This window comes from Triticum urartu, chromosome 4A (genome assembly GCF_056163025.1).
Source record: "Triticum urartu cultivar PI428250 chromosome 4A, HENAU_Tu73, whole genome shotgun sequence".
NCBI lineage: Eukaryota > Viridiplantae > Streptophyta > Magnoliopsida > Poales > Poaceae > Triticum > Triticum urartu.
In genome coordinates this window covers 294,882,505-295,170,862 of record NC_141876.1, presented here as the reverse complement: position 1 = coordinate 295,170,862, position 288,358 = coordinate 294,882,505, and the positions used below count along the sequence as shown (strand labels likewise).

Genomic DNA, 288,358 nt, shown 5'->3' with positions numbered 1-288,358 from the left:
TCTTCTTCTCCGTTGTTGGAGGGTGACGAAGACATGATGCCTGACTCAACAGATCTGACCTAAAACAGCAAGAAAAGAAAACAGAGGTTTTCTCCATGATACGGTGATCAACAGGTTCAGGAAGTGTATATAGATTTTTTTATCCTGGGGGACAAGCAAACGGAAGAAAAATGGAGTCCGGAAGGTGTCCCAGGTGCGCACAAGCCACCTGGGCGCGCCCTGGTGTCTTATGCCCACTAGGGTACGCTTCCCGGTAGCTTCTTAGTTTCCTATTTTTCTAAATATTCCAATACTGGCAAAAAAAGAATTTGCGGATTTTTTGGAGTCCGTTTACTTACTATATCACGTACCTCCTTATTTTCACAATTCTGGTGTGTTCCGGAAGGACTCTTTTATGTGTTCTTCCGGTGTCATAGTTTGGATAATATTACTTTCACCATTAATGGGCGTACCTGAGATATAATGTTTTATTTGTTTCCCATTGACAACCTCCGGGTTAGTACCTTTGGCATTATTTATTTTGATGGCCCCAGACTGATAAACCTCCTCGATAACATAGGGTCCTTCCCATTTTGAGAGGAGTTTTCCTGCAAAGAATCTGAAATGAGTGTTGTACAAAAGAACATATTCTCCAAGTTTAAACTCACGCTTTTGGATTCTTTTGTCATGCCATCTTTTAAATTTTTCTTTGAATAGTTTTGCATTTTCATAAGCTTGGGTTCTCCATTCATCTAATGAGCTAATATCAAATAACCTCTTTTCACCAGCAAGTTTAAAATCATAATTAAGCTCTTTGATTGCCCAATATGCTTTATGTTCTAACTCAAGAAGAAAATGACAAGCTTTACCATAAACCATTTTATAAGGAGACATACGCATAGGATCTTTATATGTTGTTCTATAGGCCCAAAGTGCATCATCTAATTTCTTAGACCAATTCTTCCTGGACCTATTGATAGTCTTTTGCAAAATTAATTTTATTTCCCTATTGCTAAGTTCAACTTGACCACTAGACTATGGATGATAAGTGTCGGCGTCCTAGGAACGGGGGTACCCAGACTAGCCTGCCTGCGGCCCGGAGTGTGGCTCCATCAACGGCCCGGTATGGTCCAGCTTCAGCAGCGATAACTCAAGACCCTCGCGAGGGGCCAAGCCTCACAAGGCGGCCGACACCAAGACCTCCCTAGGGGTAGCCACACTAGGCTGGATCCCGAGGAGTGGAGATATCTATGTAAGGGGCACCTCGCAAGGTTCATGTGACATGAGCCATGATGACCAAGGCCAGGCGGGCGCCAGCGGGCGCAGTGTACCAGTTTCCTCTTTAGTGCTAAGGAGGCAAGTGCAGGCGACGAGTCCCAAGGCATCATGCAAAGGTTTCCATATCGGTGCAACAAGACCAAGACCAGCAGGACGACATGATGGAGGTCATCACGGAGCCCACAACAGTGTCACCACCAGAGCCTTTGGTAGGCGAAGACTACTTTTGTCAGGATTGGTTGTACTAGTTGTACCCCTTCAAACTTGGCCTTTGTGGGATCCCTTACCGCCTAACATTTGGGAAGAGGACCAAGGCCACTATAAATAGGACCTAGCCACCACCGTAAGAGGGGGGCGATGGACAGATCATTCAAATCACCCTCTCAACCACCAGCTGATCGAGCTCAAGAACACCTCAACTCCGGAGGCTTCCCATCCATTGTACTAGTTCATCCTCAGCCCCTCGAGGCAATCCACCCACAAACTGGAGTAGGGTATTACACCGCAAGGTGGCCTGAACTAGTATACACCGCAAGGTCGTGGAATCATTGAGTGAGCGAGTTAGGGAGAGAGTGTTCTTCATGCGCACCCCAGAGTTCGAACCTCTCAAGGGTTTGCTGGAACCCGTAATCCAACATTTGGCGTGCCAGGTAGGGGTGCGCTAAAACCTCTCTTCCATTGATTGACACACCACTACTGCACCGCTTTCGTGGCTAACACTTGACGGGCTCGTGCTGAGCGTCGAACCGCTCTCAACCCTCGCATCGCCTAGACGGCGCTTGTCGGCGGGCCTCCCCGTCGCTCTTCATCACCTGCTGCCAACGCCACCACCGGCCCGGTGGGGAACGAGTAGCAAACTTCATCGCTGCACCCCTTCGTGCGAAGGGACGGACGCACCGCCACCCCGCTGTTGACTCCACCCGGCTCGTTGTCCCACCCTCGCCGTGGGCCCGCGGACGCGCAGGCTGCACTGCTCCTGGTGCGTGAGTTCCCGCGCTACCGCCCCATCGGCGATCTCTACGAGGATTGGCTGGACCGCATCGCCGAGCTCGTCGGAGCCGCTGGGGGCTTTCCTGCACCGTCCCTTTCACTACCTCATCCGCCTCCCGCAACGGGCGACATAGCCCATGGAGCACCTCCATCACCTCCACATCAATATGTTGCCCTCGGACCAAGACGCGTGGCCCCGTAGCGCGACCCACCACGTAGGGCACCCACATGAGAAGAAGGAAGCTGTAGGGAAATCCCGCGGTCGCAAGAAGATGCTCGTCCACTCCTAGCACCACCACGTCAAGACCGCGCGGCGCCTACAGCGGCAGCGCGTGGGTACCAAGACTAGGCTCCACCTCCACGACGGGCTCCAGTCACCACCGCGGGCTGCCAAGCCTTCACCCCCGAGCCGCGCAGCGTTGTCTGGCCCGACAAGTTCAAGCCCGATCTGCCTCCATGCTATGACGGCACCCCTGACCCTGCTGAGTTCCTGCAGCTCTATGAGCTAAGCATCGAGGTAGCCAACGACGACGAGAAGGTCATGGCGAACTGGTTTCCATGGTTCTCAAAGATGGTGCGCGCTCGTGGCTCCTGAACCTGCCCGCGGGATTGATCTCCTCCTAGGGTGAGATGCACGAGCATTTCATCGCCAACTTCCAACGCACTCGAGACCGCCCACCTGTGTAGGATCGAAAGTATGTCTAGAGGGGGGTGATTAGACTACTTGAGCAAATAAAAATCTAGCCTTTTCCCAATTTTAGTTCTTGGCAGATTTTAGCAACTTTGGACAAGTCAAGCAATCTTAACACAATTCAAGCAAGCACGCAAACAGTATATGAGCAGCGGATAGTAAAGCATGCAACTTGCAATAGTGTAAAGGGAAGGGTTTGGAGGATTCAAACGCAATTGGAGCCACAAATGTTTTTGTCGTGGTTTCGATAGGTGGTGCTGTCGTACATCCACGTTGATGGAGACTTCAACCCATGAAGGGTAACGGTTGCGCGAGTCCACGGAGGGCTCCACCCACGAAGGGTCCACGAAGAAGCAACCTTGTCTATCCCACCATGGCCATCGCCCACGAAGGACTTGCCTCACTAGCGCTAGATCTTCATGAAGTAGGCGATCTCCTTGCCCTTACAAACTCCTTGGTTCAACTCCACAATCTTGTCGAAGGCTCCCAAGTGACACCTAGCCAATCTAGGAGACACCACTCTCCAAGAAGTAACAAATGGTGTGTTGATGATGATCTCCTTGCTCTTGTGCTTCAAATGATGGTCTCCCCAACACTCAACTCTCTCTCACAGGATTTGGATTTGGTGGAAAGAAGATTTGAGTGGAAAGATACTTCGAAAGGCTAGAGATCAAGATTCATATGGTAGGAATGGAATATCTTGGTCTCAACACAAGTGTAGGTGGTTCTCTCTCAGAAAAATAAGTTGGAAGTTTAGGTTCGTTCTGATGGCTCTCTCTCCGAATGAAGAGGTGGTGGAGGGTATATATAGCCTCCACACAAAATCTAACCGTTACACATAACTTCCCAAACTCGGTGGGACCGAATGGTTAAACTCAGTCGGACCGATTCCACAAAGCTAGTGACCGTTAGGGTTTTCGGTGGGACTGACATGCAACTCTGTAGGACCGATATGACTAGGGTTAGGGCATAACATAATCTCGGTGAGACCGATTACACAAACTCGGTGAGACCGATTTTGGTAATAAGCTAACCAGAGAGTTGGTCAGGTAAACTTGGTGGGACCGATCGCTCATTTCGGTGAGACCGAAACGTTACAAAGGGAAAACAGAGAGTTTACATTGCAATCTCGGTGGGACCGATCGCTCATCTCGGTGAGACCGAAATGTTACGAAGGGAAATAGAGAGATTACAACCCCATCTCGGTGAGATCGAGATCCCTATCGGTGAGACCGATTTGCCTAGGGTTTGTGGCAGTGGCTATGACATTTGAAAGTCGGTGGCGCCGGATAGGAAGAATCGGTGGGGCTGAGTTTGACTTTTGGTTTAGGTCATATGTGGATGTGAGAAAGTACTTGAGGGTTTTGGAGCATATCACTAAGCATTTTGAGCAAGATCCTCATTAAGCAACACCTCATCCCTCCTTGATAGTATTGGCTTTTCCTATAGACTCAATGTGATCTTGGATCACTAAAATGGAAAAAATAGAGTCTTGAGCTTTGAGCTTGAGCCAATCCTTTTCCCTTAGCATTTTGAGGGGTCCACTTTTCTCATCCATGCCATGCCAATCATTGAGCTTTCCTGAGATATTAATATTGAAATAGCATTAGCTCAATGAGCTATATGTTGTTAGGAATTACCAAAACCACCTAGGGATAGTTGCACTTTCAACCTGCCGCTGGTACATCCATCGTTTCAATAGTGTTCGACTCAAGATTCCCAAGGTAACGGACGAGGCCATCATCTCAGCATTCTCTGATGGTGTCCGTGATGTCAATATGAAGGAGGAGCTCGCCATACACGAGGACCCGTGCACTACTCTGGAGATGTTCAACATGGTGACCAAGTGCACGAGAGCTAAGGAGGGACGCCATTCCCTCCTCGAGCTTCCAGCTGCCTACCCAGAAGACAACAAGGCCAAGGCCAAGGACGCGAAGCGCAAGGGTACTGCCATGCTCGCGGCGGAACCAGAGACGAAGCACGGCTGCGGCCACCGCGAGTCATCCAAGGCCAACCGCACATTCTGCGCCTTCCACAACGTACACATCCACAACACCAACGACTGTCAGGAGCTCAGGGCCATCCATGATGGGTGCTTCAAGTGGCGCCATGAGCGCAACGACCGAGGATGCGGCCATGGAGGAGGCAGAAGTGGACGGTGCTGGGAAGACCGCGGCCCCCGCCAGGAGTGGCATGACTGACCTCGTGAGGATCGTTGGCAAGACCAACCTCACGAGGGTGCCTAGAGGGACCAGCCTCGTGAGGAACACCCTCAGGACAACGCTGGCCTCCCTCTGCTGCCGCCACCACCAAGGAGGAACAACTACCACCACTAGGACGAGGGGGAAGGGGGCTTCCAGGAGCCTCGCGCCATCTCCTGCTTCCTGGTGGCGCCCAGGCCCCATCCTCCTAGCACATCTTCAAGCACTTCGCTCGTGAGGTGAACGCGGCCCTCCTCGGGCTCAAGGCCATGCGCCTGCTGAGGTAGTTCAAGTACACCATCGTCAACAGCGGGGTCCCTCCCGATGCACTGCTCGCCCATCATCACCAATGTCCTCGTCACCAAGACCCTCATTGACGGCGGTGTAGGGCTCAATGTCCTTTCCGTTGAAATGTTCGACTACCTCCAAGTGCCATATGATCAGCTGTCGCCAACCAGGTCATTCTCAGGAGTCACTGACGGCTCCACCACCCCGATAGGGCAAATCCTCCTCCCTGTCACCTTCGGCAAGCGCGACAACTACCGCACTGAGCTCATCGACTTCGACGTCGCCCACATTCGCCTTCCATACAACACCATCCTTGGGTACCCGGCCCTGGCCAAGTTCATGGCAGTGAGTCATCATGGTTACAAAGTCCTCAAGATGCCACAGAGCCGCTGCTTCATCACGATCGCTTGTGAGGAGAAGGATGCGGTTTCCTCTCTAGAGCGCGCCTACCGGGTTGTGGCGGCTGAAGACCCGGACAACGAAGGCGCCATCTGCCCTCCCGAAGTTGTCCCCAAGAAGAAGAAGAATCTGTGCAGCCAAGAGCCTCAAGAGAGCGGTATCTCCATGGGCACCACCACATTACCTGCGCCCACGGATGGGGCACCTCCCTCCCTTGCATAATAAGGTGCGCTCGGTGCCCTCCTTAGGATGGGCTCGGGGGCTCTCTGTTGGAGGGTCTCTGACTTAGCCAATGTCACTAGGGAGGCGATCGGGCACCACGTGGAGGCATACTTCGCCACACGCATCCCTCATGAGGGCACAAGGCATGGAGTGCCTGGTGCTTAGGAGTTCAACACCAAAGTGACCGAGGAGCTTCAAGACGCGAGAACCATGCGCGGCGATCGACGTCCACTACCTGGCGCAGCTCCTTGTCTTGGTGAGGATACCGAGCTGCGCGTCTGCATCAACATCCCAGGGCTCAACATCGCCGCATCCCAGGAGCGTTTCTGGCCTTCGCGTGTTGGTCTATGCAAGGGTCCAACTCACAGCTATGTCCGCATGCCATTCGGCCTGCCGAACGCGGTTGTCACCTTCCAGCGCCACTTGCAGAGCGTTTTGGCGGCTCAGGAGGCCATGCATCACGCAGTCCTGGCAGAGATGGCAACGGTTCTTCATGAGCCTCCTGGCCCCCCAAGGCCTCCCGAGGTTCTGGACCCAGGCGACTCGTGAGGAGCAACTTCTTCAACATGCGTCTTCAGCTACTTCAACATGCCTCCAGCAATGGTGCCAGGTGACTCTTTCCAATTCATTCAGTTGGGGGTGCCCCTCGGGTAGCATTATCCCCAAGTCGCTCAGGCCTGTCCCTGTGAGCTGTGGAGTAGAACTGCATGATGAGCTCATCATTCCACTTTGTGAGCTTCTGAGCCACAAACTCATCGACTCCACACGCCTTGAAGCTGTCATATACACCAGGGAAGTGATCCTCATTTTCCTCAATGAATTTCCAATCAACCCATCTCATGTCACACACTATGGGCTTCCTGTCAAGTAGGATAGTCTCATAGAAGTCCTGTTGTTTCTTGGTATGGAACCTGTAGTCCACAGCAGTTCTTCTTCTAGTGGCATATGGATCTGACTCTCTCCATAGCCTCAATCCTGGATCCTTCCTTATCTCCATGTTCTGAGCTACTGGATGAGCATCAATGTGATATGGAATTTTTGGCTTCAACTTCCTCAAGACATGTGACTCATCATCTTCTTCTTCTTCCATTACAGCTTTAGGTACTGGGGCCTTGTTCTTCTCCTCAGCAGGGATGTTCCTGGTGCTCCTCTTTGGTTTTGGCTTTGGAGCTGAAGCAACAGTCTTAGGAGCAGTCTTAGGCTTAGATGGAACAGCCCTTGCCCTTATAGCATCTCCCATAAGCTTTTGAGCTTTGGGTGCTGGTGCTGCATCCTCTTCCTCTTCCTCTTCTTCAGAGTCTTTCATTATTGAAGATCTCCCAAGCACTCTGGCAATGGTCTTCTTGACCCTCTCTTTCCTTTTCTTTTCTGCCACAACCTGCTCTTTGGGTGCAGATCCCAAAGTCTCTTGAGTGGATGTTCTAGCTTTTGACATGGGAGCTCTCTTGGCAGGAACCTTTTGCTTCATCCCTGGCTTAGTGGTAGCAGCTGTGCCATCTTCCTTTTTCAGGACTTTCCTCTTTGAGGTGGCCTCTTCCTCAGCAGCCACATAGTCATCATCCTCTGAATCTGAGGTTTTCTTCTTTCTGGTCCTGGTGGCTGCCTTAGGCAAGTTACTACGTGTGCTCCTGCTTCCATCATCTGAGCTACTGGAGGGACTAGTGCCCTCACTCATCTGAACCTGCTCCTCAGATTTGTTCTAACTGTCACTCCTGTCTGACATGATACTAACACTCACAGCAGACCCTGTGAATAGATTATAGATGAGGTAGAGTGGATGAGCATCACAAAGTGCAGAGGTTTTTGCAAAAGAACGAATCAAAAACTTAGTTTTAGTTTTCCACGGAGAGCATTTCGGATCTACCGATTTGAAATCTCGGTGATACCAAAGCAGTTGTTGGAACCTAAACTAGTGAACTCGGTTAGACCGAGTCACAGTTTGGTGGCACCGAGACTGCTAGGGTTTCACCGATTCGCAATTCTAGGTCAGACCGAGAATCACATGTGCAATGGCCTGAGCCAAATCGGTGGAACCGATTTCAACAACTCGGTCGGTCCAAGATGGTTTCGGCGGAAACCTAACCCTAAATTTTCAATCCTCTTCTAAACTACGGAGTGTTTTCATTGGATAGAGTGTTCTCAATCATGGCAGGATACATGGCAAAACAATGTGTTGGGGAATCGGAGTGAGAACAGCAAAAAGATCAAGTCCATACCCTAGTTCGGCGATGGACTCGCTACGGCGGCAACGGCGGAGACGATCCCATTGACGGTGGCGGAGACCAGTGACTGGAGGCAGCTGGCGACGAGGAGGATGATCCGGAGACCCAGGGAGGCAGAGCAGGCTGAGCGCGGGCGAAGAGGTTAGGAAAGTTTTCCAAACTTTGGCCAGTGGGTATATATAGCCTGACCCTGTCGGTGTGACCAAGTGGAATAACTCGGTGGCACCGAGATTCATAACTGCAAGCAGTTACTACAACTCGGTGTGACCGAAAAGTTCAAATCGGTTGCACCGAGATTGAAGCCTAGATCGACTTAGTGATCTCGGTATGACCGAAATGGACGAATCGGTCAGACTGAAATGCACAAAGAAGTTTTGGAAGTTTAAGTCTATGACGAATCGGGGACTCCGAGTGCTCCTCACACAGAGTGGTTCGAATCTGACTTGATCAAACTTTGTGATGCAGCATGAATAGAGTTTAAGACGAGAAGATCATAGATAGCTAGAGAAGGTTCTTAGGCATTCTTGTACATCCACTTGTCAAGAGAAAAAGAAACCAACCAATCAAAACAACAAGTGGATGACCTCGAATGAGTAAATTATGCAACCAACATGCTCACACAATAAAATGACAAATGAAATATGTGGCAAATCATGCACAAACAATTCTAGCATCTATCAAGCAATTGGCGATGACTAGGTCATCTATATATGAGTATATTGACTTAGGAGTCAAATGAGAACATTTGATCATAGGTCATACTCATCGTTTAAGCACAAGTGGGGTTACCACTTTTACATAAAGTGTTGTTGTGTTCACACCATTAGAGTTGCTTTAGCTCAATTCTTAGAGTAAAGCTCCCCCTAGATGTGAGATCCCCCCTAAGAGGGATGAACTATCCTTGGGTTTTGTCGATGATGACTTCATGTAGGTGTTGAAGATGTGGATGCTCTAATTTGATGTAGATTATTTGGAGCTATCCTTTGGAGTGAGTTGCACTTTCAATACCTACAAGGGTTAGTCCCACAAGGAACAAACAAGGATATCCATAGACATAGAGTGATGCACACCCAAGATGATGTCTATGAGAGCATTAGGTTACCTTGTCCCTTGTCTTACCAAAATGATAAGAGTGAAGTATGTTGGCAGAGTAACCCTCAAGAACTCTCTAGTTCTTCTTCTTAGGGATCCACACCATCTTGATGGGAATCCTCGGAGTTGTAGTTGTACTTGATGAAGTGGAACTTGATGTACTCTTGGGAACCCACTTGACCAAGGCCTAAGGAGCTTCTTCAAATGCATCAATTTCCTCTTGAAGCTTGTCCTTGCCTTTTTCCTTGTGGTCTTGTGGTGGAAGATCATCTTGAGCTTGTGTCCCTTTGAAAGAAGTAGGATCATACTTCTCTTGTTGAGGAACAAACTTCATCTTGGGGTATTGATCTTCTTCCCACTCAACTCCATTGGCATTGAACTTTCGTTCAAAACCAGTACCTTGATTCTTCCGGCACCTTCCTTGCTTGCGTACAAATTCCTCGAATTGCTTACTCCCGGCAAGGCTCTTGTAAACACCATTCTCTATGATTCCCTTCAATAAGCTATTTTCTTGCTCAAGTGTAACTTGGCTAATAGAATCATTAGTGGAATCAAGAGAACTACTAGAAGCAACAATATTGGATTTAGCATGATTATTGTTACTACTAGAGGAAGAATCCTTCTTGTTCTTGTTACTAGACTTGACTTGAGGCATGTAAGTGGATAAGAGTAAATGCTAGGAAATGTAAGAAGAAATTTTCTTGCGAAGATCATCATTGATCGCCTTGAAGAACTCATGCTCTTGCTCAAGATTGAGCTTCTCGAAACGTAATTTCTCATGAGTCCTTAAAAGTTCTCGATGATCTCCTAAGATAGTTTCATGAGCTAACTTAAGAGTGTTTAGTTCTGTAGTTAGAGACTCAACCTTCTCCTTATCATTTTCATTCGTTTCATCTTGATTAGCATGATTAATTGACGTTTCATCATAGTATTCATCACTAGAGTTGTCAACAAGTAAATCATCATCACCTAACAAGTCATCTTCATCACTATTGAAATCAACATACTCGGGGTGTGATACCTTTGGACCTTTGGCCATGAAGCATCTTCCAATTCCTTCATTTGGTGAATCAAATATGTCGTAGGAGTTGGTTGACATAAGTGCTAGAACGGCAACACCTTCATCTTGAGTATATTCGGAGTCGGAGTGATAGCTTCTCTCGGAGTGATTGTCGGAGTCGGAGCCGGATACCCATTCACCAACATGAGCTTGATGTCTTCGTTTTGTGTAGCTCCTTGATGACTTGTCCTTCCTTTCCGAATCCTTGCTTCTCCAGGATGTTCTTCGTTCATAACGATCATCTCTACTCCTTCTTTCTCTTGATGATGATTCTTCTCTTCTACTTCTTCTTTTTGGAGAATCTTCTCTTCTCTTGTAGGGCGCCGTGCACTCATTGGAATAGTGTCCGGGTCTTCCACAATTGTAGCAGTTTTGCTCTCGACTAGAAGATCTTTTGTCATTGTAGGACCCTCACTTGGAACTACTCTCTTTGCTTCTACCCTTGTAGAACTTGTTGAAGTTCTTCACCATTAGACTCAATTCTTCATTGAAGGCTTGTTTCTCACTTGATGACGTGGGAGCTTCACATGAGGCTTTGTAAGCACCACTTGACTTGTTATGGAGCTCCTCCTTATCCTTGAGTGACATCTCATGAGCAACAATTCTTCCAATGACTTCCGTTGGCTTGAGATCTTTGTAATTTGGCATCATTTGGATCAATGTCCATACGGTATCATATTTTCCATCCAAGGCTCTTAGGATCTTCTTGATGATGAATTTGTCAGTCATCTCTTCACTTCCTAAGCCGGCAATCTCATTTGTGATAAGAACAAGCCTAGAGTACATTTCAGCGACACCTTCACCATCCTTCATTTTGAACTTGTCAAATTTACTTTGAAGCACATCCAACTTGGATTCCTTGACGGAGTCGGTACCTTCGTGCATATCAATCAAAGTATCCCAAATTTCCTTTGCATTCTCAAGACGGCTGATTTTGTTGAATTCTTCGGGGCATAATCCATTAAAGAGGATATCACAAGCTTGAGCATTGTATTGTAGCATCTTCAATTCTTCCATGGTAGCTTCATGGTTCGGTTCTTTCCCATCAAAGAATTCACCTCGCAAGCCAATACACACAATAGCCCAAACGGCGGGGTTATGTCCAAGAATATGCATTTTCATCTTATGCTTCCAACTAGCAAAATTAGTGCCATCAAAGTAAGGACCTCTACGGTGGTAATTTCCCTCGCTAGACGCCATACTCTCCTAGGTTGTGAAACCAAGGCTATGACCACCAAAAGCTATGGAAATCAAAGCAAATGGAGACCAAAGCTCTGATACCACTTGTAGGATCGAAAGTATGTCTAGAGTGGGGGTGATTAGACTACTTGACCAATTAAAAATATAGCCTTTTCCCAATTTTAGTTCTTGGCAGATTTTAGCAACTTTGGACAAGTCAAGCAATCTTAACACAATTCAAGCAAGCATGCAAAGAGTATATGAGCAGTGGAAAGTAAAGCATGCAACTTGCAAGAGTATAAAGGGAAGGGTTTGGACGATTCAAACGCAATTGGAGACACGGATGTTTTTGTCGTGGTTCCGATAGGTGGTGCTATCGTACATCCATGTTGATGGAGACTTCAACCCACGAAGGCTAACGATTGCGCGAGTCCACGGAGGGCTCCACCCATGAAGGGTCCACGAAGAAGCAACCTTGTCTATCCCACCATGGCCATCGCCCACGAAGGACTTGCCTCACTAGGGGTAGATCGTCACGAAGTAGTCGATCTCCTTGCCCTTACAAACTCCTTGGTTCAACTCCACAATCTCGTCGGAGGCTCCCAAGTGACACCTAGCCAATCTTGGAGACACCACTCTCCAAGAATTAAGAAATGGTGTGTTGATGATGAACTCCTTGCTCTTGTGCTTCAAATGATAGTCTCCCCAACACTCAACTCTCTCTCACAGGATTTGGATTTGGTGGAAAGAAGATTTGAGTGTAAAGCAACTTGGGAAGGATAGAGATCAAGATTCATATGGTAGGAATGGAATATCTTGGTCTCAACACAAGTGTAGGTGCTTCTCTCTCAGAAAAATAAGTTGGAAGTGTAGGTTTGTTCTGATGGCTCTCTCTCCGAATGAAGAGGTGGTGGAGGTGTATATATAGCGTCCACACAAAATCTAACTGTTACACATAACTTCCCAAACTCGATGGGACCGAATGGTTAAACTCGGTCGGACCGATTCAGCAAAGCTAGTGACCGTTAGGGTTTTCGGTGGGACCAACATGCAACTCGGTAGGACCGATATGATTAGGGTTAGGGCATAACTAATCTCGGTGAGACCGATTACACAAACTCGGTGAGACTGATTTTGGTAATAAGCTAACCAGAGAGTTGGTCAGGTAAACTCGGTGGGACCGATCGCTCATTTCGGTGAGACCGAAACGTTACGAAGGGAAAACAGAGAGTTTACATTGCAATCTCGGTGGGACCGATCGCTCATCTCGGTGAGACCAAAATGTTACGAAGGGAAACAGAGAGATTACAACCCCATCTCGGTGAGACCGATTTGCCTAGGGTTTGTGGCAGTGGCTATGACATTCGAAACTCGGTGGCGCCGGATAGGAAGAATCGGTGGGGCCGAGTTTGACTTTTGGTTTAGGTCATATGTGGATGTGAGAAAGTAGTTCAGGGTTTTGGAGCATATCACTAAGCATTTTGAGCAAGAACCTCATTAAGCAACACCTCATCCCTCCTTGATAGTATTGGCTTTTCCTATAGACTCAATGTGATCTTGGATCACTAAAATGGAAAAAATAGAGTCTTGAGCTTTGAGCTTGAGCCAATCCTTTGTCCTTAGCGTTTTGACGGGTCCACTTTTCTCATCCATGCCATGCCAATCATTGAGCTTTCCTGAAATGTTAATCTTGAAATAACATTAGCTCAATGAGCTATATGTTGTTAGGAATTACCAAAACCACCTATGGATAGTGGCACTTTCAGCCTGCAGCTTGTGACCTGCAGAAGTACATCGATCGTTTCAACAGTGTTCGCCTCAAGATTCTCAAGGTAACGGACGAGGCTATCATCTCAGCATTCTCCGATGGTGTCTGTGATTTCAAGATGAAGGAGGAGCTCTCTATACACGAGGACCTGTGCACTGCTCTGGAGATGTTCAACATGGTGACCAAGTGCACGAGAGTTGAGGAGGGATGCCATTCCCTCCTCGAGCTTCCAGCTGCCGACCAAGAAGACAACAAGGCCAGGGCCAAGGACGCGAAACGCAAGGGTACTGCCATGCTCGTGGCGGAACCAGAGACGAAGCACGGCTGCGGCCACCCCGAGTCATCCAAGGCCAACCGCCCATTCTGCGCCTTCCACAACGTACACAGCCACAACACCAATGACTATCAGGAGCTCAGAGCCATCCGCTATGGGTGCTTCAGACGACGCCATGAGGGCAACGACCGAGGATGAGGCCATGGAGGAGGCAGAAGTGGACGGTGCTGGGACGACCGCGCCCCCCGCCAGGAGTGGCATGACTGACCTCGTGAGGATCGTTGGCAAGACCAACCTCGCGAGGATGCCTGGAGGGACCAGCCTCGTGAGGAACACCCTCAGGACAACGCTGGCCTCCCTCTGCTGCCACCACCACCAAGGAGGAACAACGACCACCACTAGGACGAGGGGGCTGGGGGCTTCCAAGAGCCTCGTGCCATCTCCTGCTTCCTGGTGGCACCCAGGCCCCATCCTCCCAGCACATCTTCAAGCAGTTCGCTCATGAGGTGAACACGGCCCTCCCCAGGCTCAAGGCCACGCGCCCGCTCAGGTAGTCCAAGTACACGATCGCCTTCAGTTCGTCCGACCAGCTCAAGTGTGCGGCAACTGCCGGCACCCTCCCGATGCTCTTCTCGCCAATCATCAGCAATGTCCTCGTCACCAAGACCCTCATTGACGGTGGTGCAGGGCTCAATGTCCTTTCCGTCGAAATGTTCGACTGCCTCCAAGTGCCATAGGATCGGCTGCAGCCAACTAGGTCGTTCTTAGGAGTCATCGACGGCTCCACCACCCTGATAGGGCAAATCTGCCTCCCTGTCACCTTCGGCAAGCGCGACAACTACCGCACTGAGCTCATCGACTTCGACGTCGCCCACATTCGCCTTCCATACAACACCCTCCTTGGGTACCCAGCCCTGGCCAAGTTCATGGTAGTGACTCATCATGGTTACAATGTCCTCAAGATGCCACAGAGCTGCGGCTTCATAGCGGTCGCTTGTGAGGAGAAGGACGCGGTTTGCTCTCTAGAGCGCGCCTACCGGGCTATGGCTGCTGAAGACCCGGACAACGAAGGCGCCATCTGCCCTCCTGAGGCTGTCCCCGAGAAGAAGAAGCTGCACAGCCAAGAGCCTCAAGAGACCGGTGTGTCCATGGGCACCGCCACATTACCTGCACCCACGGATGGGGCACCTCCCTCCCTCGCATAAGAAGGCGCGCTCGGCGCCCTCCTCAGGCTCGGCTCGGGGGGGGCTCTCTGTTGGAGGGTCTCTGACTTAGCCAATGTCACTAGGGAGGCGCTCGGGCACCATGTGGAGGCATGCTTCGCCGTACACATCCCTCATGAGGGCAAAAGGCATGGAGTGCCTGGTGCTCAGGAGTTCATCACCAAGGTGACCGAGGAGCTTCAAGACACGAGAACCATGCGCGGCGATTGATGTCCACCACCTGGCGCAGCTCCTTGTCCTGGTGAGGACGACGAGCTGCGCATCTGCATCAACATCCCAGGGCTCAATAGCGCCGCATCCCAGGAGCATTTCTGGCCTTTGTGCGTTGGTTTGTGCAAGGGTCCACCTCATAGCTATGCCTGCATGCCATTCGGCCTGCCGAACGCGGTTGTCACCTTCCAGCGCCACCTACAGAGCGTTTTGGCGGCTCAGGAGGCCATGCATCACGCAGTCCTGGTAGAGATGGCGACGGTTCTTCATGAGCCTCCTGGGCCCCCAAGGACTCCCGAGGTTCTGGACCCAGGCGACTCGTGAGGAGCAACTTCTTCAACATGCGTCTTCAGCTACTTCAACATCCCTCCAGCAACGGTGCCAGGTTAATATTTCCAATTCATTCAGTTGGGGGTGCCCTCGGGTAGCATTATCCCCAAGTCGCCCAGGCCTGTCCCTGCGATGTGTATCATTTTGCATCTTTTAATCCACTCTGTTGGGGGCGCCCCTCGGGCTGCATCATCCCCAGGCCGCACGGGTCTATCCCTACGACATGTATCATTCTTACATTTTTTCCAACTAGCTTGCCTCCTCCCATGAGTTACTTGATGATTATCGCTTACTTACTTGTTGCCCTTCGTAGCCTCCCGTGTTGCTGACCTACCTCCTACTCATCCCGCAACGGGGGCTAAACATGCTGGCACGGCGCTTGTGCTCGGGTCCGTCCATGCAACGCTGACAAACCTGAGGCATCGACCTCTGGCTCGCGGCCCGCCCTGCGCAAGTCAGCTCACCAGATCCGCAGTGCCCTCATGTTCTTGCGGAAAGATCAGCGGCGGACAGCATCTGCGGTTACAAGATGCATTCTCCCCTCGAACTAACCCGTAGGGATCTACGGAGCTTGGCTACGGGTGGCCTGACCGGCCGCCCTCCTTTCACGTGATTCGCTTGTGCGTTAAAGGGGGAGCTCCTGAGCACCGGGCCTCAGGAGCTCTTACTTACTCTCTAGCCCTCACCCCCTGGCCTTGAGCACGGCATCGTGACATGTCATACCAGCGGGGATGAGCTTGCTTGAGGGTCGGGACCCAAGGACGCAGAGAATTTAGATGAGCAAGGAAGGGGGAAGCCGGCATGAGCCTCACCTTGTAACACTTGGCAAGGAACCACCTCGGACCTGACAAGATAAGTCGCATATTTGTGTTAGCACGACGTCGCAATTGGAATTCTCAGTTCGACCAGCCTTGCTCTGGAAATGCTGCCTTCCATTTCTGCCTTTGGGATGCTGGTTGCATGCCAAAGTGGATCTCTTGAGCATCGCGCCTTAGGAGCTCTTACCAGACCATGGGCCGCTCACCTCCTAGCCTTGACCACGGCATCACGACCTAGCATACCAGCGACGGTTGAAGCATGCCTGTGGTCTGGGACCTGCCAGCGTAGAGCGCTAAGCTACCACGAGGACGAAAAAGGGGACAGTGCCAAAGCAATATATGCAACCACAAGTTTTATAGTAGGAATAATAAACACCGGAGCAAAAGCATTATAGTTTCTTTACACACCCCGACGGGGTTCATCTCGATTCCTTGTAGGGAACAAAGGAAGAAAAAACACCAAGGAACCCTGACTACAGACGTCTCCACCGACGCCATCATCAATAGTGGGCCACAAGGGGCCAACACAAACCCCATCCACTGCTATGCTCCGGGCACGACGAGAGATCGGTGGAATGTATTTGTTGTCGCTCGTCTCCGGAGACTCGTCAAGCTCGGGAGATTCACTGGACTCCCAGGAGTTGTCGCTGCTGCTGGAGGAACTGTCAGCGGGGCTGGGGACGGGCTGAGCGCCTGTTGCTGCGCCATCCTGGCAGCCCCCTCCAGGGCAGCACTCCAGGCGGCGGCCTTCCACGTCGATGACTTTGAAGAACATCATGGAGGCACTGTCGTATTCAAAGTGGATGGGGAGGGCCCCTCCGCGCAGCAAGCGCGGGCGACCTCACCCCATCCACGAGTCATGAAGATCCGGCCCGGGGAGACGACTTCGACCTCCGCCCCCGTTGCCGGAGTGCTGCACTCGGCGTGCTATAACCACAGCTCGAGCGGTCCTCTCGGCAGCATCTCTTCAGCAAAGAACTGTGGAAGCCTGATCCATGTGCGCGGTGGCATCGCCGCCCACAACACGAGCTCGTGCGAGGAACCCTCGTCGTGGGTTCATGGGCCGGTTCTCTTGCAACCATAGCATGGCTACCACGGTCGTGGCGCGGGGTGCTGCCTCCTCCTCCGGAGCCCTGCATTTGCGCGTACAAGGGGAACGGGTAGCCAGGCGGTGGCCGCTCGTACCAAGGCCTCGTCACCTCCAGCCTCACGCCGACATCGCGGGAGCGGCCCATCCTCTCATTCGGTGGGAGTGGCCCCGGTTCCTTGCGGGGGCTCTTTCCCTTCTCCACGGCGGAGAACCTCCTAATCTGTGCCATGAGGGTAGCGGCAAGATGGCGAAGCAAGGTGGAAGAAGAAGGAGCAATCGACAAGAAGGCAGAGAAGAGCGAGGGGCCCCGCCCCTCTCCTCATTTATAGCCTAGGGGAGGCCAACCGCCAGCCTCCACGATCGCACGTAATGATGATTTTCTTCTGCATGCAGCAGGATCTCATCAAGTCGAACGGTTGCCGAGACAACATGGGGAAGCGGAGGGCCCACACCCCATCAATCGCCATGCGTCAATCAAGGCCGCAGGCGGTTGGGGCCCATGGCGCTCCGCACATGCCCTTTAGCTTCACCTCGAAGCCATGTTTGAGCGCGCCTTGGGCCCGGGGGCTACTGTCGGCGTCCTGGGAATGGGGGTACCCAGACTTGCCTGCCTGAGGCCCGGAGAATGGCTCCATCAATGGCCTGGCACGGCCCAGCTTCACCAGCGATAACTCAAGACCCTCGCGAGGCAGACGACACCAAGACCTCCCTGGGAGTAGCCTCACTGGGTTGGCTCCTGAGGAGCGTAGATATCTATGAAAGGGGAACCTCGCGAGGTTCGCATGACGTGAGCCATGACGACCAAGGCTAGGCGGGCGCCAGCGGGCGCAGTGTACCAGTTTCCTCTTTAGTGCTAAGGAGGCAAGCATAGGCGAGGAGTCTCGAAGCTTCAGGCAATGGTTTCCATATCTGTGCAACAAGACCAAGACAAGTAGGACGGCAGGATGGATGTCGTCATGGAGCCCACAACAGCATGACCACCAGAGCCTTTCACAGGAGAAGACTACTTTTGTTAGGATAGCTTCTACTAGTTGTCTCCCTTCAAACTTTGCTGTTGTGGGATCCCTTCCCGCCTAACATTTGGGAACAGGACCAAGGCCACTATAAATAGGACCTAGCCACCACCGTAGGAGGGGGGGATGGACTGATCATTCAGATCACCCTCCCAACCACCAGCTCATCGAGCTCAAGAACACCTCACCTCCCGAGGCTGCTCGTCCACTATACTAGTTCGTCCTCAGCCCCCCGAGGCAATCAACCCACAAACTGGAGTAGGGTATTACACCGCAAGGTGGGCCGAACTAGTATAAACCCCCGTGTCTCTTGTTCTTTGGGTTCATGGAGCTAGGCCATGGAATGGTTGAGCGAGCGAGTCGGGGAGAGAGTGTTCTTCGTGCGCACCCCATAGTTCGAACCTCTCAAGGGTTTGCTCGAACCCGTAATCCGACAATAAGGTGATGCAATTCTATGGTTAACATCATACTTGGCAAGCATTTTATGGAATGCACCATGAATAAAGTGTGAACCACCATCAGTCACTAAATATCTAGGGACTCCAAACCTTGGGGAAATAACTTCCTTCAGCATTTTAATAGAGGTGTTGTGATCAACACTACTGGTTGGAATAGCTTCTGCCCATTTAGTAACATAATCAATAGCAACCAAAATAGGTGTATACCCATTGGAGGAAGGAAAAGGTCCCATGTAATCAAATCCCCTAACATCAAATGGTTCAACAACAAGTGAATAATTCATAGGCATTTCTTGATGCTTACCGATATTACCTATTCTTTGACATTCATCACAAGATAAGACGAACTTACGGGCATCCTTGAAGAGAGTAGGCCAATAAAATCCAGATTGGAATACCTTGTGACCAGTTCTATCTCCAGCATGATGCCCTCCATAAGCTTCAAAGTGACATTTCCGTAGGATTTGTCCCTGTTCATGCTCATGTACACAACATCTAATAATACCATCTATTCCTTCTTTATAAAGATGTGGGTCATCCCAAAAGTAATGTCTTAAATCATAGAAGATTTTTTTTTCTTTTGTTGATATGTAAATCTAGGTGGCAAATATTTAGCAATAATGTAATTAGCATAGTCAGCATACCAAGGAGTACTATGAGCAACATTTATTGCAGCTAAATGCTCATCCGGAAAATTATCGTCAATAGGTAGTGGGTCATCAGGCACATTTTCAAGCCTAGATAAATTGTCAACTACGGGGTTCTAAGCTCCTTTTCTATCAATGATATGTAAATAAAATTCTTGTAACAAGAGAACCTATCGAATAAGTCTAGGTATAGCATCTTTCTTTTCCATAAGATATTTAATAGCAGCATGATCAGTGTGAAGAATTACTTTGGAATCAACAATATAAGGTCTAAATTTATCAAAAGCAAACACCACTGCTAATAATTCTTTTTCAGTAGTAACATAGTTTCATTGAGCACTGTCTAGAGTTTACTAGCATAATGAATGACATTCAATTTCTTATCAACTCTTTGTCCTAGGACAACACCAACAGCACAATCACTAGCATCACACATAATTTCAAAAGGCAAGATCCAATCAGGTGGTTGAACAATAGGTGCAGAAATTAAGGCATTCTTGAGTGTTTCAAAGGCTTCTAAACAATCATCATGAAAACAAAAGGAATATCTTTTTGCAAAAGATTCGTAAGAGGCCTAGAAATTTTAGAAAAGTCTTTGATAAATCTTCTATAGAAACCAACATGACCTAAGAAACTACGAATACCTTTTATATCTTTAGGACATGGCATTTTCTCAATTGCATCAACCTTTGCTTTGTCCACTTCAATACCTCTTTCAAAAATTTTATGACCCAAGACAATGCCTTCATTAACCATAAAGTGGCACTTCTCCCAATTCAAGACAAGATTTGTGTGTTCACATCTTTGCAAAACTCGATCAAGATTGCTTAAAAAATCATCAAAAGACTTCCCATAAATAGGGAAGTCATCCATGAAAACCTGAACAATCTTTTCACAAAAGTCAGAGAATATAACAGTCATACATGTTTGAAAAGTAGTAGGTGCATTACATAAACCGAAAGTCATACGTCTATAAGCGTATGTTCCAAAGGGACAAGTAAAAGTGGTCTGTCTTGATAAGGTTGAGAAACATGTATTTGTGAAAAACTAGAGTATCCATTAAGGAAGCAAAAATGTGTGTTCTTAGACAATCTTTCAAGCATTTGATCAGTAAAAACCAGAGGGTATTGATCTTTTCTAGTTGCTTTGTTTAATTTTCTAAAATCAATTACCATTCTATATCCTGTAACAATTCTTTGTGGAATAAGTTCATTGTTATCATTACAAATAACAGTTATACCTCCTTTCTTAGGGACAATGAACATGACTTACCCATCTACTATCAGCTATAGGACAGATTATACCTCCTTTCAATTTTGGATTTAACTGACGTTGCTGATCAACAAGGGGCTTAACATCGGCTTCCATATTAATTTTGTGCTGACATAGAGTGGGACTAATGCCCTTTAAATCCTCAAGTTTATATCCAGTAGTAGCTCAGTTCTTCCTTAGAACTTTCAATAATCTTTCTTCTTCATGTTATGAAAGGTTAGCCCTACTAATAACATGATATATCTTCTTTTCATCAAGATAAGAATATTTCAAAGTGTCTGGCAATTGTTTTAATTCAAACACAGCATCATCTTTAGGTGGAGGAGGACCTCCTAGAGTTTCAATAGGCAAATTGTGTTTAAGCAGAGGACGTTGTTCAAAGAAAATCTTATCTATTTTGTTTCTTTCATGCATATGTAAATCATTTTCATTGTCTAGCAAATATTGTTCTAGTGGATCAGTAGGAGGCACAACAATTGAAGCAAGACCAATTAATTCATCTTTACTAGGCAATTATTTTTCATTAAGCTTTCTCTACTAAACTTGGAAAAATTAAACACATGAGACTCATCACCAAAACTAACAGTGACAGTTTGTTTCTTACAATCTATTTTAGCATTAACGGTGTTCAAGAAAGGTCTACCAAAGATAATGGGGAAAAAGTCATCTTGTGAGGAACCAAGAACAAGAAAATCAGTAGGGTATTTTATTTTCCCACACAATACTTCTACATCTCTAATAGTCTCAATTGGTGACATAGTGTCTCTATTAGCAAGTTTAATAGTAACATCTATGTCTTCTATCTCTACAGGTGCTATGTCATTCATAATTTCTTGATATAAAGTGTAAGGAATAGCACTCACACTAGCACCTATGTCACATAAACTACGATAACAATGATCTCCTATTTTAACTGAGACAACGGGCATGCCAGCAACAGGTCTATGTTTATCCTTTTTATCAGGTTTGGCCATTCTATTAGCTTCTTCACAGAAGTAAATAACATGCCCATCTACATCTTCTTCCAAGAGATGTTTAACCTTAGAAATACTAGGTTCTACTTTAATTTTTTCATCAGGTTTAGGTGTTCTAATATAACTTTTGTTGACCATAGTTGAAACTTTAACATGTTCCTTTATCCTAACAGGGAATGGTGGTTTCTCAATATAAGCAGTAGGAACAACGGGATCAACATTGTAAAGTATAGTTTCTTGTTTAACTGGCAAAGGTTCTTTAATTTCTTATTTAATAGGTGGGTGATATTTAAACCACTTCTCTTTAGGGAGATCAACATGAGTAGCAAATGATTCACAAAAGGAGGCTACTATCTCAGAGTCAAGTCATTTAGTGCTAAACTTTTGAAAAGCATCGGCATCCATAAAACATCTAACACAATAATACTTAAGTTTAATAACTGACTCTTTACCTTCATTGAGTTCTCAATCCTCAGAGTTTCATTTAATTCTTTCCAAAAGATCCCACCAGAATTCAATAGTCTTCTTCATAAAAGAACCAGCACAAGAGGTATCGAGCATGGTTTGATCATTACGAGAAAGCCGACCATAAAAGTTTTGGATAATAATTTCTCTCGAGAGTTCATGAATTTGGCATGAATGTAACATTGACTTAAGCCTCCCCCAAGCTAGAGCGATACTTTCTCCTTCACAAGGCCAAAAATTATATATATCATTCCGATCACGATGAACTAGATGCATAGGATAAATATTTTGATGGAACTCCAATTTCAAACGATTCCAATTCCAAAATCCAATATCATCGCATAGCCTATACCATGCCCATTATTTTCCCTTAGAAGATAAAGGGAAACCCTTTTGCATAACTTCATATCCGGGTAAACCTCCAAGCTTGAACAATCCACAAATTTGTTCTACATATATCACGTGCATATCAGGATGTTCGGTTCCATCTCCTGCATAAGGATTAGCTAGGAGTTGTTCTATCGTACCCGAAGGAATTTCATATTGAATATTTTCAGTAGGTGCAGTAGGTTTAGGGGTTGCTAATTGTGGTTCCGGTCGAGGTGAAGATACCCCGAACAAACCCCTCAAAGGATTGTTTTCCATAGAAACAAGTGACGATAAATTTCAGCACACTATATAAATGTTCCCTTACCAAATTCCACTTACCAAAGGCGCTTCACTCCCCGGCAACGGCACCAGAAAATAGCTTGATGACCCACAAGTATAGGGGATCAATTGTAGCTCTTTTCGATAAGTAAGAGTGTTGACCCAACGAGGAGCAGAAGGAAATGACAAGTGGTTTTCAGTAAGGTAATGTCCACAAGTGCTGAAATTGGAAGTAATATAGTTTGATAGCAAGATAATTTGTAACGAGCAAGTAACGATAATAGTTTCGAAGGTGTAGTAAGGTGGCCCAATCCTTTTGAGGCAAAGGACAGGCCAAAACGGTCTCTTATAATAAGCAAAGAATTCTTGAGGGTACACGTGAATTTCATCTAGTCACTTTCACCATGTCGGTTCGATTTGTGTTTGCTACTTCGATAGTTTGATATGTGGGCGGACCAGTGCTTAGGTGCTGTTCTTACTTTAACAAACCTCCTACTTATGATTAACCCTCCCGCAAGCATCTGCAACTACGAGAAAAGTATTAAGAATAAATTCTAACCATAGCATTAAACTTTTGGATCCAATCGGTCCCTTACGGAATAGCGCATAAACTGGGTTTAAGCTTCTGTCACTCTCACAACCCATCATCTAATTGCTACTCCAAAATGCATTATCTTAGGACCAAATATGGTGAAGTGTCATGTAGTCGACGTTCACATGACACCACTAAGGGAATCACAACATACATTCTATCAAAATATCGAACACATATCAAATTCACATGATTACTTGCAACATGATTTCTCCCGTGACCTCAAAAACAAAAGTAACTACTCACAAATGATAATAATGCTCAAGATCAGAGGGGTAGTAAATAGCATATTGGATCTGAACATATAGTCTTCCAGCAAATAAACCATATAGTAACCAACTACAAGATGTAATCAACACTACTAGTCACTTACAAGCACCAATCTATAGTTCCACTAACAAGATTAAACACAAGAGATGAACTAGGGTTTGAGATGAGATGGTGTTGTTGAAGATGTTGATGGAGATTTCCCTCCCCAAGATGGGAGGGTTGTTGGTGATGATGATGACGATGATTTCCCCCTCCGGGAGGGAAGTTCCCCCGGCGGAAATCGCTCCGCGGGAGGGCAAAAGTGCTCCTGCCCAAGTTTCGCCTCGAGACGGCGGCGCTCTATCCCGAAAGTGCTCTCCTTATCTTTTCTAGGTCAAAATGACTTATCTACCAGAAGATGGGCACTAGAGGTGGGCCTAGGTGAGCACAACCCACCAGGGCGCGTCTGGGCTCCTTGGCACGCCTAGGTGGGTTGTGCCTACCTGGTGGGCCCCCTCTGGTAGTTATTTACTCCAATATTCTTCATATATTTGATAAAAAAAATCTTTGTGAAGTTTCAGTTTATTTGCAGTTGTGCAAAATAGGTGGCCTGACGTAGCTTTTCCAGGTCCAGATTTGCAGCTCCCGGAATTCTCCCTTTGTATGTGTTTCTTGCATATTATGAGGGAAAAGGCATTAGAATTGCTCCCACAAGCATTATTATGGATAAAAACATCATAAATAACATTAAGAAAACATGATGCAAAATGGACGTATCAAGACCCTGGGAGACAGAGTTTGTGTTTGTTTGTGAGAAAGAGATATTTAAGAGGAAGAGTCGTACCTTCTCATACCTAAGGAGTGCAAGACATCTCTGTGTGAGAGGGGGTGTGCGAGTGACACATAGGGGAATAGTAGAGAGAATTGAGACTCAGGAGACTAAGTTTGTGTTTGTGTGAGAGAAAGTGATTTCACAAGGAGAATCATAGTTAGAGAAACATAGCAGGAAGCGAGATATACTTAGAGAGAGATAGAGTGAAGGTCGAGGGAGAGAGTACGGTCAGTGCATTATGAAGATTGAAGATGATTGTTGACATACAAGTAGCACGAGAGATACCCGAGAGACAATGAAGGTGTATAGGTCTAAATAGATATATAAGCATGAGTGATAGCTATATGAGACGAATATCTAGAGTAAATGGGATTCAAATATTGAAACTAGAGATCACGACATCGATAATATCATAATGAAAATTTGTGTATCAAGCATGCATATTCATTTGAATATGGGGACACGTGTAATGTTATATAGTTTATCAATATTAGTGATCCATAGATTCTTTAATTAGAGACAATGCATGGTCTATATGCAATTAATGTCTAAACGGGATTACACTATATGTTGCATGTGTGAAACACATTATACATGTTCGAGAAGTAAAAAAACCCCAAATTAATTGGAGACAGTTAGCGAGGAATGCATACATTGGATTTCAACATAAAGTGGTTTCAAATATTTGAAAATCCAAATTAAGATGGATCCAACCTTATGAATCTGAGATCATGCCATTTGTAAACCATATTTTTGTATAAAGGGTGTGTGCTTTTGAAAGTATAGAGAAAAAATGATGTATATAGAATTTTATTCCAATTGAAAATGGAACCTGCCTGAACAAAAATAGAATGCAAACTGGAGTCAATTGAGTTGGCATGGCAAAACGTGCACTCTTTCTCTGCAAAAATTTGAACGAAGCGGGGAAAGTCATAGTAACTGTCCGAAACCAAAATCTGCGAGATGGAAATTACTGCCTATCCTTGACATGCAAAGTCTATCGGCTCGATTTCTATAGGTTTTGATACGGGTAGGCTTGTAATTCCACTCAAACGTGACATAACTGCCTCTTCCTCTCACCTCCCCGGATTCATACACGGTGGGTGCCAAAACACTATGTCTCCTTGACCAAAATCGCCTCCCTCCCTGATTCATACACGGTGGGCCCCAAAACAAACTCCCGTCGGCCGAAATCCATGTCGGCAAATATTCGATGTATGCGAGATGACCGTTCTATACCCAACCGACTAAATTGTTGTGATGTAGGAAATTTTAAACAGGGGCTAAGTTTGTAAATTTCCTCGCATTTGAGACAAGTGCGCCCTGAAGACATGGTTCCCCCCTTCCTCTCTCCCTCCATTTCGCCATTCGTACACCATGGGCACCAAAACACCCTCTCCACCCCAGCATCCTCCCTCCGCCACCCATCCACTATCATCCTCCTCCACCATGCCGGAGCTGATACCCCGATGCCGTCGTCCATTTCAAGAGATCAACCTCTCTCATCCATGGCTTTGAGCCAAGATCCTTGCATCCCGTCCTCTCGCTTCATCCCTGCCCTCGTCCACCTTGCCGAGGCTGCTCCTATGACCGTCTCGTCCACCGTGCCGGGATATTTCCCCCGCCGCCACCGTCTATCCTCCTAGATCTGCTTCCACGCCGCCGACAGCCACCGCTACCGTAGCACCGTCAAATTCTCAGCAGATGCATAGATGGCGCAGCCATAGAGGCGGTACTCTTTCGTATATGCTCAACTTATTTATCGCAGCAAGAAACTAGATTGCCACTGCTTTACTGTGATTTCTTATCCATCACTTACTTGCTTGTTCATTGAAAGCAAACATTGGTTGCAAAGTTTCCTTTGTCCGGTTTGCACCTTCAGATCCGCCATGGCACTCTCAACACTAATGCTTATGGTTTTCCTATTTTACATTCCACACTAGTTAAATGATAGTAGACTAAATTTCAAAATTGGGTCAGTCGATTTTTGAGAGCTCGCTGGAGTTCACCGGAGGGAAGGAAGGGGCTCACCAGAGGGCTTCCCCATTATCTATCTTAGTGTTTCGGGTGGGGACAAGGGTTGTGGGGGGCTGTCGTCGGGCTATGGTGGGGCCTCAATGAAGCTAAAAAACATGCCATTAATAATTCCAAACTTAGTTGCTCAAATACGAATCTGATATGATGCTGACATGTACTAAAACAGAGAATGTTTAATTGGTCAGTTAATGTTCCTACTTTATGTTCGAAAAGCATATGCGCCACATATCGAGGGATAGCAGGAAGTTGTGTTCTTTATGCGCTCTGGTTCATTATGTGTTGCCAACAAACATTTTATTATCCAAAATCTGCTTCCTCTTAGTTTGCATGCTCCTCTTCTGTTCTTCCTTTGTAAGTACTCTCTTCGTACCTAAATATAAGTCTTTGTAGAGATTCCTCCATGGACTACATACGGAGCGAAATGAATGAATCTACACTCTAAAATGTTCTATATACATCCGTATGTGATCCATAGTGGAATCTCTAGAAAAATTTGTATTTAGGAACAAAGGGAGTATAATAGTTGTACATTATGTTCTTTGTAGTGAAGAGGAGCAGGGACATTTGCAGTGTACAGGTCTATTCAGTCGCTTGTCATGGACGCATTCAACTCTTCGTGTTGGTCTTCATGTCGATTGTCATGGACGCTTTCAACTCTCCGTATTCGATCATATGTGTCGCCTTCTAGAGTTAGACTAATAGTAATAGTATTGCGCCTTTAGTTGTAGAGAGATGGTATGCGAAGCCTTTCTAGCCGTACCGGCAATACTAGCACATATATTCCAGCAAGTTCCACTTTCCTGATTTTACTCCTGATGCTTAGGGTTTTACCATTATATCTACACTACGATGTGCGTAGGTGCTTTGTGTCCTACCAGCAGCTGTCCACCCTTTAAAGCTAAATAACACACCAATCATATGTCCTAAGGTTCTTCAAATATGAATGTGATATGATACCGACATTAGCTAACAAACACACATTTAATTGGTTAGCTAATGCTACCACTTGAGTTTCCAAATGCATGTGGCCACATATAGAGAGACATCATGGAATTGCATTTCTTTGGGCGCTCTGATTCATCATGGATGGGCAACCGACATTGTATAGAAATAAGGGGAATCTCAATAATATGCTTCCCCTTCTATTCTTTAACAAGTTCTTCTTTTGTTTTTCTTTAGTAAGTACAGTATGTTCCTTGTCAGGAAGAGGAACAGGGATATCTGTAGTCGACAACTCTATTGGGACAATTTTGCTACATGATTTTGCACTTCGAGTTGGTCTGCCATAATATCCCGGAAATGGTAGGAGCCGCGCAGTCTTTGATAGAATAAACTGATAGTAACAGTTGTGCGCCTTCAGATGAATAGAGATGGCATGTAGGTGATCGATAGGCTGCATATTAGTACCAGCAAAACCCTGTATTTTCCAGCCAGTTCCTCTTTCTCGATTTATTTATGGTGGTTATGGTGTACCCCTATTGTCTACACTATGATCTGCCTACTAGCTCTATGCTCTCGTTATCATGGTTTGGCAATAAACTTCCTATACGGTATATTATGAACCTATCATCTGCCAACTATCCTTACATCTGGAGCTCCCAACAGGGAGCTTATTTTTTTGTGTAGTTGTGCCAGATTATATTAATCTACTCACCATATTACAAAACACATGGGCTCTCTCATCAGAATCCAGTGATAACACACAAGGGTTTACAAGGAGCCCCTATTATATTAGAATATCCTCTGCATTACAAAGATAATCTCACTACTATTTATGTTCACATGCTTTTCAGATATTGTACATAATCACAGTGAATATAAGAATGCGCACATCAGAAGAATATTGCGGAACATTTCAATGGTAACAAACTTGGCAAGAAGGGATTGAGGTCCATTGTGGATGCAATGAAACCCATATGCTCCCGACCTATAGATTCGTATTCAGAATATGATCCTAATGACTATTCTAAGCTCAAGGAGTCGAAGGCAGATGTCCTATCTGTTCACCCAATAACGAGCATGTTCTAATTTGGCAAGGCTTTAGTGGTTGCACATATCTTGCCTTTGGTGTCTTGCATTTCTTTTGCTTCGTTGCACCACCATCTTCTTAGTTTCCTCATGATATATATGAAGATGCCATGCCCATCCATTATCAAAACCTATTCCATTTGTCGTCATACCATGTTTTTTCATTTAAATGATGTTCTTGTGTTTCAGACATCCAAAAGGAAGAGGCTGATTGCAGAACCTGAAGGAGTACAAGAAAAGTCCTTGAAAAAGGTGGCACTATCGGAGAAATCACATAGCACCCACGTATATTGGCAATAGAACCGGCACCACAAACCCTAGGATATCGCAAATATGCTGGTCATTGCTTTGCTCTTGTGAGTACCTATTGTCCTATCGCTGTCCTTACATTCATACCTGGTGGATTATGTGACATCATTGTGCATTATAGCTTTCTTATCCACTGTTCGCTCCAAATTATCAGATCTATATTATTGCTTAAATTAATATATAATAAACCCAATGCTTATGAAGAAATTTAGTTATGCATTGTTCTTGCAAGCATCTGTTGTCCTTCATCACTGCACTTATATTTGTCAGCTAGTTCTTCATGTACACTTTGCAGCTTATTTTCCCTTGTCCTCCATTTTCTACACATCATATCTACATTTACTCTTGCCAAAATATTGAATAAAACCAATGTTACTAAAGAAGTTTAGCTCCGCATTGCTCTTGTCAATGCCTTTGCCTATATGTTGTATTTACATTTGTACTCTGCATGTTAAGTTAAATAATCGCCATTTGTTCCTATATTTTCACATCTATATTTTCTCTTAACAAAATGTAGAATAAAGGCAATACTCTTGAAGAAGATCCTGCGGTAAACTTCTTGAATTGCCCCCCATCAATATGGGCAAGTGCTTTATAGAGCCTTTCTTCACTACTAATGTAAGTTTGTCCTCCTCAAGCCTTCAAACTTTGTTGTGCATATTTGGATAGCTATGAGTGCAAATGCTGTTTATTTTTGTCGTCTGCATCAAATTGCCTGTTCAATGTTTATAAACAAGTACATAAACATAAGTTTTTCCTTCTCAATTTCAGTCTTTAGTTGTACAACCTAGTTCCTTATTAGTACCATGTAGATTAAACTAAACATACCAAGTTATCTTCTTTAGCGCTATGTGTATGCTTATGCTCTTGATCTGTAATCCAGTGGTGTGGTGAAAGTACCAACAACAGCACAATATCATATCCTGCTATGTCTCAACTATGAGCAATGCCATATTATATTAATGTTATTTAAGTCGTGTCTCTTTATTTACCAACCTGAAATGGTATAAATTGATAGTACACTCACCATTCATGCTTATATGTTGTTTAGAACTACATGTATGCTTGTGTTCTTGATCTATAATCCAGTGGTCTGGTGAAGATGGCCGCTCCTGCACAATGACATTTCCTACCGTCTTAACAATGAACAATGCCTATCATTTTAATGCTATTTTAAACCGTGTCTCTTTATTTCTAACAAATAAATGAGATGAATTGACAGCGCTGATGCTTATACATGTAAAACCTGTTATCCACCTACTTGTTCCTCTTTCAGGGTGACAGAAGTGCTGCTAGGAAGAACTGCCACAATGATAGTGAGATGAACTCATTGTCATATATTCCAGAGAACAAGAAACACACCTCAAGGGTAGGGATAGAACCACAAAGTCATATCTTGATGTAGTGTCAAACTTACTCAGTGCCACAAGCTCGATGTAGTCGTCACCTAAATCTGTTCGTCTTCTATGTTTGAAATTCAAGCAGAAAGACACGTTTCGACTAAATCCAACTGGAACCCCAATCTCTATGCAAGATTAACCATAAGTACAGGATGTCTATTGATGCCATTCAGCTTAAGTTGGTGAATATAACCGTCAAAAAAGTGCAGTCTCATCAGGTTGCTAAGCTGCTTGCGCTGCAGCTCCTGGGCCGGGCTAACCTCTCCTGAACTGTGTTGAAGTGCTGTCGGTTCTGTCTATTATTTTGTTGGCCTGTTAACTTCCACTGGTGGCGACCTTCCTAGTTTATGGAATATACTATCTGGTTGCCCTTTATTATCACTAGCGGCGAAGTATGATGCCCAGGGGATGTAATATGCTATAGTTTCTTTGGTGTATAGTTTAGGTTTATTCGTCATCACGACGCTATAATTTATTTGCTGTTTCTGCTGTCGTTGCTCTGCGAAAAGGTCGTAATCTTCAATCGGTTCACAATGAGCCAATAGGTTAGGTTTATAAAATAATAGTTACTGTACTAAGACTGGCCGGTCGCCAATCGCTAGTACGGGCCGAACTATGGGCCTACAATCATCTTGGGCCATTAGTTAGGTCCAGTATTAATCTGGTGCACTATTATTTTGTGTCCTTTAAAAGGCCAAGTAAACCGCTTGCCTTAATTGGGCCGGAAAATCAAATAGGGTTTTAACAGGTTGCAAACTAGATTCAACCTTAATTGTGGCAAACAAATCACGGGCCGACAGCGTACCGTAATATAAATCGGCCCATTATTGGCCCATTTGGTTGACGGGCCATAAACAGGGTGAAATGTTTTTGGGCCTTGGCTGACCCAATTACATGATGGGCGGGAAGCAGGGCGGATGTATAACAGGCCAAAATTAGGCCCATCACTCTAAAGGGCCTTTAACTGGCCGGTAGGCAATTTGGGCTAGAATGTATCCACGAAGACTACGGGCCATTAAGAGGTCGAAACTAACTACAGACCATAATTAGGCCCAGGTGCAACTCGGGCCTTTAAATGGTCGAAAGTGAAATAGGGCCGAAAGCGGCCCATATGTAGACCGGGCCGCTGACAGGCCGAAATTAATATCGGGTCGAACTATTAAACTGGCCATTAAGAGGATGGGGAGCAAATCAGGCCCCTAATGGGCCCAATGGCACACTAGCTACTAAAAGGGCCATATCTGTTATGGGCCATAATTTGGCCCAAGAAATGAAAGTCAGTTAATGGGCCAGATCAGGTATGGACCATAATTTGGCCCAAACTATTGCAGGCTGTTAACGGGCCGGATTTGATATGGGCTATAAACTGGCCCAGAATATTGTAGTCATTTAGCGGCCTGTATCTGATGTGGGCTTGTCAGGACCCCGATTCTAAGTCACATCGATCTAGCCTGTAACACCTCATATCACTTTGCGGCCTCCCGCACGGTATTCCCACGGGTGTCGCCTTACCATTGCCCGGGACCGTTTGCGCCTTTTGGCTCACGTATATGATAGTGTCACTAGCGTCCATATGACAGAGAACCCGGGCCGACATGACTAGTCATGAACCTAAAGTGGCACTAACTTACGGGGATAGGCATACATGAATCAACATCGAGCATGTCGGTTAGCAGCGTGCGAATCCGGGCTGTAGCACTGGGCTAACAGGACTCCGGGAACTCGGGCTGTAGCAGGCTAGGAAGGACTCCGGATGTCACCGCGTGACATTTCCCCAAAGGGACAGACACAGGAACAAAGTGAATCACATGCCGGCCAGTCAAGTGTTCCGGAGCAGTAGTGCTGGGCTAGCAGGACTCCGGTGAACCGGGCTGTAGCGGACTACTATGGCTCATGGAAGCACAAGACTACATTTCCCCATAAGAGAGGCTACCATGGATAAACAACTAGGTTGTCGGATCCCACACATACCAAGCATTTCAATCATACACACAATATGCTCGATATGTGTAAATACAACATGGCATCACAACATAACTCTACGACTCAAGTATTTATTCATTAGGCTCCGAGGAGCGAGATATTACAAACATGGGTCTCATGACCCAACATATAGAGCATACAAGCAACAAGCACATGCGGAAGCTTATCTTGTCTGAGTACAGACAACTACAAATGAAGAAGGCTTAGAAGCCTGACTAACTACAAGACCCTCCCAAGGGTACAAGATCGTAGCTGAGGTAACAAGCTAAATGTCGAAGTCCATGTGGAACTACTAACGAGACTGAAGTCTCTCTGCAAAACATAAATTAAGCAAACATGAGTACAAATGTACCCAGCAAGACTTACATCAGAACAAACTACATATGCATTTGTATCAACAAGGGGTAGTGGAGTTTAACTGTAGCAAGCCAGCTTTGACTCGGTGGCTATCCTGAACTATGACTGCAAGTAACTCTTTTGAGGTGGCGCACACGAGTCCACATATTCACCATATCAATACACCACTATGGATCCGCTCCCGTCTCCCTACGAGAACACCATCCACAGCACTCACGCTTATCTTGCGCATTTTAGAGTATCCACTTTCACTTGTCTATGAACTATGCAAGGGGTCCAAGTTTCCATATCCGAGGAATCCGGCTATTCGAATAGATAATGATAACCCTGCAGGGGTGTACTTCTTCACACAAGCTCTCGCCACTTATCGCCCTGTACACGTCATGTACCTAGGCAACCTTCAAGCGGAAGCCGGGCGATGGAGTCAGCCACGACCTGACTAACCAACAAGTCTCTAGTCCAGGTTTATCGCCTATTCGGGTTCCATCCGCAAGGAGATCCGGCCGGGGTGTCGCTCACGGCCCCAAACGATGTGTGCAGGGTTCCCAAGCCCACCATCTGGGTGCCACTTGGTACACCGTGCCATTGTGCCTAGTCTGTCCCAAGCCCACCTGTACAGGGTGCCACTTGGTAGACTACTAACACTACCTACAAACACCAGAAACTAGTTGCAACTCCTGGACAGCGATCGAGTTGATTAATAAGCCGGGAGGGTCCGAGTTACCGGAACCCAATGTGTGGTAGTAACTGTTCATGGATCACAAACACAGAACTCAGTTCCTGAGAACGGCTACAATGAGACAACCCACCATGTACTCCTACATGGCCTCTCACCGCTACCTTTACCAAATCGTGTTCACACACTTAGCTCTCAACGGTAGGACATGTTCACCACGTTCCAATTCATTCCCGATGAATCAGACCTGACTCAACTCTAAGCAGTAGCAGGCATGACAAACAAGCATGGATGAGTAGGCACATCAGGGCTCAAACAACTCCTACTCATACTAGTGGGTTTCATCTATTTACTGTGGCAATGACAGGTCATGCAGAGGAAAGGGGTTCAACTACCGCAGCATGTAACAGTTGAATCACTGTTGTCATAATGCAGTAAAAGAGAGCAAGAGCGAGAGAGTGGGATTGTATCGAAATGAACAAGGGGGGTTTTGCTTGCCTGGCACTTCTGAAGATAGTATAGCTCTTGATCGGTGTCATCAAACTCATCGTCGAAACAAGGTCTACTGAGGGGGAACGAACACCGGCAAACAAGAGGGCAGACAATCAATGCAATGCAACGATATGATGCATGTTCATGACATGTCAAGAATGTTATGATTTACACTAATGCATCTAGCAACAGTTTAAATGAAGTCCATATGAACTAAGGGTCCATATATATGCAAACACCATATTTAGCATTTAAAATGCCATTATCATGTTTTCAATTATACAGCATGTATAACTTAGTTTGACATGCATGAAAATGATACGGATGGATAGATTGCATTTTTCTGATAATTTTTCATATATAAATTATTTCATTTTGAGTTACGGTTTAATTTCTATGACATTTTTAAAGTTTTAGCTATTTTCTGAAAATAAATAAATCATTTAGATTTATTTTAAATCCAGAAACGCTTCATGACGTAAGCATCACGTCATCCTTGCGTCGGCTAGTCAAAGGCCAGGTCTAGGGTCAAACCTGACGCGCGGGTCCCGTACGTCAGTAGCACAATTTTAGTTAACTAACTAATTAGAGGTTAAATTAGCAACTAACCTAGCTTTGACCAGGGACTACGCCCACATGTCAATGACTCCAGGGAGTCAAAGGAACTAAGGGCGACGGCAGTCACGGCGGAGGGGCTCGGAAATCGCCCACGGGGCGCCGTTTTGAGCGTGGTTTGTTGCTGCAGCTTGCTAGCGCTCGCGCGCATCTAGTGGTGGCTGCGTTTGGGCGAAGGTTGGCCGGAATTGAGCCTGGCGACGAGCTCAGGCGGCGACGGCTACGGTCATCGGCGAAGCAACGGCTACGGCGTGCAAGCGAGGAGAAGGAAAGGGGGTTCGGACCGTGGCCTCACTGTGAGCACGATGGGCGGGTCGGCGAGCTTGGGGATGCACCGGAGCGAGCGGAGCGGCGAGGGAGATCTCCGCCGTCCGGGGGTGAAGATGACGAAGATGGCGGCGAAACGGAGCACTCCGGCTCATTTCCTTCGGCATGGAGGCGAGGTGCGCGACGAAGGAGCTTCTGAACATGCCGATGCGGCGAGAGGGGAACGGCGGCTACGTGTACGCGCGATGGCGGCCGGCTGTTGCTCTCGGACGGAGCTCGAGGAGGAGCTGGAGAGGGGGAGAGGGGCCAGAGAAGCAGGAGGAATACAGAGGGGCTCCAGGGCATCTCCAAGCACAGGATCAAGGAGAAGGACGGGCCTCCAGCGCAAAGCAGGAGGTGGCCATAGCTGTGCGTGCGTCGACACGCACCTGCTCCTACTGGCAGGAGGAAGACGACGCGGTGGGGGTAGGTGGGCTGGATTAGGTAGGTGGGCCGCCAGGTGGGCGCGGGTAATAGGCTCGGTGGCCTTTCACTTTTCTTTTGTTTCTGTTTTTCTATTTTGTTTTGTTTTGCCACTGTTTAAACTCAAAATAAATTCAAATCAGTGCCAAAACTTTCTGTAAATACTTATGTGGCTTATATGTACTTTTCCAATTGTACACAAGTATTTCTGAAACATTTGAAAATATATTCTATATATTAGGAATATAAATTCAAATTCAAATACAATATGATCTAATTTCAGTGCCCAAAATCTTCCTTAAAAATGTTCAATATTTTTGGTTTGGATCCAAAGCCTTGCCAAAATTAGCAAACATTGATGAGGGGTACTTTGGTTCATTGAAAGCATTTTTTACTAGACCTAATTGAATTTCAAAGTGCTAGGGTTTGATCAATCCCCATTTCAAATTCAAAATAATTTAAACATGATGCAACACATGACTAGCTAGCTCAGAGCATACCAGAACTAGGGATGTGACAGGGCTACAATAAGGTCCATAAAATGTTAGGCTGTTAATGGACCGACCCATTAGATTTGATGAAATCTTGTGGGCCTGTTCCTGGGCCGCCTTTAAAACCTATATGGGCCTCTATTGGGCCGTCTCACGTGTTAAGTTTCATTGATGATTCTTGTCAAAGGACGGTTGACATCTATCCAAATGCTGAGCCGACACGTGGATCATTGGCGAATGAGAATATTACATGTGGAAAATCGCCATTGGTTCGGGTTGTTAACGGGTTATCAGATCCAAACTGGAACCCGATAGCTTAACGGTGACCCGTTATGGTGGATGTAATGTGTCGGTTACCCTTGACGAAAGCACTTCCATAATGCACGATTTATCATCATGGAAGTGGACACTTCTGTGATGATAATTTGGGTAATGTCATGGAACACTTCTACGATAGCACAAGTATGACTATCTTGAGTTTTTCATAAAATCGTCATGGATGTACATGCATGATAGAAAACGTGACCTACTGTGACAAACACGCATCAGCACGGAAGTGTATTTTTTTAGTGAAATATAGGTTCACACACGAATGCATAATTAGATGCATAGGTACATATACTGAAGAACTACAGAAGCACCAAGTAAAAAATGATGAACCAGAGTTGTACAAAAGACTGTAAAGAGAGAGGCGTAAGACATTCAGGTTGTTAGAGAAGGTGAAGCGGAATGACCATATGGTGCCCTCCTCCATGCGCAGTGCTCGCACGACTCTAGGCCAACACCTTGAGATGGCTGCCCACCCATCCTTCACTATCCTCATTATGACTTCTCGACGCTCATTGTAGTCTCGATGAAATACTTTAACATTCATTGCATGTCCACCAATCATGTACTTTGCTTGACTAAACTAATTTGGGAACCACTATAAATGAAAAATATTTAAACATTGTTGTCTAACAACTCAATATGGGAAGTAAAAAGAGAAGGCTAGAAAGTTCGTAGTTGCCATCCTACAGCTACAGCTCACTTTTGTGTTGGATAGAGCGTAAACAAATAATTTGATTGCCATCATTTGTATATTTTTCCTAATAATCCTTATTAATTTTCTACCTTGATGCTGGTTCATGAATATCTCATTGCCCAATACAGAAAAAGTGTCGGTGTGTGGATCTTTGCCGATGACATATGTACCTATAGGCAACAAGTCAATATTAGAAGCTAAAAAGTGTCCAGGCATGGATTTATATGCACTACATTATGGAACGATGGGGGAGTACAAGCCAAGGGATGAAACTAACCTCGGCGGAAAATGCCGGCCACTCCCGTTGTTGTCCTGCATAAGTACATGGAAAGGCATAATAAATACAACAACCTTAACATCAACCAAATATAGCCAAGGTAAACAACATCATCTCCAAATGATAGCTTGAATGTATTGGTTTCAGCATGCTATTAAAGTTGATAAAAATGGAAGGGAATGTTAACTACAATAGCACTACAAAAAAATACACTTCCGTGATGATACGTGTTTGTCACAGTAGGTCGCGTTTTTTGTCATGCATGTACATCCATGAAAAATTTATGACAGAATCAAGATAGTCATACCTGTGATGTCTTAGAAGTTTTCCATGACATTACCAAAATTATCATCACGGAAGTGTCCACTTCCATGACGATAAATCGCGCGTCATAGAAGTGCTTTCGTCAAGGGTGACCGACAAGTGGCATCCACCATAACGGAACGCCGTTAAGCTATCGGGTCGGCTTTTGGATTCGATAACCCATTAACAGCCCCAACCAATGGGGATTTTCCACGTGTAAAATCATCATTGGCTAGAGGAAACACGTGTTGGCTCATCGTTGGGACATATGTCATCCACTCACTGGACAGAAGGCGCCTATGATACGTCGACATGTGGCACGGCCCAAGAGTGGCCCATTCCTGTGAAAAGGCCGGCCCATTTTACTTGTTCAAAAGCTGGCGGGCCGGCCCATGGAAAGCCTATTAACGGCCTGTTCGCATATAGCCCATTTACAGCCCGCTAACCCAAGGCCCGTTACGCCCTATCCAAATTAGGCCCAGTAGCGTCATCTGGGCCATCTAATATGATTCCAGCCCGTTTTCTCTTCTGTCCCATGTATAGCCCATGACGTCTTTCGGCCCATATGAGGCCCTTTGTAACTCTTGGCCCATTAGCGGCCCATGCTGAAACTGGCCCGTAATGAACAGTGTATTATTTACACCCATTAATGGCCCGTGGTGAAACTGACCCGTAATGAACAGTGTATCACTTTATACCCATTAACGCCCCGTTATTCCATTGGGCCATTTCCAGCCCAAGTTAACTTTCATCGTTTTGAGGGCCCATTTATTCTTGGGCTCATTTGTAGCATTTTGTAACTTACGGCCCGTTACTGTCATTTTCTGCTTGTGGGCCAAATTCAGCTCGTCGTTACAGTCGGCCTGTTTGTGGACCGTTAGTCTGTTGTCCCATTTTCATAGCATCGCCAAATACGGCCTATTAATGGCCCGTTATGGTCAGCCCATAAAACGTACGATTTCCATTAAAGGCCCGTACAAGACCCATAAATGAGTCGGCGGCCCATGGATCCTACAAGACATAGAAGGCCCATGGATCCTACGAGATGTAGAAGGCCCATGGATCCTACGAGACGTAGACGGCCCATGGATCCGATGGCCCGTGAAGGGCCATGGTCGGGCGAGTTGGCCCCCATTTGAACGATATAATATATTCAAAGAGTTATCCTACTCAATACTATCACCTCTAAAAAGCATACACTATACAACAAAGAGATCATGGCATAGAAAGGTAGAATAATCCTACACTATACAATAAAGAAATTACAGCCGATTATACCAACTGGGCATTATGGATTGGCACAGGTGATAATAAAGCATGTAGAAACAACAAATTACATACACTGGGCAAATACAGCTCATACATCATGGACGCGCATCAACTTAAATCCATTTGAACTATAATCTCTTCAGAAAATAGGATTGGCCGGATTCAGATAGCACAAATTTCAGCCTGCAAAATCTCCAATTCCTTCATTGTTACCTAAGTGTCTTGTTTCATTTTTTTGACTCCTGCATCTAATACCTGCATGTCCAGTCTCAACTTCTTGATTATACATTGGCAATCATGTACATGTTGTCTTGCCACCTCTAGTTGATGCTCGAGAACATCAGCACATTCCAATTCCAATCCATAATCATTCGGTAATGGCCATGCCGCACTGCTCGCAGATCTTTGTGTTGATGTCACTTCATCCTGAAATGTTTCTGTAAGTACACATGACTGGGCAAAAATATAGTTACAACAGTGAAGCAAACAAGACACCATTTTGTACTACATGGCAAAACAGGACTAACAATAATGTTACACGTCACTTTCAAAAAAAATGTTACACGTCCTGAAGCATAAGCAGGTGATATTTTAAAAATTATAAAAAAGATAGTCTGTGCAGCCTGCATACAGAAATCCCTCTTAGCTCACTAGAGGAGCATGATGTTAGGGCCCAATCGAAAACACAGACAAGTTACAAATTTAGACAACACGTTGCGTATAAGTAAGCAAGCAGTTGGCCATTCTGTGCCTGATTAAAGTCTTAGGGAGCATAATGAACAACAGAGGGTTTCATACGAACATACTACAGCAGGTAAAACTATGCAATCATTAGCGTAGTATAAACTAGATTGTGAGCCTCATGCAATAATAGTTGGTTAATAGACTTCAAAGCTTCAGGCACACTTCAGTAGAGTAATTAAATGGTAAGGCCTTTAATGATTATTTGGGCATCTCATTAACTGAGGACAAATAAAGCAATTGAAAAGAGAAAATTAACTATGCCTAAAACAAACAAGGAATTGAACTGTTGAGTTGCATACAGTGACTTACCTTAGAAGGTTGAAGAGGCTCAGCGCAGCTCCTACTTCTCTTGAAAGGCTCCTTCCTAACATCTTGTACTTGGAAATCCTCAATCTTATCTTCATTGCACCCCCTCTACAAGGTGACACAAACTAGTTACTCGTCTCCTTGGAAGATAAATATGCATACTTTCCAGTCTGTTAACACAAAAGGATGAGATTATAACAAAACAATACCACATAATAAAACATGCCGCATCTCTTGCACTTGCACACAATGAAATGAGCATTTACTATGTCTGCACTATGTAAAAACTAGGCATACCTTCGAACTGGATCTCCAGGTACTCTTGGAGATCCTACTGTAGTGTACAGCCAAAACTTTATGTCACCTATGAGTTAGACAAGGCCCCACTACAACAGCCCTTAGTGTTTAAATCATTGATAAGCTATGTTAGAGCGTTAGGTCAAGAATAGCAAGTAATCAACGCAAACAGTCCTAGTATGGCTGGCTGATGCAAATAAGCAATTGAACAGATGTGTGAGCAAATCTTACATATCAAGAAAATAAGCAAAGAAGGAGGCTTAAAGACCATCACTTGACTAACTAGATTTAAGGGGCATTTAAACATCATGTGCAATGTATGAACTAATATAAACATTGCATATTCCAGATTCTACAATGGAATGCACATGTATTAGGTTATGCCATGTATGATGATGCCTAAATGTACAGATAGCAGGCGGGAGTGATTCATCATTGCACACACAATTGAATTGCAAGTTAAGGGCCAGTTCGATTCCGCCTTTTCAGGGCATATTGTCAAAATAAACCATAAAAGATGTAAAGAAGTCATTTTTGAGTTATGGGCTTGGGCTTAACTAATTTCGCTTTGGAGGGGGTGTTTCGGGTAGAACCTCACTAAAAATTGAAGGGAAGGGGAATAGTGAAATGACTCTGTTGTCTACCTATATTACACTCAAAATGCAACTGCTGATGCTCGTGTCACACCTGACCCTCAAGTAAAAACAAACACGCAAGCATTCATTGCCCTGCCCGCTTGCATCTCCTCTCCCCTTTCCCTCTACCTCGATCCCCTGCCTGCAGCTCTAGGGTTCCTCCAGCGAGCCGTCGCCACTGGTCCCATCTGGCCTGGTCCTCGACGATGCTATGTCCAGCTAGGCTACATGGCCGGCGGGTAGGGGCAAATCTCCCTGGCTGCTCCTCCCTCTGGCGCCGCCCCTCATTCTCATGGTCTCCAGCAGCTGCTCCATTGTGGTTCGTCCAACGCACTACTCCGGCGGGCGCTGCACAACTACGACTGATGCCACACTGCGGCAGAAGGCACCTTATTCCCCCTCCCCTCCTCCCAGGCCATGGCCTTGAGGTGCTGTTGAAGGATGAGCTCATCCAACAAGGTGAGGATCTCCTCTGGTTTTTGCAAAATTTTCATTCTGATCCACTATACGATGAATTGCTATGAGCTGCTTCTGCTGCTGCTATATGATGCATTGCTATGACCTGCTCCTACTGCTGCTATACGATGAATTGCTATGAGCTGCTGCTGCTGTATGATGAGTTGCTATGAGCTACTGCTGCTGCCATATGATGAATTGCTATGAGATGCTGCTGTTGCTATATGATGAGTTGCTACAAGCTGCTCCTGCTGCTGCTATATGATGAATTGCTATGAGCTGCTCCTGCTACTGCTATATGATGAATTGCTATGAGCTGCTCCTGCTGCTGCTATATGATGAATTGCTATGAGCTGCTACTGGTATATGATGAATTGCAGACTGATGCTGCTGTATGATGAGTTGCTATGAGCTACTGCTGCTATATGATGCTTTCAGGTGGTGCTGCTATACGATAATAACCAGCCACTTGGACCATCGAATTTCAATAAATAATTGTTCTTCGTTTAAATTAGGAAATGGGATCTCTATGGAAAACATTGACCAAAGTAGATTGTGCCAGGTAGATGGTATCTTTGTATTTGCATTTTGAGCAAATAGTGGTGGTCTGTTTTCCTATCATATTAATTATTGCACTGGGTTCAATTTGTGATGTTTGCAAGTCAAATTAATTTCCATATGGGCAGCAAAATGAAAAAATATAATGCAATCTAGACTTTCCACTGATCATACCAAAGATAAGCTGAAAACGAAATGAAAAGAACTAGTTGGCTTATTACATGGAGCTTATAAGCACAGGTGCTTATTTTCTTAGGATAACTCATAATAACTGTCCCCAAGAAACTTGGCTAATAGAACTGGCATACAAATAAGATGTCACGATGATTGCAATGGAGGAGTGACGTACCATAGCACACTGTATAGGCTCACCACTGCCTCTCCTTTTTTGCGATGTTCCATGAAATTGCCACATACATCTTGTACTTTTTCATTGTGTAACCCTATCTGCAAGTTGACACGGCTAATTTCAGACATCTCTACATGATACTACATTGCATATCCCTTGCGCATATTTAAACCACCAATTAACGATTGTGTGCGTACCATAAACTAGCCATGACTCTGTATGCTGGACTAGCAGGCACTCTATGGGAGCCTAATGTAGTGCACTGGAATTCCTACATGCCACCTATGATTTTGTGTAATGTACTGCCCCTTTTCCTAAATATATGTCTTCGTAGAGATTCTAGTATGGACCACATACAGATGTATATAGATGCATTTTCGAGTGTAGATTCACTCATTTTGCTCCGTATGTAGCCTATAGTGGAATCTCTAGAAAGACTTATATTTAGGAACGGAGGTACGAGGTAGTATCATGTATGACATCTACATATCTTATTTAGCAGCCAGTAGTAGAAATCATTGTCTGCACAAAGGGATTACTGGTTGAAAATCCTAGCAAAGCACGCTAGCAGGCATAGAACAATACAAGAGAGAGGGACGCGCTTACAAGATCATAGCAATGCCTCAATCCAGGATCTTGGTTGGCCAAGCTGTTAGATCCAGAAGAAACATCGTCCTTGTAGTTTTTGCCAGCTGCATAACAGGTAACAGCGACCGGTTAGTATATTTGAAGTATATCGGGCAGGTGATGTTGGACGGGTTTAAAGGTGAAAAGTACCTAGGACGTGGTGGGTGCTTGGCATCTCTCCGGACAGTGGGAATCAGGTTAGAAACGTCGAGGGTGATGACGCTGCGCTGGCTGTTGGGGTCCGGTAAGGAGATCTAGAACCGTTGAGTAGGGTGTTTGTGGAGCGGCTCCGGTAGGGTGGACTACGGTGTGGGCGAAGTGGATCTGTGGCCGTGGACGAGGGCGTAGGTGAAGCTACTCCGGTGGTTGAATTAAGGATGGTGCCGATGACACGGATCTACGGCCGTGGACGGGGCGTCAGAAGCTGCTCTGATGGTTGGGTTAAGGATGGTGTCGACGATGTGGATCTGCGGCCGTGGACGGGGCGTCAAAAGCGGCTCCGGTGGTTGGGTTAAGGGTGGTGTCGACGATGCGGATCTGCGGCCGTGGACAGGGCATTAGAAGCTACTCCGGTAGGTTGGATGAGGGTGCGAGGAAGCGGATCTGAGGCCGTGGACTTGTGAGTTGGCAAAGTGGCCCCGGTTGGGTTGAGAATGGTATAGGCGAAGCTACTCCGGTAGGGTTGACGATGGTGTCGGTGAAGCGGCTCCGGTAGGGTTGAGGAAGGTGTCAGCGAAGCGGGTCCGGTAGGGTTGAGGAAGGTGTCGGCGAAGAGGATAAGAGGCCGTCGACGGGGGCGTCGGTGGGGTGGCTCCGGGGGTGTGGACGAAGCGTCTCCGGTGGGGAGTACTAATGAGCCGCTGTAGATGCGCGGCGGTTGATGAGAGTACCGGCGAAGCAGATCCGGCGCCGTGGACAAGGCCGACACTGAATATGTTGTGGTACAGTGGTGGATGAGCAGTCTACTTGTAGGTGGGAGGGGTAGATGCGGCCGCAGATGCAGATCCGGCGAGGTGGACGCCGCTGGCAGTGAATGGGCTATGGTATGCCAGTGGATGAGTAGTCTAGGGTTTCGAGAGGGGAGGGGAGAAAGGGCGATGAAGTACGGATGGCGTGATGTAAGATACTCTGGTGCTGTGGAGTTAGTCGTTTTTGCGGGAGGGGGAGAGGAAATGGGGGTGCCGTGTAGTGGGGGAACTGGAAGTTACCAAAGCAGCCCGAACCTATCATGTAGATGAGGGCGGTATTGTAACTGTTGGTCTCTGTGCACCAAGGACAAGAGGGGGATTTCGCATGCTAAAGACTAAGGTGGCGGAAATTTTTGAACGAGGCAGGAGATTTTGCCGCCCGCGGGATCGTTCGTATCCAATTTCAACTAATTTTGGACCATGCTAGCGGGAAGGTCATGCTAGACTATGTACACGAGGGACGCGTCTGTAGTTAATAACTGGTGTGAAGTCCACCCCAGAAAAAAAGACAATAACTCGGGATGATGCGCCGATAACCTGGACGTTCACACGGCCGCGGCCAATCATACGGGTGTAGTGGCGCGTTCACAAAAAAGGGATCGAACGCTTAGCCAATGTATTTCTCATGTAAATAGATAATTTAGTGTCATTGGTTATTTACTTTAAACATAATGCATTGACGTGTTAGTGTAGAGGCGCACAAAAAGAAATGGATATTATAGTCCGCTATTTAAAAGTGTTACCTCATATGATTACATAGCCTCCATTTCATAAATTGCGTACCCATTGAATTCATATATGAATATTACATATATTACATCAAAATAGAAACTTAAATCATCCAAGACTAATGAATTTGAATGCAAGAGTAACAATGGTGCATGTACTTGATAGATGAATTGGTTGTTTGAAGAAACATCACAGTAACTTTGGCATGCACAACTGAAAAGGTTTATTTAAATAGAAAAAATGTGATATGTGAGTGTCCAATATTTATAGCATTGAATCGATATTGTACCTTTGGCCACGATAGGAAGTAGATATTGACTTATGTTCAAGCGATGCACGTCCACGATCGCTAGATAGTGATACGTGAATGAATTGTGCAATCTCTCTCACACGCATACATATCTCATTTCCCTGTGGGCATCAGAATCACACACGCACACTTCGCGTATTTCTCTCCCTCCGTCAGGGTTAAATTCACCTTTCTACCCCGTCCTACAAGTCTCTCACACAGAAACACACACGCTCTCTATGTCTAACACGCCCACCCCTTTAATTCCGCCCACCCACAGCCACTAATGTCTCAAAGTATAATAATGTCTCTCACACATATGGTTTCTACCTATCCCTTAATATAGCTAGATATGTGTCACACAAACTCCTCCCTACTAGCAAGATGCCCATGCGTTGCACGGAACATCAAGATGCATTTGTATGAGAAGTTTATCTTGTGGGAGAAAAGGATGAACGAGGGAATGCCTTCTTTTCAAATGCGGAGAGGGGTGTGGGTATCTTTTTGCAAAATTGCCATAGTTTCCTTCCTGTCCGTCGGATATAAATCGGATGGCCTATATTGCAGGATGGCAGGAACACCATCATCACCAACTCTGTTTTTGATAAGAGTAGAGATATGTGAGTGTCACTACCCCCCACACACACACCCACACTTCCCAACACCAAAGAGTAGGGTGACACCTCGATCTTGATACATCTATCGACTGGCTTCTCTCTCAAACATACACACACACACACTAGCCGGCACCGAAGGAGTAGGGTGGCACATCGATCTTGATAATAATCTATCTACTCCTCTTTCAAACACACACACACACACACGCTAGTTGTGCCTCTGTGCCTACCGCGCACACTCTCGATACGTCTTTCTCTCCCCCCCAACAATGACAGCAGAAGGGTGACAACTCGATCTGATCATAATCTGTTAATTGGTTTCTCTCTCAAACATTGTGTCTCGGTGCCTCGCTCGGTAGCCCCCTTGATATGTAGACTTCTCGCGCGTGCACAACTGTAGTGACGATGACGCTGAACCCAGTCTGCCTTGTTTTTACCGGCCTCATGTGATAGTTTTCACCCTATTTTCTGTTAATTAACAAGGCAACCTTTTCTTTGTTACTACTAGTGAATCTGAAATCATTCGGAGCAGACATAAAATATATCACTTCAACCAAATTATCGCAGCAACTATTTAAAAAGAAATTAGCTAGCTACCCGTGCGTTGCACGGAACATCAAGATGCATTTGTATGAGTAGTTTATCTTGTGAGAGAAAAGGTTGAACGAAGGAAGGCCTTATTTGTGAACGTGGAGAGACATGTGGGTATATTTTTGCAAAATTGCCATAGTTTCTTTCCTATCCATTAGATATAAATCCAATGGCCTATATTGCAGGATGGCACGCACACCATCATCACCAACTCTATTTTCTACTCCCTCCGTCCGAAAATACTTGTCATCAAAATGGATAAAAAGAGATGTATCTAAAACTAAAATACGTCTAGATACATTTCCTTTTATCCATTTTGATGACAAGTATTTTCGGACGGAGGGAGTATTTGTCTTTTTAGAGATTTCAACAAGTGACTACGGTCAGACCTTACCAACATACTCAAAAAAGTAGTCCATAATTTTGATGTTACCCTCTTTTCTTGGCGGTGTAGTGCCATCTGGATACCTCATAAATAAATCAAGGACAAATCTGACCCCTTCGTGAAAAGACATACGGAGCAAAATGAGTGAATCTACACTCTAAAATATGTCTACATACACATCCGTATGTGGTAGTCCATTCGAAATCTGAAAAAGACAAATATTTAGGAACGAATGGAGTATATATAAGAGTAGACATGGAGATATATCTCCAGCATGGTCTACAACAAAAATGTGCTGGGCTGGTTAGCGCCGGATGCTCGCAACGCCATGACATGAGTTCGAATTCTGTCTTTTAACTTTGTATTTTTATATTATATATTACTCTACTTATTTAATATACACTTATTTCGCTACTGTACTGACAGTGGAACCCACAGAGTACTTAGAATACAAGATTAAGGATGGACTTGTTTATTTTTAACTTTCTGTACGAAGCTGTAGCCACCCTGCAAGTCACGTGTACACTGTACATGCAATTAACTTTTTATAAAGGGACAATGATACAGACAATTAACTCAAATGGATTGGATGTCACTTTATTATTTCCAGCATAAAGAGCATCTCCAACGGCAGCCGGCAAATTTCCTCCCGCTTCCTTAAGCGGAGGACGACATCAAACGCCAGCGGCATACATTTTTACAACTCTAACCAACCAGATGAAATTCGTGCAAACACAGACTGATTTCATATAAGCATGAAGGATTTCGTATAAAAAAGCCGGATCTTCATATAAACATGATGGATTTCATTACATTTACATGAACTAAGATGTGCCAATCCGGCTCTCTTGTATAATTAATACTCCCTCCGCCTGGAAATGCTTGTCCTAGAAATGGATGTATCTAGACTTATTTTAGTTCTAAATGGCTGCCCACGGATCCCTTTGTCTTCCTCATGTCCGTTAGACACTTGCGGGGTCGACGAAGGTCCTCGGAAGAGACGAAGCAGCAAAGAAACCACCTGAATACGCGGTCATCGCCTCAGCAGTGGCCTTCATGGGTCCCAAGTGGCGTCGGCCTCCCGTGTTCTACTTCTCCTCGATGATGGCGGCAGACACGGAGAAGCTGGCCACCGACTCGTCGCTCTCCACGCACCCGACTTATTTCTCTACCTGTATGGCACTGCCGCAGGCACGGGAGGCGCGCCCACAGACACAGGAGGCGCGACCACCGCAGACACTGGTGGCGCGGTACGACACGGCAGCGACGGCGCCCGTACTGGCATGCTCGCCGCCGTGTCGGCATGGAGCAACTCGCCACTCCTCATCGAGCTGAACTGGAGCGGCGAGTTGCTGAACCACGCGCCTGCTTTGGGCGGCAACTGGCTCCATCGGGCCAAGCAAGGTTGGTGAAGCACCGAGCAGCCTCGCCCGTATCCGGAGGGCTCGGCAGGCCACCCAGCCGGGTAATATGCCGGAGAACGGCCCATCGGAAGCCATTGGAAGAGTGGAGAAAATGGTGAAGGAGGAGATGGGGGAGCAGCGGAGGGGTGCGATTCTTGCCCGCTGTCTGTCTGGCCTTGTGTAAATAGAGGGCGGACGGTAGGAGCTTGGCCGGCGTCTGGCCTCGTTTAAACTGAGGGCGGACGGGAGGAGCTCGGCCGTTGTTGAGTTTAATTCCGGCCCGCTCATGAACGGACATGTGGCCGGAGTCGGATTCTCGGTTTTCATGGAGGTTTAGTGGAGGGGTTTAATGGAGGTGCCAGGCGTGCAGCGGGCAGCGCAGTACTATTCAATTTAATAGCAGTAATGAGCCGTCAAATCACAGAGGCCCACGCCTCTCGTGAAACCGACCGAGCTAGACTGCCCCGCCCTCTAGCCTTCTAAAAAATGTATATACTCCACTTTTGTACAGTAGTAGTATCGATGGATTGCGCCATGGAGCAAAACTTGAAATTAAAAAAAGGTGGTACATATAGAGAGGGAGTATTTGATTTGACAGCGGGCGACGTAGTTCCCGATACGACTTTAATGCAGACGAGGGAGGGAGTAGCGGTTCCCGAAATGTTGAATGGCCAATGCATCCTCCTTCAATTAATGCATGAGGGAAGTAATGGGAGGAGGTCCGGCAAAAGAGGCTGCACGATGTGAATGCAACGCAGTTTGCCCTCATTGCCCTCATATAAAGGCGCCCCTCCATTCCAATGCATCTACCACATCGTACACACCTAAGAATTTTCCTAAGCACCTACACTAAGCGCAAAAGAGCTCACTCCAGACCCATGGCGGCGATGCGTGTGAGCGGCCAGCAGCTGCGCCAGATGGTCCACGACGCCGGCCTGCGGCATGGCGCCGAGGATCGTCTCCAGACGGTGTTGGAGACCGGCTGGTGGATGGCCGCCGTCGATGCCAACTACGAACCTCAGTTGGACCAGATGATCATTGCCACCAGCAACAAGTTCACCGTCCTCAAGAAGCTCGCAGACGACATCGCCGTACTCCTCTATCCCGCGCGCTCAGGCTCCTTATTGCCTGCCACCCTAATCGGCCTCCATGGCCGGAACCTCTTTCAAACACTGGTGGCCCTGCGACTGCCCGCCGATGCCACGAAGAATGTCCCCCTGGAGGTTGCGCTCGCCGCGAGGTGCCTCGCCCTGCAAGAATTCGTCGACCTACACATCCATGTGTACGAGGAAATCATGTACGTAGGTATCTACAAGGCCAGTGAGGACGCTACGACGTTGGCCTTCCTCAACCGGCTGGAAGCCTTGGATGCCTTTGCTGAGAAGCACCTCGACCTCACCACAAAAGATGTCGCTCCTTAGACGCCGGTCGGTGGCCCGGAGCACTAAGTTGAGGAGGAGGACACTAGTAGAAAACGGAGCTTTAAAACCGGTTCGTAAGGGCCTTTAGTGCCGGTTCCATAACCGGCACTAATTGGTGGGCACTAAAGCCCCCCCTTTAGTACCGGTTCGGCACGAACCGGCGCTAAAGTGCCACCACGTGGCGTGAGCTCGCGCCCTGGTATGGGGGTTACCAACCGGTACTAAAGGTTTTTTTGATTTTTTTTTTGAAAATTTTGGAAATTTTTTTGATTTTTTTTTCGATTTTTAATTTTTCTGAATTATTTGGTGATTTAGTCTCTAATCACCTCTCTTAACTGCTCAAGTGTGGATCACTCATTCCAAATCATCTAACTTCCCGACCGGCCAGCGGCTGCGCCAGATGGTCCACGACGCCGGCCTGCGGCATGGCGCCGAGGATCGTCTCTAGACGGTGTTGGAGACCGGCTGGTGGATGGCCGTCGTCGACGCCAACTACGAACCTCAGTTGGACCAGATGATCATTGCCACCAGCAACAAGTTCACCGTCCTCAAGAAGCTTGCGGACGACATCGCCGTACTCCTCTAGCCCGCGCGCCCGGGCTCCTCATTGCCTGCCACCCTAATTGGCCTCCATGGCCGAAACCTCTTTCAAACACTGGTGGCCCTGCGACTGCCCGCCGATGCCACGAAGAATGTCCCCCTGGAGGTCGCGCTCGCCGCGAGGCGCCTCGCCCTGCAAGAATTCGTCGACTTACACATCCACGTGTACGAGGAAATCATGTACGTAGGTATCTACAAGGCCAGTGAGGACGCTATGACGTTGGCCTTCCTCAACCGGCTGGAAGCCTTGGATGCCTTTGCTGAGAAGCACCTCGACCTCACCACAAAAGCCGTCGCTCCTCAGACGTCGGTCGGTGGCCCGGCGCACTAAGTTGAGGAGGAGGACACTAGTAGAAAACGGAGCTTTAAAACTGGTTCGTAAGGGCCTTTAGTGTCGGTTCCATAACCGGCACTAATTGGTGGGCACTAAAGGCCCCCCTCTTTAGTACCGGTTCGGCACGAACCGGCGCTAAAGTGCCACCACGTGGCGTGAGCTCGCGCCCTGGTATGGGGGACCTTACCAACCGGTACTAAAGGTTTTTTTTGAATTTTTTTAAAATTTTGGATTTTTTTTTGATTTTTTTTAATTTTTAATTTTTTTGAATTATTTGGTGATTTAGTCTCTAATCACCTCTCTTAACTGCTCAAGTGTGGATCACTCATTCCAAATCATCTAACTTCCCGACCGGTCATCCATCCCTCTCACTACTCCAGCCCGAGCACGCTTAACTTTGGGGGTTCTATTCTCCTTCGTTTCCAAGTCTGCACTTGTTGTTTTCCTGACAATAGTAAGATGTCAATCCTATTAACCCTCAGGAGTTTAGCTTGAGCATGAAGTCACACATTTCACTGTGTGAGTTTGAAACTATTATTCTAAAAAATAGTAATTATTTAGTAACACTAATATTTCTTGAATAAGTTTGACCATAGTTTGACCATAGTTTGACCAGATTTGACCATAATTCAAAAAATTGAAATAATTATTTAGTAACACTAATATTCTTGAATAATTATGTAGTAACATTAATACTTCTTGAATAAGTAGTTTGACCATATTTAACAATTTTTTAAAAAAACTTAAATTTGACCATATCTTTTTTTCCTTTTGGAATTTGAGGATTCTAAAAAATTGCAAACAGGTCGTAGGCAGTCTCCATCGGATGCGGATTTTCATGCAAAAGTTATAGCCGTTTTACATTTTCCCTACACTTTTTGCAAAACATGTCCAAATTTAAGTTTTCAAATTTTCCTAACGTGTAGATGTAGTAATATAACTACCTCTCGAAGGATTTTACTTTTTGAAGTTTTTATCATTTTCTTTTGATTTTTTCAAAACTGAAATGGCGATACACGGGTGGGGGGTAGAGTTTGAAAGTTGCCCTATAGTGCCGGTTTGTGTTTTCAACCAGGACTATAGGTTAAGACTCTGTAGTGCCGGTTGGTGACACAAACCGGTACTATAGGTTAGAACTTTAGTACCGGTTTGGGTCACAAATTGTCAGTAAAGGTGCTCGTGGGGCCCTGGCCTGACGCCAGCCTGCCATCACCCCTTTAGTACCGGTTCGTGGCACGAACCGGTACTAAAGGTTCATTACGAACCGGCACTAATGCATAGCCATTCGAACTGGCACTATTGATCACATTAGTGCCGGTTTGTAGAACCGGCATTAATGTGCTTCACGTTTGACCCTTTTTCTACTAGTGGGAGGTCATACGTTCGTGGATCCATCTTTCTTCTTACCACCACTGCGATCGCATCATCGTGGCCTTAATTCTTATTGTGCTGTTGCATTCTCGTTCCAGTCAATACCGACATGTGCGATCCCTTTGCTTAATTATATGCATCACTGTAACTAGTACTCCATCCGTCAATTTATAAGTTGTGCTTACCTTTTCCATCACGTTCGTGCAACGCGCGAGCATGTTTCTAGAAACATTGGAATATGTCTATATAATCCGTATCTGATAGTCCATTTGAAATCCCAAAAAAGACAAATATTTAGGTACGGAGGGAGTAATATATTAGGAGTATATCAAAACAATAGTGATTTCTTTCAAGTTTGTGAACAAATACTACTATTCTACTACTTTGGATCCGTCGCAACGCACGTGCACATTGCTGGTAAAAGGAAAAGGCATGCCACGTTCGCGTTGCACCCCCACATGCCCGGGAATCGGGAGTACAACACGGCCCATCCAGCGCGACACATAGCTTAGGGAAGGCGTGTTGCCTAGCATTTTCACTTTCATGTGGGACCACCGTCGAGCAAACTGACACCTCGCCCGCCACCGGGTTGGAAAACAGAAACGAGGGGAAGATCTAGCTGTAGCACGGAAGCTAAGAAATTTGGTGTCGGATGGGGCTCGTTGATACCAAGTTTGTACTCCTAATACTATATTACTAGTACTACCACTATACAACTAGTAGGTACGTGCACGGCACAGCAACGTAGGAACAAAAAACGGGAAGATCTTGTTTTAGGTGATTTTTCTTTTTTTTCAATCAACGTAGTATGAATAATATGATGTGGGGGGCACCCATGAAGCTTATGTGGCTTGGTTGCATGGCTACGGAAGGTTAGAGAAAAATAAATAGATAATGTGTTTAGAGTGCACTCCACTAAATATATATACTTTGGATCAATTTCAACGGACCGACACATCTATATCTATACCCCCTATATAGTGTGTGAAAAACTTTGAAAGTTGGTCGTTGGATGAAGCCAATCCGACGGTACAAAGATGGCAAATCAGAGCACTACTGGCCGTTGGATATCATCCACCAGATTCTGCCACATGTATAATCTAGAAGACTCCATGGTAGAACTTAATTCATGACTAACTTTGCCACAACTAAGCTTAGGCAAAGTTATTAGTTCTTCAAAATGAGAGCCACAAGTTGGCAATCCTAAGGGAATCTTGCCACATTTTGTGTGTGTATGTCATGTGGAGCCTTAGTGTGGCTTGCCTAAGGTGAGGCTTGAACCAAACACTCACCTAAGTTAATCAAGCTTGCCAAACCTTACATTCCACCAGATTTTCCCACATGTTAGAATCCAGAAAGCTCCACATATAGAAGCATAATGCACAAACCACCAGAATCTCATGCGTGCAATGCACGTGTACCTTACTAGTACTAGTTGGTAGTAGTAAGAAACAAATTCCAGTTTTGGCACGAGCTCGTACTGCGGGAGCACCACAAGGCCTGCCGCAGGAGTTACATTTCCCTCTCGGGGCCCATGGGACCGAACTTCAGTGGCTTAGTGTCTAGCCTATGAGTCAATGACATGCGGACCTTAAATGCGGCTGGCCCACATGTCATTCTCATGGTGGTGGCGTGGTTCAGGACTTCCTCGTTCGAGATGAACCGGCCGGTGGTGGTGTGGCAGTGGCGAGGGTGCCACAGCTGGGCATCGGGGCATTACGAGGCGTAGATGGCCACACCGGCGGGTACTACCTGTAGTACATAAGTACTCCAGCTGAGTATTGATGCCCGGGACGAAATGTGTCACAGCCGCTGGATGAAAATTCGATGGTGCGGGAGTACGGATCGGAGCACAGTAGCGGAGCAGGCAAACCGCGTCCAATCGGGTGTGTCTGTGGTCGAAAGTTGATGGTTGCCGTAGTTCAGCTGGCACGCATGTCATGCACACAAAGGCAGAGGAGCGGTGGGGTCGAGAGGGATGAGGGGCACGTCGGGTGGCTGAGGATCCCCTGACGCGAACAATCCTACCATTCTGTCACTGGCATGTGCGACCCATAAGCGTGGGTCCCACCTATCAGCGAAGGAAAGGCAGGGCAAGGCAGTGATAGCCACGTCAGAGGATCCATGTCCACGTCGGGGGACGTCGTGCCGTGGGTTGGAGCGGCGTCGTGGGAATTGCGTGTGGGTGTGGAAGTGGTAGAAACAAGAAATGAGATGGCCGCCGTGGTTCAACTTCCATGGACAAGCTGTCATGTCTGCTGACACATGTATATCAAAACTAGAGTGTTTATATTTAAAGCACGTGACCAAGTACTATTATACTACTTTGGATCCATTGCAACGCATGGGCCAGCACATTGGTAGTAGTAGTGTCCATCTCTATCTCTAGAGGCCTTTCCTCGTTCATCCTTTTCTCTCACAAGATAAACTACTCATACAAATGCATCTTGATGTTCCGTGGAATGCACGAGGATGTTTCCTTGGGGGTCTCTCCAGTGCGGCGTGGCCGTAGTTGCAAGTTGACGCCCCTTGAGATGCCAACGTTGAGGGGCACTCAGATTTCCTCCGATGAGCAGGTAAGATGAGTTTGATCACGTAGTAAATGCGTTCTAAAGACTACTTCAGTGTCCATTTCCTAATTCTCCCCGTGCCCACTGTTTCATAGGTTAGGCTCGGTGCGAGTGGAGATTGGCTTGCATATGTACGGGAGGGTACCAACATCAATTTGCACAACATTTACAACAGTGACACCGTTCCGGTAGATCCTTTGTCCAACATTGCGATCAGCCATGCAACGGGCCACCGCATGAATTGGTACGATGGAACCACGATGAGATTGAATAAGATAGCACGAACCTTGCACATGGCGGTCAAAGGCGGACCATGCCGTCTGCGGCCGATTTGTTGTCGTACGAGTAGGAAGACGATGTGCTCCTTTCTAACCGCATCTTCGCGGTGACAAACCATGGGACTTATTTTGTATGGGACACATCCTACGATATACTCCCTCTATCCCAGTTTATTTGTTTTGAATCTTTTCGTTTTATAAGTTTCAAATTCAAATTTAGAGCTCCCCATCACATGTTGAGATTACAATGTCCATTAAATCGTTGTGTGCATGTATAGTAAAGAAACAAATCTCAAGTTTGGCACGAGTTCGTGCTGCGGGAGCACCACAAGCCCTAGCGCAGGAGTTACATTTCTCTCTCAGGGCCGTCGGGACTGAGCTTTGGTGCCTTACTACACCTACCTTTGAGTCAATAACATGTGGACCCGATAGGTCACTGGTCCACATGTAATGCTCCCGTAGGAAGAGGGGCAGTGGGGCCAAGAAGGGTGAGCCGCAGGTCGGCGGACGTGTGGTTTCATGGGTTCGAGCAGCGTCGTGGGAATCACGGGTGGTTGTGGTAGAAACTTGATGCTCGCCGCATTTTAGGTGGCCCACATGTCATGCACACAAAGGCAGAGGGGCGGTGCGGCCAAGAGGGGCGAGGCGCATGTCGGGGGGCGTGGTGCCATGGGTTGGAGAGGCCTTGTGGGAATCGTGAGATGAAACGTGATGGTCGCCGTAGTTGAACTTCCATGGACAAGCTATCATGTCTACGGACACATGCACTGCATACCAATCACTGGAAGGAGTAGCAGAGAAAGCTATATATGTGGATAAATAGTTCCTTATAGTCAAGCGGACCCACGCTACTACTCTGTTCCAAAGAAATGCACACCATCGAAATAGTCCATCTATATCAATATACACCGAGAGGGAATAATTTTTTTACAAGAGAGGAAATAGTTCATCCATCCATAATGCCCTCCTGCTGGTGCAGCCTTTTCTTCTTTTTCTTCTTCTTCTTCTTCTTCTTCTTCTTCTTCTTCTTCTTCTTCTTGTTCTCATTCTCTGTGGGAGACGGCTTCTCTACAAGCTCTTTGGACCTTGCAGCTATCTCAAAACTCACACGGGCATCGAGGGCAGCATATTTTATCGCTCGTACGTCAAGGGATAATTCTCCCATCCAGACAACCTTAATGCCACCATCTCATCACCCTTCTGAAGATTTGTACCGAGCACAAAATTTGCTACATTGAATAGGGATGGTGTCTGTTTATCACAATATTCTACAGGAATTTTGATTCTGGTTTGTAGGTCAGCGATGCTTTTCAAATCAAGGTTGTACGGCTCCAGCTTCTCTTTGTCCCCTTCGATGGCTTCCCCACAGAAGTATACGTCCTCCCGAGACAAGAAATCGTGAAGCTCACCTGGTATGGAGGGCGAGTGTATGATGTGGTACACCAAAACATCATCTTCGTGGCACAGCTGAAGGACGGCGGCGCGCTGGATCTTCCCAGGGGCACGCTCCGTGTACTCTGTGTCGAGAGCGATGACCCTCGTCTCTACCTTTTCGAGGGAGTTGGATACATTGTTGAACCACTGCCGAACAACCCTTGGGTGGACGGTGACGGTGGCAACTATGTGCATCGAGCCTTCGACGAGGACATGTTGGACGCTAAAAACCTGCATCTCGATCTCTTCCGCCATTTGGAACCGCTGGAACGGAGGGCTATGGTTTTCAGAATTAGGATTAGATGGCTAGTCTAACTGAAGTAGTAGATGATTATTTAAAGAGGTTAAAACAATGTGAACGCAGTGGGGTTTGGATGCAAATGAAGACGAAGGGGAGGTGAAGAAGCCGAGGAGAATCGGTTCCTGATGGAGAAGTAAATGGGAGAAGTGGCGTGCAGGCAGGTGATTAGACGGCTAGGTAGACTAAACGAAAAGGCTATGCGGGTAGACTGATGAGTCGTACCTGTTAGTGTACGTGCCCATCCTTCCTGATAGGTGGGACCTATGCAAACAGATAAAAAAATGTGTCATAGTTTTTTTTTGAGCGCGTGAGTGGGAGACACAACATTCTCTGGTTAAGGAATACTCCCTCCGTTTAGGTGAGTATAAGTCACCTTATGAAAATCAGGTTTTACCAAAACCTTTAGGCGTGGAGCATTAACTTCCTGCTCGATCCCCTCCCAGCCTCGTTAGCCAGCGTTCTCTTCATCTGCTGTCGTGTTCTACCTTTCCATTTTTCCTCTTCTCAAGTGTGGAATGATCTGCATGCCATCCTTGATGCACCAGAATGACCACTGCATGCATCACGGCAGGGCGTTGATTGGGCATGCACGAGAATTTGGTTAGTCCTGCCTTCGGTCGCTGCGTGCTGTCGCTCAACAGTGGCATGGCGGCGCTTGACGACCAGTTTGCAGGCAAAGTGCTGATGGTAACCATCAACGGCGACCGGCCTCCCGTCTCGCCGGACGACCTTGTCAAAGCTCTTGGCATTGCGCACGGCATCCAAATAAGTGACTTGCTCGTCAAAGTCTGTCCACCAACGGCTGATTTCTTCGTCAGGTTCCGGACAACTTTCGACTGCAGTCGTGTGTTCGAATCTTCCCGGCGTTTGTTCTGCGATGGCGCGCTGGTGAGCTTTGATCGGTGGCACCCAGGATGGGGCTTGGTGCCCTTTGAGCTTGAGTTTTTAACAAAGCTTACCTTCCATGGCATGCCTCGACCTGCTTGGAACAGCGAGTCCATGAACGAGCTTATCAACGACCTTGGAAGCGAGCTCGTAAGTATGTTTGTTCCTCCAGACAGCTGGGCTCTAACGGTTATGGCATGGATGAAGAAGTCGTCCACCATACCGAAGGTGATTGGTGTTGAGATACCGGTGCAGGAACCGGGGTTGTACTATTCGTTGCCACCAAGGCCACCGCGGACCCCATTAGGGATGTACCTGTATCCAGTGTTCGTGCATGTCGAAGAAGTTGTCAATCCATCAATCGAAGTCTTGCCGCCGCCGCCGGTGCCAGGGTCCATCGACGACGTCCATTACAGGAGTCAACATCAGACTTTTCCCGTGTTGCTTGGAACGATGGATGGCATAGGACCTACTCCATCGCACGGTGGAGGCCACTGCTTCTTTGGGAGAAGAGGCAGGGCTGGCTGCCTGGATGTGCTCTAATTTGAGGTAACAACTGAATCTTGTCAGATACTAGTTAAATATGAGCTATGGGTGTGAAGCACTGATATGCCAGTACATTTGATTGTGACCTGTTCTAATTTTGTAGCTGAACTTTTTTTAGAAAGGGTTGTACGTCAACTTAATGTGCTAGCAGAACTTATTGTGTTGTCTGTCTGTTTTCTTTGTACACCATTCAAGATATTTCCCCGTCATTGATAAAGACGATGAACCGTTATGTACGACTTCATTGGTTTCAACATAGCCCTTCCCGTAGTGATCCACTGCTTCCATCCTGATTGTGCCGCCTGCTTGAAATTTTTGTATGCTAGTTCAGTGTGCTATGATGTTATATATGATTGTGTCAACTATATAAGTTTTTACTAAGCATCAGCAATGCATATGGGTGAAAGATGTATTTACGAGCATCAACCGATGGGTCTCTCTCTCTATCTCTTTCTCTCTCTCACACACACACACACGCACAAGTGGGACCCGTTGAATTATTTATTTGCTCGTGACAGCTTTTAATTAGGTTCCACTGTAATCTAACTTTTTCTGAAGTTATTAAATGAGCTCAGTGACTTCAAAAAGTTGTACAGAAGCGTTGTTTGGGCCTTTCCGGTGTCACTGAATGTGGGCTGAGTAACCATGTTAGGTTGTACTATACTACATAGGCCTTTTTTTCAACATCAGCAATGCAACTGGGCCGACAGTTGTACACAATATCCGGGTCAACTTTCCTAGGAGGTATGCATTAGGCTTAATAAGAAAATGAACTTTAAGAAATAATAAATGGGATGTAATTATAATAACTGGACAGTTACTATGCACCAAACATGTAATTAGTTTGAAAAATATATTATTTTTGGAATTTGAAAATTTTAATTTCATTACTTGTTGCGCGCGCAATATTTCGTTGGATTTTAACGTAATACAACTTTATTTTGAAATTATATTTAACCTGACTAGAAATTTCGGATAAAAATATTTCGGATCCCATCAAAATGTGGGAATTTTTTTGAATTCTGTTTTGAGCGGTTGTTTGAAATTATTAATCGTTGTCCTAGCTAGAAGTTGGGCTATACTTTTACAAACTGTAAATGGGCTGTAGTAAATTCCATTAGAATTAAAAAAAATGGGTTGTACATTCTTACAAATCGCAAATGGGCTATATGTTCTCTGCCAAATCCTAGCTGTGGGCCTACTAAGTTGACGCGTACCAAGGGCTTTGTCAACTTAGTCAATATCAATGATTCTAGCTGAAGTGATCGTACGATGTCCATCCAACGGCCGTAGTGCTTCTTCTACCTCCGGTCTTCTTGCTCCAGCCGCCCAAAGCAGTGCCAGTCGTGTTGTGTGCTCCTGCCTCCTATGGCCGGCTATGATGCCGCGGAGGCCTCACCGCCCCGTACTACTCCCACCGCTGGCTAGGCCATCCCTCTACTCACCCACACCCCCTGTTATTCTGCGGCAACGGCAGCCTCACACCGCAGCCGAAACAGTGAACCCTCATACTCCTCTCCGCGCGGGCTTCCACTGCTGCGTCTTCCCCGGTTCCGCGTCGTCCCCTTCCTAGGCCTCGCCGTCATCTAGACCACCACCCTGGTGCTCTCGGCGCGGCGTGGTCAATGTGGTCAACGACCGACTTCCATCGGAAGAGTACTGTACGTGGAGAGGCTGACAGGTGGGTCCAGGTGGCCGCAAGGAAGTGCCTCCTTATTACGCGCAAAATAATTATTCCTCCACCTGACAGAAGGGACCCACCAGATGGGCCACCTTATTTCACGAAAAAAACGTTTCCCCCTGGCTGCTGGGACCCACCGGATGGGCCAGTGTATTTCGCGGAAAAAAATTCCCCCCGCCGTCAGCTCGGACCCATCGGAAGTGCCTCCTTATTACGCACAAAAAATGAATACTCCCCCTGCTTGCTGGGACCCACCATGGTGGGAGGCTGACTTGTGGGCCTACTAAGTTGACCGGGACGGGTCCTTTGTCAACTTTAGTCAATATGAACGATTCTAGCTCCAGTGACCGTACGATGTCCATCCAACGGCCATAGTGCTTCTTCAACGTCTGGTCTTCTTGCTCCAGCCGCCCAAAGCAGCGCCGGTCGTGCCGCATGCTCCTGCCTCCGGTGGCCGGCTGTGCTGCCGCGGAGGCCTCACCACCCCCTACTATTCCCACTACTAGCCAGGCCCTGCAGCGACGGCAGCATCACACCGCAGCCGAACCAGTGAACCCTCGTACTCCTCTCCGCGCGGGCTTCCACTGTCGCATCTTCCTCGGCTCCCCGTCTTCCCCTTCCTAGGCCTCGCCATCGTCCACCGCCCTAGTGCTCTCAGCGTGGCGTGGTCAACGTGGTCAAGGAGCGACTTCCATCGGACGTGGACTATACGTGGAGAGGCTGACAGCTGGGTCCACGGCCACAGCAAGGAAGTGCCTCCTTATTACGTGGAAAATAATGATTCCTCCACCTGACAGCTGGGACCCATCGGACGGGCCACTATATTTCGTGAAAAAAATGTTTCCCCCTGACTGCTGGGACCCACCAGCTACATCTTCGCACGCAAGGAAGTGCGTTTGGGCAAAAAAATGATTCGCCCCCCTGACTGCTGGGACTCGCCAGCTACATCTTTGCAGGCAAGGAAGTGCCTGACAGTCAGGACCCACCTGGTCGAAGCGTACGTAGCGTTGTCATTCTGGTCGCGAACGTGTATGTACATATATACTGGTGGATGTATAGGCGCGCACGTGTCATAGTAGAGGCGCGTAAGTGTCATAGTAGAGGCGCGCACGTAGCATGTACACGTACGTACAGCGGCCAGGGTGCAAGAAAGAAAATACGGCCATGTATGTGTACATACGGATGGGGTTTCGAAGGCCTACTCGCGCATAGGTACGGCCAGGGCTCGTGTACATGGCTGGGTCGGAACGAAGAAACAGCGTTGTCGTTGTGTTCATGGGGAGGCAACGGAATGCGTCGTGTTCATGGGGATGCAACGGAATGCGTCGTGTTCATCGGGAGGCAACGGAACGCGTGGGAGCCAACCGGCTGGGTCGGAACGGAATCTGTGGTCGTGTTCATCGGGAGGGCTTGGACGGAACAGGCGATGGAAATGAGGCCTGGTGTACCGCACAACAAAGGAAACGGACCTCCTACGTTCGGAACGGGGTCCTGTTGATCGGGAGGGGTCTGGCGTACCGCAAAACGGAGGAAACGGACCTCCTATGGTCGAAACGGGGTCTTGTTGATCAGGAAGGGTCTGGCATACCGCAAAACGGACGAAACGGACCTCCTACGGTCGAAACGGGGATCCTGTTGATCGGGAGGTGTGTGGCGTACCGCAAAATGGACGAAACGGACCTCCTACGGTCGAAACGGGGGTCCTGTACATCGGGAGGGTTGTGGTGTACCGCAAAATGGGACTCCACGGGATACTGTTCATCTCCACCGTCGACCTCCTCCAGCCTCCACGGGCTACCATCGACCGCCTCCAGCCTGCACGCGCTCCTGTTCATCCAGCCTCCACCGCGCGCTACTCCACCGGCTACTGTTCAACCACCCCTCCACGGGCACCCCTCCACCGTCTACTGTCCATCCAGCCCTCCACACACGGGGTCCTATTCAACCACCCCTCCACGGGCACCCCCCCACCGTCTATTGTTCATCCAGCCCTCCACCACACAACGAGGACCAGTTCATCCAGAGGCAACGCCACCGCTCACTGTTCATCCACCCCCCCCCCCACAACGCTCACTGTTCATCCCAGAGGCAGCATCGATCGGCTTCAGTTTGCAGCAATAGCGAAGGAATCGCTCGATCGGGTTCAGTTAACAGCCATCGATCAATCGCTCGGGTTCAGTAACGCGTAGCCTGCAGTGCAATCGCTTGGGTTCAGATAGTGCCCAACACCTCGCTCAGGTTCAGTTAGAGCCAATGCCTCGCATACACGTGCGTACGTGTATGAGAGAAACGCGCATCGCTTGGCCCCCGACCTCCCACTGTAACCGGGAACTCCCCGAAATTTTCCTCCCCCTCGCTTCTACCATGGTTTTTTCCGTCATGGACGACCCAAAGAATGTCATGCAGCTGTGTCTTCGGCCCGCCCAGGACGAAAATCCCATTTTCTATCATGATTTTTTGTCATAGAAGTAGGAGCCCACCACATCTATGATGATACCGGGTTTTGTCACAATTATCGTCACAGAAGTGTCATATGCATGACAGAAAAAAAATTCGTTCGGCCCAAAATGTCACGGATGTGTCTTTTTTTTGTAGTGTAGGCTTAACAACTACCAAATATTGTAATTCAAACTGGTATTGTTGAAAATGAATAGAACGTAGATCAAGCTTAAACATCACACTAGATAAATGTGTAAAACTGAAATAAATTAAAGGGCATGTATTAACTACACCAGGCATAATAGGAACCAAATATAGCCGTTCAAACTGGTATTGATGAAATCAAACTAGACAGTTCCGACTTGCACATAATGAACATCGCAATATCACATTGTGAATAACTAAAATTAACAAGGAATATATGATCTGTATAACAACAAAATATAGCCATTGAAAACTGGACATAGGCTCACTACAACCAACCTAACAAGCAAATACAGATAAACATGGCATATGCTTGAAAACTGGACAAATGCTCACTATAACAAACCTAACAAGCAAAAACAAATAACCAAGGCATCTGCTTGAAAACTAGACAAATTCTCACTTCAACCAACCTAACAAGCAAATACAGATAAACAAGGCATCTGCCTAATAACTGGATAATTGCTCACCACAACCAACCTAACAACCAAATACAGATAAATAAGGCATCTCCTTGATAACTGGACAAATGCTCACTACAACCAACCTAACAACCAAATATAAACAAGGCATCTACTCACTATAAACAACCAAATATATCCATTTATGAAATTGAAGTGGACAATTCATACTTAAACATCACATGGCCCTATTGAACATTACATTTTTGAATAACTGAAATAATTAAACACGACATAGTTAAAACATCGCATGGCAAAGCTACTACAACAAAGGGTACGGGTTGGCTACATAGAAAAAGTATGATTTGTTGATAGGATATTGATTCACTTGTCATGGATGGGATCCTTCCAGTTGGAAGAGCATAGACCCATGGTGCGCTCCTTGATGTCGTAGGTGGGCTATTTCACCTTGGAAGACCCTTTGTGGGTGCCCTCCTCATGGTCGTGGTCGATGAGATCTGACTTGGTAGTTGAGGATCCCAAGACACCATCATAGAACGTGTCCTTCAAAAATGATAAAATGGGCCCAATGATGTACAAGGATCACAAAACCTTGGCCGTGCGGTGGAGGAGATTAGCAGTAGGGCCTTCGAAGAGATCGACGACGGTTGAACTAGAGGGGTTGGGGATGGACCACTTAACCTGTGACATGGCCCATGTGAAGTTGTCATTGTTGACGAGCTTGATGCGGTAGCTAGCTTTCCCGAGATACAACAATATGCGAGCCTGCTAACGTGAAGCCTTCGACATGGCAATGTAGTCAATGTCCTCACCGGCTTCTGCGGTGAGGTGTTGCTCCGGATTGACATGTCGGGATGAATGGCGGCCACCTCGCCATCATCCACCGGACAGGCTATGATAGACATCTTTTTGGCCGTATGCTCATCGGGCTTAGGACGCGATTCTTTGGAGTAGGGGATGTGGATCTGGCAAGGAGGGACATCGCAGGCCTCATCTAAAAACTCAAGGCAGTGATGGTATGGAAATCATGGGGTGACCTTAACTTTATTACCTAAGCTAGGAGGCATGGGCTGACCAGCACGGGTTGGCGGCAGTGAGCTAGGGTTCAAGCGTGGGGGTAGTAGGGTGGACTGTGGAGGTGGTGGGGTGGTGTTTGAGGATACGCCACGACTACTAATTTTTTAGTAATGGTGGGTGGAGATGGTGGTGGGCGAGGGAGGGCAAAGGTTCAAATGCCTCGGCTACTGGAATTTTACTATAAGGTCAATGGTGGAGGGATGGGGGTGATGGTTGAAATACCGCTGCTACTAAAATTTGGGTTAATGAACTGAAGCAGGGCGGGAGCAACCAAGATCGCACACGGTCCGAAAATAATATGCATGTATGATAATAAGGAAAAGTGGCGGAACCGCCAACTTTTGAATCGCTCAAGGCGGGTAGTTTGTTTTTAGATTTCTAGCTAGCTTTGTCTATCGCACATGGTTCGTCCTAATTTTTGGACCCGGACATGGAATTCATCCTAAATAAACTTCCTGCCTTGATCTTATGCGGTCATGGTGATTTCAGCACACTAGGATCGCACACGGTTAAGCCAGTACCTCCACCCTTGCTCACGCTTGCGCAGTCATCATGATTTTACAGTGCACTAGCATCGCACATGTTTAAGCCAGTGCACCCGTGTCCGTTGCGTGTCATCCGAGTCTTCATATATAAAACCATCTGGTAGTAAAAAACGTGAGAGAGGGTCAGAAGACAACAACATCAACATGTGGCCCAAATATATATGAATGAAAAGGGAGGTGTGTGATGTTCAAATTCCCAATGCATAACTTTGACCGCAAGGGCCCATGGGTGGGTGCATCGTCGAAGATCGGTGCGAGGGGCCAGAAGACAACAACCACCTGTAAGTGGAAAAATATATGTAGGAATAATGGGTGTGATGTCTAAATAGACGATGCAAAACTTTGGTGGCACCAACCTCCCAAACCGGAAAGCCCCCCTTGGATATATCTATAATGACAATCTAAGGTCGTAGGTACGGTGGTTGCCCCACCCCCACTTCGTGTCGGCGGGACACATGCACCTACTCATACTTTGGTCATCCATCCATGTCGCCATGACCTACCATAAGATGGACTAGTGAGTCTATCGCTTGGTCAAACGACCACTATTGTTGTCGATCAAAAAGGGACAGAATACACCGCTTGGGCCAATACATTGGACCATCATCAAAAGCCACACAGGAGGGGAAACAAAACCAGCACCGCCTGCATGCGGCCCAAAATGATGTATGTTGTAAGGGCGATGTGTTTTAAATATCAAATAATGTCCAATTTTGATGTGGCGCCTACCTCTCGATATAGACAACCTCCATGAAATCTATGTAATTAAGGACGACATACATAGGGTACGGTGTCAATCCAGCCCACCAATTCGAGCGTGTGGGAGGGGATCCTGATAATGCATAAGCTTGTACTTTGCTCAAACTTGTCACCGTGACCCGCCCTAATACAAACTAGGAGGAATCTATTTATGGCCAAACCCCCTCGTTATCGGTCAAAGGGATGATATATATATAACCCATGGATCCCACAAATACGTGTGTTGTGTAAAATGGCACAAGGGAGACGGGGTCGATCAGAAGGTCATCTATACCCTCCATGCGTCCCAAAAATATGTATGGGTCGTGTGTGATGTGATCAAATCCCCAATGCACAACTTCGATGGAGCATCAACTACATTAGAGACGAACAACTTACCCCCAAGCCAAGTTCAAGACGTATGATGCTAGTTCCCTAACTTCGAGGTAGGGGGAGGTGGTATCCAACGCATGTGCTCAAATTTAATTTATTCTAACATGGCACACAGAGCAAGAGGAAACCCTCATGGTCAAGCCCTTCTCGTACGTTGGGTCAAAGGGTTAGATGAGGAACCCGTAATGGTCAAACCATTCCCGTACGTCGGGTCAAAGAGATAGATCATGTGGGCTCATAGATCTCAATCATTCTCCGATTTTTAAAAACAATAAATAAAAAAACATCATTTTACAAATTACCAAAACAGGGATCCCAATATTTATATAATCACATGACAGGTCACTACATACACATTTTGTAACGCCCCAAGACTGACGCTCTAGATGCTTTCCATTTAGTTTCATCGTCGTCGTGTATATCATATGTTTGTTGCCATGATCTTGATGAGTGCCATTGCCATATTTTGCTTCTTGCATCACGTTCATCTTATATTACATTGCATTGCACGATCCTTGCTTTGTTCTATGCTTCATGATGTGATGTGCCTCTTGTCATTCTATTGCATTGCATCATCATGCCTTGTTTTGTTCTATGCTTCATGATCATCATGCCTTGTTTTGCATATTTAAGTTTTGTAGTGTGTTCTTGTGTGACCCCTCTTATTCTTATCTCCACCTCATTTTTGTTCCATGCACATACCAGCAACAATTCATCAAGTTCACCCAAGTTTCTATCCCATCCAAACTTCTCCTTTTACTTTTCTTTCAATTATTTCTCTAGTGGCATTTTCTGCTCCAGATTAATGTTGACTATATTTCTATATTATCTACACCATGCCAAGACCACCTCCTCCCATTTTCAAGTCCTTTGGAAGTGTTTTGGTTGGGCTTAGGATTTATTCAAGCTTGAATCATTTTCAAACTTGTTTGAATTTGCAGTCTCTAAAAATTACCAGAGCATTTTATTCAAATGCTGCATAATTTCTGGTGTCCAGGGATATTTTGTTCTTAGACTAATTCTTCTCAAAACTCCTTGGCCTTTTCTTTTTCTAAACCTGGAGAGTCAAAGTTTCAGAAAAGAAGAAAATGGAAGGGGCCTCCCAGCAGCGCACCTTGGGCCTTTTCCCTCACCCGCAGCCCGGCCAAGCCACCGCAGCCCACCTGGCCCGACTCTGTTCACGGCCACCTGCCCCGCCGCATCGCCGTCTCTGTTCCATAGGCAGAGCGCTCGCGCTCGCACCGTGAGCTTCACAGATGCTGAGGTCGCCCGTCTTCTCCCCTCCTTTTTAAGCCCGCAGCCATGCCATAGGCTTTCCCATTCTCCCTCTCGTTTTCCTCCATCGCCGCCAGCTAGGAGGGCAGCTCCTCCCCGCTCCATCTCCTCCCTGCAGCCACCATGTCCGTCCCAAGCAAGAGCTCATCACCGGAGTAGGAGCATCGCCGGCCTTCCCACCGTCGACCCAAAGCACCTCAGCGCCTCCTCGAGTCTGTTCTGACGCCGATCCGAGCCAAGGACGCATTCCCCGACGTCCTCTTCATCATCTACTTCATCTTCTTCACGGACAACAAGTCCAATGGAGTTCCTCGCCTCCTACCCGTCGATATTCTGCGTCCCCAGACGCATCCGCATGTCATAGTTATACTAGGTATACCCAACTCCAATCCTGCTCGTTTCCATCGTGATTCGATCGCCGAAGTCTTTGCTAGATCCATGCCATCTTCGTGTTCTCGGTGCCCGACGAGTTCTGAATTTTGTTGTGTAGTTGCAGTAGTCGCTGTGGTTCCCCGCGCTTCGCCCCTGCTCTGAATCCTCTCTTGCACACGCCGCTTTGTTGTGCCACTCCCTGCTCGCCCCGACCTCGCCACCGCTCCCGGCAGCTTCGCCGATTGCCTCGCGTCGCCGTCGCCGGAGATGAGCCTTGCTCGTGCTCGAACAGGTCCTGCTGCTGCTTGCCCTACTTCTGTTCGCCGCGCGTCCTTTGCACACACGCCGCCCCTTTACTACAGCTTTGTGGGCACACCTCCATGCACATGCGCACGGCCACGCTCGATGCGAGCCCGTGGCCCTGCTGCGTCTTGCCTCGGCACCATGCCCGGGACGAGCTCAAGCTCATGCCCGAGCCAATCTCCTACAGCTGCTCCGCCTGCACACGACCATCCCGCAGCTGCTCAAGCATCCAAACCTGCATGCCCGCCGCAGGTTTTAGCCGTAGCCCCGCTGTTTCTAGCCACGAGAAACTGCTGGAGTTTTGCGTCCTCTGTTCATCCATGGAGGTCCAGATCGGGCCTTCGACCTATTTAAGATGTGCCATTCTCTTCAATTTCACAAACACACAACCAGCCCGACTGGTCAACCCATCGCGCCAACAGGAGGAGGTCCTAGGGTTGAGTCCCAGGAACCCCAATTTTTGCACTGTTTTTCGCTCTGCACACACACTGTCACTCGTGCCAAATCCTCGTGGGCCGCTCCAGGATCCTTCAATTCGGCCCGATTGTGTTTTTTTATCAGTCATGCGTTTTGCTATTTGTCTACTGCATTGCATATTTACAGATTTGCCATTGTTTTAAATTGTTTATAGCTAAATATCCATGCATCCAAATGAAACATGCCATATATGCATCTTGCTCAGATTTTCATGTTCTTTAACAGTATGCAACTTTCATCCATGTTTAAAATGTTTAAATTGTTGTTTGCAATTAATTTGCTCTAATGCCATGTTAAAATGCTTTATTTAATAACTAATTAACCGTAACTCGGTTTGTAATAAACTTTATATGTAAATGGGGTAGAAAAATGCATAGATTAACTTGGTGCACTTTATTTTCCTTTTTAACAACTCTAAAATATGGTTAGGGTAGAACAGTACCAAATTCATAATTTGCAAATGGGGATTTACCGGAAGTGTTTTTTGTTGTTTCCGGCCTCATCTAAACTTGCCTAAATAGTTAGTTTACTAATATTTCACCTCTTGCCTTGTTTAACAACATTTAATATTGTTGTGTACCTAAATGGGAGTGAACTAAATAATCAAATGTTGTGTTTCGTCAATATGCAACTCGTTACATATTGAGCTCCACTTAGTTTGTAGTATTGTTTGTGCACTTTGCCATGCCACGCCTCATTAAACCGGACATGCATCATACTTGATTGTGCATCATGCCATGTTTATGCTTGTTGGTTTACCATGTTGTTTGCTCCTTTCTGGTTGTGCTTCTTCTTGATAGTTCCGGTAACATCGTGTTTGTGAGGATCCGTTCGCCTATGTCTGTTTGTCTACTTCATGGACTCGTTCTTCTTCCTTGCGGGATCTCAGGCAGGATGACCATACCCTCGATATCACTTCTATCTTTGCTTGCTAGTTGTTCGCTCTATTGCTATGTCGCGCTACCTACCACCTGTTTATCATGCCTCCCATATTGCCATGTCAAGCCTCTAACCCACATTCCTAGCAAACCGTGTTTGGCTATGTTACCGCTTTTGCTCAGCCCCTCTTATAGCGTTGCTAGTTGCAGGTGAAGTTGAACTTTATTCCATGTTGGAACATGGATATTGTTGGGATATCATTATTATCTCTTATTTACTTTAATGCATCTATATATTTGGTAAAGGGTGGAAGGCTCGGCCTTATGCCTTGTGTTTTGTTCCATTCTTGCCGCCTTAGCCGTCATACCAGTGTTATGTTCCTTACGCGGTTGGGTGTTATGGGAACCCCTTGCTGGTCTTCGTTGACTGTTAGAGCTTGTGATGGGCTAAGTTGGGACACCCCTGCAGGGTATAAACTTTCGAGAGCCGTGCCTGCGGTTATGTGGCAGATGGGAATTTGTTAATATCCGGTTGTAGAGAACCTGACACTTGACTTAATTAAAATGAATCAACCACGTGTGTAGCCGTGATGGTCTCTTTTTGGCGGACTCCGGGAAGTGAACACAGTCTTGTGTTATGCTTGAACGTAGGTAGCTTCAGGATCACTTCTTGATCACTTCTAGTTTCATGACCGTTGCGTAGCTTCTTGTCTTACTCCTATTTGCGTATGTTAGCCACCATATTTTCTTAGCGCTTGCTGCAGCTCCACCTCATTACCTTATCCTACCCATAAGATTAAATAGTCTTGATCTCACGGGTGTGAGATTGCTGAGTCCTCGTGACTCATGGATACTTCCAAAAAGTTGCAGGTGTCGATGATACCAGTGTAGGTGGCGCAACCGTGCTCAAGTGGGAGCTCAATGAAGATCTTGGTCATTGTTATGCGTCTTCTCTGGATGATCAGTAGTGGTGCCCAGTTGGGACGACCGGGGATCTAGCATTTGGGGTTGTCTTCTTTTATTCTGGTTCCGTAGTCGGACCTTGATTGTACTCTGGATGATGTATGTTTACTTGTTATCTGCGTGAAGCGACGATTGTAAGCCAACTCTTCATCCCTTTTGTAACACCCCAGATGTAACTTGCCTTATCTGTATTCCAACTCTTGCCATTTTCGGCACTAAGTTATGATATTTCCTCGTTGTTGGGTTTTTGTATCCGTGTGTTTTGTCTTTGTCATGCATCTCATATCATGTCATCATGTGCATTGCATTTGCATACGTGTTCGTCTCATGCATCCGAGCATTTTCCCCGTTGTCCGTTTTGCATTCCGGCGCTCCTATGTCCTCCGGTGTCCCTTTCTACCTCTTTTCGTGTGCGGGTGTTAAACGTTTTCGGATTGGAACGAGACTTGCCATGCGGCCTTCGTTTACTACCAGTAGACTGCCTGTCAAGTTTCGTGCCATTTGGACTTCGTTTGATACTCCAACGGTTAATCGAGGAACCGAAAAGGCCTCATGTGTGTTGCAGCCCAACACCCCTCCAAAGTGGCCCAAAACCCACCGAAACCTCCTCCATCATCTAGATCGTTCGATCACGATCTCGTGGCCGAAAACCGCACCTCATTTGGAGCTTCCTAGCTCCCTCTACCTCTATAAATAGGTCCCTCCTCAAAATCCCGGGTCTCCTCCCCCTAACCCTAGATATTTTTCGCCGCCGCCGCCGGACAATGTCCGCCACCTAGCGGTCACACCGCCGCTAGCCACTCACCGGCGCCCACTTCACCTCCGAGGGCCCGAGTGCCCGAAGCCGGCCCTCCCCATCGCCGATCTGGGGCGCGCCCCGCGCGCCCTGGCTCCCTCGTCTCCTCCGCCCGAGGCGCCCGCTCACCGTGACGCCTTCGCGGGCTGCCGCCGCCGCAGTCCGGCTCGCCGGTGCCGTGCCGACTGCCTCTCCGCCGCCGGCCGCCCTCGCCACCGCGTGTCCATGCTACCCGGATCTCGCGCCAATGCCGCCTCCTCACCGCAACCTCGTCGTCCAGCCCTTTCCTCTCCGTCCTCCTCTTCCCGGCCGGCCACCGGAGCCCCAAGTCCGGCGACGTCCATTAGCTCCGACGACCTCGAGCTGCTAAAGTACCGTCGCCAGATCTGAGACCTAGATTGATCGGTTGACTATTCCCCTGAAACCCTAATTCCAGATTTTTTATGCATTCTTTGGCATGTCATAACTTCATCACCATTGCTCCGATTCATGCGTGTATCATATCAAAATGTTCGCCTCGACGATTACTTCATTTCATCTCACTGCATCATTTTCATTTGAGCTCATCTTGATGCCCGAAATGCTGTTGGAAGAGGGCTATGTGATGTTAGTTTCAGATCTGTTATCAGCATATGCACTTTTGTCATTCTTGCCATGATTAATGTGTGCATGCTATGATATTGAGTCTTGCATGTGTTTTGAAGTATGCCATGCCATCTTTACAGGGGTGTATGCCATGTATTTTTTTGATCTCTGTGGTGACTAGCACAAGCATGCAAAGTAGCTTACTTAATGTTGCTGATTTCAGGGACTTAGAAATATTCTAAGTCTCTGCCCTGTCCTTATTTTTATGCCATATGTTCATGTTGATTCCTAGTGATCCGTGCCTCTTTTGAGCATGATCAGTAAGGATGTTTTGTAGATATTGTGGTGCTCTATCCATCCATGTCTTTTTTTGCATTTATTGAGCACCCTAGCTTGAGTCAATCGAGCTCTACTTTTGCTCTAAAATGTTCCTGGTAGATTGTTAACATGTTTAGCAATTTTGCCGAGTTTGTTGTAGTTGATCCGTGCACGCTATGATGTTGTTCTTGCCATGTCTAGCTTCTATGCCATGTCTACTTGCTGGGTGTATTCTTAACTTGTCATGCAATGCCTCGTGGTGAGTGCATTGAGCTCGTAAACATGTCTACTTGATATCTGTTTTGCCATGTCCCAGTTTTTCACTAAGTCTGAATCTGTTAACGATAATTGCTATGTTCATGTGGTTGCAATTGTATTTTCTGATCCCTTTTGGCTTATGGTTAGTAAGGGACTTTTGTAGTGTGCTTTGAGTAGCTTCATGCCATGCCTTGCTTTGCCATGACATGTTCCTGTAGCATGTTTTTATCTTGCTCTAAAGATTGCTTCCTGATGTTAAATTCCTGACTTCTTGTTATTTTCACTAAGTCTAAAACCTATAATCTTTTGCACTTTTGCCATGCTTGTTTGAGCTTGCTATTGAGTGAATTAGCCGTAGCTCAGTGTTCATCTTTTGTCAAGCATCTTGAGTGGATCCCTGCCATGTATTTTGTTGCTATGTTTGGGTGCAGTAGCATGTTGTTTATGATGCGTTTAGGTGGTCTCGTGCTGTTAATCGCAGACCGGTACCATATTCGTTTTGCTTGCCATTTCCAAACCTTGCATCCGATTCCGGTGATATTTATATCGATTTCGACCGAAATCAACTCCTCTTTCCAGTGGCAATCTTGGTTTTACAAGTTGAGGCCAGGTTCAATCATTCCTTTCCAAATCATGCATATGCATCGCATATCGCATCCCGCATATCATTACCATGTCTGCATCATGTTGTTTGAGCATTGCACGTGGTTGATTGTGTCTCCCTTTGCTTGTTCTTCTTGATTTGGGTAGAGCAGGGAGAGGAGTACGTGATCGAGGAGCCTATTGAGTACGCTTACGAGGATCAAGCGAACGTCAACTCAGAGAACTTTGCAGGTAAGATGACCAAACCCTCGAAATCACTTCTATCTTTGCTTGCTAGATGCTCGCTCTTTTGCTATGCCTATGCTACGATACCTACCACTTGCTTATCATGCCTCCCATATTGCCATGTGAAACCTCTAACCCACCTTGTCCTAGCAAACCGTTGTTTGGCTATATTACCGCTTTGCTCAGCCCCTCTTATAGCGTTGCTAGTTGCAGCTGAAGATTGGAGTTTGTTCCTTGTTGGAACTTGTTTATTGTTGGGATATCATTATTATATCTTGTCTATTTTTAATGCACCTATATACTTGGTAAAGGGTGGAAGGCTCGGCCTTATGCCAGGTGTTTTGTTCCACTCTTGCCGCCCTAGTTTCCGTCATATCGATGTTATGTTCCCGGATTTTGCGTTCCTTACACGGTTGGGTTATAATGGGAACCCCATGACAGTTCGCCTTGAATAAAACTCCTCAAGCAATGCCCAACATTGGTTTTACCATTTTCCACCTAGCCTCTTTTTCCCTTGGGTTTCCGGAGCCCGAAGGTCATCTTTATTTAAACCCCCCCCCCTGTGCCAGTGCTCCTCTGAGTGTTGGTCCAAATTAGAGCCCTTTGCAGCGCCCCCTTAGGGAAACTCGAGGTTTGGTTTTAGTTGTATGGAGCGCTCATCTGAGTGTGCCCTGAGAACGAGATATGTGCAGCTCCTATCGGGATTTGTCGGCACATTCGGGTGGTGTTGCTGGACTTGTTTTACCATTGTCGAGATGTCTTGTAACCCGGATGCTGAGCCTGATCGGATTGTCTTGGGAGAAGGAATATCCTTCGTTGACCGTGAGAGCTTGTGATGGGCTAAGTTGCGACACCCCTGCAGGGATTTGATCTTTCGAAAGCCGTGCCCGCGGTTATGGGCAGATGGGAATTTGTTAATGTCCGGTTGTAGAAGACTTGAACTAAACTTAATTAAAATGAATCAACTGAGTGTGTAGCCGTGATGGTCTCTTTTCGGCGGAGTCCGGGACGAGAACACGGTCTCGTGTTATGCTTGATCGTAGGTTGTTCTAGGATCACTTCTTGATCATAGTTCATCGATCGTGCCTTTGCCTTCTCTTCTCGCTCTCATTTGCGTATGTTAGCCACCATATATGCTAGTCGCTTGCTGCAGGTCCACATCATACCTTTTACCCTACCTATAAGCTTAAATAGTCTTGATCGTGAGGGTGTGAGATTGCTGAGTCCCCGTGACTCACAGATTGCTTCCAAAACCAGATGCAGGGACCGACGATACCGGTCCAGGTGATTCAACTGAGCTTAAGTGGGAGTTCAATGAGGACTCAGGACGATACTACGTGTCTTTCCCAGATGATCAGTAGTGGTGCCCAATTGGGGCGATCGAGGACTATGTTGCATTTGGGGTTTATCTTCATTTTGGTTCCATTATCAGACCTTGAGTGTATCTGGATGAATGTAATGTTATTTGTGCTATTTGTGTGACGTGGCGAGTGTAAGCCAACTATGTATCCTTTTCCCTTATTGTATTACATGGGTTGTTGTGAAGATTACCTCACTTGCGACATTGCTTTCAATGCGGTTATGCCTCTAAGTTGTCCTTCGACACGTGGGAGATATAGCCGCATCGAGGGCGTTACAAGTTGGTAATCAGAGCCTTCCGCGATGTTAGGAGCCCCCCTGCTTGATCGAATTGTTGGCGTTTTGAGTCTAGAAAAATGGTATGAGTCATTTAGGATTATATATATCAGAGAGTAGGATTCTTTTTACTCCTCAGTCCCTTCGTCGCTTTGGTGAGGTATCATGACGTAGAGTTTTGACTCTTCTCTTCTCAAATTTCATTAAAAAAAATTTAGGATCACACGGGTATCTTGGAATCGTTCTGATGGTTTTGTGACAAGAACATTGTTCTTGGTGCCTCCTGACATTTAGGGGTTGTGGCAGTGTCCCGGGGAGTTGAGCTCCGAGGTGTTGTCGTCACAATTTTATCGTTGCAATTCTGGAATACCTGAGTTTCGCCGACATCAAAAACCTCTTTTATGCAGTTGTTGGTGAGATAACCTCGACGCCACCCAGTACTGGGGCGGGAGTTCGGGAGTATTGCCATAACTCGTATAACGGATGCTTTTCAAAGGTTGAGGTAGATGATTTCCAAAGGTTTCTTGGTTATGTGTTGAAGGATGGATACAGCTGGATGTAGGTTTTGCTAGCTTTGGGTGAGATATTATGCTTCCCGTGTATCCCCAACACCTGATTGCATAACCGGAAAGGTTCGGGAGTTTCATAGGTGGGAATTCTTGTAGCTCTAGAATTTCTTCCGCGGGTATTTGGTTTGTGATTGGGTAATCCTCACCAAGTATTTGTTCAGGTACGTACCTTGTTGTTTTATTTCTTCTACCTCTGTCTAAGTGGCTTCTCAATTTATGGAAGTGTGACCATTTCAATTGGAATGCATTCGTTCATTTTGTTCGGATGTTAAGACTATATGTTGCAATTTCGATCCATTTGATTCAGCTGGAATATATGTCTGTCAAGATGCTAATGGATGTCACCTCTCCAGGATGGCTCTTCCAACGCGCACGACTCCGAATCCTGATCTGCCACCACGACCTCCACCTCCGGAGGCATGGCAAGCTATGATGGCCACTACCAATGCAAACACGCAGCTGATCATGCAACTTTTGCAAGAGCGCAACCATGGGAATCATGGCCATGGCAACAATCACAATCAGTTTGCTACACTCAACCAGTTCCTCGCTAACCAGCCAAAGTCCTTCAGCAACTGTGTCGAGGCAACAGACGCTGATGATTGGCTCGTGGATATCTGCAAGCATTTCGAGTGCAGCTACGTCAGGCCTGAGGACTTTGTCAAGTTTGCCTCCTTCCAACTCAAAGACCAAGCTGCAGAATGGTTTCAGCAATACAAAGATTCCAGAGGAGGTCGTGTGATTACCTGGGATGAATTCCTTCAAGACTTCAAAGCTCACCACATTCCTCAGAGTGTTGTTGAGAACAAGCGTGAGGAATTCCGCAACTTGAAGCAAGGCAGCTTGTCTGTTTACCAGTACAACATCATGTTTCAGAAGCTAGCTCGTTTCACTAAGTAAGACATCCCTGACGAGAAGAGCATGATATATCAGCTCAGGGGTGGCCTCAGAGAAGATCTTCAACTTTCTCTCGCGCTTTTCGAGCCTCAGAAGTACGATGAGTTTTACAACATGGCACTGAAACAAGAGACTGCTCAACTCAAGTGCGATGCTTCCGAGAAGCGAGTCAGAGATGCAACTCCTTCTTCCTCAACTCAAGTGGCAACTAAGCAGCAAAACTATTGGCTTCCTCCTCCTCCGTTCCGTCAGCCTTATCAGCAGAAGAGCAAAGGTGGCAGTGGATCTTCCCACCCACCCAACCCAGGCTTTCAGAACAAGACTTCGTCTCAAGCTCCAAGATCAAGTGCTTCATATCACCGTCCGCTCTCGGAGGTCACGTGCAACAAGTGTCAGCAGAAGGGTCACTATGCCAACAAATGCTTCAATCAGAGGTGTCTTCCTCCTCCTCCTCCTCATGTGAGATCTTCTAGTACCGCAGTGGTCAAGCATAACCCCAAGTATGCCAAGGTCAACATGATGAATGCAGCTCAGGCAGAGGACTCGTCAGATGTCATTATGGGTAACCTTCTTGTTAACGATGTTCCTGCAAAAGTTCTTTTTGACACTGGTGCATCGCATTGCTTCATTTCTAAAACTTTTGCATCAAAGTATGAGTGCGATTATCAGTATTTGCAAAGATCTTTACAAATCGTGTCCCCGGGCAAGCAAATGACAGCTAATATCTGTGTCTCGGATGTTACTATCACATTGGGTGAATACAAATTTCTAGCTTCTCCTATTGTTCTGGGGACTCGGATATCGATCTTATTCTTATAATGGATTGGCTTTCTAAGCACAAGGCTCACCTTGATTGTGCTGCCAGGCAGATTCAATTGACTCATTTGTCTGAGGATGTAATTGTCTTTGTCGCTCGTGATGATACCATCCGTCTGATTTCTCTCAATGAGAAGGGCGAGCTAGATGCCATTTCACAGATTCCGGTCGTTTGCGAATATCAAGACGTCTTTCCAGAAGAGCTTCCAGGAATGCCTCCGCACCGGCCAGTTGAATTCGTCATCAATCTTGATCCTGGCACGGAACCTGTTTGCAAACGTCCTTACAAGCTTGGACCTGAAGAGTTGAAGGAGTTGAAGAAGCAACTCGATATTCAAGAGCGTATGGGTCTCATCTGACCAAGTTCTTCTCCATGGGGTTCTGGAGTTTTTTTTGTGAAGAAGAAGGATGGAACGGACCAACTTTGTGTCGACTACCGTCCATTGAACAAGAAGACCACAAAGAACAATTACCCACTTCCCAACATCAACGAGCTTTTTGAATAACTCAAAGGTGCTCAAGTATTCTCCAAGGTTGATCTCCGTATGGGCTATCATCAGAGTCGCATTCTTGAACAAGATATCCCCAAGACAGCATTCAGAACAAGCTATGGTTCATATGAATACATTGTCATGTCTTTCGGCCTCGTCAATGCTCCACCAACATTCTCTCGCATGATGAACTTCATCTTCAACGCCTACACAAATGACTTCGTCTTGGTCTACCTCGATGACATTTTGGTCTTTTCCAAGAACAATGAGGATCATGCCAAGCACTTGAGATTGGTGGTGGATAAAATCAGAGAACATCAGTTCTATGCGAAGTTTTCAAAGTGCGAGTTTTGGATCGATGAGGTTCTCTACCTTGGACATATCATATCTGCCAAGGGCATAGCGGTTAATCCTGAGAAGGTGTCTGCAATTTTGAATTGGGAACCACCTCAGAACTTGAAGAAACTCCGCAACTTCCTTGGGCTCGCAAGCTATTGTCGAAGGTTCGTTGAGAACTTCTCAAAGACCGCGAAGCCTCTTTCCAACCTCCTGCAGAAGCATGTGAAGTACGTCTGGTCTCCTGAATGTGACATCGCTTTCAACACCCTGAAAGAGTAGTTAGTCACGGCTCCAGTTCTGACTCCTCCTGATGAATCCAAACCGTTCGAGGTCTTTTGTGATGCTTCCCTTCAAGGACTTGGTGCAGTGTTGATGCAAGAGAAGAAAGTTGTGGCCTATACCTCTCGCCAGTTGAAGCCCAACGAAAAGAACTACCCCACTCATGACCTCGAGTTGGCGGCAGTTGTCCATGCTCTTTTAACTTGGGGACATCTCTTATTGGGAAGAAAAGTGGACATCTTCACCGATCACAAGAGTCTCAAGTACATCTTCACTCAGCCAAACCTCAACCTCAGTCAGACCCGTTGGGTCGAAATGATTCAAGAGTATAATCCGAGTATCGAATATACTCCAGGCAAGGCCAATGTAATTGCTGACGCATTGAGCAGCAAGGCTTACTGCAACAGTTTGATTCTCAAGCCTTACCAACTGGAGCTTTGTGAAGCTTTCCGCAAACTCAATCTACAAGTTGTTCCTCAAGGATTTCTGCCCAACCTCCAAATCTCTCCTACTTTGGAAGATCGGATTCGAGAGGCTCAACTTCTTGATGCTATGGTGAAGAAGGTGAAGATTGGGATTGCCAAGAGTCAACCCAAGTACAAGTGCTATCATCTTGATGACAAGGATACTCTATTCTTCGAGGATCACATTGTTGTGCCTAAAGGTGATCTTCGAAAAGTCATTATGAACGAAGCTCACAATTCACTCCTCTCTATCCACCCTGGAAGTACAAAGATGTACCATGAACTCAAGCAGTCGTATTGGTGGACTCGAATGAAGCGTGAGATTGCTCAATTCATGAATGAATGTGATGTCTGCAGAAGAGTGAAAGCAGAACACCAACGACCAGCTGGTCTCCTCCAACCTCTTGCCATTCCAGAATGGAAGTTTGACCATATTGAGATGGACTTCGTGACTGGATTTCCAAAGTCCAGGCGTGGCAATGATGCTATCTTCGTTGTCATCGACAAACTCACTAAAGTGGCTCATTTTCTTCCTATCAAAGAATCTATCACAACAGCTCAGTTGGCAGAGCTATATACCTCCAGGATTGTCTTTCTGCATGGCATTCCGCAGTTGATATCTTCAGATCGTGGCAGCATCTTCACCTCCAAGTTCTGGGATTCTTTTCAGAAGGCCATGGGCACCAGCATTTGCTTCAGCACAACTTTTCATCCTCAAACTAGGGGCCAAGTCGAGCGAGTAAATCAGATTCTTGAATATATGCTCAGGGCTTGCGTCATTTCTTTCGGTATGAAGTGGGAAGATTGTCTTCCATATGCCGAGTTCTCCTACAACAACAGCTTCCAAGCGAGTTCGGGCAAGGCCCCATTTGAGACTCTCTATGGCAGGAAGTGTCGTACTCCTCTTAACTGGTCAGAGACTGGTGAACGCCAACTTCTCAGAAATGAGTTAATCATAGAGGCAGAAGAAATGTGCAAAGTCATTCGTGATAATCTCAAAGCCGCGCAATCGCGCCAGAAGAGTTACTATGATAGCAAGCATCGTGACTTGGCTTTCGAGATTGGAGACCATGCCTACCTCCGCATCTCTCCAATGAAAGGTACTTGTCACTTCGGTATCAAAGAGAAGCCTGCCCCTAGATACGTGGGTCCTTTCAAGATCATCAGCAAAAGAGGCGATCTCGCCTACCAACTTGAGCTTCCCTCCAACTTTGCAAACGTGCACGACATGTTTCACGTGTCTCAACTCCGCAAGTGTTTCAAGACTCCTGACCGCACCATCAACTTTGAAGACATTGATCTCCAAGAAGACCTGTCTTATCATGAGCACCCCGTTGCTATTCTTGAAGAAACTGAGCGCAAGACTCGCAACAAGTCTATCAAATTCCTGGAAGTCAAGTGGTCACATCATCCCGACCGTTAAGCCACCTGGGAACGCGAGGATCACCTCCGTTCTGAGTACCCGGAGTTTTTCCAGTCCTAGATCTCGGGACGAGATCCTTTCATAGTGGTGGAGTGTTGTAACACCCCGGATGTAACTTGCCTTATCTGTATTCCAACTCTTGCCATTTTCGGCACTAAGTTATGATATTTCCTTGTTGTTGGGTTTTTGTCTCCGTGTTTTTTGTCTTTGTCATGCATCTCATATCATGTCATCATGTGCATTGCATTTGCACACGTGTTCGTCTCATGCATCCGAGCATTTTCCCCGTTGTCCGTTTTGCATTCTGGCGCTCCTATGTCCTCTGGTGTCCCTTTCTACCACTTTTCATGTGCGGGTGTTAAACATTTTCGGATTGGAACGAGCCTTGCCATGCGTCCTTGGTTTACTACCGGTAGACCGCTTGTCAAGTTCCGTGCCATTTAGACTCCGTTTGATACTCCAACGGTTAACCGAGGGACCGAAAAGGACTCGTGTGTGTTGCAGCCCAACACCCCTCCAAAGTGGCCCAAAACCCACCTAAACCTCCTCCATCATCTATATTGTTCGATCATGATCGCGTGGACGAAAACCACACCACATTTGGAGCTTCCTAGCTCCCTCTACCTCTATAATTAGGTCCCTCCTCGAAATCCCAGGTCTCCTCCCCCTAACCCTAGCCATTTTTCCCCGCCGCCGCCGGACAATGTCCGCCACCTAGCGGACACACCGCCGCCAGCCACTCACTGGCCACCACGTGGCAACCGGCCCCACTTTGCCGTCGCGGGTCCGAGAGCCCGAAGCCGGCCCTCCCCGTCGCCGATCTGGGCCGCGCCCCGGCTCCCTCGTCTCCTCCGCCCGAGGCGCCCCGCTTGCCGCGCCGCCTTCGTGGGCTGCCGCTGCCATAGTCCGGCTCATCGGCGCCACCGCAGACTGCCTCTCCGACGCTGGCCGCCCTCGCCACTGCGCATCCACGCCACCCGGATCCCGCGCCAACGCCGCCTCCTCGCCGCAACCTCGCCGTCCGGCCCTTTCCTCACCGTCCTCGTCTTCCCGGCCGTCCACCGGATCCCCAAGTCCGGCGATGTCCATTAGCTCCGGTGACCTCGAGCTGCTACAGTGCCGTCACCAGATCTGAGATCTAGATCGATCGGTTGAATATTCCCCCAAAACCCTAATTCCAGATTTTTTATGCATTCTTTAGCATGTCATAACTTCATCACTGTTCCTCCGATTCGTGCGTGTAGCATATCAAAATGTTCGCCTCGACGACTACTTCATTTCATCTCATTGCATCATTTTCATTTGAGCTCATCTTGAGGCCCGAAATGCTGTTGGAAGAGGTCTATGTGATGTTAGTTTCAGATCTGTTATCAGCATATGCACTTTTTTCATTTTTGCCATGATTAATGTGTGCATTCTATGATATTGAGTCCTACATGTGTTTTGAAGTATGCCATGCCATCTTTACAGGGGTGTATGCCATGTATTTTTGTGATCTCTGTGGTGACTAGAACAAGCATGCAAAGTAGCTTACATAATGTTGCTGATTTCAGGGACTTAGAAATATTCCAAGTCTCTGCCCTGTCCTTATCTTTATGCCATATGTTCATGTTGATTCCTAGTGATCCGTGCCTCTTTTGAGCATGGTCAGTCAGGATGTTTTGTAGATATTGTGGTGCTCTATCCATCAATGTCTTTGTTTGCATTTATGGAGCACCCTGGCTTGAGTCAATCGAGCTCTAATTTTGCTATAAAATGTTCCTCGCAGATTGTTAACATGTTTAGCAATTTTGCCGAGTTTGTTGTAGTTGATCCGTGCATGGTATGATGTTGTTCTTGCCATGTCTAGCTTCTATGACATGTCTACTTGCTGGGTGTATGCTTAGCTTGTCATGCAATGCCTCGTGGTGAGTGCATTGAGCTCGTAAACATGCCTACTTGATATCTGTTTTGCCATGTTCCAGTTTTTCACTAAGTCTGAATCTGTTAACGATAATTGCTATGCTCATGTGGTTGCAGTAGTATTTTCTAATCCCTTTTAGCTTATGGTCAGTAAGGGACTTCTCTAGTGTGCTTTGAGTAGCTTCATGCCATGCCTTGCTTTGCCATGATATGTTCCTGTAGCATGTTGTTATCTTGCTCTAAAGATTGCTTCTTGATGTTAAATTCCTGAATTGTTGTTATTTTCACAGTCTGAAACCTACAATCTTTTGCACTTTTGCCATGCTTATTTAAGCTTGCTATTGAGTGAATTAGCTGTAGCTCAGTGTTCAGCTTTTGTCAAGAATCTTGAGTGGATCCCTGCCATGTATTTTTTTGCTATGTTTGGGTGCGGTAGCATGTTATTTATGATGCGTTTAGGTGGTCTCGTGCTGTTAATCGCAGACCGGTGCCATATTCGTTTTTCTTTCCATTTCCAAACCGTACATCTGATTCCGGTGATCTTTATATTGATTTCGACCGAAATCAACTCCTCTTTCCGGTGGCACCCCCGAAATCACTTCTATCTTTGCTTGCTAGATGCTCGCTCTTTTGCTATGCCTGTGCTACGATACCTACCGCTTGCTTATCATGCCTCCCGTATTGCCATGTCAAACCTCTAACCCACCTTGTCCTAGCAAACCGTTGTTAGGCTATGTTACCGCTTTGCTCAGCCCCTCTTATAGCGTTGCTAGTTGTAGGTGAAGATTGGAGTTTGTTCCTTGTTGGAACTTGTTTATTGTTGGGATATCATTATTATATCTTGTTTATTTTTAATGCACCTATATACTTGGTAAAGGGTGGAAGGCTCAGCCTTACGCCTGGTGTTTTGTTCCACTCTTGTCGCCTTAGTTTCCGTCATATCGGTGTTATGTTACCGGATTTTGTGTTCCTTACACGGTTGGGTTATAATAGGAACCCCTTGACAGTTCGCCTTGAATAAAACTCCTCCAGCAATGCCCAACATTGGTTTTACCATTTGCCACCTAGCCTCTTTTTCCCTTGGGTTTCCGGAGCCCGAGGGTCATCTTTATTTAACCCCCCCCCCCGGGCCAGTGCTCCCCTGAGTGTTGGTCCAAACTAGAGCCCTTTGCAGCGCCACCTCGGGGAAACTCGAGGTTTGATTTTAGTTGTACGGAGCGCTGATCTGAGTGTGCCCTGAGAACGAGTTATGTGCAGCTCCTATCAGGATTTGTCAGCACATTCGGGTGGTGTTGCTGGACTTGTTTTACCATTGTCGAGATGTCTTGTAACCGGGATGACGAGCCTGATCGGATTGTCTTGGGAGAAGGAATATCCATCGTTGACCGTGAGAGCTTGTGATGGGCTAAGTTGGGACACCCCTGCAGGGATTTGATCTTTCGAAAGCTGTGCCCGTGGTTATGGGCAGATGGGAATTTGTTAATGTCTGGTTGTAGAAGACTTGAACTAAACTTAATTAAAATGAATCAACTGAGTGTGTAGTCGTGATGGTCTCTTTTCAGCGGAGTCCGGGACGAGAACACGGTCTCGTGTTATGCTTGATCGTAGGTTGTTCTAGGGTCACTTCTTGATCATAGTTCATCCATCGTGCATTTTCCTTCTCTTCTCGCTCTCATTTGCGTATGTTACCCACCATATATGCTAGTCGCTTGCTGCAGCTCCACATCATACATTTTACCCTACCTATATGCTTAAATAGTCTTGATCGCGAGGGTGTGAGATTGCTGAGTCCCCGTGAGTCACAGATTCCTTCCAAAACCAGATGCAGGGACCGACGATACCTCTCCAGGTGATTCAACTGAGCTCAAGTGGGAGTTCGATGAGGAATCAGGACGATACTACGTGTCTTTCCCAGATGATCAGTAGTGGTGCCCAGTTGTGGTGATCGGGGACTATGTTGCATTTGGGGTTTATCTTCATTTTGGTTCCATAATTGGACCTTGAGTGTATCTGGATGAATGTAATGTTATTTATGCTATTTGTGTGACGTGGCGAGTGTAAGCCAACTATGTAACCTTTTCCCTTATTGCATTACATGGGTTGTTGTGAAGATTACCTCACTTGGGACATTGCTTCCAATGCGGTTATGCATCTAAGTCGTGCTTCGACACGTGGGAGATATAGCCGCATCGAGGGCGTTACACCTTTCTTATTCAGTACATGGGATTGTGTGGAGATTACCCCTCTTGCGACTAAACCACCATGCCGTTATGCCTCTAAGTCATGCCTCGACACGTGGGAGATATAGCCGCATCGTGGGTGTCACAAGGTGGTAATCAGAGCCATCCCCAACTTAGGAGCCCCCTGCTTGATCGAATCGCTGACGTTGTTGAGTCTAGAACAAAATGTTTTGAGTCTTAGGATTATATATATCGGATAGTAGGATTCTTTTTACTCCTCGGTCCATTTGTCGCTCTGGTGAGGTCTCCTGACATAGATGTTTTAACTTTCCTGTCCTCAAATTTCACTAAAAAAATTAGGATCACACAGGTATCTTGGAATCGCTCCGATATTCTTGTGACGAGAAAATTGTTCTTGGTGCCTCCTGACATTTAGGGGTTGTGGCTGTGTCCCGAGGAGTTGAGCTCCGAGGTGTTGTCGTCACAATTTTATCGTCGCAGTTCTAGAATACCTGAGTTCGCCGACATCGAAAATCTCTTTTATGCAATTGTTGGTGAGATAACCTCAACGCCACCCAGTACAGGGGCGGGGGTTCGGGAGTTTTGCCATAACTCGTATAATGGATGTTTTTCGAAGGTTGAGGTACATGATTTCTGAAGGTTTCTTGGTTATGTGTTGAAGGATGGATACAGCTGGATGTAGGGATTGTTAGTTTGGGAGAGATATTATGTTTCCCCTATATCCCCAACACCTGATTGCATAACCAGAAAGTTTCAGGAGCTTATAGGTGGGAATTCAAGTAGCTCCTAGGATATCTTTCCGACAGATGCATGATATGAGATTGGGGTTTGACGTCTAGTGGTCCGCCTATCCACGATTGGTTTTATAGTGGTCTCGCTCTGTCTTAAAGAGACCTTGGCTATGCTGACTCGGGGATGCTTCGTATGTCATGTGCACTGCCTTGTACATGATGGTGATGTACGATCGAGCCTGTGTGGGCCCCACCACAAAAATTTTGAACGCAATCTCTATCATATGTTTGTTTCCAGCTTATTTTGCAAGCCAATCCTTTGTTTTGTTTTGAGTTGTGGTATTCGAGTTGCTTCAATGTCAAATGTTGATTCCATACCTTCCCTAAGTGGTGTTCTCATACTTCTATGTCAATACCAATCCTTGTTGGTCATCAAGATTGTCATCCCAATTCTATATCCAACTGGTGCGCTTCTCTTCGAGATGATCCCATCATTCTCCCCATTCGCAAGATCACCCCATAGTTTTTCCAACGTTGTTCGTTTCAGCTGTCCCCAAGTTTTCTTTGTTTTTCCCGCCCTCCCACCCTTTTATTCAAGGACTCAGTTATCTTAATCAAGTATCAATTTTATGCATGTGAAGACTCTTCATTCCTTTCGTCCAATGTTCTTAGCCGGTGATTTCTCATGGACTAGCTCACGAGCTACAAGTTCATCAATCTTTCCTTCTTCGTCCTCTTTTCTTCCCTAGTGGACTAAATTCAAGCCTTCAGTGTTGATCACATTCCTTTCCTTGTTTCAAATGTTTTATCATGCCGGTGCACCTCTTAACCATCCACTTCTCACCATTCATTTGTTCTGGAGTGCTGAAGATATCTCAGGAGATTCGTGTTGTCATTCCTAATCCGTTCAAGCTATCTCAAGGTTGTTATCTCTTTTGAGTCATTTAATTCAACCGGTGCAATCTCTCTTCAAAATCATTCCAACTATGTTTCTCTTCAGTGGGCCCTAACCCATAGGTATTTTCCCAGGATCTTACCTGACTCTTTTAATTCGTTCCGGAGTGATTCTCGAATTCATTTCAAGTTTGATGTAAGAATGAAGTATCATCAGTCCTATGTCTTTCTCCAAGATCTTTCAAATTCTTTTCATCGTTGGTTCAACCTTTCCAATTTTCATTTCGGAGTGCCTCAATAATTCATGGTGGTGTTTCTCCCCGTCATTCTGTGCATTTGAAGACTGAAGAAGATTTTCTCTTAAATCTTGCTCCGTTCTCTTGAAGATGCGTAGTTCAAGCTTGATGCCATCCTCTCATAATTGTTTTCGATTGTGTGAATTATTTTCACCCATCCGGGGCAATTCAGGAGTCTTTTCAGTTTGATTCTCCGGATCCCATCATCTCAGAATTATTCATTCCAGCTTTCAGCTCTCGTTCTCCAAATCTTACCGGTGCATCGTGCAAATATCCTCTAATCAGTTCATGATCTCTTCGTTCATTTGTATCTATATTCTCTCAAGTATCTTTGTTCATTTTCTAATTCTTCTCGGTGTTTCGCTATCTTTTCTTTATTCAATTCTTACGGTGGTTCGTTCAAGATCTCTCTTCCTTCATGATCATATCAATTTGTTCGTTCTTTCCTAAAGCCTACCGTCGGATTCGTTCAAGACCTTCCCAAGTTTTTGAAATATCTCTCTTTAATCCTTTTTCAATGAGAATAAGTGGCATGCCAATTCCGTTGCTTGTTATCAATTTAAGTTGATGAACGGTAAGCATGACATAATTCTTATCATCGAGGTGATTCAATTCCTTGTCTCGGAGGCTCGTCCAAATTCCCGAATCAAGTGTTTCATCCTTTTCTTTCCAAGTCTCAAGCTCTCAATTATATTGTCGCGTGCTCCATCTAAATCATTGCAAGGCTTCACCTTGTGTTTTCAACTTCTCTTTCTTTTTATCATCCTTTTATTAACAGAGTTCTTCATGGAGGCTCTACATGGTGGTTCGTCAAGGATTCCTGTCATTCTCCAATTGTACTCCAAGATTTCTCTCGGAGTTAAGATCCACCAAGTGATACTCTAAAATAAACATGGTGTTCAACACATGTTTTGTTTTCAGGAGTTCAAGCATTCTTCATCTTACATTCCGAAGTGCAATTCTTTCTACCTTATCTCTTGAGATGGTGTTATGTCATCCCTGGCAATTTCAACTCGTGTTTCATGATTCACAAGTTTTTAAGAATGAGATATTTAAACCCATTGTTTCTTCATTGGAGTTATCTTGGGTTATATTTCACCTAGAGCCTTCCATTGGGAATGTTGCTATTATGGTGTTTATCAATGATTCAAGTTTCCTCCTATTCTTGCGGCAAAAGAAGTTTTTCCATCTCTTCGTTCCTCTCAGCTAATCAATCTTTTGGTGTTGTATGGTTGTCACATAATTTTGAGATGTCTCCATAATCCCACGAGGATCATACCTTTTGTATTGATCTCCCAACAACTCTGTTCAATCCTTCTTTTAAGGATGCTCTCTTAAATTCATTTCAGGTAGAACATGTTGTTTTCTTCTCCATTCTTTTCATTCCACTCTTTTATTCCGGAGGCGTTGTGATGTTTCTCTCTTCACCCACCATCTTGTTTTGTCAAGATCATGTTATTTTCCATGCTTATCCAATTATCCTGAGTGTTGTGTCCTCTACTCAAGTTCTTTTCATCTTATCAAGTCTTGTATCTCTTTTCAACCGGCAGTGCTGTTCAAATTTGTTCTTCCTTGTCCCTTGTTTATCTCGTTTCAACCAGAGTGTTTTCAATTCCTTCTTGTCCATTGTGCTCGTCATTCATAGCTTTGCAACCTCCAAGGTTCACATAGTGGTCCTTGTTTCTCTTTTCTACCGGAGTGCTCTCATTTCTGTTCAACTCTGTTGTGTTCTTTCTTTCAGGTATTCAACCTCTCAAGGTTCATTGGTTTCAGTCGTTTGTCAAAGAACCAACTTTGTCTTACCTCTCCCTCTTCCATTTCTCCCCGATGCCATCCTTAGATCTTGGGTCGAGATCTCTTGTAAGTGGAGGAGAGTTGTAACGCCCCAAGACCGACACTCTAGATGCCTTCCATTTAGTTTCATTATCATCGTGTGTTTCATATGGTTGTTGCCATGATCTTGATGTGTGCCATCGCCATATTTTGCTTCTTGCAGCACGTTCATCTTATATTACATTGCATTTCATGTTCCTTGCTTTGTTCTATGCTTCATGATGTGATGTGCCTCTTGTCATTCTATTGCATTGCATCATGATCATCATGCCTTGTTTTGCATATTTATGTTTTGTTGTGTGTTCTTGTGTGACCCCTCTTATTCTTATCTCCACCTCATTATTGTTCCATGCACATACCAGCAACAATTCATGAAGTTCATCCAAGTTTCTATCACATCCAAACTTCTCATTTTCCCTTTCTTTCAATTATTTCTCTAGTGGCATTTTCTGCTCTAGATTAATGTTCATTATATTTATATATTCTCTACACCTCGTCCAGTTTTCAAGTCCTTTGGATGTGTTTTGGTTGGGCTATGGATTTATTCAAGCTTGAATCATTTTCAAACTTGTTTGAATTTGTAGCCTCTAAAAATTACCAGAGCATTTTATTCAAATGTTGCATAATTCCTGGTGTCCAGGGATATTTTGTTCTTAGCCTAGTTCTTCTCAAAACTCCCTGGCCTTTTCTTTTTCTAAACCTGGAGATTCAAAGTTTAAGAAAAGAAGAAAATGGAAGGGGCCTCCCAGCAGTGCACCTTGGGCCTTTTCCCTCACTCGTGGCCCAGCCAAGCCACCGTAGCCCACCTGGCCCGACTCTGTTCACGGCCACCTACCCTATTGCATTGCCGTCTTTGTTTCAGAGATAGAGCGCTTGCTCCCGCGTCGTGAACTTCACGGACACCGAGGTAGCACCGTCTTCTCCCCTCCCTTTTAAGCCCGCAGCCATGCCCTAGCGTTTCCCCTTCGCCCTCTTGTTTTCCTCCGCCGCCACTAGCCAGGAGGGCAGCTCCTCCCCGCTCCATCTCCTCCCTGTAGCCACCATGGCCGGCCCAAGCAAGTGCTCATCACCAGGGTAGGAGCATCGCCGGCCTCCCCACCGTCGACCCAGAGCACCTCAGCGCCTCCCTAAGTCTGTTCTAACGCCAATGCGAGCCCGAGGACGCCTTCCCCAACGTCCTCTTTGTCCTCTACTTTGTCTTCTTCACGGACAGCAAGTCCACCGGAGTTCCTCGCCTCCTATCCGTCGATATTCTGCGTCCCCGATCGCATCCTCATGTCACAGGTATACTAGGTATACCCAACTCCAATCCTGCTCTTTTCCATCGCGATTCGATCGCCGGAGTCGTCACTAGATCCATGCCACCTTCGTGTACTCGGTGCTCCGACGAGTTCTGAATTTTGTTGTGTAGTTGCAGTAGTCGCCGTGGTTCCTTGCGCTTCGCCCCCGCTCTAAATCCTCTCTAGCACACGCCGCCTTGTCGTGCCACTCCCTGCTCGCCACGACCTCGCCACCGCTCCCGGCAGCTTCACCGACTGCCTCGTGTCGCCATCGCCTGAGCCGAGCCTTGCTTGTGCTCAAACGGTACTGTTGTTGCTTGCCCTGCTTCTCCTCGCCGTGCGTCCTCTGCACACATGCCGCCCCTTTGCTGCAGCTTCGCGGGCACACCTCCATGCACATGCTTCTGCACATGCGCACTACCGCGCTCGACTGCGAGCCCATGTCCCTGCCGCGCCTTTCCTCGCCACCTTTCCTCGAGCTAATCTCCTGCAGCTGCTCCGCCTGCATGCGACCATCCCGCAGCAGCGCAAGCATACAAACCCGCATGTCCGCCACTGGTTTTCAGCCGTAGCCGCCACTACTTCTAGCTGCTAGCAACCGCTGGAGTTCTGCGTCTTCGGTTCATCCTTGAGGTCCAGGATCGGGCCTTCAACCTATTTGAGATGTGCCATGCTCTTCACTTTCACAAACACACAACCAGCCCGACTGGTCAACCCATCGCGCCAACAGCAGGAGGTCCTGGGTTCGTGTCCCAGGCGCCCCAATGTTTGCACTATTTTTCGCTCTGCACACACGCTGTCACTTGGGCCAAATCCTCGTGGGCTGCTGCAGGATCCTGCAATTCGGCCCGATTGTGTTTTTTTATCAGTTTTGCGTTTTTTCTATTTGTCTACTGCATTGCATATTTACAGATTTGCCATTGTTTTAAATTGTTTATAGCTAAATATCCATGCACCCGAATGAAACATGCCATATATGCATCTTGCTCAGATTTTCATGTTCTTTAACAGTCTGCAACTTTCATCCATGTTTAAAATGTTTAAATTGTTGTTTGCAATTAATTTGCTCTAATGCCATGTTAAAATGCTTTATTTCATAACTAATTAACCGTAACTTGGTTTGTAATAAACTTTATTTGTAAATGGGGTAGAAAAATGGATAGATTAACTTGGTGTACTTTACTTTCCTGTTTAACAACTCTAAAATATGGTTAGGGCAGAACAGTACAAAATTCATAATTTGCAAATGGGGATTTATCGGAAGTGTTGTTTGTTGTTTCTGGCCTCATTTAAACTTGCCTAAATAGTTAGTTTACTTATGTTTCTCCTCTTGCCTTGTTTAACAATATTTAATATTTTTGGGTACCTTAATGGGAGTGAACTAAATAATCAAATGTGGTGTTTTGTTAATATGCAACTCATTGCTATTGAGCTCCACTTAATTTGTAGTATTGTTTGTCCACTTTGCCATGTCATGCCTCATTAAACCGGACATGCATCATACTTCATTGTGGACCATGCCATGTTTATGCTTGTTGGTTTACCATGTTGTTTGCTCCTTTCCGGTTGTGCTTCTTCTCGATAGTTCCGGTAACGTCGCGTTTGTGAGGATCCGTTCGACTATGTCTGTTTGTCTTCTTCATGGACTCGTTCTTCTTCCTTGCGGGATCTCAGGCAAGATGACCATACCCTCGATATCACTTCTATCTTTGCTTTCTTGGTGTTCGCTCTATATCTATGTCGCGCTACCTACCACTTGTTTATCATGCCTCCCATATTGCCAGGTCAAGCCTCTAACCCACATTCCTAGCAAACCGTGCTTGGCTATGTTACCGCTTTTTCTCAGCCCCTCTTATTGCATTTCTAGTTGCAGGTGAAGTTGAAGTTTGTTCTATGTTGGAACATGTATATTGTTGGGATATCATTATTATCTCTTATTTACTTTAATGCATCTATATACTTGGTAAAGGGTGGAAGGCTCGGCCTTATGCCTAGTGTTTTGTTCCACTCTTGCCGCCTTAGTTTCCGTCATACCAGTGTTATGTTCCTTGATTTTGCGTTCCTTATGCGGTTGGGTGTTATGGGAACCCCTTGACAGTTCACTTTGAATAAAACTCCTCCAGCAAGGCCCAACCTTGGTTTTAACATTTTCCACCTAAGCCTTTTCCCTTGGGTTCTGTAGACTCAAGGGTCATCTTTATTTTAAACCCCCGGGCTATTGCTCCTCTGAGTGTTGGTCCAACCTGTCTACCGCCGGTGGCCACCAGCGGAAACTCTGGGCTGGCCTACCGGAAGTTTGGACAATCCGGTGTGCCCTAAGAACGAGATATGTGCAGCTCCTTTCAGGATTTGTTGGAACAGTCAGGTGGTCTTACTGGTCTTGTTTTACCATTGTCAAAATGTCGTGTGCACTGGGATTCCGAGTTTGATCGGGTGTGCCGCGATGGACGATTGTCTCTGCGGATCGTGAGCTTGTGATGGGCTAAGTTGGGACACCCCTGCGGGGTATAAACTTTTGAGAGCTGTGCCCGCGGTTATTGTGATGTTGCACTCTTCCACCCATCATCCTTTTTGTCTTCCCTAACGATCTAGCTTCTATTCTTTCTTCCAGAGTCATTGTGATGTTGCACTCTTCCACCCATCACCCTTTTTTTGTCAAAGATCATGTTCTCTCCTTTTGCTTATCCATTTAATCGGAGTGTCGTGTCCTTCATTCATGTTCTCCCATCTTATCAAGTTTTACCTCCCTTCTCAACCGGAGTGCCGTCTGAAATCTTTCTTACCCCTTGTGTTGTTCTTTCAATAGTTCTGGAGGTAGTGCCTTGTTGATTTCATCAAGTATCATCCCATCTTCTCAAGTTCATATTCTATTCCTTCCATTTACACTCGGAGTGCTATCCAAATTATATCATCCTTATTCCTTCTCTATCTTGTTTTAACCGGAGTGTGGTGTCTATCATTCCTCTTCTAACCGGAGTCTCATCAAAGTGCTTTCATTTTGCCAATTTCATATTCTATGCCTTCCTTTTCCAACCGGAGTGTTGTCGTAATTGATCTTTATCATTCCTTGTACATCTCGTTTCAACCGGAGTGCTTGCATGTACTTCTTGTCCATTGTACCCCTTTTCTTATGTCTTTCAACCTACAAGGTTCTAGTAAGGTTCCTTGTTCCTCTTTTCTAACGAAGTGTTTTCAACTTTGTTCATCTTCGTTTTATTCTTTCTTTCAATCTGTTCAATCGCAAAGTTCTTTGGTTTCACTCATTTGTCAAAGAAGCAACTTAGTTTTACCTCTTCTCTTCCTCTTCCGTTTCCCTCCGGTGCCATCCTAGATCTCGAGACGAGATCCTCTCGTAGTGGTGGAGTGTTGTGACGCCCCGAGTCCGACACGCCAGGTTCCTTCCAGTTATTCGTTGTTGTTGCCTTGTCATTCGCTTGTGTGTTTCATCTTGCCATGTCATCATGTGCATTGCATCATCATGTTTTCAAAACATGCATTCGTCTGGGTCTCCCAGTTCTTTCCGTTGTCCGTTCTGAGCCCAGACACACTTGCACGCGCATGCGGCTCGTCTGTAATAATATTTTATAAGTGGTCGGAAAATGTTCTCAGAATAGGATGAAAGTTGGCGTCCGGTGTTGTTATGTTGTGAGTAGATCGCCTGCCAAGTTTCATCGCATTCAGAGTCCATTTGATAGCTCAACCGTTAAACTATAGCGGCAATATAGCCGGTCAAGCGTCGCACGTTTTCGATCTCCGGAAATAGTCGCCAGGCTGCATTCATCCTCTTTCCTCTCAGTCCAACCCATCTGCACAGCCCTCTAACCCCACCTAGGTCCAACCAACCTCCCCTGTCGACCAGTGCCGTCCGATCTTGATCAGAGGGTCCAAAAACCCGTCCTAACCCCTCATACCCCAACCCTGCCTATAAAAGCAAGCCTCCCCTTCCATTTTTGACAGTAGACAAATCCCTCACCAAAATCAGCGCGCCGCCAGCCTCCTCCCACCTCCACCCGCATTCTGCGCCGGCCTAACTCGCCGGCGCCATTTGGCGCTACCCCAGCGGGCAAGCCGCCACCTGAACCCGCCGTCGCCGCCGCGTAGGGCCAGTGGCAGCGCGCCACGTGTCCCCTGCCAGCGCCTCTCTCCTCCCACCTCGCGCTGGCCCAGATCGGTGCCCGCCGGAGCCCATCTGGGCCCGGACAAGCCCGCGTCGCTAGACGCAGCCGCAGGAGCCTGGCTCCCCTCGAGCTCCCTCGTCCCGATCCCGTGCAATGCTTACGCCGTTGTTCGCGCCTCAAGTGGGTCACCAGAGCCGACCCTCGTCGGAGACCGTGGCCACCGCCTCTGCTAGGTCGCCGCCTCCCCGTCGCCCTCTCCTTCTCCTCTCTTTCCGACCACACATCTCTCTCTCCCTCCCCCCTGCAGAGCCGCCATGGATGTAACGCCCTCGATGCGGCTATATCTCCCATGTGTCGAGGCACGACTTAGAGGCATAACCGCATTGAAAGCAATGTCGCAAGTCGGGAAATCATTACACATCCCATGTACACAAATAATATAAAGGGGAGAAACGTAGTTGGCTTACACTCGCCACGTCACATCAAAGTACATAAATAACATCCATCATACAAATCACTCATGGCCCGACTACGGTGCCCAAAATAGAAAAGACCCCAACATGCGAAAAGGCCCTAAATCGATAACCCCAACTAGGCACCACTACTGATCATCCGGAAAAGACACGTAGTATCGCTGGGAGTCCTCGTCGAACTCCCACTTGAGCTCGTAATCGTCAACTGGAGCAGAAACACCTGGACCTGCATCTGGAGTTATAGTATTTGTGAGCCACAAGGACTCAGCAATCTCGCACCCACGCGATCAAGACTATTTAAGCTTATAGGACAGGATAAGGCAAGTATATGTGGAGCTGCAGCAAGCGACTAGCATATATGGTGGCTAACTTATTCGCAAAGGAGAGCGAGAAGAGGAGGCAAAGCACGAGCGAGAAACTAGAAGGAACAACCTGCGCAAGCATTACTCCAACACCGTGTCCACTTCCCGGACTCCGCCGAAAAGAGGCCATCACGGTAACACACTCAGTTGATTCATTTTAATTAATTAAGGTTTACGTTGTCTACAACCGGATATTAACAAATTCCCATCTGCCCATAACCGCGGGCACAGCTTTCGAAAGTTCAATCCCTGCAGGGGAGTCCCAACTTAGCCCATGACAAGCTCTCATGGTCAACGAAGGAATAGACCTCCACCCGAGACACACCGATCAGACTCGGTAACCCGGTACAACAATACAATTCGACAGGTTAAAACAAGTCCAGCAACACCGCCCGAATGTGCCGACAAATCCCGATAGGAGCTGCACATATCTCTTTCTCAGGGCACACTCAAATTGTCTTAGGTACGGGTAGGCCAGCCCAGAGTTGCCGCTGGTGGCCACCGGTGGCTGACAGGTGGACCAACACTCAGAGGAGCACTGGCCCGGGGGGGGTTAAAATAAGATGACCCTTGAGTCTGCAGAACCCAAGGGAAAGAAAAGGCTAGGTGGCAAATGGTAAAACCAAGGTTGGGCATTGCTGGAAAAGCTTTAAACAAGGCGGACTATCAAGGGGTTCCCATAATGACCCAACCGCGTGAGGAACGCAAAATCCGGGAACATAACACCGATATGACGGAAACTGGGGCGGCAAGAGTGGAACAAAACACTAGGCGAGAGGCCGAGCCTTCCACCCTTTACCAAGTATATAGATGCATTAAGATAACATGGCAATATAATGATATCCCAACAAGTAAATAAATGTTCCAAGAAGGAACGGCTCCAATCTTCACCTGCAACTAACAACGCTATAAGAAGGGCTGAGCGAAGCGGTAACATAGCCAATCAAAGGTTTGCTAGGACAAGGTGGGTTAGAGGTTCAACATGGCAATTGGAGGCTGACAAGCAAAAGGTAGGCATCGTAGCATTGGCAAAGCAAAAGAGCGAGCAAACTAGCATAGCAAAGATAGTAGTGATTTCGAGGGTATGATCATCTTGCCTGCACAGTTGTCAGAGTCGACTGGATCCTCACAAGCAAACTCAACGGGCTCCTCATTAGCGAACTCGTCTCCCGGATCTACCCAACAAGACAAACAAGCAACAAGGATACAATCAACCACGTGCAAGACCAAGCAATATGATGAAATGATAATATGCTATGCGGGATGCGATGCGGGATGCAAAATGCAAGATATGACAGGAAATGCATGAACCTGGCCTCAACTTGGAATTCCAAGGGTGCCACTGGATAGAGGGGAAGAAATCGCTTGAAAACGATATAAAGATCATTGGAATCGGAGTTACGGTTTGGAAATGGTAAGCGTTTTAAGATATGACACCGGTCTGCGATATACAGCAAGTAGGCTCCTAAATGCAACGAAATGAACATGCTACAGCCACCAAACATGAAAACAAAATACATGGCAGTGATGTACACAAGATTCTTAACAAACAATAGCACTGAGACATAGGAAAATTCATCCATTAAGAGGTTCAAACAAGCATGGCAAAAATGAATATGCAAAACAGATTCCAGACTTAGTGAAATTAACACTAGCCTGAAATTTCAGATCACGAAGCCCTCTTCGGAGCAGCAAAACAACATGATAAATGACCTGAACATGAGAAGTAAGAATATGGCATGGAGCTACTCAACAACCTTAACAAAACACCCAAAGTGACCTGGGGACAAAAGGGTTCACAAAATACTCTACCGAGCTCACGAACATAGCTCGAACACAATCAGTTTTCAGACTTAGTGAAAACTGAGACATGCAGAAATTTAACTCACGAATGCATGTAAACGAGCTCGATGCACTCACCATGGTGCAAGTCATAGCAAGGCAAGCATATAAACAGCAATAAGGCACAATATTCTAGCTACACATGGCAAGAACAAAGGCATATCATGCATGGAACACTAATGGTAGCATCGGCAAAATCGCAAACAAGTTGACGATCTGCCCAGATTAACAACGAAGCAAAAGTTGAGCTCGATTGAGTCAACCTAGAGCACTCCATATATGAAAAATAAGACATGGATGGATATATCATAACATAAATATCAAAACTCCCTTACTGATCATCGTCAAAAGAGGCACGGATCACTAGGAAACAAGCTGGACATATGGCATCATGAACTAGAATATCCCAGACTTAGTGAAAATCACAAGTCCCTGAAATCAGCAATCTCAGGTACCTCTCTTCAAAAGCTTGCACAAGATAACACACACATCCTAAAAATGCATGGGTGGCACCTATGGAAAGAAGACAAAATGCTTAACAATTCATTCCAAAGGGGCACAGGCATATCATGCATGAATTAAACATGGCAAAAATGACAAAAGTGCATGATGAACTAACGGATCTGCAATTTAACTCATGAAGCCTCCTTATAACAGGATTTTGGGCATCAAGATGAACTCAAATGCAAATGATGCAATGGAATGAAATGATGTACATGTCGAGGCGAAGATTTTGATATATCATATGCCCAAAACGGAGCTACGGATGCGGAGATACGGGTCCTCGAACAGGAGCATATGGAGTAAAAATCTAGGGACTTAGTGAAAAAAAACTACCCCAGGATCCAGATCTAGGGTTCGGGCACGCGGCCCGAGATGGCGGCGGATCTCGCCGGGATTCCTGTAGATGACGGCGGCGGCCGGAGAGGAAGTAGCCGGAGCGGGGAGGGGGGCCGGACGGCAAGGAGGAAGCGGCGCGGCGGGCGGTCGCCGGAGCCGGGAGCTCCTCTCCCTGGCGCGGGCGCCGGCGAGGGCTTGGGGCGGCGGGGCGAGGTGCTCCGGGCGGCAGCCGGCAATGGCGCCGCGGCGGCCGGAGCGGGCGAGCGTCGGCGGGCTCGGGGGCGGCGACTGGAGGAGGAGGCGGGCGGCGGAGCAGGCCGGGAGGGCCCCGCACGGGCCTCGCGGGCCCGCGGGCAGCGGCGAACTGGGGACCGGCCCCGGGACACGTGGCGGCGGCGGATTCGTCCCGCGGAGCCGGGCGGACACGTCCGGCGCGCGATTTTTTTGTCCGGCGGCGGCGGGAGGAGTTGGATCTAGGGTTAGGGGGGAAGAAGAACCGTGGATTTCGGAGGGGGTGTATATATAGGCATAGAGGGAGCTAGTGGAGTCCAAAAGAGGTGCGGTTTTCACCCACGCGATCGTGATCGGACGCTCTAGGACATGGAGCAGAGTTTGGTGGGTTTTGGGCCAAATTGGAGGGGTGCTGGGCTGCAACACACACGAGGCCTTTCGGTCCCTCGGTTAACCGTTGGAGTATCAAACGAAGTCCAAATGATACGAAACTTGACAGGCGGTCTACCGGTAGTAAACCAAGGCCGCATGACAAGTCTCGGTCCAATCCAGAAATGTTTGAACCCCACACACGAAAGAAGTCTAGAAATGACCACCGGAGGAGAACGAAGCGCCGGAATGCAAAACGGACAACGGGGAAAATGCTCGAATGCATGAGATGAACATGTATGCAAAAGCAATGCACGTGATGACATGATAAGAGATGCACGAAAAAGAAAAACAACACACGGAGACAAAGACCCGAACCCGAGAAATAAATATAACTTAGCGCCGGAGACGGCAAGAGTTGGATACAAATATGGAAAGTATATCTGGGGCGTTACAACACTCCACCACCACGAAAAGATCTCGTCCCGAGATCTAGGACTGAAAGAACTCCGGGTACTCAGAACGGAGGTGATCCTCGCGTTCCCAGGTAGCTTCACGGGCGGAATGGTGAGACCACTTGACTTTGAGAAATTTGATTGACTTGTTGCGGGTCTTGCGTTCAGTCTCTTCAAGAATAGCAACTGGGTGCTCATGATAGGAGAGATCTTCTTGGAGCTCAATGTCCTCGAAGTTGACGGTGCGGTCAGGAGTCTTGAAGCACTTTCGAAGCTGAGAGACGTGGAATACATCATGAACATTTGCAAAGTTTGAAGGAAGCTCAAGTTGATAGGCGAGGTCGCCTCTCTTGCTGACAATCTTGAAAGGTCCCACGTATCTAGGGGCAAGCTTCCCTTTGATACCGAAGCGACGAGTACCTTTCATGGGAGAGACGCGAAGGTAAACATGATCTCCGATCTTGAAAGCCAAATCACGGTGCTTACTATCATAGTAGCTCTTCTGGCGGGATTGGGCTGCTTTGAGGTTATCACGAATGACTTTGCACATTTCTTCTGCTTCTGTGATTAAGTCATTACCCAGCAGCTGACGTTCACCGGTTTCAGACCAGTTGAGAGGGGTACGGCACTTCCTGCCATACAGAATTTCAAATGGGGCCTTGCCCGAACTTGCTTGAAAACTGTTGTTGTATGAGAATTCAGCATAAGGAAGGCAGTCCTCCCACTTCATGCCGAAAGAAATTACGCAAGCCCTTAGCATATCTTCAAGAATCTGGTTGGCATGCTCGACTTGACCGCTTGTTTGAGGATGGAAAGCAGTGCTGAAGCGGATGTTTGTGCCCATGGCCTTCTGAAAAGAATCCCAAAACTTGGAGGTAAAGATGCTGCCATGGTCTGAAGATATCACTTGAGGAATACCGTGCAGAGAGACAATGCGAGAGGTATAGAGTTCCGCCAATTGAGCTGCAGTGATTGACTCTTTGATAGGCAGAAAGTGAGCCACTTTGGTGAGCTTGTCGATGACAACGAATATAGCATCATTGCCACGCTTGGACTTTGGAAACCCAGTCACGAAGTCCATTTCAATGTGGTCAAACTTCCATTCTGGAATGGCAAGAGGTTGTAGGAGACCAGCTGGCCTTTGGTGTTATGCCTTCACTCTTCTGCAGACATCACATTCATTCACGAATTGAGCGATCTCGCGCTTCATTCGAGTCCACCAATAAGCTTGCTTGAGGTCCTGATACATCTTCGTACTACCAGGGTGGATGGAGAGAAGAGAATTGTGAGCCTCGTTCATGATCACCTTACGAAGTTCACCTTTGGGCACAACAATTCGATCCTCGAAGAAGAGAGTGTCCTTGTCATCAAGTCGGTAACACTTGTACTTGGACTGACTCTTGGCAATCCCAATCTTCACCTTTTTCACCATCGCATCAAGAAGTTGGGCTTGGCGAATCTGGTCTTCCAAGGTAGGAGAAACTTGGAGGTTGGCGAGGAAACCTTGAGGAACAACTTGAAGATTCAGCTTGCGGAAAGCTTCACAAAGCTCGGGTTGATAAGGCTTGAGAATCAGACTGTTGCAATAGGCCTTTCTGCTCAAAGCGTCAGCAATCACATTGGCCTTACCTGGAGTATACTCAATACTCGGATTATACTCTTGAATCATTTCGACCCATCGAGTTTGCCTTAGGTTGAGATTAGGCTGAGTGAAGATGTACTTGAGACTCTTGTGACCAGTGAAAATGTCCACTTTTCTTCCCAATAGAAGATGTCTCCAAGTCAACAGAGCATGCACAACTGCCGCCAACTCGAGATCATGAGTAGGGTAGTTCTTCTCATTAGGCTTCAACTGGCGAGATGTATAAGCGACAACTTTATTCTCTTGCATCAATACTGCGCCAAGACCTTGGAGAGAGGCATCACAAAAGACCTCGTACGGCTTGGATTCATCAAGCAGAGTCAGAACTGGAGCAGTGATCAATTTCTCTTTCAAAGTGTTGAAAGCAATATCACACTCCGGAGACCAAACATACTTGACGTGCTTCTGAAGAAGATTTGAGAGAGGCTTCGCGATCTTGGAAAAGTTTTCAATGAATCTTCGGCAATAGCTTGCGAGACCGAGAAAACTGCGGAGTTGCTTCACGTTCTGAGGAGGTTCCCAATTCACAATTGCGGAAACCTTCTCGGGATTCACGGAAATGCCCTTGGCAGAGATGATATGGCCAAGATAAAGAACCTCATCGTGCCAAAATTCACACTTGGAGAACTTGGCGTAGAACTGATGTTCCCTGAGCTTGTCAAGAACCAAACGCAAGTGCTTGGGATGATCTTCCTTGTTCTTCGAGAAAACCAGAATGTCATCGAGATAGACCAAAACGAAGTCATTGGTGTAGGCGTTGAAGATGAAATTCATCATGCGAGAGAACGTCGGAGGAGCGTTGGCGAGGCCAAAAGACATGACAGTGTATTCATATGAACCAAAGCTTGTTCTGAACGCCGTCTTGGGAATATCTTGCTCACGGATACGAATCTGATGATAACCCATACGGAGATCAAGCTTGGAGAATACTTGAGCACCCTTGAGTTGTTCGAACAGCTCATTGATGTTGGGAAGTGGGTATTTGTTCTTAATGGTCTTCTTGTTCACTGGACGGTAATCAACACAAAGTCGACTCGATCCATCCTTCTTCTTCACAAAAAGAACACCACAACCCCACGGAGAAGTACTAGGCCGGATAAGACCCAATCTTTCTTGCTCATCGAGTTGTTTCTTCAACTCTTTCAACTCTTCGGGGCCGAGCTTGTAGGGACGTTTGCACACAGGTTCCGTACCGGGCTCAAGTTCAATAAAAAATTCAACTGGCCGGTGCGGAGGCATTCCTGGGAGCTCTTCTGGAAAGACGTCTGGATATTCGCACACGACTGGAATTTGCGAGATGGCATCCAATTCACCCTTCTCATTGAGAGAAAACAAACGAATGGTATTATCCCGAGCGGCAAAGATAATTGCATCCTCAGACGAATGAGTCAATAGAATCTGCCTGGCTGCACAATCAAGATGTGCCTTGTGCTTAGAAAGCCAATCCATCCCGAGAATAAGATCAATATCCGAGTTACCAAGCACCATAGGAGAAGAAAGAAACTTGTAGTCACCCAAAGTGATAGTAACATCCGGAGCAATGGAGTTAGCCTGCATGCGCTTACCGGGAGAGACAACTGCTAAAGGACTAGGCAAAATTTGCAAAGGCAACCCATGCTTAGATGAAAACGGTCTCGAGATGAAACAATGTGATGCACCCGTGTCAAAAAGAACATTTGCAGGAATATCATTAATAGGAAGGTTACTCATGATCACATCTGACGAGTCCTCTGCCTGAGCTGCATTCATCAAATTGACCTTGGCGTGCTTGGGATTATGCTTGACCACAGCTGTACTTGCCGATCTGACAGGAGGAGGAGGAGGAGGAAGACGCCTCTGGTTGAAACACTTGTTCGCATAGTGACCCTTCTGTTGGCACTTGTTGCACGTGACCTCTGAAAGCGGACGGTGATACGGAGCACTCGATCTTGGAGCTTGAGACGAAGTCTTGTTCTGAAAGCCTGGGTTGGGTGGGTGGGAAGAACCACTGCCACCTTTGCTCTTCTGCTGATACGGCTGACGGAACGGAGGAGGAGGAAGCCAGAACTTCTGCTGCTTGGCCACTTGAGTAGAGGAAGGAGTAACATCTCTGACTCGCTTCCTGGAAGCATCACACCTCAACTGAGCAGCCTCTTGCTTCAGTGCCATGTTTTAGAACTCATCGTACCTCAAGGGCTCGAAGAGGACAAGAGCGAGCTGAATATCTTCTCTGAGACCACCCCTGAACTGATATATCATGCTCTTCTCATCAGGCACGTCTTGCTTGGCAAAGCGGGCAAGTTTCTGGAATAATTTGTTGTATTCATAGACAGACAAAGAGCCTTGCTTCAGATTGCGGAATTCCTCACTCTTGCTTTCAACCACGCTCTGCGGAATGTGATGAGCTCGGAAATCTCGACGGAAATCATCCCAAGTGATAACACGTTCACCTCTGGAATCCTTGTACTGCTGGAACCACTCTGCAGCCTGATCTTTGAGTTGGAAGGAAGCGAATTTCACAAAGTCCTCAGGCATGACGTTGCTGCACTCGAAATGCTTACACAGATCCACAAGCCAATCGTCAGCATCGGTTGCCTCAACACAATTACTGAAAGTCTTTGGCCCATTAGCAAGGAACTGGTTGAGTGTAGCAAAATGACTCTGATTGCTGCCTTGATTCCCTTGACTGCCTTGATTGCGCTCTTGGATAATTTGCATGATCAGCTGAGTGTTTGCATTGGTTGCGGCCATCACAGCTTGCCATGCCTCTGGAGGAGGTGGAGGCGGTGGCGGATCTTGATTCTGGTTCTGACTGGTGCTCTTAGCGGGAGCCATCCTGAAGAGGTTGACCACCGTTAGCACATAGACAGATAAATATTGAAGCTGAATCCAACGGAATGAAAATTGCAACATACAGTCTTCACATCCGAACAAAATGAACGAATGCATTTCTCTTGAAGTGGTCACATATTCCTAAATTGCGAAGCCACGAAGAATCAGGTAGAAGGAGTACAACAACAAGGGATGGAATCAACATATGACATCGAAGCAAAACGAATGCCACAACTCGAAATAAAACCAAGGGTTGGCTTGCGGAATAAGCCGGAACAAATACATGATAGAAATTTCGTCCGAAGTTTTCGTGGTGGGACCTACACGGGCTCGATCGTACAGCACCATCATGTACAAGGCAGTGCACATGACATACGAAGCGTCCCCGAGTCAGCATAGCCAAGGACTCTTTAAGACACAACGAGACCACTGTAAAATCGACCGTGAATAGGCGAACCACTAGACGTCGAACCCCAATTTCATATCATACATCTGTCGGAAAGATATCCTAAGGCTACTTGAATTCCCACCTATGAAATTCCCGAAATTTTCCCGGTTATGCAATCAGGTGTTGGGGATACAGGGGAGCATAATATCTCACTCAAGCTAGCAAATCCTACATCCAGCTGTATCCATCCTTCAACACATAACCAAGAAACCTTCGGAAACCATCTATCTCAACCTTCGAAAAGCATCCGTTATACAAGTTATGGCGATACTCCCGAACTCCCGCCCCAGTACTGGGTGGCGTCGAGGTTATCTCACCAACGAACTGCATAAAAGAGATTTTCGATGTCGCGCACAAATCTCAAGTATACCAGAATTGCAACGATAAAATTGTGACGACAACACCTCGGAGCTCAACTCCCCGGGACACTGCCACAACCCCTAAAGACAGGAGGCACCAAGAACAATGTTCTCGTCACAAAACCATCGGAACAAAACCAAGATACTCGCGTGATCCTAAAATTTTTTTTAGTGAAATTTGAGAAGAGAAGAGTCAAAACTCTACGTCAGCATGCCTTACCAGAGCGATGCGGAGACTGGGAAGTAAAAAGAATTCCTAAGCTCTCCGATATATAATTCCTAAATGACTCAAAACATTTTTCTAGACACAACTCGGCTGCTAAAAACGATCAAGCAATGGGGCTTCTAAGGTCGGGGAAGGCTCTGATACCAACTTGTAACGCCCTCGATGCGGCTATATCTCCCACGTGTCGAGGCACGACTTAGAGGCATAACCGCATTGAAAGCAATGTCGCAAGTCGGGAAATCATTACACATCCCATGTACATAAATAATATAAAGGGGAGAAACGTAGTTGGCTTACACTCGACACGTCACATCAAAGTACATAAATAACATCCATCATACAAATGACTCATGGCCCGACTACGGTGCCCAAAATAGAAAAGACCCCCAACATGCGACAAGGCCCTGAATCGATAACCCCAACTAGGCACCACTACTGATCATCCGGAAAAGACACGTAGTATCGCTGGGAGTCCTCGTCGAACTCCCACTTGAGCTCGTAATCGTCAACTGGAGCAGAAACACCTGGACCTGCATCTGGAGTTATAGTATTTGTGAGCCACAAGGACTCAGCAATCTCGCACCCACACGATCAAGACTATTTAAGCTTATAGGACAGGATAAGGCAAGTATATGTGGAGCTGCAGCAAGCGACTAGCATATATGGTGGCTAACTTATTCGCAAAGGAGAGCGAGAAGAGGAGGCAAAGCGCGAGCGAGAAACTAGAAGGAACAACCTGCGCAAGCATTACTCCAACACCGTGTCCACTTCCCGGACTCCGCCGAAAAGAGGCCATCACGGTAACACACTCAGTTGATTCATTTTAATTAATTAAGGTTTACGTTGTCTACAACCGGATATTAACAAATTCCCATCTGCCCATAACCGCGGGCACGGCTTTCGAAAGTTCAATCCCTGCAGGGGAGTCCCAACTTAGCCCATGACAAGCTCTCACGGTCAACGAAGGAATAGACCTCCACCCGAGACACACCGATCAGACTCGGTAACCCGGTACAACAAGACAATTCGACAGGTTAAAACAAGTCCAGCAACACCGCCCGAATGTGCCGACAAATCCTGATAGGAGCTGCACATATCTCTTTCTCAGGGCAAACTCAGATTGTCTTAGGTACGGGTAGGCCAGCCCAGAGTTGCCGCTGGTGGCCACCGGTAGCTGACAGGTGGACCAACACTCAGAGGAGCACTGGCCCGGGGGGGTTAAAATAAGATGACCCTTGAGTCTGCAGAACCCAAGGGAAAGAAAAGGCTAGGTGGCAAATGGTAAAACCAAGGTTGGGCATTGCTGGAAAAGCTTTAAACAAGGAGAACTATCAAGGGATTCCCATAATGACCCAACCGCGTGAGGAACGCAAAATCCGGGAACATAACACCGATATGACGGAAACTGGGGCGGCAAGAGTGGAACAAAACACTAGGCGAGAGGCCGAGCCTTCCACCCTTTACCAAGTATATAGATGCATTAAGATAACATGGCAATATAATGATATCCCAACAAGTAAATAAATGTTCTAAGAAGGAACGGCTCCAATCTTCACCTGCAACTAACAACGCTATAAGAAGGGCTGAGCGAAGCGGTAACATAGCCAATCAAAGGTTTGCTAGGACAAGGTGGGTTAGAGGTTCAACATGGCAATTGGGAGGCTGACAAGCAAAAGTTAGGCATCGTAGCATTGGCAAAGCAAAAGAGCGAGCAAACTAGCATAGCTAAGATAGTAGTGATTTCGAGGGTATGATCATCTTGCCTGCACAGTTGTCAGAGTCGACTGGATCCTCACAAGCAAACTCAACGGGCTCCTCGTTAGAGAACTCGTCTCCCGGCTCTACCCAACAAGACAAACAATCAACAAGGATACAATCAACCACGTGCAAGACCAAGCAATATGATGAAATGATGATATGCTATGCGGGATGCGATGCGGGATGCAAAATGCAAGATATGACAGGAAATGCATGAACCTGGCCTCAACTTGGAATTCCAAGGGTGCCACTGGATAGAGGGGAAGAAATCGCTTGAAAACGATATAAAGATCATTGGAATCGGAGTTACGGTTTGGAAATGGCAAGCGTTTTAAGATATGACACCGGTCTGCGATATACAGCAAGTAGGCTCCTAAATGCAACAAAATGAACATGCTACAGCCACCAAACATGAAAAAAATACATGGCAGTGATGTACACAAGATTCTTAACAAAACACTAGCACTGAGACATAGGCAAATTCATCCATTAAGAGGTTCAAACAAGCATGGCAAAAATGAATATGCAAAACAGATTCCAGACTTGGTGAAATTAACACTGGCCTGAAATTTCAGATCACGAAGCCCTCTTCGGAGCAGCAAAACAACATGATAAATGACCGGAACATGACAAGTAAGAATATTTCATGGAGCTACTCAACAACCTTAACAAAACACCCAAAGTGACCTGGGGACAAAAGGGTTCACAAAATACTCTACCGAGATCACGAACATAGCTCGAACACAATCAGTTTCCAGACTTAGTGAAAACTGAGACATGCAGAAATTTAACTCACGAATGCATGTAAACGAGCTCGATGCACTCACCATGGTGCAAGTCATAGCAAGGCAAGCATATAAACAGCAATAAGGCACAATATTCTAGCTACACATGGCAAGAACAAAGGCATAGCATGCATGGAACACTAATGGTAGCATCGGCAAAATCGCAAACAAGTTGACGATCTGCCCAGATTAACAACGAAGCAAAAGTTGAGCTCGATTGAGTCAACCTAGAGCACTCCATATATGAAAAATAAGACACGGATGGATATATCATAACATAAATATCAAAACTCCCTTACTGATCATCGTCAAAAGAGGCACGGATCACTAGGAAACAAGCTGGACATATGGCATCATGAACTAGAATATCCCAGACTTAGTGAAAATCACAAGTCCCTGAAATCAGCAATCTCAGGTACCTCTCTTCAAAAGCTTGCACAAGATAACACACACATCCTAAAAATGCATGGGTGGCACCTATGGAAAGAAGACAAAATGCTTAACAATTCATTCCAAAGGGGCACAGGCATATCATGCATGAATTAAACATGGCAAAAATGACAAAAGTGCATGATGAACTAACGGATCTGCAATTTAACTCATGAAGCCTCCTTCTAACAGGATTTTGGGCATCAAGATGAACTCAAATGCAAATGATGCAATGGAATGAAATGATGTACATGTCGAGGCGAAGATTTTGATATATCATATGCCCAAAACGGAGCTACGGATGCGGAGATACGGGTCCTCGAACAGGAGCATATGGAGTAAAAATCTAGGGACTTAGTGAAAAAAAACTACCCCAGGATCCAGATCTAGGGTTCGGGCACGCGGCCCGAGACGGCGGCGGATCTCGCCGGGATTCCTGTAGATGACGGCGGCGGCCGGAGAGGATGTAGCCGGAGCGGGGAGGGGGGACGGACGGCAAGGAGGAAGCGGCGCGGCGGGCGGTCGCCGGAGCCGGGAGCTCCTCTCCCTGGCGCGGGCGCCGGCGAGGGCTTGGGGCGGCGGGGCGAGGTGCTCCGGGCGGCAGCCGGCAATGGCGCCGCGGCGGCCGGAGCGGGCGAGCGTCGCCGGGCTCGGGGGCGGCGACTGGAGGAGGAGGCGGGCGGCGGAGCGGGCCGGGAGGGCCCCGCACGGGCCTCGCGGGCCCGCGGGCGGCGGCGAACTGGGGACCGGCCCCGGGACACGTGGCGGCGGTGGATTCGTCCCGCGGAGCCGGGCGGACACGTCCGGCGCGCGATTTTTTTGTCCGGCGGGGGCGGGAGGAGTTGGATCTAGGGTTAGGGGGGAAGAAGAACCGTGGATTTCGGAGGGGGTGTATATATAGGCATAGAGGGAGCTAGGAGAGTCCAAAAGAGGTGCGGTTTTCGCCCACGCGATCGTGATCGAACGCTCTAGGACATGGAGCAGAGTTTGGTGGGTTTTGGGCCAAATTGGAGGGGTGTTGGGCTGCAACACACACGAGGCCTTTCGGTCCCTCGGTTAACCGTTGGAGTATCAAACGAAGTCCAAATGATATGAAACTTGACAGGCGGTCTACCGGTAGTAAACCAAGGCCGCATGACAAGTCTCGGTCCAATCCGGAAATGTTTGAACCCCACACACGAAAGAAGGCTAGAAATGACCACCGGAGGAGAACGAAGCGCCGGAATGCAAAACGGACAACGGGGAAAATGCTCGAATGCATGAGATGAACATGTATGCAAAAGCAATGCACGTGATGACATGATAAGAGATGCACGAAAAAGAAAAACAACACATGGAGACAATGACCCGAACCCGAGAAATAAATATAACTTAGCGCCGGAGACGGCAAGAGTTGGATACAAATATGGAAAGTATATCTAGGGCGTTACAATGGACGAGCCCCACCTCACCAGATCCCGCATCCCCGAGCGCCGCCGACCACCTCCGTCACTGGATCTGGAAGCCCTGTCCTCGGATCCGTCCATCCCCGCCGTCATCCGGTCCCCCTACACGTCACGTCGTCGTCTCCATCACCGGCAGCCGCCGTGCCATGCTCCTGCCTCTACTTTCGAGCAGAGGAGGACGAGCACTCGTGTGGGTTAACACCTTCCTCGCAGCCCAACCGCAGGCCCAGTCCAGTCCAGCCTGCCTCCACCACCGACCAGGCCAGGCCCAGTGGCCACGCTGGTGAGCAGCCGCCCAGTTCCCTGTGCACTTCCGGGCCTGTCAGTTTCGGCCCAGTCCTTGTTTTTTCTACCAAACGAATTTGTCTATTATTCCAGAGAACACCAGTTTTGCAGAAAACCCCTCCAACTTCATGCATATCATAACTCACCAACCGTGCATCGTATTAAAAAGTTTCATATATATATAATTCTTAGAATTTTGTCTAATTTCACAATTTCCAACTTTTATGCATGTTTAAAATGTTGTTTGTTTAAATTTTCTTAATTGCCATGTTAAAATGATTTATTTCATAACTAGATAACCGTAGCTCCAAACTTAACAAACGTTATATGTAAATGGGGTGGAAAATGCCTAGTTTAACATGGTGCACTCTTCTTGCATGTTTAACAACTCTAAATTATGGTTTAGGGCAGAACAGTACCAAATCCGTAATTTTGCACATGAGGATTTATCGGAATTGTTGTTTGTTGTTCCGGCCTCATTTAAACTTGCCTAGATAGGTAGTTTTCTTATGCCTCACCTCTTGCCATGTTTAACAACATTTAATATTGTTGGGTACATAAATGGGAGAGAACTAAATAAGTCGTGTGGTGTTTTTTCAATATGCAACTCGTTGCATATTGAGCTCCACTTAATTTGTAGTATTGTTTGTGCACTTTGCCATGCCATGCCTCCTTAAAGCACACATGCATCATACTTGGTTGTGCATCATGCCATGATTATGTGGTGGTTGTCTACTATGTTGCTTGCTTCTTTTTGGGTTGCTTCTCTCATTAGCTTCGATTTCACTCCGGAATTGTGAGGATTCGTTCGACTATGTCCGTTTGTGTTCTTCATGGACTCGTTCTTCTTCCTTGCGGGATCTCAGGCAAGATGACCATACCCTCGAAATCACTTCTATCTTTGCTTGCTTGTTGTCCGCTCTATCGCTATGTCGCGCTATGTACCACTCGTTATATCATGCCTCCCATATTGCCATGTCAAGCCTCTAACCCATCTTTCCTAGCAAACCGTTATTTGGCTATGTTACCGCTTTTGCTCAGCCCCTCTTATAGCGTTGCTAGTTGCAGGTGAAGATGAAGTTTGTTCCATGTTGGAACATGGATATTGTTGGGATATCATTATTATCTCTTATTTACTTTAATGCATCTATATACTTGGTAACGGGTGAAAGGCTCGGCATGATGCCTGGTGTTTTGTTCCACTCTTGCCACCCTAATTTCCGTCATACGGTGTTATGTTCCTTGATTTTGCGTTTCTTACATGGTTGGGTGTTATGGGAACCCCTTGATAGTTCCCTTTGAATAAAACTCCTCCAGCAAGGCCCAACATTGGTTTTACCATTTGCCTCACCACCACATATACTTTTCCCTTGGGAGTCGCGCTCCCGAGGGTCATCTTTATTTTAATCCCCCCGGGCCAGTGCTTATCTAAGTGTTGGTCCGAACTAGATCCACTTGCAGCGCCACCTCGGGGAAACTTGAGGGCTAGTTTTAGTTGTACGTAGTGTTCATCCGGTGTTGCCCTGAGAACGTGATATGTGCAGCTCCTATCGGGATGTCGGCACGTCGGACGGTCTTGCTGGCCTTCTTTTACCATTGTCGAAATACCTTGTAACCAGTATTCCAAAACTGATTGGGTCTTCCCGGGAGAAGGAATATCCTTGACCCTGAGGGCTTGTGATGGGCTAATTAAGTTGGGACACCCCTGTAGGGTTCAAACTTTCGAAAGCCGTGCCCGTGGTTATGTAGCACATGGGAATTTGTTAATATCCGGTTGTAGAGAACTTGACACTTAACTTAATTAAAATGCATCAACCACATTTGTAACCGCGATGGTCTCTTCTCGGTAGAGTCCGGGAAGTGAACATGGTATTGTGTTATGCTTGAACGTGAGTAGTTTCAGGATCACTTCTTGATCACTTCTAGTTTCTCAACTGTTGCTTTGCTTCTCTTCTCGCTCTTATTTTCCTATGTTAGCCACCATATATGCTTATTGCTTGCTGCAGCTCCACCTCACTACCCTTTCCTACCCTTAAGCTTAAATAGTCTTGATCTCGCGGGTGTCAGATTGCTGAGTCCTCATGGCTCACAAATACTTCCAAACTATTTCAGGTGCCGATGAAACCAATGCAAGTGACACAACCGAGCTCAAGTGGGAGCTCAATGAAGATCTTCGTCGTTGTTTTGTGTTGTTTTTGGTTGATCGGTAGTGGAGCCCAGTTGGGAGGATCGGGGATCTAGCATTTGGGATTGGCTTCTTTTATTTTTGTTCCATAGTCGGACCTTGATTGTATTCTGGACGATGTATGTTTAACTTGTATTTGTGTGAAGTGGCGATTGTAAGCCAAGTCTTTATACCTTTCTTATTCAGTACATGGGATTATGTGAAGATTACCCCTCTTACGACAAACCTACCATGCGGCTATGCCTCTATGTCGTGCCCCGACACGTGGGAGATATAGCCGCATTGTGGGTATTTCAAGTTGGTATCAGAGCCATCCCCGACTTAGGAACCCCCTGCTTGATTGAATCGTTGACGTTGTAGAGTCTAAAACAAAATATTTTGAGTCTTAGGATTATATATATCAGAGAGTAGGATTCTATTACTCCTCAGTGCCTTCGTCGCGCATGTGAGGCCTCCTGACGTAGAAGTTTTGACTCTTCTCTCCTCAAATTTCACAAAAAAAAATTAGCATCACGCGGGTATCTTGGAATCGTTCTGATAGTCCTGTGACAAGAACATTGTTCTTGGTGCCTCCTAACATTTAGGGGTTGTGGCAGTGTCCCGGGGAGTTGAGCTCCGAGGTGTTGTCGTCACAATTTTATCGTTGCAGTTCTGGAATACCTGAGTTTCGCCGACATCGAAAATCTCTTTTATGCAGTTGTTGGTGAGATAACCTCGACGCCACCCAGTACTGGGGTGGCAGTTCGGGAGTATTGCCATAACTCGTATAACGGATGCTTTTCGATGGTTGAGGTACACGATTTCCTAAGGTTTCTTGGTTATGTGTTGAAGGATGGATACAGCTGGATGTAGGGATTCTTAGTTTGGGTGAGATATTATGCTTCCCCTGTATCCCCAACACCTAATTGCATAACCAGAAAGTTTTGGGAGTTTTATAGGTGGGAATTCAAGTAGCTCCTAGAATATCTTTCCAATAGACACATGATACGATATGGGATCTACCATATGTTTGTTCCGGCCTATTTTGCACACCAATCCTTTGTTTTTTTGTTTTGATTGTGGTATTCGAGTTGCTTCGAAGTCAAGTGTTGAATCCATACCTTTTTCTAAGCGGTGTTCTCACATTTCTATGTGAATACTAATCCTTCTTGATCATCAGGATTGTCATGGCAATTCTTTCCAACCGATGCGTTTCTCTTCAAGATGATCCTATCATTTTCCCAATCGCAGGATCTAATCTCAGTATTCTCAATGGTGTTTGTTTCATTCGTCCCAAGTTGTCTTTGTTTTTCCCGCCCTCCCACCCTTTTTCTTCAAGGATTTAGATTTCTTAATCAAGTATCGTTTCATTGATTGGAAGTCTCTCCATTTTTTTCTGGAGATGTTCTTCTCCGGTGATTCTCAAGAAGATACTAATGGAGCTTCAAGTTCATCATTCTTCATTCTTTTCTTCTCCGGTGGATTCAACCCAAGCTTTGTCGATCATATATTTTCCTTGTTTCAAGTGCATTCTTATGCCGGTGCACCTCTTAATCATCCACTTCTCGCTATTCAATTGTTCCGGAGTGCTCAAGATATCTCGAAGATTCGTGTTTCCACTCTGCATTCATTCATGCTCTTTCAAGAATGTTATCTCATTCAAGCCATTTAATTAAACCAGCGCAATCTATCTTTTAAATCATTCAACGGTGTATCTTTTGAGTGGGCCCTAACCCACAGGTCTTTTCCTAGGATCTTACCTGACTCTTCTAATTTATCCGGAGTGATTCCCAAATTCTTTTCAAAGTTTGACATAAGAATGAATTGTCATCAGTCATATATCTTACTCTAAGATCTTTCAAATTCATTTCATTGTTGATTCAACCTTTATATTCTACATTATTCTGGAGTGTCTCAAAAAATTCATGGTGGTGTTTCTCTTCGTCATTCTCGGATTTTGAAGACCGAAGAAGACTTTTTCCTCCAAATCTTATCTGCTCTCTCAGAGATGCGTAGTTCAAGCTTGCTGCCATCCCCTCATAATTGTTTTTATTGTGAGAATTCTTTTCACCCATCCGGAGCAATTCAAGATTATTTTTAGTTTGATTCTCCGAAGGCCATCATTTCGGGTTTCTTCATTCTCAGCTTTCAGCTCTCGTTCTCAAACCTTGCCGGTGCATCATTCAAATATCCTCTAATCAGCTCAAGATTTCTTCGTTCTCTTGTATATGAATTCTCTCATGTATCCTCGTTCATTTTCTAATTCTTCCCGGTGTTCTACTATCTTTTCTTCTTTCATTTACAATTCTTACGGCAGTTCGTTCCATCATTATCTTAAGTGGTTATTGTATCAATTCATTAGTTCTTTCCAAATCCTACAGGTGGTTCGTTCAAGTCCTTCCCAAGTTTGTTCTATCTCTCTTTAATCATTTTTTCAATGGGAATAAGTAGCATGCCAAATCCACTGTGGGTCATCAATTTAATTGATGAAGGATAAGCATAATGTAATTCTTACTTTTGTTTCATCGAGTAAATTCTATTCCTTATTCCGGAGGTTCATCAAAATTCTTGGTTTCAATCACTCATCTTTCTTTTCCCGGAGTTCCAAGCTCTGTCAATTATATCATCGCGAAGATCCATCTAAATCATTACAAGGCTTCACCTTGTGTTTTCAACTTCTCTTTCTTTTTATCATAATTTTGTTACTGGAGTTCTTCATGGAGGATCTATATGGTGGCTCATCAAGGATTCTTTTCATTCTTCAATTGTTCTTCAAGATTTCTCTCGAAGTTAAGTTCCACCAAGGTATACTCAAAAATAAACATGGTGTTGAACACATGTCTTGTTTCGAGGAGTTCAAGCATTCTTCATCTTGCATTCCGAAGTGCAATTATTTCTCTCTTGTCTTTTGAGGTTATGTTATGTCACTCCTGACAATTTCCCTTCGTGTTTCATGATTCACAAGTTGTCAGGAATGACATATTTAAATACATCATTTTCACTTCGTTCAAGAGATCCTTTCAACCAATCAATCTCTTCATTGGAGTTTTCTTGGGTTATATTTCACCTAAAGCTTTCCCTAATGATTGTTGCTATTTATGGGGCTGATAAATGACCCAAGTTCTTCATTTATCCTCCCGGTGAAATAAGTTTCTTGTCTCCTTGTTGATATCAATCCAATCTTCTTTCCATTTGTGGCAGAATTTCACCTCAAGTTTGAGATGTTTTCATAAGCCCACAAGCAGATTATTGTTTTCGTTGTTGATTTTTCAACATCTCCGCTCAAGCCTTTCTTCGTAGGGATGTTTCTTTCAAATTCATTGGTGGTAGAAGTTATCATTTTCTTCTACTTTCTCTCTTCCCTAACGATATAGCTTCTATTCTTTCTTTCGGAGTCATTGTGATGTTGCACCCTTCGACCCATCATCCTTTTTTTGTCAAAGATCTTGTTCTCTCCTTTTGCTTATCCATTTTATCGGAGTGTCGTGTCCTTCATTCAAGTTCTCTCATAATATCAAGTTTTACCTCCCTTCTTAACTCGAGTGCTGTCTAAAATCATTCTTACCCCTTGTGTCGTACTTTCAATAGTTCCGGAGGCAGTGTCTTGTTGATTTCATCAAGTATCATCCCATCTTCTCAAGTTCATGTTATATTCCTTCCATTTACAGTCGGAGTGATATCCAAATTATATCATCCTTATTCCTTCTCTATCTTGTTTTAACCGGAGTGTGGTGTCTATCATTCCTCTTATAACCAGAGTCTCATCCAAGTGCTTTCATTTTGCCAAGTTCATATTCTATGCCTTCCTTTTCCAACCGGAGTGTTGTCGTAATTTTACCGTTCCTTGTACATCTCGTTTCAACCGGAGTGTTTGCATGTACTTCTTTTCCATTGTACCCCTTTTCTTATGTCTCTCAACCTACAAGGTTTTAGTAAGGTTCCTTGTTCCTCTTTTATAATGGTGTGTTTTCAACTTTGTTCATCTTTGTTGTATTCTTTGTTTCAATCTGTTCAACCTCGCAAGGTTCTTTGGTTTCACTCATTTGTCAAAGAAACAACTTATTTTTACCTCTTCTCTTCCTCTTGCGTTTCCCTCCGGTGCCATCCTGGATCTCGGGACGAATCCTCTCGTAGTGGTGGAGTGTTGTGACGCCCCGAGTCCGACGCGCCAGGTGCCTTCCAGTTATTTGCTGTTGTTGCCTTGTCATTCGCTTGCGTGTTGCATCTTGCCATGTCATCATGTGCATTGCATCATCATGTTTTCAAAACTTGCATCCGTTCGGGTCTCCCAGTTCTTTTCGTTGTCCGTTCTGAGCCCAGACACACTTGCAAGCACCCGCGGCACGTCCGTAATAGTATTTTATAAGTGGTCGGAAAATGTTCTCGGAAAGGGATGAAAGTTGGCGTCCGGTGTTGTTATATTGTGAGTAGACCTCCTGCCAAGTTTCATCGCATTCAGAGTCTATTTGATAGCTCAACCGTTAAACTATAGCGGCAATATAGCCGGTCAAACGTCGGACGTTTTCGGTCTTCGGAATCAGTCGTCGGGCTGCATTCATCATGTTTACTCTCAGTCCTACCCATCTGCACAGCCCTCTAACCCCACCTAGGTCCAACCAACTCCCCCTCTCAACCGGTGCCGTCCGATCTTAATCGGAGGGTCCAAAAACCCCTCCTAACCCCTCATACCCTAACTCTGCCTATAAAAGGAAGCCTCCCCTTCCATTTTTGGCAGCAGACAAATCCCTACTCGAAATCAGCGCGCCACCAGCCTCCTCCCACCTCCACCTCACATACCGAGTCAGCCTAACCGGCCGCCGCCACATGGCGCTGCCCTAGCGGGCAAGCCCCCACCTGAACCCGCCATCGCCATCGTCTAGGGCTAGTGGCAGCGCCACGTGCCCCTGCCAGTGCCTCCCTCCTCACACCTCGCGTCGGCCCAGATCGGGGCCCGCCCGAGCCCATCTGGGCCCGGACGAGCCCGCGTCGCCGCCCGAAGCCACAGGAGCCTGGCTCCCCTCGAGCTCCCTCGTCAATGATCCCGTGCAATGCCTCCAGCCGTCGTTCGTGCCTCCGGCGGGTCACCGGAGCCGGCCCTCATCGCAGACCGTGGCCACCGCCTCTGGCAGGTCGTCGCCGTCTCCTCCTCTCTTTCCGACCTCACATCTCTCTCTCCCTCCCCCCTGCAGAGCCGCCATGGACGAGCCCCACCTCGCCGGATCCCGCATCCCCGAGCGCCGGCGACCACCTCCGTCAGCGGATCTAGAACCCCCGTCCTCGGATCCGTCCATCCCCGCAGTCCTCCGGTCCCCTACACGTCGCGCCGCCGTCTCCATCGCTAGCAGCCGCCGCTCCATGCTCCTACCTCTGCTTCGAGCATATGAGGGCGAGCTGTAACACCCCAGATGTAACTTTCCCTATTTGTACTCCAACTCTTGCCGTTTCCGGCGTTAAGTTATATTTATTTCTCGGATTTGGGTGTTTGTCTCCGTGTGTTGTTTTTCGTTGTCATGCATCTCATATCATGTCATCATGTGCATTGCATTTGCATACGTGTTCATCTCATGCATTCGAGCATTTTCCCCGTTGTCCGTTTTGCATTCCGGCGCTTCGTTCTCCTCCGGTGGTCATTTCTAGCTTTCTTTCGTGTGTGAGTATTAAACATTTCCAGATTGTACCGAGACTTGCCAAGCGGCCTTGGGTTACTACCGGTAGACCACCTGTCAAGTTTCGTACCATTTGGACTTCGTTTGATACTCCAACGGTTAACCGAGGGACCGAAAAGGCCTCGTGTGTGTTGCAGCCCAACACCCCTCCAATTTGGCCCAAAAACCCACCAAACTCTGCTCCATCATCTAGAGCGTTCGATCATGATCGCGTGGCCGAAAACCGCACCTCATTTGGACTCTCCTAGCTCCACTTATGCCTATAAATACACCCCCCTTCGTTTTCGGATCTCTCTCTCCCCAAAACCCTAGTCTAAAAAAAAACAGATCCCCGCACCGACGGACATGTCCGGAGCCTAGCCGGACACGTCTGCCGCGCCCCCTCAGCCTACCAGACGCTGCCACGTGGGCAGCGCCAACCGCCGCCGGCGGCGGCCCGGGAGGCCCGATCCGGGCCCCCGTGAGCCCGTACGCGCTCCGCCGCCCAACGCCGCTCGACCCCGCCGCCTCTCCCAGCTCCGGCGGCCGGAGCTCACGCGCCGCCGCTGCATGCCATCACGGGCCGGAGCCGCCGCCGCCATCAGCCGCCTTGCGCCGCCCCCGCCGCCGCCTCGGGAGCCGCCCCGCCGCAACGCCGCCCGACCCCTTCCTCTCCCCGGCCGGCCCCTCCTCTACTCCGGCGACCGGAGCACCGGCCGGATCCGGCGAAGTCTCCATCACCGGCGAGCTTCAAGTTCATCTCCGGCGAGCCTCGGATTCCGTGCGTGAACAGTGATTCCAGATCTAGATCCAAAAATATCTCCTCACGGTTGACTTTTCCCTCTCCCCCTTAATTTTTTGTGCATACTTTGACCGGTGATATCTCCGCATCTGTAGCTCCGATTTGGGCATATAGTATATCAAAATGTTTTTCTTGACGAGTACATCATTTCATTGCATTGCATCATTTTCATTTGAGCTCATCTTGATGCCCAAAATGCTGTTAGAATGTGGCTTCGTGAGTTAATTGTCAGATCTGCTAGTTCATCTTAGACTTTTGTCATTTTTGCCATGATTATTGTCTGCATGCTATGCCTGTGAGTCCTTCATGTGTTTTGTTAAACATTTTGTCTTATTTCCAGAGGTGCAACCCATGCATTTTTAGGATGTGTGTGGTGACTTGTGCAAGCTTGCAAAGTGAGACACCCGGTAAATCTGTTTTCAGGGACTTAGTAGTTTTCACTAAGTCTGGGATTATTTAGTTCATGATGCCATATGTTCAGCTTGTTTCCTAGTGATCCGTGCCTCTTTTGAGGATGATCAGTAAAGTAGTTTTTTTAATAATTTTATGCTCTATCCATCCATGTCTTTGTTTATAACTTCGAAGCACCCTAGCTTGAGTAAATCGAGCTCTACTTTTGCTTCGTTGTGAATCTGGGCAGATCGTCAACTCGTTTGCGATTTTGCCGATGCTATTGTAGTTGATCCGTGCATGCTATGCCATTGTTCTTACCATGTCTAGCTTGTATTTTGTGCCTTCTTAAAGGATGTATGCTTGCCTTGCCATGAATTGCACCGTAGTGAGTGCATCGAGCTCGTTTACGTGCCTTCGTGAGTTATATTTCTGCATGTCTCAGTTTTCACTAAGTCTGAAAACTGATTATGTTTTTGCTATGTTCGTGTGCTTGTTAGTATATTTTTTGTTCCCTATTGGCCCCAGGTAACTTAGGGACTTTTGTTAAGCTTGTTTAGTATCTCCGTGCCATGTTCTTACTTGTCATAATCAGGTCATGTATCATGTTGTTTTGCTGCTCCGAAGAGGGCTTCGTGATCTGAAATTTCAGACAAGTGTTAATTTCACTAAGTCTGGAATCTATTTTGCATTTGCGTTTTTGCCATGCTTGTTTGAACCTCATATTGGATGAATTGGCCGTAGCTCAGTGCTAGTATTTTGTTAAGAGTCTTGTGTGCATCCCTGCCATGTATTTTGTTGTCATGTTTGGTGGCTGTAGCATGTTCATTTCATTGCTTTTAGATGCCTACTTGCTGTAAATCGCAGACCGGTGTCATTTTTGAAACGCTTGCCATTTCCAAACCGTAACTCCGATTCCGACGTTCTTTATATCGTTTTCAAGCGATTTCATCTCATATTTTCAGTGGCACCCTTGGAATTCCAAGTTGAGGCCAGGTGCATGCATCTCCTGTCATATCTTGCATTTTGCATCCCGCATCGCATCCCGCAAAGCATATCTTCATTTCATCATATTGCTTGGTCTTGCACGTGGTTGATTGTATCCTTGTTGCTTGTTTGTCTTGTTTGGGTAGAGCCGGGAGACGAGTTCGCTACCGAAGAGCCCGTTGAGTTTGCTTGTGAGGATCCAGTCAACTCTGACAACTGTGCAGGCAAGATGATCATACCCTCGAAATCACTACTATCTTTGCTATGCTAGTTTGCTCGCTCTTTTGCTATGCCATTGCTACGATGCCTACGACTTGCTTGAAAGCCTCCCAAATTGCCATGTCAAACCTCTAACCCACCATTGTCCTAGCAAACCGTTGATTGGCTATGTTACCGCTTTGCTCAGCCCCTCTTATAGCGTTGCTAGTTGCAGGTGAAGATTGGAGGCCGTTCCTTGTTGGAACATCTTTTATTTACTTGTTGGGATATCATTATATTGCCTCGTTATCTTAATGCATCTATATACTTGGTAAAGGGTGGAAGGCTCGGCCTCTCGCCTAGTGTTTTGTTCCACTCTTGCCGCCCTAGTTTCCGTCATATCGGTGTTATGTTCCCGGTTTTTGCGTTCCTTACGTGGTTGGGTTATAATGGGAACCCCTTGATAGTTCGCCTTGATTAAAGCTTTTCCAGCAATGCCCAACCTTGGTCTTACCATTTGCCACCTAGCCTCTTTTTCCCTCGGGTTTCCGGAGCCCGCGGGTCATCTTATTTTAAACCCCCCCGGGCCAGTGCTCCTCTGAGTGTTGGTCCAAACTAGAGTCCTGTGTAGCGCCCCCTCGGGGAAACTCGAGGTTTGGTTTTAGTTGTATGGAGCGCTCATCTGAGTGTGCCCTGAGAAAGAGATATGTGCAGCCCCTATCGGGATTTGTCAGCACATTCGGGCGGTGTTGCTGGTCTTGTTTTAACCTGTCGAAATGTCTTGAATTACCGAGATACCGAGTCTGATCGGAATGTCTTGGGAGGAGGTATATTCCTTCGTTGACCGCGAGAGCTTGTCATGGGCTAAGTTGGGACTCCCCTGCAGGGATTGAACTTTCGAAAGCCATGCCCGCGGTTATGGGCAGATGGGAATTTGTTAATGTCTGGTTTTAGATAACTTGAACCTTAATTAATTAAAAATGAATCAACTGAGTGTGTTACCGTGATGGCCTCTTCTCGGCGGAGTCCCGGAAGTGGACACGGTGTTGGAGTAATGCTTGCGCAGGTTGTTCCTCTAGATTCTCGCTCGCGCTTTGCCTCCTCTTCTCGCTCTCTTTTGCGAATAAGTTAGCCACCATATATGCTAGTCGCTTGCTGCAGCTCCACATATCTTTGCCTTTTTCCTTCCTATAAGCTTAAATAGTCTTGATCGCGAGGGTGCGAGATTGCTGAGTCCCTGTGGCTCACATATACTATAACTCCAGATGCAGGTCCAGGTGATTCCGCTCCAGGTGACGAGTACGAGCTCAAGTGGGAGTTCGACGAGGACTCTCAGCGTTACTACGTGTCTTTTCCTGATGATCAGTAGTGGTGCCTAGTTGGGGTTTGATTCGGGGCCTTGTCGCATGTTGGGTTCTCTTCTATTTTGGCACCGTAGTCGGGCCATGGGTGTTTGGATGATGTATGTTATTTATGTACTCTGATGTGACGTGGCGAGTGTAAGCCAACTATGTTCTCCCCTTTATTATTCATATTACATGGGATGTTGTGAAGATTGCCTAACTTGCGACATATGCCTTCAATGCGATTATGTCTCTAAGTCGTGCCTCGACACGTGGGAGCTATAGTCGCATCGAGGATGTTACACGAGCGCCCGCGTGGGCTAGCACCTTCCCCGTAGCCCAGCCGCAGGCTCAGTTCAGTCCAGCCAGCCTCCCCCACTGACCGGGCCAGGCCCAGCTCGTGCCAGCCCATTGGCCACGCTGGTGGGCAGCCGCCCAGATCCATGTGCACTTCCGGGCTTGCCAGTTTTGGCCCAGTCCTTGTGTTTTTCTGCCAAACGAATTTGTCTATTATTCGAGAGAACACTAGTTTTGCAGAAAACCCCTCCAACTTCATGCATATCATAACTCACCAAACGTGCATTGTATTAAAATGTTTCATATATGTAAAATGCATAGAATTTTGTCTAGTTTCATAATTTCCAACTTTCATGCATGTTTAAAATGATGTTTGTTTAAATTTGCTTAATTTCCATGTTAAAATGATTTATTTAATAACTAATTAACCGTAGCTCCAAACTTAACAAACTTTATATGTAAATGGGGTGGAAAAATGCCTAGCCTAACACGGTGGACTCTTCTTGCAAGTTTAACAATTCTAAATTATGGTTTAGGGCAGAACAGTACCAAATCCATAATTTTGCACATGCGGATTTACCGGAATTGTTGTTTGTTGTTCCGGCCTCATTTAATCATGCCTAGATAGGTAATTTTCTTATGCTTAACCTCTTGCCGTGTTTAACAACATTTAATATTGTTGGGTACATAAACGGGAGAGAACTAAATAAGTCATGTGGTGTTTCATCAATATGCAACTCGTTGCATATTAAGCTCCACTTAATTTGTAGTATTGTTTGTGCACTTTCCATGCCATGCCTCATTAAACCGGACATGCATCATACTTGGTTGTGTATCATGCCATGATTATGTGGTGGTTGTTTACTATGTTGCTTGCTTCTTTCCGGGTTGCTTCTCTCATTAGCTTCGGTTTCGGTCCGAAGTTGTGAGGATTCGTTCGACTATGTCTGTTTTTCTTCTTCATGGACTCGTACTTCTTCCTTGCGGGATCTTAGGCAAGATGACAATACCCTCGAAATCACTTCTATCTTTGCTTGCTAGTTGTCCACTCTATCGCTATGTCACGCTACCTACCACTTGTTATATCATGCCTCCCATATTGCCATGTCAAGCCTCTAACCCACCTTTCCTAGCAAACCGTTGTTTGGCTATGTCACCGCTTTGGCTCAGCCCCTCTTATAGTGTTGCTAGTTGCAGGTGAAGATGAAGTTTGTTCCATGTTGGAACATGGATATTGTTGGGATATCATTATTATCTCTTATTTACTTTAATGCATCTATATACTTCGTAAAGGGTGGAAGGCTCGGCCTTATGCCTGGTGTTTCGTTCCACTCTTGCCGCCCTATTTTCCGTCATACCGGTGTTATGTTCCTTGGTTTTGCGTTCCTTATAAGGTTGGGTGTTATGGGAACCCCTTGACAGTTCACTTTGAATAAAACTCCTCCAGCAAGGCCCAACCTTGGTTTTACCATTTTCCTCACCACCACCTATACTTTTCCCATGGGAGCCGCGCTCCCGAGGGTCATCTTTATTTCATCCCTCCCCCTGAGCCAGTGCTTCTCTAAGTGTTGGTCCGAACCAGATCCACTTGCAGCGCCACCTTGGGGAAACTTGAGGGCAGGTTTTAGATGTACGTAGTGTTCATCCGGTGTTGCCCTGAGAATGAGATATGTGCAACTCCTATCGGGATGTCGGCACATCGGGCGGTCTTGCTGGTCTTGTTTTACCATTGTCAAAATGTCTTGTAACCGAGATTCTGAGACTGATTAGGTCTTCCCGGGAGAAGCAATATCCTTCCTTGACCGTGAGAGCTTGTGATGGGCTAAGTAGGGACACCCCTGCAGGGTTTAAACTTTCGAAAGCCCTGCCCGCGATTATGTGGCAAATGGGAATTTGTTAATATCCGGTTGTAGAGAACTTGACAATTAACTTAATTAAAATGCATCAACCGCGTGTGTAACCGTGATGGTCTCTTCTCGGCGGAGTCCGGGAAGTGAACACAGTCTTGTGTTATGCTTGAACGTAAGTAGTTTCAGGATCACTTCTTGAAAACATCTAGTTTATCGACCTCTCTTCTAGTTTCAGGATCTCTTCTCGGTCTTATTTGCGTATGTTAGCCACCATATATGCTTCGTGCTTGCTCCAGCTCCACCTCACTACCCTTTCCCACCCTTAAGCTTAAATTGTCTTGATCTTGCGGGTGTGATATTGTTGAGTCCTCGTGGCTCACAGATACTTCCAAGCAGTTCCAGGTGCCGATGATACCAATGCAGGTGACGCAACCGAGCTCAAGTGGGAGCTTGATGAAGATCTTGGCTGTTGTTTTGTATCGTTTCTGGTTGATTAGTAGTGGAGCCCAGTTGGGATGATCGGGGATCTAGCATTTGGGGTTGTCTTCTTTTATTTTGGTTCCGTAGTCGGACCTTGATTGTACTCTGGATGATGTATGTTTAACTTGTATTTGTGTGAAGTGGCGATTGTAAGCCAACTCTTTATCCCTTTCTTATGCAGTACATGGGATTGTGTGAAGATTACCCCTCTTGCGACAAACCTACCATGCGGCTATGCCTCTAAGTCGTGCCCCGACACGTGGGAGATATAGCCGCATTGTGGGTGTTTCACAGAGTCCGGGATATGAACACGGTCTTGTGTTATGCTTGAACGTAGGTAGCTTCAGAATCACTTCTTGATCACTTCTAGCTTCACGATCGTTGCGGAGCTTCTCATCCTACTCCTATTTGTGTATGTTAGCCACCATATTTGCTTAGCGCTTGCTACAGCTCCACCTCATTACCTTATCCAACCCATAAGCATAAATATTCTTGATCTCATGGGTGTGAGATTGCTGAGTCCTTGTGACTCACGGATACTTCCAAACAGTTGCAGGTGCCAATGATACCAGTGCAGGCGGCGCAACCGAGCTCAAGTGGGAGCCCGATGAAGATCTTGGTTGTTGTTATGTGCCTTTTTCAGATGATCAGTAGTGGTGCCCAGTTGGGACGATCGGGAATCTAGCATTTGGGGTTGTCTTCTTTTATTCTGGTTCCGTAGTCGGACCTTGATTGTACTCTGGATGATGTATGTTTACTTGCTAATTGTGTGAAGTGACGATTGTAAACCAACTCTTTATCCCTTTGTTATTCAGTACATGGGATTGTGTGAAGATTACCCCTCTTGCGACTAAACCACCATGTGGTTATGCCTCTAAGTCGTGCCTCGACTCGTGGGAGATATAGCTGCATCGTGGGTGTTACACATTTAGATCCAATGTGGTAATGACCGTATCATGGCGCTTGAATGAAGCTTGAGATATGCAACTTCCCACCCAGTCACCCATCCTTTGACTCCTCCAGCCCCAGTACGCTTAACTTCTGTGTTTTATCTGACTCGGCTAGTAGAGTGGAAGCTACACCTTGCTGATAAGAGTTGCCTCCTTGCCTTTAAGGCGTTTCATGAAGGTCACCATGTGGGACCTACTCCCTACTATCATGCACGTTTGTGCTTTTAGAAACTGTGTGCAATCTTTACATGGCCGGTGTGTCGCTGCCTAGCCTTCTATGACCATCGACATTGGAAGCGGGGAACTGATGGGAGAAGAGGCGGGAAACTGATGGGAGGATTGGCGGGAAACCAATTGGGGGAGTGGCGGGAAACGGTAATGTGTTTGGATAAATAGTACCATTAATATGGAAAACTTAGTAAAGAAGGAAGCATGAGCTAGCATTACGCGTGCGCATAGTACTTACCCACGGGTGCAGACGGTTGACCAGAACTGCTTTAAATATTTAGGGTTCATTTAGCCTTTTTATACATTATAATTGAGTTTTCTAAGCATTAATTTAATGTGCATAATTCAAATTTGAACTACTACATGCTCTAGTGCACCAAAATGGCTGGAAAAATCATACATGTGTCCTTGGATACATGTTTAGGTTCAGGCAATGAATTGGAATGAATTACAACCGTCTCGACGTCCTGGCTCAGCCTCAAACATTGAGAATCTTGGTTTTTAAATCCCCCTAAATCCAAAACTCACCCGAAAATCATGAAACTTGGCACGCTGTCATGACATGGCACATATATGTTGTGGTAAAAAATTGTCCAATTTGGGGCAAGTTTTATTACAAGCCTCTTACAAACTGGAGCTTCTCTCAAGAAGCCTCATGGTTTTGATAGGGAAACATGTCCCCCTTGTGGGCAAAATGATAATCGTTGCGTCTTCTCGCCTTGTATTTTTTTTCTACAGGCAACATGGAACAACAAAAGATTCATGCAGAAATTTGAAATTAATCAGGGTCTATTTGGCCTTTTTATACATTAACTAGGTTTTCTAGGCATTTAATGTCCATATTTCAAATATAAACTACAAATACATGCTCCAGTTCACCAAAATGGCTAGAAAAACCATACGTGTGTCCTTGGGTGCATGTTTAGGTCCCATCGAAGGAATGAGAATGAATTACAAACGTCTCAGCATCCTGGCTCGGCCTGAAACATTGAGAATCTCGGTTTTTAAATGCCCGTAAATCCAAAACTCACCCAAAAATGATGAAACTTGGCATGGTTTCATGACATGGCACATATATGTCCGGTAAAAAAATTATCCAATTTGAGAAAAGGGGCACACATTAATAGACAATGTAGTCCTTTTGGAACAAATAGCTGACACATCACTATCGGAAACGCTTGTATTATTTGAACCGTGTATATTCATGTAACCATTTAAGTGTAGCCACGCGTCCCTCTTTTTATTTGATAGTACTACCTTCGTCCTAGTTCAATGGTCCTATTTGTATTTTGTGCCAAAATTTAACCATAGTCAGTGACGTGCCTGCAGCTATTTGATTTGATGGGAATAGCATGAGAAGTCCGGCGTGCAAGTTCTACGGGACGCGTGTTAGCACTCCGCTGCGCAGGCTCGACGGGACGCGTGCAACCTGACCATTGTGCAGGCTCGATGGGATGCGTGCGACCTGTCCGCCGTGCAGGCTTGACGGGACATGTGCAAGCAGTCCGCCACGCATGCTCACTAAGAAGCAAGCTCTTTGACCTCCATCCACCAGGCACCCGCCTTGCTCACAACTTCTCCACTAATGGCGGTTGATCCGTTGTTTAACAGGTGGTTAAAGCACATGGACAGGGGTTGTTTGCTTGTGATCCCATGGCCCTGCACAATGTTAGAATTTGGTTTGTTCACGCCTCGCTGAGAACGTGATTTTAGCTTGTTTTAACTCATATCTAGGATAATTTAAAATGCCACATGTGGTAACAGATAATACGATAACAAATTACAATGACAATCGATAATACGACAACAAATTTACAATGGTGTGGATAATAATTGTCTTACATATTCCGGATAATTTAAAATGCCACATGCGGCAACGCCCGAAAGACACAGGGGCAAGAGAAGAAGGAAATGACAGACAATGATCTGGGTCGCTGCTCTCTACTTCTCAATGGATCGCAATGGTTAATAATTGTCTTAAATATTATGGATAATTGAAAATGCCACATGCGGCAATGTCCAAAACACACACGACCTACATATGCTTAGTGACTTAAAAATGTAGATATGTGACATTTGCATATAATTAATAGTACAATATAGGATGAGAGGCTGAGCTGGCGGCCTTCCGATGACGGTCTTCTCGGACTCCATGATCAGCAAAGCACCATTGCGGCCGTTCATTTCGAGTGTCCGGACCCGCCGTCACCATACCCGTCTCTGCTTGCGGAGCTGCTCGCGCTGGGAGGCCCTTGGGGCTGCCAGGCCTCTTCCAATAGAGCTTGATAGTGTGCAATCACGTGCATGACATGCCTGTGGAACCGCTCTATCTCCATGTCTCTGCACTGGTAGAAAATTCAGTCCATCACCTACATCCCCAAGATATCACATTGGCAATATTCTACTTCGTCGGGGATGCCAACTCTGCGAAGGACGCACTCAAGCCTGTCCACCACATCATCGGATCGAGGTTGACATGGCCGGCGGCGGCAATGATGAGGCCATACACAGGTTGTCTCATAACTGAATCGCAAAGCTTCTCTGCCCATTCCTGGCGGGGCATCAGGCTCTCGATGAGCACCGATGACGGCGGCTCTTTGGGTGGGTCATCAATGATGATGCCTAGCAGCTCTGGATCTTCTGCACGGTGGATGGCAAACTACTCATCACGCTTCCTCTGCAATATGTCCATTATGCGTCCAAGGAATGGCGCGATGATATCGCTGCCGTTGGGCCATGGTGCCTACACCGGCCGATGAAGCTCTTGCTCTCCAACCTGCTCTGGCTCATTCTCCTCACCAAAGATATTACGCAGGTAGGGGTCAACGACGAATCTTTGGTAGCCTAGCATGCTTGGAATAACTTATGGTAGATGGGTGTGGACTAGATCTGCGCACAATGTCCCTACAGTGTGTTGCCACTTGGCTCATATGGAGCAAGCCACTAGCTTATGGCTGATACGTCTCCAAGGTATCTATAATTTTTGATTGTTCCATGCTATTAAAGTATCAATCTTGGATGTTTTATATACATTTACAAGCAACTTTATATCTTTTTTGGGACTAACCTATTAACCTAGTGCCCAGTACTAGTTGATGTTTTTTGCTTGTTTTTGGTTTCGCAGAATATCAGTACCAAACGAATTCCAAATGCCACGAATTTTTTTGGAGATCTTTTTTCTGGACATAAGGAACACTAGAAGCTTCGGGATAACACCAGACATGGGAGCATAGACACACCACCCACCAGGGCGCACCCAGGAGGGTAGGCACACCCTGATGGGTTGTGGGGCCCCTGAGGCTCCAGCTGACCTAATTCTGCCTCTATGTAACACCCCAAGATCAACACTCCAGACGCCTTTCATGTTTTGCGTGACTGCCGTGTGTTTTATTTGTATGTTGCATTTCATCATAGCATCATGTGCATTGCATCTGCATGTTTTCATAAAGCTTGCATCCATTCATAGTTGCAGCATCCCCTTTGCCTTTGTTGACTGATCCAAGTCCAATCGGGTTTTCGATCACCTCTTGTCAAACCACCTAACCCCTCTTTGCATAGTGCATCAACCCCTCGCCCTCATCCGAAACTCCCCCGGACCCGACCCGGGCAGTCGTTACCGATGAGTCCGGATCATCCCCAAACATCCCCAAAATATCTTCGGTTTCTTGCTGGACGCTCCTAACCTATTTATCTCGAACTGTCCGATCTAAATCATACGGACGAGATAACCCCTAACCTAACCCACTTGCTATATACCAAATCCCTAATTTCTAGGGATCCTCCTAGCCGCCGCCACCCTTGTCCATTCCCTCCTCCTTCCTCGGGATCTCCATCGCACCAACCAACCAGCGCCACATCACCTCCTCCTCCATCCCCTGCCGCTCCCTCGCTTGATCCCCCTACAGCCCACGCCTTCCCGCAGCTGAGGAGAAGGAGCTCGAGCTCCCGAGCTACTCCCGCGACCCATGGCCTTGGCCCGCGCTGGAGCTTGCCGCCACCGGCGACAGCAGCAGCTTCGACCTCCCCTGCCTTCTTCCTCTCCCTTCCCTGTCTTTCTTCCTCGCCTCATATTTCTTCCTCTTTGTCTATTCATAGAGGATGAGAAGGAGCACTGCCGCCCTCGACCCATCTCCGTCCGGCCGGCAACAAGCAGTTGCTTGCCGAAGTTGAGCTCCACCGGGTCCGCCTCCCTCTGCCCATTTCTGGCACTCGCGTCATCGTCAGCCACCCGTCGCTAGAGTTCCTTATCGGCTCACGCACCAACCTGCAAGAACCAAGCCATCGGCCACCAGGGTCTCAAGACGCCGCTGTTCAGATTTGCCTCGAGCCTCCTCTGCTTCACGCCTCCACTCACTGTAGTCCGTGGCCTTCGCCGCCCAAGATCCGCCGCCGGAGACCAAGTCGCTGCCGCCAAGACCTGGCCTCGCCAGATCCGCTGCCCATCGCCGGGAATAGATTCCCCTCGACCTCGCCCAACCTCCGGCGGTCGCCCCGTCATTTGTCGTCGCCAAAAGAACCGGCGCAGCCACTGCTCGTCTTCCTGGAAAGCATGCAACGCGAAGTCCCTACGCCCGTGAAGACTCTGCATCGAGCACCGCCACCACCCCAAACACTATGCCTCGCTTGAGCACACGCACAGCCACTACGTTGTCCGAGCACACGCGCAGCCACATGTGTGGGTTGCTTCTGGCGCGAAGGCCCAGCGGCGCCTCCCCTTCGCTTGGTCTGGCCTAGCCGCTTCTCTGCTTCCGGCCTGTTGGCCCGATGTGAGCACTCTCTGTTAACCCTCGCCCCAAGCGCTGCTTTGTTATGTCACGCTCACGGTTGTGAGACACCCTGTGCAGATTTGGCCCATTCTTGGCTTTGTTCTGTCCAGCGGTTTTACTAATTATTCCAGGGACTGTAGTTCATGCATTTAATTACTCCACAACTGTGCATCGGATTAAATGTTTTATATATGTAAATGCTTAGAATTTCATCTAGTTTCATGATTTGCAATTTTCATCCATGTTAAAAATGTTCAAAATGTTGTTTGCATTTAATTTGCTAAATGACTTGCTAAAATGATTTATTTCATAACTAAATAATCGTAGCTCCGAATTTAATAAAATTTATATGTAACTGGTCTAGAAAAATGCATAGATTAACATGGCGCACTTTAGTTTGTTGTTTAACAACAATAAAATATGATTTAGGGCAGAACAGTAGCAAATTCAAAATATGCATATGGGGATTTTCCGGAATTGTTGTTTGTTGTTTCCGGCCTCATTTAACTTGCCTAACCAGGTAGTTTACTTATGCTTCACCTCTTGCCATGTTTAACAATTAATATTGATGTGTAGCATAAACGTTAGCGAACTAAATAATTCTAACGTGCAGTTTGGTCAATATGCAACTCGTTTCATATTGATCTTCACTTAATTTGTAGTGTTGTCTGTTGCACTTTGCCATGCCATCACTCATTAAACCGAACATGCATCATATTTGGTTGTGTATCATGCCATGTTTATGCTTGTGCATTCACCGTGTTGTTTTCTTCTTTTCGGTTGTGCTTCTTCTTGATAGTTGCGGTAATGTTGCGATTGCGAGGATACGTTCGACTACGTAGGTTCGTCTACTTCATGGATTCGGTCTTCTGCCTAGCGTGATTTCAGGGAAGATGACAGTCACCTTGGATCTCACTACTATCTTTGCTTACTGGTTGTCTCCATGCTATCGCTATGTCGTGCTACCCACCACTTGTTTATGAAGCCTCCCCATTTGCCATGTTAGCCTCTAACCTTTTCCACAATCCCAGCAAACCATTGTGTGTCTATGTTATCGCTTTGCTCAGCCCCTCTCATAGCGTTGCTAGTTGCAGGTGTAGTTGCAGGTTGTTCCATGTTGGAACATGGATATCATGGATTTCATGGGATATCACAATATCTCTTATTTAATTAATGCATCTATATACTTGGTAAAGGGTGGAAGGCTCGGCCTTTTGCCTGGTGTTTTGTTCCACTCTTGCGGCCCTAGTTTCCGTCATACTGTTGTTATGTTCATTGATTTTGCGTTCCTAACATGGTCGGGGTTTATGGGCCCCCCTTGATAGTTCACTTTGAATAAAACTCTTCAAGCAAGGCCCAAAATTGGTTTTACCATTTGCCTAATAACAACTAAAAACTTGCATAGGGACCTGCGGTCCCCGAGGTCTCATAATCAACCCCCCCCCCCCCCCCCGGGCCAGTGCTCCTCATGAGTGTTGGTCCAAACCGGGCGATGTCTGGCGCTTCCTGGGAAACCAAGGTCTCAGCCAACCCAACGTCTGGCCCATCCGGTGTTCCCTGAGAACGAGATACGTGCAGCTCCTATCGGGATTTGTTGGCACATCAGGCTGTCTTGCTGGTTTTGTTTTACCATTTTCGAAATGTCTTGTGAACCGGGATTCCGAGCTTGATTGGGTTCTTTCGGAAGGAGGATTTTCCTGTGTTGATCGTGAGAGTTTGTGATGGACTAAGTTGGGACACCCCTATCGGGTTTAAACTTTCGAGAGCCGTGCCCGCGGTTATGTGGCAGATGGGAATTTTTAATATCCGGTTGTATAGAACTTGACCCTAGATCCGAAATAAAGTACACCAACCATGTGTGTAACCGTGATCGTCTCTTTTCTAGTAAGTTTGAGAAGAGAACACGATGGGGTTATGTTTGATTCGTAAGTAGTTCAGGATCACTTCTTGATCATTACTAGATGCGACCGTGATGCATAATTTCTCTTCTTACTCTTGTACTCGTAAGTTAGCCACCATACAATGCTTAGTAATTGCTGCAACCTCAAAACTTAACCAGTCCATACCCATTAAGCTTTGCTAGTGTTGATACCCATGGTAATGGGATTGCTGAGTCCTCGTGGCTCACAGATTACTACAAAAGCAGCTGCAGGTACATGTTATACGATGATCTGACGCGAGAGCGACGCATGCTTGTTTTGGAGCTCTTCTTTTGCTTCTTCTTCGATCAAGGGATAGGTTCCGAGTTGGGAGCCTAGGATTAGCAGGGTGGATGTCGTTCTTCTTTTTCGTTTGATTTCATCTGTAGTCGGATCCTGCACTTTTGTATGATGATTGGTACGTATTGATGTATTGTTGTATTCTTGTTGTAGCTTGTGGCGAGTGTAAGCCTTTTTCTTGTATTCTCACCTATTCAGTACATGGTATGTTGTCATGTTATCCACCTTGCTATGCGCTCAAAATGTGGTTGTGCCCCAATCATGAGTTCATCACGTGGTTGGGATATAATCAGATCTTGGGTGCTACAAGTTGGTATCAGAGCCTTACTATGGGAGTCCTGGATTAAGGGATCTCCGGACAGCCGGACTATATCCATTGGTCGGACTGTTAGACTATGAAGATACAGGATTGAAGATTTCGTCTCGTGTCCGGATGGGACTCTACTTGGCGTGGAAGGCAAGCTAGGCAATACAGATATGTGTATCTCCTCCTTTGTAACCGACCTTGTGTAACCCTAACCTCTCTGGTGTCTATATAAACCAGAGGGTTTTAGTCCGTAGGACAACATACAATCATACCATAGGCTAGCTTCTAGGGTTTTAGCCTCTCCGATCTCGTGGTAGATCTACTCTTGTACTACCGATATCATCAATATTAATCAAGCAGGACGTAGGGTTTTACCTCCATCAAGAGGGCCCGAACCTGGGTAAAACATCGTGTCCCCTGCCTCCTGTTACCATCCGCCTTAGACGCACAGTTCGGTACCCCCTACCCGAGATCTGCCGGTTTTGACACCGACACTTACCGACCTTAGGAGCCCCCTTGATTGATCGAATCACTGTCGTTGTCGAGTCTAGGAAAAAACTATTTTGAGTCTAGTTATATCGGAGAGTAGGAATTCTTTTTACTCCTTATCCCCTTCGTCGCTCTGGTGAGGAATCATGACGTAGGTGTTTTGGATCCATTACTCTCCTTTTTCACTCAAATTTTTTTAGGATCATGCGGGTATTGTGGAATCGGTCTAATATCATTGTGATTAGAAATATATTCTTGGTGCTTCCTGTCATTTAGGGGTTGTGGCAATGTCCCGGGGAGTTGAGCTCCAAGGTGTTATTGTCACAGTGCTTATCGTTTCAGCTTCGGAATACTAGAGGATGCCGACATAAAAAACTCTTCTATACTCTTTGTGGTGAGAGTAGTTTGGCACCACCCAGTACTGGGGAGAGGGATCAGATGTATTGCCACATGTAGGATCGAAAGTAGGTCTAGAGGGGGGGTGATGAGAATACTTGACCAAATAAAAATCTAGCCTTTTCCCAATTTTAAGTCTTGGCAGATTTTAGCAAATTGGCACAAGTCAAGCAATCAACCTACAGATGCAATTCTAATAGTATAGCAGCGGAATGTAAAACATTGCATATGAAGTTAAAGGGAGGGGTTTGGAAAGGCAAACGCAATGTAGACACGGCATTTTTGGCGTGGTTACGATAGGTGGTGCTATCGTACATCCATGTTGATGGAGACTTCAACCCACGAAGGGTAACGGTTGCGCGAGTCCACGGAGGGCTCCACCCACGAAGGGTCCACGAAGAAGAAACCTTGTCTGTCCTAGCATGGCCTTCGCCCATGAAGTACTTGCCTCACTTGGATAGATCTTCACAAAGTAGGCGATCTCCTTGCCCTTACAAACTCCTTGGTTCAACTCCACAATCTTGACGGAGGCTCCCAAGTAACACCTACCCAATCTAGGAGACACCACTCTCCAAAAGATAATAGATGGTATGTTGATGATGAACTCCTTGGTCTTGTGTTTCAAATGATAGTCTCCCCAACACTCAACTCTCTCTCAAAAAAACAACTCAGCTCTCTCTCTCACAGATTTGGCTATGGTGGAAAGATGATTTCAGTGGAAAGCAACTTGGGGAAGGCTAGAGATCAAGATTCTTGTGGTTGGATTGGAATGTCTTGGTCTCAACACATGAGTAGGTGGTTCTCTCCCTGAAAATTTGTAGTGGAAGTGTAGGCACGTTCTAATGGCTCTCTCACAGATGGAGAAGGGGGTGGAGGGGTATATATAGCCTCCACACAAAATCTAACCGTTACACACATTTGAGCCAACTCAGTCACACCGAATATATGAACTCGGTGAGACTGATTCAGTTCAAAATGTGAACGTTAGGCTTTTCAGTGGGACCGACATGATCAACTCGGTGGGACCGATGAGCTAGGGTTATGGCAAACCTAATCTCGATTTGACAGATTACGTGAACTCGGTGAGACCAATTTCAGTAATAGGCTAACAGAGAGTTGGTCATGCAAACTCGGTGGGACCGATTGCTCCTTTCGGTGATACTGAAACATTACGAAAGGAAAACAAAGAGTTTGCACTATGAACTCGGTGGGACTGATAGCTCATTTCGGTGAGACCAAAATGTTACGAAGGGAAACATAGAGATTTCAATCCCATCTCGGTGAGACCGAGATCTCTATCGGTGAGACCAAACTGATTAGGGTTTCAAGCTATGGCTATGTCAAGTGAACTCGGTGGCGCCGGATGGATCAAACCAGTGGGGCCGAGTTTGACTTTAGGTTTTGGACATATTTAGATTTGATAAAGTGGTTGAGGGCTTTGGAGCATATCAGTAAGCATTTTGAGAAAGTAGATCATTAAGCAACACCTCATCCCCTTTTAATAGTATTGGCTTTTCCTATGGACTCAATGTAATCTTAGATCACTAAAATAGAAATGAAGAGTCTTGAGATTTTGCCAATATTTGTCATTAGCATTTTGAGGGGTCCACATCTCTAGTCCAGGACATGCCAGTCATTGAACTTTCTGAAATAATCAACTTGAGTGGATATTAGTTCAATGAGCTATATGTTGTTATGAATTACCAAAACCACCCAGGGATTAGTTGCACTTTCAATCTCCCCATTTTTGGTAATTGATGACAACATATAGATCAAAGCTTCAACAAATGGTAATAAGAATGAAATATGTCATCACTTTGAGAAGTATGTGATAAGCAAGAGCTCCCCCTAAATTTGTGCATTATTTAAAATATGCTTTCGAATGCAAATGCACAATCGATTAGGATCATGGGTTACTCTTCCATGTCACATACATCTTGGTGGATCGCTCAAAATGAGAAAGTATAAATAGCATGCACTCATCACCAAGATAAATATGGTTGATCATACACAAGCAACAAGATAGCATCATTCAAGCACACATATTAAAGCATAATATGAACAATCACATGATCAGAAGAGTATCTCACACACAAGCACAAATATTGTAGCAAACACATAAGCAAACAAGTAGCAAGAGAGACAAATAAAAAGAAAAACACACTGTAACACCCACAATGCGGCTATATCTCCCATGTGTCGGGCACGACTTAGAGGCATAGCCGCATGGTAGGTCTGTCGCAAGAGGGGTAATCTTTACATATCCCATGTACTTAATAAGAAATGGATAAAGAGTTGGCTTACAATTGCCACTTCACACAATACATAAATAATCCATACATCATCCAAGGTACAAACAAAGGTCCGGCTACGGAACCAAAATAAAGAAAGACAACCCCAAATAATAGATCCCCGATCATCCCAACTGGGCTCCTCTACTGACCATCCGGAAAAGAAACATAGTAGCGGCCCAAATCCACGTCGAACTCCCACTTGAGTTCGGTAGCATCCCCTGCACTGGCATCATCGGCACCTGCATCTGTTTGGAAGTAACCGTGAGTCATGAGGACTCAGCAATCTCACACTCGCGATATCAAGACTATTTAAGCTTATGGGTAGGAAAGGGTAGTGAGGTGGAGCTGCAGCAAAGCACTAAGCATATATGGTGGCTAACTCACGCAAAAGGGAGCGAGAAGAGAAGCAACGCACGGTCGAGAAGCTAATAATGATCAAGAAGTGATCCTGAAGCTACTTATGCTCAAGCATAACACAAGGTCGTGTTCACTTCCCGGACTCTGCCGAAAAGAGACCATCACGGCTACACATGCGGTTGATTCATTTTAATTAAGTTAAGTGTCAAGTTCTCTACAACCGGATATTAACGAATTCCCATCTGCCACATAACCGCGGGCACGGCTCTCGAAAGTTTATACCCTACAGGGGTGTCCCAACTTAGCCCATCACAAGCTCTCACGGTCAACGAAGGATATTCCTTCTCCTGGGAAGACCCGATCAGTCTCGGAATCCCGATTACAAGACATCTCGACAATGGTAAAACAAGACCAGCAAAGCCACCCGGTGTGCCAACAAATCCCGATAGGAGTCGCACATATCTCGTTCTTAGGGCAACACTGGATGAGACAGGCTACAAGTAAAACCAACCCTCGAGTTTCCCCGAGGTGGCCGCGCAGGCAGCTCGGTTCGGACCAACACTCAAAGGAGCACTGGCCCGGGGGGGTTTAAAATAAAGATGACCCTTGAGTCTGCAAAACCCAAGGGAAAGGTATATGGTGGTCGGTAGGCAAATGGTAAAACCAAGGTTGGGCCTTGCTGGAGGAGTTTTATTCAAAGCGAACTGTCAAGGGGTTCCCATAACACCCAACCACGTAAGGAACGCAAAATCAAGGAACATAACACCGCTATGACGGAAACTAAGGCGGCAAGAGTGGAACAAAACACTAGGGAAAAGGACGAGCCTTCCACCATTTACCAAGTATATAGATGCATTAAAGTATATAAGAGATAATAATGATATCCCAACAACATCCATGTTCCAACAAGGAACAAACTTCATCTTCACTTGTAACTAGCAACGCTATAAGAGGGGCCGAGAAAAAGTGGTAACATAGCCAAACAACGGTTTGCTAGGAAAGGTGGGTTAGAGGCTTGACATGGCAATATGGGAGGCATAATATAGCAAGTGGTAGGTAGCGCGGCATAGCAATAGAGCGAACAACTAGCAATCAAAGATAGAAGTGATTTCGACGGTATGGTCATCTTGCCTACAAAGTTCTCAGAGTTGTCGAAAGCTTCATCCTCGTTAGCGTACTCAACAGGTTCCTTGATCACGTACTCGTCTCCCGACTCTACCCAATCAAGAACACAAGCAAAATGACCAACAATCAATCACGGTGCAATGCACAAGCAACATGATACAAAATATGGCATGATATATGAGATGTGATATGCAATGCATGTGCGTGCTCCGGAAGGGAAAGAATGATCAAGGCATCAACTTGGCAAACCAAGTGTGCCTCTTGAAAGATGAGATGATTTCGGTCGAAATCGATATAAAGATCACCGGAAACAGAGGCACGGTTTGCAAATGGCAAGCAAAACAAGGATGGTGCTATTACGCGATTAACAACACGATGCCATCTAGAATGCAACAAGAAACTAAGCTACTTCACCCCCAAATAACAACAAAATATATGGAAGTGATGTACACAAGATGCTTTAGAAAACATGAACACTGAGCTATGGCTAAAACATAGAAGAGCAGGTTCAAACAAGCATGGCAAAAGTGCAAAAGATATTAGCTTCACAGACTTAGTGAAAATACTAACATGCCAGAAATACCATCAGGCAGCCATGTTTTGAGCAAGAAAACAACATGCTACTGGAACATATCATAGCAAACAAATGCATTTCATGATTCTACTAAATGTATAGAACAAAAGTCCCTTATTAATCATGAGCCATAAAGGCACAGAAGACATAATGGCACCCATGTAAACATAGCAAGTTTTATTAACAGTTTTAGACTTAGCAGAAAACAGAGCATGGCATAAATAGAATTATGAAGGCATCTTTGTGAGCTCAAATCACTCACCACAAAGCATGGAATGATAAAACATGCATACCAACATCAAGATGACATGCTCATGAAGCTAACCATGGAAAGAACAAGTTCATAGCATGCAAGGATCACTAGCAACAACCATGGCAATATTGATTAACATGTTATCATTCTGCCAGGAACATTTTATAGCAAAAGTAGAGCAAGAACAAGACATTCTAGGGCACTCCATAATTGCAAACAGGGGCAGAGATGGATAGAGCATAACCACATGTTCAAAACATCCTTACTTAAGTATCTCAAAACAAGCATGTATCTCACTGTAGCATCAAGTTTACATGGCATAAAAATAACAGTAGGAAAAGGACTTAGCAAAAACCTAAGTCCCTGAAAATAGCAACATCACGAAGGCTACTTTGCATGCTTGTGCTAGTCACCACATAGATCACAAAAATACAAGACAAGCACCACTGTAAAGATGGCATGACTTAGTTCAAAACACATGTAGAGCTCATGCCCATATGCATCACACATCAAATGTGACAAAAATGACAAATCACCATAGTACTCTTGCATCAATGATTAGGGCATCAAGATGAACTCAAACAAGCATGCCACAATGGAATGAAATGAAGAGCATCTCACAATGAACATTTTGATATATCATATGCATGAAACGGAGCTACGGTCACGGAGATATGGCGTGATGAACAAGGGTATAAAATTAACAGACAGCTCCGGGACTTAGTGGAATATTCGGGGTCAACCATTTGGATCTAGGGTTTGTGCATGGAAGCCGAGGTTGAATGGAGCTCGAGCTCGCCGGAGTAGACGGTGACGACGGTTGGAGTGGTTGGGGAAGAGCGGGGCGACGCGGATCGGGGCGACGGTCGCCGGATCTAGGCACGGGACGCCGAGCGGCGCCGGATCCCGGCGTCGGGCGGCGCTCTCCGGCGAAGAGGAGAGGAGGTGCGGATCGGCGGCGCTCGGGCATAGGAGGGCGGCGGGGTTCGATGGTGACCGGCCTTGGACTCGGGCGCGGGCGCCAGGCGGTGGGGACGCGCGGGGGAGGCGGCCGGGCAAACGCTTAGCCGGAGAAACAACTTGCAATGCTCTTGGTAATGCCTTAGTGTCAAAATTGTGCTCCGACGCTAATGGGAATGACATGAAAGAATGTGATGCACCAGTATCAAATAAGACTTTAGCAGGAATGGAGTTAACAGGAAGGTTACCCATGATCACTTCTGAAGAATCCTATGCCTGAGCTGCGTTCATCATGTTCACCTTAGCATGCTTGGGATTATGCTTGACCACTACATTGCTGGCAGATCTCACAGGAGGAGGAGGCGGAAGTCGCCTTTGGCTGAAGCATCATGTTCACCTTAGCATGCTTTGGCTGAAGCATCTGGCTGACACTTGTTGCAAGTAAATTATGAGAGCGAGCGATGATAAGGAGCACTAGACCTTGGAGTATGAGACTGAGCTTTGTTCTGATAGACTTGGTTGGGTGGGTGGGAAGATCCATTGCCACCTTTGCTCTTCTGCTGAATAGGCTGACGAAACAGAGGAGGAGGAGGCAACCAGAACTTCTGTTGCTTAGCTGCCACTTGTGATGAAGAAGAAGATTGAACTGCATCCCTGACTCTCTTCTTAGATGCATCACACATGAGCTGAGAAGCTTCTTGCTTTAGTGCCATGTTGTAGAATTGACCGAACTCGGTCGGCTCAAGAAGCACGAGAGCTAATGGTAGATCTTCTCTGAGGCCACCTCTGAATTGATAAATCATACTCTTTTCATCAGGGATGTCTTGTTTAGCAAAGCGAGCAAGTTTCTGAAACTGGATATTTTGTTGATACACGGACATGCTGCCTTGCTTGAGATTGCGGAACTCCTGACGCTTGCTCTTAGCAACACTTGGTGGGATGTGATGAGCATTGAAGTATCGGCGGAAATTATTCCAGGTAATCACACGACCTCCTTTGGAATCTCTATATTGTTGATACCACTCAGCAGCTTGGTCCTTGAGTTGAAACGAAGCAAACTTGACAAAGTCCTCAGGTCTGACATTGCTACATTCAAAATGTTTGTAGATGTCTACGAGCCAATCGTCGGTGTCTGTGGCCTTGACACAGTTCCTAAAGTACTTCGGATGGTTTGCGAGGAACTGGTTGAGGGTAGCAAACTGAGGCTCATTGTTTCCTTGGCCTTGATTTCCTTGGTTGCATTGCCCTTGGTTGCGCTCTTGCAAGAGTTGCAAAAGCATCTGAGTGTTGGCGTTGGTGGCTGCCATGACAGCTTGCTATGCCTCCGGAGGTGGATGTGGTGGCGGAGGGTTCGACTGATCCCCATCATTGCGGTCCGGATTCTAGCGCGTTGGAGGAGCCATCCTAAAGAGCTTGACATCCGTTAGAAACTTGAAAGACATATATTCAAGCTGAATCAATGGATCAAAATTGCAACATAAAGTCTTGACATTCGAACAAGGATGAACGAATGAATTCCAAAGTAAATCATCACACGGCCATAAAGTTGAGAAGCCACTTAGATAAAGGTAGATGAATAAAGAAACAAGGTACGAATATGAACAAATAAGTGGTAAGGATTACCCAATCACAAACCAAATATCTGCGGGGAGAAATACTAGAGCTACTTGAATTCCCACCTATAAAACTCCCAAAACTTTTTGGTTATGCAATCATGTGTTGGGGATACAGGGGAAGCATAATATCTCACCCAAAACTAGCAAATCCTATATCCAGTTGTATCCATCCTTCAACACATAACCAAGAAACCTTCGGAAATCATGTACCTCAATCTTCGAAAAGCATCCATTATACGAGTTATGGAAATACTCCCGAACTCCCGCCCCAGTACTGGTGTAACGCCCCGTGACCGATGTGCCAGGTGTTTTCCAGTTATTCGCTGTTGTTTCCTTGTCATTGCTTCTGTGTCATGCATTGCATATCATGTCATCATGTTCGTCTCATGCATCCGAGCATTTTTCCCGTTGTCCGTTTTGCAATCCGGCGCTCCTATGCCACCCGGTGTCCCTTTCTACCTCTTTTCGTGTGCGGGTGTTAAACGTTCTCGGATTGGACCGAGACTTGCCATGCGGCCTTGGTTTACTACCGGTAGACCGCCTGTCAGGTTTCGTACCATTTGGACTTCGTTTGATACTGCAATGGTTAACTGAGAGACCGAAAAGGCTTCGTGTGTGTTGCAGCCCAACACCCCTCCAAAGTGGCCCAAAACCCACCTAAACCCCCTCTATCATCTCGGTCGTTCGATCACGATCGCGTGGCCAAAAACCGCACCTCATTTGGACTCTCCTAGCTCCCTCTACATATATATATATGTGATCCCCTCAAAAAATTCGTGGATAAACCCTACCTTCTTCCTCCTCCCGCCGCTGGACATGTCCGCGCCGCCACCAGACGGGTCCCCCACCGCGCCCGGACCAATCCCGAGCCGCCACCTGCCCTCCCCGCGCCATCCACCATGCACGGGCCCGCGGAGCCCATATCCAGCCCGCCCCGGGCCGCGCCAGGCCTGAGGAGACCCACAGCCTCGCCGGATCTTCGCGCCGTCGCCGGCGACCAACTCCGGCGATTGGAGCTCGCCGCCGCCGCCTCGTTTCCTCCACGGCTCACCGGAGCACCGCCTCCCGTCGAGCTCGACCTCGCCGGACTCCACCCGCAGACCAACCCCGCCGCCCTGCCTTTTCCCCATCTTCTTCTCCCTCTCTCCCTCACCCGTTCTCTCCCGCAGGTACCCAGGACGCCATGGGTGGCCGCCCCAAGGTCCGACAGCAACCCCGCCGACCTGAGCTCCGTCCTCCGCCGCCCTTGCCCGGATCCGGCCGCCCACGCCCCGATCTACCCATTCCCGGCCTCCCCGACGCCTACCGGAGTTCCACGTCGCCCCACCGTCGCCGTTGACTTCCACCGGAGTCGTCCTTTACGAGGAATGTAGCTCCCCCGATCTGGATCCTGTTTTTCGCGCTGGTCGTTTTTCTCCTAAGTCCCTAGATCCCAGTAATTTTATGCATATTTCATCGCATCATAATTTCATCACCGTAGCTCTGATTCGTGCGTGTAGCATATCAAAATGTTCGTCTCGACGATTACATCATTTTATCTCATTGCATCATTTTCATTTGAGCTCATCTTGATGCTCGAAATTCTGTTGGAAGAGGGCTATGTGATGAATATGTCAGATCTGTTTCAGCAAATGGCCTTTTGTCATTTTTGCCATGATTAATGTGTGCATGCTATGATCCTGAGCTCTACATGTGTTTTGTAGAATGCCATGCCATCTTTAGAGGGATGTATGCCATGTATTTTTGTGATCTTTGTGGTAACTAGCACAAGCATGCAAAGTAGCTTACTCGATGATGCTGATTTCAGGGACTTAGAATTTCACTAAGTCCTTGTTCTATTTTTGTTTTTATGCCATATGTTCATGTTGTTTCCTAGTGACCCGTGCCTCTTTTGAGAATGATCAATAAGGATGTTTTGTTAATATTGTGGTGCTCTATCCATCCATGTCTTTGTTTGCAATTATGGAGCACCCTAGCTTGAGTCAATCGAGCTCTACTTTTGCTATAAAATGTTCCTGACAGATTGTTAACATGTTTGGCGATTTTACCGAGCTTGTTGTTGTTGATCCGTGCATGCTATGTTGTTGTTCTTGCCATGTATAGCTTCTATGCCATGTCTTCTTGATGGGTGTATGCTTAGATTATCATGTAATGCTCTGTAGTGAGTGCATCAAGCTCGTAAACATGCCTACTTGTTAATCTGTTTGCATGCTCCAGTTTTTCATTAAGTCTGAATATGTTTATGTTTTTGCTATGTTCACATGCTTGCAATTGTATTCTCTGATCCCTTTTGGCTCATGGTCACTAAGAGACTTTTGTTATATGCTTTGAGTAGCTTCATGCCATGCCTTGCTTTGCCATGATATGTTCCTGTAGCATGTAGTTTTTGTGCTCTAAAAATTGCTTCCTGATGATAAATTCCTGATGTGGTGTTATTTCACCAAGTCTGAAACCTGTTATCATTTGCACTTTTGCCATGCTTGTTTGAACCTGTTAATGAGTGAATTAGCTGTAGCTCAGTGTTCATCTTTTGTCAAGCATCATGAGTGGATCCCTGCCATGTATTTTTTGCTATGTTTGAATGCTGTAGCATGTTGTTCTTGATGCATTTAGATGGTCACTTGCTGATTGTCGCAGACCGGTGCCATATTTGTTTTGCTTGCCATTTCCAGACCGTTCATCCGATTCTGGTGATCTTTATATCGATTTTAACCGAAATCAACTCCTCTTTCCAATGGCACTCTTGGATTTCCATGTTGAGGCCAGGTTCAATCATTACTTTCCAAATCATGCATATGCATCACATACCGCATTTCGCATATCATACCATGTTCGTGTGTTGGTTGTTTACTATTTTGTGTGCTTCTTTCCGGTGTTGCTTCTTCGGGTTGGTTCAGATTACGTCGCGTTTGTGAGGACCCGTTCGACTACGTCCGTTTGTCTTCTTCATGGACTCGTTCTTCTTCCTTGCGGGATCTCAGGCAAGATGACCATACCCTTGAAATCACTTCTATCTTTGCATGCTAGTTTCTCGCTCTTTTTCTATGCCTATGCTACGATACCTACCACTTGCTATATCATGCCTCCCATATTGTTAAACCAAGCCTCTAACCCACCTTGTCCTAGCAAACCGTTGTTTTGCTACGTTACCACTTTGCTCAGCCCCTCGTATAGCGTTGTTAGTTGAAGGTGAAGATTGGAGCTTGTTCCATGTTTGGAATATGGTTATTTTGTTGGGATATCACAATATCTCTTATTTAATTAATGCATCTATATACTTGGTAAAGGGTGGAAGGCTCGGCCTTATGTCTGGCATTTTGTTCCACTCTTGCCGCCCTAGTTTCCGTCATATCGGTGTTATGTTCCTGGATTTTGCGTTCCTTACACGGTTGGGTTATAATGGGAACCCATTGACAGTTTGCCTTGAATAAAACTCCTCCAGCATGGCCCAACATTGGTTTTACCATTCGCCACCTAGCCTTTTCTTTCCCTTGAGTCGGCCGTCTCAAGGGTCATCTTTATTTTAACCCCCCCGGGCTAGTGCTGCTCTAAGTGTTGGTCCGAACTGAGCTGCCTGCGGGGCCACGTCGGGGAAACTTGAGGGTTGGTTTTACCCCTAGCTAGTCTCATCTGAGTGTGCCCTGAGAATGAGATATGTGCAGCTCCTATCGGGATTTGTTGGCACATTCGGGCGGCTTTGCTGGACTTTTACCATCGTCGAGGATGTCTTGTAACCGGGATGCCGAGTCTAATCGGATTGTCTTGGGAGAAGGAATATCCTTCGTTGATCGTGAGAGCTTGTGATGGGCTAAGTTGGGACACCCCTGCAGGGTTTGAACTTTTGAAAGCCGTGCCTGCGGTTACGGGCAGATGGGAATTTGTTAATGTCCGGTTGTAGAAAACCTGAAGTTGATCTTAATTAAAATACATCAACCGCGTGGGTAACCGTGATGGTCTCTTCTCGGCGGAGTCCAGGAAGTGAACACGGTGTTGGAGTTATGCTTGACGTAGGTTATTCTAGGATCACTTCTTGATCATAGTTGTTCGACCATGATTTTGCCTTCTGTTCTCGCTCTCATTTGCGTATGTTAGCCACCATATATGCTAGTCGCTTGCTGCAGCTCCACCTCATACCTTTACCCTTCCGATAGGCTTAAATAGTCTTGATCGCGAGGGTGTGAGATTGCTGAGTCCCCGTGACTCACAGATACTTCCAAAACCAGTTTGCTGGTGCCGAAGTTACCGAGCAGGTGACGCAACCAAGCTCAAGGAGGAGCTCGATGAAGATCTCATTATATATATTGTTCCGCTTTCCAGTTGGTCAGTAGTGGAGCCCAGTTGGGGTCGATCGGGGATCTGTGTAGCATTTGGGGTAGTCTTCTTTTATTTTGGTTCCATAGTCGGACCTTGAGTGTATCTGGTTGATGTAATGCTTTATTCATGTAATTGTGTGAAGTGGCGATTGTAAGCCAACTATGTATCTCTTTCCCTTATGTATTACATGGGTTGTGTGAAGATTACCTCACTTGCGCCACTGCTTTCAATGCGGTTATGCCTCTAAATCATGCTTCGACATGTGGGAGATATAGCCGCATCGAGGGCGTTACAAGTTGGTATCAGAGCCTTCCCCGACTTTAGGAGCCCCCCTGCTTGATCGAATCGTTGGCGTTGTTGAGTCTAGAAAAATGTTTTGAGTCTTTTAGGATTATATATATCAGAGAGTAGGATTCTTTTTACTCCTCAGTCCCTCCTTCGCTCTGGTGAGGCATCCTGATGTAGAGTTTTTAATCTTCTCTTCTCAAATTTCACCCAAAAAAAATTTAGGATCACGCGGGTATCTTGGAATCGTTCCGATGGTTTTGTGATGAGAACATTGTCCTTGGTGCCTCCTGACATTTAGGGATTGTGGCAGTGTCCCGGGGAGTTGAGCTCCGAGGTGTTATCGTCACAATTTTATCGTTGCAGTTCTGGAATGCCTGAGATTCGCCGACATCGAAAATCTCTTTTATGCAGTTGTTGGTGAGATAACCTCGACGCCACCCAGTACTGGGGCGGGAGTTCGGGAGTATTGCCATAACTTGTATAACGGATGCTTTTCGAAGGTTGAGGTAAATGATTTCTGAAGTTTTCTTGGTTATGTGTTGAAGGATGGATACAGCTGGATGTAGGATTTGCTAGATTTGGGTGAGATATTATGCTTCCCCTGTATCCCCAACACCTGATTGCATAACCAAAAAGTTTCTGGAGTTTATAAGTGGGAATTCAAGTAGCTCTTAGGATATCCTTCCGACAGATGTATGATATGAAATTGGGGTTCGACGTCTAGTGGTCCGCCTATTCACTGTTGGTTTTACAGTGGTCTCGTTGTGTCTTAAAGAGTCCTTGTCTATGCTGACTCGGGGACGCTTCGTATGTCATGTGCACTGCCTTGTACATGATGGTGTTGTACAATCGAGCCCGTGTAGGCCCCACCACAAAAACTTCGGACGAAATCTCTATCATATGTTTGTTCCGGCTTATTCCGCAAGCCAATCCTTTGTTTTGTTTTGAGTTGTGGTATTCGAGGTGCTTCGAAGTCAAATGTTGATTCCATACCTTCCCCAAATGGTGTTCTCATACTCCGATGTGAATACTAATCCTTCATGATAATCGAGATGGTCATGTCAATCCTTTTCACCGGTGTGTTTCTCTTCAAGTGGATCTGATCACTTCAACATCTGCAAGATCAAGTATCAGTTCTTCTCAACGGTGTTTGTTTCATCCACCTCCTAGTTGCCTTTGTTTTTACCACCCACCCACTCCCTTTTTCTTCAAGGACTTAGAGTTCTTTATCACTATCCATTTTATTGGTGGAAGTCTCTCCATTCTTTCATGTTCTTACCCGGTGATTCTCTTGAAGATGCTCTACTCGTTCATCATTCTCCATTCTTTTCTTCTCCGGTGGAACCAATTCAAGCTTCGAAGATCATATCCTTTCCTCGTTTCAAATGTCTGCTCTTGCCGGTGCACCTCTCAATCATCCATTTCTCGCTAATCATTTGTTCTGGAGTGCTCAAGATATCTCGATGATTCGTGTTTCCACTCTGCTTCCGTTCAAGCTCTGTCGAGGATGTTATCTCATTCAAGTCATTTAATTTAACCGGTGCAATCTCTCTTTTCAAGCAATCATTCTACGGTGTTTCTTTTCAGTGAGCCATAACCCACATGTCTTTTCCCAGGATCTTACCTAACTCTTCTAATTTTCCCGGAGCTTCTCAAATTCTTTTCCAAGTTTGACGTAAGAATGAGTTATCATCAGTCAAATGTCTTTCTCCAAGATCTTTCAAATTCTTTTCATCGTTGGGTTAATCTTTCCATTCTTCATTCCGGAGTGCCTCAACAATTCTTGGTGGTGCTTCTCATCGTCATTATCAACATTTGAAGACCGAAGAAGAGTTTCTTTGCAATCATATACGTTCTCTTGAAGATTCTTGGTTTAGCTTGTTGCCATCCTCTCATAATTGTTTCAATTGTGTCAATTCTTTTCATCCTTCCGGAGCAATTCAAGAGTCTTCTCAGTTTGATTATCCGGAGTCCATCAATTCAGGTTTATTCATTCTCAGCTTTCAGCTCTCTTTCTCTAAATGTTACATGTGTATCGTGCAAATATCCTCTAATCAGTTCATGATCTCTCCGTTCTCTTGTATCTAAACTCTCTCATGTATCTTTGTTCATTTGCTAATCCTTCCCGGCGTTTCTTCATGTTTTATTCGTTCTTTTTCAATTCTTACGGCGGTTCGTTCAAGAATTCTCTTCCTTGGTTATCATATCAATTTATTCGTTCTTTCAAATCCTAACGGTGTTTCGTTGAAGACCTTCTCAAGTTTGCGACATATCTATCTTAAATCCTTTCTACGAGAATAAGTAGTATGCCAATTCCATTGCTTGTCATCAATTTAAATTGGTGAAGGATAAGCATAATGTAATTCTTATTCTTGTTTCATCAAGTTTATTCAATTTCTTTTTCCGGAGTGGTTCATCATATCACATTCTCAGTTCGAGATGCTTATTTTTTCTTTTCCTGGAGTTCCAAATTCTCTCAATTATTTCATCGCGGAGATCCATCTAATCATTGCGAGGCTTCACCTTGTGTTTTCAACCTCTCTTTCTTCTGTTTGATCATCCTTTTGTTACCGGAGTTCTTCATGAAGGTTCAACATGATGGGTTCATCTAGGATTTATTCCTTCTCGAAGTGTTCATCAATATTTTCTCAGAGGAGCTCAAGCATTCTTCATCTTGCAATCCGGAGTGTAATTCTTTCTTCCATATCATTGGAGGTGGTATTATGTCATTCTTGATAATTTGAGTTCATGTTTCATGATTCACAGGTTGTTAAGAATGGGGTTTTTAAATCCATCAACCTCTTCATGGATTTATCCTGGGTTATATTTCACCTAAAGCCTTCCCTAAGGATTGTTGCTATTATGGTGCTTATAATTGACCCAATTTATTTTATCCTTCCGGTGAATAAGATTTCTCGTCTCCTTGTTCATATCAATCCAATTCTTCTTCCCGTGAGTCGCATGTTGTCACCTCATAATTTGAGATGTATTCCATAAGACCATATCATGATTTTTTTTCTTTTCGTTGTTGGTTTACCAACAACTCCGTGCGACCCTTCTCTTTAAGATGCTTTTCAAGCTCATCGGAGGTAGAAGATATTGTTTTTCTTCTCCGTTCTTTTGTTCCGACGATCCAACTTCTATTCTTTCATTCTGGAGGCATTGTGATATTGCTTTCTTCAACCATCATCTTGTTTCATCAAAGATCATGTTCTTTCCTGTGCTTATCCATCTAACCGGAGTGTTGTGTCATCTCTTCTAGTTCTTTTCATCTTATAAAGTCTTGGATCCCTTCTCAACCGGAGTGCTGCCCAAAGTTGTTCTTCCTTGTTCCTCTTTGCTAACGGAGTGCTTTCAACTTCATTTATCTCCGTTCTATTCTTTTCTCGAAATGGCTTAACCTTTTCAAGGTTCTTTGGTTTCACTCATTTGTCAAAGGAGCAACTTAGTTTTACATCTTCTCTTTCTCTTCCGTTTTCCCTCTGGTGCCATTCTAGATCTCAGGACGAGATCCTCTCGTAGTGGTGGAGTGTTGTACCGCCCCGTGACCGATGTGCCAGGTGTCTTCCAGTTATTCGCTGTTGTTGCCTTCTCATTGCTTGCGTGTCATGCATTGCATATCATGTCATCATGTTCATCTCATGCATTCGAGCACTTTTCCCGTTGTCCGTTTTGCAATCTGGCGCTCCTATGCCACCCGGTGTCCCTTTCTACCTCTTTTCGTGTGCTGGTGTTAAGCGTTCTCGGATTGTACCTAGACTTGCCACGCGGCCTTGGTTTACTACCGGTAGACCGCATGTCAGGTTTCGTACCATTTGGACTTCGTTCGATACTCTAAAGGTTAACCGAGGGACCAAAAAGGCTTCGTGTGTGTTGTAGCCCAACACCCCTCCAAAGTGGCCCAAAACCCACATAAACCCCCTCTATCATCTCGGTCATTCGATCACGATCGCGTGGCCAGAAACCGCACCTCATTTGGACTCTCCTACCTCCCTCCACATATGTATATGTGATCCCCTCAAAAAATTCGCGGATAAACCCTACCTTCTTCCTCCTCCCGCCACCGGACGCGTCCGCCATCGCGCCCGGACCAATCCCGAGCCGCCACCTGCCCTTCCCGCGCCGTCCACCGCGCACGGGCCCGCGGAGCCCATCTCCGGCCTGCCCCGGGCCGCGCCGGGCCCGAGGAGACCCGTAGCCTCGCCGGATCTTCGCGCCGTCGCCTGCGACTAACTCCGGCGACCGGAGCTCGCCGCCGCCGCCTCGTTTCCTCCCCGGCTCGCCAGAGCGCCCCCTCCCATCGAGCTCGACCTTGCCGGACTCCACCCGGAGACCGACCCCGCCGCCCTGCCGTTTCCCCATATTCTTCTCCCTCTCTCCCTCACCCGTTCTCTCCCGCAGGTACCCAGGACGCAATGGATGGCCGCCCCAAGCTCCGACAGCAACCCCGCCGACATGAGCTCCGTCCACCGCCGCCCTTGCCCGGATCCGGCCGCCCACGCCCCGATCTACGCATTCCAGGCCTCCCCGACGCCTACCGGAGTCCCACGTCGCCCCACCGTCGCTGTTGACTTCCACCGGAGTCGTCGTGTACGAGGAATGGAGCTCCCCCGATCTGGATCCTGTTTTTCGTGCTAGTCGTTTTTCTCCTAAGTCCCTAGATCCCAGTAATTTTATGCATATTTCATCGCATCATAATTTCATTACTGTGGCTCTGATTCGTGCGTGTAGCATATCAAAATGTTCGTCTCGACGAGTACATCATTTCATCTCATTGCATCATTTTAATTTGATCTCATCTTGATGCCCGAAACTCTGTTGGAAGAGGGCTATGTGATGAATATGTCAGATCTGTTTCAGCAAATGACCTTTTGTCATTTTGCCATGATTAATGTGTGCATGCTATGATCCTGAGCTCTACATGTGTTTTGTAGAATGCCATGCCATCTTTACAGGGATGTATGCCATGTATTTTTGTGATCTTTGTGGTGACTAGCACAAGCATGCAAAGTAGCTTACTCGATGATGCTGATTTCAGGGACTTAGAATTTCACCAAGTCCTTGTTCTGTTTTTGTTTTTATGCCATATGTTCATGTTGTTTCCTAGTGATCTGTGCCTGTTTTGAGGATGATCAGTATGGATGTTTTGGTAATATTGTGGTGCTCTATCCATCCATGTCTTGGTTTGCAATTATGGAGCATCCTAGCTTGAGTCAATCGAGCTCTACTTTTGCTATAAAATGTTCCTGACAGATTGTTAACATGTTTAGCGATTTTGCCGAGCTTATTGTTGTTGATCCGTGCATGCTATGTTGTTGTTCTTTCCATGTCTAGCTTCTATGCCATGTCTTCTTCATGGGTTTATGCTTAGATTATTATTCCATGCTCTGTAGTGAGTGCATCGAGCTCGTAAACATGCCTACTTGTTAATCTGTTTGCAAGCTCCAGTTTTTCATTAAGTCTGAATCTGTTTATGTTTTTGCTATGTTCACATGCTTGCAATTGTATTCTATGGTCCCTTTTGGCTCATGGTCACTACGAGACTTTTGTTATATGCTTTGAGTAGCTTCATGCCATGGCTTACTTTGCCATGATATGTTTCTGTAGCATATAGTTTTCGTGCTCTAAACATTGCTTCCTGATGATAAATTCCTGATTTGTTGTTATTTCACTAAGTCTGAAACCTGTTATCATTTGCACTTTTTCCATGCTTGTTTGAACCTGTTAATGAGTGAATTATCCGTATCTCAGTGTTCATCTTTTTCAAGCATCATGAGTGCATCGCTGCCATGTTTTTTGTTTCTATGTTTGAATGATGTAGCATGTTGTTCTTGATGCATTTAGATGGTCACTTGCTGATTGTCGCAGACCGGTGCTATATTTGTTTTGCTTGCCATTTCCAAACCGTGCATCCGATTCCGGTGATCTTTATATTGATTTCAAACGAAATCAACTCCTCTTTCCAGTGGCACTCTTGTATTTCCAAGTTGAGTCCAGGTTCAATCATTCCTTTCCAAATCATGCAGATGCATCACATACCGCATTCCGCATATCATACCATGTTCGTGTGTTGGTTGTTTACTATGTTGTGTGCTTCATTCCGGTGTTGATTCTTCAGGTTGGTTCCGATTACGTCGCGTTTGTGAGGACCCGTTCGACTATGTCCATTTATCTTCTTCATGGACTCGTTCTTCTTCCCTGTGGGATCTCAGGCAAGATGACCATACCCTCGAAATCACTTATATCTTTGCTTGCTAGTTGCTCGCTATTTTGCTATGCCTATGCTATGATACCTACCACTTGCTATTTCATAACTCCCATATTATTAAACCAAGCCTATAACCCACCTTGTCCTAGCAAACCGTTGTTTGGCTACGTTACCACTTTGCTCAGCCCCTCGTATAGCGTTGTTAGTTGCAGGTGAAGATTGGAGCTTGTTCCATGTTTCGAATATGGTTATTTTGTTGGGATATCACAATATCTCTTATTTAATTAATGCATCTATATAGTTGGTAAAGGGTGGAAGGCTCGGCCTTATGCCTGGCGTTTTGTTCCACTCTTGCCGCCCTACTTTCTGTCATATCAATGTTATGTTCCCGGATTTTGCGTTCCATACACGGTTGGGTTATAATGGGAACCCCTTGACAGTTCGCCTTGAATAAAACTTCTCCAGCATGGCCCAACATCGGTTTTACCATTCGCCACCTAGCCTTTTCTTTCCCTTCAGTCGGCTGGCTCAAGGGTCATCTTTATTTTAACCCCCCCCCCCCGGGCCAGTGCTTATCTAAGTGTTGGTCCGAACTGAGCTGCCTGCGGGGCCACCTCGGGGAAACTTGAGGGTTGGTTTTACTCGTAGCTAGTCTCATCTGAGTGTGCCCTGAGAACGAGATATGTGCAGCTCCTATCGGGATTTGTCGGCACATTCAGGTGGCTTTGCTGGACTTGTTTTACCATTGTCGAGGATGTCTTGTAACCGGGATGCCGAGTCTGATCGGATTGTCTTGGGAGAAGGAATATCCTTCGTTAACCATGAGAGCTTGTGATGGGCTAAGTTAGGACACCCCTGCAGGGTTTGAACTTTCGAAAGCCGTGCCCGCGATTATGGGCAGACGGGAATTTGTTAATGTCTGGTTGTAGAAAACCCGAAGTTGATCTTAATTAAAATACATCAACCGCGTGTGTAACCGTGATGGTCTCTTCTCGGCGGAGTCCGGGAAGTGAACACGGTGTTGGAATTATGCTTGACGTAGGTTGTTCTAGGATCACTTCTTGATCATAGTTGTTCGACCGTGCTTTTGCCTTCTCTTCTCGCTCTCATTTGCGTATGTTAGCCACCATATATGCTAGTCGCTTGCTGCAGCTCCACCTCATACCTTTACCCTTCCGATAAGCTTAAATAGTCTTGATCGTGGGGGTGTGAGATTGTTGAGTCCCCATGACTCACAGATACTTCCAAAACCAGTTTGCAGGTGCCGATGTTACCGAGCAGGTGACGCAACCAAGCTCAAGGAGGAGCTCGATGAAGATCTCGTTCTTTATGTTGTTCTGCTTTCCAGTTGGTCAGTAGTGGAGCCCAATTGGGGTCGATCGGGGATCTGTGTAGCATTTGGGGTAGTCTTCTTTTATTTTGGCTCCGTAGTCGGACCTTGAGTGTATCTGGTTGATGTAATGCTTTATTCATGTAATTGTGTGAAGTGGCGATTGTAAGCCAACTATGTATCTCTTTCCCTTATGTATTACATGGGTTGTGTGAATATTACCTCACTTGCGACACTGCTTTCAATGCGGTTATGCCTCTAAGTCGTGCTTCGACACGTGGGAGATATATCCGCATCGAGGGCGTTACAACTAGGTGGCGTCGAGGTTATCTCACCAACAACTGCATAAAAGAGATTTTTGATGTCGACGAACTCGGGTATTCCAGAACTGCAACGATAAAATTGTGACGACAACACCTCGGAGCTCAACTCCCCGGGACACTGCCACAACCCCTAAATATCAGGAGGCACCAAGAACAATGTTATCGTCACAAGACTATCGGAACGATTCCAAGATACCCGCGTGATCCTAAAAAAATTCGTGAAATTTGAGGAGAGAAGAGTCAAAACTTCTACGTCAGGAGGCCTCACCAGAGCGACGAAGGGACTGAGGAGTAAAAAGAATCCTACTCTCCAATATATATAATCCTAAGACTCAAAACATTTTGTTCTAGACTCCACAACATCAGCGATTCGATCAAGCAGGGGGCTCCTAAGTTGGGGAAGGATCTGATTACCAACTTGCGAAAGACCTACCATGCGGCTATGCTTCTAAGTCGTGCCCCGACATGTGGTAGATATAGCCGCATTGTGGGTGTTACACATACACACACACTCTCTCTCTCGAAGCCTATGATCTATACACTTTCAACCCCTTTGGCAACAAGTTATCAAAAACCTTGAAAATGCATGGTGCTATACGACACTCTAAGCATGATCTCCGGGAGCTCCGGAGTGCGAAGATTGCTTGGAGAGGACAAGAACTGCAAAAAAATTGCCAAAGTCTGAGTAACTAGAGGGGTTGCCACTGGAGGGGCAACTGAGGCTGCGGATGCCGGTGCTGAAGTTGTGGCCCTTGTGTCACTGACTGGCACAGCTGCAGAGCTTTGTGCTCTAGGCACTCTCTGATAAGCATCTGTTGTAGTTCTTCCTCTCCTCTCCTCTGCTTCTTCTTGATGTTGCTCAACTGTAGTATGAATATCTATGACCTTCAAGTCTAGATCATAGATCTTTGTTTCAATGATTCTCTCAAGACTTTCTTGGTTTTGAGTCAGGGTGGTTACTCCTTTCTCAATCCTTACTGTGGCTTCAAGAAGATAGTTGAGCTGGTCCTGATTGGTCTTGAGATTTGCAGCTGATGCATCTGGAATCTTGGAAACCTTTCTGCCTTTGCCTTCTATCTCTTCTCATGAGCTTCTACACATGTAGGGTGTGAAGCATCCATGACAACTTTGTTGTCCTCAAAATCTGGCCTCAAGGGAAGGTGCTCTCTATCTAGCACATATGTGCCTATGCCCACCTTGGAGTTGATGAGCATCAGAATGTTTGGGGCATAGCCACATGATCTCTTCTGATTAGCTGCAGTCCTCTTAACTGTTTCAACTATCAAGGTCATCACCTTGAATTTCTGTGGACATGAAACATGTGTAGCAAGTTGATTGAATGCCCTCTGATCATCCTGTCATCTCCAGACTTGGGCAACAAGGTGTGCCTCAGAATAGTGTGGATGGTTGGTAGCCGTGACAGCAGATAGTAGACTCAGCCAAATTTATGTGTCTGCAAGGCATCATACGGTATCTACATGTACATGTGTGCCATGGAGTTGGGGCCTTTCCTGGGCTTTGCATAGACACTAGTGTCATTTTCTCCTTCTTCAGGAGCATGGATTAGCTCAGCCCACTCAGCAATAGAAGATTGGTACCTAGTACCTTCTGTCATCCAAACAATCTTGCCATCTAGGTAGAAATGGGCAGTGGAGTAGAATTGCATTACCATCTCATCATTCCATTTGGTCAACTTCTGACCCACAAAAGTATCCACTCCATTCATTCTGAAGCTCTCATGAACTCCAGGAAAGTGGTCATCATTGTCATCAATGAAAGTCTAGTCGACCCACTTCATGTCACTAACTATGGGCTTCTTGTCTAGTAGAATTGTCTCATAGAAGTCCTATTGTTCCTTGGTGTGGAACGTGTAATCCACAATAGTCCTTCTCCTTGTTGCATAAGGATCTGTTTGCCTCCATAGTCTGAGACATGCATCTTTCCTCAACTTCATGTTTTCAACAATCGGATGATTGTCATCATGATCAGGTATCTTTGGTTTGAGTTTTATGAGCACTTGGGGCTCTTCCACTTCTTGAACTTCACGCGCTAGGGCCTTGTTCTTCTCTGTAGCAGGGATGTTCCTGGTAGATCTCTTGGGTGCAGTTTGCTTTGGAGCTGTCTTGAGCTTGGATGAGGTAGCCCTAGACTTAATTGCATCACCCATAATTTTCTGTGACTTAGGTGGACGTGCAGCAGCTTCTTCCTCTTCCTCATCTTCATCGGGCTCTTCCATCATGGAAGGCTTTCCAATCACTCTTGACATGGTCTTCTTGACCCTTTTCCTTTCTCTTCTTGCCTCCACCAGCCTCTTCTTCCTTTGATTTCAAAGTTTCAAGTGTTGAGGCCCTGGCTTTTGACATTGGCTTCCTCTGAGCATGAGCCTTCTTTCGCATCCCTGGCTTAATGCCAGCAACAGCAGCAACTTGTTCCTTCTTGATCAACTTCTTCTTGGAAGTGGCCTCCTCTTCAACCATAAAACCCTCATCTTCAGAATATGAATTCCTCTTCCTCCTTGTCCTTGTTGCTTCCTTAGGTAGGTTGCTTGGGGTGCTTCTGCTTCCACCATCGGAATTGTTGTTGGAGGGGCTAGTGCCCTCACTGAGATTCAGATGCTCTTCTAACCTATTCTGGCTGTCACTCTGGTCTGATATCTCTGACACTGAAAGCTAACCCTATGAATAGATAGGTTGAGATGGAGAAGATAAGTATCATAAAGCACAACTGTTTTGCAAAACAAATGAGTCAAAAACTTAGTTTTAGTTTTCTACAGAAAGCATTTCAGAGCTACCGATATTACCAACTCGGTGACACCGAAGCAACTATGGAGTCTAAACATGCAAGATCAGTCAGACCGAGATGCAGTTCGGTGACTCCTTATTGCTAGGGTTTCATAGAGAAATGAACTCGGTCACACTAATTGGTATGTTTCGCTCAGAACAAAAAGTACTTGTGCTATGGCCTGAGCCAAATCGGTGAGACCGAAATCCTAATATCGGTCGGTCCGAGATGAGTTCAGCGGAAACCTAAGCCTAAATTTTTGCATCAAATCTAATCTAACGGAGTTTGTAGTAGATAGAGTTGTCTCAATTGTGGCAAGAATATGGGCATTGATCTTTGTGCTTAGAATCGGATTAAGGAACACACAAAGAGATGAGTTCATATGGTAACTTGGTGATGAACTCGCTACAGCGACAAAAGCGGTGAAGATTCCCGTTGACGGTGGCGAAAACCAACAACAGGAGGTCACGGGCGATGAGGAGATGATGCGGAGACCTTGAGTCGGCGGAGCTGGAGAGGCACGGGCGAAGCGTTTGGAGGAACTTCCAAATTTTCAGCCCGTGGGTATATATATCCAGACTCTGTCGGTGTGGCCGAGTGGAACGACTCGGTGGCACCGAGATGCAGAATCGCAAGCAGTTGCTGCAACTCGGTGTGACCAAAGGGTTCAAATCGGTTGCACCGAGATTAAAACATAGATCGACTTAATGAACTCAGTATGACCAAATGGGAAGGGTTGGTTAGACCGAAATGCACTAAGAAGTTTTGGAAATTAAGCCCTTAACGGATCGGTGACTCCAAGTGCTCCTCAGCCGGAGGGTCCGAATTCGACTTGTGTAAACTTTATGATGCAGCATGAATAGAGTTTGAGATTAGAAAAGCATATATAGCTAGAGGGAGTCCTTAGGCATTCTTGTCCATCCATTTGGAAAAACAGAAAGCTAAACAAACAGAGCAATAAATGGATGTCCTCGAATGAGAAAAATATGCAACCAACATGCTCACACAATAAGATAGCAAATAAATATGTGGAAAGGCATCCACAAACACTCTAGCATCTATCAAGCAATTGGCGATGACTAGATCATCTATATATGAGTAATTGACTAAGGTGTCAAATGAGAACATTTGGTCGTAGGTCATACTCATCGTTAAAGCACAACTGGGGTTACCACTTTTACATAAAGCATTGTTGTGTTGACACCATTAGAGTTGCTTTAGCTCAATTCTTAGAGCAAAGCTCCCCCTAGATGTGATATCCCCCCTAAGAGGGTTGAACTAACCTTGGGTTTTGTCGCTGATGAATTCATGTAGGCATTGAAGATGTAGATAGTCAAAGTTGATGTAGATCATTTGGAGCAATCCTTTGGAGTGAGTTGCACTTTCAATACATACATGGGTTAGTCCCACAAGGAACACACAAGGATATCCATACACATAGAGTGAAATTCACACATGATTTGTCCATGAAAGCATTCAGTTACCTTGTCCCTTGTCTTACCAACAAGAGGGTTGTGACTCCTTGAACTAGTGCAAGATGTGGAAGTTTATTGCACTTGTCCTTGCCAAATGAATATGAGTGAAGTTTATTGGCGGTGTCACCCTTAAGAACTCTCTAGTTCTAATTCTTTGAGATCCACATCATCTTGATGGGAATCCTTGGAGTTGTAGTCGTATTTGATGAAGTATAACTTGATGTAGTCTTGGTAATCCACTTGACCAAGGCCTTAGGAGCTTCTTCAAATGCATCAATGTCCTCTTGAAGCTTGCCCTTGCCTTTTAGCTTGTGGTCTTGTGGTGGAAGATCATCTTGAGCTTGTGTTACTTTGAAAGAAGTAGGATCGCACTTATCTTGTTGAGGAACAAACTTTGTTTTGTGGTATTGATCTTCTTCCCACTCAACTCCATTGGCATTGAACTTGCGTTCAAAACCAACACTTTGATTCTTTCGGTGCCTTGCTTGCATGCGTACAATTTCCTCAAATTGCTTACTTCCGACAAGCCTCTTGTAAACACCTTTCTCTATAATTCCCTTCAATAAGCTATTTTCTTGCTCAAGTGTAACTTGGGTAAGAGAATCATTAGTGGAATCAAGAGAACTACTAGAAGCAACAATATTGGATTTAACATGATTATTGTTACTACTAGAAGAAGAATATTTCTTTCTCTTGTTGCCAGATTTTACTTGTGGCATGTAAGTAGACAAGAGTAAATGCTTGGCAATGTAAGAAGATCTTTTCTTACGAAGATCGTCATTGATTGCTTTTAAGAACCCATGCTCTTGCTCTAGATTGAGCTTTTCAACGCGTAACTTCTCATGAGTCTTTAAAAGCTCTCGATGATCCTCTAAGGTAGTTTAATGAGCTAACATAAGAGTGTTTACTTATTTAGTTAGACGCTCAATCTCCATCTTATCATTGTCATTCATTTTATCTTGATTAGCATGATTAATAGAAATTTCATCATAGTTTTCATCACTAGAGTTGTTAAAAAGTAAATAATAATATCACCTAGCAAATCATCTTCATCACTATGAAATCAACATACTCGGGGTGTGATACCTTGGGGCCTTTAGCCATGAAGCATCTTCCAATCCCTGCATTTGGTGAATCAAATATGTCGTAGGAGTTGGATGACACAAGTGCAAGACCAACAACACCTTCATATTGAGTCGGAATGATAGCTTCTCTTAGAGTAGTTGTTAGAGACGGGGCCGGATACCCATTCACCAACATGAGCTTGATGTCTTCATCTTGTATAGCTCTTTGATGAATTTTCCTTCCTTTCCGAATCCTTGCTTATGTGAGAGGGTCTTCGTTCATAACGATCATCTCTACTCCTTCTTTATCTCGATGGTGATTCCTCTCTTTTGCTTCTCCTTTTAGGTGAGTCTTCTATTCTTCTGTAGGGAGCCGTACACTCACTAGAGTAGTGTCCAGTTCTTCCATAATTGTAGCAATTGCGATCACGACTGAATATCTTTTGTCATTGTAGGACTGACGGTGTCTTGGACTAGGGGGTACCCATCACGTCGTCCCCTGACCAGCTGGATCGGGCCGAGGACCCCCATGGTGGCTCATTCATAGGCCAGTTCGGCTAGCCCCTGCCGCATACAAGGAAGACTCCATAAGACTTGGCGCACAAGACGAGGACTCTCTTAAACCATAGGCGTATGGTGCATATATAAACCGAGGCCAGGCTAGTCAATAGACATCTCATATTCATTACTACAATCTCGTGGTAGATACATGTACTATGTACTATTCCCATATGAATACAATCAAAAGCAGGACGTAGGGTTTTACCTCCATCAAGAGGTCCCGAACCTGGGTAAAATCCCTGTCCATGTTACCATCGCTCCAAGACTCCTAGCTTAGGACATTTACCAAGAGATACGCCAGATATTGAACCGACATTAGTGCTTTCATTGCGAGCCTGCTGGGTGATCGTCACGGATCGATGGGATGATCAGGTGATATTTTTTCAGTTAGATCTGTTCTACATAAATTATATTTTTCTATAAATTATTGTCGCTGCCTTGGGTTACTCATTCGTAGTTCCAGACAGAGATCAAGCAATTTTATGGCCATGGCCGGGGTTCCGCAATTCGCCAAATCCCAAGTCTCAACCTACCATGGCCACTGTGAGCACATATAGGCGGCAGCCGAAGAGGGAGCAAAGTCATGTAGCAATCATGCTCGTGTAGTGGCAGCCAAGGAGATTCGCTTTCCCCCTTTTTTCTTAATTCGGCCCACTGCCTCCCGAAAGCATCCGCCGATGTGAAACTGCAATCGGAGCAGCAGGGTTCTGGCCCCGGAACGATCTGTTGCTGCTCCAGTGCAATACCAAGTCCGACAACCATACTCAATTCGGCCCCTAGCAACCACGCATCCATCCACGGAAGGCTCTTGGCCTCCTTTTCCTTTTCTTTCTAAACTAAGTATTAAATTTGCGGCTGGTCGGCCATTGCTTCTATTGACTATGCATAGATCAGCTCATCCGATGGTGGTCTGCTCTTGAATACTTACGAGATGCCAAACTACGTTGTATCAATTGGAATATGATGTCTGATTGCAGCATCTTCCGATGGTGTCTCATAAATCATCAGGTGTTATTCTTCCTAATAATTATGTATAATTAATTGTTTATGCAAGTATATTTCTTGTTTGTTTGTACTGTCTCTTGTGTACACAGATCACAGTACGACCTATATAATGGTAGAACCAATTTTTTGTTCGCGGTCTGTTCGGGACCCGGGTTGCTCCGTGAGTTGGGACGTCGCCGTGCCTTCATGATAATCGACCTCGACTACACTCACATTGCCACTTCGGCGAGCCGTCGTCGTCTCGTCCGCGTCGACCAAACCATGGCGTCGCCTCGGCACGCATCCCTGTGCCAGCATCTCCGCGCTGCCACTCCACTGCATCTTTAGATGACTCCATATTTTTTTCACTATTTATTTCACTTCAATAAATTAAGTAGAATATTTTTAAATTATTTCTTTGTTATTACTTTTGGGGTTGCACAATTTTACATGCGCAGATAATTAATTTCGAATATGTCACGCGGCCACCTCGGCGTCACCTTGCCGACCTACTCCACCACCTCGGCTGGACCGGGGTCTTCTCCTTGCCACATCGGCCGAGTCGTGTCACTACTTCGGAGTGCCGAACTCCTTGCTCGGTCATCTCAGGATGGGCTTGGGGGCTGGGACATCGATCCCTCCGAGGATCATGCACCGCGGGAGGATCGGTCAATGGCGATCCAGATCGGTGGCATCATACAGGAAAGATTCCATCTATCATTCCTTTTCTTTAGAATTTACCATTTAAATATAAGGGTTACACGAGGTCGACCTTTTTGCTAGTCCATCCACCGTATGTGCACTTTTCACGTATGCATATTAATAATTTATATATCTAATGGATGTACCTTCTGCTTAATCAAAGTGTGCTAGTTGTGTAGTCCACCAGTGATATATCTGGCAACCCAGCCGAGGAGACTGCGCAGAAGCCATTCCACGTGAGCATGGAATTCGGTAGTGGCACTGCTCGTCAGCATCCAAACGCGATTTCCCGCTGTCGGTTAAATTTTGGTCCGCTGTTGATTTCGACTGCGTCATGCGGTTGGCTCGCCGACCTACTCCGCCAGCTTGGCTAGACCGGGGCATCGCCGCCTCACCACATCGACCGAGTTGTGTCACTACTTCAGAGTGACGAGCTCCTTGCTCAGACACCTTGGGCTTGGGGCTGGGACCTCGGCTAGCCTGAGGACTACGTCTTCCCCACAAGCCCGAATCGCATCATCAACACCGAGCACATTAACCAACTAAGTCGCTTTCATGCTCAAAAACTTCCAGTTTTAAATTTTGTTCGGTTCAACCAAGCTTTATACCTTTTTGGCAAAAAGTTGTTTGTGAAAAGCTTCGTTGTCAAAGCTTTGTTTGTGACATACAAATTCAAATACCCCGTTTACTTGGGGGCTTCCTTTATGAAGCCTTTCCTCTGGCATATGATTATACTTGTATGGCTTCGTTCCTTGTTCGTTTATTACGCCACAATATGCACAATGTTGACTTAAGTATTCCGCAAGATGGGTTGCCTGGCTCCTGTGCTTACCCCTACGTTCCCGATTGTTCGGCTAGGGAGTAAAGGGAGCACCTCTGCGATTGTTACTACCGGGTCATCCAAGTTAGTACCTCAGACTGGGTGAAGCCGAAAGCTAGCGCTCTCATTGTTTTCAACCATGGTCGGCACACAATGGAACTCATGAATACAAAAAATCTATTGCACAAGTCTCATAGTAACAATGAGCAACTGCAGAAAGGTATCGGTGGAGGTACTATTTTCTTCGGAGATGCTTCATACACTTCGTCGGTAATATAGCATAAGTTCCCTGAGCACGCTTTGTCTGTTACAGCCTTATGGCCTGATTGCCTTGTTATCGGAAACACCATCGATATTCTCGACAGGTGGAGTACATAACACTTTTAGGCCCTTGGCTGAAGAGGGAGAAGCCGATGGTCGGTTAAGACGCGTTTAAAGTTTGGGTGAATATAGATATGATATAAGTAGTTCGGTACATACACTCATTATAGATAAAATTCTTTTACCCAAGTCACTTGGAGGCTCTTAAATTAATATGAGCAGTTTTATAATAGATGTTTTCTTCTTAGTCATTGCAAAATCTTTTCCTACCACTCAGGTGTATGATCAATAGCCGGGTAGCCTGGTTTCGAAGTTAGGCCGCTCGCATTTAGTTCTCTAAACTGGCATGAGAAAAACTCCGCCCTCGGGATATGGAGGTTGAAGCCGAAGGCTGACCTACTTGAATTCTAGAGATCGGATTTGTCATGTCAAAGCACGACGGAAGTACAATTTTAAGACCAATTTCTTATTGGCACCAAAACAACTTGATTCAATCTAGACAACAGTCTCTTGGTTGAGGTGTTCGGTGTGAAATTCTTTTTTAAAACTACAGTTCGGTATCTTTTCTGCCGAACCCCACCTCGGTATTGTCAAAACATACATGACAGTTGAACTTGTTCCCGAGGAGGTACGATCTTAGGGTCGGCCATTTTGCCCAAACCAATTCTCGGGGGCTACTGCATTGACAATCCAATGCAGGCAATTTAAGTGCAATATAGTTTGAGGAGATTATGATCCTCAGGTTGCTCGGCCGCACCCAATCTGAGTCTCGGGGACTTTGCACACGGCTTTTTGTGTCCCGAAGTATTCTGCCCAGCTGGTAGTTGATCCTCAGGCCGATTTTCGAATCAACATGAGTCTTAGGGGCTACCAGGATCGGCGGTCTTATGTCATCCTTCAGGTGCATCTCGGGTTTTAGACCGATACACACCTTGAAGGCTACTGGCTATATATCTCGGCAGAGAATAAATTGCACCAATCAAAAATATTGACAAAAAATCAGCCCGTAGTCGGGGTCGTGCACCACCTCGGAGGCAGTCAGACATAAAGCTCGGGCGCCAGTGGCTGGCTCCATAGAGGGCATTTCCGGCATTAAGCTCGGCTAAACTCCTTCAACTTTTTTGCACCAAGGTGATCTATGACACCTCGGATACAGTCTGGCGTTGGAGCTTGGATATAGCCCGGCGTTGGAACTCGGATACAGTTCGGCGCTGGAGCTCAGATGCAGTTCAGTGTTGGAGCTCGGCTGTAACAATACTCTTCAAGTATAGTCCGGCGTTGGAGCTCGGATACATTCTGACGTTGGAGCTCAGAAGTGGTCTGCCGTTGGTGCTCGGCTGCAAAAGATACCTCGAGTGCAGTCCGACGTTGGAGCTCGGACACAAGAGGACACTGCCGCCCGGGAACAACTTCAAACCCGAGGTGTGGCATAAAAATAACAAGGCATTGATAAAGGCCAGAAACTTAAAGGGGCTCCTCGGATACCCGACGTGTAAACTCTTTGGATGAACTTCAGCGATCCTCAAGATCGAAGATGAGAAGATTTGTTGAACTAGTTTTCAAGACCGACGATCGAAGATGAAGAACAGTTCAGAAGAATCGAGGAGCGTCCCCAACTTGAAGACCAGTTCATGGGGCTACTGACGGTGTCCTGGACTAGGGGGTACCCATCACGTCGTCCCCTGACAAGGTAGATCGGGCCGAGGACCCCCATGGCGGCTCATTCATGGGCTAGTTCGGACAGCCCCTGCCGCATACAAGGAAGACTCCACAAGACTTGGCGCACAAGACGAGGACTCTCTTAAACCCTAGCCCTACGGTGCATATATAAACCGAAGCCAGGCTAGTCAATAGACATCTCATATTCATTACTACAATCTCGTGGTAGATACCTGTACTATGTACTATTCCCATATGAATACAATCAAAAGCAGGACCTAGGGTTTTACCTCCATCATGAGGGCCTGAACCTAGGTAAAATCCATGTACATGTTACCATCGCTCCAAGACGCCTAGCTTAGGACCCTTACTATGAGATACGCCGGATATTGAACCGACAAGGACCTTGACTTGGAACTTATTTATTTGCTTCTACTCTTGTAGAACTTGTTGAAGTTCTTCACCATTAGGCTCAATTCTTCATTGAAGACTTGTTTGTCACTTGAGGTTGTAGGAGCATCACATGAAGCTTTGTAAGCACCACTAGACTAGTTGTGAAGCTCTTCTTTATCCATGAGTTAGATCTCATGAGCAACAATTCTTCCAACGACTTCCATTGGCTTGAAATCTTTGTAGTTGGGCATCATCTGGATCAAGGTACACATGGTGTCATATTTTCCATCCAAGGCTCTTTTGATTTTCTCGATGATGAATCTGTTGGGCATCTCTTCACTTTCTAAGCTAGCAATCTCATTTGTGACGAGAGCTGATAACCCACAAGTATAGGGGATCTATCGTAGTACTTTCGATAAGTAAGAGTGTCAAACCCAACGAGGAGCAGAAGGAAATGACAAGTGATTTTCAACAAGGTATTCTCTGCAAGCACTGAAATTCTTGGTAACCGATAATTTGTGATAAGATAAATTGTGATGGGTAACAAGTAAATAAAGTTACTAAGGTGCAGCAAGGTGGCCCAATCCTTTTTGTAGCAAAGGACAAGCCTGGACAAACTCTTATATAAAGCAAAGCGCTCACGAGGACACATGGGAATTACAGTCAAGCTAGTTTTCATCATGCTCATATGATTCACGTTCGTTACATTGATAATTTGATATGTGAGTGGACCTGCGCTTGGGTGTTGACCTTCCTTGGACAAGCCACCCACTTATGATTAACCCTTCTCGCAAGCATCCACAACTACAAAATAAGAATTAAGATAAATCTAACCATAGCATGAAACATATGGACCCAAATCAGCCCCTTACGAAGAAACGCAAGGGTTTAAGCTTCTGTTACTCTAGCAACCCATCATCTACTTATTACTCCCCAATGCCTTCCCCTAGGCCCAAATAATGGTGAAGTGTCATGTAGTCGACATTCACATAACACCACTAGAGGAGAGACAACATACATCTCATCAAAATATCGAACAAATACCAAATTCACATGATTACTTATAACAAGACTTCTACCATGTCCACGGGAACAAATGTAACTACTAACAAAACATATTCATAATCAAGATCATAGGAGTATTAATTATCATTAAGGATCTGGAAAATATAATCTTCCATCGGATAAACCAACTAGCATCAACTACAAGGAGTAATCAACACTACTAGCAACCCACAGGTACTAGTCTGAGGTTTTGAGACAAAGATCGGATACAAGAGATGAACTAGGGTTTGAGAGGAGATGGTGCTGGTGAAGATGTTGATGGGGATTGACACGCTCTCAATGAGAGGATTGTTGGTGTTGATGATGGCTTTGATTTCCCCTGCTGGAGGGATGTTTCCCCGGTAGAACAGCTCCACTAGAGCCCTAGATTGGTTCTGCCAAGGTTCCACGTCGAGACGGTAATGCTTCGTCTCAAAAGCTTCCTTCTCATTTTTCCAGGTCAAAACACACCATATAGCCAAAGATGGGCATCGGAGGCCTTCCAGGGGGCCCACAAGGTTGGGGGCGTGCCCAGGGGTGTAGGGCGCGCCCTCCGCCCTTGTGGCTTGCTGGTGGCCCCCCTCTGGATCTTTCCTTGCCTAATATTTTTTATATATTGCAAAAACATGCTCTGTGAAGTTTTAGTACTTTTGGAGTTGCGCAGAATGGGTCTCTAATATTTGCTCCTTTTCATGTTTAGAATTCCAGCTGCTGACATTCACCCTCTTCATGTAAACCTTATAAAATAAGAGAGAAAAGGCATAAGTGTTGTGATATAACGTGTAATAACAACCCATGATGCAATAAATATCAATATAAAAGGATGACACAAAATGGACGTATCAACTCCCCCAAGCTTAGACCTCGCTTGTCCTCAAGCGAAAACCGATATCGATAAATATGTCCACATGTTTAGAGATAGAGGTGTTGATAAAATAAAATACGGACATGAGGGCTTCATGGTCATCTTTAGAACAATAACATATATTGCCATATAATTTCTTATGCTACAGTAACAGTTCATTCACCAAGTAAAGTATGAATCACAAACTTCATTGAAAACTAACAAACTATGATCTCAGTCATTGAAGCAATGGCACTTTATCATAACATCAGAAAGAGTCAATATAAGAGCTTTTCAGCAAGTCCACATACTCAACTATCATTTAATCTTTCACAATTGCTAACACTCATGCGATACTTATGGGTACAAAGCTTAAATCGGACACAGAGAAAGATAGGGGCTTAATGTCAACAATAATATTTTCTAATAACCTACACCCGAGTGGATATATATATATATATATATATATATTCGGATCTCTCCAACATATAGTGCTTGCCAAAGGAAAACATATAAAAAGGAAAGGTGATGATCACCATGACTCTTGTATAATGGTAGAAGATAAAAGTAAAACATAGGCCCTTCGCACAGGGAAGCAGAGGTTGCCAAGCACTTTTATGGTTGGATGCACATACCCTTAATGCAAAAGAACGTCACTTTATATTGCCGCTTGTGATAATGACCTTTATTATGCAGTCCATTGCTTTTATTTCTTCCATATCACGAGTTTGTATAAAGATTATTTTCTTCACGCTAATAGATCATACATATTTAGAGAGCAATTTTTATAGCTTGCACCGATGATAACTTACTTAAAAGATCTTACTCAATCCATAGGTAGGTATGGTGGACTCTTATGGCAAAACTGGGTTTAGGGATGTTTGGAAGCACAAGTAGTATCTCTACTTGGTGCAACGAATTTGGCTAGCATGAGAAGGAAAGGCAAGCTCAACATGTTGTATGATCCATGACAATATAACTTCTATTCGGATATAAGAAAACCTAACCTATTATGTTGTCGTCCTTGCCCAACATCAACTTTTTAGCATGTCATATTTTAATGAGTGCTCAAAATTATAAAAGGTGTCCAAGATAGTATATTTATATGTGAAGCCTCTCTTTCTTTATTACTTATTATTAATTGCAACAATGACCAAAACTATGTGCGTCAACTCTCAAAAAAAATATTCATCATACTCTTTATATGTGAAGTCATTAATCAACATAAGATCAATATATGATCTTTTTTTATTATTTTTATTCTTTCTTTTATTTAATTCCCTAAAGATCACAGCACGAAAGCAAAGCCCTCAACTCAAGACTACTCTTTATTATATATCCCGAGGACTTGATTAGATAGAGGGAACATAAAGCAAAACTCAAGGCTAGATCATACCAACTTTATTCTACGAGATCAAGATATAACCAAAAGGGTCAAACTAAGAAAAGCGATAAAGATAGAGGTGTGATGGTGATACGATACCGGGGCACTCCCCCAAGCTTGGCAGTTGCCAAGGGGAGTGCCCATACCCATGTATTTATGTCTCTTTCTTCGGAGGTGATGTTGTAATATTCTTGATGATGATGCCCCTCAGGATACGATTCTCCTCCTCGAGCTTATTATTTTGCTGCTTAAGATCCATTATTTCCTTGCGAAGTTTGCCCGTGAAGGCTAGAGCTCCAATTCCCCAATGATGTTTCATAGATACGGGAGAAAAACTAACACTCTTTTCATATTTTCATAAGAGAGAAATCTTGTATTGGGAGTGATGCCCGAGTTTGGTATTGCTGAGGTCTGAAGTTCCTCCACATGAATTGATCTTGAAGATGAGAGGTAAGTTCCTAATCCTCCTCCATGGCATCCACTCTTTTCAAGTAAGCCTCCATCTCTTCCTCTGTTGCTTGCCCGAAGTGGTTAGCTTCGCTGTATGCCCTTGGGCCCGGTGTCGGGTGAGATATACGAATCTCCCCGACCAACTCTTGCGAAGACATCTTGCTCTAAATCTGTTGCAAAAATAACTCAAAACGAAAACATGAGATATTGTCGCGGTACGGTGGTCAAAACCTTTGGGAGCATATATAATGAATTTTTACCGACCATAAGAAGTATTGTGCAAGAAAACGGAGTCCGGAAGGCACACGACATGGCCACAAGGACGGGGGGCGCGCCCAGGGGGGTAGGGCGCGCCCTCCACACTTATGGTGGCCTTGTGTCTCTTTCGGACAACTTTTAATTTTCCTAATTTTTTAAATATTCCAAAATGGAGAAAAATAATCATTGGAAATGTTTTGGAGTTGGTTTACTTACCTTACCACATACCTATTCCATTTCGGAGTCTGAAACATTCTGGAAAGTGTCCCTCATGTACTCCTCCAGTGTTACAGTATTAATTATATTGGTCTCAACATTTATGGGAGTACCTGAGATATAACGGAAAATCATGTAATTTGTGCCTTCGGCGTTGTTGATTTTTATGGTACCGGAATGATAGACCTCCTTGATAATGTAAGGACCTTACCATTTAGAGAGAAGCTTTCTTGCAAAAGATCTTAAACGAGAGTTGTATAGCAAAACAAGATCACCTACATTAAACTCACGCTTTTGTATCCTTTTGTCATGCCATCTTTTAACTTTTTCTTTAAACAACTAGGCATTTTCATAGGCTCGGGTCCTCCATTCATCAGGTGAGCTAATGTCACATAACCTCTTTTCACCGACAAGCTTGAAATCATAATTGAGATCTTTAATAGCCCAATATGAATTATGTTCTAGTTCAAGAGGTAAATTACATGCTTTTCCATAAGCCATTTTATACGGAGACATACCCATAGAATTCTTATAAGCAGTTCTATAAGCCCATAATGCATCATCAAGTTTCTTAGACCAATTCTTTCTAGATCTATTAACAGTCTTTTGCAAAATTGATTTAAGCTCTCTATGACTCAACTCTACTTGACCACTAGACTGAGGATGATATGGAGATGCAATTATATGGTTAACATCATATTTTGCAAGAATTTTACGGAAAGCACCATGAATAAAATGTGAACCACGATCAGTCATTAAATATCTAGGGACTGCAAATCCTGGAAAAATAACTTCTTTAAGCATCTTAATAGAAGTGTTATGATCAGCACTACTAGATGGAATAGCTTCTACCCACTTAGTAACGTAATTAACAACAACTAAAATATGTGTATACCCATTAGAGGAAGGAAAAGGTCCCATATAATCAAAGCCCCAAACATCAAATGGTTCAATAACAAGTGAATAGTTCATTGGCATTTCCTGACGTCTACTAATATTACCAATTCTCTGGCATTCATCTCAAGATAAGACAAACTTACGGGCATCCTTAAAGAGAGTGGGCCAATAGAAACCGGATTGCAATACCTTATGTGCAGTTTTATCTCCAGCGTGGTGTCGTCCGTAGGACTCGGAGTGATACCTGTGAAGGATATGTTCCTGTTCATGCTCAGTTACACAATGTCTAATAGCACCATCTACTCCTTCTTTATAAAGGTGTGGATCATCCCAAAAGTAATGTCTCAAATCATAGAAAAACCTTTTCTTTTGCTGGTATGTGAAACTAGGTGGTATAAATTTGGCAACAATATAATTAGCATAATCAACATACAATGGAGTATTACGAGAAGCATTTATGACATTTAATTGTTCAATAGGATAGCTATCATCAATATGTAGTGGGTCATCAAGAACATTCTCTAACCTAGACAAGTTGTCTGCAACGGGGTTCTCAGCTCCCTTTCTATCAATAATATGCAAATCAAATTCTTGTAACAAGAGAACCCATCTAATAAGTCTAGGCTTAGCATCTTTTTTTCCATAAGATATTTAATAGCATCATCATCAGTGTGAACAGTTACTATGGAATCAACAATATAAGGTCTGAACTTATCACATGCAAATACAACTACTAAAAATTCTTTTTCGCTAGTAGCATAATTTCTCTGGGCACCGTCCAGAGTTTTACTAGCATACTGAATAACATTTAATTTCTTATCAACTCTTTGTCCTAGAACAACACCAAAAGCATCATCACTAGCATCACACATAATTTCAAAGGGTAAATTCCAATTAGGTGGCTAAACAATAGGTGCAGAAATCAAGGCTTTCTTGAGTATTTCAAATGCTTCTACACAATCGTCATGAAAAACAAAAGGAACATCTTTTTGCAAGAGATTAGTGAGAGGCCTAGAAATTTTAGAGAAGTCTTTAATAAAGCTCCTATAGAAACCAGCATGACCAAGGAAACTTCTTATACCTTTGTTTCTTTAGGACACGGTACCTTTTCAATAGCATCTACTTTAGCTTTATCAACTTCAATACCTCTTTCACAAATTTTATGCCCCAAGACAATACCTTCATTAACCATAAAGTGGCACTTATCCCAATTCAAGAAAAGATTAGTTTCTTCAAATCTCTACAAAACTCGGTCAAGGTTGCTTATGCAATCATAAAAAGAAGTTCCGTAAACAGAGAAATCATCCATGAAGACCTCAACAATCTTTTCACAGAAGTCGGAGAATATAGCATTCATGCATCTTTGAAAGGTAGCAGGTGCATTGCATAAACCAAAAGGCATACGTCTATAAGCAAAGGTACCGAAAGGGCAAGTAAAAGTGGTTTTCTCTTGATCATCTTTTGACACAGGTATTTGAGAGAAACCACAATAACCATCTAGAAAGCAAAAATGTGTATGCTTGGATAATATTTCTAGCATTTGATCAATAAAAGGTAGAGGGTAATGATCTTTTCTAGTAGATTTATTCAATTTGCGGAGATCAATTACCATTCCATAACCTGTAACAATTCTTTGTGGAATCAATTCATTCTTATCATTAGGAAGAATAGTGATACCTCCTTTCTTAGGGACACAATGAATGGACTTACCCACTGACTATCAGCAATAGGATAAATTATACCTTCCTCCAAAAGCTTTAGTATTTCATTTCTTACCACTTCTTTCATCTTAGGATTTAATCGTCATTGATGATCAATAACTAGTTTAGCATCTTTCTCCAATTTTTTGTGCTGACATACATTGGGACTAATGCCCTTAAGATCATCAAGATTATATCCAATAGCGGCACGGTTCTTCTTCAGAGTTTTCAATAATTTCTTTTCTTCATGCTCTGAAAGGTTAGCACTAATAATAACATGATATATCTTCTTTTCATCAAGATAAGCATATTTTAGAGTATCAAGTAATTGTTTAAGCTCAAACACAGGATCACCCTTGGGTGGAGGAGGATCCATGAGGATTTCAACAGGCAAATCGTGTTTCAAAATAGGCCTTTGATTAAAGAATACTTCATGTATTTCCCTTTTTCATTCATAAACATATCATTTTCATGGTCTAGCAAATATTGTTCTAAAGGATCAGTAGGTGGAACGACAATAGAAGGAAGACCAATAATTTCATTCCTTACTAGGCAATTCTTTATCATGGGGTTGTCTACGAAATTTAGAGAAATTAAAATCATGAGACATATCCCCTAATCCAACAGTAACAATATCTTTCTCGAAGTCTATCTTAGCATTAACAGTATTCAAGAAAGGTCTACCAAATATAATGGGACAAAAAAATATTTTGTGGGGAAGCAAGAAAAAGAAAATCAGTAGGATATTTTATCTTCCCACACAAGACTTCAACATCTCTAACAATCCCAATTGGTGATATAGTATCTCTATTAGCAAGCTTAATAGTAACATCAATATCTTCTATCTCAGCAGGTGCAATATCATTCATAATTTCTTTATATAAGGCATAAGGAATTCCACTCACACTAGCACCCACAGCACATAAGCCATGATAACAATGATCTCCTATTTTAACATAAACAACATGCATGCCAACAACAGGTCTATGTTTATCTTTCATACCAGGTTTAACAATTCTAGCAACTTCATCACAGAAATAAATAGCATGCCCATCAATATTATCAACCAAGAGATCTTTAACCATAGAAATACTAGGTTCAACTTTAATTTTCTCAGGGGATTTGGGTGTTCTAATATAACTTTTGTTGACCACAGTTGAAGCTTTAGCATGATCCTTTATTCTAACAAGGAAAGGTGGTTTGTCAATATAAGCAGTAGGAACAATAGGATCAACATTATAAGTAATAGTTTCTTCTTCAACTTTAATAGGTTATTACTTTAACTTCAATGGGAGAATGATATTTAAAACACTTCTCCTTAGGGAGATCAACATCAGTAGCAAAATATTAACAGAAAGAAGCTACTATCTCAAAGTCAAGTCCATATTTAGTGCTAAAATCATGAAAGGCATCTGTATCCATAAAAGATTTAACACAATCAAACTTAAGGTTTATACCGGACTCTTTACCTTCGTCGAGTTCCCAATCTTCAGAGTTGCATTTAATCATTTCCAATAAATCCCATTTGAATTCAATATCATTCTTCATATATAAGCCAGTACAAGAAGTATCGAGCATGGATCAATCATTATGAGAAAGCCGAGCATAAAAGTTCTGAATAATAATTTCTCTTGAGTGCTCATGACTGGGGCATGAATATAACACTAACCTGAGCCTCCCTCAATCTTGAGCGATACTTTATCCTTCACAAGGCCAAAAATTATATATATAATTCCGATCACGATGAACCAGATGCATAGGATAGAACTTCTGATGAAATTCCAATTTCAATCGGTTGTAGTTCCATGATCCAATATCATCCAATAATCTATACCATGTCAATGGCTTTCCCTTCAAAGATAAAGTGAAGACCTTCTTGACAACATCCTCGGGCATACCTGCAAGCTTAAATAATCCACAAACTTCATCCACATAGATTAGGTGCATATCGGGATCTAATGTTCCATCTCCTGCATAAGGATTAGCTAGCAGTTTCTCTATCATACCTGAAGGAATTTCGTAATAAATATTTTCAGTAGGTGTAGTAGGTTGAGGAGCAACTCTTTGTTCTTTCGGACGAGGTGAAGATACCCCGACCAAGCCCCTCAAAGGATTATTTTCCATAGTAACAAGTGACAATAAATTTCAGCACACTATATAAATGTTTCCTTACAAAATTCCACTGACCAAAGGCGCTTCACTCCCTGGCAACAACGCCAGAAAATAGTCTTGATGACCCACAAGTATAGGTGATCTATCGTAGTCCTTTCGATAAGTAAGTGTGTCGAACCCAATGAGGAGCAGAAGGAAATGACAAGTGGTTTTTGGCAAGGTATTCTCTGCAAGCACTGAAATTATCGGTAGCAGATAGTTTTGTGATAAGATAAATTGTGATGGGTAACAATTAAATAAAGTAACTAAGGTGCAGCAAGGTGGTCCAATCCTCTTTGTAGGAAAGGACAAGCCTGGATAAACTCTTATATAAAGCAAATCACTCCCAAGGACACATGGGAATTACTTTCAAGCTAGTTTTCATCATGCTCATATGATTCGTGTTCGTTACTTTGATAAATTGATATGTGGGTGGACCGGTCCTTGGGTGGTGCCCTTCCTTGGACAAGCCTCCCACATGATTAACCCCTCTCGCAAGCATCCGCAACTATGAAAGAAGAATTAAGATAAATCTAACCATAGCATGAAACATATCGATCCAAATCAGCCCCTTACGAAGCAACGCATATACTAGGGTTTTGAGCTTCTCTTACTCTAGCAACCCATCATCTACTTATTACTCCCAATTCCTCCCCATAGGCCCAAATAATGGTGACATGTCATGTAGTCGACATTCACATGACACCACTAGAGGAGAGACAACATACATCTCATCAAAATATCGAACGAATACCGAATTCACATGATTACTTATAACAAGACTTCTCCCATGTGTTCGCACACGAACACGTCACCGTGTACCCTCGGCGTCGAGCGTGATACGCAAGACAGGTCGCCGAAGGAGGCTCGCCGGAAGCGCGATACGCAAGACAATCCAACGAGCTCTTTTCAAGACCCGAAACCCCACGTGGCCGGGAGATACCTCGTCTGGATGCACCGCAGTGATGGTCTGCACTAGGTCGGTTCGCCCGCCCCTAGGACTTCGTAGATCGAAGCTCTCCGAAGCAAAGAACACCGATAAATGAGAGGCGGAAAACTAGGGTAGGAGATGAAAGTTTGTAGTTGAGTTTTGCGATCGTGTGTTGTTGTTTCAATCGGCCATCACCCCTCATGTATATAAGAGGAGGCTAGACTTCCCATGCAGGAAAAATTATAATTCACGTACAAAACCCTAGTTTGGGTCCAAGTCGGAATCCCAAGTTTCCAAAATTGTTCGGTTTACAACCTGGCTGCACCTTGCCGGTCATTTTTGTGGTAGTAAACGACCTCCGATGAAAATGCGCCCAAAAGCATATTTGCTCGCTTCGATGAGACAAACAACTTTCATGTTGAACGTTTTTCAATTTGAGGCCATCTTCATGCCAAAATCGTTTGCGCAAAACAGCTAATTATTCACGCAGCTCATTAGACATACCCACATGTGTTTGGTTCCGGGCGTCATATTTTGCTCATTGGAGGGTCGCGCTGTGCGGGCTCTAAATTTTGAATACGACCTTGATTTGGACGATTTTTATAACAAAATCGATCATTGCGACGAGACCGAGACAATTCGTGTAGATTAGTTTTCCATACGGGGCCGTCTTGGAGGCGTAATCAGCCAAAAAGTGTTTTAGACACAAAATCTCAGTACTTCGAACACAACTTCGGCCTTAGATATGAAATCGGATGGCTATGGCCCAAATATCAAAGTTTCTCCTTTCGATGATACAAAACTTCCTCACTTTGAGAACTTTTCCATTTGAGGCCTTCTTAATTATGCTTCTGACAATGCCAAAATGTGGTGTCAACACATGCCCCCTGTTTTTCGGCAAAACTTGCGTGCCGAAAAATAATTTGCAATGTATTCGTTCTAAGGAAGATGTCAACACTCCATTGGCCATTTATAGTTCTTAGGGCAATAATTATGTATTGGCCATGATTTATGCTATGGGCGATAGTCATATATCGGCCATGTCTTTGCTTAGGGTGATAGTTATATATCGGTCGTTGCCTATCTAGGCTTCTTGCCACACACTTCGGTGATCCTTCTTTAAATACTTGCCGTTGAGAGCTCGAGGTAACAATGTGCCTTGTACGGATTCCACCAAATATGAGTTTTCAGGAACTACTCTTGTAATCGTAAAAGGACCTTCCCAACTAGGAGACCACTTCCCGAATTTTCGATCTTTTGAACCAATTGGTAGAATCACCTTCCACACGAGATCACCAACATGGAAATTCTTCAACTTGACCTTCTTATTGTAAGCTCTTGCCACCCTCAACTTATCTCTCTCTATGGCCTTCAAAGCAGCCAAACGTTTATTAGTGACTTCATCAATAGTGTCCATCATCAAGTTATAAAAGTCCACTGCCGATAAATCATTTTGTTTGGCTATTCTCAAAGCATTCAAATTCACTTCCACTGGTAAAACGGGCTCTTGACCATATACGAGCTCTTACGGAGTTATCTTTGTAGCACCATGCCTTGAGATTCTTTGTGCCCACAAAGCTTCGGACAGTAGGTCATGCTATCTCCTTGGATCATCCTCCTTCTTGATGAGCTTGATTAATATTTTATTGCTAGACTCAGCTTGTCTATTGGCTTGGGCATAATACGGGGATGAATTGAGCAACTTTATCTTATATGATTCAACAAATTCTCTAACTTGATGTAACATAAAGGATGAACCTTGGTCTGTAGTTAATGCTTGAGGAATGCCGAATCTATGAATAATGCGCTCAGTTATGAACTGAATTACCTCTGTGTGCATCATATTTTTTAGCGGTATTGCTCCAGACCATTTAGTGAAATAATCAGTTGCCACCAACACGAACCGATGCCCTTTTGAAGAAGAAGGATGAATCTCTCCAATAAAGTCTAATCCCCAACTTCTGAAAGGCCACGACTTGATAATAATATGTAACATAGGAGCGGGAGCCAACTGAATATCACCAAACTTTTGACAAGCTTCACATCCTTTATAATACTGGAAGCAATCATTAACCATCGTCGGCCACTAAAACCCAACACATCCTATTAACCATTTCATCTTGGGATCCGACTGATGAGTGCCACAAATAACTTCATGGACCTCTTCCATAGCAACTCTTGCTTGGTCCTCGTCCAAGCACTTTAAAAGTACATCATCAGTCCTTCGACGATAGAGATCATCATCTCTCATTGTGTATTTGAAAGCCATACGCCGAACAGTCATGTCCACCCTTTTACTAGGATCACACAAATAATTAATAATGGGTTTCCTCCAGTCTTGATTTTCTCCTGCATTAAATATTTCATTAGTGGCCAAAACGGTGGGCTTCGGTTCAGCCTCCCCTATGTTGTCAAGATTAGACATCGGTCTTTTAGGAATATGAAACATGCCATGATGATAGCCGGATGCTTGTTGTGCCAACTCATTTTCTCTCCAATTCTCATGTCTTGATATATGAGCAATGCTAAAAATAATCCAAAACAGAAATTATATCTAGACATTTATCAAGATAAACATTAAGTGATTCGTTAAAACATTGAGAAACTTTGGATATTTGCTACACTACTAATAACGAATCACCAAAAGCCTCAATATGTGTAACACCTATGGCAAGCAACATCTCTAAGCCGAAGAACAATGCTTCATATTCGGCTTGATTATTTGTGCAAAAAAATTCTAAGCGGCACGAGGCTTCAACAACAGCAGCATGGGGAGATATGTACCGATACCTTGGTCATTGCTACAAACTGAAACATCACAATATAATCTCCATTGTAGTAATGAGACAAGGTTTATATCAATATCATGATTGTCATCAATCCGATGCTCAACAATAAAATTAGCAACAATTTGGCCTTTCATGGATTTGAGAGATTCATAAGCCAAATCATATTCAATTAAAGCATAAGCCCATTTGCCAATTCTACCACTAAGAATTGGCCTATGCAACATGTATTTGATGACATCGGGTTGACAATCTATAATTCAAGTACTTGGCACTAGATTATGTCTCGATTTTGTGCAAGCATAATATAAGCATAAGCATAATTTCTCAATAAATGAATACCTAGTCTCGGCGTCTAATAAGCGTCGGCTCAAATAAGTAATAGCATGGTCCTTTCCTTCGGTCTATTGAGTCCAAAGAGCACTAATAACACCTTCCTCCGCTGCAATGTAAAGTCTAAATGGCTCCCTGTGCCTGGGCACTTTCATAACCGGAGGAGCACACAAATATTTCTTAATTGTATCAAATGCCTCTTGCCATTTTGCCCCCCAAGTAAAATCAACATCATTCTTTAACCGAAGGACAGGAGGAAATGCATCAACCTTCCCTGATAGATTGGGTATGAATCTCCTCAAATCATTGACCTTGCCAAGGAATTTTTGCATATCTCTCTTACATGTTGGAGCCTCTACTTTCTGTATAGCTTCTATCTTTTTGAGATCAATTTCCACGCCATCTTCATGAATAATGAAACCTAGAAACTTCCCATCCGATACACCAAAGGTACACTTCAAAGGATTCATTTTTAGCCCATATTTCTTCATTCTTTCAAAATCCAAACGCAAATTGGCTAAGTGGGATTCAAAAGCATCTGATTTGACAACAATATAATCAATATAGACCTCAAGTATAACACCAAGTAAATCATGACAAATTAAATTCATAGCCCTTTGATACGTGGCACCGGAATTCTTTAATCCAAAGTTTATCACCGTACACTCAAAAAAACCAAGGAAATCGGGGTATGGAAAAGCCGTTTTGGACATGTCCTCTTCGGCCATAAAAATCTGATTATACCCCGCATTACCATCAAGAAAGCTAATGACCTTATGTCCAGAAGCATCATTAATAAGCATACATGCTATTGGCATGGGATACTCATCTTTAGGTGTAGCTCTATTAAAATCTCTAAAATCAATGCACACCCTCAACTTGCCAGAGCCTTTCTTCTCTACTGGCACAATGTTAGAAATCCACTCGGCATACTTGCAATGTCTAATAAAGTTAGCTTTAAGCAAACGACTGATCTCTTCCTTGATCCAGTCATACGTTTTTGGATTAAACCTTTTGGCCGATTGCTTGTATGGTCTAAAACCGGCCTTTATTGGTAACGGATGCTCCACTAGCTCTCGGCTTCAACCTAGTATCTCATGATATTCCCCTACAAAGCAACAAATGTATTCTTTCAACAACTCAATCAACTTAGCTTTATGATCGGCTCTTAAGTTTTCGTTTACAAATGTCGGCCTAGTAATTGAACCATCTCCTATATCTATCTCTTCTAATAGATCAGCCGATGTAAAACCATGTCCTAACTTATCCATATCATCTAACTCTTCTATGGACTCATGCATATTGTTCTCATTGGACCGATATTCTACAAGACACTTTTGCAACCACTCTAAGTTTGGATCCATTTAATAAATCATACCTTGGAGCCGATTATAGCCAACTGGCTTTAAAGAAACGGGCACAAAAGCACTTTTTGTGGCGCTAAGAAAATCAAATTCTGATAAGTCGTGCCCCGTCAAGCAAGTAGCATTGGGATGTTGCCAATCCACCGATGCATCTGCCAAAGCAACACAAGCCGAATTATCCTCATGAATGATTTCTACTTCATCATCAACCCACTGAATTAAAAAATAGTGCATAGTAGATGGCACACATTGGTTTTCGTGAACCCAATTGCGGCCTAATATCACATTGTAGTTACCTTGCACCTTAGCAACAAAGAATGCGGTAGCCAAAGTTTTACTTACCACCGTGAGCTTCACATACATCACACCTTTCGCTTTAGTTTTCTCTTTTCCTTCAAATCCATTGAGCACCACGTTGGTCTTTATCAACTCTTCATTAGCAGCCCCTATATTTTGAAGACCGAATATGGCATAAGATTCACCACAGCACCACCATCAACAAGCATCAGCAACCCCTTTAAGGGACAATGGCTTTAAGTGCGTCGCCGGTTCTTTTGGCTTCTCGAATATAGCATTTTTAGGACCAAAATCCAACTGAGCTACTTCCCCTTCTTCATCTATAGCACGAAATGCACCGGGTAAGTAATACACCATATTAATGTCCATACCTTCATGAACCGGTGTAGATTCATAACCAAGCATATCATCTCCATCCTCAAGCATGTCCCCTGACTCCGAAATATCTCCATGTGAAGAGGAAGTAAGAGGTGAAGTGGACGATGTAATAGCAGCCGCATCGTCCTCCGTTGGTAGTGTTGGTGTTGCTATGATGAATGCAGAAGTTGCTATGTTCTCCTTCTGCTTAGGCTTCCACACTTGTTTTGGGGGTACCATGGGATGAATTTCATTGAACAATTTATCCCTTTGCTTCTCTGCTTCTCGTTACTGCTTCTCATGGCTCCTCATGCGCTGCAATCTCCTTTTTTGTGCCTTGGTCAGACTGGAAGGACACCACTTAGGCCGAGTATATTTTGGATCCCTCGACTTGGCCTTGCTTGTGCTAGCTTCATGATCATTAGCCATGGGACCCTGCTCGACGGCAGCCACATCTTTATTAGAATCAGCAGAATTATCAACAATAATCTTCTCTTTGATTGTGAATTCCTTTGTGCCTATCATAATAGTTTCAGCACTAATATTCTTCTCCTTTTTCTTGCTAGGCTCTGAAATTGCAGCACTTGGTGATGTAGCACTCCACACTTGCTAGCCAACCCTTCCATGATTATCTTGCATTGGCCAATTGACACCGTTGTTCAAACGGCCTCGTGTGGGATTAGAGAGCCTCTCATGGACGGGCCTCCTTGGTTCTGCCCACCCTGGATGGAAAGCATACGGGGTCATTGGGGGCTGCCCCATCCTCCATTGAAACCTCCCATGTAGTATGGCGCATAGGGGGTGGCGCCATCCATGGTCCCGGTGCCCACGACCCATATGGCATTGCATGATGCTGAATGTCTTCCCGAAGAGGTGACATTGAGCGCTTTAAATTTAATGACCGATTAGAGCTAGAACCGGCCGCTTGATTGACATATTTGGATAACAACTTATCAAAAGTTGGGTTGATATTCTTGCGATGCACTTTAGCTTCATTCATCTTCCACTTTCCAATCTCTGGACTCTAGGGCTTAACAAATTTGGCATGAGTGTTCTCTTGCACTTGTGGTTGCCCCCGAGTGTAGGGATCTTGATTGTGATTTTGATCACTTCCTTGCCATTGGGTTGTTTATCAAGCACAACCTGTCTCCCCAAGACCTTGTCGCCCGCCTTGTGTTTTTTGGGATCACCAACAATGACATTAGCTTTATTAGTAGATTCGGCTACCTCCGGCCGAACAAGCAACTTCTTTCCCTCCAAATCTATGGTATTCATTGGAAAAGGCTGTTTGTCAACTTGCATCTCAGAAAAATTCAATCGTCCGTCATTAATGGATGATTGTATCTGTCGTCGAAAAACGTTACAATCGTTAGTGACATGAGAAAAAGAATTATGATACTTGCAATAAGCACTCCCTTTCAAGTCTTGAAATGGTGGTAAAGTATGAGATATTCTAATAATCTTGGCTTGCAACAAAGCATCAAATATACTATCACACTTAGCAATGTTGAAAGTAAATTTCATCTCTTCATCATGATTCTTATGAATGGGCATTAAATCATTGAAAGTAAATGGTTTGGCCTTAGATGGCCAAACAAATTCAGCAGCATAAATATCCCCCTCATCGTCCGAGTGGTCACTATCATATTCAACCATATTCATCTTACGACGATCAATTTTATATCTATGCACTTCTTTAAGATCTTTGCTTCGGCTTTCTTGAGCCAAAGCCCTTTGCAAGACTTGGTTTACATTTAAAGACTCATATCCTTGTAGCCATTCTCTAATGTGAGTTCTCAAATCACTAAGCACAAGATCAACCAAATCTCTCTCGGTTATCACCGAACTATAGTGTCGGTGTCAAAACCGGACGATCTCGGGTAGGGGGTCCCAAACTGTGCGTCTGAGGATTGAAGGTAACAAGAGACATAGGGAACATGACGTTTACCCAGGTTCGGGCCCTCTTAATGGAGGTAAAACCCTACTTCCTGCTTGATTGTATTTGATGAGTATAGGGGTTACAAGATTTGATCTACCTCGAGATCGTAATGGCTAAACCCTAGATGTCTAGCCTATGTGAATTATGATAGCCTCCAAGGACTAAAACCCCCGGTTTATATACACACTAGAGGGACCTAGGGTTGTACAAACACGACTTGCAAAGGAAGGAAATTATATATCTGACCACCAATCTTGCTATACACGCATAGGAGAGTCCTATACGGACATGGGGGAAGGTCTTCTGCCTTGTAACTTCACGGCCCATCAGTCTGTCCCATACCACACAACCAGGATACTCGAGGACCCCCCTAATCCAGGACTCCATCAGTAACACCTAAACCATTCTTTAATGACAATATGTCCGGCACGCAGATTGTCTTCGGCATTGCAAGGCGGGTTCCTCCTCCCAAATACTTCCAAGCAATCTTCTGAACAAAAGTACTATATCCGGGTCTGCATGATAGTCTCTACCCTCAACCACGAAGGCAAAATATTTAATCAAGATAATGTCTGTCAACTGACAACTTTTTTGTGAAACGTCACGTTGGGGCCCTTTACTACTTCGAACCGTTTTTTCGCCTCCCACTTCGCGTTTCGAGGCACAACCTCTATTGACACGTCCTGTCAAAACAGAGATCGTGTCCTCTTATCATGGGATCCTCATCAATATGGGTTTGGGTAATCCAATCGTGCCATTCGCACGACCCCTTGGGAACAGGCGAGTTTTAAGGCTTGAGGGGGGCGCTTGATATTCATTGCCTATATAAGTGGATAAAGATCCCTCTTTTCTCCCCACGCCTTCTTCCTTCTCCTGATTTCCCATCCTCAAGCTCCAATGCCCAAGCTTCAATCTTTTCCACCGCCACCAACCTCTCCAGTCATGTTAGGATCCGGTTCAAAGGGCAAGTGGGAGGCCTCCTCCATCATGGAGAATGATGTCAAGGAGCTCTGGGAGGCAGGATACCTGTCAGCGAACATCGCACACATGCTCCCTACCATGGAGCAATTCATCCCCACCCCAGAGCCTGGCGAAAGGGTTGTGTTTATCCCTCACTTCCTCCGTGGGCTAGGGTTTCTCCTTCACCCCTTTGTCCACAGCCTCATGTTCTACTATGGGCTAGATTTCCATGATCTAGCCCCAAATTCTTTCCACCACATCTCGGCATTTATTGTCGTGTGCGAGGCGCTACTCCATATCCCCCCACACTTCGGCCTATGGCTAAAACTCTTCAATGTGAATCCGAAGGCGGTCGACGGGTAGCACGCAGACTGTGGCGACACCATGGTGGGAAAGCTTCCCAACGCCACTTGGCCTAAAGGGGCCTTCGTGGAGACGGTCAAGGTGTGGCAACAGGAGTGGTTCTACATCACCGAACCCCACGACGCCAAGTGGGAGGCCATTCCTGAGTTCAGATCCGGGGCCCCTATACGGCTCAGGTCATGGATCAACAAGGGTCAGGACTTGGGATCGACTGCAGAAGTGGTGATGCTGCAAAAGAGCATCACAAACATGATAGGCAAGAACACGAGTCTCACTAATGCAATTCAGGTGATGCTCTTCCGCCGGATCCTGCCCTGCCAACTTCGGCCCCTTCACATGTGGGAATATAATCCATAGGGTCCACGGACCCTATAGCACTTCTTCGGCACAATGCACGAAGAGATCAGGAAGATGCTCTTCAAGGCACAGAAAATGTGGCCGAAGAAGACCAAAGACATCGGCCTTGACAGCGAGAATCCGTCCACTCCGGTAAATGTGTTATTCTCGAACATACATTAGGTCCATAAATTCTTAGGCATGATGAGTGTTCTGTTCCCTACACAGGGCTGGACAGCAAAGGCGGAGTGGATCAAGTGTCCGACACCGCTGCCTAAAGATCCGGCCACACCCCAGCTTACGAAGATGCTGGTTCCGGCGCCCTATCAGGCACCGGGGAAGAAGGCCAAGAAGAAGAGCAAGGAGGCCAAGGGTGGCCTCCGCCGTACGAGTACTTCAGACATAGTGTCGGAGAGACCGAAATCCCCCTCCCACAAGGGAGATGAAGACGAAGAGGAGGAAGAGGTAGAAAGTGACTCCCCTCTCAAGGTGAGGAAAAAGAAAAGGGCGGCCTCCATAGACCCGGAGGAGGGGGCGTCCAAGAGGGGGAAGATGACCCTCTCGGATGGTTCGGATTAAGATGCCGAACCCATCCCCAAGAGGCTTCCCAGGGCGAAGCCCCTGGCCGCATTGTACATATCAAAGGATACATTACAAGTATTCGGTCATCTATGTTTTTAATATAACATATTATGTTGTCTGTATTTCAGCCCTGCTCGCGACCTCCCCAACCCATCGCTATTTGAGGGGAGTTCTTTGGCACCAAAGATGGTAGAGAGCGAGACGCCTCCACGAGCCTCTCCACCAACCATAGCAGATGACACCGAGGGGTGTGAGTGAGGCTGCCAAGATGGCACCTGAGGGTGATCCCTCGGCTGCGAGAACATGGGGGGTGCAACCCCCATGGAGACCGATAGAGGGGGCCCTAACCAGTCCGGCTCCCAGCCAAACATTATTCTGGAGACCCATATGGCTCCGGAATCGAGCGAGCAACCCCCTCTGAAGAAGGGAGGAGTGTCGACATCGACGGCGACCTCCACTAATCTGGAGGCACCAAATGCTCTAGTGGAGGCACTATGACGTGCTTCCATCATGGAGGAGCACTGCACCCCGATGGGTGTGGTGATTGAGAAGGTTCAGTCCGACAAGAGCGGGCTGAACGAAGCCTTCACCAGCTTGCTGACAGGCTTCGAGGTATGTGACGTAATACTCTTAGACGCTTTTCATATGAAGGAAATATACCTGTATATAGATAGTAGCCCCTGATGTTCTGTCCGGCTTTTGAAAAAAGCCGAAAAGAGGATCACACTGTATTCAGAGAAGGTGACATACTTTTCTTTTTTATAATAGGCTTCCCTGTTGGTGGCAACCGCCTAGGCCGCTGAAGTTTCCAAACTCAATCGGAGGCTGAAGCTGGCCGATGATGAGATCAACCGCATTAACAGGCGGTTCGATGAGGCACAAGGTATGTTTAACAGAGTTTTTTATATATCTGAAGTGGTATGCAAATTCAGAGTTTAGCTCACGTCTGGTCATAGTTATTCTGGTCATAGTTCCTAGCGCCGGAGCGTCTGGCGGTGTTGAACAACTAGATGATGCAACTGTCGGAGCTGCATAGGATGTCTGGTCTGGCCATGAAGGACATCATAGTCTGGCTTTGGCCAGCCAAACCTATTCCGAGCAGCTACTTCGGCCTGGTGAGGCGACTCGCCGATGCATTGCCCCGAGTTGAGGCTGTGAAGTGCTCGGCATGCATAGAGGATGCGCGGATGGCCTTTTCCCGTGTTAAGATGCACTGGGCGAAGATGAAGGCCACCATCATGGCAGCTGAAGGCCCACCCGAGGGCAAGGACCACCGCAAGCCGGAGCAATACTTTGATGATGTCCAATGCTCAAAGGACATCATGTTTGAGTGAATGTATTATGTTTATCCAGACTTTGTATTATGAATCAAGGCCTGTAGTATATTTATGCCTTTATCAGAAATTATTTTCCTCCTGTGCAGCCGTTTTTAATTCTAAGTGTTTGTCAGTCGTCGGCTTCAGCCCCCATGTAGATCCTACGGGGGTGTTCGGGATAGCGTGTGATCACACTTGACCCAACGTCTTGGTCCATAAAGGAGGTGTCTGCGCAGCTAACTAGGCAATCAGACTATGCGACTTTATCACTTTCACTTAGCCATAGGAGTTTGACGGTGGGGCGAAGTATTAGCCCCTGGTGCGTATGCGGCCATCGTAAATGGGATGTCTTAGACGCGTGACTGGGAGAAGGCCAGTCCTTCTATAATATAGAGTGAATCGCAAAAGATTTGTAGCAAGTCGCCAAATCGCCGACCAGCTCTCGCCATATCATGACAGTTAGTTTTCGGCTTTCTCTACTGTGTTGTTTGACTGGACGAACTAGAAACACAATCGTAGTAGTTATCCCTTTACTACCTTAGCCGAACAAGTGGAACGCAAGGTGGTAATCACAGGAGCTGGGCAACCCAACTATTGACCAAAGACATGATTCGGAGCTGATGCATATAATGCAATATTCGGGACGCCGACGCATACTCTAGAAGTGTTCGGACCTTTGAAAATATGTGTGGCCGAATAGAGCCCGCGACATTTAAGCCGTACCAAAATATATATGGTAATCTGAAGTGAAGAGGAAGTGCACACTATGGAATAGACCCACACCGAACAGGGGTTGGCAGCCACAAACTGATTCCATTATAATATGTTTGATACGTCCAAAAGTATTATTACAGATAATGCCTAAACATCAAGGCTATTTTACATGCCGAGAATTTGTAAACAAGGGAAAGTTGTATAAAGGGCCTAAACAGAAAAAGGTATTCTTGAAGATCCCCTTGACACCCTGCCGCGCGTCTGCGCCACTGTCGCCTTGGTACGAGATCCTTTGAGAGGAGAAATCGACGATCGCTTATATATAAAAGTAGCCTGGGAGAGAGCCCTTGTACTACTTTAAGGTGAGTAGGTTTTAATGAACCTGTAATACGAGGAAGAAAAAAAAGGAAGAACTTGAGGTCAAAATAGGGTCGACCCGCACTATAGACCCTATCCGTAGTGTGTCTCCGTCGTTGCCCAGGGTATTTTAAGTGCGTAGTTGTGCACACGCGGTGCATATGCCGCAGTTAGATGGGGCGATCGATGGAGGAGGAACTGCTAGTCCAGCTTTGGATTCACCGAGTTGTTGTTCTGCAGAGTAGGCTGGAATTGTTTACAGTGTCCCAGGGCTTGACGACCGATGAAGTGTTCGGCTTGATGAGGCCGCTCTGTACCTCGGCTTCGAGGGCCGCGGTATGCTCCTTAGTACGTAGGGAGCGCTCCATATTTTCATTGATTGCGATAACGCCGCGCGGTCCGGGCATCTTGAGGTTTAAGTAAGCATAGTGCAGGACTGCATTGAAGTAGGCGAAGGAAGTGCGTCCGAGCAGTGCATGATAACCATTGCAGAAGGGGATATTGTCGAAGATCAAGTCTTCGCTTCGGAAGTTATCTGGTGAACCAAAGACTACTTCCAATGTTAGTGAACCCATGCAGCAGGCCTCTACGCCTGGTATCACTCATTTAAAGGTGGTGTTACTACGCTTGATTCTTGACGTGGCAATACCCATTTTATAGACAGTGTCTTGATAGATCAGGTTAAGACTACTGCCGCCATCCATAAGGACTCGAGTAAGATGGAATCCATCAATGATTGGATTGAGGACCAAGGCTGCCGAACCTCCATGACGGATACTGGTCAGGTGGTCCCTGCGATCGAAGGTGATCGGACAAGCCGACCATGGGTTGAATTTTGGGGCAACCGGCTCTACGGCGTAGACGTCCCTTAATACGCGCTTGCGCTCCCTCTTGGGGATATGAGTGGCATATGCCATATTCAGTGTGTTTACATCAGGGGGGAATTTCTTCTGCCCCCTATGTTCGATGGGTGGGGCTCATCATCGTCATCGCTTGGTGGCCCATTCCCCTTATGTTTGGTATTTATCTTCCCGGCCTGTTTGAAGACCCAACATTTTTCTGTTGCAATAATTTGCAGGCTTGTCGGGGGTACCATGAATCTGGCAAGGCCAGTCGAGTATTTTGTCCAAATAAGATGGGCCATCCCTGCTTCCTTCGAATGGCTTGTTCCGCTGACCCGGTTTAGAGCCACTGAATCCGGCGTTGACCATTGTATCTTTAGTTTCTTCGTTGTTGTTCCAACGCTTGTGTTTGCTACCTTGTAGCCGTCCATTGCAGTCCCTGGCTTCGGAGGTGTCGGGGTCACTGGTACTGTTGCTTATACGAGCTAACCACATGTCTTCTCCCGTGCAGAAGCGGGTCATGAGTGTGGTAAGAGCTGCCATAGACTTCAGATTTTCTTGGCCGAGGTGTCGGGCAAGCCATTCGTCATGGTCGTTATGTTTAAAGGCCACTAGGGCTTTGGCATCTAGACAGTCAACACTTTGGTTCTTTTTAATTAAGAACCGAGTCCAGAGTTTGCAGGCTGACTCTCCGGGTTACTGGACTATGTGACTAAGGTCATCAGCGCCCGGTGGCTGGACATAAGTACATTGGAAGTTGTCTCGAAATGCATCCTCTAAATCTTCCTAGCTAGCAATAGAGTTCTCTGGGAGGCTATTTAGCTAGTGCCATGCTGGTCCCTTTAGCTTTAGGGGGAGGTATTTAATAGCGTGGAGATTGTCACCGCGAGCCATGTGAATATGGAGAAGAAAATCTTCAATCCGTACCCCGGGATCTGTCGTTCCATCATATGCTTCAATATTTATGGGTTTAAACCCTTCTGGAAACTAGTGCTATATTACCTCATCGGCAAAGCAAAAGGGGTGTGCGGCGCCTCTGTATCGGGCAATGTCACGACGGAGTTTGGATGACATCCGAGTTAGCTTTTCAGCCCGATTGAGGTTATGCTCATCGCGCCAAGCTTGATGGCTGTCATCTCATGTTGGAGAACAACCCCTTGATCCATAAATTGATCTAGTCTGACCGACTCTATTGTCCATGTCCTGACGTAAGTCATAGGTGTAACCCGGAGCCGCTACCTCTTTTCCTCGATGCCAAGGTGGCGCGGGCTGCTGTTCGGTGTAAGCAGACGCTTTGTCTCGTCCACATGGTGGTCGCTCTAGTTTGTCAGCGTGATTATATCTTGACGGTACTGGCTCAATGGCCTCGTCATCGAATTGTGGCAGTAGCCGATGCTTCGGATAACTCTTTGTTGGGCGCTCGAGGCCGTATTCCTCGGCAGCTTGGACATGTGTCCATCTGTTGTTGAGAGTATCCTGGTCGGCTTGAAGTTGTTGTTGTTTGTTTTTAGGCTCCTCGCAGTTGCGATTAGCTGTCTCTTAAAGCGCTCTTGCTTGAGGGGTTCCTCTGGCATGATGTAGTCTTCGTTGCCGAGGCTGACATCCTCCTCGGAGACCGGTAGATAGTTACTATCCTCCGAATCATCATTCCCGATAGGATCATCGAGGTCAACTGGGCCCTCCTCCCATTCATCCTGCTTGGACGCAGGCTCAGCGGGGTCTTCAGGATCTTCGGCATCATCCAGAGTATTGTTGTCTCCGGTGCCGGTATTGCTTTCCTTTTTGCGACGCGATTTTGAGCGGCGCCCTTGACGTTAATGTTTTGATGGTGCCTCGACAGGCTTGTCCTCAATCGGGTCCTTCCTGCCATCGTCCTAGTCCTTTTTAGGTGTATCTACCATATACACATCGTATGTGGAGGTGGCCATCCAACGCCCGGTGACAGGCGGATTCTGGCGTGGTTCGTCTCCAGCATCGTCGTCCGTACTGTCGATGTGTTTAGAGGCATAATCTAGCATGTCGGTCAAGTCCTCGATAGTGGCTATTAAGTGGGTGGTGGGTGGGACGTAAAATTCCCCGCTCTCAGCCCCTAGTGCGGGTTGGGCGTGGTTTGGAGGTGATACTTCCGTAATGGCGAGAGATCGCATTAAGTCCAGGGGCTCATTTAGGAGCGAAGGCTAGACGGGGAACTGAGGACCTGTAGAGCTGGGCATGGTAGACTCTACCTGGCCATGCTCGCTGGACACAGACCTCAAGAGTTCGGAGTTGGCGTTCAGAGGTCAGTTCGGCTCTCCGATGATAGGGAGAGTCTTGTTTGATTCTAGGCTTGCCAAAAATATAGTCGCCTCTAGGTCTCCGGCAGAGAGCTCTGTAGTAGGAGAAAATCTGGTGGGTTTCAAACTCCCATCTTTGGATGAGGTGGTCTGCTCCGTATCTAAGGCCAAGGCAGGGATGATAGTTGGTCCTTGAGCGGTGCCTGATGATGGATCCAATGGGTTTCCATCTTGAGGACGAGAAATAGCAGTCGAGGCCGTGAATCCTTCGAATATCACGTCTCTTCAGATATCGGTGACGTAATTCAAGTTTCCAAAGCTGATATGATGACTAGGGGTGTAGCTATTGATCTGTTCGAGGTGACCAATTGAATTGGCCCGTGGAGCGAAGCTACCAAACACAAAAAGTTGACGAGGGAGAAAAGTTTCCCCGGAAACAACATCGTTGTTTATGATCGAACGAGCCATCGAACCTTCTGCCGACGACACAGTGGAACTCTAAATGAAAGCACCAATGTCGGTGTCAAAAACGGCCGATCTCGGGTAGGGGGTCCCGAACTATGTGTTTGAGGATCAAAGGTAACAAGGGACACGAGGAACATGATGTTTACCTAGGTTCAGGCCCTCTTAATGGAGGTAAAACCCTACGTCCTACTTGATTGTATTTGATGAGTATAGTGGTTACAAGAGTTGATCTACCTAGAGATGATAATGGCTAAACCCTAGATGTCTAGCCTATGTGAATTCTGATAGCCTCTAAGGACTAAACCCCCCGGTTTATATACACACCGGAGGGACCTCGGGTTGTACAAAGTCGGCTTGCAAAGGAATGAAATTACATATCCGGATACCAATCTTGCCATCCACGCATAGGAGAGTCATATCCAGACACGGGGGAAGGTCTTCTACCTTGTATATTCACGACCCATCTGTCCGACCCATACCACACAGCCCGGACACCTGAGGACTCCCTCATATAGCACCGGTTTTTTTGTCTTTTTAAATCTCTTGACGTAATCGGAGACCGATTCATCATGCTTTTGTCTAACCGATGTAAGATGTGACAACTTAAGCTCAATATCACCACCATAAAAATGATCATGAAACTTTTGTTGCAAGTGAAACCATGTAGTAATAGAACTGGGTGGTAATGCAGAAAACCACGAGAAAATAGTACCGGTTAAAGATAAAGGAAAATAATGTATTCTCCACTCATCTCGTGAACTTGCCTCACCTAATTGTGCCAAGTACTAACTAACATGCTCCCATGTGGTTTTTGTGCCCTCTCCACTAAACTTAACAAAATCTAGAATTTTATATCCCGGAGGGCATTGAATTGCATCAAAGTATTTTGGATATGGCTTTTGGTAAATACGATTCCTTGGTAACTCAACTCCAAAATTATCTCGGAGCATCTTAGCCATCTCCTCTCTAAGATTATCTAGACCATCATACACAGTGGACGATGAAGCTTATGGCAGTGGCATAGGAATAGGGTTAGTAGTTGCATGTGTGAATTGTCGCATGTATGCCGAATTGTAATTCGTCAGTGATCTAACAGTGTTTGCACTTGTAGGTAGAGTTTTGTTCGGCGTCAGCACCGAACTTGGCGTACTCATGATAGGATTAATGGGTGCAGAAACAATTTGATTTGTGGGGCTAGGATAAAAATTCATCGGCACGGGAGGCGCCGATGAAATAGGTAAAGTTGGATTATGGATTTCTGTGGTAACAGGCACACCAACGTTACCGATAGATGATTGAGGCATCCTTTTGTTAGCATTAATATTTTCTAGAAAAATTGGTATAAAAGATTATTGCTATCAGTAATGCGACTATCAATTTCAGCCCATACCTCGGGAGAGAAGGTATTACTCGTAGAGGGTTTAACCTGCTCATCATGAAGTGGAGGAAGCTTGATTTCTCCAACCGGAGTGATGTTGCCTTGGCGATCCTTCTTGAAATACCCAAGGAACTCCTGCATCTCCTTCTCTTCACGTTCCTTCTTGTAATCCACGTAAATTTGGCAATGTTCTGCCGATAATTTCTCAAAATTGTGCTTGATGATGTTACCGACATCCACTTCAGATGGCTTAGGAATCTTGTCGCTGGTAGACATGACGGATGATGATGATGATTGCTCTTTAGTCCCCAGTGGAGTCACCAAAAAGTGCTTTTGCACATGACCACGTCACCGTGTACCCTCGGCGTCGAGCACGGAATGCAAGACACGTCGCCGAAGGAGGCTCACCGGAAGCGCGATACGCAAGACAATCCAGCGACCTCTTTTGAAGACCCAAAACCCCACGCGGCCGGGAGAGACCCCGTCTCGATGCAAGGCGGTGATGGGCTGCCCTAGGTCGGTTCACCCGCTGCTAGGAGTGCATAGATCGAAGCTCTCCAAAGCGAAGAACACCGATAAATGAGAGGCATAAAACTAGGGTAGGAGATGAATGTTTGTATATGAGTTTTGCGATTGTGTGTTGCTGTTTCAATCGGCCATCACCCTAATGTATATAAGAGGAGGCTGGAATTCCTGTGCAAGGAAAATTTGTAATTCACGTCCAAAACCCTAGTTTGGGTCCAACTCAAAATCCGAACTTTCCAGAACTGTTCGGTTTACAACCTGGCTGCACCTTGCGGGTCAATTTTGTGGCAGTAAACGACCTCCGATGAAAATGCACCCAAAATCATATTTTACTCGCTTTGATGACACGAACAACTTTCCTGTTGAAAGTTTTTAAATTTGAGGCCATCTTCAGGGCCAAATCGCTCGCGCAAAATAGCTAATTATTCACGCAGCTCATTAGACATATCCACATGTCTGTCTGGTTCCGGGCGTCATATTTTTCTCACTAGAGGGTCGCGTTGTGCGGGGTCATACTTTTGCATACGGCCTCGGATTGGGACGATTTTATATCAAAATCGATCGCTTCGACGAGGGGAAGACAATTCGTGCAGATCAGTTTTCCATATGGGGCTGTCTTGGGGCTTAATCAGCCGAAAAGTGCTCTGGACACAAACGCTCAGTACTGCAAACACAACTTCGGCCTTAGAAATGAAATCGGATGGCTATGACCCAAATATCAAAGTTTCTCCTTTCGATGATACGGAACTTTCTGACTTTGAGAACTTTTCCATTTGAGGCCTTCTTAATTATGTTTTTTACAATGCCAAAATCTGATGTCAACACCATGTCCTCAGGAACAAACGTAACTACTCACAAAGCATATTCATAATCAAGTTTAGAGGAGTATTAATTATCATTAAGGATCTAAAAATATAATTTTCCACCGGATAAACCAACTAGCATCAACTATAAGGAGTAATCAACACTACTAGCAACCCATAGGTACCAATATGAGGTTTTGAGACAAAGATCGGATACAAGAGATGAGCTAGGGTTTGATAGGAGATGGTGTTGGTGAAGATGTTGATGGAGATTGCCCCCTCTTGGTGAGAGGATCATTGGTGACGACGATGGCTTCGATTCTCCTCTCCCGTAGGGATGTTTCCCCGGCAGAACAGCTCCGCCGGAGCCCTAGATTGGTTCTGCCCAGATTCCACCTCGAGACGGGGGCACTTCGTCGAAAGCTTCCTTCTCATTTTTTCCAGGTCAAAACGCACTATATAGCCAAAGATGGGCACCGGAGGCCTGCCTGGGGGCGACAAGGTCAGGGGGCGCGCCCAGGGGGGGTAGGGCGTGCCCTCCACCCTTGTGGATGGCTGGTGGTCCCCCTCAGGTTATTTCTTCACCCAATATTTTTTATATATTCCAAAAACATGCTACGTGAAGTTTCAGGACTTTTGGATTTGCGCAGAATAGGTCTATAATATTAGCTCCTTTTCCAGTCTAGAATTCGAGCTGCCGGTATTCTCCCTCTTCATGTAAACCTTATAAAATAAGAGATAAAATCCATCAGTATTATAATATAACGTGTAATAACATCCCATAATGCAATAAATATCAATATAAAAGCATGATGCAAAATGGACATATTAAGAGCAAGCCTAGAGTACATTTGAGCGACACCTTCACCATCCTTCATTTTGACTTGTCAACTTGACATTGAAGCACATCCAATTTGGATTCCTTGACGGACTAGGTACCTTCATGCATATCTATCAAAGCATCCCAAATTTCCTTTGCATTCTCAACACGGCTGATTTTGTTGAATTCTTTGGTGCACAATCCGTTGAAGAGGATATCGCAAGCTTGAGCATTCTATTGCAACATCTTCAATTCTTCCGCGGTTGCTTCACAATTCGGTTCCCTTCCATCGAAGAATACACCTTGCAAGACAATACACACGATATCCCAAACGGCGGGGTTATGTCCAAGAATATGCATTTTCATCTTATGCTTCCATCTAGCCAAATTAGTACCATCAAAGTAACGACCTCTACGGTGATAATTTCCCTCGCTAGACGCCATACTCTCCTAGGTTGTGAAACCAAGGGTATGATCACCAAGGCTATGGAAATAAAGGGAAACGCAGACCAAAGCTCTGATACTACTTGTAGGATCGAAAGTAGGTCCAGAGGTGGGTGATTAGACTACTTGACCAAATAAAAATCTAGTCGTTTTCCAATTTTATGTCTTGGTAGATTTTAGCAAATTGGCACAAGTCAAGCAATCAACCTACACATGCAATTCTAAGAGTATAGCAACAGAATGTAAAACATTGCATATGAAGGTAAATGGAAGGGTTTGGAATGGCAAACACATTGTAGACACGGAGATTTTTGGTGTGGTTCCGATAGGTGGTGCTATCGTACATCCACGTTGATGGATACTTCAAGCCATGAAGGGTAACGGTTGCGCGAGTCCACGAAGGGCTCCACCCATGAAGCGTCCATGAAGAAGCAACCTTGTCTATCCCACCATGGCCATCGTCCACGAAGGACTTGCCTCACTTGGGTAGATCTTCACGAAGTAGGCGATCTCCTTGCCCTTATAATCTCCTTGGTTCAACTCCACAATCTTGACGGAGGCTCCCAAGTGACACCTAACCAATCTAGGAGAAACCACTCTCCAAAAGGTAATAGATGGTGTGTTGATGATGAACTACTTGCTCTTGTGCTTCAAATGATAGTCTCCCCAATACTCAACTCTCTCTCACACAGATTTGGCAATGGTTGAAAGATGATTAATTTGAGTGGAAAGCAACTTTGGGAAGGCTAGAGATCAAGATTCTTGTGGTTGGATTGGAATGTCTTGGTCTCAACACATGAGTATGTGGTTCTCTCTTAGAAAATGAGTAGTGGATGTGTAGGCACGTTCTGATGGCTCTCTCACAGATGGAGAAGGGGTGGAGGGGTATATATAGCCTCCACACAAAATCTATCTGTTACACACATTTGAGCAAACTTGGTCACAACGAATATACGAACTCGGTGAGACCTATTCAATTCAAAATGTGAACGTTAGGCTTTTTGGTGGGACCGACATGATCAACTCGGTGGGACAGATGAGCTGGGTTAGGGCAAACCTTATCTCAGTTTGACCGATTATGTGACCTCGTGAGACCGATTTCAGTAATGGAATAACAGAGAGTTGGTCTGGAAAACTCGGTGGGACAGATCACTCCTTTCGGTGATACCGAAACGTTGCGAAAGGAAAATAGAGAGTTTGCACTACGAACTCGGTGGGACTGACCACTCATTTCGGTTAGACGAAATGTTACGAAGGGAAACATAGAGTTTGCAATTCCATCTCAGTGTGACCAAGATTCCTATCGGTGAGACTGAACTGGTTAAGGTTTCCAGATATGGCTATGTCAAGTGAACTCGATGGCGCCGGATGGATCAAATTGGTGGGGCCGAGTTTGACTTTAGGTGTTGGACAAATTTGGATTTGAGAAAGTGGTTGAGGGCTTTGGAGCATATCACTAAGCATATTGAGAAAGTAGATCATTAAGCAACACCTCATCCCCTTTTAATAGTATTGGCTTTTCCTATGGACTCAATGTCATCTTGGATCACTAAAATAGAAATGGAGAGTCTTGAGATTTTGGCAATATTTGTCATTAGCATTTTGAGAGGTCCACATCATGCCAATCATTGAACTTTCTAAAATAATCAACTTGAGTGGATAATACTTTAATGAGCTATATGTTGTTATGAATTACCAAAACCACCCAGGGATTAGTTGCACTTTCACCATAGCTAGTATATCAGATGTTTTCGAAGGTCTGAGGTACACGATTTCCGAGGTTTTCTTGGTTATGTGTTGACGAATGGATACAGTTGGAGTGTAGGATTTGTTAGTCGTGTGAGATATTTGTGCCTCCCTGTATCCCCAACACCAGATTGCATAACCAGAAAGTTTCGGGAGTGTTTAGGTGGGAATTCAAGTAGTTACCTAGGATATCTTTTCAATAGATGCATGATATGAGATAGGGGTTCGACGTCTAGTGGTCTGCCTGTCCACGGTCGTTTTTATAGTGGTCTCATTTTGTACTAAAGTATCCTTCGCTGTGCTAACTCGGGGATGTTTCGTATGTCGTGTGCACTGCCTTGTACATGATGGTGTTGTACGATCGAGCCCGTGTGGACCCCACCACGAAAATTTCAGACGAAATCGCTATCATATGTTTGTTTCTGGCTTATTTTGCAAGCCAGCCCTTTGTTTTGTTTTGAGTTGTGGTATTCGAGTTGCTTCAATGTCAAGTGTTGATTCCATACCTTTTCCAAGTGGTATTCTCATGTTTCTATGGGAGTGCTAATTCTTGTTGATCTTCAAGTTTGTCATGCCATTTTTTTCCAACCGGTGCACTTCTCTTCAAGATGATCCTATCATTTTCCCCATTTGTAAGAGCAATTCCCAGTTTTCTCAATAGTGTTCGTTTCATCCGTCCCAAGTTGCCTTTGTTTTCCCACCGTCCCACCCTTTTTCTCCAAGGATTCAGATTTCTTAATTAAGTATCCATTTTATTCATGAAAAGACTATTCATTCTTTTCCTTCAATGTTCTAACTCGGTGAAGATACTCAGGAGCTACAAGTTCATCATTCTTCGTTATCATTTTCTTCCCTGGTGGAGTCAATTCAAGCTTCGGTGTTGAGCATATTCCTTTCATTTTTCCAATGCTTTCCCATGCCGGTGCACCTCATAATCATTCCTCGCTTGCTAATCAATTGTTCTGAAGTGCTGAAGATATCTCAGAAGATTCACATTTCCATTCTCAGTCGTTCAAGCTATTTCGAGGTTGTTATCTCATTCAAGCCAATTAATTCAACCGGTGCAATCTCTCCTTAAAATTGTTTCAACGGTGTTTCTTTTGAGTGGGCCCTAACCCACAGGTATTTTCCTAGGATCTTACCTGACTCTTCTAATTTTTTCCCGAGTTATGCTCAAATTCATTTCAAAGTTTGACGTCGGTATGGATTTTCAAACTCTTTTCATCTTTGGTTCAACATTAATATCCTTCATTGTTCCAGAGTATCTCAACAGTTTGGTGTTGTTCCCCATCGGCATTCTCAACATTGAAGACCAAAGAAGAGTTTCTCTTAAATCCTTGCCTGTTGTCTTGAAGATTCATATTTCAAGCTTGCTGCCATCCTATCAAATTTTTCCGATCATCAAGAATTCTTTTAATATCCATCCGAAGCATTTCAGGAGTTTCTTTGCTTTCTCGATCATCCGAAGGCCATCATTTCAGAAGATTTATTCGTTCTCAATGTTCAGCTCTCGTTCCCCAATTCTACCGGTGCTTCGTTGATGACTTTCTCAATTTTGCGCTATATCTCTCCTCAATCCTTTTGTCAACGAGAATAAGTAGCATGCCTATCCGTTGTTTGTCGTCAATTTAAATTGATAAAGGATACACATAACATAATTCTTGTTCTTGTTTCATCCGAGTGATTAATTCCTTCTTCCGGAGTTCGTCATGTGATGACCCACAAGTGGCAACAGATAGTTTTGTGATAAGATAGATTGTAACGAGCAACAAGTAACAAAAGTAAATAAAGTGCAGCAAGGTGGCCCAATCCTTTTGTAGCTAAGGACAAGCCGGAAAAAACTCTTATAATAGGAAAAGCGCTCCCGAGGACACATGGGAATACCGTCAAGCTAGTTTTCATCACGTTCATATGATTCGCGTTCGATACTTTGATAATTTGATATGTGGGTGGACCGGTGCTTGGGTGCTATTCTTACTTGAACAAGCATCCCACTTATGATTAACCTCTATTGCAAGCATCCGCAACTACAACAAAAGTATTAAGGTAAACCTAACCATAGCATGAAACATATGGATCCAAATCAGCCCCTTACGAAGCAACGCATAAACTAGGGTTTAAGCTTCTGTCACTCTAGCAACCCATCATCTACTTATTACTTCCCAATGCCTTCCTCTAGGCCCAAATAATGGTGAAGTGTTATGTAGTCGACGTTCACATAACACCACTAGAGGCTAGACAACATACATCTTACCAAAATATCAAACGAATACCAAATTCACATGACTACTCATAGCAAGACTTCTCCCTTGTCCTCAAGAACGAACGTAATTACTCACAAAGCATATTCATGTTCATAATCAGAGGGGTAATAATATGCATATAGGATCTGAACATATGATCTTCCACCAAATAAACCAATTAGCATCAACTACAAGGAGTAATCAACACTACTAGCAACCTACTAGCACCAATCCCGGACTTTGAGACAAGAATTGGATACAAGAGATGAACTAGGGTTTGGAGATGAGATGGTGCTGGTGAAGATGTTGATGGAGATTGCCCTCTCCCGATGAGAGGAGCGTTGGTGATGACGTTGGTGATGATTTCCCCCTCCGGGAGGGAAGTATCCCCGGCAGAACAGCTCTGCCGGAGCTCTAGATTGGATCCGCCAAGGTTCCGCCTCGTGGCGGTGGAGTCTCGTCCTGAAAAGTTCCTTCTTATTTTTTTTCTCATCGAAAGACCTCATATAGGAGAAGATGGATGTCGGAGAGCCACCAGGGGGCCCACGAGGTAGGGGGTGCGCCTTAGGGGGGTGGGGCCCACCCTCGTGAGAAGGGTGTGGGCCCCCTGGCCTTCATATTTTGCGAGGATTTTTTCATTATTTATTTTAAGACGTTCCATGGAGTTTCAGGACTTTTGGAGTCGCGTAGAATAGGTCTCTAATATTTGCTCCTTTTTCCAGCCCAGAATTCCAGCTGCCGGCATTCTCCCTCTTTATGTAAACCTTGTAAAATAAGAGAAAATAGCCATAAGTATTGTGACATAAAGTGAAATAACAGTCCATAATGCAATAAATATCGATATAAAAGCTTGATGCAAAATGGACGTATCAACTCCCCCAAGCTTAGACCTCGCTTGTCCTCAAGCGAAAAGCCGATAACAATAAATATGTCCTCATGTTTAGAGGTAGAGGCGTCGATAAAAATAAAATACGGACATGAAGGCATCATGATTATTCTCATAATAGCAACATATATAGATTTTGTCATATGATTACTTATGTTCAAGTGATGATCTATTCACAATGCGAAAGTATAAATCATAATCCTTATTGGGCTCCGACAAACTATAATCTCAGTCATTGAAGCAATTGCAATTTATCATAACATTGGAAAGAGTCTATGTCAGAGCTAAAAAGCAAGTCCACATACTCAACTATCATTTAGTCCTCCATAATTGCTAACACTCACGCGATACTTGTGGTTACGGAGTTTTAATTGGACACAGAGAAAGATAGGTGTAACACCCCGGATGTAACTTTCCTTATTTGTACTCCAACTCTTGCCGTTTCCGGCGTTAAGCTATATTTATTTCTTGGGTTCGGGTCTTTGTCTCCGTGTGTTGTTGTCTTTGTCATGCATCTCATATCATGTCATCATGTGCATTGCATCTGCATACGTGTTCATCTCATGCATTCGAGCATTTTCCCCGTTGTCTGTTTTGCATTCTGGCGCTTCGTTCTCCTCCGGTGGTCATTTCTAGCTTTCTTTCGTGCGTGGGGATTAAACGTTTCCGGATTGGACCGAGACTTGTCATGCGGCCTTGGTTTACTACCGGTAGACCGCCTGTCAAGTTCCGTATCATTTGGACTTCGTTTGATAGTCCAATGGTTAACCGAGGGATCGAAAAGGCCTCGTGTGTGTTGCAGCCCAACACCCCTCCAATTTGGCCTAAAACCCACCAAACTCTGCTCCATGTCCTAGAGCGTTCGATCATGATCGCGTGGCCGAAAACCGCACCTCATTTGGACTCTCCTAGCTCCACTTATGCCTATAAATAGCCCCCCCGTTTTTCGGATCTCTCTCCCCCTCGAAACCCTAATTTTTTCCAGATCCGCCGCTCCCCCCCCCCCCCGCCGACGGACACGTCCGAAACGGGCCGGACGTGTCCGCCACGCCGCGCCCAGCCATCCGCCGCCCGCCACATGGCGCTTCCGCCGCCAGCCGCCGCCGAGGCCCGGGAGCCCGCGCCCGGCCCTCCGGGCCCAGCCGCCCCGCGCCGCCTCCTCCCTCCTCCTGCGCCGCGCGCCGCCGCCGCCATCCGTCGCGCCTCCCCGCCGCGCCCTTGCCGGCCGGCGCCGAAGCACCGCGCCGCCTCCGCCACCTCGTCGCCGGGCCGCCGCCGCCCGTCCCCGGCCGTGCCGCTCCTCCTCGCCGCCAAGGCCGGCCGGCCCCGGCCTCGCCTCCCCTCCGTCCGGCTAGGCTCCGGCCGCCACCGTCCATCGTCGCCGGCGAGCTCCGGTGAGGATCCGGTGATCCTCGGGCTCCGCGCGATCCAGATCTGGACCGGAGCTACAGTAAACCCAAACCCTCGATTTTTTTCTTCTAAGTCCTAGAATTTTGGCTTCATATGCTCATGTTCGAGGCCCCGTAACTTTGCATCTGTAGCTCCGTTTTGGATATATAGCATCAATATGTTCGCCTCGACGAGTACATCATTTCATTCCATTGCATCATTTTCATTTGAGCTCATCTTCATGCCCAAAATGCTGTTAGAAGAGGGCTTCATGAGTTAATTGTCAGATCTGCTAGTTCATCTTAGACTTTTATTATTTTTGCCATGATTATTGTGTGCATGCTATGCCTGTGAGTCCTTCATATGTTTTGTTAAGCATCTTGTTATCTTTGCAGAGGTGCAACCCATGCATTTTTAGGATGTGTGTGGTGACTTGTGAAAACTTGCAAAGTGAGGCACCCGGTAAATCTGTTTTCAGGGACTTAGTAGTTTTCACTAAGTCTGGGATTATTTAGTTCATGATGCCATATGTTCAACTTGTATCCTACTGATCCGTGCCTCTTTTGAGGATGATCAGTAAAGAAGTTCTGTTAATCATGTTATGATCTATCCATCCATGTCTTTGTTTGCAATTATGGAGCACCCTAGCTTGAGTCAATCGAGCTCTACTTTTGCTTCGTGGTGAATCTGGGCAGATCGTCAACTCGTTTGCGATTTTGCCGGCGTTGTTGTAGTTGATCCGTGCATGCTATGCCATTGTTCTTGCCATGTATAGCTTTTATTTTGTGCCTTCTTAATGAATGTATGCTTGCCTTGCCATGAATTGCACCATGGTGAGTGCATCGAGCTCGTTTACATGCCTTCGTGAGTTATATTTCAGCATGTCTCAGTTTTCACTAAGTCTGAAAACTGATTGTGTTTTTGCTATGTTCGTGTGCCCGTTAGTATATTTTGTGATCCCTTTTGACCCCAGGTCACTTTGGGACTTCTGTTAAGCTTGTTGAGTAGCTCCATGCCATGTTCTTCTTTTTCTTAATCAGGTCATGTTTCATGTTGTTTTGTTGCTCCGAAGAGGGCTTTATGATCTGAAATTTCAGACAAGTGTTAATTTCACTAAGTCTGGAATCTGCTTTGCATTTGCGTTTTTGACATGCTTGTTTGAACCTCATAATGGATGAATTGGCCGTAACTCACTGCTAGTCTTTTGTTAAGCATCTTGTGTGCATCCCTGCCATGTATTTTGTTGTCATGTTTGGTGGCTGTAGCATGTTCATCTCATTGCATTTAGATGCCTACTTGCTGTAAATCGCAGACCGGTGTCATTCTTAAAACGCTTGCCATTTCCAATCCGTAACTCCGATTCCGATGATCTTTATATCGTTTTCAAGTGATTTCATCTCATCTTTCCAGTGGCACCCTTGGAATTCCAATATGAGGCTAGGTTCATGCATTTCCTGTCATATCTTGCATTTTGCATCCCGCATCGCATCCCGCATAGCATATCATCTTTTCATCATATTGCCTGGTCTTGCACGTGGTTGATCGTATCCTTGTTGCTTGTTTGTCTTGTTTGGGTAGAGCCGGGAGACGAGTTCGCTACCGAGGAGCCCGTTGAGTTTGCTTGTGAGGATCCAGTCAACTCTGACAACTGTGCAGGCAAGATGATCATACCCTCGAAATCACTACTATCTTTGCTATGCTAGTTTGCTCGCTCTTTGCTATGCCAATGCTACGATGCCTACCATTTGCTTGTCAGCCTCCCAATTGCCATGTCAAACCTCTAACCCACCTTGTCCTAGCAAACCATTGATTGGCTATGTTACCGCTTTGCTCAGCCCCTCTTATAGCGTTGCTAGTTGCAGGTGAAGATTGGAGGCCGTTCCTTGTTGGAACATCTTTTATTTACTTGTTGGGATATCATTATATTGCTAAGTTATCTTAATCCATCTATATAGTTGGTAAAGGGTGGAAGGCTCGGCCTCTCGCCTAGTGTTTTGTTCCACTCTTGCCGCCCTAGTTTCCGTCATATCGGTGTTATGTTCCCGGTTTTTGCGTTCCTTATGCGGTTGGGTTATAATGGGAACCCCTTGATAGTTCGCCTTGATTAAAGCTTTTCCAGCAATGCCCAGCCTTGGTTTTACCATTCGCCACCTAGCCTCTTTTTCCCTTGGGTTACAGGAGCCCAAGGGTCATCTTATTTTAACCCCCCCCGGGCCAGTGCTCCTCTGAGTGTTGGTCCGACCGAGTAGACTGCGGGGCCACCTCGGGGCAACTTGAGGGTGGGTTTTACTCGTAGGATGTCTCATCTGAGTGTGCCCTGAGAAAGAGATATGTGCAACTCCTATCGGGATTTGTCGGCACATTCGGGCGGTGTTGCTGGTCTTGTTTTAACCTGTCGAAGTGTCTTGAGTTACCGAGATACCGAGTCTGATCGGAACGTCTTGGGAGAGGTCTATTCCTTCGTTGACCGTGAGAGCTTGTCATGGGCTAAGTTGGGACTCCCCTGCAGGGATTGAACTTTCGAAAGCCGTGCCCGCGGTTATGGGAAGATGGGAATTTGTTAATGTCCGGTTGTAGATAACTTGAACCTTAATTAATTAAAATGAATCAACTGAGTGTGTTACCGTGATGGCCTCTTCTCGGCGGAGTCCGGGAAGCGGACACGGTGTTGGAGTTATGTTTGCGCAGGTTGTTCCTCTAGTTTTTCACGCTCGCGCTTTGCCTCCTCTTCTCGCTCTCTTTTGCGAATAAGATAGCCACCATATATGCTAGTCGCTTGCTGGAGCTCCACACATATATTTGCCTTACCCATTTTCCTATGAGCTTAAATAGTCTTGATCGCGAGGGTGCGAGATTGCTGAGTCCCTGTGGCTCACAGATTACTATAACTCTAGATGCAGGTCCAGGTGATTCCACTCCAGGTGACGAGTACGAGCTCAAGTGGGAGTTCGACGAGGACTCTCAGCGTTACTACGTTTCCTTTCCCGATGATCAGTAGTGGTGCCTAGTTGGGGTTTGATTCGGGGCCTTGTCGCATGTTGGGTCTTCTTCTATTTTGGCGCCATAGTCGGGCCATGAGTGTATGGATGATGTATGTTATTTATGTACTCTGATGTGACGTGGCGAGTGTAAGCCAACTATGTTCTCCCCTTTATTATTCATATTACATGGGATGTTGTGAAGATTGCCTAACTTGCGACATATGCCTTCAATGCGATTATGTCTCTAAGTCGTGCCTCGACACGTGGGAGCTATAGTCGCATCGAGGGAGTTACAAGTTGGTAATCAGAGCCTTCCCCGACCTGAGGAGCCCCATTGCTTGATCGTTTTTAGCAGCCGAGTTGTGTCTAGAAAAATGTTTTGAGTCTTTAGGAATTATATATTGGAGAGCTTAGGAATTCTTTTTACTTCCCAGTCTCCTCATCGCTCTGGTAAGGCATCCTGACGTGGAGTTTTGACTCTTCTCTTCTCAAATTTCACTAAAAAAAATTTTAGGATCACGCGAGTATCTTGGAATCGTTCCGATGGCTTATGATGAGAACATTGACTTGGTGCCTCCTGTCAGGGGTTTAGTGGAAGTGTCCCAGGGAGTTGAGCTCTGAGGTGTTGTCATCATAATTTTATCGTTGCAATTCTGGAATACTTGAGATATGTTCGCCGACATCGAAAATCTCTTTTATGCAGTTCGTTGGTGAGATAACCTCGACGCCACCCAGTACTGGGGCGGGAGTTCAGGAGTATCGCCATAACTTGTATAACGGATGCTTTTCGAAGGTTGAGGTAGATGGTTTCCGAAGTTTTCTTGGTTACGTGTTGAAGGATGGATACAGCTGGATGTAGGATTTCCTAGTTTGGGTGAGATATTATGCTTCCCCTGTATCCCCAACACCTGATTGCATAACCGGAAAGGTTCGGGAGTTTCATAGGTGGGAATTCTAGTAGCTCTAGTTCTTCTTCCACGGATATTGGTTTGAGATTGGGATTTCTTACCGATTATTCGTTCTTGATCCGTACCTTGTTGATTTATTTCTCTACCTTAATTCTACATGGCTTCTCAATTTATGGATATGTGACCATTTCAAGAGGAATGCATTCGTTCATTTTGTTCGGATGTGAAGACTATATGTTGCAATTTTCATTCCGTTGGATTCAGCTTCAATATTTATCTATCAATGTGCTAATGGTGGTCAACCTCTTCAGGATGGCTCCTCCAACGCGCACGACTCCGAATCCTGATCCGCCACCGCCTCCACCTCCTCCAGAGGCATGGCAAGCTGTGATGGCCACAACCAATGCAAACACACAGCTGATCATGCAAATTCTCCAAGAGCGCAATCAAGGCAGTCAAGGGAATCAAGGCAGCAATCAGAGTCACTTTGCTACACTCAACCAGTTTTTGCTAACGGGCGAAAGACTTTCAGCAATTGTGTTGAGGCAACCGATGTTGACGATTGGCTTGTGGATCTGTGTAAGCATTTCAAGTGCAGTAACGTCATGCCTGAGGACTTTGTCAAGTTCGCTTCCTTCCAACTCAAAGATCAAGCTGCAGAATGGTTCCAGCAGTACAAGGACTCCAGAGGTGGACGTGTTATCACTTGGGATGATTTCCGTCGAGATTTCCGAGCTCATCATATTCCGCAGAGCGTGGTTGAAAGCAAGCATGAGGAATTCCGCAATCTGAAGCAAGGCTCTTTGTCTGTCTATGACTACAACAAGTTGTTCCAGAAGCTCGCCCGCTTTGCCAAGCAGGACGTGCCTGATGAGAAGAGCATGATATATCAGTTTAGGGGTGGTCTCAGAGAAGATATTCAGCTCGCTCTTGTTCTCTTCGAGCCCTTGAGATATGATGGGTTCTACAACATGGCACTGAAGCAAGAGGCTGCTCAGTTGAGGTGTGATGCTTCTAGGAAGCGAGTCAGAGATGTTACTCCTTCTTCCTCTACTCAAGTGGCCAAGCAGCAGAAGTTTTGGCTTCCTCCTCCTCCGTTCCGTCAGCCGTATCAGCACAAGAGCAAAGGTGGCAGTGGTTCTTCCCACCCACCCAACCCTGGCTTTCAGAACAAGACTTCGTCTCAAGCTCCAAGATCGAGTGCTCCGTATCACCGTCCGCTTTCAGAGGTCACGTGCAACAAGTGCCAACAGAAGGGTCACTATGCCAACAAGTGTTTCAACCAGAGGCGTCTTCCTCCTCCTCCTCCTGTCAGATCGGCAAGTACAGCTGTGGTCAAGCATAACCCCAAGCATGCCAAGGTGAATTTGATGAATGCAGCTCAAGCAGAGGACTCGTCAGATGTGATCATGGGTAACTTTCCAGTTAACTCTTTTCCAGCAAAAGTTCTTTTTGACACTGTTGCATCGCATTGTTTCATGTCAAGATCATTTGTTTCCAAGCATGACTTCGTTTCACAAATGTTGGGTAAACCTATGGGAGTGGTTTCTCCGGCTAATTCTATGAGGGCTACTTCAATAGTTCCGGATGTTTCTATCATGATGGGTGATTTCAAGTTTCTGGCTTCTCCAATGGTTCTTGGTAACTCGGATATTGATCTTATTCTTGGGATGGATTGGCTTTCTAAGCACAAGGCTCAGGTTGATTGTGCAGCAAGGCAGATTCAATTGACTCATTCGTCTGAGGATGTAATTGTCTTTGCCGCTCGGGATAATACTATCCGTCTGTTTTCTCTCAATGAGAATGGTGAATTGGATGCCATCTCTCAAATTCCACTCGTTTGCGAATATCAAGACGTCTTTCCAGAAGAGCTCCCAGGAATGCCTCCGCACCGGCCAGTTGAATTCGTTATTGAACTTAAGCCTGGTACGGAACCTGTGTGCAAACGTCCTTACAAGCTCGGACCTGAAGAGTTGAAGGAGCTGAAGAAGCAACTCGATGAGCAAGAAAGAATGGGTCTCATCCGGCCTAGTTCTTCTCCGTGGGGTTGTGGTGTTCTTTTTGTGAAGAAGAAGGATGGAACAGACCGACTTTGTGTTGATTACCATCCAGTGAACAAGAAGACCATCAAGAACAAATACCCACTTCCCAACATCAATGAGCTGTTCGAACAACTCAAAGGTGCCCAAGTATTCTCCAAGCTTGATCTCCGTATGGGTTATCACCAGATTCGCATTCGTGAAGAAGATATTCCCAAGACAGCATTCAGAACAAGCTTTGGTTCATACGAATACACTGTCATGTCTTTTGGCCTCGCCAACGCTCCTCCGACGATCTCTCGCATGATGAACTTCATCTTCAACGCCTACACCAATGACTTCGTTTTGGTCTATCTCGACGACATTCTGGTTTTCTCCAAGAACAAGGAAGATCATGCCAAGCATTTGCGTTTGGTTCTTGATAAGCTCAGAGAACATCAGTTCTACGCCAAGTTCTCCAAGTGTGAATTTTGGCTCGATGAGGTTCTTTATCTTGGTCATATCATCTCTGCCAAGGGCATTTCCATGAATCCTGAGAAGGTGTCTGCAATAGTGAATTGGGAACCTCCTCAGAACGTGAAGCAACTCCGCAGTTTCCTCGGTCTCGCAAGCTATTGCAGGAGATTCGTTGAAAGCTTTTCTAAGATCGCGAAGCCTCTCTCAAATTTTCTTCAGAAGCACGTCAAGTACGTTTGGTCTCTGGAGTGTGATATTGCTTTCAACACTTTGAAAGAGAAATTGATCACTGCTCTAGTTCTGACTCCGCCTGATGAATCCAAGCCGTACGAGGTCTTTTGTGATGCCTCTCTCCAAGGTCTTGGCGCAGTATTGATGCAAGAGAAGAAAGTTGTTGCTTATACATCTCGCCAGTTGAAGCCTAATGAGAAGAACTACCCCACTCATGATCTCGAGTTGGCGGCAGTTGTGCATGCTCTTTTGACTTGGAGACATCTTCTATTGGGAAGAAAAGTGGACATTTTCACTGATCACAAGAGTCTCAAGTACATCTTCACTCAGCCTAATCTCAACCTCAGGCAAACTCGATGGGTCGAAATGATTCAAGAGTATAATCCGAGTATTGAGTACACTCCAGGCAAGGCCAATGTGATTGCTGATGCTTTGAGCAGAAAGGCCTACTGCAACAGTCTGATTCTCAAGCCTTATCAACCCGAGCTTTGTGAAGCTTTCCGCAAACTTAATCTGCAAGTTGTTCCTCAAGGTTTCCTTGCCAACCTTCAAGTCTCTCCTACCTTAGAAGACCAGATTCGCCAAGCCCAGCTTCTTGATGCTATGGTGAAAAAGGTGAAGATTGGGATTGCCAAGAGTCAGTCCAAGTACAAGTGCTACCGCCTTGATGACAAGGACACTCTCTTCTTCGAGGATCGTATTGTTGTGCCCAAAGGTGAACTTCGTAAAGTGATCATGAACGAGGCTCACAATTCTCTCCTCTCCATCCACCCTGGGAGTATGAAGATATATCAGGACCTCAAGCAAGCTTATTGGTGGACTCGAATGAAGCGCGAGATCGCTCAATTCGTGAATGAATGTGATGTCTGCAAAAGAGTGAAGGCAGAACACCAAAGGCCAGCAGGTCTCCTCCAACCTCTTGCCATTCCAGAATGGAAGTTTGACCACATTGAGATGGACTTCGTGACTGGGTTTCCAAAGTCCAAGTGTGGCAATGATGCTATATTTGTTGTCATTGACAAACTCACCAAAGTGGCTCAGTTTCTGCCTATCAAAGAGTCGATCACCGCAGCTCAATTGGCGGAACTCTATACCTCTCGCATTGTCTCTCTGCACGGTATTCCTCAAGTGATATCTTCAGACCGTGGCAGCATCTTTACCTCGAAGTTTTGGGATTCTTTTCAGAAGGCCATGGGCACCAACATCCGCTTCAGCACTGCTTTCCATCCTCAAACAAGCGGTCAAGTCGAGTGTCTTCCTTATGCTGAAGATATGCTCAGGGCTTGTGTGATCTCCTTCGGCATGAAGTGGGAGGATTGTCTTCCTTATGCTGATTTCTCCTACAACAATAGTTTTCAAGCAAGTTCGGGCAAGGCCCCATTTGAAATTCTGTATGGCAGGAAGTGTCGTACCCCTCTCAACTGGTCTGAAACCGGTGAACGTCAGCTTTTGGGTAATGACTTAATCACAGAAGTAGAAGAAATGTGCAAAGTCATTCGTGATAACCTCAAAGCAGCCCAATCCCGCCAGAAGAGCTACTATGATAGTAAGCACTGTGATTTGGCTTTTGAGATCGGAGATCATGTTTACCTCCGTGTCTCTCCTATGAAAGGTACTCGTCGCTTCGGTATCAAAGGGAAGCTTGCCCCTAGATACGTGGGACCTTTCAAGATTGTCAGCAAGAGAGGCAACCTCGCCTATCAACTCGAGCTTCCTTCAAACTTTGCAAATGTTCATGACGTGTTCCATGTCTCTCAGCTTCGAAAGTGCTTCAAGACTCCTGACCGCACCGTCAACTTCGAGGACATTGAGCTCCAAGAAGATCTCTCTTATCGTGAGCACCCAGTTGCTATTCTTGAAGAGACTGAACGCAAGACTCGCAACAAGTCAATCAAATTTCTCAAAGTCAAGTGGTCACACCATTCTGACCGTGAAGCTACCTGGGAACGCGAGGATCACCTCCGTTCTGAGTACCCGGCGTTCTTTCAATCCTAGATCTCGGGACGAGATCTTTTCGTAGTGGTGGAGTGTTGTAACACCCCGGATGTAACTTCCCCTATTTGTACTCCAACTCTTGCCGTTTCCGGCGTTAAGCTATATTTATTTCTCGGGTTAGGGTCTTTGTCTCCGTGTGTTGTTGTCTTTGTCATGCATCTCATATCATGTCATCATGTGCATTGCATCTGCATACGTGTTCATCTCATGCATTCGAGCATTTTCCCCGTTGTCCGTTTTGCATTCCGGCGCTTCGTTCTCCTCCGGTGGTCATTTCTAGCTTTCTTTCGTGTGTGGGGATTAAACGTTTCCGGATTGGACCGAGGCTTGTCATGCGGCCTTGGTTTACTACCGGTAGACCGCCTGTCAAGTTTCGTATCATTTGGACTTCGTTTGATACTCCAACGGTTAACCGAGGGACCGAAAAGGCCTCGTGTGTGTTGGAGCCCAACACCCCTCCAATTTGGCCCAAAACCCACCACACTCTGCTCCATGTCCTAGAGCGTTCGATCACGATCGCGTGGCCGAAAACCGCACCTCATTTGGACTCTCCTAGATCCACTTATGCCTATAAATAGCCCCCCCCCCCGTTTTTCGGATCTCTCTCCCCCTCGAAACCCTAACTTTTTCCAGATCCGCCGCTCCCCCCCCCCCCCCGCCGACGGACACGTCCGAAACGGGCCGGACGTGTCCGTCCCGCCGCGCGCAGCCATCCGCCGCCCGCCACGTGGCGCTTCCGCCGCCCGCCGCCGCCGAGGCCCGGGAGCCCGCGCCCGGCCCTCCGGGCCCAGCCGCCCCGCGCCGCCTCCTCCCTCCTCCCGCGCCGCGCGCCGCCGCCGCCATCTGCCGCGCCGCGCCGCCTCGGCCGTCTCGTTGCCGGGCCGCCGCCGCCCGTCCCGGGCCGCGCCGCTCCTCCTCGCCGCCAAGGCCGGCCGGCCCCGGCCTTGCCTCCCCTCCGTCCGGCTAGGCTCTGGCCGCCACCGTCCATCGTCGCCGGCGAGCCCCGGTGAGGATCCGGTGATCCTCGGGCTCTGCGCGATCCAGATCTGGACCGGAGCTACAGTAAAACCTAACCCTCGTTTTTTTTCTTCCAAGTCCCAGAATTTTTGGCTTCATATGCTCCAGTTCGAGGCCCCGTAACTTCGCATCCGTAGCTCCGTTTTGGACATATAGCATATCAAAATGTTCGTCTCGACGAGTACATAATTTCATTCCATTGCATCATTTTCATTTGATCTCATATTGATGCCCAAAATGCTGTTAAAAGAGGGCTTCGTGAGTTAATTGTCAGATCTGCTAGTTCATCTTAGACTTTTGTCATTTTTGCCATGATTATTGTGTGCATGCTATGCCTGTGAGTCCTTCATATGTTTTGTTAAGCATCTTGTTATCTTTCCATAGGTGCAACCCATGCATTTTTAGGTTGTGTGTGGTGACTTGTGCAAGCTTGCAAAGTGAGGCACCCGGTAAATCTGTTTTCAGGGACTTAGTAGTTTTCACTAAGTCTGGGATTATTCAGTTCATGATGCCATATGTTTAGCTTGTTTCCTAGTGATACTTGCCTCTTTTGAGGATGATCAGTAAAGGAGTTTTGTTAATCATGTTATGCTCTATCCATCCATGTCTTTTTTTGCAATTATGGAGCAGCCTAAATTGAGTCAATCGAGCTCTACTTTTGCTTTATGGTGAATCTGGGCAGATCGTCAACTCGTTTGCGATTTTGCCGGCGTTGTTGTAGTTGATCCGTGCATGCTATGCCATTGTTCTTACCATTTCTAGCTTGTATTTTGTGCCTTCTTAATGAATGTATGCTTTCCTTGCCATGAATTGCACCGTGGTGAGTGCATCGAGCTTGTTTACATGCCTTCGTGAGTTATATTTCAGCATGTCTCAGTTTTCACTAAGTCTGAAAACTGATTGTGTTTTTGCTATGTTCGTGTGCCCGTTAGTATATTTTGTGATCCCTTTTGACCCCAGGTCACTTTGGGACTTTTGTTAAGCTTGTTGAGTAGCTCCATGCCATGTTCTTCTTTGTCTTAATCAGGTCATGTTTCATGTCGTTTTGTTGCTCCGAAGAGGGCTTCATGATCTGAAATTTCACCAAGTCTGGAATCTGCTTTGCATTTGCGTTTTTGACATGCTTGTTTGAACCTCATAATGGATGAATTGGCCGTAGCTCAGTGCTAGTCTTTTGTTAAGCATCTTGTGTGCATCCCTGCCATGTATTTTGTTGTCATGTTTGGTGGCTGTAGCATGTTCATCTCATTGCATTTAGATGCCTACTTGTTGTAAATCGCAGACCGGTGTCATTCTTAAAACGCTTGCCATTTCCAAACCGTAACTCCGATTCTGATGATCTTTATATCGTTTTCAAGCGATTTCATCTCATATTTCTAGTGGCACCCTTGGAATTCCAAGATGAGGCCAGGTTCATGCATTTCCTGTCATATCTTGCATTTTGCATCCCGCATCGCATCCCGCATAGCATATCATCTTTTCATCATATTGCCTGGTCTTGCACGTGGTTGATCGTATCCTTGTTGCTTGTTTGTATTGTTTGGGTAGAGCCTGGAGACAAGTTCGCTACCGAGGAGCCCGTTGAGTTTGCTTGTGAGGATCCAGTCAACTCTGACAACTGTGCAGGCAAGATGATCATACCCTCGAAATCACTACTATCTTTGCTATGCTAGTTTGCTCGCTCTTTGCTATGCCAATGCTACGATGCCTACCATTTGCTTGTCAGCCTCCCAATTGCCATGTTAAACCTATAACCCACCTTGTCCTAGCAAACCGTTGATTGGCTATGTTACCGCTTTGCTCAGCCCCTCTTATAGCGTTGCTAGTTGCAGGTGAAGATTGGAGGCCGTTCCCTGTTGGAACATCTTTTATTTACTTGTTGGGATATCATTATATTGCTATGTTATCTTAATGCATCTATATACTTGGTAAAGGGTGGAAGGCTCGGCCTCTCGCCTAGTGTTTTGTTCCACTCTTGCCGCCCTAGTTTCCGTCATATCGGTGTTATGTTCCCGGTTTTTGCGTTCCTTACGCGGTTGGGTTATAATGGGAACCCCTTGATAGTTCTCCTAGATTAAATCTTTTCCAGCAATGCCCAACCTTGGTTTTACCATTCGCCACCTAGCCTCTTTTTCCCTTGGGTTACCGGAGCCCAAGGGTCATCTTATTTTAACCCCCCCTGGCCAGTGCTCCTCTAAGTGTTGGTCCGACCGAGTAGACTGCGGGGCCACCTCGGGGCAACTTGAGGGTTGGTTTTACTCGTAGGATGTCTCACCTGAGTGTGCCCTGAGAAAGAGATATGTGCAGCTCCTATCGGGATTTGTCGGCACATTCGGGCGGTGTTGCTGGTCTTGTTTTAACCTGTCGAAGTGTCTTGAGTTACCGAGATACCGAGTCTGATCGGAACGTCTTGGGAGGAGGTCTATTCCTTCGTTGACCGTGAGAGCTTATCATGGGCTAAGTTGGGACTCCCCTGCAGGGATTGAACTTTCGAAAGTCGTGCCCGCGGTTATGGGCAGATGGGAATTTGTTAATGTCCGGTTGTAGATAACTTGAACCTTAATTAATTAAAGTGAATCAACTGAGTGTGTTACCGTGATGGCCTCTTCTCAGCGGAGTCCGGGAAGCGGACACTGTGTTGGAGTTATGTTTGCGCAGGTTGTTCCTCTAGTTTTTCACGCTCGCGCTTTGCCTCCTCTTCTCGCTCTCTTTTGCGAATAAAATAGCCACCATATATGCTAGTCGCTTGCTGCAGCTCCACACATATATTTGCCTTACCCATTTTCCTATGAGCTTAAATAGTCTTGATCGTGAGGGTGCGAGATTGCTGAGTCCCTGTGGCTCACAGATTACTATAACTCCAGATGCAGGTCCAGGTGATTCCGCTCCAGGTGACGAGTACGAGCTCAAGTGGGAGTTCGACGAGGACTCTCAGCGTTACTACATTTCCTTTCCCGATGATCAGTAGTGGTGCCTAGTTGGGGTTTGATTTGGGGCCTTGTCGCATGTTGGGTCTTCTTCTATTTTGGCACCGTAGTCAGGCCATGAGTGTATGGATGATGTATGTTATTTATGTACTCTGATGTGACGTGGCGAGTGTAAGCCAACTATGTTCTCCCCTTTATTATTCATATTACATGGGATGTTGTGAAGATTGCCTAACTTGCGACATATGCCTTCAATGCGATTATGTCTCTAAGTCGTGCCTCGACACGTGGGAGCTATAGTCGCATCGAGGGTGTTACAATAGGGGCTTATAGTTTTGCCCCACAACCTTTTACCTCAAGGGTAATGTCAACAATAATGGTTCATGCTCCCCTACATCCAATTAGATATATATATATATATCATGTACTTTCCAACATGCTGAGCTTGCCAAAGGATAAAATGAAAATGAAAAGGTGAAGATCACCATGACTCTTGCATAAGGTAGAAGATAATAATAAAGGATAGTCCCTTCGCAGAGGGAAGTAGAGGTTGCCATGCGCTTTTATGGTTGGATATATAAAATCTCAATGCGAAAGAACGTCACTTTATATTGCCACTTGTGATATGAACCTTTATTATGCAGTCCGTCGCTTTTATTACTTCCACATCACAAGATCGTATAAAGCTTATTTCTCCCACACTAATCAATCATACATATTTAGAGCAATTTTTATTGCTTTGCACAGATGACAACTTACTTGAAGGATCTTACTCAATCCATAGGTATATATGGTGGACTCTCATGGCAAAACTGGTTTAAGGGTATTTGGAAGCACAAGTAGTATTTCTACTTGGTGCTGAGAATTTGGCTAGCATGAGGGGGAAAGGCAAGCTCAACAAGTTAGAGGATCCATGACAACATACTTTATCTTAGATATAAGAAAGACATAACTCATTACGTTGTCTTCCTTGTCCAACATCAACTCTTTAGCATGTCATATTTTAATGAGTGCTCACAATCATAAAAGATGTCTATGATAATATATCTATATGTGAAAACCTCTCTTTCCTTATTACTTCCTATTAATTGCAACAATGACCAAAGCTATGTCTGCCAACTCCCAACAACTTTTAATCATCATACTCTTTCTATGTGAAGTCATTACTCTCAATAAGATCAATATGAACTTTTTGTTTCTTTTGTTTCTTTTTATCTTTCTTTTATCCACCCAAGATCATGGCAAAATAATCAAGCCCTTGACTCAACACTAATCTTTATTATATATAACTCATGGACTCGATTACATAGAGGGATCATAAAGCAAAACTCAAAACTAGATCATGCCATAAACTTTATTCTACTAGATCAAGATACTACTAATAGGATCGAACTAAGAAAAAACGATAAAGATAGGAGTTGTGATTGTGATACGATACCGGGGCACCTCCCCCAAGCTTGGCAGTTGCCAAGGGGAGTGCCCATACCCAGATACTCAATTCTTATTTGTTGGAGGAGACGACGGAGGTGTTGTTCATGATGCGGGCTTGTCATCCATCTTCCAAGGCATAGGTTCACCATCATAGGAAGATGATCGAGTCTCCAGAATCCTCAAATCTGCAGCCAAACTCATTCGTTTGAATCTATATTCATACTCACAGTTTTGGTTTTGAAGGTCATAGACTTGGGCTTGGAGGTGCTCGATCTTCTCATATAGCTTGAAGATGGTTTCCTCGGTGTTCTTGGCATCCGACTTGTAGTTGTTAGTGAACTCCACGAGCATCGTGTGGCTAGCGTTGTTTCCACGCTCCACCATCCCCTGGCACTTGAAGAAATGTTGCCTTGTCTCTATGCTTCCGGTCCCCTTTGGTCCCTCTTCATCGCGGATGTGCAGCAACCCATCACGGAACTCAATGGTTTGAGGGTGTCGTAGCACCTCCGCGAGGTAAGGGTTGATGACCTTCTCGAAGAACTTGTCCTTGGAGGCGCTTGGGGCCGTCATGATAACCTAGATCTATCAGAAAAACAGCTCAAAACAAAAACAAGAGATTTTTGCGTGATACGGGAGTCAAAACCTCCGGGAGATTATATAATGAATTTTTACCGAACAAAATATGTATTGTGCAAGAAAACGGAGGCCGGAGGGAACACGAGGTGCTCACGAGGTAGAGGGCGCGCCCAGGGGGTAGGGCGCGCCCACCACCCACGTGAGGCCCTCGTGTCCTTCCCGGACTGCTACTTATTTTTCTATTTTTCTAAATATTCCAAAACGGAGAAATATTGCCTTAAAAATTGTTTTGGAGTCGGTTTACTTACCGTACCACATACCTATTCCTTTTCGGAGTCTGAAACGTTCGGGAAAGTGTCCCTTATGTATTCCTCCGGGGTTACGGTTTCAATAATATTGGTTTCAACATTTATGGGATTGCCTGAGATATAATGTTTAATTCTTTGACCGTTTACCACTTTCTGATTTGTGCCCTCGAAGTTGTTGATTTTTATGGCACCGGAATGATAGACCTCTTCAATGACGTAGGGGCCTTCCCATTTAGAGAGAAGTTTTCCTGCAAAAAATCTTAAATGAGAGTTGTATAGCAATACACAATCACCTACATTAAACTCACGCTTTTGTATCCTTTTGTCATGCCATCTTTTAACTTTTTCTTTAAACAACTTGGCATTTTCATAAGCTTGGGTTCTCCATTCATCAAGTGATCTAATATCAAATAACCTCTTCTCACCGGCAAGTTTAAAATCATAGTTAAGCTCTTTAATAGCCCAATATGCCTTGTGTTCTAGTTCGAGAGGTAAGTGACATGCTTTTCCATAAACCATTTTATATGGAGACATACCCATAGGATTTTTATATGCAGTTCTATAAGCCCATAATGCATCATCAAGTTTCTTAGACCAATTCTTTCTAGACCTAGTAACAGTCTTTTGCAAAATTAATTTGAGCTCTCTATTGCTCAACTCTACTTGACCACTAGACTGTGGGTGATAAGGAGATGCAATTCTATGATTAACATCATATTTAGCAAGCATTTTATGGAAGGCACCATGAATAAAGTGTGAACCACCATCATTCATTAAATATCTAGGGACTCCAAACCTCGGGAAAATAACTTCTTTAAGCATTTTAATAGAAGTGTTATGATCAGCACTACTAGTTGGAATAGCTTCTACCCATTTAGTAACGTAATCAACAACAACTAAAATATGTGTGTATCCATTAGAGGCAGGAAAAGGTCCCATGTAATCAAAGCCCCAAACATCAAACGGTTCAATAACAAGAGAATAATTCATAGGCATTTCTTGACGTCTACTAATATTACCAATTCTTTGACATTCATCACAAGACAAGATAAACTTACGGGCATCCTTGAAGAGAGTAGGCCAATAAAAACCAGATTGCAATACCTTATGTGCAGTTCTATCTCTAGCGTGGTGTCCTCCATAAGACTCGGAATGACACTTGCGTAGGATCTGTTCCTGTTCATGCCCAGGTACACAACGTCTAATAACACCATCTACTCCTTCTTTATAAAGATGTGGGTCATCCCAAAAGTAATGTCTCAAGTCATAGAAAAACTTTTTCTTTTGCTGGTATGTGAAACTAGGTGGTATAAACTTAGCAACAATATAATTAGCATAATCTGCATACCATGGAGTACTACAAGAAGTACTTATGACATTTAATTGTTCATCAGGAAAGTCATCATTAATAGGTAGTGGGTCATCAAGAACATTCTCTAACCTAGACAAGTTGTCTGCAACGGGGTTCTCAGCTCCCTTTCTATCAACAATATTCAAATCAAATTCTTGTAGCAAGAGAACCCATCTAATAAGTCTAGGTTTGGCATCTTTCTTTTCCATAAGATATTTAATAGCAGCATGATCAGTGTGAATAGTTACTTTAGAATCAACAATATAAGATCTGAACTTATCACAAGCAAATACAACTGCTAAAAGCTCTTTTTCAGTAGTAGCATAATTTCTTTGAGCATTGTCTAGAGTCTTACTAGCATGATGAATAACATTTAATTTCTTATCAACTCTTTGCGCTAGAACAGCACCTACAGCATAATCACTAGCATCACACATAATTTCAAAGGGTAAATTCCAATTAGGTGGCTGAACAAGAGGTGCAGAGACTAATGCTTTCTTATGTATTTCAAATGCTTCTACACAATCATCATCAAAGACAAATGGTATATCTTTTTGCAATAAATTAGTCAGCGGCCGAGAAATTTTTGAGAAGTCCTTAATGAACCTCCTGTAAAATCCGGTGTGACTAAGGAAACTTCTTATACCTTTGAAGTCCTTGGGACATGGCATCTTTTCAATAGCATCAACCTTGGCTTTATCAACTTCAATACCTCTTTCAGAAACTTTGTGCCCCAAGACAATACCTTCATTAACCATAAAGTGGCACTTTTCCCAATTCAAGACAAGATTAGTTTCTTCACATCTCTGCAAAACTCGATCAAGATTGCTCAAGCAATCATCAAAAGAGGAACCATAGACGGAAAAGTCGTCCATGAAAACCTCACAAGTCTTTTCACAAAAGTCAGAGAATATAGCCATCATGCATCTTTGAAAGGTAGCATGTGCATTAAATAAACCAAAAGGCATACATCTATAAGCAAAAGTACCAAAAGGGCATGTAAAAGTAGTCTTTGATTCATCTCTAGCCGACACAGGTATTTGAGAGAAACCAGAATAACCATCTAGAAAGCAATAGTGTGTATGTTTGCATAATCTTTCTAGCATTTGATCAATAAAAGGTAAGGGGTAATGATCTTTCTTAGTAGCTTTATTTAATTTACAGAAATCAATTACCATCCTATAACCTATGATAATTCTTTGTGGAATCAATTCATCTTTATCATTAGGAACAACAGTAATACCTCCCTTCTCAGGGACACAATGGACAGGACTTACCCACTCACTATCAGCAACGGGATAAATTATACCTGCCTCTAGAAGCTTGAGTATTTCTTTTCTTACCACTTCTTTCATTTTAGGATTCAGACGTCGTTGAGGATCACGAACTGGTTTGGCATCTGCTGCCAAATTTATTTTATGTTGAGATAGAGTGGGACTAATGCCCTTAAGATCATCAAGAGTATATCCAATAGCAGCACGATGCTTCTTCAGAGTTTTCAACAATCTTTCTTCTTCATGCTCTGAAAGGTTGGCACTAATAATAACATGATATATCTTCTTTTCATCAAGATAAGCATATTTAAGATTATCAGGCAATTGTTTAAGATCAAACACGGGATCACCCTTGGGTGGAGGAGGATCCCCTAAGATTTCAACAGGCAAATTGTGATGTAGAATAGGTTCCTATTTAAAGAATACTTCATCTATTTCCCTTCTTTCATTCATGAACATATCATTTTCATGGTCTAGCAAATAGTGTTCTAAAGGATCACTAGGAGGTACGGCAATAGAAGCAAGACCAATAATTTCCTCCTTACTAGGTAATTCTTCCTCACGATGTTGTTTACTAAATTTATAGAAATTAAACTCATGAACCATATCATCCAAGCCAATAGTAACAACATTGCTTTTGCAATCTATCCTAGCATTAACAGTGTTCAGGAAGGGTCTACCAAATATAATGGGACAAAAGCTATCTTGCGGAGAAGTAAGAACAAGAAAATCAGTAGGATATTTAGTTTTCCCACACAAGACTTCAACATCTCTAACAATTCCAATTGGTGAAATAGTATCTCTATTGGCAAGTTTAATTGTGACATCAATACCTTCTAACTCAGCAGGTGCAATTTCATTCTTAATTTCTTCGTATAAAGTATGCGGTATAACACTAGCACTCGCACCCATATCACATAAGCCATGATAACAATGATCTCCTATTTTAACAGAAATAACAGGCACGCCTACCATAGGTCTATGTTTATCTTTAGCACAAGGTTTAGCAATTCTGGCAGTTTCACCTTCAAACTGAATAACATGCCCATCAATATTATCAGACAAGAGATCTTTAACAATAACAATATTAGGTTCTACTTTAACTTGCTCAGGAGGTGTATAAGTTCTAATATTGCTTTCACGAACAACAGTTGAAGCTTTAGCATGATCCTTTACTCTAACAGGGAAAGGTGGTTTCTCAACATAAGAAGTAGGAACAATAGGATCATTATAAGTGACAATCTTTTCTTCAACTTTAATAGGTGCAGCTACTTTTACTTCTATGGGAGGATGATATTTAAACCACTTCTCCTTAGGGAGATCAACATAAGTAGCAAAAGATTCACAGAAAGAAGCTACTATCTCAGAGTCAAGTCCATATTTAGTGCTAAACTTACGGAAAATATCGGTATCCATGAAAGATTTAACACAATCAAACTTAGGTGTCATACCTGACTCCTTACCTTCATCGAGGTCCCAATCTTCAGAGTTGGGTTTAATTCTATCCAATAAATTACATCTGAATTCAATAGTCTTCATCATAAAAGAGCCAGCACAAGAAGTATCGAGCATGGTGCGATTGTTTTCAGAAAGCCGAGCATAAAAACTTTGCATAATTATTTCTCTCGAGAGCTCATGATTGGGGCATGAATATAACATTGATTTAAGCCTCCCCCAAGCTTGAGCGATGCTTTCTCCTTCGCGAGGCCAGAAATTATATATATAATTGCGATCACGATGAACAAGATGCATAGGGTAATACTTTTGATGAAATTCCAACTTCAATCTTTTATAGTCCCATGATCTCATATCATCACATAGCCTATACCATATCAATGCGTCTCCCTTCAAAGATAAAGGGAAGACCTTCTTCTTAGCAACATCATCGGGTATTCCTGCAAGCTTAAATAATCCACAAACTTCATCCACATATATTAAGTGCTCACCAGGATGCTTTGTTCCATCTCCTGTAAAAGGGTTAGCTAGCAGTTTTTCCATCATACCCGAAGGAAATTCAAAAGGAGTTTCATTTTCAATAGGTTCAGTAGGTTGAGGAGCAACTCTTTGCTCTACTGGACGGGGTGAAGATACCCCGAACAAGCCCCTCAGAGAATTACTTTCCATAGTAACAAGTGACAGTAAATTTCAGCACACTATATAAATTTTTCCTTACCAAATCCCACCTACCAAAGGCGCTACACTCCCCGGCAACGGCGCCAGAAAAGAGTCTTGATGACCCACAAGTATAGGGGATCTATCGTAGTCCTTTCGATAAGTAAGAGTGTCGAACCCAACGAGGAGCAGAAGGAAATGATAAGCGGTTTTCAGCAAGGTATTCTCTGCAAGTACTGAAATAAGTGGCAACAGATAGTTTTGTGATAAGATAGATTGTAACGAGCAACAAGAAACAAAAGTAAATAAAGTGCAGCAAGGTGGCCCAATCCTTTTGTAGCAAAGGACAAGCCGGAACAAACTCTTATAATAGGAAAAGCGCTCCCGAGGACACATGGGAATATCGTCAAGCTAGTTTTCATCACGTTCATATGATTCACGTTCGATACTTTGATAATTTGATATGTGGGTGGACCGGTGCTTGGGTGCTGTTCTTACTTGAACAAGCATCCCACTTATGATTAACCTCTATTGCAAGCATCCGCAACTACAACAAAAGTATTAAGGTAAACCTAACCATAGCATGAAACATATGGATCCAAATCAGCCCCTTACGAAGCAACGCATAAACTAGGGTTTAAGCTTCTGTCACTCTAGCAACCCATCATCTACTTATTACTTCCCAATGCCTTCCTCTAGGCCAAAATAATGGTGAAGTGTTATGTATTCGACGTTCACATAACACCACTAGAGGCTAGACAACATACATCTTACCAAAATATCAAACGAATACCAAATTCACATGACTACTCATAGCATGACTTCTCCCTTGTCCTCAAGAACGGACGTAATTACTCACAAAGCATATTCATGTTCATAATCAGAGGGGTAATAATATGCATATAGGATCTGAACATATGATCTTCCACCAAATAAACCAATTAGCATCAACTACAAGGAGTAATCAACACTACTAGCAACCTACTAGCACCAATCCCGGACTTTGAGACAAGAATTGGATATAAGAGATGAACTAGGGTTTGGAGATGAGATGGTGCTGGTGAAGATGTTGATGGAGATTGCCCTCTCCCGATGAGAGGAGCGTTGGTGATGACGTTGGTGATGATTTCCCCCTCCGGGAGGGAAGTATCCCCGGCAGAACAGCTCTGCCGGAGCTCTAGATTGGATCCGCCAAGGTTCCGCCTCATGACGGCGGAGTCTCGTCCTGAAAAGTTCCTTCTTATTTTTTTCTCATCGAAAGACCTCATAAGAGAAGATGGACGTCGGAGAGCCACCAAGGGGCCCACGAGGTAGGGGGTGCACCTTAGGGGGGGGCGCCCCCCACCCTCGTGAGAAGGGTGTGGGCCCCCTGGCCTTCATATTTTGCGAGGATTTTTCATTATTTATTTTAAGACGTTCCATGGAGTTTCAGGACTTTTGGAGTTGCGCAGAATAGGTCTCTAATATTTGCTCCTTTTTCCAGCCCAGAATTCCAGCTGCCGGCATTCTCCCTCTTTATGTAAACCTTGTAAAATAAGAGAAAATAGCCATAAGTACTGTGACATAAAGTGAAATAACAGTCCATAATGCAATAAATATCGATATAAAAGCTTGATGCAAAATGGACGTATCAACTCCCCCAAGCTTAGACCTCGCTTGTCCTCAAGCGAAAAGCCGATAACAATAAATATGTCCTCATGTTTAGAGGTAGAGGCGTCGATAAAAATAAAATACGGACATGAAGGCATCATGATTATTCTCATAATAGCAACATATATAGATTTTGTCATATGATTACTTATGTTCAAGTGATGATCTATTCACAATGCGAAAGTATAAATCATAATCCTTATTGGGCTCCGACAAACTATAATCTCAGTCATTGAAGCAATTGCAATTTATCATAACATTGGAAAGAGTCTATGTCAGAGCTAAAAAGCAAGTCCACATACTCAACTATCATTTAGTCCTCCATAATTGCTAACACTCACGCGATACTTGTGGTTACGGAGTTTTAATTGGACACAGAGAAAGATAGGGGCTTATAGTTTTGCCCCACAACCTTTTACCTCAAGGGTAATGTCAACAATAATGGTTCATGCTCCCCTACATCCAATTAGATATATATATATATATATATATATATATATATATATATATCATGTTCTTTCCAACATGCTGAGCTTGCCAAAGGATAAAATGAAAAAGAAAAGGTGAAGATCACCATGACTCTTGCATAAGGTAGAAGATAATAATAAAGGATAGGCCCTTCGCAGAGGGAAGCAGAGGTTGCCATGCGCTTTTATGGTTGGATATATAAAATATCAATGCGAAAGAACGTCACTTTATATTGCCACTTGTGATATGAACCTTTATTATGCAGTCCGTCGCTTTTATTACTTCCACATCACAAGATCGTATAAAGCTTATTTCTCCCACACCAATCAATCATACATATTTAGAGCAATTTTTATTGCTTTGCACAGATGACAACTTACTTGAAGGATCTTACTCAATCCATAGGTAGATATGGTGGAGTCTCATGGCAAAACTGGTTTAAGGGTATTTGGAAGCACAAGTAGTATTTCTACTTGGTGCTGAGAATTTGGCTAGCATGAGGGGGAAAGGCAAGCTCAACAAGTTAGAGGATCCATGACAACATACTTTATCTCAGATATAAGAAAGACATAACTCATTACGTTGTCTTCCTTGTCCAACATCAACTCTTTAGCATGTCATATTTTAATGAGTGCTCACAATCATAAAAGATGTCTATGATAATATATCTATATGTGAAAACCTCTCTTTCCTTGTTCACGCAGCTCATTAGACATACCCACATGTGTCTGGTTCCGGGCGTCATATTTTGCTTACTGGAGGGTCGCGCTGTACGGGCTCTAAATTTTGCATACGACCTTGATTTGGGCCATTTTTATATCAAAATCGATCGTTGCGACGAGACCGAGACAATTCATGTAGATTAGTTTTCCATACGGGGCCGTCTTGGAGGCGTAATCAGCCAAACAGTGTTCTAGACACAAAATCACACAAATAGTCAATTTGTTAGAACTTGCTTAGTAGTGAATTGGGAACAAGAAGAAAAAGAAAAGGCTGGTGCTTCCCTTGTTGAGGTAAGAGCAAATGATCTTATTCGCAATTTCCTAAGAATTGAGTTAGTCAAGTCCACTATTTCGTATACACGAAAAAGGTAAGTCGAAGATAGAAGAGCCCAGATTCCAAATGAAGAAATGGAAACTCGAAAAGGATCCTTCTGATTCTCAAAGAATGAGGGGCAAGGGGATTGATACCGAGAAAGATTTCTTCTTATTATAAGATGTGATTTGATCTGCATATGTTTGGTTCAGTACTTCGAACACAACTTCGGCCTTAGATATGAAATCGGATGGCTATGGCCCAAATATCAAAGTTTCTCCTTTCGATGATACAAAACTTCCTCACTTTGAGAACTTTTCCATTTGAGGCCTTCTTAATTATGCTTCTGACAATGCCAAAATGTGGTGTCAACACATGCCCCCTGTTTTTCGGCAAAACTTGGGTGCCGAAAAATAATTTGCAATGTATTTGTTCTAAGGAAGATGTCAACACTCCATCGGCCATTTATAGTTCTTAGGGCAATAATTATGTATTGGCCATGATTTATGCTATGGGCGATAGTCATATATCGGCCATGTCTTTGCTTAGGGTGATAGTTATATATCGGTCGTTGCCTATCTAGGCTTCTTGCCACACACTTCGGTGATCCTTCTTTAAATACTTGCCGTTGAGAGCTCGAGGTAACAATGTGCCTTGTACGGATTCCACCAAATATGAGTTTTCGGGAACTACTCTTGTAATCTTAAAAGGACCTTCCCAACTAGGAGACCACTTCCCGAATTTTTGATCTTTTGAACCAATTGGTAGAATCACCTTCCACACGAGATCGCCAACTTGGAAATTCTTCAACTTGACCTTCTTATTGTAAGCTCTTGCCACCCTCAACTTATCTCTCTCTATGGCCTTCAAAGCAGCCAAACGTTTATCAGTGACTTCATCAATATTGTCCATCATCAAGTTATAAAAGTCCACTGCCGATAAATCATTTTGTTTGGCTATTCTCAAACCATTCAAATTCACTTCCACTGGTAAAACGGGCTCTTGACCATATACGAGCTCTTACGGAGTTATCTTTGTAGCACCATGCCTTGAGATTGTTTGTGCCCACAAAGCTTCGGACAGTAGGTCATGCTATCTCCTTGGATCATCCTCCTTCTTGATGAGCTTGATTAATATTTTATTGCTAGACTCAGCTTGTCTATTGGCTTGGGCATAATATGGGTAGGAATTGAGCAACTTTATCTTATATGATTCGACAAATTCTCTAACTTGATGTAACATAAAGGATGAACCTTGGTCCATAGTTAATGCTTGAGGAATGCCGAATCTATGAATAATGCACTCAGTTATGAACTGAATTACCTCTGTATGCATCATATTTTTTAGCGGTATTGCTCCAGACCATTTAGTGAAATAATCAGTTGCCACCAACACGAACCGATGCCCTTTTGAAGAAGAAGGATGAATCTCTCCAATAAAGTCTAATCCCCAACTTCTGAAAGGCCACGGCTTGATAATAATATGTAACATAGGAGCAGGAGCCAACTGAATATCACCAAACTTTTGACAAGCTTCACATCCTTTATAATACCGGAAGCAATCATTAACCATCGTCGGCCAATAAAACCCAACACATCCTATTAACCATTTCATCTTGGGATCCGACTGATGAGTGCCACAAATAACTTCATGGACCTCTTCCATAGCAACTCTTGCTTGGTCCTCGTCCAAGCACTTTAAAAGTACATCATCAGTCCTTCGACGATAGAGATCATCATCTCTCATTGTGTATTTGAAAGCCATACGCCGAACAGTCATGTCCACCCTTTTACTAGTATCACACAAATAATCAATAATGGGTTTCCTCCAGTCTTGATTTTCTCCTGCATTAAATATTTCATTAGTGGCCAAAATGGTGGGCTTCGGTTCAGCCTCCCCTATGTTGTCAAGATTAGACATCAGTCTTTTAGGAATATGAAACATGCCATGATCAACATGATAGCCGGATGCTTGTTGTGCCAACTCATTTGCTCTCCAATTCTCATGTCTTGATATATGAGCAATGCTAAAATAATCCAAAACAGAAATTATATCTAGACATTTATCAAGATAAACATTAAGTGATTCATTAAAACATTGAGAAACTTTGGATATTTGCTACACTACTAATAACGAATCACCAAAAGCCTCAATATGTGTAACACCTATGGCAAGCAACATCTCTAAGACGAAGAACAATGCTTCATATTCGGCTTGATTATTTGTGCAAAAAAATTCTAAGCGGCACGAGGCTTCAACAACAGCAGCATGGGGAGATATGTACCGATACCTTGGTCATTGCTACAAACTGAAACATCACAATATAATCTCCATTGTAGTAATGAGACAAGGTTTATATCAATATCATGATTGTCATCAATCCGATGCTCAACAATAAAATTAGCAACAATTTGGCCTTTCATGGATTTGAGAGATTCATAAGCCAAATCATATTCAATTAAAGCATAAGCCCATTTGCCAATTCTACCACTAAGAATTGGCCTATGCAACATGTATTTGATGACATCGGGTTGACAATCTATAATGCAAGTACTTGGCACTAGATTATGTCTCAATTTTGTGCAAGCATAATATAAGCATAAGCATAATTTCTCAATAAATGAATACCTAGTCTCGGCGTCTAATAAGCGTCGGCTCAAATAAGTAATAGCATGGTCCTTTCCTTCGGTCTATTGAGTCCAAAGAGCACTAATAACACCTTCCTCCGCTGCAATGTAAAGTCTAAATGGCTCCCTGTGCCTGGGCACTTTCATAACCGGAGGAGCACACAAATATTTCTTAATTGTATCAAATGCCTCTTGCCATTTTGCCCCCCAAGTAAAATCAACATCATTCTTTAACCGAAGGACAGGAGGAAATGCATCAACCTTCCCTGATAGATTGGGTATGAATCTCCTCAAATCATTGACCTTGCCAAGGAATTTTTGCATATCTCTCTTACATGTTGGAGCCTCTACTTTCTGTATAGCTTCTATCTTTTTAAGATCAATTTCCACGCCATCTTCATGAATAATGAAACCTAGAAACTTCCCATCCGATACACCAAAGGTACACTTCAAAGGATTCATTTTTAGCCCATATTTCTTCATTCTTTCAAAATCCAAACGCAAATTGGCTAAGTGGGATTCAAAAGCATCTGATTTGACAACAATATAATCGATATAGACCTCAAGTATAACACCAAGTAAATCATGACAAATTAAATTCATAGCCCTTTGATACGTGGCACCGGAATTCTTTAATCCAAAGTTTATCACCGTCCACTCAAAAAAACCAAGGAAATCGGGGTATCGAAAATCCGTTTTGGACATGTCCTCTTCGGCCATAAAAATCTGATTATACCCCGCATTACCATCAAGAAAGCTAATGACCTTATGTCCAGAAGCATCATTAATAAGCATACATGCTATTGGCATGGGATACTCATCTTTAGGTGTAGCTCTATTAAAATCTCTGAAATCAATGCACACCCTCAACTTGCCAGAGCCTTTCTTCTCTACTGGCACAATGTTAGGAATCCACTCGGCATACTTGCAATGTCTAATAAAGTTAGCTTTAAGCAAACGACTGATCTCTTCCTTGATCCAGTCATACGTTTTTGGATTAAACCTTCTGGCCGATTGCTTTTATGGTCTAAAACCGGCCTTTATTGGTAACCGATGCTCCACTAGCTCTCGGCTTCAACCTAGTATCTCATGATATTCCCCTATAAAGCAACAAATGTATTCTTTCAACAACTCGATCAACTTAGCTTTATGATCGGCTCTTAAGTTTTCGTTTACAAATGTCGGCCTAGTAATTGAACCATCTCCTATATCTATCTCTTCTAATAGATCAGCCGATGTAAAACCATGTCCTAACTTATCCATATCATCTAACTCTTCTATGGACTCATACATATTGTTCTCATTGGACCGATATTCTACAAGACACTTTTGCAACCACTCTAAGTTTGGATCCATTTAATAAATCATACCTTGGAGCCCATTATAGCCAACTGGCTTTAAAGAAACGGGCACAAAACCACTTTTTGCGGCGCTAAGAAAATCAAATTCTGATAAGTCGTGCCCCGTCAAGCAAGTAGCATTGGGATGTTGCCAATCCACCGATGCATCTGCCAAAGCAACACAAGCCGAATTATCCTCATGAATGATTTCTACTTCATCATCAACCCACTGAATTAAAAAATAGTGCATAGTAGATGGCATGCATTGGTTTTCGTGAACCCAATTGCGGCCTAATATCACATTGTAGTTACCTTGCACCTCAGCAACAAAGAATGCGGTAGCCAAAGTTTTACTTACCACCGTGAGCTCCACATACATCACACCTTTCGCTTTAGTTTTCTCTTTTCCTTCAAATCCATTGAGCACCATGTTGGTCTTTATCAACTCTTCATTAGCAGCCCCTATATTTTGAAGACCGAATATGGCATAAGATTCACCATAGCACCACCATCAACAAGCATCAGCAGCCCCTTTAAGGGACAATGGCTTCAAGTGCGTCGCCGGTTCTTTTGGCTTCTCGAATATAGCATTTTTAGGACCAAAATCTAACTGAGCTACTTCCCCTTCTTCATCTATAGCACGAAATTCACCGGGTAAGTAATACACCATATTAATGTCCATACCTTCATGAACCGGTGTAGATTCATAACCAAGCATATCATCTCCATCCTCAAGCATGTCCCCTGACTCCGAAATATCTCCATGTGAAGAGGAAGTAAGAGGTGAAGTGGACGATGTAATAGCAGCCGCATCGTCCTCCGTTGGTAGTGTAGGTGTTGCTATGATGAATGCAGAAGTTGCTATGTTCTCCTTCTGCTTAGGCTTCCACACTTGTTTTGGGGGTACCATGGGATGAATTTCATTGAACAATTTATCCCTTTGCTTCTCTGCTTCTCGTTACTCCTTCTCATGGCTCCTCATGCACTGCAATCTCCTTTTTTGTGCCTTGGTCAGACCGGAAGGACACCACTTAGGCCGAGTATATTTTGGATCCCTCGACTTGGCCTTGCTTGTGCTAGCTTCATGATCATTAGCCATGGGACCCTGCTCGACGGCAGCCACATCTTTATTAGAATCAGCAGAATTATCAACAATAATCTTCTCTTTGATTGTCAATTCCTTTGTGCCTATCATAATAGTTTCAGCACTAATATTCTTCTCCTTTTTCTTGCTAGGCTCTGAAATTGCAGCACTTGGTGATGTAGCACTCCACACTTGCTAGCCAACCCTTCCATGATTATCTTGCATTGGCCAATTGACACCGTTGTTCAAACGGCCTCGTGTGGGATTAGAGAGCCTCTCATGAACGGGCCTCCTTGGTTCTGCCCACCCTGGATGGAAAGCATACAGGGTCATTGGGGGCTGCCCCCATCCTCCATTGAAACCTCCCATGTAGTATGGCGCATAGGGGGTGGCGCCATCCATGGTCCCGATGCCCACGACCCATATGGCATTGCATGATGCTGAAAGTCTTCCCAAAGAGGTGACCTAGAGCTCTTTAAATTTAATGACCAATTAGAGCTAGAACCGGCCGCTTGATTGACATATTTGGATAACAACCTATCAAAAGTTGGGTTGATATTCTTGCGATGCACTTTAGCTTCATTCATCTTCCACTTTCCAATCTCTGGACTCTAGGGCTTAACAAATTTGGCATGGATGTTCTCTTGCACTTGTGGTTGCCCCCCGAGTGTAGGGATCTTGATGGTGATTTTGATCACTTCCTTGCCATTGGGTTGTTTATCAAGCACAACCTGTCTCCCCAAGACCTTGTCGCCCGCCTTGTGTTTTTTGGGCTCACCAACAATGACATTAGCTTTATTAGTAGATTCGGCTACCTCCGGCCGAACAAGCAACTTCTTTCCCTCCAAATCTATGGTATTCATTGGAAAAGGCTGTTTGTCAACTTGCATCTCAGAAAAATTCAATCGTCCGTCATTAATGGCCGATTGTATCTGTCGTCGAAAAACGTTACAATCGTTAGTGACATGAGAAAAAGAATTATGATACTTGCAATAAGCACTCCGTTTCAACTCTTGAAATGTTGGTAAAGTATGAGATATTCTAATAATCTTGGCTTGCAACAAAGCATCAAATATACTATCACACTTAGCAATGTTGAAAGTAAATTTCATCTCTTCATCATGATTCTTATGAATGGGCATTAAATCATTGAAAGTAAATGGTTTGGCCTTAGATGGCCAAACAAATTCAGCAGCATAAATATCCCCCTCATCGTCCGAGTGGTCACTATCATATTCAACCATATTCATCTTACGACGATCAATTTTATATCTATGCACTTCTTTAAGATCTTTGCTTCGGCTTTCTTGAGCCAAAGCCCTTTGCAAGACTTGGTTTACATTTAAAGACTCATATCCTTGTAGCCATTCTCTAATGTGAGTTCTCAAATCACTAAGCACAAGATCAGCTAAATCTGTCTCGGTTATCACCAAACTATAGTGTCGGTGTCAAAACCGGACGATCTCGGGTAGGGGGTCCCAAACTATGCGTCTGAGGATTGAAGGTAACAAGAGACATAGGGAACATGACGTTTACCCAGGTTCGGGCCCTCTTAATGGAGGTAAAACCCTACTTCCTGCTTGATTGTATTTGATGAGTATAGGGGTTACAAGATTTGATCTACCTCGAGATCGTAATGGCTAAACCCTAGATGTCTAGCCTATGCGAATTATGATAGCCTCCAAGGACTAAACCCCCCTGGTTTATATACACACTAGAGGGACCTAGGGTTGTACAAAGACGACTTGCAAAGGAAGGAAATTATATATCCGAACACCAATCTTGCTATACACGCATAGGAGAGTCCTATCCGGACATGGGGGAAGGTCTTCTGCCTTGTAACTTCATGGCCCATCAGTCTGTCCCATACCACACAACTAGGATACTCGAGGACCCCCCTAATCCAGGACTCCATCAGTAACACCTAAACCAGTCTTTAATGACAATATGTCCGGCACGCAGATTGTCTTCGGCATTGCAAGGCGGGTTCCTCCCCCCAAATACTTCCAAGCAATCTTCTAAACAAAAGTACTATATCTGGGTCTGCATGATAGTCTCTACCCTCAACCACGAAGGCAAAATATTTAATCAAGATAATGTCTGTCAACTGACAACTTTTTGGCAAAACGTCACGTTGGGGCCCTTTACTACTTCGAACCGTTTTTTCGCCTCCCACTTCGCGTTTCGAGGCACAACCTCTATTGACACGTCCTGTCAAAATAGAGATCGTGTCCTCTTATCATGGGATCCTCATCAATATGGGTTTGGGTAATCCAACCGTGCCATTCGCACGACCCCTTGGGAACAGGCGAGTTTTAAGGCTTGAGGGGGGCGCTTGATATTCATTGCCTATATAAGTGGATAAAGATCCCTCTTTTCTCCCCACGCCTTCTTCCTTCTCCTGATTTCCCATCCTCAAGCTCCAACGCCCAAGCTTCAATCTTTTCCACCGCCACCAACCTCTCCAGTCATGTTAGGATCCGGTTCAAAGGGCAAGTGGGAGGCCTCCTCCATCATGGAGAATGATGTCAAGGAGCTCTGGGAGGCAGGATACCTGTCAGCGAACATCGCACACATGCTCCCTACCATGGAGCAAGTCATCCCCACCCCAGAGCCTGGCGAAAGGGTTGTGTTTATCCCTCACTTCCTCCGCGGGCTAGGGTTTCCCCTTCACCCCTTTGTCCACAGCCTCATGTTCTACTATGGGCTAGATTTCCATGATCTAGCCCCAAATTCTTTCCACCACATCTCGGCATTTATTGTCGTGTCCGAGGCGCTACTCCATATCCCCCCACACTTCGGCCTATGGCTAAAACTCTTCAATGTGAATCCGAAGGCGGTCAACGGGCAGCACGCAGACTGTGGCGACACCATGGTGGGAAAGCTCCCCAACGCCACTTGGCCTAAAGGGGCCTTCGTGGAGACGGTCAAGGTGTGGCAACAGGAGTGGTTCTACATCACCGAACCCCACGACGCCAAGTGGGAGGCCATTCCTGAGTTCAGATCCGGGGCCCCTATACGGCTCAGGTCGTGGACCAACAAGGGTCTGGACTTGAGATCGACTGCAGAAGTGGTGATGCTGCAAAAGAGCATCACAAACATGATAGGCAAGAACACGAGTCTCACTAATGCAATTCAGGTGATGCTCTTCCGCCGGATCCTGCCCTGCCAACTTCGGCCCCTTCACATGTGGGAATATAATCCAGAGGGTTCACGGACCCTATAGCACTTCTTCGGCACAATGCATGAAGAGATCAGGAAGCTGCTCTTCAAGGCACAGAAAACGTGGCCGAAGAAGACCAAAGACATCGGCCTTGACAGCGAGAATCTGACCACTCCGGTAAATGTGTTATTCTCGAACATACATTAGGTCCATAAATTGTTAGGCATGATGAGTGTTCTGTTCCCTACACAGGGCTGGACAGCAAAGGCGGAGTGGATCAAGTGTCCGACACCACTGCCTGAAGATCCCGCCACACCCCAGCTTACGAAGATGCTGGTTCCGGCGCCCTATCAGGCGCCGGGGAAGAAGGCCAAGAAGAAGAGCAAGGAGGCCAAGGGTGGCCTCCGCCATACGGGTACTTCAGACGTAGTGTCAGAGACCGAAATCCCCCTCCCACAAGGGAGATGAAGACGAAGAGGAGGAGGAGGTAGAAAGTGACTCCCCTCTCAAGGTGAGGAAAAAGAAAAGGGCGGCCTCCATAGACCCGGTGGAGGGGGCGTCCAAGAGGGGGAAGATGACCCTCTCGGATGGTTTGGATTAAGATGCCGAACCCATCCCCAAGAGGCTTCCCAGGGCGAAGCCCCTGGCCGCATCGTACATATCAAAGGATACATTACAAGTATTCGGTCATCTAGGTTTTTAATATAACATATTATGTTGTCTGTATTTCAGCCCTGCTCGCGACCTCCCGCTATTTGAGGGGAGTTCTCTGGCACCAAAGATGGTAGAGAGCGAGACGCCTCCACGAGCCTCTCCACCAACCATAGCAGATGACACCGAGGTGTTGTCCCGAAGGGCCTGTCTGGGCCATGGAGGGGTGAGTGAGGCTGCCAAGATGGCACCTGAGGGTGATCCCTCGGCTACAAGAACATGGGGGGTGCAACCCCCATGGAGACCGATAGAGGGGGCCCTAACCAGTCTGCCCCCCAGCCAAACATTATTCTAGAGACCCATATGGCTCCGGAATCGAGCGAGCAACCCCCTCTGAAGAAGGGAGGAGTGTCGACATCGACGGCGACCTCCACTAATCTGGAGGCACCGAACGCTCTAGTGGAGGCACTACGACGTGCTTACATCATGGAGGAGCACTGCACCCCGACGGGTGTGGTGATTGAGAAGGTTCAGTCCGACAAGAGCGGGCTGAACGAAGCCTTCACCAGCTTGCTGACAGGCTTCGAGGTATGTGACGTAATACTCTTAGACGCTTTTCATATGAAGGAAATATACCCGTATATAGATAGTAGCCCCTGATGTTCTGTCTGGCTTTTGAAAAAAGCTGAAAAGAGGATCACACTGTATTCAGAGAAGGTGACATACTTTTCTTTTTTATAATAGGCTTCCCTGTTGGTGGCAACCGCCTAGGCCGCTGAAGTTTCCAAACTCAATCGGAGGCTGAAGCTGGCCGATGATGAGATCAACCGCATTAACAGGCGGTTCGATGAGGCACAAGGTATGTTTAATAGAGTCTTTTTATATATCTGAAGTGGTATGCAAATTCAGAGTTTAGCTCATGTACTGCTATGATTATGATTGCAGGTAGCGCGACCGAGGTTGACACCCTCAAGTGTGCCCTTGCCCAAGCCAAGGAGGAGGCGAAGGCGTGCAAAGCGGCCGCTGACAAAGCGACTACAGAATTAAAGACCGAACAAGTCTCCCGCCACCAGCACGAAGAGAGGGTGGCCTAAGTTAAGCAAGAGCTAAAGGATGCCATCGGCAAATGCGAGGCTTTGGAGGAGAAAACTACAACCCAAGCAGCCGAAATCACCAAAGCCCTCAATGAGGCCAAGGAGGCACGGACTGTGTCCCGGGGTGCTCGTGAAGAGATCCGCCAGGCCGGATAGATAACGGCTGGTAAGCCCTTTCTTTTGTAAAGAATATTTGGGGGTCAAAGAAATGCCTTGCTTACTTGACTCTAGAGTTCTCCAGACGCTTTTGTAGATCTTCCGAGGAGTGCCGCCGATGTCGCGCAGTTCTTCCGAGCCCAGGAGGGGAACACGAGAGAACAGCTATTCTGGTCATAGTTCCTAGCGCCGGAGCGTCTGGCGGTGTTGAACAACCAGATGATGCAACTGTCGGAGCTGCATAGGATGTCCGGTCTAGCCATGAAGGACATCATAGTCTGGCTTTGGCCAGCCAAACTTATTCCGAGCAGCTACTTCGGCCTGGTGAGGCGACTCGCCGATGCATTACCCCGAGTTGAGGCTGTGAAGTGCTCGGCATGCATAGAGGATGCGCGGATGGCCTTTTCCCGTGTCAAGATGCACTGGGCGAAGATGAAGGCCACCATCATGGCAGCTGAAGGCCCACCCGAAGGCAAGGACCACCGCAAGCCAGAGCAATACTTTGATGATGTCCAATGCTCAAAGGACATCATGTTTGAGTGAATGTATTATGTTTATCCAGACTTTGTATTATGAATCAAGGACTGTAATATATTTATGCCTTTATGAGAAATTATTTTCCTCCTGTGCAGCCGTATTTAATTCTAAGTGTTTGCCAGTCGTCGGCTTCAGCCCCCATGTAGATCCTACGGGGGTGTTCGGGATAGCGTGTGATCACACTTGACCCAACGTCTTGGTCCGTAAAGGAGGTGTCTGCGTAGCTAACCAGGCAATCAGACTATGCGGCTTTATCACTTTCACTTAGCCATAGGAGTTTGACGGTGGGGCGAAGTATTAGCCCCTGGTGCGTATGCGGCCATCGTAAATGGGATGTCTTAGACGCGTGACCGGGAGAAGGCAAGTCCTTCTATAATATAGAGTGAATCACAAAAGATTTGTAGCAAGTCGCCAAATCGCCGACCAGCTCTCGCCATATCATGACAGTCAGTTTTCGGCTTTCTCTACTGTGTTGTTTGACTGGACGAACTAGAAACACAATCGTAGTAGTTATCCCTTTACTACCTTAGCCGAACAAGTGGAACGCAAGGTGGTAATCACAGGAGCTGGGCAACCCAACTATTGACCTAAGACATGATTCGGAGCTGATGCATATAATGCAATATTCGGGACGCCGACGCATACTCTAGAAGTGTTCGGACCTTTGAAAATATGTGTGGCCGAATAGAGCCCGCGACATTTAAGCCGTACCAAAATATATATGGTAATCTGAAGTGAAGAGGAAGTACACACTATGGAATAGACCAACACCGAACAGGGGTTGGCAGCCACAAACTGATTCCATTATAATATGTTTGATAAGTCCAAAAGTATTATTACAGATAATGCCTAAACATCAAGGCTATTTTACATGCCGAGAATTTGTACACAAGGGAAAGTTGTATAAAGGGCCTAAACAGAAAAAGGTATTCTTGAAGATCCCCTTGACACCCTCCCGCGCATCTGCGCCGTTGTCGCCTTGGTGCGAGATCCTTTGAGAGGAGAAATCGACGATCGCTTATATATAAAAGCAGCCTGGGAGAGAGCCCTTGTACGACTTTAAGGTGAGTAGGTTTTAATGAACCTGTAATACGAGGAAGAAAAAAAAGGAAGAACTTGAAGTCAAAATAGGGTCGACCCGCACTATAGACCCTATCCGTAGTGTGTCTCCGTCGTTGCCCAGGGTATTTTAAGTGCATAGTTGTGCACACGCGGTGCATATGCCGCAGTTAGATGGGGCGATCGATGGAGGAGGAACTGCTAGTCCAGCTTTGGATTCACAGAGTTGTCGTTCTGCAGAGTAGGCTGGAATCGTTTACAGTGTCCCGGGGCTTGACGACCGATGAAGTGTTCGGCTTGATGAGCCCGCTCTGTACCTCGGCTTTGAGGGCCGCGGTATGCTCCTTAGTACGTAGGGAGCGCTCCATATTTTCATTGATTGCGATAACGCCGCGCGGTTCGGGCATCTTGAGGTTTAAGTAAGCATAGTGCAGGACTGCATTGAAGTAGGCGAAGGAAGTGCGTCCGAGCAGTGCATGATAACCATTGCAGAAGGGGATATTGTCGAAGATCAAGTCTTCGCTTCGGAAGTTATCTGGTGAACCGAAGACTACTTCCAATGTTAGTGAACCCATGCAGCAGGCCTCTACGCCTGGTATCACTCATTTAAAGGTGGTGTTACTACGCTTGATTCTTGACGTGGCAATACCCATTTTACAGACAGTGTCTTGATAGATCAGGTTAAGACTACTGCCGCCATCCATAAAGACCCAAGTAAGATGGAATCCATCAATGATTGGATTGAGGACCAAGGCTGCCGAACCTCCATGACGGATACTGGTCAGGTGGTCCCTGCGATCGAAGGTGATCGGACAAGCTGACCATGGGTTGAATTTTGGGGCAACCGGCTCTACGGCGTAGACGTCCCTTAATACGCGCTTGCGCTCCCTCTTGGGGATATGAGTGGCATATGCCATATTCAGTGTGTTTACATCAGTGGGGAATTTCTTCTGCCCCCTATGTTCTATGGGCGGGGCTCGTCATCGTCATCGCTTGGTGGCCCATTCCCCTTATGTTTGGTATTTATCTTCCCGGCCTGTTTGAAGACCCAACATTTTTCTGTTGCAATAATTTGCAGGCTTGTCGGGGGTACCATGAATCTGGCAAGGCCAGTCGAGTATTTTGTCCAAATAAGATGGGCCATCCCTGCTTCCTTTGAATGGCTTCTTCCGCTGACCCGGTTTAGAGCCACTGAATCCGGCATTGACCATTGTATCTTTAGTTTCTTCGTTGTTGTTCCAATGCTTGTGTTTGCTACCTTGTGGCTGTCCATTGCAGTCCCTGGCTTCGGAGGTGTCGGGGTCACTGGTACTGTTGCTTATACGAGCTAACCACATGTCTTCTCCCGTGCAGAAGCGGGTCATGAGTGTGGTAAGAGCTGCCATAGACTTCAGATTTTCTTGGCCGAGGTGTCGGGCAAGCCATTCGTCGTGGTCGTTATGTTTAAAGGCCGCTAGGGCTTTGGCATCTGGACAGTCAACACTTTGGTTCTTTTTAATTAAGAACCGAGTCCAGAGTTTGCAGGCTGACTCTCCGGGTTACTGGACTATGTGACAAAGGTCATCAGCTCCCGGTGGCTGGACATAAGTACATTGTAAGTTGTCTTGAAATGCATCCTCTAAATCTTCCCAGCTAGCAATAGAGTTCTCTGGGAGGCTATTTAGCTAGTGCCATGCTGGTCTCTTTAGCTTTAGGGGGAGGTATTTAATAGCGTGGAGATTGTCACCGCGAGCCATGTCAATATGGAGAAGAAAATCTTCAATCTGTACCCCGGGATCTGTCGTTCCATCATATGCTTCAATATTTATGGGTTTAAACCCTTCTGGAAACTAGTGCTGCATTACGTCATCGGCAAAGCAAAAGGGGTGTGCGGCGCCTCTGTATCGGGCAATGTCACGATGGAGTTTGGATGACATCCGAGTTCAGTTTTCAGCCCGATTGAGGTTATGCTCATTGCGCCAAGCTTGATGGCTGTCATCTCATGTTGGAGAACAACCCCTTGATCCATAGATTGATCTAGTCTGACCGACTCTATTGTCCATGTCCTGACGTAAGTCATAGGTGTAACCCGGAGCCGCTACCTCTTTGCCTCGATGCCGAGGTGGCGCGGGCTGCTGTTCGGTGTAAGCAGACGCTTTGTCTCGTCTACATGGTGGTCGCTCTGGTTTGTCAGCGTGATTATATCTTGACGGTACTGGCTCAAGGGCCTCATCATCGAATTGTGGCAGTAGCCGATGCTTCGGATAACTCTTTGTTGGGCGCTCGAGGCCGTATTCCTCGGCAGCTTGGACATGTATCCATCTGTTGTTGAGAGTATCCTGTTCGGCTTGAAGTTGTTGTTGTTTGTTTTTAGGCTCCTCGCAGTTGCGATTAGCTATCTCTTAAAGCGCTCTTGCTTGAGGGGTTCCTCTGGCATGATGTAGTCTTCGTTGCCGAGGCTGACATCCTCCTCGGAGACCGGTAGATAGTTACTATCCTCCGAATCCTCATTCCCGATAGGATCATCGAGGTCAACTAGGCCCTCCTCCCATTCATCCTGCTTGGACGTAGGCTCAGCGGGGTCTTCAGGATCTTCGGCATCATCCGGAGTGTTGTTGTCTCCAGTGCCGGTATTGCTTTCCTTTTTGCGACGCGATTTTGAGCGGCGCCCTTGACGTCAATGTTTTGATGGTGCCTCGACAGGCTTGTCCTCAATCGGCTCCTTCCTGCCATCGTCCTAGTGCTTTTTAGGTGTATCTACCATATACACATCGTATGTGGAGGTGGCCATCCAACGCCTGGTGACAGGCGGATTCTGGCCTGGTTCGTCTCCAGCATCGTCGTCCATACTGTCGATGTGTTCAGAGGCATAATCTAGCATGTCGGTCAAGTCCTCGATAGTGGATATTAAGTGGGTGGTGGGTGGGACGTAAAATTCCCCGCTCTCAGCCCCTAGTGCGGGTTGGGCGTGGTTCGGAGGTGATACTTCCATAATGGCGAGAGATCGCATTAAGTCCAGGGCCTCGTTTAGGAGCGAAGGCTAGACGGGGAACTGAGGACCTGCAGAGCTGGGCATGGTAGACTCTACCTGGCCATGCTTGCTGGACACAGACCTCAAGAGTTCGGAGTTGGCGTTCAGAGGTCAGTTCGGCTCTCCGATGATAGGGAGAGTCCTGTTTGATTCCAGGCTTGCCAAAAATATAGTCGCCTCTAGGTCTCTGGCAGAGAGCTCTGTAGTAGGAGAAAAACTGGTGGGTTTCAAACTCCCATCTTTGGATGAGGTGGTATGCTCTGGATCTAAGGCCAAGGCAGGGATGATAGTTGGTCCTTGAGCGGTGCCTGATGATGGGTCCAATGGGTTTCCATCTTGAGGACGAGGAATAGCGGTCGAGGCCGTGAATCCTTCGAAGATCAAGTCTCCTCAGATATCGGTGACGTAATTCAAGTTTCCGAAGCTGATATGATGACTAGGGGTGTAGCTATTGATCTGTTCGAGGTGACCAATTGAATTGGCCCGTGGAGCGAAGCTACCAAACACAAAAAGTTGACGAAGGAGAAAAGTTTCCCCGGAAACAACATCGTTGTTTATGATCGAACGAGCCATCGAACCTTCTGCCGACGACACAGTGGAACTCTAAATGAAAGCACCAATGTCGGTGTCAAAAACGGCCGATCTCGGGTAGGGGGTCCCGAACTATGTGTTTGAGGATCAAAGGTAACAAGGGACACGAGGAACATGATGTTTACCTAGGTTCAGGCCCTCTTAATGGAGGTAAAACCCTACGTCCTGCTTGATTGTATTTGATGAGTATAGTGGTTACAAGAGTTGATCTACCTAGAGATGATAATGGCTAAACCCTAGATGTCTAGCCTATGTGAATTCTGATAGCCTCTAAGGACTAAACCCCCCGGTTTATATACACACTGGAGGGACCTAGGGTTGTACAAAGTCGGCTTGCAAAGGAATGAAATTACATATCCGGATACCAATCTTGCCATCCACGCATAGGAGAGTCATATCCAGACACGAGGGAAGGTCTTCTACCTTGTATATTCACGACCCATCAGTCCGACCCATACCACACAGCCCGGACACCTAAGGACTCCCTCATATAGCACCGGTTTTTTTGTCTTTTTAAATCTCTTGACGTAATCGGAGACCGATTCATCATGCTTTTGTCTGACCGATGTAAGATGTGACAACTTAAGCTCAATATCACCACCATAAAAATGATCATGAAACTTTTGTTGCAAGTGAAACCATGTAGTAATAGAACTGGGTGGTAATGCAGAAAACCACGAGAAAATAGTACCGGTTAAAGATAAAGGAAAATAATGTATTCTCCACTCATCTCATGAACTTGCCTCACCTAATTGTGCCAAGTACTAACTAACATGCTCCCATGTGGTTTTGTGCCCTCTCCACTAAACTTAACAAAATCTAGAATTTTATATCCCGGAGGGCATTGAATTGCATCAAAGTATTTTGGATATGGCTTTTGGTAAATACGATTCCTTGGTAACTCAACTCCAAAATTCTCTCGGAGCATCTTAGCCATCTCCTCTCTAAGATTAGCTAGACCATCATACACAGTGGACGATGAAGCTTATGGCACTGGCATAGGAGTAGGGTTAGTAGTTGCATGTGTGAATTGTGGCATGTATGCCGAATTGTAATTCGTCAGTGATCTAACAGTGTTTGCACTTGTAGGTAGAGTTTTGTTCGGCGTCAGCACCGAACTTGGTGTACTCATGATAGGATTAATGGGTGCAGAAACAATTTGATTTGTGGGGCTAGGATAAAAATCCATCGGCACGGGAGGCGCCGATGAAATAGGTAAAGTTGGATTATGGATTTCTATGGTAACAGGCACACCAACGTTACCGGTAGATGATTGAGGCATCCTTTTGTTAGCATTACTATTTTCTAGAAAAATTGGTATAAAAGATTATTGCTATCAGTAATGCGACTATCAATTTCAGCCCATACCTCGGGAGAGAAGGTATTACTCGTAGAGGGTTTAACCTGCTCATCATGAAGAGGAGGAAGCTTGATTTCTCCAACCGGAGTGATGTTGCCTTGGTGATCCTTCTTGAAATTCCCAAGGAACTCCTGCATCTCCTTCTCTTCACGTTCCTTCTTGTAATCCACGTAAATTTGGCAATGTTCTGCCGATAATTTCTCAAAATTGTGCTTGATGATGTTACCGACATCCACTTCAGATGGCTTAGGAATCTTGTCGCTGGTAGACATGACAGATGATGATGATGATGATTGCTCTTTAGTCCCCAGCGGAGTCACCAAAAAGTGCTTTTGCACACGACCACGTCACCGTGTACCCTCGGCGTCGAGCACGGAACGCAAGACACGTCGCCGAAGGAGGCTCACCGGAAGCGCGATACGCAAGACAATCCAGCGAGCTCTTTTGAAGACCCAAAACCCCACGCGGCCGGGAGAGACCCCGTCTCGATGCAAGGCGGTGATGGGCTGCCCTAGATCGGTTCACCCGCCACTAGGAGTGCATAGATCGAAGCTCTCCGAAGCGAAGAACACCGATAAACGAGAGGCATAAAACTAGGGTAGGAGATGAATGTTTGTATATGAGTTTTGTGATTGTGTGTTGCTGTTTCAATCGGCCATCACCCCTAATGTATATAAGAGGAGGCTGGAATTCCCGTGCATGGAAAAGTTGTAATCCACGTCCAAAACCCTAGTTTGGGTCCAACTCAAAATCCAAACTTTCCAGAACTGTTCGGTTTACAACCTGGCTGCACCTTGCGGGTCAATTTTGTGGCAGTAAACGACCTCCGATGAAAATGCACCCAAAATCAAATTTTACTCGCTTTGATGACACGAACAACTTTCGTGTTGAAAGTTTTTAAATTTGAGGCCATCTTCAGGGCCAAATCGCTCGCGCAAAATAGCTAATTATTCACGCAGCTCATCAGACATACCCACATGTGTGTCTGGTTCCGGGCGTCATATTTTGCTCACTAGAGGGTCGCGTTGTGCGGGATCATAATTTTGCATACGGCCTCGGATTGGGACGATTTTATATCAAAATCGATCGCTTCGACGAGGGGAAGACAATTTGTGCAGATCAGTTTTCCATATGGGGCTGTCTTGGGGTTTAATCAGCCGAAAAGTGCTCTGGATACAAACTCTCAGTACTGCGAACACAACTTCGGCCTTAGAAATGAAATCGGATGGCTTTGACCCAAATATCAAAGTTTCTACTTTCGATGATACGGAACTTTCTGACTTTGAAAACTTTTCCATTTGAGGCCTTCTTAATTATGTTTTTTACAATGCCAAAATCTGATGTCAACACCATGTCCTCAGGAACAAACGTAAATACTCACAAAGCATATTCATAATCAAGTTTAGAGGAGTATTAATTATCATTAAGGATCTAAAAATATAATTTTCCACCGGATAAACCAACTAGCATCAACTATAAGGAGTAATCAACACTACTAGCAACCCATAGGTACCAATATGAGGTTTTGAGACAAAGATCGGATACAAGAGATGAGCTAGGGTTTGATAGGAGATGGTGTTGGTGAAGATGTTGATGGAGATTGCCCCCTCTTGGTGAGAGGATCATTGGTGACGACGATGGCTTCGATTTCCCTCTCCCGTAGGGATGTTTCCCCGGCAGAACAGCTCCGCCGAAGCCCTAGATTAGTTCTGCCCAGATTCCACCTCGAGACGGGGGCACTTCGTCGAAAGCTTCCTTCTCATTTTTTCCAGGTCAAAACGCACTATATAGCCAAAGATGGGCACCGGAGGCCTGCCTGGGGGCGACGAGGTCAGGGGGCGCGCCCAGGGGGGTAGGGCGTGCCCTCCACCCTTGTGGTTGGCTGGTGGTCCCACTCAGGTTATTTCTTCACCCAATATTTTTTATATATTCCAAAAACATGCTACGTGAAGTTTCAGGACTTTTGGAGTTGCGCAGAATAGGTCTATAATATTAGCTCCTTTTCCAGTCTAGAATTCGAGCTGCCGGCATTCTCCCTCTTCATGTAAACCTTATAAAATAAGAGAGAAAATCCATAAGTATTATGATATAACGTGTAATAACATCCCATAATGCAATAAATATCAATATAAAAGCATGATGCAAAATGGACATATTAAGAGCAAGCCTAGAGTACATTTGAGCGACACCTTCACCATCCTTCATTTTGACCTGTCAACTTGACATTGAAGCACATCCAATTTGGATTCCTTGACGGACTCGGTACCTTCGTGCATATCTATCAAAGTATCCAAAATTTCCTTTGCATTCTCAACACGGCTGATTTTGTTGAATTCTTTGGTGCACAATCCGTTGAAGAGGATATCGCAAGCTTGAGCATTCTACTGCAACATCTTCAATTCTTCCGCGGTTGCATCACAATTCGGTTCCCTTCCATCGAAGAATACACCTTGCAAGACAATACACACGATATCCCAAACGGCGGGGTTATGTCCAAGAATATGCATTTTCATCTTATGCTTCCATCTAGCAAAATTAGTACCATCAAAGTAACGACCTCTACGGTGATAATTTCCCTCGCTAGACGCCATACTCTCCTAGGTTGTGAAACCAAGTCTATGATCACCAAGGCTATGGAAATAAAGGGAAACGCAGACCAAAGCTCTGATACTACTTGTAGGATCGAAAGTAGGTCTAGAGGTGGGTGATTAGACTACTTGACCAAATAAAAATCTAGTCGTTTTCCAATTTTATGTCTTGGTAGATTTTAGCAAATTGGCACAAGTCAAGCAATCAACCTACACATGCAATTCTAAGAGTATAGCAACAGAATGTAAAACATTGCATATGAAGGTAAATGGAAGGGTTTGGAAAGGCAAACACATTGTAGACACGAAGATTTTTGGTGTGGTTCCAATAGGTGGTGCTATCGTACATCCACGTTGATGGAGACTTCAAGCCATGATGGGTAACGGTTGCGCGAGTCCACGGAGGGCTCCACCCATGAAGCGTCCACGAAGAAGCAACCTTGTCTATCCCACCATGGCCATCGTCCACGAAGGACTTGCCTCACTTGGGTAGATCTTCACGAAGTAGGCGATCTCCTTGCCCTTATAATCTCCTTGGTTCAACTCCACAATCTTGAAGGAGGCTCCCAAGTGACACCTAACCAATCTAGGAGAAACCACTCTCCAAAAGGTAATAGATGGTGTGTTGATGATGAACTACTTGCTCTTGTGCTTCAAATGATAGTCTCCCCAATACTCAACTCTCTCTCACACAGATTTGGCAATGGTTGAAAGATGATTAATTTGAGTGGAAAGCAACTTTGGGAAGGCTAGAGATCAAGATTCTTGTGGTTGGATTGGAATGTCTTGGTCTCAACACATGAGTATGTGGTTCTCTCTTAGAAAATGAGTAGTGGATGTGTAGGCACGTTCTGATGGCTCTCTCACAGATGGAGAAGGGGTGGAGGGGTATATATAGCCTCCACACAAAATCTATCCGTTACACACATTTGAGCAAACTTGGTCACACCGAATATACGTACTCGGTGAGACCGATTCAATTCAAAATGTGAACGTTAGGCTTTTTGGTGGGACCGACATGATCAACTCGGTGGGACAGATGAGCTGGGTTAGGGCAAACCTTATCTCGGTTTGACCGATTATGTGACCTCGTGAGACCGATTTCAGTAATGGGCTAACAGAGAGTTGGTCAGGAAAACTCGATGGGACAGATCACTCCTTTCGGTGATACCGGAACGTTACGAAAGGAAAATAGAGAGTTTGCACTGCGAACTCGGTGGGACTGACCACTCATTTCGGATAGACGAAATGTTACGAAGGGAAACATAGAGTTTGCAATTCCATCTCAGTGTGACCAAGATCCCTATCGGTGAGACTGAACTTGTTAAGGTTTCCAGATATGGCTATGTCAAGTGAACTCAATGGCGCCGGATGGATCAAATCGGTGGGGCCGAGTTTGACTTTAGGTGTTGGACAAATTTGGATTTGAGAAAGTGGTTGAGGGCTTTGGAGCATATCACTAAGCATATTGAGAAAGTAGATCATTAAGCAACACCTCATCCCCTTTTAATAGTATTGGCTTTTCCTATGGACTCAATGTCATCTTGGATCACTAAAATAGAAATGGAGAGTCTTGAGATTTTGGCAATATTTGTCCTTAGCATTTTGAGGGGTCCACATCATGCCAATCATTGAACTTTCTAAAATAATCAACTTGAGTGGATAATACTTTAATGAGCTATATGTTGTTATGAATTACCAAAACCACCCAGGGATTAGTTGCACTTTCACCATAGCTAGTATATCAGATGTTTTCGAAGGTCTGAGGTACACGATTTCTGAGGTTTTCTTGGTTATGTGTTGACGAATGGATACAGTTGGAGTGTAGGATTTGTTAGTCGTGTGAGATATTTGTGCCTCCCTGTATCCCCAACACCAGATTGCATAACCAGAAAGTTTCGGGAGTGTTTAGGTGGGAATTCAAGTAGTTACCTAGGATATCTTTTCAATAGATGCATGATATGAGATAGGGGTTCGACGTCTAGTGGTCCGCCTGTCCACGGTCGTTTTTACAGTGGTCTCATTTTGTACTAAAGTATCCTTGGGTGTGCTAACTCGGGGACATTTCGTATGTCATGTGCACTGCCTTGTACATGATGGTGTTGTACGATCGAGCCCGTGTGGACCCCACCATGAAAATTTCAGACGAAATCTCTATCATATATTTGTTTCTGGCTTATTTTGCAAGCCAGCCCTTTGTTTTGTTTTGAGTTGTGGTATTCGAGTTGCTTCAATGTCAAGTGTTGATTCCATACCTTTTCCAAGTGGTATTCTCATGTTTCTATGGGAGTGCTACTTCTTGTTGATCTTCAAGTTTGTCATGCCATTTTTTTCCAACCGGTGCTCTTCTCTTCAAGATGATCCTATCATTTCCCCATTTGTAATAGCAATTTCCAGTTTTCTCAATAGTGTTTGTTTCATCCGTCCCAAGTTGCCTTTGTTTTCCCACCGTCCCACCCTTTTTCTCCAAGGATTCAGATTTCTTAATTAAGTATCCATTTTATTCATGAAAAGACTATTCATTCTTTTCCTTCAATGTTCTAACTCGATGAAGATACTCAGGAGCTACAAGTTCATCATTCTTCGTTATCATTTTCTTCCCTGGTGGAGTCAATTCAAGCTTCGGTGTTGAGCATATTCCTTTCATTTTTCCAATGCTTTCCCATGCCGGTGCACCTCATAATCATTCCTCGCTTGCTAATCAATTGTTCTGAAGTGCTGAAGATATCTCAAAAGATTCACATTTCCATTCTCAGTCGTTCAAGCTATTTCGAGGTTGTTATCTCATTCAAGCCAATTAATTCAACCGGTGCAATCTCTCCTTAAAATTGTTTCAACGGTGTTTCTTTTGAGTGGGCCCTAACCCACAGGTATTTTCCCAGGATCTTACCTGACTCTTCTAAATTTTTCCCGAGTTATGCTCAAATTCATTTCAAAGTTTGACGTCAGTATGGATTTTCAAACTCTTTTCATATTTGTTTCAACATTAATATCCTTCATTGTGCCGGAGTATCTCAACAGTTTGGTGTTGTTCCCCATCGGCATTCTCAACATTGAAGACCAAAGAAGAGTTTCTCTTAAATCCTTGCCTGTTGTCTTGAAGATTCATATTTCAAGCTTGATGCCATCCTATCAAATTTTTCCGATCATCAAGAATTCTTTTAATATCCCTCCGAAGCATTTCAGGAGTTTCTTTGCTTTCTCGATCATCCGAAGGCCATCATTTCAGAAGATTTATTCGTTCTCAATGTTCAGCTCTCGTTCCCCAATTCTACCGGTGCTTCGTTGATGACTTTCTCAATTTTGTGCTATATCTCTCCTCAATCCTTTTGTCAACGAGAATAAGTAGCATGCCTATCCGTTGTTTGTCGTCAATTTAAATTGATAAAGGATACACATAAAATAATTCTTGTTCTTGTTTCATCTGAGTGATTAATTCCTTCTTCCGGAGTTCGTCATGTGATGACCCACAAGTATAGGGGATCTATCGTAGTCCTTTCGATAAGTAAGAGTGTCGAACCCAACGAGGAGCAGAAGGAAATGATAAGCGGTTTTCAGCAAGGTATTCTCTGCAAGTACTGAAATAAGTGGCAACAGATAGTTTTGTGATAACATAGATTGTAACGAGCACCAAGTAACAAAAGTAAATAAAGTGCAGCAAGGTGGCCCAATCCTTTTGTAGCTAAGGACAAGCCGGAAAAAACTCTTATAATAGGAAAAGCGCTCCCGAGGACACATGGGAATGCCGTCAAGCTAGTTTTCATCACGTTCATATGATTCGCGTTTGATACTTTGATAATTTGATATGTGGGTGGACCGGTGCTCGGGTGTTGTTCTTACTTGAACAAGCATCCCACTTATGATTAACCTCTATTGCAAGCATCCGCAACTACAACAAAAGTATTAAGGTAAACCTAACCATAGCATGAAACATATGGATCCAAATCAGCCCCTTACGAAGCAACGCATAAACTAGGGTTTAAGCTTCTGTCACTCTAGCAACCCATCATCTACTTATTACTTCCCAATGCCTTCCTCTAGGCCCAAATAATGGTGAAGTGTTATGTAGTCGACGTTCACATAACACCACTAGAGGCTAGACAACACACATCTTACCAAAATATCAAACGAATACCAAATTCACATGACTACTCATAGCAATACTTCTCCCTTGTCCTCAAGAACGGACGTAATTACTCACAAAGCATATTCATGTTCATAATCAGAGGGGTAATAATATGCATATAGGATCTGAACATATGATCTTCCACCAAATAAACCAATTAGCATCAACTACAAGGAGTAATCAATACTACTAGCAACCTACTAGCACCAATCCCGGACTTTGAGACAAGAATTGGATACAAGAGATGAACTAGGGTTTGGAGATGAGATGGTGCTGGTGAAGATGTTGATGGAGATTGCCCTCTCCTGATGAGAGGAGCGTTGGTGATGATTTCCCCCTCAGGGAGGGAAGTATCCCCGGCAGAACAGCTCTGCCGGAGCTCTAGATTGGATCCACCAAGGTTCCGCCTCGTGGCGGCGGAGTCTCATCCTGAAAAGTTCCTTCTTATTTTTTTCTCATTGAAAGACCTCATATAGGAGAAGATGGACGTCGGAGAGCCACCAGGGGGCCCACGAGGTAGGGGGCGCGCCTTAGGGGGGCGCCCCCCACCCTGGTGAGAAGGGTGTGGGCCCCCTGGCCTTCATCTTTTGTGAGGATTTTTCTTTATTTATTTTAAGACGTTCCGTGGAGTTTCAGGACTTTTGGAGTTGCGCAGAATAGGTCTCTAATATTTGCTCCTTTTCCAGCCCAGAATTCCAGCCGCCGGCATTCTCCCTCTTTATGTAAACCTTGTAAAATAAGAGAAAATAGCCATAAGTATTGTGACATAAAGTGAAATAACAGTCCATAATGCAGTAAATATCGATATAAAAGCATGATGCAAAATGGATGTATCATCAGGTTATCAATTTCTTAATTCTAAGTTGTTCACCTCTTCTTTCCGGAGTTTGTTCATCAAATCATATTCTCGGTTGTAGGTGCTTCATCTTTTCTTCTAGATTTCCAAGCTCTCTTAATTTTTTTGTAGCGAAGCCCCGTCTAAATCATTGCAAGGCTTCATCTTGTTCTTTTCAACTTTCCTTTCGTTTCATGATTCTTTTATTACCGGAGTTCTCACAAAGGCTAAACAGAGTGGTTCATTAAGATTTCATTCATTCTCAGTATGTTTGTCAAGATTCTTGTTGGAGGAGCTCAAACGCTCTTTTATTGTGCATTCTGAAGTGCAATTCTTTCTACTTTATCTTTTGAGGTGGCGTTATGTCATTCTTGCCAATTTTCCTTCGCTTTTCATGATTCACATGTTGTCAAGAAGGAGGTATTTTAAATCCATCAATCTCTTCGTTGCAGCTATCTTGGTAAATATTTCACCTAAAGCCTTCGCTAAGGAATGTTGCTAATTGTGGTGCCTATCGATAATCCTTGTTTTTCTCCTGTTCTATCGGTGGAACACGTTTTTCATCCTGTCATTGATCTCAACCTATCATTGTTTTCATTGGTGGCAGAATTAACTTCAGTTTATTGAGATGTGTACATAAGCCCACGAATTTCATATCATTTCATTGTTGATTTTTTTTTCAACGACTCTGTTCGATCCTTCTTCGCAAGGATGCTTTCCAAATTCAATTGTGGTAGAAGTTGTCATTTCCTTCTCCATTCTCTTATTCCGACGATCTAGCTTCTATTCGTTCATTCCGGACGCATTGTGATGTTTCTCTCTTCGACCAATCATCTCGTTTTATCAAGATCATGTTCTTTTTCTTGCTTATCCATTTAACCGGGGTGTTGTGTTCTTAGCCATGTTCTTTCATCTTATCAAGTCTTGTGTCTCTTTTCAACCGGTCTGCTGCCTAAATCCTTGTCCAGCTAATTTCAACCGGAGTGGCTTAAAACATATCTTGTCCCTTGAGCTCTTGGTTCTCGTTGTATTCCTTGCTCCTCTTCCTAACGTGTGTTTGCAATCTTGTTCATCTCCATTGTATTCTTTCTTTCAATTTGTTCAATCTCTCAAGGCTTGTGGTTTCACTCGTTTGTCAAAGAACCAACTTTGTTTTACCTCCTCCTCTTCTGCTTCTCTCTGGTCCATCCTTAGATCCCGGGGCAAGATCTCTTGTAAGTGGAGGAGAGTTGTAACACCCCGAAACCGACGCTCCAGACGCCTTCCATGTTTTGCGTGATCGCCGTGTGTTTTACTTGTATGTTGCATTTGATCCTAGCATCATGCGCATTGCATCTGCATGTTTTCATAAAGCTTGCATCCGTTCGTAGTTGTCGCGTCCCCCTTGCCTTCATTGACCAATCAGAGTCCAACCTGGTTTTCGATTCCCTCTTGTTAAACCACCTAACCCCTCTTTCCATAGTGCATCGACGCCTCGCCTGTGTCCGAAACTCCCCCGGACCCGACTCGGGCAGTCATTACTGATGGATCCGGATCATCCCCAAACATCCCCAAAATATCTTCGGTTCCTTGTTGGACTCTCCTAACCTATTTATCTCGAACCGTCCGATCTAAATTGTAGGGACGAGATAACCCCTAACCTAACCCACTCGCTATATACCCAATCCCTAATTTCTAGGGATCCTCCTAGCCGCCGCTACCCCTGTCCATTCCCTCCTCCTTCCTCAGGATCTCCATCCCACCAACCAACCAGTGCCACATCAGCTCCTCATCCATCCCATGTTGCTCCCTCGCTCGATCCTCCTGCAGCCCGCGCCTTCGCGCAGCCGAGGAGAAGGAGCTCGAGCTCCCGAGATAGTCCCGTGCCCCATGGCCTCCACCCACGCCGGAGCTTGCCGCTGCCGGCGACAGCAGCCGCAGCCCTGCCTCCCCTGCCTTCTTCCTCTCCTTCCCTGTCTTTCTTCCTTACCTCATATCTCTCCCTCTCGGTCTGTTCATACAGGATGAGCAGGAGCGCCGCCGCCCTCGACCCGTCTTTGTCCAGCCAGCAACGAGCAGTTGCTCGCCGAAGTTGAGATCCACTGGGTCCGCCTCCCTCTGCCCGTTGCAGGCACTCGTTTCACCGTCAGCCACCCGTCGCCAGAGTTCCTCGCCGGCTCGCGCGCCAATCTGCAAGAACCAATCTATCGGCCACTAGGGGCTCAAGACACCGCCGTTCAGATTTTTGTCGAGCCTCCTTTGCTTCACGCCTCCCCTCGCCGTAGTCCGTGGCCTCCGCCGCCGGAGACCAAGTCGCCGCCGCCAAGACCTAGCCTCGCCGGATCCGTCTATGACCGCTGGGAATCGATTCCCCTCGAGCTCACCCCGCCTTCGGTGGTTGTCCCGCCGTTTACCGTCACCGGAAGCACCGGCGCAGCCACCGCTCGTCTTCCTGGAACCCATGCAGCGGCAAGTCCCTGCGCCCGTGAAGACTCTGCATCGAGCGCCGCCACCGCCCCGAACACTCTGCCTCACTCGAGCACAAGCACAGCCGCTGTGTTGTCCGAGCACACACGCAGCCACTTCTTTTTGAGCGAAACACGCGCAGCCACATGTGTGGGTTGCTTCTGGTGCGAAGGCCCAGTGGCGCCTCCCCTTTGCTTGCTCCAGCCCAGCCGCTTCTCTGCTTCTGGCCTGTTGGCCCGATGTGAGCACTCTCTGTTATCCCTCACCCCAAGCGCTGCTTTATTATGCCACGCTCACTGTTGTGAGACACCCTGTGCAGATTCGACACATTCTGGGTTTTTTTTTCTGTCCATCGATTTTACTAATTATTCCAGGAACTACAGTTTTACCGAAAAACTCTCCATGTTCATGCATTTAATAACTCCACAACCGTGCATCGAATTAAAATGTTTTATATATGTAAAATGCTTAGAATTTTCATCTAGTTTCATAATTTGCAACTTTCATCCATGTTAAAAATGTTTAAAATGCTATTTTCATTTAATATGCTAAATGACTTGTTAAAATGATTTATTTCATAACTAAATAACCGTTGCTCCGAATTTAATAAACTTTATATGTAACTGGTCTAGGAAAATGCATAGATTAACATGGTGCACTTTACTTTGTTGTTTAACAAAAATAAAATATGATTTAGGGCCGAACAGTAGCAAATTAAAAATATGGATATGGGGATTTTCCGGAATTGTTGTTTGTTGTTTCTGGCCTCATTTAAACTTGCCTAACTAGGTAGTTTACTTACGCTTCATCTCTTTCCATGTTTAAAACCATTTAATATTGATGTGTAGTATAAACGAGAGTGAACTAAATAATTCTAACGTGGAGTTTTGTCAATATGTAACTCGTTGCATATTGATCTTCACTTAATTTTTATTATTGTTTGTTGCACTTTGTCATGCCAGGACTCATTAAAATGGACATGCATCATATTTGGTTGTGCATCATGCCATGTTTATGCTTGTGCATTCACCGTGTTGTTTGCTTCTTTCCGATTGTGCTTGTTCTCGATAGTTGCAGTAATGTTGCGATTGTGAGGATTCGTTCAACTACGTGGGTTCATCTACTTCATGGATTCGGTCTTCTTCCTAGCGGGATTTCACTCAAGATGACCGTCACCTTGGATCTCACTACTACCTTTGCTTGCTGGTTGTCTCGATGCTATCACTATGTCACGCTACCCACCACTTGTTGATGAAGCCTCCCCATTTTCCATGTTATCCTCTAACCTTTTCCACCATCCCAGCAAACCGTTGTGTGGCTATGTTACCGCTTTGCTCAGCCCCTCTTATAGCATTGCTAGTTGCAGGTGCAGTTGCGGGTTATTTCACGTTGGGACATGGATATCATGTATTTCATGGGATATAAAAATATCTCTTATTCAATTAATGCATCTATATACTTGGTAAAGGGTGGAAGGCTCGGCCTTTTGCCTAGTGTTTTTTTCCACTCTTGCCGCCCTAGTTTCCGTCATACCGGTGTTATGTTCCTTGATTTTGCGTTCCTACCACGGTCGGGGTTAATGGGCCCCCCTTGACAGTTCGCTTTGAATAAAACTCCTCCAGCAAGGCCCAACATTGGTTTTACCATTTGCCTAATAACATCTAAAAACTTGCATAGGGACCTTCCGGCCCCCGAGGTATCTTCATCAACCCCCCGGGCCAGTGCTCCTCATGAGTGTTGGTCCAAACCGGGCGATATCCGGCGCCCCCTGGGCAACCAGGGTCTCAGCCAACCCGATGTCAAGCCCATCCGGTGTGCCCTGAGAAGGAGATACCCATTAAGCTTTGCTAGTCTCGATACCCATGGTAATCGGATTGCTGAGTCCTCGTGGCTCACAGATTACTACAACACCAGTTGCAGGTACATGCTATATGATGATCCGACGCGAGAGCGATGCGTGGTTGTTTTGGAGTTCTTCTTCTGCCTCTTCTTCGATCAAGGGATAGGTTCCAGGCCGGGAGCCTGGGATTAGCAGGGTGGGTGTCGTTCTTCTTTTTCGTTTGATTTCACCCGTAGTCAGATCCTGCTCTTCTGCATGATGATTTCTATGTATTGATGTATCCATGTTTTCATGTTGTAGCTTGTGGCGAGTGTAAGCTTTTATCTTGTATTCTCGTCTATTCAGTAGATGTTATGTTGTAATAATATCCACCTTGATATGCGCTCAAAATGCAGTTGGGCCCCAATCATGAGTTCATCACGTGATTGGGATAGAATCGCATCTTGGGCGCTACACTCTATAAATACCCATAAATCCCAAAACCATCGGGACAGTCCACGAAATAATTTTCCGCCGCCGCAAGTTCCAAAACGACGAGATCTAATCTAGAGTCCTTTTCTGGCACTCTGCCGAAGGGAAACGATAACGGAGGGGTTCTTCATCATCCTTGTTGTCCCTCCGATGATGTGTCCGTAGTTTACCACAGACCTATAGGTCCATTGTTAGTAGCTAGATGGCTTCTTCTGTATTTATGTTCTTCAATACAATGTTCTCCTTTATGTTCTTGGAGTTCTATCCGATGTGATTCTTTTTTGTGGTGTGTTTGCTGAGATCTGATGAACCGTGAGTTTATGATCAGATCTATCCATGAATATTATTTGGGTTTTCTCTGAACTCTTTTATGCATGATTAATATAGCCTCGTATTTCTTCTCTGATTTGTTGGTTTGGTTTGTCCAACTATATTGATTTATCTTGCCATGGGAAGAGGTGCTTTGTGATGGGTTTGATCTTGCGGTGCTCATTCCTAGTGACAGAAAGGGACATGACATGTATGTATTGTTTCCATTAAGGGTAAAAAGATGGGGTTTATTCATACGTGAGTTTATCTTTACTACATCATGTCATCTTGCCTAATGCATTACTCCATTTTTCCATGAACTTAATACACTAGATGTATGCTGGATAGCGGTCGATATGTGGAGTAATAGTTGCAGATGCAGAATCATTTCGGTCTATTAAACATGGACATGATGCCTATGTATGATCATTTCCTTGGATATTGTCATAATTACTTTCTTTTCTATCAATTGCTCAAAAGCAATTTGTTTACCACTGTATGCTATTTTCTCAAGAGAAGCCTCTACTGAAAACTATGGCCCCCGGGTCTATCTTTTATCATATAAAAATCCTGAAAATACCTTGCTGCAATTTTTTTAATTTTTTTTTGCAATTTAGTTAGATCTATTTATCAAATACTATACAATTTAATCTTGATCATAACCATTGAGGGATTGACAACCCCATCACGCGCTGGGTTGCAAGTATTTTTTGTTTGTGTGCAGGTGTTGTTTACATAGTGTTGCTTGGTTGTAGTACTGGATTGATAACCATGGTTTCATAACCGAGGGAAATACTTTCCTCTATTGTAACTGCATCATCCTCTCCTCTTCAGGAAATACCAACGCATATCACAAGTAGCAGGAAGAATTTCTGGCGCCGTTGCCGGGGAGACATCATCAACATCTATCAAGTACCTACACACAAACATTCATCTCCTTGCAATTTATTTTATTTGCCATTCGCCTCTCGTTTTCATCTCCCCCACTTTTAAAAAGTTTTACAAAAATACAAAAATCTTTTCCATTTGCTTTCTTCTTATTTGTTCTTTTATTTACTTGCGATCTTGCTTGCGTAGTCTTAATGTCTCAAAGAAAGTATCATGAAATTCCCTATCCTAATATCTTGATTGAGGTTGAGAAAAATACCAAAGAATACATACAACCATGATACAATGGAGTGTTCGAGTGTACCACCAATTGCTGCGGCTTGGCCTCCTCTCTAGAAGCAGCTCTCTCAGTACTTGTCTCCTTGCGAAGCAGTTCTCTCAGTACTTGTCTCCTTGCGAAGCAGTTCTTGAACATGAGGGTCCCACAAGATTGAACTTAGTACCGAGGAACTCTGCATCGTGGAGTCCACGTTCTCTCTGCCGCCATGTCCGGCCCCTTCTCCACCGCCATGTACGTCGCCTTCTCCGCCGCCATGTCCAGCCTCTTCCCTGCCGCCATTATCGAGCATCTCTTCCTCTTGCCCCGTGTCATCATTGCCTGCCCATCGGCGTCCTCAACATCATCATCCCCATCTTCAATTATCCACCAATTATAGCCATCCATGAAACCAGTCATGAGGAGGTGCGCTTCAACACGACCATTGTCATAGGGGTCGAGCCAAACTCATTCTTTGCATCTTTGACACTGACATAAAACCTCTATCAGGTTACTTTCTTTCATGTCCTGCACCGCCGACCGCAACCACCTGTCCACCATCGTTCGACTAGCCATCATGAACGCATGCACAATAATAATAAACAAATTGATTATAAAAATGCGTGCATGCATCAAAGTCATACAAAAATTTGTCATGACCTTCCCTAAAAATAGGACATACAGACTTTGCCCGGAATTCACCGAAACAGAAATAAATCGACATTTTGGGAAAACATAGGAAACTCAGAAGCACAATTCGGCGTCAAATCATGCCACACACACAATTTCCATCATATCACCCAATTATGTCATATCGAACACACATACACATATTTCCATTCATGCAAAAAGCATAAATTTTTAATCACCTATCTCGAGATCGAGCACAGTGAGATAATGATGTAGTTGGGAGATCAAAAGTGGACAACACTCTTATTAACAAGGCTAGATCTAGTTAGGGGGTACATAGGTCACTTCACTAAATGCTACATCTACCTAGCTAGCTAGTTTGGGAGGAGACTACTTCAACTAGTGGAGGGGGAAGGAAAAAGAGAAAAGAGATGTATTAATGGTGGTGGTGTAGTTAGCTAGGAGTAATAAAGAGAGAGAAAGGTAGTACAGTAGCGTTGGGCATAAAACGCGCTACTACTAATAGGATAGCAGCAGCGCACTTCTGGCACACGCGCTACTGTTAAGCAGTGCCCGCCATGTGGCCAGTTTCAAAATTAGGAGTAGCATCATGCAAAAAAACCATGCTGCCACTATTACTTTAGCATTAGCACAGTTAGCTCGGGCATGGTACTGCTAAACCTAGGGTGGTGGGAACGGTCGGTCAATTTTAGTAGCAGCGTGGTACTACCGAGCCGCGCTACTGCTAAGTCGTTAGCAGTAGCGTGTGCTTGTGTCCTGCGCTACTGCTAATTAGCAGTAGTGCCTCTTCCTCGCCCGCGCTGCTGCTAAGATTTTGTGTATAAGGTTTTCCCTAGTACCGTGACTTTATTTGATGATAATCCCACTATTTTGGGAGAGTGTCAACCTTGCGTGTATGTGGATCATGAAGAGAAAATTTTATGTGATAGTTATGTTGTTGAATTTGATTTTGATCCTATAAGTAAATATTATGAGAGAGGAAAATATGGTTGTGGAAATTTTCATGTTACTAAATTACCTCTCGTTATGTTGAGATTTCCAATGTTTTATTCCTCTCCTTTGCATATGCTAGATATTTCTTGTCTTGATAATTTGTTTGCTTATAAAATTCCTATGCATAGGAAGTATCTTAGACTTAAATGTTGTTTGTCATATATTTCATGATGCTCTCTTTGTGTTTCAATTCTTATCTTTCATGTGAGCATCGTTGAAATCTAATGCCTAGCTAGGGGCATAAAACGAAAATGCTTGTTGGGAGGCAACCCAATGAATAAAATTTACTTTTGTCTTTTTCTTTCTGTTCTTAAGTGTTTGCACAATTATGCTACTATTATGATTGTGTCTTTTCTGTTTTAATTAGTGTTTGTGCCAAGCAAAGCCTTTAGGATCATGTTGGGTGATAGTTAATTTGATCTTGCTAAAAATAGAAACTTTTGCGCCTAGGGAAATAATATTCATTTTTAACAGAAGCGTGACAAAATACTGATTCTTTTTGTAGAAGATTAACATACAAATTTCTCACGTTGTCCTAAGTTTTCAGAATTTTTGGAGTTACAGAAGTATTCTAAATATCCATATTGCTACGGACTGTTCTGTTTTTGACAGATTCTGTTTTCTTTGCGTTGTGTGCTTGTTTTGATGATTCTATGGTTTTCTTTGAAAAGTTTTTGCCATAGAAAATTTGGAATACAATAGATATAATGTAAAAATAAAATATTAATGGGTTTGCAACAATACTTATAGTAGTGATTTGCTTTCTTATACTAACGGGTCTCGCGAAGGTTTTGTTGACTTTTGTGTGATTCAAGTTTTCGAGTTTTGGGTGATATAACGAAGGATGAAGGAATAAGGAGTAAGAAGAGCTTAGCTTGGGGATGCCCATGGAACCCCAAGATAATATTCAAGAAGTATCAAGCAACTAAGCTTGGGGATGCCTGTAACACCCCGTATGTAACTTGCCATATTTGTATTCCAACTCTTGCCATTTCCGGCACTAAGTTATTTTATTTTCCTCGTTGTCGGGTTTTTGTCTTCATGTGATTTTGTCCGTGTCATGCATCTCATATCATGTCATCATGTGCATTGCATTTGCATACGTGTTCGTATCATGCATCCGAGCATTTTCCCCATTGTCTGTTTTGCATTCCGGCGCTCCTATGTCCTCCGGTGTCCCTTTCTACCTCTTTTCGTGTGCGGGTGTTAAACATTTTCAAATTGGACCGAGACTTGCCATGTGGCCTTGGTTTACTACCAGTAGACCGCCTGTGAAGTTTCGTGCCATTTGGAGTTCGTTTGATACTCCAACGGTTAACCGAGGGACCGAAAAGACCTCGTGTGTGTTGCAGCCCAACACCTCTCCAAAGTGGCCCAAAACCCACCTAAACCTCCTCCATCATCTAGATCGTTCGATCACGATCGCGTGGCCGAAAACCGTGCTCAATTTGGAGCCTCCTAGCTCCTCCTACCTATAAAAAGGTCCTCCCATTCCAAATCCAGGCGAAACCCTAACCATTTTTCCCTTTCCGGCCGCCGGACACGTCTGCCCGGCTCCGCCGGACGAATCGCTGCACACCACGTGGCGCGCTGCCGCTCCCTTCGCCGCCGGCCCGACGAGGCCCAGTTCGGTCCCCCGAGCCCATCTCCTCGCCACCATCGCACCCGCGCGCCCCGCCGTCTTCCTCCTCAGCCCCGCCGCTCGCCGACGCCGCGCCCTCGCCGGCCGGAGGAATCTCCGCCGCGGCCGGCCCGCACCTCCTCCGCCTCCGCCACGGCTCCCCGTCGCCGCTCCTGCTCCCCGCCGGCCCGATCCGGCGAGATACGGCCCGGGAGCACCTCGCCGCCCCTCTTCCCACCGGCTTCGGCAAGCTCAAGGCGAACCTCGGATTGCGCGCAGCTACAGGAACCCTGGATCTGAGATCCGCTAGGGTTGACTTTTTCCCTCCTCCCAGTAATTTTATGCATTATTCATCATGGCATAACTCTGCAACCGTGGCTCCGTTTTGGGCGTGTAGCATATCAAATTGTTCGTCCCGACGAGTACTTCATTTCATTCCATTCCACCATGTACATTTGATCTCATCTTGATGCCCTAAATGTTGTTGGAAGAGTGCTAGTTTCTGTTAGTTTCAGATTCATATCAGTATTTGGGCATTTGTCATTTTTGCCATGATTAATGTGTGCCTCCTATGAACTTGAGCCCTACATGAGTTTTGAAGTATGCCATGCCATCTTTACAGGGGTGTATGCCATGTATTTTTGTGATCTCTGTGGTGACTAGCACAAGCATTCATAGTAGCTCTCGTAATGTTGCTGATTTTAGGGACTTAGAATTTCTAAGTCATTGCCCTGTTAATATTTTTATGCCATGTATTCATGTTGCTACCGAGTGATCCATGCCTCTTTTGAGAATGACCAGTAAGGATGTTTTGTAGATATGGTTATGCTCTATCCATCCATGTCTTTGTTTGCAATTATGGGGCACCCTAGCTTGACTCAATCGAGCTCTACTTTTGCTATAAAATGTTCCTGGCAGATTGTTTACGTGTTAAGCAATTTTGCCGAGCTTGTTGTAGTTGATCGATGCATGATATGTTGTTATTCTTGCCATGTTTAGCTTCTATGCCATGTCTACTTGCTGGGTGTATGCTTAGTTTATCATGCAATGCCTTGTGGTGAGTGCATCGAGCTCGTAAACATGCCTACTTAATATCTGTTTTGCCATGTTCCAGTTTTTCACTAAGTCTGAATCTGTTAACAATAATTGCTATGTTCACATGGTTGCCATTGTATTTTCTGATCCCTTTTGGCTTATGGTCAGTAAAGGATTTTTGTTGTATGCTTTGAGTAGCTTCATGCCATGCCTTGCTTTTCCATGATATGTTACTGTATCATGTTGTTATCTTGCTCTAAACATTGCTTCCTGATGTTAAATTCCTGACATGTTATTTTCACTAAGTCTGTAACCTGTTATCTTTTACAATTTTGCCATGCTTGTTTGAACCTGCTATTGAGTGAATTAGCCGTAGCTCAGTGTTCATCTTTTGTCAAGAATATTGAGTGGATCCCTGCCATGTATTTTTTTGCTATGTTAGAGTACCGTAGCATATTGTTCTTGATGCATTTAGATGGCCTCGTGCTGTTAATCGGAGACCGGTGCCATATTTGTTTTGCTTGCGATTTGGAAACCGTGCATCCGATTCCGGTGATCTTTATATCGATTTCGACCGAAATCAACTCATCTTTCCAGTGGAACTCTTGGTTTTCCAAGTTGAGGCCAGGTTCAATATTTCCTTTCTGAATCAGGCATATGCATCGCATATCGCATCCCGCATATCATGACATGTTTTTGCATCATGTTGTTTGTGCATTGAACGTGGTTGATTGTGTTCCCCTTTGCTTGTTGTTCTTGCTTGGGTAGAGCCGGGATACGAGTACGTGATCGAGGAACCCGTTGAGTATGCTTACGAGGATCAAGCTAATGTCAACTCGGAGAACTTTGCAGGCAAGATGACCATACCCTCGAAATCACTTCTATCTCTGCTTGCTAGTTGCTCGCTCTTTTGCTATGCCTATGCTACGATAACTACCACTTGCTTATCGTGCCTCCCATATTGCCATGTCAAACCTCTAACCCACCTTGTCCTAGCAAACCGTTGTTTGGCTATGTTACCGCTTTTCTTAGCCCCTCTTATAGCGTTGCTAGTTGCAGGTGAAGATTGGAGTTTGTTCCTTGTTGGAACATGTTTATTGTTGGGATATCATTATTATATCTTGTCTATTTTAATGCACCTATATACTTGGTAAAGGGTGGAAGGCTTGGCCTTATGCCTGGTGTTTTATTCCACTCTTGCCGCCCTAGTATCCGTCATACCGGTGTTATGTTCCTTGATTTTGCGTTCCTTACATGGTTTGGTTATAATGGGAACCCCTTGACAGTTTGCCTTGAATAAAACTCCTCCAGCAAGGCCCAAGCTTGGTTTTACCATTCTCTACCTAGCCTTTTTCCCTTGGGTTTCGCGGACTCAAGGGTCATCTTTATTTTAACACCCCCCCGGGCCAATGCTTCTCTAAGTGTTGGTCCAACCTGAGCGATGTCCGGGGCTACCAGGGGCAACTCTAGGCTGGCCTACCCAACGTCTGGCTCATTCGATGTGCCCTGAGAACGAGATATGTGCAGCTCCTATCGGGATTTGTCGGCACATTCGGGTCGCTTTGCTGGTTTAGTTTTACCATTGTCGAGATGTCTTGTAACCGGGATTCTGAGTCTGATTGGATTGTCTTGGGAGAAGGAATATCCTTCGTTGACCATGAGAGCTTGTGATGGGCTAAGTTGGGACTCCCCTGCATGGATTTGAACTTTCGAAAGCTGTGCCCGCGGTTATGGGCAGATGGGAATTTTTTAATGTCCGGTTGTAGATAACCTGAAACTTAACTTAATTAAAATGAATCAACAGAGTGTGTGGCCGTGATGGTCTCTTTTCGGCGGAGTCCGAGAAGAGAACACGGTCTCGTGTTATGCTTGAACGTAGGTTGTTCTAGGATCACTTCTTGATCATAGTTTCCCGACCGTGCCTTTGCCTTCTCTTCTCGCTCTCTTTTGCGTATGTTAGCCACCATACATGCTAGTGCTTGTTCCAGCTCCACCTCATACCTTTTACCCTTCCTATAAGCTTAAATAGTCTTGATCGCGAGGGTGTGAGATTGCTGAGTCCCCTTGACTCACAGATTACTTCCAAAACTAGATGCAGTGACTGATGATACCGCTCCAGGTGATTCGACTGAGCTCCAGTGGGAGTTCGATGAGGACTCAGGACGATACTACGTTTCCTTTCCAGACGATCAGTGGTGGTGCCCAGTTGGGGTGATCGGGGACTTTGTCGCATTTGGGGTTGTTCTTTATTTTGGTTCCGTAGTCGGACCTTGATTGTATCTGGATGAATGTAATGATATTTATGCTATTGTGTGACGTGGCGAGTGTAATCCAACTATGTATCTCTTTTCCTTATTCATTTACATGGGTTGTTGTGAAGATTACCTCACTTATGACATTGCTTACAATGCGGTTATGCCTCTAAGTCGTGCTTCGACACGTGGGAGATATAGCCGCATTGTGGGAGTTACAATGCCCCGAGTGGCATCCCCTCTTTCTTCTAACGACCATTGGTATTTTACTTGAAACTATATTTTTATTCGACACATATTACGAGTTATGCTTGGAGCGTCTTGTATGATATGAGTCTTTGCTTGTTTTGCTTTGTATTTTTAGTCATGAATCCTTGCTGGACACACCTATTTGAGAGAGCCAAAATTATGCTATGACTTGTTAGACTTGCTCTTTATGCTTCACTTAAATCTTTTTGAGCTATGGAATTGCTCTAGTGCCTCACTTATATCTTTTTGTGCACGGTGTGCTTTATTATTTTTGAGAAATGCTCTCATGTACACTTAGATTTATTTTAGAGTTAGTAATTTTTTTAAGAAATTCTCTCTTGCTTCACTTAATTTATTTTGAGAGATGAAAATTTTTATGTTCATGTTCCTCACTTATATTTGTTTGAGCTTATTAAAAGCAACATATGAAATTAGTGCCAAAGTGATAGATATCCAAGGAAGATATAATAAAAAAAATCATGAAGATCATTGGACAAAATAAACTTGATTCTTTGTAATAGTTTTGAGATATGATGATATGATATGTGAGTCATGTTGATGAGTAATTATGCTTTAGTAAGAATATTGGTGTTAAGGTTTGTGATTCCCTATGCAAGCACAAAATTCAATAGTTATTCAATGAAATTACATCCTACTTGTGGTGCATCATTCGGTGTTAGTTATGCTTAATGATCGCTTATGAGATTTTTCGTTTCTTGGTTGGATGCTTCTCAATCTTTTGCTAGCCTTCATTTGCACTAAGTATGATCACTACTTGTGCATCCAAAATCCTTTATACTAGTTTTTGCCACATGGGCCCACTATACCAACCTATATGCGGTATTCTTTTGCCATTCTAAGAAAATTTGTATGTGCCATATCTAATTTTCAAAATAAACTTCTCTTTCGTGTGCTCGTACCACTCCTAAAACGGTCGGGGATGGTTGATATATTTCCATGCTAGATGTGTTATTATCAAGATGAGTGTTTATTCACTTGTCATTGCACGGGAGTGTGGCAAATGTATTAGGGATGTCCAGTACCAAAATGAAAAAATGAATTTACTTTATGTTGCCAAATAATAAATTCCTTGGAAGTGTTGGTATGGAAGGCACCCATGGATACGGTTATCCATGGAAAGTGAAAGTATGGTGGAAAAAGGAATAAAATTTATTTTCTGTTTGGGAACCGCCTATGATATATCTAGCATGGAAAGTATTGGGAACTACTCGATCGTTTTTGTTGACAGGAAAAGCTTGCCACCCAAATTTTTTTATCTCTATCTTTTTCCCTTTGAGCTCTGGCAGCTCTACAAATCCCTAATTCCCTCCGGGAAGGGCCTTCCTATTTACTTTATGCAATTTTTATTTTTACTTGAGTCTCCATCTTCTCTTATAAAAAACCAACTAAGGGGCACTATGATCGTACTTGAGCATTGGGTGTAGCTAATATGCGAGTGTGTTTCATGAATGGATCAATAATTGAGCATAATGGGCTAGGGATAACTTGCTTTAGTGTTGATATTTCGAAAGACATAGTTGTTTGTTGATATGCTTGAGTATTAAAGTCCTCATGTCAAAACTAGATTATTGCTTTGAACCATATAAAAGTTCAATTGTCCATCCTATAAAAAAGAATATGTGATTAACATGTTATGCAGCATTCCACATAAAAAAATTTGTTTTTATCATTTACCTACTCGAGGACAAGTAGAAATTAAGCTTGGGGATGCTGATACATCTCCAACGTATCTATAATTTTTTTATTGTTTCATGCTGTTATATTATCATTCTTGGATGTTTCATAATTATTTTATAATCATTTATATCATTTTTGGGACTAACCTATTGACATAGTGCCAAGTGCTAGTTGCTGTTTTTTGCTTATTTTTTTACATCGTGGAAAATAAATATCAAACGGAGTCCAAATGTAGCTAACCTTTTTGTGGATTTTTTGGACCAGAAGACATCTGATGGGGCGGAGAAGCACCTGGGGTGCGTCTAGGGGGGCACAACCCATAATGGAAAATTCCAAAAAAAGGAGATCTAATTAAAAAGATCTTAATTTGATTTTCCCATCCTCATGGCCTTTCTATATTTCTAATCTAATTTGAAATTGGATTCAAAAGAAAGCGGTTAGAATTTACTTCCTATATACATACTTTGCCGATGCCCACAGGCATGCCCAGGTGGGTTGTGCCCACGTCGATGGCCTCCCACACCGTCTGTTTGCTCTATAAATACCCCAATATTCCAGAAACCCTAGGGGAGTCAACGAAAATGAATTCGAGCCGTCGCAAGTTCCATGACCACCAGATACAACCTAGACACCATCACGGAGGGGTTCATCATCCTCATTGGTGCCTCTCCGATGATGCGTGAGTAGGTCATTGTAGACCTATGGGTCCGTAGTGAGTACTCCCACCGTCCGGAAATACTTGTCATCAAAATGAATAAAAGGGAATGTACCTAGATGTATTTTAGTTTTAGATACATCCCTTTTTTTCCATTTTGATGACAAGTATTTTTTCACGGAGGGATTAGTTAGATGGCTTCCTCTCTCTCTCTTTTGATTCTCAATACAATAGTCTCTTGGAGATCCATTTGATGCAACTCTTTTTGTGGTGTGTTTGTTGGCATCCGATGAACTTGGAGTTTATGATCAGATCTATGTTTTTATCCATGAAAGTTATTTGAGTCTTTTGATCTCTTATATGCATGATTACTTATGGCCTCGTATTTCTTCTTCGAATCTTTGGTTTAGTTAGGCCGACTAGATCGTTTTTTCTTGCCAAGGGAAGAGGTGCTTTGTGATGGGTTCGATCTTACGGTGCTTGATCCCAGTGACAGAAGGGGAACCGACGTGTATATATCGTTTCTATTAAGGATAACAAGATGGGGTATATTTCTACATAAATAGATCTTGTCTACATCGTTTCATCGTTCTTATTGCATTACACCGTTTCTCCATGAGGGATTTGCTAAAGACAAGGATATCATCAAAGTAGACCACAACAAATATGCCAATGTAGGGGCGAAGAACAAAATGCATGACTCGCATGAAAGTATCGGGTGCTTCGGATAAACCCATTGGCATAAAAAGCCATTCATATAAGTCAAATTTGGTCTTAAATGCGGTTTTCCATTCATCACCTTCTTGGATGTGTATTTCATAGTAGCCACTTTTAAGATCAATATTTGAGAAAATTGCGGCTCCGCTAAGCTCATCTAACATATCATCTAGGCATAGAATGTGGTAAGGATAACGCACGATGATAGCATTGATAGTACGACAATCAGAACACATGTGATATGTACCATCTTTCTTGGGAAGAAGGATTACCGGGACGGCACAAGGGCTCAAGCTTTCATGTACATGGCCGTTGTCGATGAGTTGTTGTACTTGCCATTGGATCTCCTTGGTTTCCTCGGGAATGACGCGGTAGGGTGCCTTGTTAGGAAGGGGTGCTCCGGGGATGAGGTTGATGCGGTGTTCGATGCCTCGTAGTAGACGTAGACCCAGGGGTAGCTCATCGGGGAATACATCTTGGAATTCCTGCAATAGAGAAGATAACACAAAAGGTAGATTGTGAGAGGTGTTAGTTTTTGGTGCCTCATCCTTGCACAGAACGACATAGTGCATGACACTTGATGGTTTCTCACACACTTCTCTCATCTATCTTTCTGTGGAAAATAGTACTAAGTTTTTCTTGTCTCTCATTGTGGCGGCACTCAATTTGGGCTTGTGGCGCTCACTCTCTTTTTGGTGGTTCGCTCTCTCACTATTCTCTCCATCATGGGTGTCTTTCTTGTAGGCGATCACTTGGATAGGAGACATAGGTCGTAACACATCCTCCTTTCCTTCATCTTAAAGCTATAGTGATTCGTTCACCCGTTGTGCATGACGACTCGATCAAATTGCCATGGTCGTCCAAGCAGGAGGTGGCAAACGGACATCGGAATGACATCACACTCCAACATGTCTTTGTATAATCCAATCTTGAAGGAAACTTGTACCATCTGCTCGACTTGGATAATGTCGGAGTCACTTAGCCATTGGACCTTGTAGAGATGCGGGTGCTTCATCTTGACTAATTGGAGCTTGGAGCATAGTTCTTCACTCGCCAAGCTATGGCAACTACCTCCATCGATGATGACCTTCATGGACCTTCCATTGATGCCGACCTTGGTGTGGAAGATATGGCATCTTTGGTCTTCATCCTGTAGATGTTGAAGTGTCAAGACCTTGGAGACAACAAGAGAGGGGCTCAAATCTTTATCACAAAAGACTTGATCATCTTCATCTTCGTTCACACGCTGGTGCATGGCCACTTTCTCAAGGGACTCCATCCTCCTCTTCACTAATGGAGTCATACATTCCGTCGTCGTTGAGGATCATGGTGCGCTTGTTGGTACACTCAAAGGACTTGTGGCATCGGCTGCTGCATGTGAAGAACTTGATTGAAGTTGTCTTGATGGTCTCATCGGTTGGTGTTGTAGATGATGAAGCTCTCGGCTTGAAGTTGCTTTGTAGTACGATGATTGCTCAAGGTGGTCGAAGTTTTCTTGTCACTTGACTTGTCGCCATTGCTTGTAGGAGGTTTGGTCGAGGTAGAGGGCATTGGAGTCATTGATGCTTTGTTGTTGGAGAAGCCGTAGGACTTGGAAGAGAACTTGGCATACTCGAAGTCATCCGCCTAGGTGGCTTGGTGCATTAGCTCGATTAGGTTTGAGTAAGGTAGGAAGTTTGTGATCTTCTTGATAGGATGATTGAGTCCATTCAAGAAATGTGCTACAGTTTGCTCATCATCTTCCGTGACATTGGCTCGTATCATGGAAATCTACATTACCTTGTAGTACACTTCAACGCTCTTTGTTCCTTGCTTGAGTAGTTGGAGTTTCTTGAATAGGTCGCAGTTTTAGTAGGTTAGCACAAAACATGCTCTCAGGACATCCTTCATTTGCACCCAAGTTGTGATTAGTGGTTCACCTCTTGCCTCACGGCGCTCAATGACTTGCTCCCACCAAATGAGGACGTAGTCTTGGAACTCAAGGGATTCCATGGTGATCTTCTTCTCTTCCTCATAGTTGTGCAAACGGAAGATTTTGTTGACCTTCAACGCCCATGAAAGGTACTCTTCGGGATCATTACTTCCGGAGAACCTGGGCATGGGGAACTTTAGCTTGCCGTAGCGTTGCTCTTCATTGTGTTGGGTCGTGGATGATGGCGCCCTTGACATGGAGGGTTGTCAACCTCATGTTGCTCTTGCTATGGAGGATTGTCATTGTCAAGATGCTCTTGGCGAACTTTTGATTCTGGTTGATCTTGTGGAGGGACTTGTCGATGTAAGCGTGATTGATAGTTCCTCTCTTGGACTTCTTCGCGAAGTGCCTGTTCTTGTTCACGCCTATGGCGGTTGCGTGCGGAAACGACACGACCTGTGTCATGGAGGGCTCGTTGCGCCTCAAGTGCTTGAGCTTCTTGCCGTAGTTGTTCTTGACGTTGTGCCTGAGTATCTTGTTTGTCTTGGTCTTGGCGCGCTCGCTCTTCCTATAGTTGGTGTAGACATTGTCGTTCTTGTCCTTGCGCCAAGGTATCCCGATTTTGGCAATGTCGATGTGCTTGCTCGTCAAGTTGTTCTTGTGTATGATTGTAATGTAGAGCATTGCAGTTTGCTTGACGGTCTTGGCGCGCGGCTCGGCGAAGAGTGTTCAACGTTGGTGTAATTCAGTTGCCGGAGGAGTGTCGATTCAAGTGGCTCCGTCGTGAGTATGCCGAAGTGGTAGAAGAGTGGTTGACCAACAAGGCACGAATCTCATCCATTCTTGCATTGTTCTCTTGTTTTTGTTCGTCGAGCTTGTTGTTTAAGTAGTCTCTTATACGCTTCTTGGAAAGACACAAGTCGGTGGCGAGATTGTCGATGCGGTCGCTCAATGCTTGTTGTTCTTGATGCAAAGCTCATTGTGCGCCAAAGAGGTGGTTCTTGGTGACGAAGGAGGTCATGTCGTCATCTTTCTCGATGAAGAGTGGGTTGGTAGAAGAACTTGGCCTATCCATCATTGCAAGTAAATGTGTGAGTGGAAGAAGAGAAGAACTATACCAAATGTACCTTGACAAATGTTGAATATGGATCAATGATCACTCAATGATGTAATAAGGGAATAACACAATTGTTACCAATTCTTGTCGGTTCTTGCACCGACACAAGTAAAAGCTTATGGTGGAGCTCGGTTAGGATGGTGGCGCAAAATTTGATGCAATTGTTACTGAGACTCAATAATGTCGGAAAATATTCACAAATTTGCAAATGTAACAAGTAGACCAATAGCAAGATATGGTACACAGAAACGCACACACACACACAAATAGATAAAAAATGGGGTCGTGCAACCAAGGAATGAGCGAAAATGTGGAATCCATGAAAATGCTCTTGTTTCCCAACACTAGGGAGACGCTAGCACGATTGCACAATAGGCGGATATGAAACTTGTGCACAACCTACTAAGCAAAATGCAACGACTTCTATCCCAAGTATGCTATATGTATGATGTTCCGGTGATATGATCCAAGATGATCGAGTATGACAATCTTAACGTAGTATGATGCTATGGTTCTTGCTTAAAAGCTCTTTGCTTATCTTTCCTTTGTGCTTAAAAGCTTGTTCGGATCTTTCTCTTTTGAGCGCTTTCTCATGCAAAACTTCACAAACCAATATAGCAATTCTGTATATGCGATGACAACCTTGTGGCACAAAAGATGATACCAAGATATGTACCAAAATGATATGGTATGTATGCTATGGGAAATATGATCACTAATGTGCACAAGTTACATTGCCGGCAATACTCAAAGGCTAGTCTCGATAGGAAGGTAATACAAAAATTGGGCTATGGCGGTTATCAATGCAATGGCACAAATGATGAAATACCTCAATACCAAGATGATGTGGAATTTACCGTTCCTACTTACGGTGAGGGTGCCAAAGTTGTAGGACGGTTGTTGTCGATGACGAGTCCGAGGCGAAGATGAGTGGCGGTGATGCCGAAGTCGAACTGTACCTATATAGCCGAAACACAATAGGACACGGGAACAACAACTCATATTCTCAAGGGACAAAACTTGTGAAAATTTGTCGGTTGCGTAAAGTGATGGTGGTTGCGCAAAGTGGAAAGGCTATCGAAGTGCGTATGCGAAAGTGGAAGTGATATCGGAGGTGGTTGTCGAACTAAAAAATTTCAGTTTCGTCGGGGAACGTCGGACGTCCGGAGGTGGTCGCACGACCGGTACTCGTCGGACGTCCGGTGCCTGGGCAATTTCGGGCACGGGATGAACTCCTAGGGTTAGTGATGGGGACACAAAATTGGGGTAAAATTGGACGAACTTGTGGATATGGAAAAGGTGGAGATGATGGGGAAAAGCTAGATCCACTCGCTACACACGAAATCCATGGATCAAATCCAACAAAACTGCATCACACCAACAAATCACAAAAAAATTGGGGAATATTTTTGGTGGGAAATTTTCGAATTTGGGGAAGTACACAACAAAACATGGCTTGAAAACAAAGGTAGGGGCTCCAAATTCATGATCAACCAAGGCTCATGATACTAAGATGGTGTAGGGTTGAAACCCTAGGGCCGATCTTTCACGATTTGGAGGTAATCGTACGAGGAACACGAAGAACACAATGGGAAACACGAGGGAACACGAGAGAAATCACTCAAACTAACAATATTTGACTACACATGTGCTAGATCCTTGAAAAACAAAGAGATACATGATCCACAAACAACAAGGGATGATAGAAGTAGCAAGTTCTTCTCTGTGAGGAGGTATTGAGGGTCTTCCCGTTAGGGGTCTTGAATCCGCTTGGGGGATCTTCTCCGTAGAGGTCGTGAACTCAAATGGAGAAGTAACCAAGTGGATGAGCAAAGCTCTATCTCTTAAATGAGCTATCACATTGCTAACCCTAGAAAGAGGGGGGGGGAGGAGTATATATAGTCTAAGTGGATGAAGGGGTAGATGGGCCTCGGCCCAACACGCAGTCAACATAGGTGTCAGACGTCCGATAGTTATCGGTCGTGCGGTGCATCGCGAGGGTCCGGATGTCTGGTACTTGTTGAAAGTCCGACGTTTTGGCTCAGACCTGCAGGTGTTGGATTTCCGTAGGGCGTCGGTCGTCCGGTGGCTAAAGGTCGTCACTCATCCGATACTTGTCGGTCGTCCGGACATTGGAGTCTTCGCTGGGAGTAACTAGGGCTGACCGGTGGACGCTCCAGGCGTCGGATTTCCGAGGGGGCCGGACGTCCGGTGGCTGTCAACTTCGAGGAGCTTCCTCTCTTGTTCCTTGTACTTGGTGTTCATGCCGTCTTGTTCATTGGGTGTAGCTGCTCCGTGGATGTCCTCTAGGTACCTAATCACACATACTATCTCCACTTGAGGTAGTAGCCATGTCTCATATGTAGAAAGTGGTAGTTCGGAGAGGAGCGAGTTCACCTTATCTTCGATAGCCTTTGCTCGAGCTCTTGTTATTGGTCCAAGTGATGTCGTGGGAGATGTAGGTAGGTCCATGGGGATGACCTTGGGATGCTCCACATCAACGGATGTCTGGTCGACGCCGCAAAGTCCCGATGTGTCCGTGCACTGTACACTCTAAGAATGAAAGAAAACCCTCAAATTAGCTCGAATAAAAACGAATTGACAATGATTTCGGTTGGGTGATTAAAGGAGACAGATGAACTGGGATAAGAGATGATAGAATATATCAGTAAATTAGTTACCTTGTTGTCCATGAGAAAAAACTCTCAATACCGCAGATTCCCTAATCGGGCGAAGCTCCACTACAAAAAAAATCACTTCCGTGATGATACCGCGGATTCCCCAATCGGGCGAAGCTTTGTCATAGTAGGTGATGTTTTCTGTCATGCATGTACATCCATGACGATTTTATGATAGTATCAAGATAGTCATACCTGTGCTGTTGTAGAAGTGTTCCATGACAATACCAAAATTATCATCATGGAAGCGTCCACTTCCATGACGATAAATAACGTGTCATGGAAGTGTTTTCATCAACGGTAACCGACACGCGACATCCACCGTAATGGGTCGCCGTTAAGCTATTAGATTCTTGTTTGGATCCATTAACATCCCTGACCAGTGGGGATTTTCCACGCGTAAAATTCTCATTCGCCAGAGTATCGACGTGTCAGCTCAGTGCTGGGACGGATGTCATCCAACGAATGGACGGGACGCGCCTATGATACGTCGACATGTGGCATGGCCCAATAGTTGTCCATTCAGGTCAAAAGGCCGGCACATTTGACTTAGTCAAAAGGTAGCGTCTCGGCCCACCGAAGGCCTGTTAATGGCATGTTTGCATATAGCCCATTTACAGCCCGCTAACTTGTGACCCTTTATAGCCTATCCGAATTAGGCCTAGTAGCACCATATGGGCCGTCTAATAGAATTCCAGCCTGTTGTAACTTCCGGCCCATGTGTGGCCCATGACGTCTTTCGGCCCATATAAGGTCCTTCCTAAATCTTGGCCAATAAACGGCCCATGGTGAAACTGGCCCATGATGAACAGTATAGAGCTTTATACCTATTAGCGGCCCATTATTCCATTAGGCCGTTTCAGCACATGTTATCTTTCAGCCTTCTAAGGGCCCATTTATTATTGGGCTCATTTCCGGCATTCGATTACTTACGGTCACTTAGTAGCCTATTCCGCTTGTGGCCCAAATTCAGCCCGTGGTTAAAGTTGGCCCGTCTGTGGCCCTTTAATCCGTTGGGCCGTTTTCACGGTGTCATCTAATATGGCCCATTAATGACCCGTTATGCCTGCCGTTGGAATTAAGCCCGTTGTACACATGGGCTTGTTAACGACCCATAAACAGACGATTCCCATTATAGCCCGTTTAAGGCCCATATTGCGATCTGTTAATGGTCCATGAAAGTACGACCCATGTTTGGCTAATCGATCATATGACCCATAGAAGTCCCATTGAATCTACGACCCGTAGAAGGCCCATGGATCATACGGACCTTAGGAGGCCCACTATAGCAGGCAGCAGGACCATGGTTACAACGGTAAGTATGTTGCCCATGTTTACTATGGCCTAGTTCTAAATAAAAAGGTTACCGTGGAAAAAGAAGTGCAGCGACTACCAGCAAAAAATAAACAAGACAATAAGGAAATAAGTAAGCAAGCAACTTACGGTAGGCTATTACGGCTATTACAAATAATACATCCACTGGGTATCAAAGTTCGCCACCAGTGCAAATATAGTGAACAAAGCAGCATATTACATACACTAGGCGTCTAAATTAGCCACCAGTGAAAATAAATGCGGCAGCAAAACAAGTCCAGAACTGAAACCACTTCAGAAGAGCTCAAGAAACGATATCCTGGATACCCACTATGCTAGCAAGAAGCTTAGCAAGCTTATTAGTTTTCTCTTGTTTGGCGCTAAAATTGTCCAGCGCTTGCTGTTGCACCAGAAATTATGCATCTAAATTCTGCAGGAACTTCCTCAGTCCTTCGGCTTTTTGCCGCAACATAGATGACCGACGCCTTTTAGCTTGTATGTGAGACTGAAGAAGCCGAAGTGATTCAGGCAATGAGTTCAAAGAGCTTGTGCCAGCGGTAGTGGCCAGTAACTAAAACACTACATCAACGCAGGACATTGGGGTTGTCTCAATTTCTAGAAGATAGTTTTTATCACCTTTTTGGGAGACCAACAGGGTTGTCTTACTATCTTGAACATTATTTGCATTACTTTCTCTACCATTGCATAATGGGGTGCACTTCTCCAATATTCTGTTCGGATTCTACAAGAGAAACAAGCAGACACATCACATGCTTAGCATGTAGTATATGAAACTCATTTTGGTCAATTGGTTCCTTAGTAAGGTGGATAGGATAACATCATGAAACAAACATATATCTATGTACTATGGTCACTGTATTTTCCATATCATTCTACTTTATCTTGCCAAATGAAGATAGAGACACAGTTAAAATCATATATTAAGACACAACAGCATAGACAGAATATAAGTGTGGGAAACTACACAACACTGGCAACACTTGTAATGTGCATGACATGAGAATATAATTGCTTATACAACTGAAACTGAAATCAACATAGAGCAAGAAGTTAGAACAGAAATCCAGTTAAAGAAATAGGTTTAAAACATACCTATTGCGCCATTGGAGTTTCAATTGGATCCTTCAAATTCAAAATTAGTTGGTACGAGTAAATACAGTGATGCAAGAGCAAAGGAGTATAGACCATAGTTATGGAATCTAACCTGAGTACAGTTGCTCTTCTGATTTAAACGTGGAGTTTGGGTTTGCTGTGGTGGTCTTCATGTTTTGGGCACGACAGTTGCTTTACAAAGTGCTCGTGTGGGGGTACTCTATGGTGGACATGGTGCTCTGTCAACTAGAAGTGGGTTACTATCCACTAGGGTTGGGATTAGATGGGGTGTAGCTGGTTCTCTGTCCAACAGTGTAAGTGTACAATCTGGAAGAGTCATGATTATGTGTGGTGGGGCTAGTTCGTGGGCCAGTACAACCATGGTTCTATATGCATTGACAGGTAGCACCGTCTTTTGTGAAAAACGGGTTTTTACTCCCTTAGATACTGCCATCACCCCCTCCAATTCAAATGGCTGATCAACAAGAAAAGAGATTGAAAGTACAGACATTGCATGATAGACAAACGTGGTAATTCACATATTTGTTGTCTAACCAAACAAGACAGCATGACACAATTTCACATATATGATGGCTAACTAAACAGGATAGCATGACACAGTTTCAGATATATGATGGATATCTTAACATGATATAATGGCATACTTCAACATATGATGAGTATCTAAACAGGATGACATGACAAAACTATATGATGTCTATCTAAAATAGGTTGGGATGAAATAATTCATATACATGTTGTCTAAGTATACAAGATGCCATGATATAATTCACATAATTGATTCATATACTAAGAAGCTGGCACTCGCATGTATGATCTCTAAACTAAGCAGATGGCAATAAATATTGTGTATATGATGTCTAAACTAAGCAATGCAAGACACCATATGCATGATATGAGAAATATAAACATTGCAAGTTAGAGCATACACCGCATGTGGGATATATGACTGGTCATCTGTCTCTGAATCCTCCTCTAAGGAGCTACCTCTAACCATCAAGATATATGCTTCAACAGGTACCATTGACTGCTCTGAAGACCTTGTTTTCAATCCATATTTTTCCATAATGGGCTCAAATGGCTGATACACATGAAGAGTAGTTCAATATACATAGATTTTCGACAAATGGAATACATAATGAAAAAAGGATGGCATGAGATAATTCACATATATGATGCCTGGCTACATGGCCGTGCATAATTCACATGTATGATAAATGTCTAGAAAACATGGCATTGCATAATTCGCATATCTAATATAGAAAGCAAACATGAGGCATTCACACAAAGCATGTCTAATCTAAGCAGATGGCATGGTAATGCAAGGCACCATATGCATGATATGAGCAACATAACCCTGCCAACTTAGGGCATACCTCTGGGGTGGGGAACATGACTGGTCATCTGTCTCTGAATCCTCCTCTGAGGAGCTATCTGTAACCAGAAAGAAATTTGCATCGACAGGTAGCACTGACTGCTCGGAAGACCTTATTTTCACTCCAGATTTTCCCATGACCGACTCATATGGCTGATGCACAGGAAGAGTAGATGAATGTATAAACATTGTTGACAAATGGAATACATTATGAAAAAAGGCACGATACAATTCACATATAAGATGACTGGCTAAACAGGATGGCATTGCATGATTGACATATATGATGCCTGGCTAAAGAATATGGCAGTGCATAGTTCCCATATACTCCCTCCATTCCCAAATATTTGTCTTTTTAGAGATTTCAAATGTACTACCACATATGGATGTATATAGACATATTTTAGAGTGTAGATTCACTCATTTTGCTCCGTATGTAGTCACTTGTTGAAATCTCTAAAAAGGCCAATACTTAGGAACGGTGGGAGTATGATATAGAAATCAAACAGGTGGCATTCACACAAAGCAAATCTAAACTAAGCTGATGACATATAAGATGTATAATGTAAGCAATGCGAGGCGCCATATGCATGATATGACCAACATCAGGATGCTGGGTTAGAGCAAACACCTCAGGGCTAAATACGAGTGGATCGGCTCCCACTGAATCCCTCTCTGAACAGTTATATTCCTCTGGAATACAATCTGGAATGGGGGGAGGGGGCCCCCACTTCGCCCACCATGGAGCGGCGTCTGCATGGCATTATATTCCCATGCTACGATCTTCTCTTTTTCTCTACATATTCAATACGATTGTGTACAATAAGTGACATGCATAATAAAAAAACATAGTTAGATTATGTAAGGCCTTAGGGGTGCATGTAGAAATCAAGACTGATGGTACCGAACGAGTGGATAGATCCAAAACTAATGATAGCAGGCAGATGAAAGCTTAAGTTTAAAAAGATAGACGATGGTTCATCTATTGTTTGTTGTCCACCCAACATGAACCACATAGAAGACCCAGATGAACTAGATAGTAGACATATACTATTCGTTGCTACCTCAATATGTGCGACACACGCATTTTAAAACTCAAGTTTGAACATTAGTTTGGACCTGACTCGGAGTCTAAGAGGTGAACCGGATGATAAATTAGCAGGTAATAATAACCGATGTATAACGTAAGCAGACAAGAAAGAGTGTGACCTCTCTTCCAAAACTGTGTAGTCCTCAAGTTCATCTGCTTAGTCGATGATGGTAATGCAGTTGACGTGGCTGCCGACAACGGGGAAGATGATCTGAGGCGGTGAAAGAAGGTCAATAGGGGGAATCTCTGCTGTAGTGAACACTTCCGTCGATGGTGCACCTCAGGTGGGGTGGATGACGACACGGCAGGAGCAGGACAAAACACACAGAGTTTTCTTTGACACCTATCTGAAAATGAAGTAAATCTGTAACGGCTCCATAGAATTGGAGGATTCTAAAAACGCAATGACAGGAAAAACACAGGAATAGGATAGGAATGCATGTGCAAAACAAAGAATTTGCAAACATAGGATTTCTGTCAACCTGGGTGTTTGGTTCACATGAATTGGAAGAACACATGAATGGAGAAACATGGTCAAACTAAAGTCAAACCACATGAAAATGTAAAATAAGAATCTTATTATGCCAGTAATGCAATTTGTCTAGTTCTTCATGCATATTAATTTGAAAAGGACGTCCAACTGGATATTAAAATTCCTACATTTTTTCTTTGAAAGAGACACCAAAGAAAAAAATCCTCCAGTTTTGCTTTGCTCCATTCCTTCTAACGGAATGCACGAATAGTAGTACCATAGTAAAGTTTCCAATTCCTGTGTTTTCCTCCACTTTTTCTTTGAAATAGTGGCGATTCTTGTTGGCAGTCTTCAACAGGCCGAAGCCTACCCTCAAAATTTTTTGTGACCTTAGATTTGGTCCATATGAGTATCATATAATGGCTATCTTGCTAAACCGGTTCAAATTTTGGTTCAAAAGAGCATTGAGTTCTCTCCCTGTTAACTTTATGACCATGATTCATTTATTTCTATATTTGCAACTGCATTGAACCAAAGGATCCCTGAGGGATCGACATGAATGCAGAGTAACAAAGTAATGCGATGAGTGTACAACCTCTTTCACATAGCCTTGTCGACCTCGACATCATTGGGTAGGACGTGGAAAATGGTAATGCTGGTGTGACCGTCAGAGCCAAGGAAGAAGATCTGAGTCCTCTTGAGACGGTGGTGAGGGTACTACTCCGTTGTGATGGACGGTTCCGTTGTTGGAGCAGCTCCGGTGAGGTGTACGATGGCGAGGCTGCAGCAGGACAAGACATACAACGTTAATCTGAAGTGGGACTCTAATAGCATATGCATAGATGTTGTAAAATACATCACCGAAAAGTGCTAGACATAAAATGCATCAGCCGCGCCACGGCCGCTCTGACAGATGCTGTAAATACTATTCACTCTAAGCTTAACTAAAGAAACTGAACTTCACATTCGCAACTGAATTTTACTGTTGAAACTGATTGAACTAGTAGCAAAGCACTGCAGTAGAAGTTTAGGGCATCCGAGCACTAGTACCAGAGAAGTAATGATCTGAATCAGCAGCCGTTCAAGCAGGGAACGCACTAGCAGAGAGCAACTCGTGCAGTAGCACTGCGTGTGAGTGCTAAAGCAGCAACTCCTATAGCTGCCGCAGGTCGTGCAGCAGCAGCAGCACGATCGAGCGCAAGAGCGGAGCCGCAACATGAACGAGAGCAAGAGCGGAGCTTCAGTGCGACCAACAACAATAGTAGAGAAGCAACATGAACAAAAGATAGAGCAGTGCAGCAGAGCAACCGACAGCAAGAATAGAGCCGCAACACGAGCGAGAGCGAGAGCAGCAGTAGCAGCGGCGTGAGCGAGAGCTGGAGCAGCAATAGCTAGTGTCGTTGTGGAAGTCGCTGCTGAGGAAGCAACACCATGAGGGAGAGATGCCATGGAGGAAGTGGCCGGTGATGGCGCCATCGATGGAGACCCACCACGACAGTTTGGTATCGAGGACCGACAGCACCATGAGATCAAATAAAAGTTAAAATGCAGCGGTGAGTGCAAAACCTCCTTGGTGGCGCCAATTCGGCTTCGTTGGAGGAATTAGTGAGGGTGTTGCGGTTTTGGTGGGGCAGGTCAAGATGGAGCTTTGGGATGGAGGTGGCATGATAGACGAGGCGAACATCAAGGCAGCTCCTTGGAGGTGGAGGATGGCGCGGCTGATCCGGCGGGACGATGAGATCGACGATGGATCCTCATCTAGTGCGGTGGATGAGGGACGTCGAGATGTTGCTATGGACGACGTCGTTGGGGAAGAGTCTCCGGCTAGGCGGTGGTCGGGAGGCCGATGGAGGAGCGTGGTGTTTCGTGGGTTTTGGTGGCCTCAGTGTACGAATGGGGGGCGAAAGGGAAGGTAGGGGGAGCCATGGCTTGGGGACACACTTTTCTGATATGTGGTGTAAGTTACGAATGTACCCTCGCCAGTTTTGACCATCCGACATCGAGGTGGCATTTCCGGCTGAAGGGTAGAGGGGGGATTTCACGTGTCTGGGCTGCGGGACCAATTTCAGATGAGGGAGTTTTCATGCGCATCAAAATTTTAGGATAACAAGGCGCAACACGGGTTGAGGAGGCGGGAGTTTCACATCAAAAGAGACAAAAGATACTCGAGCTTGAAAATTTCGGGATAACAAGGCGCGAATTCCATGTTTAGCAAAACAAACTTAATGTGTACAAAAAGACAATTCATACAAGACACAAGAGAGTCATGTCCCCTTTTACTATATTGCTATAACTGCCATTCAAAAAACTAAAATAAAAAGGTAAAAAAATTTGTCTTCATATGGACTAAATTTAGTCTATATATAATAAGGAAAATTGATTCATATTTAGTCTATATTGCTATATATATATATATTGTCGTCTACCATATGGACTAAATTTGAATCAATTTTCCTTATTATACGATTGTTGTCAAGTTATACCATCATTTTACATATTATCTTGATAACAGAAAACATGCATATACTAGTAATCATATTTCAATATGAACTACATGTACAATACGATCTCCAATTCAAATATTCATATCCATTTTATGTTGAATTCAAATCACGGTACATTGGTCTAGGTAGCAAGATGTTTGGGATAATCTAAACCATGTTTTCATATATATACATTTTGGCCGAGTTGGGACAAGTTTTGGTATAAGCTTCTTGCAAACTGGAGCTTCTCTCAAGAAGCCTCGTGGTTCCGAGAGGGAACCTATCACCTTTGGGTGCGAAATGATATACGCTGCCTCCCCCTGATTTTCTTTACAGAGGCAACATAGAACTATATGAGTGACCTATTAAATTTTGGAATTATTCCGGATTCTTTTGGCCTTTTTATGCAATAATTGAGTTTTTGGTCATTTAGTGTGCATAATTCAAATTTGAACTGCAAGCACATGCTCCGTTGCACCAAAGTTGGTTCAAAATCACATGTGTGTTCTTGGGTGAATTTCTAGCTCCCATGCAAGAAATGGGAATGAAATTCAAACATCTGGGCATCGTGGCTCGGCCAAGAACATTGAGAAACTCGGTTTTTAAATTCCTATAAATCCAAAACTCACCTGAAAATCATGAAACTTGGCATGGTGTCATGTCATGTCACTAACATGCTGTGGTAAAAAAATTGGCCGAATTGGAACAGGTTTTGGTATAAGCTTCTTGCAAACCAGTGCTTCTCTCAAGAAGGCTCGTGGTTCTGTGAGGGAACGTGTCACCTTTGTCTGTGAAATGATATACGCTGCCCCCCTTGATTTTCTTTACAGAGGCAACATATAACTATATGAGTGTCATGTTAAATTTTGGAATTATTCCGGGTTCGTTTGGCCTTTTCACATTAATTGAGTTCCTGGTCATTTAATGTGCATAATTTAAATATGAACTACAAGCACATGCTCAAGTGCACCAAAGTTGGTTGAAAAATAACATGTGTGTCATCGGGTGAATTTCTAGGTCCCATGCAAGGAATGGGAATGAAATTCAAACATCTGGGTGTCATGGCTAGGCCGAGAACATTGAGAAATTTGGTTTTTAAATTCTTTTAAATCCAAAACACTCCTGAAAATCATGAAACTTGGCATGGTTTCATGTCACGGCACTAACATGATGTGGTAAATTTTTTGGCTGAATTGGAACAAGTTTTGGTATAGGCTTCTTGTAAACTGGAGCTTCTCTCAATAAGGCTCGTGCTTATGAGAGGGAACGTGTCACCTTTGCATGAGAAACGATATACGCTGCCCCCCTTGATTTTCTTTACAGAGGCAACATAGAACTATATGAGTGTCATGTTAAATTTTGGAATTATTCCGGGTTCGTTTGGCCTTTTTTATACATTAATTGAGTTTCTGGTCATTTAATGTGCATAACTCAAATTTAAACTACAAGCACATGTTCCAGTGCACCAAAGTTTGTTGAAAAATCACATGTGTGTCCTCGGTTAAATTTCTAAGTCCCATGCAAGAAATGGGGAGGAAATTCAAACATCTAGGCATCGTGGCTCGGCTGAAAACATTGATAAACTTGGTTTTTTTAATTCCTATAAATCCAAAACACGCATGAAAATCATGAAACTTGGATTGGTGTCATGACATGGCACCAACATGCTGTGTTAATTTTGCTGTCCGATTTGCGAAGGCGCTCACATTAACAATCAGCAAAGTCGTTTTGGAACAAGTGCTGTCACGTTACAATCAGAAACACAATTATTGTTGAAACCGTAAGTGTTCTACTTACCATTTGCGTGCTGCCATGCGTCCCCTTTTTTTGTTGGCTAGGAGGCTCCATGCGGGGTAGCTATTTCAGTACGGGAGGCGTGCGATCAGACCCCCGCGCATGCTTATCGATAGGAGAGCGCTTTGACCTCCATTTGCCGCCCACCTGTCTCCCAAGGACTCCATTAATGGAATCCAAGACCCTATTTAATGGTGTGTCTATGTATCACTCGACTGAGATTTAAGAGAGGAAAAAAATCTGAAAAGAAAATTTTGCATGGATCTTGATGTAAGATCCGACGGACCTATTTAGCATCTACTGCGACTTATAGCAAGACTGATGAATATATAAGGACGACGATAGTGGATAATAATTGTCTTACATATTTAGGAAAATAATTAAAAAAGCCACATGTGGCTACACCCGAAATACACAAGGGCAAAAAAAAGAAGGAAGATGCATAAAACGATCTGGCTCGCTGATCTCTACTATCTTGATGCGATGTAGGTCATGGACTAGTTCTCGCAGCGAGCGGCGATGATCTCTTTCATCAGTTTCATGTGCTCAACACGCTGCTTGGCAGCATCCACAGATTCCTCGACCAGCCTTTCACGCTTTATGCGGAGCATCGCATTCTCGACCATAAATTTCTTGACGATGACACTCGTCCTCTTCAACAAGGCAGCAGTCTCATCTACTTCGTTGGCCCTTCCCACAATCTTAGCAGGTCGCGCTCGGTGCGGAGCTTCGCCTTGTCCTCCCCTAGTCCTCGGATGACGGCGGTAGCATTTTCAAACGAGGCATTCATCTCGTCCTGCAGCTTCATCCAGGCAGAGATCCGACCCATCAGGCAATCAAGCATAGCGCACATGCGCCTGTGAGAGTCCTCACCTGCTCGCAAGACATTTTCCCAGGCCGCCGTGGCATGGGAGGACCTCCCAGCTGCATTCGCGGTGTGGTGGGACATCTCTGTTGTCTCTGCGACACGACCGGACTAGTCTGCTGCATCGACAGTGCGACGGGACCTCTATGTTGGTTCGGCAACATGGTGGGACCTCTATGCTACTAAGCCAGCACGTCGGGACATGTCGGCTGCTTTCGTGGTGAGGCGGGACATCTCTCGTGCTTCCGCTTCTATGCTCGCCTCTCCATGGTAGTAATCTCTGGACCCAGAACTCATGCGGGCCATGGCAGACGCAAGGGAACGACGATAAAAGACTTGTTTGTTTTTTTGGATGAGGAGTTGAGGAGGAATGTGCAGTCATCTTCGAGTAGGTAGTATTTATAACCGAGTACTAATACACTCCTAAGTGGGAAACCATTTAGGTTTTGATCAGTGTGAACAGGTTTGCAATTAAATATATCATGGTACTAATTTGGAATGTGATGGGACGCAAGCTCAAAATTTATTGATGGTTCTAGGGGCTGTTTGGTTTTAGGCCTAGCAATGCCACACTTTGACATCCAATGTTACCAAACTTTCCTGAGGTTAGTTCTTCAAAATGAGACCCAGAAGTTGGCAAGCCTAAGGGAATCTTGCCACATTTTGTGTGTGTATGTCATGTGGGGCCCTAGTGTGGTTTGCTAAGATGTGGTTTGAACCAAACACTCACCGAAGTTGGTCAAACTTGCCTAAAATTTGGTGTGGCAACCTTTGGCAATCTTTTCACAAACCGGCACTATTCTCGAATGGCATAACGTGGGCACGCGTTCTCGGCCGCATACGTGGCATTTGCACCATAGGGTGCACCGCAATAGGCGATGTGAGCACACATCTTGTTCCATCATTCGTGCGCGCTTGTTATTAACATCACACACACTTCTTTTAATTACTAGCAAGATGCACGTGCATTGCACGGAACATCAAGATGCATTTGTATGAGTAGTTTATCTTGTGGGAGAAAAGGATGAATGAGGGAAGGCCTTATTTGCAAACGTGGAGAGGGGTGTGGCTAAATTGCCATAGTTTACTTCCTATCCATCAGATATAAATCAGACGGCCTATATTGCAGGATGGCAGGAACACCATCATCACCAAATCTATTTTTTATAACATTAGAGATAGAGAGAATGTGTGCCCGTCCTCCTCTGCGAATGGCTAGCGCCGCGGCTCCGACTCTGGCACTTGCAGCTGGAGCACGTTGCTATACTAGACCGCACATGCCATGTGCCCTCCCTTGCACTGCACAAATCAATGGAACAGTACATCAATCAAGAAACCTACACCTTGCTCGTTGTTACCATTACTCTTCCGGTAAGTGCAAAGCAAGTAGGAAACAAAATACGAGCAAGTTTTTGTTTCCGGAGATGTCTCTCCTTTTTAGTCAATATAGTTTTGAATAAAATGATGGGGTAGATCAATGAAGCCACGTGGAACATGTGGAGGGGTTGTTTGCCAGTTTGTTGCATGGATTGATCACACTGACGTGCTGATGCTTCCAGAAGAGCGTAGACATATCATCTCTATCCCTCTTTCCCATGCACACACCTAGTCTCTCGGAACTTCTCGCACACACCATCTCTAGCTCTCTATGTCGATGCCACCCACATACACTTGTACTCTGTGTTTAGTATGTTGTACACGAAGAGAAGAGGTGCGCGCGTGCACTCGTCCTCCCTCACACACGCATCTATAGCTAGGAATTGTAGTGTTCTCAACCATCCGATTGGCTCTATCATAGGTTCCTATTGCTCCTTGGCCTTGAGATCGAGAAGTTTACTAGCAAGATTGTTGTGCGTTGCATGGAACATCAAGATGCATTTCTATCAGTAGTTTATCTTGTTAGACTAAAGGATGAATGAGGGAAGTCCTTATTTGCAAATGTGGAGAGGGGTGTGGGTATCTTTTAGCAAAATTGCCATAGTTTCCTTCCTATCCGTCAGATATAAATCGGACGACCTATATTGCAGGATGGGAGGGACACCATCATCACCAACTTTGTTTTTATAAGAGTAGAGAAAATGCGGAGGCTCAGCTGGAGGCAGGATGTTTTGGTTAATGTGCAAGCCGCACACGGCACCAACATGGCACGAGCTTCGTCTGCCTGGTGTGCAGTCAGGTGAGTACTACTACTAGTAGTACTTCTTTGATGTGTCGCATCAACTCGCACATGTATGCAAGAATTCCTCAAGCATATAAGCAGCTTATACTCCTTACCCAAAGGATCTTTATATCCAACAGACACAAAATATCTCTTCAACTGTTGGAAATTACTTTAACTGCTCATCTGTTGTAGAAGTAATTGCTACATCGCCACCAAAATCTACCATATCTTAAGCTACTCCCTATATTAGCATATTACTAAGATAAACATAATGCACTGTAGAATCATTTAGAAGGTGAGTTTTTAATCTAAATGTGGAGGAACACCGTCCTTGACAACCCAGCCCCGGCCAGCAGCTTGGGCGGCACTATGAAGAAGGGCAGCTCCTGCACTGTGACGGTGTCGGGCTCCTTACTGCTTGTCACCTTGATTTCCACCTTGACGGTGTGGGTCCTGCCTTTGGGCTCCCCCGGCCGGCCGATTGCCCGGACCTTGGCCGCGTAGTGCTGCATTGTGGATGCCCCCGCTCTGATGCAGTGGACCGACATGGCAATAGGCGCGCTGATGTCGAGCATGCCGAGGTTGTCTGAATCGTGATTCTGTTGTATGATTCTACGACTTTACAATCCAAATTAACCCCTTTTAATTCTATGATTTTTGTTCATAGAATCTACGTTTCTACGATCCTGATAGTGAAGATTCTATGATTTGCGATTCTACCATGAGAGCTCCGATCCGATTCAGGATCACAATTCTGACAACCTTCGCCACCAACAATGAAAAAGGCTCGACCATCCTCCTCCGTGGACAGCAAGCACCACAGCTCCGACACCGCCACTTGCAGCTGGACCAGCTTGTTGTACTAGATCCCGTGCATGGGCATGGGATGCATGGTGCTGATGGGCCTTCATAGCCGTAGATGGGCATGAGGCATTTGCAGGGTGCGAGTGGACACACGCTCTGGTGATCGGCGAGCTTGTGGTAAGTGACGTAGAGCCCACAACCTTCATGCAGGCACTCCACCCTCACCAAGGAGAGGACGGCATCCATCGACATGTTGCACACGTCAAAGCTGCCGCCGCACTTGCACTTATGGCACTGCCTCTGGTTCCCGGGGGCGCTCGCCACGGCAGTCCGTGCAGGCCAGGTGCCCTCCCTTGCACTACACAAATCAATCGAACATCACATCAATCAAGAAACCTACACCTTGCTCGATCAGTCGAATGGACAAGGTGTATTCGAACCTCATACACTGGAGGCTTCAAGGGGCAGAGGCACAAGGGGCAGTGGCGCAAGGTGAGGTCCGTAGAGACCTCCACCATCGGGTCCTGTTCCGTCGGCTTGAACTCGCGCGCCTCGTGCACCGCCATCTCTCGCCTTAGGGCTGGGGCATTAGAAAGTTTTACCATCACATATTCATAGTACTACTTCAAGGTGCATTAAAACAACACATGCAAGTACTATCAAAAGGAAAGTGACGGCATGCATGCATGCATGCGTTGTAATTAATGCATCGGTAAACGCAAATTATTGAAATATATCGAGTGCACTGCTTTGATGTGTCGCATCAACTTGTACAACAAGGAGAAGCTTGATTACAACACCCTCTCCCACGCCCATGAGCATGGTGGCTCACAGGACTAGGAGAAGCTTTCTCTACACGCTCTCCCTCCCGCACGTGGTGGACATGCAGCAGTTCATTCGGTGTCAGATGGCCAGAAGCATACTCTAGTAGTAGTAGTACCATCAAGTTTGACTTCCCGAAGAGGTAAAGAGCCAAGCGCAACTCGAACGCTCATGTGATAATTTCATGTGTAGGGGAGGTAGTAGTAACTAGTCTAGCAAAGCGCTACTGATAACTAGGTATAGCAGTAGCGCTCCCTTTCCAGCGCTACTGCTACTAGTTATCTGTAGCGCCTTAGTGGTAGCGCTGGGCCTAGCACTACTGCTATGCATATTTCAAGCGCTACTACTAGGGTTTTCCCTAGTAGTGATAGAGTGTATTGTGCCTCTAAGTTTAAGGCTGGCCATAGTGGGGGTAACATAACCAGTAGTATCATGCACTTGGGACTAGCAAACATGCTTATGTGGCAGATAATTAAAGAAGGGAGAGAGCGTAACATAGGTAGATACCGTATCATGTTTGGCAATAAATATGATCATCTATGGTAGTACTACTCTATGATACTATGCACTATGGAGGTAGTATCATACACTAGTATCATATGCATGATACTAGTATGACACTCTCCACATAATCGTTGGAGTCGGCTCCATGCCATGATGCTGTCTCAAATCATTTTTTTGATTAAAATAATCTTCTGCCATACATGTCATCCTGGTGATTGTAGTTTGCACGCTGATCTGGTCTAGAGAGGAATATAATGTACATTACGGGTCTTTTAGCCAAGTTTAGAGGCAAGCATGTGGGGCGAGTCCTACGATGTGGGGCAAGCTGAATAGGAGAGGCTTTTTCTTACTAAAACAAGCTATCCCTCCCTTACGCGGTGGATGGACATGCAGTAGTTGATTCGATACTGTAGAAGTAGTAACATCATTGTTCGACTTCTCGAAGAGGCGAAGAGTCAAGCTCAACCCGAACATGCCAGTTGCGAACCCTCGTGTGGTAGTCTTTGTGTAGGGATGGGGCGTGGTGTGCAACCGTCGGATTCAGATCTTATGGTTATTCTGGCGATTGCTTGTTATAGTCATCTTACGAAAATCAAATATTCCCGAAACAAACCCGACCATGTTTCTTGTTTCTAGACATGAATAGGAATCGACAAATGAGAGACGTGGGACGTAGTACATATAGAGCAAACTGAGTACATACGGAGCAAACTGAGTGAATCTAAATATTTATCTTTCTAGAGATTTCAACAAGTGACGACACTGTAAATGTGTACATACGGAGCAAACTGAGTGAATCTACACCGCAAATATTTAGGAACGGAGGGAGTATTAAGTTCCCTTTTTCCCTCTCCGCCTTGGTCACGGTGCGCAATATTGAGTAGTGCTACTACTGACTCATCTCTTTTTGACACCCATTTATGTTGATATGGCTTGAATGCCAACGAGGGAGAGGGTAGCGGTTCCCGAAATGTTGAACGGTCAATGATGCCTCCTCATTCAATGAGCATGCAGATGTAAGTAATTGGAGCAGCAAAATGGAGCCACCATGATGTGAATGCAACGCTATTTGGACTCTCATATAAAGGCGCCTCACCACTCCAATCCATCTTCTCCTAGTATCTCTGCAACACTGCTCACTCTAATCCAACACCAAGACCAAGTCACCAGAAGCCACAAGCACCCATGGCATCGATGGACGCAAGCGGTGGCCGCTATGCCAGACCGTCCAAGACGCCAACTTGCGGCCCCGCACCGCACAGCGTTTCAAAACGGTGCTGGCGACTGCCGGCGTCATAGGCCTCATCGATGACGGCTTTGCCTCTCGCATGTGTGAGATGATGCTCCACTCCATCCGTGAGTTCACCGCTGACAAGAAGCGCGTGGACGACCTTGTCGTACTCCCCCAGCCCACGCGCCCAGGCTCCTCGTTGTCTGCCACCCTCATCAGCCTCAAAGGTGATGAACTCTTTGAACCACCGGCGGCCCTGCAGCTGCCGGAGGTCGCGACGAAGAATGTGCACCCCGAGGCTGCGCTCACCGCGCAAAGCCTCGCCATACAAGAAACCATCGACCTGCACATCGACGTCTATGAGGAAATCGTCTACATAGGCCACTACAAGACCAGCGAGGACAGAAAGACATTGGCCTTCTTCCATCGGCTGGAATCTTTGAACACCATTGTTCGGAAGCACATTGACTTGGCCACAAAAGCCACTGCTACTTAGCCGCTATTCGATGGGCCGGCGCCCTAAGTCGAGGAAGAGGAGGTCATGGATGGATGCATCTTTCTTCTCGCCTCCTGTAACCAACACTACATCGCCTCGTGGCCTTAATGTGTTAGGGTATTTCATTTTTATTCCAGCCGTAAATGACATGTGTGATCCCTTGCTCTTATTTGGCATTAATTATATGTAGTATCACTGTCTTCGTCCTGGTTTACTACCTACGTCCTGGTTTATTATTCCCTTTTGTAATTGATGGTGTCTTGCATCTTTCCAATGCATTTTTACTCCACTCAATAATTTATTATAAAATTTCTATAAGGACACTTTTCACTGGACTAAGGGAGTAAGTACAAGACCAACCTACATGGAGGGAGTATATATATTTGCGCGACAACCAAACTTATATATGGAGTATTCAAAATTGAGCATTACTACATGTCACGAGTTCAAAATGAGAAAGTGGAACAAGTACAACACGCCTGTGCCATTTGCGTCGCAACCCACACTTTCATTCCGGCCTGCCACTCAACACGCATTGGCTTGGCATTTTCTATCTACAAGTTAAAAATGTAGAGACTACCTTGGCATTTTCTATCTACAAGTTATAAAGGTAAAGACTGCCGCGTTCGCCTTGCACCCCCACACGGTCTGTCGAGCACGCCGCTCATGCTAGGGAATGCTTGTTGTCTTAGCAGTTTCACTCTCACGTGGGGCCGTAGTTGAGCAAACTGACTATCGGCAAATCCCCACCCCGCCTACCACGCGTCGGCTGAGTTAGAACTAGAAGAGAGAAACGAGGGACAAGAGGTAGCTGTAGCACGGACGTTGTTTTCCGATGCCACTCGTGTTGACAGAATAGGAGTACCAAGTACTCGTATGTCTAGTACCACTAGTTGGGTGCGTGCAACCTATACATGTCATCACTTTAGGTCTCCTTTTCGAACCGCAGCTACGCTTCATAGTACATATTTTCTCACGCATTTTTCCTCCTATATGTACTCCTAGGCTATTTCGACGTGATTCCTTTCGCCGACATGTGAGACATAGAGCATCTGGGTCGTTGGGCATGCATGACTTGGGATCATATGCAACCATGTCGTCGTACTTTACATTTCAGACCTCACGAATTACATGCAAACCCCTTGTAGAAGAATAAATAAATAAATGAATTACTACATGCAAACCGGATTATTTTCATAGAAACAGGAGCACGTTCACTAAAAATACTAGACCTAAACCAGTCTAAGGGCCTCTTTGATTCGCAGGATACTGAAAACACAGGAATGGGGAAACTAGGATGGCGATGCACCAAGAGGAGGAGGAAGAGGACTAGTACTGTACTTACATGCTAGAGACTGGACTGTAGTAGGAGTACATTGTCTTTTATGGCCATATCACCACATTATTTTCTATGGTCACCATTGTAGTTTGTGCCAAATTTTGACCAAATATTTAGCTAACAAAATGCTAATGCATGTAAAAAAATAAGTCGTTGGATTCATATTTGAACATAGTTTTGAATGATATAATTTTTGCTAACATGCATGAACATTTTGTTAGTTCAATCTATAGTCAAAATTTGACACGAAATACAATGGGGACCAATATACCACATGATTCTTTGCTCCTTCTTACGTCACCGACATGTGGGAGACCTAGCACCCGGGTCGATGTGTCATGCACAAGATTAGAGTGGGGAACGAAAGGGGACTCACCCTAGTCGTAGGGTCGCAGTAATAATGACTATAATTAGCAGTCCTATCACAAGACCCCATCTTTCCAGCAGTAACGAGCCGTCAAATCACACAGCAATGCCTTTCCATTAGTAAGTTGAATCCACTAGTCCCTCACTCTCCTCGCCTCACTGTCAAACCGGCTATGTGAAAGCTACCGCATGTACTACTCGGGAAAAGCCCCGGCCTCAACTTTTAAATACTCCTAGTATAATTTTGTATCGACGAATTGCACCATGGAGTAGAAAACCAAAATAAAAATGTGGTACATATAAACAAATACAGTTCAAGATCTAGCTAGTAATTCGTGATGTAAACCATGCATGTGTTTATACATATAGGTTACTTTAAACTACCGAGTCCATTGATGCAATGTGGTCAAACTATACCGTCGATATCTGAAAGCCAAAATAGTTCGAGCTTGTTTGTTCTATATGTCCTAGTACTATATGTTTATTCACCCGCGGGGTTGCTCAATGAATGGATGGTCGGGGATCACAAGTGAACAATATAATACTAGTAGTACTAGTAACTAGAACTAGTACGTACAGTACAAAGTGCGACGTGCAATTAGTCACGTTAAATATAGAGTTTCTTTTCTTTAATGCCACCTATACAAATTGAAACGCTTGTTGTGGAGAGAAAAATATAATCACTCCACTATATATATAGACAGGAGCCTGAGCGCTAGCTTTACTAGAGTTGCTATCTTCATTCTCTCATCCTCTCCGGATCTAAAGAAGACAACGGTAGGGACTCTCTCTCTCTACTCACCGCCGGTCACAGATCCGGCTGGATCCCTTCGGTTGGGTTGTGTAGGGGACTAGGTATATCATTCACGCAGTCATCACCGCTCAGGGAGGAAACCCACAGCTTCCTGTGGGTCCTGATGCTCTGCCCGTGGTGTTCTCTTCGACACAACGCCAGCTCGGGAGGTCCTCGGACCGCTTCTTCCTCCCTGTCGTATTGTGAGCAGATCCAACCTCCTGCCGCCCTCCTGGCCACATCCCGATGACCCTGAGGTATAAGTTCCTTCGAAATGGCCTTGCTCTACTGCTCGAGCACCCCACGAGGCTGTATGTGGATCTTTTTCTACTTCCATCACCTCTTGCAAAGCCACCTAAGTTTTTAGTATTAATAGAGGCAAAGCTACTTCATGTAGTCGAGTCTAGGACTTGGTTCAAATAGCTAAGGGGGGAAAGTTGTAGCATGAATATAGGACTTGATTCAAAGAGGAAATAGCAAGGGGAAAGTAGTAGAGACTAGATACCCGACCGGTCTCTTGGTTGAAAAGGGAAATAAAGGGAAAAGGGAGTACAGAATGGATAAGGAATATATCTATTATTGGTTGAAAAAAAGATAGAAACTGCCGACTGGTGGACAAGTCAACAGAGTATGTCCAGGATTAGATTTGCTGACCTCACATAGTAAAAGATCTCCATGATTAGATTTGCTGCCCTCACAGAGTATGAAGAAACTCGGCATCACCACTTTATGCCTCCCTGTAGGTACATTGTGTTGATGAGTCCACAGTCGCATGTCCTTATACCAACTTTTTGCTGTTGGTAATGTAAGGCAGCATGTAAAATGAAGCAATCACACTGTTACCATAAGGACATGTCTATCCAATGTTAATGTTAATCCAATGCGTCCAGTTATATGATGCGATTAAACTGTGTAACAAATGGTACTCCTGCTATTTTCCCAGTATGATAAGTAAGTTGCTTCTTTACGCTGTTGAATATCCTGGTGTCCCCACTGTCCCATGGCCTAAAACCAACTCTTTAGCTATTGTTGATCTACCGTATCTGCTAAACAAGCAATGCCACCATTAAAGTAATCCCATATTTTACGAATGTCATTGTTGATCGTAATGTTTCTAGTAACGTGAAGCAATGCTACCGTTTTAATATTTCTACTGTCCTTGAGTGATTGCCATGAACATAATCAAGATGCTTCTTTTCATTTCTTGTATGTTTCCTATCTTATTATTGACCAGTAACTATTTTCTTTCTATCTTTTTGTGCGGATAGGGTAATCCGTTTCACCTCGTTGCTATTGTGACCTTTTGGTGAACTTCACAAAACACCTTTTTTGGAATGAGTGTCTTGTGCAGTTCAACTAAAATGTCACGTGGGCAACGTCTCTCAATTTTGGTGGAACTGCACGAAATATTGATTGGAGTTTCCAAAATCTTCATCAAACTCTGATGGTAATCTCATGCAACATTTTCTTAGCCTTTGCAAGATGAGCCGTCACTGTCACCACAATGGCACTTTATTTTAGAGGAACTGCACAAAAGGATAAGAAAATTATAGTTCCACATTGCATGATCAGGACAAACAACCTTAATGTTGCTCAATTTTAGTGCAACTACTAAAGAAGAACATGCCAGCTCATGAGAGCAACTACTTCTTGCTAGCCGAATGATGCAATATTTGCATCATTTAAGGTGAACTACAGAAAAAGTCGCATGAATTGAATCATCAAGTGGATCTGCAGGTTGACCACATCGAGTCGTGGCGGCATAGAGGACCATCTCTCAGTTATGCTTCCCATGATCGGGTATGTTCCTTTTTGGTTGATTTTGACTCTGCATCTAGCTAGTGATCTTGTGCTACTGTTTTGGAACTACTACTGCCAAAGATAAAATGAAGTAATAATACATTTAAAATAGAGCTATTGTCTTAGCTACCATTTCATTTCCAATGTAGATATCTTGCAGAAGACCTATCCGGCAGAATCAAGTCCATGTGCACTGCATCAATCACATAGCTGCATTGAACTAGTTGAGTCCATCCCGACTACTGTTGAGGTGGCATGGGCCCTCTCTAACTGGAGGGCGCCATAATTTTAGTGGAACTGCACAAAAAAACTGATTGAAATGATTCGACACTCCTCCTTCTTCTGCCACACTGAGGTGTTAATGGATGTCAATGAATCACCTTCATGGCAAGATACGGGGACATGAAGAATAACTTGATCTCCCAAAGTCATCTCACAAAGGTTAGTACTGTCCATTTATCAACATGATTGTGCTTTGTCATACTGTGCTAATGTAGTATTTTTTAAATAAAGCTATTCTATCACAATCTTTTCTCGTTTTCTAAATAAAGTTTGCTTCAACTAGTGTCACTATTATAGTAATCATGCTCTTTCTTATCTGTGTATATAAGAATACTCAACTACAGATGTTGTGATGGTCAAGAGCATCCACCAAATTCTTGGGTTGTATGACATGGCTAGCCAAGATGGCTTTAATCCCGAGATTCACTTTATCCAAAGGCTCTAATGGGTTGGTTCTGAATCTTGCAAGATGGGAATCAGTGAGATGTGTAGGAATCTTTCTTGTACTTATTATTTGAATCTTATTTGTTGGTTCTGAATCTTGCAAGATGGGAAACATGGCATGATAATGCAGAGGACAACAACCATAACAAGTTGTTCAAAGTTGGTAGTATTGTCTGTGTAAAAGTGCGGCAAATGTGGTGATCATGTGCATCCTAAGGATAATAATTCTAATTGATTTGCATGTTGATCCTGTGGCACTGATAGAACGAGGCAATGCTTGGCTTGTTTTAAGAATAAATTTTAATTAAAGCTAATTAAATTTAAGTAAAGTGAGAACTAACACTTGTTATTACAGTACTAATATAGACCCGCTCATGAACCGACGCGTGGCCGGAATAGGTTTCTTAATGGAGGAGTTTGAATGCGCCGAGGGTGCATGTTCGGCCGAGCGTGCAACGGGCGAGGCAGGGGTAGTAACTGTTCTCGCCTGTACACACTCAGTTTACTGTTGAATGCAGTTCCCCAAGAGCTGAAAAACGAAGTGCTGCAGCCGCCTGCCCACTCGTTCACTTGAAGAGACTGCAATGGCTATCCGAGGGGTGAGCCTGCTGGATATGAAATTCAACAAGAAGTTCACCTTTGAGTTTGCCGTTCAGACCCATGGAAGCACCAAGTTGAATGTGATGTACACCAACAATCCAGACTCGGTAAAGCTCTGCCTCGCCAAGTTCATGATGAAGACATCAATACCATTGTTACACCCATAGCCCCTGCTGCTATACATACTGGACCAATTACTAGAGCTCGCGCACGCCAATTGAATTATCAGGTACTTTCGTTTCTTGGTAACGATTCTAATGTTCATGAGAATATGATGCTGCCTAAATTGGATACATTTGTTTTGCTTAGAAATGAAGTGCCTAGCTTGGACAAGAAACATGAACCTTGGAGCAAGTTCAAGCATGGAGATGATGGCATGCGCAAGGGGATCAAGAACGGAGTTACAAGTGATGATTTCAGGACTTTGAAGCCACCATAAGGAGTGCATGAAGCCTTGGACGAAATATACAAGATGCCACTTCATAAATTTCATCTCGAGGCTATTCTAGGGGCTGCGTCACCTTATTATTGGGCCAGGCCCATGTATTTTCGAAATACTTAAGTATATGCTATTTTTAGAGTCTGTATGTGTGGGGAAACAAAAGTTAGGGTTGGTTTCGGACCCCTCATCCAAGGGCCACGAAATGCCCCCCTCTTCCTCCATATATACAGGCCTTAGGGCATCGTTTAGACTTTGGGTTTTGTTTAGATTAAAAGTCCGCCATAGCTGCAACTTCGCGTACTTCGTTTGTGTCCAACGACCAGACCAAGACGTCACAGAACCCCACCTTCATTAATAAAGCTTTCCTCTTTTATTCACAATATCCAGATTGCAATCTCAGTTTCTTGTTTGTTCTTCGTTTGCTCGCAGGAAATAGACTCTCGTGGTCAGGTTGATCGTGCTCCGGCGTGGTCAATAACCCTCGGAAGTTGGTTTAGCGATTGCTAAGGCGCGATGTCTTCACACGTTCGTAGTTGGATCGTCAAAGTCGACTCCCACAGAAAACGATATCTATCTCATCGAAACATTTGGACACTTTCGCCTCTATCATGTGGTATCAGATTTCCAAGTTGCTCGGTGAGATTTTACAGTTTTTCGTAGTTTAGATCGAGTCTGTTCTTCATACCTACAGTCCATGAAAAAAAATTCAAACGAAAAATTAGGGTTAGTTCATCATATCCGAACCAATCTGAGCCTTTGCATAGTCTTTTCAGTATTTTGCTTTGTTGAATTTGTGGTTGCATCGTCGTGTCTAGTTGCTGGTCTTAGAGTCTAGTCTCTTAGAGTTTCGAGTTCTGGTCATAAGTTGTCACGCCGCCGCCGCACCATCATCATCGCCCGTGCCGTCTACCACCACCGCTTATCCGCCATCGATCCGTCTCCATATACAATCACCAATTTGTATCCATATACCACCACCAATCCGTATCCATATACCACCACCGCTGCCATATCCTACCACCATATATCCACCACTAATCCGAGTT

At 45.1% G+C, this 288,358-nt stretch overlaps 1 protein-coding gene across 1 annotated transcript; it reads right to left on the bottom strand.

The window, feature by feature from the left end:
- Positions 1–277,697: 277,697 nt before the first annotated feature.
- LOC147975633 (uncharacterized) lies at positions 277,698–278,759 on the bottom strand. Its single transcript, XM_087520511.1, has 3 exons — positions 278,641–278,759; positions 278,347–278,551; positions 277,698–277,988 (listed from the first exon to the last, which is right to left on the bottom strand). Exons 1-3 carry the CDS (start codon positions 278,757–278,759, stop codon positions 277,698–277,700), a joined length of 615 nt encoding a protein of 204 aa, XP_087376637.1.
- Between the last annotated feature and the right edge of the window lie 9,599 nt (positions 278,760–288,358).

Excerpts from the sequence above, each read along its gene's own strand:
- LOC147975633 (XM_087520511.1), bottom strand. The coding sequence starts at position 278,759 with ATGGCGGTGCACGAGGCGCGCGAGTTCAAGCCGACGGAACAGGACCCG. Across the intron at positions 278,552-278,640 it reads TGCCCCTTGAAGCCTCCAGT|TGCAAGGGAGGGCACCTGGC; the intron begins GTATGAGGTTCG and ends TGATTTGTGTAG. Across the intron at positions 277,989-278,346 it reads AGCTCGCCGATCACCAGAGC|AATCACGATTCAGACAACCT; the intron begins GTGTGTCCACTC and ends ATCATACAACAG.